The sequence below is a fragment of the Mercenaria mercenaria genome, chromosome 19 (assembly GCF_021730395.1).
Source record: "Mercenaria mercenaria strain notata chromosome 19, MADL_Memer_1, whole genome shotgun sequence".
NCBI lineage: Eukaryota > Metazoa > Mollusca > Bivalvia > Venerida > Veneridae > Mercenaria > Mercenaria mercenaria.
Genome location: NC_069379.1, coordinates 18,192,616 through 18,480,973, shown reverse-complemented (window position 1 = coordinate 18,480,973; position 288,358 = coordinate 18,192,616). Strand labels below are relative to the sequence as shown.

The following is a 288,358-nucleotide window of genomic DNA, read 5'->3' as shown; positions in this document are numbered from 1 at the left end:
GGGGTGTTCGATGAAAATTCATTGACTGAATAGAGAACAGTGCAGATAATGACCAGTGTGCATGGAAGGGTTGACTTGAAACTGTGTGGGTGTGCGACATAAAACCAAATACAAAAACCGACAAGGAAACAAACAAAGGAATAAAAATTAAACAATATTGAGAATTTCGGGTATTTTTTTTTATTAAAAGTTACATCAAATTTAAAGGAATAAATCATAAAGAACTTCGTGCACTTTTACAGTATGCAACATCAATATGAAAGAAGAAAGCTATAAACACGCAGAGGCATTTCATAAAACAACTCATTCATTAAGAACTTCAATAAATCATTTAACCGAACTCAAAATAAGACTGCCTTTTTTCTGAGATAAATAATGTCTTCATGAATCATTTTCCGATCGAAAATCTTTTTCATAAAAATATTCTGTCGTAAATCTATTCATTAATTCATTACATTGAACTTGAGTTTCTCTGTCGCCACTGAACAAGGCAAGCTTAATATACAACATTATTATTCAACTTTACAATATTACACACTGTATAAGATCAATTGCAAACATCATATGAAACAGACAGAGCTAATACAAAACATAACTGAGCCAATATGAGAAAAACAGGGCCATTACGGAATTCAAGCATTTTGATTGGTTCAAAAGAGAGGGCCAATACGGAGAAGTCACTTCCGTTAGATTTTTAAATGACGCCATTTTGTTTTACATCAGAGTTATAGATTAGAATTTTTTTTCACATTTTGACAAAAAATCATCTTACATGTTCATGTAATAACCAAGTATGACTGAGCGGGATGTACGTCTTCATAGATTACAACGATACTTTCGTTTATTCGGTATTGTGTAAAATGCAAGTGTTTCCTGTCAGAAATTCTGGCAGTTGTCAAGGAAAATAATGTGAAAATACGGAAACTCAGATTAATTAAAAGGATGAGGCTTATCTTTAACAGACATTTTGATAGTGTGGACTATTTGTGCATTGATAAATAGCGATACAAATGCTGGAAAGTGGATGAATAAATTGGCGAACAAGAGTGTCAGTTGTGAACTGCAAACAATTTCGGATAAGAATTAAACGAGGCATGGGAGTGTATAATTTGTGCTTGGCTGGTTCTATTATCTTGCTCAACACATATGTGTACAATTTTGTGTCTCGTTGCCTGCAGCCTAAAAGGAAATGACTTTTAAAGAAGTTTTTATCACAGTTCAAATGCTAAGATAACTCACTAAAGAAAATAAATAGGAATTCAAAAATAAGGTAAATTCTAGTTACTCTTGATTATGTCACATCAAAAAATCTCTCAAAATTATTCTCAAGTACCTACACACAACTCATTCTGTTTTACCGGCTAAAATGATTATGATTTCTAAAATAAGTCTAAACAACTTGTCAGGTTTCTTTCACCGTAACGCGCATAGCTTCAATTAGGTAACTCACAGAGTTCTTATACTGTTACCGCCAACAGTCGAAAGTTGAATAATAATATTATCATTAATCAAGCATTTTCATATTGGCCTAGTTATTTGTCCTCGGCCAGTCGTATTGGCCCGAGGCCGTAGGCCTCGGGCCAATACGACAACACTTGGACAAATAACAAGGCCAATATGAAATTGCTTGATTAATAACATTATATTATTGTAAAAGAAGAATATCTAAAGTTTCAGATCGTAAGCCATTTAATAAAAATGTGGCTGCCACAATATCCGTTACGAACATAAAATACATTAACTTCTTGTTAAACCCTACTTTTGATAATAACTTACTTTAACATTTGTCAAAAAATTGAATATTGCTGAACATACTAGAATGATTTTTTGAATCTATTATTTTTTATTACCTCCCTTTATAGATCTAACTATAACATTTCATGTGCAATGTTGAAACTAGAGCTTTTCTAACCATGTAAGTACGCATAACATCTATTCGAAAAGCAGTTCCATGTTTTTAGGGTAAAATTGAAAGAACTGCGGCTATGAATACGTTTTATTTCCGATCGGAAAACTTACTTCTATAAATGCCCTGTAGTCCGTTCATTGACCGCGAGATGTTTCCAGCCAAACAATAAGTAACAACTGAACAAGGTTATCTTGAGAGTGCTTCCAATCTTCTATCTATAACAAATCAACAACAAAAACCTTTTCGCTTTAGGTCGGTTGCGCTGTATACAGGCAAATTATTTAAGTACAGTTAGGTTAACTCAGTTAGTTGTCAGCTACATCCATAATTGACTTGTGCAATGTGACTAATTAATACTCATCAGTGTTCTTGCAATAATCACTCTTTCAATCATAAATAGATGGTGGCAATCAAGATAAGAAACGACATTGTGTAAATTATGACAGCAGAAAACTTGCAACTTTACAACTTAATCACCGTGTACATCTCTTCGTTTAGGAAGTGGCATTAACTGGCAAAGTGATTAAATCTGAAACCATCTGACGATCAATGGGGAACATTAGTCAGTTACTTCCCCTGATTATGTCCAAGAAGTAGATTGGTCCTTCCTCTGTTTTTATCGTTGACTTCTTTGTAATTTTCAAAAGCAATATCTATACTAAATTTCATTGGATTGGAAAATGATCAAGGACAGGTTTTCTTTTAGCGGCCCTCTGCTAAATTTAGGTTTGATATATCATTTTTATTTAGAACCCTACACATAAAAAGCATATTTATTTTGACCAACCTCAACATCTTGGATAAGGATATAACGAAAAAGTCAGAGGAATCCAACTGACAGGGACCAATGTAATATTTGGTTATCCTTGCGCTTTATCATATAACTTTTCAAGGGAAGTAACAAGCTAATGTTCCTCAATTTTGTTGCTTTATATAATGTTTGTATTTCTGTAGGGAACTGAAGGGTTTTCAATTCTGAACCAAATAGTCCTTACGTACAAGTTTGGAATAGTATTCTATTTTGTTACTTATTTCAGTGACCTTGAGAATAATTGTTGACCTTTGGACGAAATTTGATCATGTGATTTGCTGAAGGTATGTCCTTTAACAACTGTTTGATAATTTCAAATTCGATATCCGCTCTCTCGGAGATACTTTCAGGTCCCGAAAACACGTGCACAAAATATAATTATGTAGTTCCATTATCTCAAAGTAAAACTCACGATCCTTTTGAATTCGAGAAACTTTCCACAGATTTTTTTTTTATCCCATACTAGGGCATTTTTATCCCATACTAGGGCATTTATCAAAAACTTAGACGTGAGAAAACGCCAAATACTTAATTTTTTCCACAACTTAGTGCATTGCAAATGTATACAAATGAAGATTTTGGTGCAAATCTAACTTTTCAATCGGAAAACAAAAAAAAACATTGAGCAATTAAAAGTCTAAGCATGAATTTCAGACTTAAAACATTGAGTTGGGCCCTAATATTAATATGAAATACTACAAGTTTTAAAAGAAAATACACACTAAAGTCTTATGACAAAGGAGGTCAGAAAATAGATATTTAGAGGAAATTATTGATGTCATTATTCGTTGGATCGAAATGTTTCACCTTAAAAACATGAGATTTAATGAAAAACGAACGTATACAAAATTAACTGATTTATTTTTTAGCTTATATTATTTTCAAGAAAAGAGTTCTTAGACTAGAAACTTGTTGCAAATTCTCAGACCGATTTCTGCTATCATAGACAGGAATCACTCAACTCATTCAATCTAGATAAAAAAATGAATATATTCCCTAAATACTGTAATGATATAAGAATATAAAGAAATAACATAAGAACGAATGCAAGTTGACGCATAAATTACCTTTTGATCATTCTTTTTCAAACTTTACAAGCAAAAAGGTCATTAGAATAGTAAAATGATTTAGACAAACAATAACCAATCAGGATTTCAGCAAACTTTCGTTCAACTTTCAATGATTTATCAATACAATTTGAGCCTGCTATATTTTCCTGTGTTCTCTTTCTTTTGTAATATTATATACTCTTCTCATATGCGCTCATTTGGTCGAAAGGGGTGCAAGCGCGGGTACGCAAAAAGCGATATTGACCCGCAAAAGTGATAATGACTAATGTTATATCATTTTTCGGCGGCCCATATTAAGCACGATTTTATGACCTCGTATGACCTAATGCCGCCTGAATAATGTACCAATCGGATAGCTTGGAAAGGTATTCTCGGTATTTTCAGCCATAATGAGAGATTTTGTAAGGGTGGCGCTGATTGGAGGAAAGATAGAAAATGCTTCACTCTGAGTCATGTGTGACAGTGAGTGAAATGACAACGCGTTCGTCATCTATAACCTCTATAAGTACAGCACCATCGGGTTGTATGCGTACCATTTGAACAGGTGTGCGTAACCAAATATTCATCTGCTCATCCGGACATATTTCTGTTTTGTTAAGTTTGCTTTCCTTAAGTTTGGTTTTTACAAAAAGGTTATTTGTTTTATACAGTCATTAACTCTTACCCTGCATTACAGCAACAATTTCTAACTAGTGCAAATCATTACTAATCTGCAACAACATGTTCGATACTGTTAAATTTTAGACTCTAAATTCTAAATTAATCTTTCCGGTGAAAACAGTACTGTACATATTCTGAATGACAGACAAATTTGATAATAAGCTGAAGTAGGGTTGCTAGTAGTTGAAGTAGTTCATGTTGCTTCCAACAATTCCAGAAATAAAGTATAGAACGTATTTCAATATTGTTTGCTTACTGTTATCATCTTTTAAGCACCAAAGGCTCAAAGTGAGCTTTTGTGATTGTTTGGTGTCCGCCGTGTGTCCCTCCACAATTTCTAAACACAGTCTTCTTCAGAACTACTGTCCTCATTTATACAAAACTTCACAGAGGCCCCTTTCAACATTGCCAACAGATTTAAAATACAGGTGTCTGCCCATATATAATTTGTGCTTCAGTTACATCACGCTGACCATCTTTTTAAAGATATTTCTTGTTTGTTATATGTATGAAATATAGGCTTGTCAAAAGAGTACACTTGAGAAGGGCATGTAATATAACAAATAATAGACTTATGTTTCGGTCAATATGTGTTTTTACGGACCTGTAAAATTGATATTGACCTCGCTCGGACGCTCATATTCGTCAGTAACACTCTATATTCTATTAAATTTCCCTTAAAATGATGATAAAAGCACAGAAAGAAGTGGATGAGTCATGCAATAAAACAGACAATATGCAATTTCAATATAAATGCAGACATAGATACACAGACAGATCATAAAACAATCTGTTTATTGCAGATCTATAAATCATTCAACAGGCAAAGAATAAAAAAGAAAGATGTCATATTTTTTCGATATATGGATGTCTTAATGAATGTATTTCGTTTCTGATCTAAAATATCTTTCAAAAACGCTATGTATATATATTTATTACCATTGTGTACGAACTTTAGTATCTTTGTTGCAAGTGAACAAAGGCAACATGAGAAGAATGTTTTCTTTTTCTAAATACAACAACTATATCATTGTGTCTATGATTCGCAAATTTGCAAGCTCATGTATTATGATATGTTGATATGACCTTATTTTACAGACCAGAAGAAATGCATGAAGTTTTAACCAAACATCTGCATTAGTTTTGATTTACTACCTTTTCAAGTCCAAAAGGGACATAATTTTGTCAAAATACATATAAGAGTAATGGGACTTGATCATCTGCGGTTAGTTAATGACCTTAAAAAATAAAATTAAGCAATATGTCTATATTTGAGACCCATAATTTACATTAGATTCAATCAAGAGATATCTAACTTGACTATTTTGGTAGGTCTGATGGGTTGAAAGACTTGTTTGAAGTTTCAATTCATTATCATCTGCAGTTATTGAGATAAAGCTTTGATAGTAACTGCACCCAAAACTTTACCAGTTACCAACGACACCATGTTTAAAGGGTTTATGCATTCGGGTACAATCATCCCCCTTTACCAGCTTCAGGAGGTGGATAGAATTCGGCTGACACATCTACGATCGCCCGGGTTACACGAGTTATACAGTAATACCCAGGGTATGCCGAACGCGCCTATAGAGGGTCAGTGGGTGACCCTACATGAGAATTGCAATTCAAAATGACGGGAATTTGCATTTTCGATATAAAATGACACTTTGGTGTTCAGCAGAAAAAACGGCTGTGATATTTGCCTTTTGTTGTTCAATTGTAAATTTTGTTGTTGAATTAAAGCAAAATATTTCTTCTTTAGTTATGATTTAACGTTTCATTTTTAGGTTGACTATTCAATGAATGAGGGAGCTATCCTACTTGCCCGGGAGAAGTAATTAAGTGGTCGATAAAACAAGTCAATTATTGGGTTTGTTACTGACCCTCTACGGAAATATGTAGGCTTCGCCTCGCCCTCTATAAAGCATACTGACTCTACATATTTCCGTAGAGGGTTAGTAACAAACCAAATAATTAATAATATCGATAACGTGATCACGGGTGGTAAACGCGCAATTCAATTCCCACTGGGAATACGCTTAAAATGGGTTGCGCGACTTCCGGTGCTGGTGTTGCGCATCAATATTTACAAAATAGAGGTAGGTGGGTTTTTGTTTTTGTAACTAATGACAATTTACGAATGTTTTCGAAAAAAGCAAAATGCTATTCGACACAAAAATGAATAAAGATCATATGTATGAAATACCTAATTATTAATTTAAGAATCAGCCCTGATATCACGAAAACTCTACTTGCTCGATCTGTCAAGAAAGTATTGAATCATGAAAAATGCAAATTTTCTAACTCTTGTGCCTTTTTTCTGGAAATATGACGCTTCTAATGATCAAACACGTGTAAAATGGTCATAAATATTACATACACTTGAATGAAATGTTGCTTTTGGGGGAAAGATTGGCAAAAAACAATCGGGCATGGGGTTGCGCCCCGGGAATGGAGTTGCGCGTATACATTATATACATTATGATGTATACGAGCAACTCCATTCCCGGTGCGCAACCCCATTCCCGATGAATTTTTGTCAGTCATGTCCCCCTAAGCAGGATTCGAAGGAAATGATTTCGATATCCGTTATTTCATAACAGTTGAGTTATCATAAAAAGCATCAGGTGTCCTCATATTAGGCATATGAGGTCAGAAACTGCCATTTTTGTTGATTTCATACCCTTTTCACGCTTCGTGTCGCCAGAGTTTTGTGATAATAGAGCCGAATCATAAATTACAAACTAGATATTTTACATATATGGTGTATCATCATATCTGTGTCGAATAGCATTTTCTTTTTTTCGAGAAAAATTATTCTTGTCTCCTACTAAGCAAAATCATAACTTCATATCCCTCAATTTCGTCTTCTTTTACGCGCAACACCAGCACCGGACGTCGCGCAACCCATTTTAAGCGTATTCCCATCGGGAATTGGATTGCGCGTTTACCACCCGTGGTGATGAAAAAAGGAATGAAGATGATTTTATGGCATTTTTTGGTTTCAGTAACATGAGACTGTCAAAAATTAAACCGCACTGAACTGAGAGTGCTTTAAATTCTCTGATTAAAATGACCAACAAACTTGACTACTTCTTCTTTGTTGGGTACCAACTTCACAGAATATTAAGTGTATTAAAGACTGAAATCACTTGAGATACCAACTGATATTCTGTTTAAAAACTGTGCTAAGCACAAAAGAAACAAATACATTCGGAAGTGAGGTCTTTAACATTTGCACTTCCGTTCATATTCAGTGTTACTGGTGCTGCTACCAAATTACTTGTTTTTCAATTATGAATGGTTGAAAAGAACTTACATACGATCGAACAATTTGCAGATCATAACAGCAGAAAGCTGGCAACTTGACAGGCTAAATACTGTTGGAAAAAACGTTGTATAATATCCGTATTCTGACAGCGTAATTACTGCTGAAGAATGCGGTATATTATGTCCTTATAAAATGAGCCGCAGCATGAGAAAACCAACATAATGCGTTTGCAACCAGCATGGACCGCACAGTCTGGTCAGGATACATGCTGTTTGCTAACAGTTTCTCTAATTGCAATGGGCTTTGAAAGCCAACAGCATAGATGCGCAGGCTGGTCTGGATCCATGCTTGTCGCAAACCTACTATGTTGGTTCTTTCATGGTGCGGCTAAAATAACGGTGAGTCACATTCTTATACTTTTATAGAGATTTTGACAATATACTTAGACTGGTACGGTGTTATTAAAAGAACAAAATAAAACGAAGCTCTGTATGTATAGATGCCCATATGCATAGCAAAGGTAAACATATAGAAGATGACAAACAAATACATACAGGAAGCTTTTTTGCTATTTCATTAGAAATCCAAGCTCTCTGAATAACAAATACATTTACTTCTCCAATGGTTGTTCGATTTAGGGAAAAATCGTGAAGCGAGCCTCTTTAGAATGTGTGGTAACTTTTACACATGTCAGTCAGTTCTCGGCTAGATTCGTGTGTGAAATGTGACTATTTAATATTCATAAGAGTTATTACAATAAGCACTCGTTCAATTAAGAATATATGGCAAGACTTAAGATTAGAAACGACTTTATGTAAATTATGGCAGCAGAAAGCTTGCAACTTGACAACTTAATCACTGTGGGCATTTCGTCGTTAAGAAAATGACATTAACTGGCAAAGTGACTTTTAAATTCTGTGACAAGTTGATGAACCCATTTGTTGCTTTAAATTTAATGTTTCCACTTTAAAGGTATCTGAAAGGGTTAAATAATTTTCAATTTGTGAAACGATTGTCCATGGAACTTTTTTAAACAAATCCTTTAACCGTAAGATAGTACAGTTTGGACAAAGCATAAATACATAATTTCTCAAAGTGTGCCTTATTTCAGTTATGTTTTTGACATAATTGGTTGATATTGATATCTGTCTAAACTACTTTATATTGTCCTTGCTAAACCCACCGTGTCTTTCTAGTTGTACCACATTAATTATTGCAGCATTGAAATATGAGTCATAAGTCTGGAGGATAGTCCCTAAACTAATTAAATATATCGCGTAAAATGAACTAGATATTCTTTCTGAGTGAAGAAATTCCTTTAAAATGATTGCAAAAACAAAGTACGAAATAGATGAGTCGACAATAGAATAAGTAGTATTCAACATCGATATATAAGAGGAAAAAAAGCTATAAATATGCACAGATATTCATAAAACAATCAGTTCATTTCAGAACTACAATAAATCATTTAGCTGAAACCCAAAATACGGCTGTTTGTCTGCAATAAACGGACAGCTTCATGAATTCCGTTCATTTCCAATCGAAATTCTCTTTCATAATGAAACCCTGTCGTAAATTTATTTATTATTTCCTAATATTGAACTTGAGTTGTTCTGTCGCCAATGAGCAAGACCAACATAAGAAGGCTTGCTATATTTTGCTTAATATAACAATAAAAGAACAATAATATAAATTATGATATCTTTATAATTCGCAAATTGGCAAGCTTTACGTAGGTCTATTAAGTGTTATTTCTTTATTACATACACAAACCTTTTGATCATACCGTAGGCGCCGTAATAACTCAATTATTCATAACGGCATAATGGGCATATCAAAATATATGATATTATCGATAACGTAATGAAAAAGGAATGAAGACGATTTGGGCATTTTTTTGGTTACAACAGCACGGTACTGGAAGGGAGTAAACTGAAAAGAACTGCTTTAAAATTATATTTTGCGAAGTTTAAAAAAACACAATTTAGTTGAGTACCAAGCTTCATAGACTATTAAGTGTATTAAAGAATGAAAAATAATGAAATCTGTAAAAAGATCCTTTGGAAGCAAAGAATGCAACCACACAGAATAATAGCCGACTTGGTTTGAGTCTATTCATGAGATGTAATGAAATGAGCAACACCTCTCAGCCCTGGCTTAATCTGAATATTATTTTACATTTATTTAATGGACTGCATGATCCCAAAGGACCAGAAAATATAATAACACTGAATCCAAGAACAGGGAGAATTTTTAGTGCCGCAAGTCAGCGTTAAGAAATCATTTGAGCGGTGATTATTTAATTACAAATTGGAATACTGTTGAAAAAAACAACAACAAAAAACGGTACTAAACACCAGAGACATATTCGGAGGTGAGGTCCTTTTACATGTTGCAGTTGCAGTTATGTCCTGTGCAGTGCAATTATATTCAGTAATTATCAAAGTTGCTACTCAATCACTTTTGTAATTATAAATGGATGAAAAAATTAAGATACCATCTAACAATCGTTTGAAAACTTTATTACTGCTGAGAAAATAATAACGATGCATTATATTCTTAAAAAATAACAGTGTTTCATATCCTTATAATTTCACAGAGAAATTAACAATTAACATAGACTGGTATGGTTCTTTTGAAATGAACAAAATGTCAGTGCCTGTTTCTAACAAACTGTATGTCTGACAATCCCATTAATTGATTTACAGCTCGAATAGCCATTTTAACCAAATAGCCAGAGTTCTGTGGTATATTTAATTACATTGCATCCATTATTTTTTATCATGAAATAGATGCCATTACGGATTAATATTAAAATGGGAATGGATATATTGAATAAGAGAATAATTCAAAATAAAAGAAAATGCCTCCTTGCCTGGGCTAGTTAAGGACGTCAAAGCCTACACTCGTTTCTGAGCGAGGATGCCATTCGGTTGGCATGCGGAAGGTTTGACTTGAAACTGTTCAGATGCGAAATAATCAGAAAACAAATCAATGAATAAAACTGAAACGATCTTGATAAATTTGGTAACTACACATACAATTTAGACAAAACTGCATTTAAGTAGAAATATTTTACAGGCTATCCAGAAAAGAAACACCTCTTTACAAAGACAAGAATTTCCCATTCTATCATTAAGAAAACATTCAGATTAGCAGCCTTTGTACAAAAAACACAGTCATATTGTCTTCCCTGGTTCTTTCCTTTTGAAAGGTTGCAATGCATGTAGATTAAAATGTCTAGTAACCTTTTTGTGTTTTTCGGGGGTGTTCGCTTAACAAAGTTGCACTGTATATAAATGCAAATCATGTGGCAAACCCTTTTTAATTGTCCAGTTATGTTTACCCTAGATCAATGTTTCGTCTTGTGGAATGCGACTATTTAATATTCACCAGAGTTTATACAATAATAACTCTTCCAATTATAAATAAATGGCAAGACTTTAGGTAGAAAACGACATTATGTAAATGATGACAGCGGAAAGCTGGCAACTTGACAACTTGATCACTGTTGACACTTTGTTTTTAAGGAAATGACATTAACTGGCAAAGTTACTTAATTCTGTAACCATGCAGCTGAAAATCTTATTTGTTTTCTTTTTATATTTAATGTTTTAACGGAGTCAATGCTGTTATATTTTCTGGTCCTTTGCGATCATGGAGTCCATTCAATAAATGTGTTATAGAGTTCCGCTTAAGCCCGTACTAGGAGGCATGAGAGGTGTTGCACATTTCATTGCCTCTCACGAACAGACTCAATCGAACCGAGTCTGTTGTTATTCTGCTTGGCTGTATTCTATGCATCCAAATGATCTTTTTACAAATATTGTTTGTGTATATGTATCTATGTGAGTTTGTTATGGCAGTTTCCCACAGTGATGTGTTTTCTTGCTTGTCTGTTTATGATTTTCCGTAAAAACCAGAGCGTGTCGAAATAGCATACAGATAATACGTAATTATGTCTCCAACATTCCGTCCGGTCGTCCTTCTGCCTATCTGTAAGTTACAAAGTGTGTCTATGCAACACTACCGACACCGCTGGATGGACCGCTACCGAGTTGGTTGCGAATATCATCGGCATTTTCCAGTTCGATGATTTTCAGTTATGGCCCTTGATTTGAATTTTGTGACGTGTTGGCCAGATTTCTTATATCATAGGGCAGCTTTTCCTCAAATTTTTCAATAATAGTCAGTGCCATGCATATTAACAGAATGTTCCACTTCAGTGATCTTCAGGGGAGTTTTCCATTTTTTCTTCAATTTTTATGATGTTTTGGCAAGTGCTCATACACCGTAGGGCAGATTTTCAACAAACCTTACTGGGGTTAAAAATGCTAAGCGTAGTTATACATATCACCGGCATGTTCTGTTTCAGTGGTATTCAGTATAGTAATGGCCCTTGATTTGTCATTCTTCACAGTGTTTATACTACCTGCTACATACAATTAGACGGAATTTTCCCGAATCTCAGAAGTGATATGTTTGGAGCATAGCTGGTAAATTTTCTCTTATAAGACGCATTATTATGAGTTATATTTCCAGTTCAAAGACACTGGACAAAAAATGAACCTCACATTATATGTCTGATGGCGGATGCGTTTTATAAGCGAGTGCGTCTTATAAGTGAAAATATACGGTACATATTCTCGGAATCATGTTGAGCAGAGTCGCAACCTTTAATATGTCAAAGTCTTTGCACTGTTTTATTTGTCCTATACCACTGGTAGGAACTTCACCAAACTTAACAGGAGTTACCACTAGTTCATTCCGTCATTGCTAAATGAATATTTCTTTCATATCGGTGGGAGATGAATACATGGTACATGGTTTTGAATTTGTTAGTAAAATACCTGGTGGAGACAGAAAATTCTTAGGTATATGATATCGTATAATACCCCTACATCAATTCTGTAAAAAATCGGCTTGTATTTCACAAATAAATATGAACAGGCAGAAAAAAGAATCCGTATTGTACATTTTGTATTGTATGTTGCCGGAGTACTTTCATTAATATGCATGACCTGACACAGTTCTATAGATAGCACACATAAAAATAACATTGAAGAGTTCGTTCAATTACAAAATAACAAACAAAAAGGTGGAGGTAGATCTTTAAGGGTCATTATAACAGTAGCTAGATCTGGGATTTTGTATCCGGCTCTCGTGGATTTTCAAGGTCGTATCACAGTTGGTGCCTGCTTGCCTCGTCAGAACCGATCTTGAGAATATCTACTAGAGACGAATACAACATCCCGGATCGATCTATTATTATAACAGCCCTATCTTATGTGCGGAAATCATACTATTATGATAAAGAAGGTCACAAAATACCTATTTTAGATAAAATTACATATGTTATGGTTTGTGGAACCGAACCATTTCGGCGTAAATCTTGACATTTTATGTAAATGAGTATCTGCGTAATAACTGATTTATTTCTAGGCCACAGTTTTCCAGAAAAATCTTTAAGAATTTAGCTGCAAGTTCTCAGACCTGCTTCTAACAACATTTTGGAAACATATGGATCAATCACAATCTGAATGGAAAATTTGAAGTTACTCATTCAAATACAGTATAATAATTATGAGAAGTACATTAGAAATATAGAACGTAGAAAAGTAACCAAACAAAGGAATGCCACTATCAGAATTTTGCAAAAAGAGCATGTAGAATGTATATGAAAATCCAATAGGACATTATTTCTTTTGTTTTCATTATTTTGGCTTAAAACATCCAATAGGATATCATTCCCTATGTTTTCATCTTTTAGGGGTTAAAAAATCCTATAGGACATTATTCCGCTTGTTTTCATTGTTTTGGCTTCAAAAACTCATTTGGATATCATTCCCCTTGTTTTCATTGTTTTGGCTTCAAAATAAAAGTCAAACAAACAAAAACCAACCCCCACCCCACGCAAAGACACCCCCCCAAAAAAAAGGGACATTATTCCCTTTGTTTTCATTGTTTTGGCTTCAAAAACTCAACAGGACATTATTCCGCTTGTTTTCATTGTTTTGGCTTCAAAAACTCAATTGGATATCATTCCCCTTGTTTTCATTCTTTTGGCTTCAAAAAAAATCAAACAAACAAAAGCCAAAAAAAAGAAAAAAAAAGAAAAAAATAACAAAAAATATAGGACATTATTCCCATTGTTTTCATTGTTTTGGCTTCAAAAACTCAGTAGGACATTATTCCCCTTGTTTCCATTGTTTTGGCTTCAAAAACGCAATAGGATATTATTCCCCTTGTTTTCATTGTTTTGGCTTCAAAAACTCAATAGGACATTATTCCCCTTGTTTTCATTGCTTTGGCTTCAAAACTCCAAAAAGACGTTATTCCCCTTGTTTTCATTGTTTTGGCTTCAAAAACGCAATAGGACATTATTCCCCTTGTTTTCATTGTTTTGGCTTCAAAAACTCAATAGGACATTATTCCCCTTGTTTTCATTGCTTTGGCTTCAAAACTCCAAAAGGACATTATTCCGCTTGTTTTCATTGTTTTGGCTTCGAAAAATCTAATAGGACACAATTTCTTTTGTTTTCATTATTTTGGCTTAAAACATTCAATAGGACATCATTCCCTGTTTTCATTTTTTTGGGGGTTAAACAATCCTATAGGACATTATTCCGCTTGTTTTCATTGTTTTGGCTTCAAAAAATCAATAGGATATTATTCCACTTGAATTCATTGTTTTGGCTTCAAAAACTCCAATAGGACATTATTCCGCTTGTTTTCATTGTTTTGGCTTCAAAAACTCAATAGGATATTATTCCCCTTGTATTCATTGTTTTGGCTTCAAAAACTCCAATAGGACATTATTCCCCTTGTTTTCATTGCTTTGGCTTCAAAAACTCCAATAGGTCATTATTCCGCTTGTTTTCATTGTTTTGGCTTCAAAAACTCAATAGGATATTATTCCCCTTGTATTCATTGTTTTGGCTTCAAAAACTCCAATAGGACATTATTCCGCTTGTTTTCATTGTTTTGGCTTCAAAAACTCAATAGGATATTATTCCCCTTGTATTCATTGTTTTGGCTTCAAAAACTCCAATAGGACATTATTCTTCTTGTTTTCATTGTTTTAGCTTAAAAAATCCAATAGTATATTATTCCCTTGTTTTCATTGTTTTGGCTTCAAACAATCCAATAGGACGTTATTCCCATTGTTTTGGGTTTGGGCTGATTCCCGTTACAGTTAAAAGGAGGTTTAAAAGCAAATGAACATAAACATTCTGGCATTATTATTCTCTCAAAAACAAAAACATTTTTCAATGGTTTATGCTAATTAGAGAAAAAGACTTTTATCATATAAGAAGAATCTACACAAATGAGCCGCGCCATGTGAAAACCAACATAGTGCGTTTGCGACCAACATAGATCCAGACCAGCCTGCGCAACTGCGCAGTCTGGTCAGGATCCATGCTGTTCGCTAACGGTTTCTTTATTTGCAATAAGCTATGAAAGCGAACAGCATGGATCCTGACCAGATTGCGCGGATGCGCAGGCTGGTCTGGATCCATATTGGCCGCAAATGCACTTTGTTGGTTTTCTCATGGTGCGGCTCATTTCTACTTTAATGTTACAGCTTATTGCTCAACTGACTTGATTTCCTAAACAATTAGTAACATAGCTAATGTACTGCTGACTTTTTAAGATCCACCACGACATACTGACCTGATTCCTCCCGTATGAAATTATCAAATTACAGGTAGTAAAATCATTCTGGTTATACTGGTATAAAACAGTTATATTACAAGATGACAGGTGGACAATTGAGGTCAATCCTGAATGTCTTTTAGCAATTTCATCTGCAAACTTATGCAGTCAATATTTTGAAAAAAAAAATATAGATAAACAACCGTTTTACTATGTAGAAACAAATTTAACTCGTTGGTTTGTTTAAAAACAGTCAGTTTCTAACAAGACACTTTTAATTTCTCTTTTTTATGTAAATCTTACATAATTTCCATCATGGAAATACAAAACAGTACTGTAACAGTCACTCTGTCGTGTGTCTTTGAAAATATCTGTGTATGTGGAATAAGAACTCTTGCAGCCTTCTCACTAAGTGGAATGTTTTCTGCAACATTTTGAAAATTACTTTACGGTCTGACAAAGCAAACCCATCCAAAGAACTTTGACCAGAACTGATTGAATATAATGAAAAGTCTACAAGAGAACGTGACGCGGCAAAAGTTGTACATATTAGCGTTTTTTTTCCCAATACGACACTTTCCGTTGCGAGAAAACTAGGAGGCGGGGAAAGATTTAATTCCATTTCTCTGTAAATAACAGCTCTTTTAGAATGGAAGTTAATAAAAGAACTCTGCGGATATTTTTTGTTATTTTTGTCTTTATTTTGTTAGATGTTAATTCAATAAGTGAAACTCATGGAAGCAATGTGACTAAAGTGGACACAGGACAAGCAGAGGGTAAATATATTACCTTTTTCCTAAACAAAATGTTCTTAATTGAAATGATTTTCATAAATATTTGTAGGAAATTTATGTTTAGGTAATTCTTGACATTTTAATCTAGTTTATCATTAAAGATATGTTAGGCCCATATTCATATTTAGATATATTAAAAAGATACTTCATACTATCTGTTTAAATATAAGATAAACATGTTTGTGCGTTTAATCAGTACTTTTTGTCAGTTTTGAAATTGTACACAGATATATAGTATATAATCAAAATTTATCTCCCCCCACCCCGCATATATCTGGCAAGAGGTAACAAGATAGTCCTGTATGACGTCATTTTTAGTCTTCGATCTGTACTACTGTTTTCAAAAGGTCACAAAATAAACTTACAAGAAGTTGTCTATTAAACGAGCAAATCTTATTTATAAGGATGGGGAGGAGTAAATATAGAAAAAGACATTTATATATACTCAGATATAAAATCAAATTCAAATTTGTTTCCAAAATATGACAAAAGCTAGAAGTAATTTTATTTTGTTTCCTGCCGTATGATGAAATTAACTGTTTTCTAAATTCTAGACATGTTTCAATCTATCAATATTGGTAAAATAGATGGAATTATATGATAACATAATTCAATTCTATTAAAAGTTAAATATGTTATTCAAAATACAATATGTATATTTTTCTAACTGTGTGATCAATGTCAATTTGCACAAAGATTTTTTCATGCATTTTTAGGGTGTGTTAGAAGCTTCTGAAGTGTGTTAAGCATGGTAAAATAATGTGCTTGCTACGGAAGTCTTTCTTTCTGTTTTTTTTTTTTTTTTTTTTTTTCTTAAACAAATGACAATTAATGTGATTTGCGTGTGTTTCTTTACAATCACGGTTAGTTTATATATTACGGCAAGTTAAATTCATTTGATCAGGACTTTCTGCGTTTAATGTTATTATTAACAACTGTAATTTTCAAGCAAAGGGTGCGCATTTGATATCCTTGAGAACACACAATCTCATTTACAACGTTTTATTGTTATACCATTATGAGACAATTTTGCAAAGTCCAACAAAAATAGTCTGGCGAGAAATTTTGTTTGCTCACATTAGAAGTTTCAACAAAAGTAATAGCACTGCTTTAAAACGGTAAGGTAAACTTCATAATGTTTTATCTTCTCAACTACGCTTCCTTTTCAGCAACAACAGTCACACATAGACTGCGGACCATAGGAAATATATCAAGCGAACAGAGATTGATGACAGACTTGTTGTGGAAGTACGAGAACTCCGTGCGACCAATTTACAACTCTTCTAAACCAGTCGAAGTCGCCCTTGGTCTTACATTAACACAGATTCTAGACTTGGTAAGTTCAATTTCCTTTTCGAAACTGAAACAAATACAAATGGTTGTGTTTTTATTAACATGATCAAAAGTAGGGCAACTGCATTTAAATTGCATTTTGTTGATGCCTTTGTACATGTATGCATTGCTAAATGTTTGTCAACGAGTGTATGCCCTCAATAATTCATTTTAAAGGGACAAATAGAAATACGATATAACTTTATTTAGACAGTACTTTCATTCATCTAACTGTTACACAGTGCACTATTATCCAGTGTCCAGATTGCACTCAAATCTTTCGATATATACTAGTGTACCAGTGTTGAAAATCTTCATCAAATTTTAATTTAGATTTACTAGATATATAAACTAATTGTACATGAAGCGCTACATATGTAGAGTTCATAGTCAAATTTCATGTAGTAATAGACATTGTTTTATATAAACTGCCCGTAATTTCAGCGGAAGAACATTTATTGTGTACCGTTTTGATCTGGACATACCATACAGTTTTTACATATGAACGCATTTATTTCGTGTTTACATGGACATTGACTAGTAATTGTTTATTTTCTTTCAAGCATGAAGTCTGGGCATAATACTCCTTTGATATATTTCTGACCCTATGACTGTATTCTTGCTGCCAGTTAATATTTGCATAAACGATAAATCCCGTACTTCAGATCCCGTACAATCACTGCTGTCCGGCATTGACGGGGGTTCTCGAGTAATCCTTCAGACTGTGAAGCAATGATTGGAAACGACTTGATTTGCATATCATCAAGAGTCAGAAAGTCGTGCCAATATAATCCTGGATGTTTACTAAATCGTATGAGTCTTTAGAAAAGAAATATCGTTTGCTCATGTTATTATGTTTGTCCAAATCATGAATTGTAGGAAGTCCGCTTTATAATTGTGGAGAGTCGCTCTGAAAGGTGAAAGGTAATCAAAAAGTCTATCACGAAATTAATAACTGGAATTGGAGCTGCAAATAATTTAATTTGAAGAAGTTGTGACTCAACAAAATATTACTGTATACAGCTGTGTCTGGGGCTGGCCTCCAGATTTTGGTTAACTTAGAATGATCTTTTTTTTTAAACTTCAAGTATGGTCATATTATGAAAATTTGAACATGAGTTTTTGCTTCTCAACCATTTTATAAATGCTAAAGCAGGAAAACAAATACATGTTTGAGTCGGGAATCGAGCACGGGTTGCCTCAGGAATAAACATTTTCTATCTTCTTGACCATACACCATATAGTAGTTCGTAGTTAAAAGCTTCATAATTAAGATAGTTTACTTTCGGTATCACATTACAAAAGCAATTTAGGTTCAAAAATGAATAAAACAACTAATTATTACCTGTTCTCATAATACATAATCGGTCAGTCACTATGTCTCAAAGCCTTTTGGCGAAATATAGCAATATTTTATCTTATTTTTTGTCTTTGTTGTACGATTCGGAGGTCGGTCCCTTAAATAACGTACTGCCACGGAACAGTGGTAGGCTTCTTTTAACTCATATTGCTACCACTCGGCTGAATACAACTCTATTCTTGTATGGTTTAAATACTCATTTCCATCGAATTATACAACGTAATATCAAGATACTGTCAACAATATCATTCCGATGAGTAATATTTACAAGATCTAACCCTGTTTTATAAAATACGTTCGTGCGCTGTTACGCTTTAAAATATATTCATATGTAAAATAGTTGCCGTACGAATGAGGACATTTCTGAAATAAGATACAGACTTGTAAGTACACGGACTAACATCTTGTATTTTCATTTCCAACTTAATATAACGGTTATATCTTGTGACAACAGCCTCTGTGCAACCGAAAGATTTTAGCATCACAAGTAATGTTACTTAATTTGCTTAGACACTGTTTTCAAGCAAAGTGGGAAAAAGATATGTTCTTAGGCGTGCGATCGCGTGTTAATGAATTCACCATAATGCAGTGCGTCCGGCTCAAGCCAAACATCCATAAGTAATAAGATGTATTTGAATATTGCTTTTTGTCTCCTGCTATTCACTGTTATTAAACTAATAAATCGTCAGGGTTCCATAAAACGACTGTAAACTATACAAACTCTTGGCATTTCTACTTCTTTTGGTATTATTTTTAATTAATATCTTCATTACTTCTGTTGTATAGTCTGAATTAACATCTTTAGTTTCCTGCATTGTGACCTATACTAGCTTATTTATCTGACCTGACGGGGTGGAGTTAATCTCTGGCTTATGCAAACAATGATAATCTAAAAAAATAGAATAAATAAAAAAGAAAAGAAAAAAAGAAGAAAGAAAACAACAACAACAACAACACCAACAAAAAACAAAAATAAAACCCGAGCAAAATAGGTAGATTTACAGTGGTTACAGTGTAAGGTAGATGGCCAGTGAATAAAAAAATCAGGTTGCCGAATATACTACATATCCTGCACAATAATGCAGTGGACCGTCGCGAAACAACGCCCCGCCAGGTCGCTTTAAATGGACTATAGAAGTTTCAAATGGCGTTTTGTCTTTCGTACACATATTTTATTACATAGCTTTTGTTTTGTTTTAGTGCTCGATTAGTTTCTTCGCTCCATTTTCTCGGGCTTTAATTTATGTTTTAGTGCTCGATTAATTTTTTTCGCTCGATTTTCTCGGGATTGAATATACGTTTTAGTGCTCAGTTAGTTTCTTCACACGATTTTCTCTAAATTAAATTTATGTTTTTGTGCTCGATTAGTTTCTTCGCTCGATTTTCTCGTGACTAAATTTATGTTTTAGTGCCCGACTAGTTCCTTCACACGATTTTCTTGTGATTAGATTTATGTTTTAGTGCTCGATTAGTTTCTTCACACGTTTTTCTCGGGATTAAATTTATGTTTTAGTGCCCGATTAGTTTCTTCTCTCGATTTTTTTCGGGATTAAATTTATGTTTTAGTGCCCGATTCGTTTCTTCTCTCGATTTTTTTTTCGGGATTAAATTTATGTTTTAGTGCCCGATTAGTTTCTTCTCTCGATTTTTTTCGGGATTAAATTTATGTTTTAGTGCCCGATTAGTTTCTTCTCTCGATTTTTTTTCGGGATTAAATTTATGTTTTAGTGCCCGATTTGTTTCTTCACACGATTTTATCCTGATTAAATTTATGTTTAAGTGCTCAATAAGTTTCTTCGCTCGATTTTCTCGGGATTAGATTTAAGCAGTACGATAAGCTACACTGTATTTCACAGTATCAGTATCTAGCCAGTAAGCGAATATTTGTTTCTTATTTTTCCCCTGTTGAGATCATTTACATGCAAATGAATTAAGAAATCATGCCAAGGTTCACTGTACTAATTCCGATAGCGAACCGTTTATAAAAGAAAGTCAGCTGTGAAAGAGAACAAAATAATTAAGGGATTCAATGTTGTGCGCTGCTGCGTGATAGGTTCCAGAAAAAAATTCATATTGGCCAAAGAGGTAGCTGATATGCACATTTATTTTGCACACAATATTTTATTGCAGAATGTTTAATACATCTTTGAAATATTAGCTGGCAGTTTAACAATGAATATGGCTAGAAATTGAACCTGATCTTCATTCAGAAAAGCATGATTTAAAATGATCTTACATTAAAACAGAAAAATTTCCTCCTTACATACACTCAAGTACTTTGCAGACGTCTCATCCATATTTGGTAAAATTTTTTCATTCAAGCATATTTATATTCACTTCCGGCAACATGGGCAATACCACTTATCCTTCGAAGGGGTTTGAAAAGCGAACAGTGCATTACCATGATCAACCTGCACGTTAGTGCAGGCTGACTTGGTCTGCACTGGTCGCAAAGGCAAAATCACTTCTCGGCGGCAGGTTAAAGGTTAAAGGGAATTTTCCGTATACACAGCATTGTTTCTACCTATCTTAGGGGAATGTTTCTTCATTCACAATCTAATAAGGACTCTTTTTATTCCTTTGTCGCATTTTGTCAGACGTAATATTTCTAAGTGGCAGATGTCTACAAATCTTTTATGACTACAGTAAAAGAATTTCTTTGTTGAAATGATTTACTATTTTCATAACTCCGTCATTTCCGGTGAACAGTAATGGTTCATTGCGTGGTACATATTTGAACTTTAATTATTTCATTGTATTCAAGAAGCAAAAAAAAAAATCATCACATAAAAGCACAAACGTGCATTATTGAAATTATGATCCTAAAACAATCAGCGTAAACACGCTATTAACAATAATTTTTGTTTATTTTATCGGCATTGCGGCGCTATGCCTCTTTCAAGATAAGCAAGTAAAACAGAAGTTCCATAATGGCATAAAGACGTAACGTCAACTTGGCGGATTCAAACATGTGATAAATACATACCGTACGTATATTTTCGCTTATAAGACGCACTCGCTTATAAGAAGTTCAGACATGTAATCTGAGGTTTCTTTTTCTTTTAATTTCCTTGTGTACATGCATATCAGATGTTCCCCACTCTCTGAACTGGAAATATGACTCCTATTAATGCGTCTTATAAGCGAAAATATACGGTAATAGTTCATTTTTCTCCCGCTGCTGGCTCGAGCTTTTTATCTGTCTCTTTATAATTGACGTTACCCATCGCATCTTTATACACAATCTAAGGTTTCTTATTTGTTTAAATCCATCTGTACTGGATGGGTCCAGTCAAGCCCGCAACGAGGGCAATTTATACCTACCCAACAGCCAGTCAGGGTCGACACTGTTAACATTAACAACAACTTAGGTAAAAATAATTTAATATCGAATACTAGTCAGGGCATGATTAATCACGATTTAGAGTTCAGATGCGCAGGAACCGAACCTCGAGGACGTTAGCCCATGTTGTTTAATATCTAAGAATCTGAAACATGAACCGAGGTAAGTTAGACGATAAATTGCGAGATGGCCTTGATCGATTTCAATCTTAAATGCCCATAGATATATTTTGAAAAAAAAATGCTTCCTATATCTAATGAAACGTACGTCATGTGACATTCTAACTTCAAAATTGTCGTCACAATGCTCTCTTACCAGTTCGCGTATCAACCGTTGTTTATCGCAGAATATTCATAGCTTGAACGCTTGGTCGCAAACGTACTGTGTTGGTTTTCTTGTGAAAAATTATCAACTTGTGGTATTCAAATAATTTTTCTTACTTCTTTTTTCCAAAGCCGTTTCCCATTCTAATGTCATAGGAAAGACAAAAATAACTACCTCTTAGCTCAAACCAAACTGTTCACATATATATACGAGAGCACGGTTTAACATGGGTGAATATATCAACTCTTGGCTGTGATAAGAACGTTATTATGCAAAACAATTCTATATAATGACATAGAAACACATTCGAGTGCAAAATATTGCTATTAACACGAATTGTTCGAAAATTATTTACATAACAGACTCGTTATCAGGGTCTGTTGTCTTTTATTTTAATATATATGAAGTATAAATGTTCGCATTTTCAGTTCTTCCTTTGACGTCATTTCCTGTCGAAACTGCAATTTGTTTCAATGTCTGGCGTATTTTAATGTGTTTTAAGCGTTTATTATCTTTGAACTATTCGTCTATTAATGTCATTTGAGCCGCGCCATGAGAAAACCAACATAGTGCGTTTGCGACCAGCATGGATCTGCAGTCTGGTCAGGATCCATGCTGTTCGCTAACAGTTTCTCTAATTGCAATAAGCTTTGAAAGCGAATAGCATGGATCCTAACCAGACTGCGCTGATGTATCAAGTATCCTACTGTATTAAGTAGGCTGTAAAAGTTTATTACATTTTATGCAAGCTTTTTGTTGCTAAACCCAGACTAGTATATAAATAAAGATGACTCGAGTTGACTTAAGTTTAACAATTCAATGAACGTCCTATAGAACAAATTATATAATTCTCATAACATATCAACTCCAATAATACTCTTATAGTATTGATTCCAAAGAACCTGTGGAAGAGAAGCATGTCTGAAGACATGCCATTCTTAATATAATATGAAACAAACAAACCTTTGGAGATTTAGCTTTCAGAGAAACGTGATTTTATTTGCTAACATCGGAGGATACCGACAGGTCGCTCAGCAAAATAAAAACGGAATTGTTGCAGACTCGGTTTGAATGAGCCTGTAAATGGACGGTGGTGGAAAATGATGCTACGTCCACGCCCTCTAACCCCGGGTTGAGCAGTACTCAACATTAACACATGCTACAAGTACAAAAAGCAATTTAGAGACATCGCAGATGTGTTCATACGGCGGTGCACATGGAGAACAATGGGCAGAACTAAACAAACTGGAATTTAGAAAGGGAATTTGGGGTTATGGAGCCTGCATATCACAGGAACTACCACAAGACAAAATAAAACAGCAGGCTCTATATCAAAAGGGTTCATAAGTCTTATGGTCTAACATTCAACACGACAACACAAAGATGTATGTCTGGCAATGCAAGACGCGTTTATTTTCCAATCACGTGTTTACTACATAATACTATGTTTGATTTATAAACATAAAATATCAAAATATTAGATTATAAAGAAATCATATCAATCTAGTACTTACATAATATCAAACATAATGACAGAAAGCTGGACATCAAAACCACTATGCTGCCCAATCAAAGATGGAACAAAAACCAGGAAATTTAGATAAACTGAAAATTAAATAAACGCATTGATTCCATCCAAAGACATGCCTTCAGAACTGCATCTCAAAAACACAGATTGTTTGAAAGTACTTTAAGTTTCAAGTCAATAGCTTTGAAAGTAACAGAGATATTTGACTTCATCAAAAACGGATTGAGTGCAATAGCTCTACTTTTTCTTCGAAAAGTCGAGCTAAAAACGGTCTGCTTTATATATTACAATACATCGGACAAAATATTCTGATAATGAATCTGTGAGGTAAATACATATTGATAGAAAAACACTCAAATGCGTTACTATGTAATTGTTAATCACCTTAATCTGTTATCAAGTTACGTTATCATATTCACGAGCAGATACATTATGTCTGCCTGTTCCTCCTATATTGGATCACCATTTTGTTTAAGGTGACAGGGAACAATTTGTTTCTCTTTCCTTTTGAGCATTAAAATAATTTATCATCAACCTACAACACCAGTTGCCAAAATTGTTGCAATATCAAAAGTTAATATCTACTAACTTCAATTCAGTGACATCAGATATCTTTGTCTTTATTCGGATATTATTCAGGTTCTATTATTAATTCTGTAAATCATAAACGACTCATAAATAACATTTTCTTTGAATTGTTCCTGCACATATTACAATTTAATGCCTCATTTCCAATTCTCTACAGGTTTAGTATGATAATATCAAGCATTGACATCATTCTCAAAATTTGTAACGTTGGAAGTGAAAGATTTTGTGGCCCAAAGGGAGTCAGTGGCGATAAGAGTTCATTTCCGCTCGCAGCTATTGCCCTGACTAGTGCTAACTTATTTTTTTCTCGAATTGGTGTTATCGTCAGAAGTATAGCCCTAGACTGGAAGCTTGGAAGGTATTTACGACAACCCTATGTAGGCTTGATTGGATACATCAACTCCAGATGGATTAAGCAAAATCTTTAGTTGGATAAAAGGATGCAATGGAAAATCTTAACCTCCACCCTGCTTAATTTCTGAAATGGACTGGTCCATCATTCAACGTGGGCAATATAACTTATTATTCAAAGGGGTGTTCACGGAAATTTACTGCCTGAAAGCGAACAGTGCAGAAAATGATCAGCCTGCACAAAGGCAGAACAACTTGTCGCAAGCAGGCTAGGGGTTAATTAGTACATGGTAGTTTACAGCGAAATCTTGTAATCATTATATGTATGAATTAGACGTTCACTTTATCTCTTTTTGACGTCACTTTACTTAACTACAAAAACATTGACGTCATCGCACATTAACGTGACGTCATCTTGGCGTAAGCGTGTTTTAACCGGATACAAACATACAAGTATTAGAAATCCGCTTTATATTTGTTTTTCATGAAACGTCAATAAAAGAAACTGTAAAACTATTGTTACAGTTAATAGCGTGACTTTGTTGATCTTTATAGTTTTATTTTTATCAGTTATAACTTTCAGTTATGCACATTTTCGCTTTATGTGCTGATTTTTAACTTCTTGTAAAACTATTAATGTAATATCCTTGAATGATATATTTTACAGACCTTTATTTTTATCAAGTTCAAAGATGTTTCCCATAATAAAACATTACAGTCCGCAATTGCCTGAGATGTCTGATGGAAAAATGACGGAGCTATGGAAATAACAAATCACTTTACAATGTAATTCACTTACTGTAGACATAAGAAATTTAGATGTAGAAATCTGCCGGTTGCAAATATTACTTCTGACGAAATGCGACAAAGGAATATAAAGAGTCTAATATTCCCTCTATCGAGCCGTATTAGATCTTAGATTAAAAACATTTCCCCTAAAGTATGAGGCTTAATCGGCAAAGATACTGTGTTGTGTATGAGGAGATGCCCTTTCAAAACACTATAAGCGACTGGACAAAAAGACCATACGTCCCGTGTATCAAATACCTGTACATGTACATAATAAGAAAGTTGGATAGGATGGACCAATACAAAATGATTTATATCAGGAAATTTCTTAACAACCGTAGAATGTAAAAATCGTTTGCGAAAATATGTAATCGCACGGAGAATGTCGAAACTGCATACGGAGATTTCGCAATTACCGCATATGGAGATTACGTATTACACGGAAAATGCCGAAACTGCATACGAAAATTTCGCGATTACCGTATACGAAAATTACGTAATCACACGGAGAATGCCAAAGCCGTATGCGGGGAATACGTAATCGTACGGAAAATGCCAAAACCGCTTACGGGGAATGCGTAATCGCACGGAGAATGCCGAAATCGCATACGGGGAATGCGTAATCGCACGGAAAATGCCAAAATCGCATACGGGGAATGCGTAATCGCACGGAAAATGCCGAAACCGCATACGGGGAATACGTAATCGGAAGGAGAAGGCCGAAACCGCATACGGGGAATACGTAATCGAACGGAGAATGCCAAAACCTTATACGGGGAATATGTAATCGAAGGGAGAATGCCAAAACCGTATACGTGGAATATGTAATCGCAAGGAGAATGCCGAAACCGTATACGGGGAATACGTTATCGCACGGAGAATGCCAAAACCGTATACGGGGAATACGTAATCGCACAGAGAATGTTAAAACCGTATACGGGGAATATATAATCCCACGGAGAATGCCGAAACCGTATACGGGGAAACGTGATCGGAGGCAGAATGCCAAAACCGTTTACGGGGAATACGTAATTGAATGGAAAATGCCGAAACCGCATACGGGGAATACGTAATCGCACGGAGAATGCCAAAACCGTTTATGGGGAATACGTAATGGTACGGAAAATTCCGAAACCGTATACGGGGCATACGTAATCGCACGGAAAATGCCGGAACCGCATACGGGGAATACGTAATCGAACGGAGAATGCCGAAACCGTATACGGGGAGTATGTATGAAATCGAAGGGAGAATTTCGAAACCGTATACAAGGAATACGTAATCGAACGGAAAATGCACAAAATCGCATATGGAAAAACGTGATCGCATGGAAAAATCGCATACAAAGAAACCGTTATCGCACGGAAAATGCTGAAACCGCATGCGGAGAATATAGAATCGAATGGAAACTGCTGAGGGTCATAACAGGTCCTCTACAATGAAAGTTTCTGTTGTACGGCCTTGTCAGGGCGTCACTGTCTTTGAAATGCAGGCTATTCCAGTTAAGTTCCGGTCATCTGAATAAAAGATCCAATTTCTCTGTTCCTTTCAATGACCTCCTGTATTAATCTGCAAAACTTTTATTCATGTCATCCGATAAGGTCACACAACAATGATCAATACCATTAAAAGAGGAAAAATATCCTATTTGGAATTCCCAGCACATTTGTAATTATTTTACTCGGTACACAACATCTTGCAACGGTTTATAAAAATAACATTGTTAACAAATGGAGAGAAAATATATCATCAATATGAGAAGTGAATATATATTTCTTTTGTAGTTCATGCGAAGGGACAGCAGAATATTATTGACAAACACTGTGATACACTGTGAATCGCCAGGAGCTATACTGATAGGTTATTAACTTTGTATGTGGATATATGCGCGAGTTCTGCAGCGCTAATAATGTGGGACTTTAGGAGCAATATACAAAGTTGATAACCTTTTTTTTATTACCAACCCACTATCAAATAATTAGTTTATGCATAAATTATCGTTCTGGGACGAAAGACAGGAAAAGTATAAACAGAATTTCTCCGAAAATGTAATAAACAAATCAAACTGACGCGCTTTAATATTTTCCGAGAAAATGACGTAAACTTGTTGTTGCAACGTGCGCATGGACGCCATGGGCGTCACGCGAGTCTTTCCAAAACAACGTTAAGAAAACGTTCTGCGTCTGGTATGAAAGCGTTCTACGTCAATATGGAAAAATACTGCACGATCGCTGTTTATTGCAACTCATTGGAAACTAATTTCAGATATGTAATAATTAAGAAATAATATATCTCATTTAGTGATTTGTCGCTGAATAAATCATTGTTTGGAGTTCAGATGCGAAGGAATTATATCACGAGGGCGCAGCTTGCGTGATATAATAATACGCATCTGAACGACAAACAATGATTTATTCAAGAGCAAATCACTAAATGAGATCATATATTATTTCGATTCTAACACGTGACCAAAGATTTTTAAGGACATCCTTGACGACTTTCATTAAGTATTTGCCCGTTTTCAAAAGGTTTCTTTTCCAGCGCGCCGCTATGCCGTTTGACGCCATGACATAATAACTGTGACGTCAGAACAGTGATTTGTTGTATAATAATTCCCTGTTTTCAGCCTTTTTTGTTTAATAGAAAAATGAATCGGATCGTGTTAGAATGGTTTATATTTTTAACTCATTGTATATCTTATTGAATAATGCGTTTCAGTAAGTACCTGACGGTATCCTCTAACATTAACAAACGAAAATATTATTGCCTTATTGTTCTGTATAGCGATTAATGAAAATTTAAGCGCTAAAATCTTCAACGATTTGTATCTTCTTTATACTTTCTATTGCCTAGATAAAAGTTCCTTCCGGTTTATTAGTGTCATGCAATTTTTTTGTTAATCATATGATTTAGAAAATATTTGAACATGAAAATATCAAGTTAAATGCAAATGTTTGGCAATGCCGGGCGTGTTTATCTCATAAACATTTTAAGCCGCGCCATGGGAAAACCAACATAGTGGCTTTGCGACCAGCATGGATCAAGACCAGCCTGCGCATCCGCGCAGTCTGGTCAGGATCCATGCTGTACGCTTTCAAATCCTATAGCAATTAGAGAAACTGTAAGCAGACAGCATTGATCCTGACCAGATTGCGCGGATGCGCAGGCTGGTTTGTATCCATGCTTGTCGGAGAGCCACTATGTTGGTTTTCCCATGGTGCGGCTCATTTGTTTATGACTTAAACATGTCTTCAATTCATTCAATTCAAAACACGAGATAAGAAATAAAACATAATTACTATAATATCATCAAAAGAAATGATACACAATTATATATTGATTTCTTAGAAAGACATGCCTTCAGACATGCCTCGCAGCTTTGAACAAACACCAACATCAATAAAACATCTCAAATCTTTTAACAAATATAACAGTTACTGGAGTTAAAATTTTATGATTATATAAATTGCTTTGAATTCATAAATTCACGTTCATCTCGAGGCACAGTTCTTTTACTTTAGATGTTTTGATTGGGGGAAATGTGTGTTTTGTTTTCTATTTGAGATAATAGCATACAGAATTAAATTCTTAGTGCAGATATTGGCGGAAAATTGCAGTAAAACACGAACTAATGAATAAAATACATCCTTTAAAATACAAGATAATACATTAGACATCATGAACAAAATAAGTTAGCCTCCGATAACGAGTCTGTTATGTAAATACGTTTCATGATTATAACAAATAATTGAGCCGCGCCATGTGAAAACCAACATAGTGCGTTTGTGACCAGTATGGATCCAGACCAGACTGCGCAGCCTGCGTATCCGCGCAGTCTGGTCAGGATCCATGCTGTTCACGAACGGTTTCTCTGATTGCAATAGGGTTTAAAAGCGAACAGAATGGATCTTGACCAAACTGCGCGGATGCACAGGCTGGTCTGTATCCATACTTGTCGCAAACGCACTATGTTGGTTTTCTCATGGTTCGGCAGAATTTATGACTAAAATGTGTTCTTATGTCATTGTAAAGAATGGCCTTTGCATCACGTCTTCTATCACGTTATCCTATAAAAAACACGAGTAGATAAAATTATTTCAGTCTACCTCCTTTAAGCGATCACTATTGCTTGAGGTGAGAAAAGGCAACTCGGCTTTTTCTTTCCTTGTGGACCCTGCAATGACTCCTAGATTAAACAACACAAGGTAATCAGTGATTCATATCAAACTTCATTTCAGCAACCTTAAATGCCCCTTCCTATTTTATGTGTATGTCAACACTAAATATTAATCTCGTAACTCGCGGAGGATTCATAAATAACATTTAACATTTTCTTTGGATTGTTCGACTGGACATATGATACTTAAATACCTTAATCAAAAAGAATTTTGTGATAATATAAAGTAGTTATATGTTTTTAAAAACTTCTAATGGATAAAACAAAAGCTTTTGCAGTCAGCTTGTACTCTGACACGGGTCAGCGGCGCGCTGGTGTGCAGGTTTGGTTACATGTATTACGCTCGGCCGCACTTGATATTTCGACTTTGAGTCTTTTTTCTTATATCTTTTCTATATCCAGCAGTATTGGTTTAGCCTGGATGCTGGGAAATTCGATACCGTATATGTTTGCCTGTAAGACGCACTTGCTTATAAGACTCCGTTTATGCAATCTGGGGTTTCTTTTTCTTTTAATGCCCTTGTAGTAAACGCTTGTAAGAAGTTTCACACTCTCTAAATTGGAAATATGACTCTTAAAAATGCGTCTTATAAGCGAAAATATACGATATGTTTTGGGTTCAGCTAGAAAAAAATGTTGTTCCATCCGTTTTAAGGTGTGGCCTTTGGTTGAATAACCGCATTAAATAAGACACCTTTATATATATATATATATATATATATATATAATCCAGTGGAAGCATACATCATATTAAGACATAGATGGATATTTCAATAATTTTCAATTTTGCACTTTTCTCTTTAAGTGCTGATTATTGACCATTATAAAAAGTGTCCTTTTGATATATATCGTTGTTCAAACTGATTTTAAAGATATATACCTTAAAGAAATATTAGGGCACTAGACAACTTTTGGGGACAGGTACTCATATCTCAGAAAGGGGAACTTTTCATCGTTTTAAGACAAAAAGGGAAATTTTTAGCCATATAATATATTACATATAAGACTACTACTTTTCACACTTATTAATACTGTTTTCCTTCATTTCTAACTAAATGTAACTATATTGCAGCAGTAACCTTCCTTAAAGGCACTATAATATAACTTGAAAGAGAGTTCATATCTAGTTGTGTCAAACCACCTATTATCAGGGAAATGTTCTTCTGAGAAAGGGGGGAATCATATTATTTTATGAGAGGAATGGCGCCCATATTCGGCCCCAAAAACGGCCAAACAAGTGCCCTGGAACCCCAAAATATCTGGTGGTAAAAGTCGGATCTATTGAAATAAGGAATCATTCTAATAATGTCATTGTGCTACAGAAGTCATAAAAGATTTAGACGTATGTAAGATTTTCATAGAAATTTGTCTTTTGCAAATATTACTAATAAGACCCTTTTTGCGCCTTGCCAAATCACAAATTAAAATAATATTCGCCCAAAGTATGCTCTGTATAAAGAGATGCTCTTTCAAAGAACTTTCCAGTGACCACTCTAACTAATTTAAGAAACTATATGTCCCGCATATTTAATAGTCTGTTTGGCTGTCTGACTCACGGTCTTTCAGTCGGTCTCAAAAAAAATAAATATAAATATAAATATAAATATAAATGATTTATTTACATTAATTTTCCATATGAACAACATTTTCTGTAATATCTAAAGTTTCCATAATAATCCGTTCAATTGCTTTAAAAGCTCAACCCAGTACATACGCACGTCAGATATTTTCTTGCAATAAACTTAAAGAAAAAAAAAACGAAATTTTATAATATTACTATTGGTGGGGAGAAACAAGCACGCTCGCTCCCACGTACACACACTCACGCGCACACTTCTAATTCAATCATTTTCAACGCAAATAACACGTTAGAACATAGTGATTGATAACAAGTTAACAATATATAAATATCATATGGCAGCGTGTGTGACATTGATATTATCAACCCGAGGACAGAATGTCACCCGAGGCGAAAGCCGAGTGGTGACATTCTGTTTCGAGGGTTGACAATATCAATGTCACACACGCTGCCATATGATATATATTTTATTATACCGAACAAAATTAAGCACATAATTTTTTTAAAATAATGTGTTTAATTAAACAGTTTCATCTTAAGCGCGGTAATCGCCTGTGTACACATTTAATATAGTGACGTCATTACTATATGACATTGTGTACAAGGGAGGCAATCATTTGACTAAAAACCTGAAGCAGTTATTTGCCCTTATATGACATTCAAAATATCAGTGTGGTCACATGACCTGACAGTCACTCTGGCTTGGTCACGTGTCAAAAATGTTGAAAATGTTTCTGATAGTCAAAATATCTCTTTTTCTGGTAATGGGATTTGACCATTGTAGATAAAATTGAGGTATAATAACACTAAATGTTATACTGCTGTTTCTCCTTGTATTACGACGGCGTGTAATGGGAAAAACGTTAAGAGCAAACTTGTTTTACAAATAAGAAATTCATGAGATGGTGGACAAAAATGGAAAGCAATTGTAATAAAACAATCACACAGACGTTTCGGCGACCTCAGTGCTTAAAATTGATAATAATATACACTTTTACGAAGATTCATGATGCATTCATTGCTGACACTGTTTGAAAAAAAAATGCCAAAGAGTTTAGGCAAAAGATATTACGTTAATAAAATTGTTTTTTTTTTTCTTAAAAAGAAGATTTAAGCTAAAGCAGTACTTTTATACACAATTATTACACTCCATTAAAGTTAAAATAAAACCGAAAACGTCAAAAGTTTTACATTTTGACGACGTCTAAATATCATATCACATGCCTGACGTTATTTGTGACGTCCATTTCATTCATGTTATCTAGTTTAAAAGTTATGTATTATTTTAGTCCGGCTAAGGAACAACTTTATATCATCTATATATTATTTAAAAGTGAAGATGTGTTTGTAACGAAAAGATTTGCTAGATTTGCTTCAAGAAATATGGACCCGTCCTATCGCAAGATAATAATGTGCTCCTAAAGGCGCGAAATATTTGCGATTCCAAACTCGTACAAATTTCTCGATACAAATCTCATAACCTTGAATTCTAAGACTTAAATTTTTTGTTTGAAACAACAGTTTGTCAATTTCAAGATTGAATTTTATTCCCAAAAGCCAAATGTTACAACAAAGATTATTTGTTTCTGTCACGGAACGCTGGATTTCATTAAAGCAGTGATTTAAAAGAGGAAAGATTGCAGCGTTTCCAATACCCTCTGCTGATGTTTAACCCTTACCTAAATTTCTATAATGAACTTGTCTGTTAACTGTTAAAAGGGGTGCTTACCAAAAAGATACTGACTGAATAGCGAACGGTACATATCTTGATCAGACTGCACCGATGTGCAGGCTGCTCATGAGCTACACTGGTCGCAAAAGCAGAATCAATCGTGTCCATCTTGCTAATTGTTCAGCTGTCTATGATTTCATTTAGATATTTCAAATACATGTTGGTAAAAACATATTTATAAAACAGCAATATGGTACATGTACTGAAATTAGAACAGACACTGTTTCGAACCTCATTAAAATTGCGGGATATTAAATCTTGTTAGTGTCTCTCCGATGCTATAAAAGATATTAAACTTACTGCTGACTTACTGCTGACTTCCGCACTTTAAAGAATTCTTCGCCCATATCGAGAATTCGGGCCCATGTAGGTGAAGGGAAATTGATTCGTAGTCAGCGACCTGAACCATCAGACAAGAGAGGCATTCTTTTTATTAGAATAGTTAAGATTTACATGATAATAGATTGAAACGCTCTGTGAAATTTATAAAATAATATCAAATAAAAGCAATAAAAGCACCATGTGAATAATTTGACGCGTGTTGAAGCAATAAAATACTCAAAACACTTCCAACTTTATTGACATGTTTTTTTGGTTATTTTTCAAGAATTCGATAAAGATCAGTAGGCCTATCCAAAAAAAAAGAAGCCTGTATCGCATAGAAAGTAGTTCTGCTTCCATATTGACGTTTAAATCTCATAGCGGATATGTGACGTCATTTGAAGAATAAGAAAAAAATATCGTCTCAGAAGTGTATTTAAATTACTATTAAATTTCAAAGCAAAGTTTGAAACGAGATTAAGACATTTTTTTTAGTTTATGATACAGTTGCAGTATAGCCTACGGAAAGCATTTTGTCGGTATTTAAAAAGACTTCTGTCAAAAGTATTTTAAAGGCACATGTGACAGTTTCCTGTATGTATATAGGCAAAATTTTTCCTACAGACAGATTTTTTTTAAAACTTTGTGTACTGACTGAGAATCAAGTTTAAAACGGAAATTTGTATAAAAAATCATAGGTACCGGTGCTTGATCACAACGGATTAAAATACCGGAATCGAATGTCTCGAGCGTTTTTCTTTTGTATGGCTTTTTTATATTGTAAATTAAATGTCTTCGACAAGCTCTGTGTCTGAAATGCTGGCTTTTATAGAGACTTGTGTAACAAAGACATTCATCAAAACCTTGTTTTTAGTTTTATAATGTTTTGTTGCTTTTATCGTCTAGTAATATATGCCACATGCAGATAACGAATAAGAAAAGCAAATCATTTTGATTATATATTATCACAACGTTTGATTTTGATCTATCTGAAGTCACTTTCCACTGACAACCCAATTGAATTTTAAGATGCAAGAGCATTTTAGTCCTGAAATATTTTCTCGCCTATCTCTTTAATGTTTTAAGTTCAAATTATGCAACTATATTCCGTCAAATACACTCGCATACTAAGATCCCCATACTGTAATTATGTTGGCTATTGGGAGTTCAGTTTAATCTATGTCAACGTCCAAGAAATATATGGTCGAAACTGTTACTTACGCCCTTTTTCTCTAAAAAGAAAGTATACTTTCTATCGGTTTTCTCACAAGTACTCTTTTTCGGCGACGCCGTCTAAATTCGTTTTCGTTACCTATGCCACGTGACTTCAGTTTGCAAATCAAACTACTTGATAACGCATTATAGATAATTTATCAAAATGGAAGATTTATGCAACACTCTGCCTGATTGGACGAAAGTGTCAATTTCTTTCACTCTATTGATTGTGCTACGCTGAGTGAAATGTAGACAAAGCGTTTATCCTAAACGACGTTGTTCACAGTTTTAATGCTAACTTTGGCTCAGTATATTTAGCAAGAATATTGATATATCTCAAAATGATAAGTAAGTTTAATAAATATGATAAAAACCTGTTCAAATACCAACATATATCAAATTAAAAAAAGAGCTGAATACGGTCTGCGTATCACATGAATAAAGGTGTGATAAGAGTCTTTTATGTAGAGAAGTGCTTTTTAAAAGATTTTCTTTGTTACAATTGTCGTCTGTATATGAAAAGGTTTCTTGCTTTTGTGACTTATTCAGATTGCATATTAAAATGAGTACTTGATTGGTTTGATATATTTGTTATAATTATTTAACTGTTTTATTATTATATATGAATATTTTTCTTTAGTATGGTATGCAAATATTGAACTCAGTTGAAATCTGTTTTATTATATATATGCTATATAATGACTGAATCTCATTACTCTGAAATGAAGGTACGCTGCATACAGTTTATCTATGTGATATGACTACGGTCAAACTTTGCTTATGAAACAGAAATATTGAAATAATTACAATTGTATGTTTTGCTTGACCTTCACTTTTTTATAGGTGTGACGTCATTGTCCAATATTCATGAATAGCGAATATGCATTTGTTAAAGCGGGATCAGTTGGCCTATTTTAGAAATAAATAAAAATAAATAATAAAAAAATCCTTTAATTGATTTTTTCTCAAGTATTCTTATCAAACTTGATTTGTAGCATCTTTATTAGGCCCGCAGCCAACTTTGTTCAGCTGGGACATTTAACCCCTTTTAGGGGCTGCTAGAGCTAAAACTAGAAATGCCTTTATACAGCGTCTCATGAACAGCTTGGTGGATCTTTGTCATACTTGGTCTGGAGCATCATTATAAGGTCCTCTTCCAAATTTATTTATATAGGAACTTGGGCCCTATTAGGGACCACTATAGCTAAAAGTAGATTTGCCTTTCTTCGCATTAACCACTAAAATGTAATGGATTTTTATCAAACTCGATGTGTAACAATATCGTAAGGTCTCCTGCTATTTTGTTACAAATGGGGATAGGGACCAGTTTAGCTAAAAATATAAATACGTTTAATGACCTCTTCTCATGAACCGCTTCATGAATCTTCATCAAACTACTGCTGTAATTATTCGTCTAAGGATAAACGAAACAAAATTGCAACCCTACGAAACCTTTGCGAAAAATTAAAAGAGAACCATTTAAATTGTTAAAGTGCGGTGTTTAGTTTTGCAATTTGAAAAATGTTAGATAAAAGATGAATGTTAGATGAAAAATTCATAAACTTCTTTCCTTATTACAATTCGCCGACCATCATTTTTAAAGATATTTCTTGTTTCACTTACGACCTATAAATTATTGGACGTCTCTCTACCGGTTCGCGTTTCGTCCGCTTTTCGTAATGTTACTTGAGTGTAGAAAACTGTTCACAATAAGATCTTCAAAAAGATCCTCTCGAGGCATAGAACGCAACCAAACAACATAACAGCAGAATTGGTTTGATTGAGTCAGTTCATGAAAAGTTACGAATTGAGCAATAATTCTAAGCTACAGCCGCTTAGTTTAGTGGATTTCTTCTTCGAGATACACTGAAAAGGTCTATGATCATGAAGGACCAGAACATAAAACATTCTCCCACCCTACACCCCGACAACACACACGCAAGATCACAAAAACAACTAGACAAATTTGAAAACTCAGTTGTTTCAAATCTAGCTTTGCTTTTCAGTAAAAACAGTTTATGGGTCGTATGGTGGCCGTTAAAAGTCTCCCTGTATATGGATTCAGCGTTATTATTTTTTTCTCGTCCTTTGAGATCACTTTATACGTTCAGTTTATTTGTTTGAGCTACTAAATTGCTGCTTAGTAGTTAATATACAATTTTATGAAATAGTCCGCCGAAGCTTGGCATATTTTCTTGCTTCATTTACATGTTAACGGTCAACGGGAGTGAAATAAACTATTAATGGCTGTTCACTGCATAATAAGAGTACGCTTGATATACTGTCTGGACTATATTTTGAAAGGCGAAGGAAACTACGGAATCCTTTTAGTGCCATGTGAAATGTTTGAGGGTCGACGGACGTAATTTCACATGGCACTAACAGGATTCCGTAGGAAACAGTGAGAAAGATACAGAAGAAGCTCCAATTTCATAAGTTTTCCTGCCAGGTGTAAAGCGCCCATACACAGGACTCTTATCCCAATGTTATTAATTTTAGTTGGAGGAGCGGGGGCCCTGGTTTCATAGTCAGACAGTGTTACTGGAGGGGCGGGGGCCCTGGTTTCATAGTCAGACAGTGTTACTGGAGGAGCGGGGCCCTGGTTTCATAGTCAGACAGTGTTACTGGAGGAGCGGGGGCACTGGTTTTATAGTCAGACAGTGTTACTGGAAGAGCGGGGGCCCTGGTTTCATAGTCAGACAGTGTTACTGGAGGAACGGGGCCCTGGATTCATAGTCAGACAGTGTTACTGGAGGGGCGGGGGCCCTGGTTTCATAGTCAGACAGTGTTACTGGAGGGGCGGGGGCCCTGGTTTCATAGTCAGACAGTGATACTGGAGGAGCGGGGGCACTGGTTTTATAGTCAGACAGTGTTACTGGAGGAGCGGGGGCCCTGGTTTCATAGTCAGACAGTGTTACTGGAGGAGCGGGGGCCCTGGTTTCATAGTCAGACAGTGTTACTGGAGGAGCGGGGGCCCTGGTTTCTTAGTCAAACAGTGTTACTGGAGGAGCTGGGGCCCTGGTTTCATAGTCAAACAGTGTTACTGGAGGAGCGTGGGTCCTGGTTTTATAGTCAGACAGTGTTACTGGAGGAGCGGGCCCTGGTTTTATAGTCAGACAGTGTTACTGGAGGAGCTGGGGCCCTGGTTTCATAGTCAAACAGTGTTACTGGAGGAGCTGGGGCCCTGGTTTCATAGCCAAAAACAGTGTTACTGGAGGAGCTGGGGCCCGGGTTTCATAGTCAGAAAGTGTTGCCACTTGACCACTGTGTCCGCTCTGAACTTATTAACAAAGCAAACAATGTATTGAATATGAAAAAAAATCATTAATTGTAACATAAAATTGCTCCTCTTTTATTGTCATTTACAAGTTAAATTTTATTAGGAAAGCAAGGAATCTATTGGTTATTAGATTTGTGTCGAAAACAAAATGCAGTGGAGTGAATTATCGCGCAATATTATTCCGCGGAAGATCGAGCACATATATTTCTGGGTGTATTAACTTTTTAAAATTAACTACTAATCATTTTATTACATACATATCTATCCTTAAAAGTTTTGATAGCGGTTATATACCTTTAATCAGAAGATTTTAGCATAATAATATTAAGTATATTCATTTCTTAGCTTAAATTTCGTAAAATTTTATTTCACAGATTAAAGTAAACATCAAACATTGTTATGCGGTCCGTTTGCTTTCTGACAACCCGTTTATTAAATACATGTAATTTCTGTGAACATTTAGTTATATTGTATCTTTATTTACATGTTCAACAAGGGTGAAATAAACTGCAAACTATTGCTTATTGAATTGAAAGTAACACCTCTGTGTCTAAGAATTTTCTTGATATAACAGATTGAACTTTCCCCTGAAGAGACGTAAATAAATATGTTCAGTCACTAACTAGTTTTTTCTTTAGTTATGAAAAATATTACTTCGCACTGGCCAGCAATCTGTAAGAAGATCCTTTAGAAACTTAGGTCGCACTTAATACCACGATATCAGACTAGGTTTACGAAAGGCGATGATATGCGCAATAGTCCCTAAAACGCATCCCCCGCAACACACACACGTGCACACACGCACCCACGCATTGACCCAGGCAACCACTCACGCAAGCACGCACACGAGCACATGCAAAATTACTTAGTTTATCAATAACAGACGATATTAGCAGACTTGTACCGGTCACAGACCATTTGATATCTACAAACCGTGAAATAAGGTGTGTTATCTATTAATCAAAGCTGTATACACTTTTTGTTCTGTTTTATTTAAACTGTTGGACGAATATGAGCCTATTAGGCTTTCAGAAACCATAAAATTGGCAACTTAATGCATGTGCTCCACTTTGCGTTTGCCAATCATCCTGTATATTCGTAGCAAATTCACATAAGAAAAAAGACTGACTACGTGATCTTATAACGAATATCGCCTAAAGTTCTGTCTATACGATTCTTCGTCATTAAACGAGTTTGCTTTTTAATTTATTTATCTTTTTTTTTGTAATCTAGACTTCATCTTGTACTGGAATATGAAATTAAACTCTTTTTTTTCAACGGACCTGCAAGACTCGTTTTGTTTTAGTAACACATCGTTTTAGCATTCAAGTTTCTTTATGATGTATTAAAAAAAATAGTTGCAAACTATGCTGACATCTGATTGAATTAATCTAAACAGTTAATAGTACTGTCCAAATTGAAACATGATTCTTAAGTTAATCTTCGCGTTCATTGAAAAGCGCTTCTTAAAGTCCATCTTTTTATATACAACACAGTATCTGTTCCAGATATGAACTATTCTTTGGGGAAACATTTTTAATATACGATCTGACACGGCTTGATGAAAGAAAGTTCTGAACCTCATCAGTCTTTTTATGTCTCGTGCCAAGTAATATCTGCATATGACAGACTTATTTCTATGAAAATCTTTGATACTATAAAACCTTTTATGACTTCAGTAAGTGAATTACATTATTTAAATATAGCTCTGTCGGTCAGTTGGGACCGGGGAAAATCTTTGAGTTAAGTCAAAGTAAGTGCATGTGTGTATAATAAAAGATTACATGAAATCCAAAATCACCTTTTTCAAGGTGAAAGAGTGGTAAAATTGAAATTGTATATGAATAATTCTAGCGGGCGTTTCTTTCGATCATTTTACAAGTATCTAGCAGATGAAAAACCTCTTTATTCTGCCTTACAGATCATCAGAATTATGTGAAAAGTTATTATCGCAGCAAATAGAACATAGCAAATGAGGGTGTTAATTTTTATCAGATAAGATAAGACAAGACAAACAAGACGAGATAAGGAAATCGTATAAACATTGTTTCAGCATATAAACTTGATTTCTTAGTTGTTAAAGAAATCAGATAGCAGCACGGAAAAGTTAACGAGAAGAATAACAATTAAAGTAGGCATAATAAATCGATTTATATCGAACTAATAAAACGTCAACTCATATGATACAGTTTTATGATCTGAGATGTTTAATAGATGTTTCTGTCTGTTTCGAAACTTCCCATATTCTGATGTATGTCATTCTTAATATGAAAATGAAAATAGAAACCTTTTAGTGAAGAATATTTCATAAAACAATAACCGGCGACTTAAAAAGGACATTGCTGAGTGACATTAAATGTGTACAACCATAAATACATACAGTGCAACCGATGTAATTGATATATGAGCCGTGCCATGAGAAAACCAACATAGTGGCTTTGCGACCAGCATGGATCCAGACCAGCCTGCGCATCCGCGCAGTCTGGTCAGGATCCATGCTGTTCGCTTTTAATGCCTATTGGAATTGGAGAAACTGTTAGCGAACAGCATGGATCCTGACCAGACTGCGCGGATGCGCAGACTGATCTGGATCCATGCTGGTCGCAAAGCCACTATGTTGGTTTTCCCATGGCACGGCTCATATTAAGATCTAATCCTTAAACAGACAGTGCAAAGATATCATGATCTTACAATAGTTTTATAGAACCCTGTTGATTTACGAGTTTAAATATACTTTATACCATCAAAAAGATGGAATACCATTAAATGCAATTACTGAATTAAGTTTGACTTGAGCAGAAAACACTAGATTATAGTATTTATTAACACGCAATCGTCTTCCTAAGAACAGACTATTTTAAAGAAATCTTAAAAGTCTTTTAAAGATACATTGATTGGAATCCTGAAATAAGTCTAGTGCACACAGGCTTGTTCTCTGAAAAATCTCTTCCGAACAGTCTGCTCCAGTTAGAAAATATTTGTCTTAAGGAAGATGTTTTATAACGTTTCCAAGCCATGTCAACAGCTTCTTCACATTTGAACAAAAAAAAGGGAATAGACTAATCCTTTTTTTCTTTCAACGAAATGCTGGTATAAATGAGTAATCATTTCGTATTAGAATTATTACTGTTTTCTGGAGATACCTCATTGTGCGGAAAACTAAAATAAGACGATGCATGCATTTGGGGTTGTTTACTAAGGAGCTAATGAATTCGATTCAAGCATTGATTTATTTTACGCTACAATTTCATAATCATGGATTTTTTTTAGATCTATAACATTTTTTTATAACTAAAAAAATATAAATAGCTATCAAAATATACCCACCAAAATGTTCTAAGTGCAAAATAGACTGAGACGTAAACAATGATTGTAAATAAACACGAAAAGTGTCAGCTAACCATTTGAGCCGTGCCATGAGAAAAGCAACATAGTGACTTTGCGACCAGCATGGATCAAGACCAGCGTGCACATCCGCGCAGTCTGGTCAGGATCCATGCTGTTCGCTAACAGTTTCTCTGATTGCAATAGACTTTTTTGAAAGCGAACAGTATTGATCGCTGGTCTGGATCCATGCTGGTCGCAAAGCAACTATGTTGATTTTCTCATGGCACGGTTCATTTATTGTTTTACAAACGATTTTAGTATAATGGAAAGTTGACCATTTCCTTTTTTCACTGGCTTTTCTGGTCCTTCGAGATCGTGGCATCTATACAGTAGTTATAGATTTGCGCTTAAGCAGGTGCTAGGGGGTGTGAGAAGCGTTGCACTTTTGATTATTTGGTCAAAGCACGTCTGCTATTATTCTTCTTAGTTGCCTTCTATGCGTCTTAAGGATATTCTTGCATATCTTATCAACTATCACAATCTTGAGCGCCGCTTAGCAGCTGTTAAAAATCTCCCGTACTTAGATTCAGTGATTCCTCGTGAAATTATTACGACCTGTGAACAACCCACCGGCACCCATCGTGTATAAATAGTGTTGAAGCATCGTTTTCTATAAATTATTTCTTAAATTCAGTCGGAAATTTCCGATTGAAATTACGTGTTCTCTACATTAATATCAGTCAAAATTCTTTCATATCAGTGCAAAAAGGTGATAATTACTGGTCATGTGTTGATATAATACTCAAACACTTAAATATTCATTACATTTGTACATGCGTATAACGAATTAACTCCTATAAATATATTTAAGGAAAATGAATATCATACTCCAGATTACTCCATCACAGAGGCAACTGAATACCCCAATAGCTAAACCTTTCTGGTGCTTTAGTGATGGATCCAAACGTCTTTTTTTATTTAGTGCAATAACAGCGCAACAGAAATATATTTTTCTTGTAAATTGTATAAATATAGGTTTCTATAGAACAAGAGGAGGACAGAAGCCAAACATGTCAATATTTGACGAGTCTCTCTTTTACGATTGACTGCCAGCCACATAAAATTAAGTCCTATTGACCATCACTGAGTTATGTTGCCCATTAACAAAAAGCTGTATAAATATTTCTTCTGTTTTGTCAGCCTGTACAAAGATTCTTTCTTTTTATCAGTGATTTATGAGAATGAGTTACCTAGAATAGGAGAAATAATGTCAATAAGCTTTTACCATGCCACATTTCACTTTGCGGTTGTCATTGGCCATCGTAAATAGCTGCTTATAGTACTCACTTAGAAAAGAAGACAGACTGTGTGGACTTAAAATTGACAGTGTTGTGCTGTATTACTTTTGGGGATTCCGTAGTGGCTACATAACTTAATTAGTTGCAAGTTTAAGAAGGTCATTCATTCGGGCAAGGAATTCTCAAAATGTTTTGTCCTGGTTAATTATTTAATTTTACAGTCCAGTTTACATTCTGAGACCATGTCTTTTTGACAACGTACCTACTAGAATGTGCATGCGCCCGCCCGCTTAGCTCAGTAGGTAGAGCGTCGATCTACGGATCGCGGGGTCGTGAGTTCGATCCTCGGGCGGGGCATATGTTCTCCGTGACTATTTGATAAACGGCATTGTGTCTGAAATCATTAGTCCTCCACCTCTGATTCATGTGGGGAAGTTGGCAGTTACTTGCGGAGAACAGGTTTGTACTGGTACAGAATCCAGGAACACTGGTTAGGTTAACTGCCCGCCGTTATATGACTGAAATACTGTTGAAAAACGGCGTTAAACTCAAAACAAACAAACAAAAGAATGTGCATGCGCGAAATTTTACTTCCGATACTAAAGAACCGACCAAGTGTAAATTCATCTATAATAACAAGTGAAATGGTTATCGCAACCAGAAATATGTACAAACCGGACAGAAGTTGCGAAATTGTCATTTGTGCAGGAAAGAAGCGTTTACCGTAATGTCCAGTACTGGACAGGTATAGTGACCATGCACGGACACAGCCAATTTTCTCAGCGGGGGGCCGATCCCCTGCCCCCTTCCACCCCACCCTGGACATTTTGAAATTTAGCACTTCATTTTTTGCATTCTGGGACAGTTTTATGGACTAACCTGTTAAACTTGGGAAAATGATAAAATCAAGCTTTCTTGAAGGTAAAATTCTTAGTTTCTTTTAGATAAATAATATGAATTATGTCGGGGTCGTATGTAGCAGCAGCCGCATATACTTTATATGCAGTCCTAATGTTGCCTTTTTCAAAAAACATTTTCTTTCCTTCTTGTCTTCTTTCCTTTTTTAAAGATTTTCCAGAGGGGGTCCGGACCCCCCGTGCCCCCCCCCCCCCCACGCCCCCTCTGGATCCGCGCATGGTGACATATCATGCTTTCTGTTTATGCAGGTAAACTTGTGTTTGGTTAAATTTCAGCAGAGCACAATTGTCTGAACAGTGTACAAACTCATTACTGTTTTTTCGGACAAGGGTGGAAAAAAGTGGTAAACAATGAAAGCAGTAACGTTTTATTAAAAAAAAGATAAACAATGAGACAAACATTTCCAACATCTTTGGACGGTTCAAAAATCCCATGTTAAACATACGATAAAGCCCGAAACGCGTGAAAATGTTCCGAATGTAAATCGGGTGAAATAGACGCTCGTATAGTTAGATTATGCGTCTAGATTGATTAAACTGGGAGAGTCTACTTACTTATTACTTTAGGATGAAAAAAACGTGTTTTTTAAATGTTGCTCTTAAACAAGGGTGGCGGTTGAACTACTAAAAGTACAACAACAGTTAATTCACAACAAATCGTACGGTATGTTTTTATAATCAGTAGAAGCTGGTCGTATTTACGCTTATGAGACCTGTTTCACCCATAAGTAAAGAATTCACAGGTCCATCATGAAATATTTTCCCCAGCGTGCAAATACTTGTCCTATTCAACATCGGCCGCGATCAATAAACGTATGCATTTCTAGATCGTACTTTCAACGCCTGTTGTGCTGATATAAAGCATTACATTTTAAATCATGTTTTGCTTGTTTACTTCCAGGATGAGAAAAACCAAGTTCTAACGACTAATGTGTGGATGGAAGTGGTATGTCTTTCAAGCTAATCAATCGCCTTAAACGTCCCATAAATAATCCGCGATCCATGCTATTTATTTTTTTTTAAATTATTGCACAAACTTTAGACATAGCCGTAGGAGTACAATTTGTTATTCTCAATATTTAAAGAAATTTACATTAATTTCTTTATGCATCCATCATATTTAATTTTGTCGCTGCATAAATGTTCGAAATTAGTTCAATTGTTTGATAATGAAAAATCGAAATGCTGAAATTAGCATGTTTCGGAATGTTCAGGAGATCTGTGGAGATCTGTAGTACCAATTATTTGTCAAATTAAATCTAACAGTTGCAGTACAATATCAAAATCTTGTAAATTCAATATTGTTCAACAAGAACAACAATAAGAGCCACTTTCAACAGCCGCACACCTTAGTTGTGATTGATTTGTTTTCTTTGAAATAATATTTTATTCCATTTTATTCTAACATGATATTTTCGTTATAAAAGTAAATGAGGAGAATATTAAACCCCCTTTGTTAATTTAAAGCCATGCCTGAGAATTTGGCTTCCAGATAAACTTTACCAATTGCATGACCGATATTTCTGCCGGAATGAATTTTATACTGCAACTGAGCTAAAATAGCTTTACTTCAGTGGATATTTCTAACCTAGGTCTAAGGTCAAGGTCACACTTAAGGGTCAAAGGTCATACCCATTACTAGCACTGTTTTAGAATAACTACCGGATAGTCTACAACTTCCGGTATGTCTGCAACTTCACCTTGTCGAGGTAGAATCTTTTTTTAAAAAATATACACTAGAACTACGTATAAATAATACAATTAAACTGTGTTTAAAGGAATGGAAAGACGAGAAACTAATTTGGGACCGCCGGGATTACGAAGGAACGGATAATATCCGTATACCTTGCCGACGACTTTGGCTGCCGGATATTGTGCTATATAATAGGTAAGACATTTGCTTAAATTGGGTCCATCGGGAATAAAGAAAATCACAAATTATACTAGAGTGAGGTACTCCGAGTTTGTAATTAGACTTTAACGTCACAAGGAATGTATAAGTGTTTGTAAGCAAAAATCTGTCCAAGAAAATTTACAACTTCAGAAAAAGCGGATATCCTGTGTGGACTGGGTAAGGGTTCGGCTTAGGGAAAAGGCGCAGTTATTGAAGTATACATGTCAAGCGCTCAGATATAATAATTACTCGGATTTTTAAATGTAAAATAAGTAGTAAAACAGAAATAAATCAAACTATTTTAGCCATAATTCTGTTATATGCCTTGAGGACTTTTTATCTAATGCATGTAATAAAATATTGTGTACTTTTGTATTAGATTAGAGGTACTGGTCTCCAGATCGTTCGACAAAAAAGGAGATTTTTTTTTTTGATATCTTGAAATTAATGCTTTGAAACTTAATTACTGACAGACTTAAATTAATGTTACTGAGTTAGTTGTTTTTACAACTTTTTACGATGAAAATCGAACTTTTCTCCAGGTAAACTGCCTCGATTATAAATATCTATATTTGAAGCGTATTGAACACTAAATCCTTCATAGAGTTATTGGTAACGACGGCGGAAAACTTCTTTATTGTTGCGGCGGTCCTGGTCCGATTCCAGACGCGGTCATTTTTTTTCTTGATTTGGCAGTTTTAAAATTTAGTATAGAAACAAAAAATCGTATTCTAATGTTAATAATATGACCAAACTTCAATTTTGAAAGAAAGATCATTTTTATCCAAAATTTGGAGGTTGGTGCCTTTAAATTAACAAATATGTTTATGTCTCCGTGTGGGCAACTGCATACATGCCTGTTGACGTTTATTCAAAAGACAGTTGAAATGTCTTAAGTTTTTATATAACGTCGTTATTATTTCCTATGTCCATACTTATTTCTATTTTTATCTCAGCGTGGATGACTACACGTCTGGTTACATGCCCAGCCTTGCTATGGTATATGATAACGGTCGTGTATTCTGGGGACCAGTCGTTAGATTCAGAAGCTCGTGCAAGATTGATATCACCTTCTTCCCGTTTGATGACCAGGTATAAAAGAAAATGAAATAAAGATATATCTCGGTAAATCAAAATAACTCTTTTAAATTTGAGCAGCGTCTTTGCTTTACAAGGTAGTCAGGTATACAAGTAAGGCTATGAAAAATGTGTTCGCAATATTTCTACCTCATATGCATACATGTATCGGTTCTAAAAATAAAGCCAGCCAAGGAGAACGTACAATGTTCTTAAGTACGGTATCGAGGGCTGAACGGAAAACTGTTGTATCACCAGGAAATTAAAGGACAATTTACGCCAATATTTTCATTAAACACTCGACACTTTTTTATGATATAGGTGTACGTGTTATCTAAAGACAATTCCATGTTTATAGGTGTGCTTTCTTAAGTTAATTCCATGTTTATAGGTGTGCTATCTAAAGTTAATTCTATGTTTATAGGTGTGCTATCTAAAGTTGGGCTCATGGGCTTATAATGGTTACCAAGTAAACGTCAATAACCGCTCAGAGACTGTGGATCTGTCAAACTACGTGGACAATGGAGAATGGAAACTGATTGGCCTTAAAGTAAGTACAGTCTATCTCTGAATGTAGAAGACACTGGACCGATTCAAAATGGCTGAGCTTACAGGATTTTAACACACAAAACGATATGAATAATGGGTTTACATAATTTCTTCTTCTGTTGAGACGTATCTTTTGTTTTGTTCGGGCTTTCCGTACGTCTGTCTGCCTGTCTGTCTGTACGTAACACCTATCCCTCATACATGAAATCACTATGAGAACCAGGCAACCTGAAAGCATTAAATGGCGACGAACAACATGAAGCAAAAATATAAACATGTACCAGGAAGTGAGACAATTCAAACCATGTAATCGCCATACTCAGTAGCGGACCTTTAAGATACCAGGCGTATGTTTTAACAAAAATATTTCTTCAGGACAGATTTTGATTCAACTCGTTTATAAAAACGCCGATATATACTGAGAAAGTTAGCCAAATAAAAAGATAAAATAGCATGCGTGATTTTTGTTTCCCAACTTGACTTGAAATTTGTGAACTTTCAACAAGGTGTAATAAAATAAAAATCAATCAAGGAGGTATTTTACGTAGATTTTTACGTAACGGCATTTCAAATATATTATTCACAATTACGTGTACGCTAGAATAAACTAGTTGCTTTCAGAAAAAAAAAATATGAATTTATTTTATTCGAGATACGGAATTTATTCCAGATTAACAGTATTCTGGGAAATAAGCCGTCTATTCATACATTTTTGCGCAATTACGGGTAACCATTAGGCGTCATCAAACTACATCATGTGAATTAAAGGTCAGACGGTAACAATATGAAGGACCCATTACGTTCTATTTTAGTCCTTGAAAAAAAAGTAAACAGAAACAAAATAAAACCACAGGCGATTGAAGCTCTATCAATAAGAAAGTATATGCAGGTTAGATTTCAAGATTTCGTAGTATATTAGGTGGGTGGGATATGGTAATGCATATATCTATTGGTAGAGCTTCAAGCGCCTGTGATAAAACACAACATTTATGTATCGTACATAAAGCGTCTATGATACCTTTTACAGACGACATTTATTTCAAACTTTATCGGTAAAGCTTCCGCAAACAACATTTATTTCAAACTTCCGCAGACGACAGTCTATAATTGGGTTTATCAAGCTCCCAGCAGTTCCGGAAACGTTCTAAAGATACCAGAAAGATCATACAACTGCTTGAATTTTCTGCCAATTATACCCATCTATCTTCATTTTTGTGCAATTAATAGACGGTCGATAACGTCTTTCCAAATATTCTTTTTCTCTTTTCAAATTAGGTTGTAGTCTGCATGAAGGTAACTTGTTGCTTTTTATCGCGTCAATATCGATCAACAGAAAGCAGATAGTGATGTAACGACATATTAATGACATAGTTATTCTCTTCGCCAGTCTTCCCTATGAATTTAAAAGACCTCTGATGCGTTTTACTTACGGACCTTTTTTTCAGAAATCGACCGATTGGTAAGGGTAACCGGGGATCCTAAACCTCGCTTGGGAGTAAAATTCATTCATGTGAGGAAGCCTTCCTCTTGGATAAAGAAATGTCAGTGATTCTACCTAGGTGCATTCCCCTGCCAGATATAGTAACAAAGCTCTCTCAGGTCTTTCTACAACATTGATTCGTTGTAGATAGTCCTTATATACATAACTGAAGCATTTTCCCGTTTTATCTTCTAAGGCTTACAGGGTTACCAGGAATAAAGATAGTTACATACATAATTATAATTCCGCTATTTACGTCATACAATTAGCTCAAACACGTCAATAATTAACATACTTACACTGTCTTAGTTAGTTAATTTAGGCTCCTCAAATTATTGCTTAATTATTATTATTATTATTATCATTATTATTATTATTATGGTAATTAGTGGATGCTATGCTACTTCCATAATTAAAGAATTCTTATTTCTGTTTATAGGTTACAAGAAACTCCGTTATTTACAACTGCTGCAGTGAACCATTTCCGGATGTGATGTTCTTCTTCCGGTTGCGCAGGCGCGTCAAATACTACTTCATGAATATAATAATCCCATGCATCATTTTATCATTTCTCTGTCTGGCGGGGTACGTATTTTCATCCAAACTTTTTTTATCTGCATGTCATAGGGTCAGAATGAAAGTGATTTAAGTGTTTTTAGATAAAGTAGAACTTAAAACAGTTTCGCTTTCACCTCTCTATGTGTATAATTAGTCATTCTGCATTTAGCATCGTCATTCATTTCAAGCCGTGAAAAATCATAAACATTTCCGCCGTTTACAAACAGATCAAAGGTAATGAAATACCTAAATTTGAATCTAAGTTGAAACAACTTTTTTACTTACATTATTAATCTTAAACAGCCGTTGCCTTAGAGAAATGGTATTTTTCTTGTATAAGGCATGAACAAGTTAAAGAGCATATTCTCGAAATAAGTAATAAGATTTCAAAAAAAAAGATAATTGAGCCGCGCCATGGGAAAACCAACATAATGGATTTGCGGCCAGCATGGATCCATGGTCGGGATCCATGCTGTTCGCTAGCAGTTTCTCTAAATGCAATAGACTTGGAAAACGAACAGCATGGATCCTGACTTTTAATCATGATAACTTCAATCTCAACTTAAAAGTTTACTCGCAAAAAGGAGGTAAAATAATTACAAGTCCGTCTTTTCGCTTACATTTTTCTTCTCTCAATATGCATGTTTTCAACACAAAAATAAGAAAATGTTTTAACTCGTTGGATGTTATTGTCTTCATGTTACTGTTTAGGTCATTGGCAAAACAAAATTTGGAGTTTGGAGTTATAGTCTAGTGCTTAATGGGAAATCCAAACGTCATTTGTTCCAGCACCAACTTGGGTCACAACTGTTATGCGCCTTCCATTACGATTTCTGTTTTCTGAAAGAAAATCAACTTAGTTTGCAGCTTTTATCATACACGAGCTAAAATGAATTACTTTATAAAATACTGGTCAACAAACACATACTTTTAAAAATACTGATTGCCTTGTTGTTGTTTTTACTGCACCTAGCTAGGCCTTCCATTACAACTTCTGGTTTTTGCCAATGAATAAACTTGAGAGAAAATCAACTTAATTTGCAGCTTTTCTCATACTCGAGCTAAAATGAATTACTACATAAGATATTGGTCAACAGACACGTAATACAGGTTGCCTTGTTCTTCAGGTTCTTGTTGCCCCCAGAGAGCGGTGAAAAGATTACCCTTGGTTTGTCTGTGTTGCTGACGATTACAGTGTTTATGCTGATGGTAGCTGACAAGATGCCGCAAACTTCTGAAAGCATTTCGCTTATCAGTAAGTCTGGTCTAAACTATGCGGTTTTTATGAAAACACCGACAGGCGATACGAAAAGCTACACTACATGTGTGTAGTTTATTTTAGAGAAGTTTTTGTCCGTTTATGAAACTTCAAATAACATTTTGTCGGCAGATTATTTAAATAGTATTCTGGTAAAGGTCCGAATCCAAATATGATCTTAGTTGTGTACCCTGAGTCCCTGACTTACTTATACAAAATATATTTGCTCTCGAGTGTAAGCGAAAACAGCTTCATATACATTTACATGTAGTTATTAACGGATTATGAAATAGGACTACGTAACGTATATTTTCATTTATAAGACGCATTTCTATGAGTCATATTTCAAATTCAGAGAGTGGGGAGCATCTTATTAGTGTGTACTATAGGGAAATTAAAAGAAAGAGAACTCCCAGATTGCATGTCCGACGTCTTATAAGCGAAAATATACGGTAATGAATATACACCTCTATTCTGTATTATGTTTTCAGGTATCTATCTGATGGTCGTGCTATCAATGTCCTGTGTGTCCATCTTACTCTCTGTCTACATACTTAGTCTCCACCATCAGCGCGGAAGACCTCGCCGATGTCCTAAATTTGTCAAAACCATAGCTTTTTCCATTTTCGCGCCATTACTCTGTTTGAAACTCAGGTCTGCCGGTCACATGACCGGAAGTTACAAACGACGAGAAAACAAGAGAAATTCAGATTTGTTTCATGGCGATAAACAGGAAACGATCCATCTGGAAGGAATCAAAGAACATCCGAATTTTGAAGACGAATTTGATCATTTGTTGTCCGACACGAGCTTAAATGGTACGGACCCAGTTTTAAAACATTACCAGGAGAAGCAAAACTCAGTAAATGAGTTAATACAGTGGCTGCACAGGAAACACAATATAGAATGTATGGAGGACCTGTCGTTTCAAGAATGGAGGGATGTGGCCTTTGTTATAGATCGTTTTCTGTTTGTTATTTTCCTTATTGTGACAATTGTGTCAACAGTCGCCATTTTAAGTCTAAGGCCTGAACAGTCACTTAAAGGCTTTACAGAAATAAAGTTTAAATAGCTGTTTAATATAATACAAGTAACTGTCTTAGAATGCATAAGTGAGCCGCACCACGAGAAAACCAACATAGTGCATTTGCGACTAGCATGGATCTAGACCAGCCTGCGCATCTGTGCAGTCTGGTCATGGCCCGTGCAGTTCGCTTTCAAAGCCTATTGCACTTAGAGAAACATTTAGCGAACAGTATGGATCCTGACCAGACTGCACGGATTTGCAGGTTGGTATGTATCCACGCTGGTCGCAAATGCACTATGTTGGTTTTTCACATTGCACGGCTCATATGTGATTTGGTAGTTCATACACAGGAAATGCATTTGGACGAATCTGAGTATATGACCAGCTTCACAAAGTCAACCGAGTATTAACCTCTGATTCATCCATACCTTTGACGTTCTGTTAAAGAAAGAAATACAGGATATTTAAGAAGCAATTAAAGCTGTCAGTGCATTACTAAAACATTTTTGGCTGAGGTCTTTAAGTTTAGGTACAGCCGGTTTGGCCAAACGATGTGGTTGGTTTCTAATTTGCTTATTCGAAATGGGTTTATGCTTTCTTTCATTGTTTTGAGATTTTTAAACAACAACATCAGTCTATCACTGGTTAATTAAATGTGCAGATTGATATTTCTGGCTCGAGGGTTTGTTTAGATGGTAACGAGGCTTTTCCGAGTTACCACAATTTTTTTTTAAATAGTTACCCTTGAGCGAAATATTTTCATCTGCGCCTTCTACCAGTGATACATTCATTTGCTTGCATACCGTATTATTTAAGTTATAGAAGGAATGAAATAAAGAAGAAGAAGAAGAAGAAGAATATTTTATTGACTTAAACTGTACACAGTTTCTCGTCATACATATATACATATTACAATAAACATAGCTTAACAATAAGGTCATAGTTACTGTAAAATAAATCAATAATTAACAGATCTATAGATCTATAATTATACCAGTAGTTTGTTCACAAGTTATATACTGAGCTGTGAGGGTGGTTTTCTTCAAATTATAACAATAATATTAACACATTTTGTCCATCATGGTACTCTTACTTTTCTAGCGACTATATCTAACTATCTATCTAGCAAAATGTTACCAAAGTAGATGCTCGATTTCCAGTCTACAGTAGACAGGCTGCTCGAATAACCAATATATACTGGTTTTCTCATGACGCGGCTCATATAAAACATTTTTTTTTTTCAGAATAAACCCGTAGTAAATTTTACCATATTTGGAACAGTCTACATCGCCAGTCAATACACTATATCGTAAATCGAGTCATTCAATTTGATAACGGTTACATAGTAACACCTCCAAATAAGGAAATCCGATATCACGGCTCATACATATTATAACAATAATAATAAAACAAAGGTTTTCTTTAAGCAATATTTTATTATTGTAGCGTATGATTTTATGCATTCATTCATAAATTACAGCACGTGAATCATCTTACATCCAAGAATGTAAGGCGAGATTTCAAACACGAGGTTTGCCAGTAATCCGTACATGTAGTTTACCCTGGGAAAAAATAATATTTAAGTCCAGAATTAAGTTGGTACGCTCATGTCTAATTTGAAGTCAAGATATGATAACTTCCCTTTATCGGCCGTCACCAATAGCGCTATAGCTGAAGTAGTGAATAATGACTTCAAAATATTTATAGGTTATTAGCTTTGTATCGGGAAATATGCACGAGTTCTTCAGCGGAAATACTGCGCGACTTTAGGAGCGCAATATTCTTCCGCTGAAGAACGAGTGCATGTTTCCCGATGCAAAGATAATAACCTTTTTATTACTAATAAACTTTGATAATGTGGCAGTTGACCTAAATCCAATCAACTCTGTTTATTTTCCAATACAGGTAAATCCAATGTTTGCTTCACAATAGATCTATGACGGATTATCTTTGAACACCCCTGGACTTATTGGACTCAACTGCCACATTATCAAAGTTTATTAGTACATACGCATCTACACGTATAAATATTATGTAAATATCATAAATATGTTCAATAGCCTGAATAGGATTGACAATACTGAACTAAATAGAAAAAAAAGTGCAACAACACACACTGAATTACGTCACGCACCCGATATGAAATTCAGGCGTCAGTGTATGGAAAAATATTGACGTTTCCGGTACCAGTGTAACTTAACGGGGAATAGAAACGAGTATGTAATAAAGATATTTATAATCGAGACAGTTTACCTGGAGTAAAAGCGTGACAAACGTTTTTCGATTTTCATCATAAAAAGTAGTAACACTGCAAATTCTCATATGTTTCCGTAACATAAAGTTTGTCAGTAATTAAGTTTTAAAGCCTTCTTGAGAAATATAGCATTTATTTCAATGTATCTAAAAATATTTTCTTTTTGTTGTCGAACGATCTGGAGGCATGCCGCTTTAAGTAGAAAAAAAATGACAGAATTTTTAGCTTTAAACAGTTGTCAAGCAAGTATAATCTAGGTTGAATGAAATATAATTGGCGACAATGTAGCATTTTCACATAAATGAGCCACACCAGGAGAAAACCAACATATTGCACTTGCGACCAGCATGGATCCAGACCAGCCTGAGCATCCGCGCAGTCTTCTCAGGATCCATGCTGTTCACTTTCAAACCCTATTGCAATTAGAGAAACCGTCAGCGAACAGCGTGGATCCTGACCAGAATGCTCGGATGCGCAAGCTGGTCTGGATCCATGCTGGCCGAAATGCACTATGTTGGTTTTCTCAAATTGGTGCGGCTCAAATATGCGTTTAAGTCTACCAGAAATTTGCACAGCTTGAATACCGTTTTTCTCGCTTTAGACGCGTCATGAATTTAGATTTTTTTTACCTACTTTCTATCTACAGTGTATTTTGTGATTTTTGCGACATCTGCGATAATTTTCTAAAATATTTCACATGAGTGGCTGTGGCTAAAGAGTTACGGTCGGTCTAATGTGTCACGTATTCTAAACGTAAACGTAGTGGAACGTTCTTAATCACTATACGTATTTTAAAATCGTTTGAAACATATACAAGGCAACCTCTGTAGAGCAACTCTCTTCTGGAGATACTGATATTGACTGTTATGTAGAGGTTGTTGTTCTGGAGAGGTAAATTATATAGTAAATTTCAGCTTAGGGGAATTTGATGATGTTGTTATAGAGAGATTTTTGCTGAAGAGAGGGTCGCTCTGGAGAGGTTGTACTGTAGTTTGTTTTTTTAACTTTTGTTCATTTTTCATGGATTTGAAAATAAATAGCACAATAATTATATTGTAGTCAGCGTCGGAATTTGCTGGTTACGATTTTTATTCTAAAAAAGTACGGACCCTTCGGACACTTTATAGTTTATCTGCATAATGCGAGTACTATTTTGGCTAGGAACAATTACTGTCACATTCATTTTGTGAAAACTATGACTCGTTTTTAACTTTACCCTTATCATGCTGGACACGGTTGATTATGCCTTCGCCTCCAGTGTAGATCCTAATCAGCCTGCATATCCATGCAGTCTGATCCAGAACTACACTGTTCGAAACTCAGTCTTTATGGTAAGCACCACTTTTTTACAGTCAATGGCACTGTCTAACTTGAAAGATGGACAAGTTCATTTTAAAAATTTAGCAGGGTAAAAGTTATTGTTTTTGGTTTATGTACACATTATTTCAGTACAATAAAAGAATAACATTTTGAAACTTTGCATACTTGTTTATCATCTTTTGGAGTGCATGTTGGCTGAACCATAATCCTTGATTGCATATCCCATTTTGAACTTAAGAAATTGGAATTTCCTGGTCATTTTTGTTCGTTTGTTTAGGTCCGCTGTACTTAAATACTATAAAAGTTACAGTTTTGAAACTTTGTACACATATTATTCATAATAAGACATTTGCTAGGACTATTACTCTGACTTGGGTAGAACTATAACTCTGACTTGCCTACAACTATAACTCTGACTTGCCTACAACTATAACTCTGACTTGCCTACAATTATAACTCTAACTTGCCTACAACTATAACTCTGGCTTGCCTACAACTGTAACTCTGACTTGCTTTTTGTTAGAATTATGATGAGAACGCTACCATGGTACAACACGACACATTACGGTACGATACGGTACGATACGGCGGTAAGGCACGACATAGATATAATACGATACGAAGGTACAGCACAACACACGGTTACGATACGATACGACGGTTTGGAACGACACATTTATGATACGATATGATGGTTACGAACGACACAGTTACGATACATTACGATGGTACGCCACGACACAGTTATGATACGATGCGAAGATATTGCACATCACAGTTACGATACAATACGACGGTCTAGAACGACAGAGCTACGATACGATGCGACGGTTAAGAACGACACGATACGATACAGGTACGTCACAACACCGTTACAATACGATACAATTGTTCTGAACGACACATTTACAGTACAGTACAACGTTTTGAAACGACGCAGTTACAATACGATTCAGCGGTACGAAACGACACAGTCACGATACGATTCGATGGTACGGTACGACACGATACAATTACGATAAAATACGACGTTTCGGAACGACACAGATACGTTACGATGTGACATTATATAGGAATACGTCACAAGACAACGTACCATACAACGTTTTCTGCATGAGAACAATACGATAAAGTTAACTGATTTTCAAATCAGTTTTAATTACTCGTTCTCGATTTCGGACAACGTAGTCAAAATTTAGGATTGATATCCTCTACTTTCTAAGATTTTATTTTTTTAATCATTTACCAGCTTTCACAAGTATTTTGACAACTGCGTTTATTCATATAGACGTAGACTTTACACTTCGATGAAAAGAGATATCTGTCGTGATACGTTTTTATCAAGGTCAGCAGAAAGTATGCATTATCTAAGGGCCGACATTAAGAGGTCAACGGTGAATCGAAAGATGAAAATACGTGACGTTCTAAATACAAATTAGGCCGAACATGTGTGTCAACTTTTACGACAAATGAGGAATGACAGTTTGGAGAGCAGTCATGAACGTTAAAACAATGAAAAGTTAAATAACTGGCTACATATTGGAAACTTCAAAGTAGAACAAAGGACGTTAAATCTATGTTGTAGCCACGTGGATGTTGCAGATGAGAGGTTGGGACTGCAATATCAAATCGTACAGAATTTGTATGCTACAGTTCTGCTACTATGTTTACAAAGAGATGGATGATGCTGGCCACTCCAACCAAAGTAGCAGATTAAAACCCCAAATCCTGTCACGATCCTGACTCTTCATTTGAGGTAATAGACCCGTAAAGACAATCGGCAACTTCCGTCTATTTACATATTCTCCGTATGCGATTTCGGCATTCTCCGGTTGCGAAAAATAATTTTCTATTACGGCCGAAGATTGCCGAAATTGCATACGGAGGTTACGGAATCGCACGGAAATTGCCGATTGTAATTACGGATCCACTACCTTAATACATCAGCTTCTTCATCTGAATCGAATCAGTAAAGCAGTAATGAGTTTTCCATTTGAGCAATAGAAAAGGCTTTAAGTATTATGGTGGCATAAAATTGCCACAATTTAACAATTGGTTTTCGCGAAAACTTTCTCGGAAATAATGAATGTTTTCATGAAAATGAAAAAATATCATGAAAACAGATTGTTTTTTCATGAATGCAAGGTGAAAATATCTTAATTTGCTAGTTCATACCTTAATCTATCACAGTTAAAGTTTTATGATATGTCCATTTTCGCGACAGTTTTCGTAAAAACGTACTGTTAAATGGTGGCATAAAACATGTTTTACGTGTTTAACAGTTCATAGTTACAAGCAGTTTCTCAGAGTAGAGTATGTTGCTTCCCAACAAACAATATATACATCAGCCCGATATCGGGCCGATATTGTTTTCAAATATCAGCCAGTTATCGAGGATATATCTGCCGATATTGGACCGATATTATTTTCAAATATCAGCCAGTTATCGAGGATATATCTGCCCGATATTGGACCAATATGTTGCCTGCATATAGTAGATATAGATGTTGGTGTCTGGTATAGACTGAATGGTGGACCAATATGATAAACATGTATCAGTCCGATATTGGTCCGAATGTTTTCTTGATTGATATTCAAGACAGTTATGAATTGGCAAGTATCAATGAAATTCAAACCATCACCATTATAACAAAATCTCATGTATTCCTCATTAGTAATTCTTTTATCAGAATAACGTTGTACAAAAAGCGAAATTTAGAACTAAGTTTATTAACCATATGGCACTGTTCGCATTCAGTAGATATGTAGACCTATTTCGATAAAACATTGGTGTTTCGTGACGCTCAGTTATTGCACTGATATTCAGGGTCAAACAGTTACACTCATGATTTGGTAAGGCCTTAGATATCCTTATAGTACAAGGTCATAAAACTGTGTTTTGAGGCAAAAAAAACAAAAACTCATGGGTGAATTACAGCACGCACGCACGCACGCACGCACGCACACGGCCAGTAAACAAACAACGAGAACAAAAAAGAACAAATGAAGGAACACAGTAGGACACCGCCTTGGCAAGGTCAGTAGCAAAACCACCACAAAGTTTAAACCGGTCTATTTTGCATACGCAGCCTCTTTATTAACCTCAGTCATGTTCAAAGTTACAGGACAGTGTAGCTAAAACTTATTCCCAAACAGGTGGATCCCTAACACACTCAGTATCAACAGAAGACACGACATGTACAAGTAAAATACACACGTGCTTTTGTAAACATAAACCGTAAACGCGCATGCGCTCAATGCCTTTGTCAGAGACAGATCATCAAGAGAAACACCATTAAGGTCCCGACGAGACAGGCCAGAAGGCAGATATCAAGGCAACTCAGTCCCGGAGGAACGTAGGAACTGTATCTTGTAGAGTCATTTTGATTGGGCAATTTCAATTATGTGCTTAGCAATAGCCAATCAGATACTAATAGTTAAGGACTGGTATACTAGAGTATTTCTTTCTTGTATTACTGGCAAAATCGGGACAGAAAATAGATATTCTGCAAGAAAGAAACTATTGGATCCTGGAGCCAAACCAACATCGATGGGAGCATAAAAACTTTGCAAAACGTTTTCTATATATTTATTCAAATAATGTTTGATAAACATAAATGGAATGTTATTATCTGTTATTGTATGACTAAGATTAAGGGTTACGCCTCTGGAAATTGGCATGCGAAAGAATGGAAGCATGGAGGTGACATTTGAAAATAATTTCTACGTAGCATGTGTGTCATAGTATTTCACCCGCACGAGAAAGTAGCACGAGAAGGTATGTCATATTTATAACATCGGAAGATGATATCTATATGTCAATTTCAATTTGTAGCTAAATCGTCTCGGTAGCCTAGTGGTAGAGCGCCCGCTCAGAGTGCGGTAGGTCGTGGGTTCGATCCCCGGACGCGCAATACCAAAGACGTAAAAATGGTACTAGTAGCTTCGCTGCTTGGCACTCGGCATTAAGAGGATAGTGCTAGGACTGGTCAACCTGGTGTCAGTATAATGTGACTGGATGGGGTATCATGTCATGTGTCTAAGGCGTGATATTCCAGTGAGGCAGCACTATAAAGTTGGGCATTTTGCTCACTGCTACAAGTAGACATCGTCGTTTATATGTCTGAAAAAGTGTTAAACCCGAACACACACAATTCGTAGACTCTTAGCCATTATGCTACTGTTAAAATACAGTAAGATACATATGATTAGAGACCATCCGTCTCTAAATACCGCTGCTTTTGTTTTCTATTTCTGTATAATAATTTTACTTCATTTCAACCTGTGAACAAAGACCACCTGTTAATACAGACAATTTTTGTCCCTCCCAAAGTTGGTCTTTTACAGACAGGTTTTACTGTACCTAGATTCTACATAGAATAGTAAAGATAAAATATAAAAAGAACAAAAAATAATAAAAAGCAGACCATCGGATCAAAAAAGTTACTCTCACCCCGAAAAAGAAAAACCAAAAAAAAAAAAAAGGTAACAACAAAACAACTACATGTCAACAACTATAAACAAATAAAAATCGAATATCAAGAAAAAAAGAAGAAAGAAAGAAAAAGAAAAACAACTGAAAGGGGGAAAGGGAAATTATATGAATAAATACTTGTCATTTTAGTTAATCGTAATTATTGACACACCTGGGGGAAAATAAGACGGATAAAATATGGCTGGCAGAACAGGAAACAAATAATTATAATTTTACTGACCTTATCAATGAGCCGCACCATGAGAAAACCAAAACAGTGCATTTGCGACCAGCGTCGATCTAGACCAGTCTGCGCATCCGCGCAGTCTGGTCAGGATCCATGCTGTTCGCTAACGGTTTCTCTAATTGCAATAGGCTTTGAAAGCGAACAGCATGGATCCTGACCAGACTGCGCGGATGCTCAGGCTGGTCTGGATCCATGCTGGTCGCAAACGCACTAGGTTAGTTTTCTCATGGCGCGGCTCAAAGGTCTCTGCCCATAGACTTAAAGATAAGACAAAACTTTTTCGCTTTAATAGTGACGTGGAGATAGGCACAACAACAAGGATAACGTTTACTGGTATATCTATTAGATTTATTTTCTTTATTGTTATTTCAAATATTCTTCATATCATTCAAAACTGTTTTAAGAAGAAAAATCAAAGATTATTGTTAATTGTTCAATGATTTTAGCAGTAACACCTTTTTGATACAAAAGTATTACGACTCTGCTTAGCACGGTAATGTAATTAAAATTTCTGTTTAACCGCACTGTGCATAAATTCTTTTATTAAACTCGCTTTCATGAGCCAGATGTTTGGGCTTGTAAAAGACACAGTCTGAAATTTTCGGAGATGAACAACAGAAATCGCAATATTAATTTATTAATTAAACGTATTAAAAAATACTTTATTAATCTTCGGTTGTTGGTTTGAATTCCAATAGTTTCATGTTATTTAGTTAAAAACAAAAATCTCCAAGGCTATAAAAACATTAAGCGTCGGGCCAAAACTTAAGGGTAGGATCGGAAACAAGCAATATTTTTACGCTTTATTAGCATTGTATACAACTTTTAGGCCAAAATGCGTGCTGTCATCTTACTCTGTGTAATTGTTGGAGCGACCTTGACCTCTGCGAACATCACAGGTCAACACCCGGCGTCTGGGACATGCCTTTGTTTGACTGGAACTAACGTACATGCTCGAGGTTCAGGTAGGCTTGTGACAAATTTGAGTAAACATCATCTTCCATAGATTTGGTCACTAGTTCAACGCTGTTCAAGGATGAACTTTGACCTTGGACTCCACATTCAATTTGCCTTTCAAGGCGTCAACTTTTGAGCAACTTATTTATCTATAAAACATCTATAAAACATATATGAGCCATGCCATGAGAAAACCAACATAGTGGCTTTGCGACCAGCATGGATCCAGACCAGCTTGCGCATCCGCGCAGTCTGGTCAGGATCCATGCTGTTCGCTTTCAAAGCCTATTGCAATTAGAGAAACCATTAGCGAACAGCATGGATCCTGACCAGACTGCGCGGATGTGCAGGCTGGTCTGGATCCATGTTGGTCGCAAACCCACTATGTTGGTTTTCTCATGGCATGGCTCATATAACGCATAGGTAAAAATGTTGATAAAGGGTTCTCTAATAATGATCTGTATATGAAATAAGAGGGAAACAAATCACTGTATTGTTATTAAGAGGGACTGCAAACGAAGCAGATCGAATCGGTCGATTAAAAAAACCAAGGTAATAAATTTATATTTCTGCCGCCTGTATGTATTTCATGTATTTAGCTTTACGGTCTGTGCTCTCTTATGATTCATGAATGAATTATTAATTTCGAAACATATTTTTCCTAGAGGGAATAAGCGGGTACATTTGCAGTACAGCGAACAAGTCAGGTTGCTGGTAACCCTTTTTTAAAAATAATTTGCCAAAACTTATTTTTCCTAGCTGGACTAAGCGGGTCTATTGTCGCTACGGTGAGCAAGCCAAGTTGCTACAAGTTCCACGGTGGAATACTCACTAAGGACGGTTATACTTGGTATCAGCTGCAGAATGTTAACGGACATGTGCGTATAAACAATGAACCACATCACGATAGAAATGTACTTTATAAAAAAATTTAAATTTATGGACCAACTTAAATTATTTGAACAATTACTTTTCCTTACACAAAAAATATACATGTTTCAAACCTAGTAATATTCAAATAAGCAGACGACATTTACAGCGGCCATTTTGAATTTTTCTGCAATGCTTAGTGCGTTTTAACCATTCTGATTTTTACTATTTTTAGAATGCATGGGTAGCCGGAACGTTTCTGTCAACATCCACAGCGTCTCATTGCTCGGGCACATCATCCACTTCCGGTAATGTATTTCCACTTCCTGTCATTTATATATCACGATTACGGGAAGGTATTTGGTATCGAGAACGTATTCATTTTCTTATCTCATGTATTTTCTTGAACATGAATTGTGAATTAACAGCATCCACTAACACTTTTGTATTTTTGAAGTTTATTACTATCCCAGTCTATCAAGACTAGAAAATAACTGCAATCAACAATGGACGTGTTTGCTACACATCAAAGTTGTCCAGTCATTGCCCGCGTTTTCAATATGCACCTGTCGTTGCTGCCGGTCTAGAGTTCTTTCTTAATGCTTCTCCATGCAGAATGCAGATAGCAGAATTTTTACAGAAATTAGAAGTGACACAATATTGACACAGCAATTTAACAAGGCAAAATAGGTATGGCTTGAAAAGGGGAACTTCACAATTTTGAGACTCAAATGTATCTCATTCAGAACATTTATCTCAAATATATCTTAACATGCATGCTCCTACCTCTTTTCGGACAGTGGTGAACATTTATTAGAAATTATTAGAAATTGTGCTGTCCGGTCGGTAATTTGAAAAAAAATCAAACCGTTATTTTCTTTGTTTACAATCAATGCAAAAATCAGTTAGGACACACTTAACTAATACTTATATCACTGTGTTAGTTCGCAGAGTTATTTAGTTCATGAACTCAGTTACCATTATCTCTCTTAAAGGGGTATGCATCAATATTTATGCATTAGAACATTATCCACAATAAATAAGTTAGAACGGCCTACGCTATAGCTTAGAATAAATCAGAGAAATGTTCCTTCAACTTTGGTACAACAGCAATTATTACACTTTACTTACACCACTTTCCTCATGTTCATTTCAAGTAAACGTGACGTCAAATTATGGAGTGACATTTTCTTATTTTGTTATGATTTTTAGCTCAGAAAGATGATCAATTTACAAATACGATCATATTCTATTTTCTACAAGTTTAACGAAATGTAAAACTTTTTTTTTAACCCGCAGGATCTGGAACGTGCAATGACGCCACGGCAAAGGATTATGCTTGTAAACTTCTGCATCTCGCCGATGCTGGAACCATCACACTGTGGAAACAGCATCCCTCCGGTGTCCATGACAACGCGTATTCTTACAATAATATCAGGGACGCTTGTCACGGACATGCTGCCTCCAGATCACAGTAAGTATGAAATCGAAGCAAATAATATAGTTCCGGTCTAGATAACAAACTTATTCTGATTGGCTGATATGGAAATGTATGTCACTCGTCATTTAGTCACATGTGTACGTTAGAATGTGTATATATTCAACATAAAGGTGCAATATGAATTAAATAAATAATACAAATGTGTACCACTATGATTTCAAATTGAAAACATTGCTAATATGGCTTTCAGTCATCATTTCGAGTTTTATGGTATAACTGAACTTTTTACATTCTGTTTTTGTTTCGCCAAACATGTGCATGTCGTCTAGACCGGAAGTTCATTAGGAAAGTTCGTCCACGTTGGACGAAAGCATAAAATATACGAAGTATCTCTGCGATAAGAAATATTGAGACACTGTGACTGGTGCATGATGAAAGATAAATTACCACTTGTTCATTTTGCATAGTACCCATTTACCAAAATGGGCGTTTTAGGTGAGAAATGTGCCATTGAAATGGGTTAGTACATTTTCGCGTTCATGACCTTGGTTTTTATATTATCCCTTGGGGTAGAGTTAAACATGTACAGTGTTTTTTTTTCTTTCTGATCTGGTGCCTGTGTTTTATATAACAGATAGGTAAACATTCATTTGGTATATATCCTGTAACTTTACGGAACTTTCCGGGCTTTGTCAAACGGAGCTAAATGTTCATCATAGTAGACAGGTTTTCATATCACGATGTATCTCGGGTCTTTTAAGAGATCGAGTATTTGTTCCGCATCCAACGCTATCATTTTGTGACGCGGCATTTTAATAGGGGATCTATTCAAATATTCACACTTCTCCCCCCCCGCCACACCCCCTCCCCCCCCCCCCAACTCACACACACTACTAGCATCATAGTCGCCATAAAAATAGGAAATCGGTTTTCGCGTGTTTCAATAGAAAACATGCCATTGCGAAAGTAAATAACATTCAACATTTGGCAGGCAAATTAGATGATTATAACTTTTCTTTGTTTCTTTTAAGTTACGTATGTCCGGAATGTCGCAGCCCTGGGGCCCCAGGAGGTCATGTTTGCCTTAGTGCGACTCTGCTGCATTACATATACGCCGTTCACCAGAAACTTGGCTACATTCATGTAAGATTTTACAATTCTAATGTCATGTAAAATTATACAATTCTTATATCGTGTATGATCATACACTTCTTATGTCATGAAAGATTGTCGATTCTAATATCGTATAAAATTATACAATTTAAATGAAGATGTTTCTACTATCATTGAACTAATCACCAATGCTTGTTTATAATTGTACTCTTGAAAATAACAACAAATTCGGATTATTTAACCTTTAGCCTGCTAATATTTCTGCCTTTGCGACCAGTGCAGACCAAGATCTGCCTGCACATCCGTGCAGTCTGATCATGGTCTGCACTGTTCGCTATTCAGTCAGTAAATTTTCAGTGAATACCCCTTTGAATAATAAATGGTACTGCCCAAATTGAATGATGGACCAGTCCATTTTAGAAATTTAGCAGGGTAAGGGTTAAAGATAATCGAATCTTCTAAACTTCAAAAGATTTAGTTGGTATGTGAATTGCAAGGTATTTTCCTTGTATAGAACTAGAACTCTCAAACACGCAAAAATATTTCTTTTGTCGATAGCTTTCTAGCCCTAAACCGGAGTATCCTTCATCCAACTAAACATTTTTCTATGGTTGCTGATTTCTGCCACTTCTTTCGTGAAGGGCGCCAACACTCTAGACCGACAAACGCGTCGATACGACAAATAAGGTATTAAATAGTCGTAGTTCGTCGTTTTGGCGTGTTGCAGTTTTTTTTTTGAAATTCGCCAACACGCCGGAAGGAAATGGCAAAAATTAGCCACCATATCTTATTCTTTGTATAAAACTGATTCATTTTCCAGGTTAACGAGGTAGCAGGTGCGTGCCACAGCTGCACATCCAAGCATTACCTGGGTCGTGCCGTGGACCTTCACAATCCGTCAGGTCAGTCCTCCACTATGCTCAGTCTGTGCACGAGTATGGGAGGTTGGGGTCAGAACGAGGGAGATCACGTGCACTGCCAGTTCACTTCATAAATTTTTTTAATGTTACACACATAACCAGGAAAAAACATATAAATGTATATTCAAAATAAACAAATTCCACTGAACGTACGTGTTTGTTTGTTCATGTTTACATTGAGCAAGGATCTATAAAAAGAGATCTAAAATCTCAGTTAAGATGTCACAAAATATACTATGCACATACCCATTGTTACATTAGATTTCGTATTATTACCTGCGCACATACCCATTGTTACAGTAAAGATCATGATATAAACTGTGCATATATTCATTGTAACATTAGATGTCACAAAATGAAGCATGCACAGATTCACAGTTACATCAGATTTCATAGCATATACTAGTACTACGAACAAATTAATTGTTACAGTAGATATCACAACATAAACTGTGCACGTACTCATTGTTACAGTAGAGATCACAACATAAACCATGCACGTACTCATTGTTACAGTAGAGATCACAACATAAACCATGCACGTACTCATTGTTACAGTAGAGATCACAACATAAACCATGCACGTACTCATTGTTACAGTAGAGATCACAACATAAACCATGCACGTACTCATTGTTACAGTAGAGATCACAACATAAACTGTGCACGTACTCATTGTTACAGTAGAGATCACAACATAAACCATGCACGTACTCATTGTTACAGTATACGTAGATATCACAACATAAACTGTGCACATACCCATTGTTACCGTATTCGTAGATATCACAACATAAACTGTGCACATACCCATTTTTACAGTATACGTAGATATCACAACATAAACGGTGCACATACTCATTATTACAGTAGATATCACAACATAAACTTTGCACTTACTCATTGTTACAGTAGAGATAACAACATAAACTGTGCACATACTCATTGTTACAGTAGATATCACAACATAAACTGTGCACGTACACATTGTTACAGTAGAGATAACAACATAAACTATGCACGTACTCATTGTTACGGTAGAAATCATATCATAAACTATGCACATACTCATTGTTACAGTAGAGATAACATCATAAACTGTGCACATACTCATTGTTACAGTAGATATCACAACATAAACTGTGCACATACACATTGTTACAGTAGAGATCACAACATAAACTGTGCACATACTCATTGTTACAGTAGAGATCACAACATAAACTGTGCACATACTCATTGTTACAGTAGATATCACAACATAAACTGTGCACATACACATTGTTACAGTAGAGATCACAACATAAACTTTGCACGTACTCATTGTTACCGTAGAGATCATAACATTAACTTTGCACGTACTCATTGTTACAGTTGTGATCACATCATAAAACTATGCAAGTACTCGTTGTAACAGTAGAGATCACAATATAAAGTATGCACATACTCATTGTAACAGTAGAGATCCAAACATAAACTATGCACATACTCATTGTTACAGTAGAGATCACAACAAAAACTATGCAGAAACAGAAGAGATCATAACATATGATGTGCACATACTCATTGAGATTATAACATAAACTATGCACATACTCATTGTTACAGTAGAGATCACAACATTAACTTTGCACGTACTCATTGTTACAGTAGAGATCACAACATTAACTATGCACGTACTCATTGTTACAGTCGAGATCACAACATTAACTTTGCACTTACTCATTGTTACAGTAGAGATCATAACATTAACTATGCACGTACTCATTGTTACAGTAGAGATCACAACATTAACATTGCACTTACTCATTGTTGCAGTAGAGATCATAACATTAACTGTGCACGTACTCATTGTTACAGTAGAGATCATAACATTAACTTTGCACGTACTCATTGTTACAGTTGGGATCAGAACATTAACTTTTCACGTACTCATTGTTACAGCTGAGATGACAACATTAACTTTGCACTTACTCATTGTTACAGTAGAGATCATAACATTAACTGTGCACGTACTCATTGTTACAGTAGAGATCACAGCATTAACTTTGCACTTACTCATTGTTGCAGTAGAGATCATAACATTAACTGTGCACGTACTCATTGTTACAGTAGAGATCATAACATTAACTTTGCACGTACTCATTGTTACAGTTGGGATCACATCATAAATCATGAACATAGTCATTGTTACAGTAGACATCACAACATCGTACATATTGATCACAGTAGTTCTTGGTAACACTCTCTTCTTATCTAACTGATATGCATACTATTCAATATTTAACTCTTAGCCTGCTGGCGGCAGATGATTCTGCCTTTGCGACCAGTGCAGACCAAGATCAGCCTGCACATCCGTGCAGTCTGATCATGGTCTGCACTGTTCGCTATTCAGTCAGTAAATTTTCAGTGAAAACCCCTTTGAGTAATAAGTGGTACTGTCCAAATTGAAAGATGGACCAGTACATTATAGAAATATAGCAGGTTAAGGGTTAAAAGAAAATAAGTATCAAAATAAGGTTTATCGTAGAATAACCCGAGTTTGGAGTTCTCATGCGTATGAATATATCACGAAGGCCGAAGGACGAGAATCAGACGAGTATTTTCACCAAACGTAAATTACGACTGCCTGCTTCGCCGCAGCATTTGGCCAAAACACGGTGCGCGCGCCCGGTTTGCTCTACATGTATGCATAGGGGTCCGGCACATGCTGAGATTGAGAAAAATGCTTAATCAACTTCAAAATCCAAAATCTTAAAATAATCCACACTTATATAATCATAAATTAATATTTTATGTTTATATATGGGAGGATTTTTTTTTAGATTTTGGATTTTGATAAAGCATTTTTCTCAATCTCAGCATGTGCCGGACTCCTATGCATGTACATGTATTTAGGTAATTAGCTGGTCATGTTAGAAATTCAAAATATTTCCTCTTCGTGGCCACTTTTTACACGTAACATTTGGGAAAATGGTCATGTCTAACATTGCTCTCGTTGCTATAAAATTTACACATAACTAGGGAAAATCTCATTCCGAACGTTTTATTTATCGATGTCGCTCACTACAGACCTGGAGCGGTCGTTCTGCGCATGTCACAAAATCACGCAAATTATTGCATGTCCGCACAAATTTAGTGTATAATATGTATAATATACTGACAAAAGGTTAGGATTAGCATAACCATGGTTACAAAATATATACATTAAAGATACTAGTCATTCAAATCGCTTGAATCCGGTATATAACGGAGTCTGTAATTTATCACAGGCGCTCCAGGTCTTTTTTTAATCACAGTCTTAACTTATATTATTTGGAACAATATTTGGTCCCAAAATGAAGTTAATCCTTAGAATATAGCATAGAGATTTAACCTCAAATTATCAAAATTAGAAATATATATCAAACAGCTTAGATATATACTGTAAAATCAGATATTTTTGCGAGGGTTTAAATTTCGCTATATTCGCCAGGCCCTAAATCTCGCGAAAATTAATCGTCGCGTAAATATCCACTATTAGTATAATTTAAATTCAAACAGAATACCATTTTTGCAATTTCGCGAATATTAAACCTCGCGAACATACTCAAAATTTCAAATTCGCGAAATTTTGACCCAGCGAAAATATGTATTTTTAGAGTAAATTACTAGTTTGTATTTATTTGTCTGTATTTGACTTGTGTCAGATTAGGTGACCGGAGATGTTCGGCGCAGTATAATATTAATCCTTATCATGCTAGACACGATTAATTCTGCCTTAGCGACAGGTGTAGATCTTGATCAGCCTGCACATCCGTTAATGGTACTGTCAGAATTGAAAGATGGACAAGTTCAATATAGAAATTTAGCAGGCGGTTAAAAATCTTTAGTAGGTTAATGTTTCTTCTCAGTTTTGTCTGTAAAAGTAAATAGTCAGTGAAATTACCACGCTTGCCTGATCATGCAAAAAGTCAAATTTCCACACCTGTTTTATAAAGATCTTATTTACATTGAAAAACGATGGTGTAAAACGTGAAACTTACCGCAAATTTTGACAATGATATCATATTTAGCCAGACTTCATGAAGGAGATAATTTCTTTATGAACTGTATTTATCCATCCATTACCTGTTGGCATTCAAAGCTAACGGTGATTTTGAAGGTATAATAGAATATTGGATAATTTTAAATACGATACTTCATATTAATGATATCCTGAACTCATTTTTGATATCTAAAAATATGTTTTATGCTATCAATAAATCATTAAACGGTATCTAAACATCCTGTTGATTATAAAATAAAACTGATTTTAAGAGTTCACGTAATCGAATTATAGAGATATTAGAATCGTTTTATGATATATTGATTGGAATATAAGATATGCACTGTTCGCCAAAGTATATCTACCCATATATATGCGTTAAAATATGAGAAAAATGTCTAGAAATATGAGAAAACCAAAGAAATCAATTTCAGAACTGTAAGATGCATGCCTGTGTCATTTAACATACTGTAAAATCATTTAATTTCGTGGGCATGAAATTTCGTGGTTTTGGTCAAAACGGCAATTTCGTGGGGAAATGAATTCGTGGATTTCAACTTCTGAACATAAAATGAATGGGAATTTTGCTTGTTCGTTTGAATTAAATTTCGTGGATCGACTCAATCACGAAAATTAGTCCCCCACGAATATTAATGATTTCACAGAAAGATTACTTTTCTATTGCGACAGGATTAGGATTGTCAAACGGTGTGCACTTAACAATTTCACTCTATAAACGTATTGTTTCCCTTGTGTAAAGTTGGCTGAGGGTCTCTATAGGTATGAAGGTATTAAATGCCTCCGCTACTATTTTCTATATAAAATTAACAACTTATAACAGAGTTTTATCAAGATTTTTAGCCTTTCACTTCCTGCGAGACTACCCTTGTCTTGAAGGTCTGTCTTTAGGCAATCAAAATATACCCCAAAAATATGGGGTTGACCTTAATGCAGTGAAACCATGGTCACGTGACTGAGACACGTGATGAAAACGCTAATATTGCGTAGGTAGACATCAGGAAATACATACTTTCACTTTCATTTTACAAGGCAGCTTCCAATCAACTTTTGAAGCATATAACGTAGCTTAAAGTCATCTGCGGACATTCCTTTTTACAATCAAGCATCAATAAAGCTTATATCTGGCATGAAAGTGGCCTTTACTAGGCGGGAAAATTGCACTATATATTGATATGGACTACATTCGAGTGGACCACGGAGGCATATCCGGCGAATTGCCCCCTTCATGCCTATATTATTTACTAAAAGTATCAACAAGGGTGGGGTGAATCAGGACAATAATTGTCTTATTATTACCACCCCTGATTTCTTGGTAAATTCTTCAAACGAAAGAAGGAATCATTTGATGGCGGAGGAAGACCCTCAGATGCACATCCGTGTATTATTATTATTATCGTTATTATAATATTATCATACCAGATTTATATAGCGCCCTTTTTATGATTAACACGTTCAAAGCCGCTTTACATAATATAGCAAACGGAGTCACACATGGCGCGAAATTCATCCTCTACTAGTACAGACTCAGAGCAATCTGACCAGAGGGACAGAGTGAGATAACGCCCCCAGAACAGATAGGGAGCCTAGTTAAAATGGTATAAAGGGAAACAATCAAATTTAAACAATTTGGCTTAATAATCAAGGGACAATACTCTTCAAAACACGGTCTCATTTCTGGACATGAACAGATTTAGATACAGGCCTGTCCGGCTAACTTAGCCTAGCTCTTTGCGACTAGACAGTCTGGTTCTTTAACGTGCCCGGGGTATAGCACCGATACACGCGAAGCCGTCTTTCCTGATAAGAACCAGTACAGGCCTCTTAGTTAGGTTAGAGACACTCAACAGCATCTCAGAAATTTCCAGTGCCTGGACCGAACCCCGGACCTCTGGATTGACAGTCAAGCGTGTTACCACTAGACCACCGGCCCACCTATTATTTGATCACGAGCGGGCACCTGAGTAGAACCACCACCGCCGATAAGCCTTCCTCGCATCGAACAACTCTACGCCTCAAACGATTCGTGATGTTGACCTTTTTTTTACCAACGTGCGTAGGTCTTGCATGAAACAAATGGTCTAGGTATTGTTAATGTATTTTGACGAGGTACTTGAACATCCATCCATTCATACAACAGGTAGACTTAACAAGAATAGTTATGTCCTCAAAATGTGACCTTGACCTTTAAGAAAAAAGGATAAATCTTAAACACGACAGCTTATCTTGGTATGGTGAACATCAGTGTGATCTTGACCTTAAGGTAAAGGTAAATGTCTAGCAAGAGTGAGATGTTTTGTTTATTCAGCTACAAGTATGTTACGGATTTGCTCATACTATATTAAATACTGTAACGTTGACCTCAAAGTATCTAAAATCCTTGCATTAAAGGTAGGTAAAGAAAAGCTATGCATTCTGCCACTGAGCTATTGAGGCGACAGATTTAGTAATTATCCGTATATTTTTTGCCGACTTTGAAATGTTAGGCACATACCTAGCTACAAATATTCGATATAAATCTAATAAAATATATTAAGGTATCATTTTGCTTTTTTTGCATATTGGGTCAATGCTTTCTTCCTTGTTGCACAAAAAAAAAAAAAAAAAAAAGAAAAAAAAAAAAAAAGAAAAAAAAAACTAACCAATGGGTGAAAAAAACTGACTGTGGGAAAGTTTTGGGAAATTAAAGACTCTAGTTCAAATATCCATATAATTGACAATAAATGAGCCGCGCCATGAGAAAACCAACATAGTGGCTTTGCGACCAGCATGGATCCAGACCAGCCTGCGCATCCGCGCAGTCTGATCAGGATCCATGCTGTTCGTTTTCAAAGACAATTGCAATTAGAGAAACCGTTAGCGAACAGCATGGATCCTGACCAGACTGCGCGGATGCGCAGGCTGGTCTGGGTCCATGCTGGTCGCAAAGCCACTATGTTGATTTTCTCATGGCGCGGCTCAAATAATTCTGTCCTAAACCGCGCTTGGGATGTTAATATTAGTATTTTATGACGTTACTAAATTAGATGTTAATTGATGCAATTAAAAGGAAGAAGTCGGCTAAATTAAAGTCGTCTACAAAATGTTTTTGCCAACGTTTTATCTCTTGAGTTCAAGATCGAATGATTTCGTTATTGAACAGTGTATGGGAGGCGGTGACCGCCAAAATTAGTAAATATACAATCCATTCATAAACAAGTCAGTCAGTGCATAGCATTTCAACGCCGTCTAGTCTAAAACTCCATCCCGTCCAATATATTTGCATTCAACGCATTGTATATTGAAACCATTTAATACAAAACTTCATTTCATCCATCTAAAGATGGAACGATGCATTGAAAAACTTGTTGCGATGCACCGTAATATGAAATCATCCAACAAAACATGACACCATGCAGCTCAATGTGAAGTCATTTAACACAACGTGAGTACGTGCAGTGTAACATGAAATGATTTATTACAACTTGACGCCGTCTAATGCATATTGAAACCGCTTTGTGTAATTAAGAGCGGTGTATTAAAACTTGATGCCATGTGAAATGTAGTCATATTTCAACAGACAATGGTAGCTTTAGAATGGTTTATACAAGCTTTTATCAGCGGCATCCCATGGAGCACTCTGAACACAGGATCTTTTTCAGTCAATCAAATGTTTCTAAAAACAGCAACAACAACAACAAACAAATGTTAGATGTACATGATAATACATTTTTCAAATGACAAGTTAACCGAATATAATATTCATAACATATTTTAGGAATGACAAGTTTGTGTTGAATAATTCTGAGTCAAAAGCACCACTAATTTAAGGTAGTGGGCCTGTAATGACAATTGGCAAAGTACAATATGATATGTACCATATATTTTCGCTTATAAGACGCATTTTTAGGAGTCATGTTTCTAGTTTAGAGAGTAATGAGCATCTTATAAGCGTTTACTACAAGGAAATTAAAAGAAAAAGAAAGCCCAGATTGCATGTCCGGCGTCTTACAAGCGAGTGCGTCTTATAAAAGAAAATGGTATATGGTAATATCTTTCTATCTAGAGTAATACATATGATATATGTTGAAGTTGTATAAAGTTCAATTCAGTATATAATTTTATAGTTATTTTCTCTTTTAGGGTTATTAATATCAGTTTGTTTGTTTGTATGTTTTGGGTTTAACGCCGTTTTTTCAACAGTATTTCAGTCATGTAACGGCTTTAGTTAACCTAACCAGTGTTTCTGGATTCTGTACCAGCACAAACCTGTTCTCCGCAAGTAACTGCCAACTTCTCCACATGAATCAGAGGTGGAGGACTAATGATTTCAGAAGCAATGTCGTTTATCAAATAGTCACGGAGAACATACGCCCCGCCGTGGATCGAACTCATGACCCCGCGATCCGTAGACCAACGCTCTTACCTACTGAGCTATGCGGGCGGGCTCTATTAATATCAGAATGTAATATGTATTGAAGTTATTTTGTCTGTTTGGGTTATTAATATCTGAATGTAATATCTATTGAAGTTATTTTGTCTATTTGGGTTATTAATATCAGAATGTTATATCTATTAAAGTTATTTAGAGTCATATGTAAATTCGTTTTGGTTTATTTAGAACAGAATGTAGTGTGTATGCGCGAAAAAGCGTCGCTTTGTTTACAAACACGATCTCTTCTATATCTATTGAAGTTATTTAGATTGAAATGTATTAGCTATTTTTATAACTTTTTTTTTTCGAGCAGAGTGTGATATCTATTAAAGTTATTTGTAGCGGAATGTAATAACTATTGAAGGTTTGGAGTAACATGTAAATTCGATTAGGATTAATTAGAGTGGAATATATTTATTAAAGTTATATAAAAGTTATTTATAGAGGTAATTATACGTATTGAAGTATTCAGAGCGAAATGTAATTAAACTTATTGAGGTTATTTACATCGAAATGTAATAAGACCGACAGAAAGTTATTTAGAGCTAAATGTAATTACACCTATAGAGAATATTTAATGTTGGATGTAATTATACCTACTGAGGTTATTTAGAGCGGAATGTAATTATACCTACTGGGGCTATTTAGAGCGGAATGTAATTATACCTACTGAGGTTATTTAGAGCGGAATGTAATTATACCTACTGAGGTTATTTAGAGCGGAATGTAATTTTACCTACTGAGGTTATTTAGAGCGGTATGTCATTATACATATGGAGGTTATTTAGAGCGGTATGCAATTATACCTACTGAGGCTATTTAGAGCGGAATGTAATTAAACATACTAAGGTTATTTAGAACGGTATGTAATTATACCTTCAGAGGTTACTTAAAGCGGGATGTAATTATACCTACTGAGGTTATTTAGAGCGGAATGTAATTATACCTACTGAGGTTATTTAGAGCGGTATGTAATTATACATATTGAGGTTATTTAGAGCGGTATGCAATTATACCTACTGAGGCTATTTAGAGCGGAATGTAATTAAACATACTAAGGTTATTTAGAACGGTATGTAATTATACCTTCAGAGGTTACTTAAAGCGGGATGTAATTATACCTACTGAGGTTATTTAGAGCGGAATGTAATTATACCTACTGAGGTTATTTAGAGCGGTATGTAATTATACATATGGAGGTTATTTAGAGCGGTATGCAATTATACCTACTGAGGCTATTTAGAGCGGAATGTAATTAAACATACTAAGGTTATTTAGAACGGTATGTAATTATACCTTCAGAGGTTACTTAAAGCGGGATGTAATTATACCTACTGAGGTTATTTAGAGCGGAATGTAATTATACCTACTGAGGTTATTTAGAGCGGAATGTAATTTTACCTACTGAGGTTATTTAGAGCGGTATGTAATTATACATATGGAGGTTATTTAGAGCGGTATGCAATTATACCTACTGAGGCTATTTAGAGCGGAATGTAATTAAACATACTAAGGTTATTTAGAACGGTATGTAATTATACCTTTAGAGGTTACTTAAAGCGGGATGTAATTATGCCTACTGAGGTTATTTAGAGCGAAATGTAATTATATCTACTGAAGTTATTTAGATCGGTATGTAATTTTACTTACTGAGGTCGTTTAGAGCGGTATGTCATTATACCTACAGAGGTTATTTAGAGCGGAATGTAATTATACCTACTGAGGTTATTTAGAGCGGAATTTAGTCATACCTACTGGGTTATTAAGAGTGGAATGTAATTATACATATTGAGGTTATTTAGAGCGGAATGTAATTAAACATACTAAGGTTATTTAGAACGGTATGTAATTATACCTTTAGAGGCTACTTAAAGCGGGATGTAATTATACCTACTGAGGTTATTTAGAGCGGAATGTAATTATACCTACTGAGGTTATTTAGAGAAGAATGTTATTATACATGCTAAGGTTATTTAGAGCTGAATGTAATTATACCTATTGATGTTGTTTAGAGCGGAATGTAATTATACCTACTGAGGTTATTTAGGGCGGAATGTAATTATACCTACTGAAGTTATTTAGAGCGGAATGTAATTATATCTATTGAGATTTTTTAGAACGGAAAGTATTGCGAATGGTAATATCAAGTCCACTTAAATAATTAAAAAAAATCAATTTGAAAATTTTTCAGAGACCACTGTGCCAATTTCGGTGCTCCTAATTTTCTTGTGCACTACATCCGGAATGATCATCATCATAGCCTAGAGCTATCTGTTTATGGTAAGTTTATTTTAAGCTTAATATAAGTAACTCAGCTTTAGTTTAAAATATGTTGTAATCAAAAGAGGGCAAATTTCTCAAAGACCAGTTCAATTAGTCTTGCCTTTTAAACGAAACGGAAAAATACGGGATGTTTCAAAGGAAACGGTGGAAACAAGAAGGATTATCAGTTTTGTACGTTGTATTATTGTTTTTTCAGAAAAGATGCAATATTTTTATAATTAGTGTTATATTCAATACGTAACTCTCACGGTGCTAACTTTTATAATGAACTTTTTCATCTTTCTATTTGGACAGTACCATTAAATGTTAAAAGGAGTGCTTGCCAAAAAAAAAATACTGACTGAATTGCGAACAGAGCAGATCTTGGTCAGACTGCACCGATGTGCAGGCTGATCATAATTTACGCTAGTCACAAAGGCAGAATTGATCGTGTCCAGCGTTATGAGGGTTAAATACCTGACTTTGAAACAATTTTTGTCTATACCTTTGTCCGACTCATTTCAACGAATAAAAAATTACTGACCATTTCTGTTTTCAGAATCAATATTGGAGATGACAAAAGTCGTCAGGATCGGCAAGAGGAATGTGCTGACAATTTCCTTTAATGAAAACTAACTGTGTATAATACAAAACTGTGTAGACATATATTTACTTCATATTCCTATTTGTTACATTTTACTCACGGCCTCTCAACTGCAGTACATATGCCGCTCAACTGCAGTACATATGCCGCTCAACTGCAGTACATAACATAATTATGGAGCGGCATATGTTAAAGGCGACATACGTTATATACATTTTTTTTGTTGTAGCAATTTCTTTTTACTTTTTGTATATTGTGACTTTTTGTAATATGATGCGACTTGCATCAGAAATAATATTGACCGAGGCGGTTACCAACGTTAATTAATTTTTTTCTGGCGCACATCGCGTCGTGGTGCACAGCTGAAATTCAACAGCTGTTTTTTTATATGAACAACTCTGCAATATCACAACTTTACACTTTTCAGTATCAAAGTAGAATATTTTCAATATCTGAGGGACAATTCTGGCTAAGTAGAATTCTTTTGTTAATATCGTCAAACTCCTACGCAGTGATCTCCCTTGCCGCTACACTCTCACTGATAACTGCCAACACAACATTCACGTGACCATTATTCATCACGTGATAATCGGTAAGTTTACATGGTGGACGAAACTCCGAAGAAACGGGTTCCCCTTAATTGTTTTCTTTGTAACAGAAAGAGGTAGTATAATTTACGTGGAAAAAAGTTACCAGAATTAATGATTAAGGTAAACTTTTCGAAAACATTGGGGAAAAGTAACGAAATAATTAGATAAATTAAGAAGTGCTTATAGTGCTGCAATACTTGTGTTGAACATATATTTCATTATAATTTGTATATGTATATATCTATATTTTCTTTATTTTGGGTTTAACGCCTTTTTCAACAGTATTTCAGTCATATAACAGCGGGCAGTTAACCTAACCAGTGTCCCTGGATTCTGTACCAGTACAAACCTGATCTCCGCAAGTAACTTCAAACTTCCGGAGAACAGGTTTTTACTGGCACAGAATCCAGGAACACTGGTAAGGTTAACTGCCCGCCGTTACATGACTGAAATACTGTTGAAAAACGGCGTTAAACCCAAAACAATCAAACAACAACAAACAAAAAAATATTTTAGTTCTTGTAAATAGACTTCTTTTGTTTCATTGTGTTCTATTTCAAGCAGTCCGTAAAGTTGGGGATAAAACTTTTTAAAATTACTTGCACCAGAATTTTAAACAGGGAAATCTACATTTCTGGCCTGAAAGGGGACTAAGCCACACATTTTAGGCGAAAAATAATTTCTCTCAAAAATCCATAAAAAGCGAGTACTCCGATAGTAACTAGTAGTACAAATATATTGACATAGTATTTTTGCACGATATATTTATAAATAACCAAAGTTATTGTTACGAATGTAGTGAACTGTTGCAATGCTTTTGAAAAAATGCAAAAAATGCCCATTCTTTTTGCATTTTAACCAATATCTAACATTTATTTTCACCTACCTTATAATTGTTCAGTGTAATATATACATTTTATGACAAACTTGATGGAAATGAACAGGTTGAAAAATTTCACCCAAACTTTTGACGAATAGCTTTAAACGTTCATATCGCCGAATCATAAAACCTCTAAGCATGATTATTGTTTATATCAGTGACATGATCTTTTGATATACCGTATATTTTCACTTATAAGACGCATTATTAGGAGTCATATTTCCAGTTCAGAAAGTAAAGTAGGGAGCATCTTATTAACGTTAACTACAAAGAAATTAAAAGAAAAAGAAATCTCAGATTGCATGTCCGACATCTTATAAGCAAGTGTTTTACGAATAATCCTCATACAGATTGAATGAATCATTTCAAAATAAATGTAGATATATTGCACTTTAAGACTATCATTATACGTATATTACTTTAACATGCTTTTAAATGTAATGAACTATAATAAACTTATTATTCATATATTGATGCGCTCCTATTATTTGTTTTATGCATGTAAATAAAATCTGAAAAGTAGATCCATCGGAAGCATCGAGAACAACGCAAACAGTGAATTGCAGACTCGGTTGGATTGAGTCCGTTCATGAGCAGTTATGAAAAATGCAAGACTGCCCACGCCCCCCTAGCACCGGCTTGAGCAGTATTCAATCTTCAAATCTAAATGAGTTGAAATCAATGATCCCGAAGGACAAGAAAATATAAGTCCTCATTAAATTCACTTATTCTAACACGACCAGCGAATAACCTACATACATGTAGAGCAAAATCTATCTCGGGTTATTTTGTAATAAACCACTCGCGTGCAATGACGTCATGCGTAGCACGGTCGTAAAAATGTAGTTTCCCTTTTTTCTAACGCTAGTATGTCGTGTTAGAATCGAAATAACAAGTTCCCAAGTGTAATTTATCGTAGAATAACCCTAGTTTTTTCGTTCTTATGCGAAACAATATATCACTCAGGCCTACGACCTTCGTGATATATTCTTACGCTTAAGAACTAAAAACACGGGTTATTCTACGATAAACCACACTTGGGAACTTATTATTTCTTAATTATACGCCAGAAAAATACATATCATTTACGTATATATTATACATACGTCATCTTGGTACGAACTGGACACATGAGTGAACTTTGGTTAAACAACTAGATGGTCAATAAAGAGGACTAGTGTTCAATTCAGCGCTAGGCACTGGAATCATAAAATTTCTCAACGATACTGTACAGATTATAACCCATGAGGGGCAAGAAAGTCGTGTATCGGCGCTGTACACCGGGAATGTTAAAGAACCAGACTGCCTATTAATAAAGAACTAGGCTGTGTAATCCACTGCCTTACCCTTGCATCGACTAATAGGGTCTTAACACTTGGTTTTGCAGTAACTCTGTGATTCCAGCAGGTATGCAAATTTTGATTCCATACCTCATGTTTTTATTTCGATGTAAATGAAATGTGGAACCAAAATTTGCAGTCCTATTTGGCGCCATATAACCTATACTGTGTTGGTGCGCCGTAAAACCCAAATAAATAAAAAAAGAACTAGGCTGTGTAACAACATCCAAATTGTAGACAACTAACTTTAATGCTACAAATAATCACCAGTTTTCGGACGCGTAGACAACTAACTTTAATGCTACCAATTATCACCAGTTTTCGGACGTGCAGACAACTAACTTTAATGCTACCAATTATCACCATTTTTCGGACGCATAGACAACTAACTTTAATGCTACCAATTATCACCAGTTTTCGGACGCGTAGACAACTAACTTTAATGCTACCAATTATCACCAGTTTTCGGACGCGTAGACAACTACCTTTAACGCTACAGTAAAGCTTTCATCATCAAAATTCCCCTGAATAATGTGTTATATCGGTGTGTTCCGAATAAAATACCGATGTAATCGGTCAACATCAATGAAGGATTACGTTTTGTTCTTCTTTTTTTATTGCTTGTTTTCATGTTTTTATGTCTGAAGTATGCATAAAATACTCTTATTAATACCATACCAGCAACCAGCCGGAGAATGCTGAAACCAGCCGGAGAATGCCGAAACTAGCTGGAGAAGGCCAAAACTAGCCGGAGAATGCCGAAACTAGCTGGAGAATGCCGAAATACCATACGAATAAGAAACATAATAATAAATGGGAAAATAGTATGTTAATCAGAAATGACATTTGGCTAGAATGCGATTAAGTATTAAACATTTCTCTCATTCTCTACCTCTCTTTCTCCCCCCCCCCCCCCCCCCCCATGTAATAACATTTTATTTACAATTTCCTAACATTTAGCGGAAAGTCTTAATGGTAGTTTCACCCCTTCACATTTATCATTCATAGTTGTTTTAACCTATTCAGTCGTTTGGAAAGATGGCACTAGTGCGTCAAATGAAACTTTAACTTTCTGTCCCGAAGTATCAAGAGCAACAGCCGGATAAAGAGACCTCCGTGTACGTAGAAACTTTTCCCCTACCTGAAACAGACAAAATCAATGTAAAACACGAGTAGTCACATTGTACATGGATCACATTGTGTCCAAAATTTGTCAGTGATAAAGAAGACATATACCGATGTCGTAAACATAGGTTTTATTTTCGGTGTACCGTATATTTTTGCTTATAAGACGCATTATTAGGAGTCATATTTCCAGTTCAGGGAGTGGGGAGCATCTTATGAGCGTGTACTACAAGGAAATTAAAATAAAGAAAATCCAAGATTGCGTGTCAGCCGTCTTATAAGCGATTGCGTCTTATAAGCAAAAATATACTGTAAGATCAATCATGTTTCGTTCACAAAGTAAACACTTAACACAACATTTGGACAGGTTTGGCGTAACCGCTAGCAAAAATGTAAGATTTAGTGTTTACGGGTGAAAGATATTTCGATACTACATGTAAAATAACCAAGCTTTTTTTTTCTTGTCTTGTCAGAGGTTTTTTGATTAATTTTAAACAATTTTGTGGTTCTGTCTCAGTGAAGAATATATTATATTTTTACTTTGAAAATACCGCACATGTTTTTCATTCAAATATTTCAATAATTCACTGAAATATATGTAATATCTTTTATTATTTTGGAACAGGATGTCGGTCACATATTAAACTTATAATACTTTACAAGAATGATTTCTGATTCAAAGTAGATTATAATTTGATTTTTGCAATTTCAAACTAGTTTGATGTACAACATCAACTTATAATCAACAGCGTGTGATTCGGTAAGATATATTTTGACTAACAAATGCAATAGAGACATATATTTATATAATAACTGTTGTTTTATTTTAATGAAATAAAATGTCGTTTTCGATTAACTTAAACATAATAATATAGGTATTTGTATTTACATTTAAATTTATACTAAACACTTCTACGTATTCTTCCAAGTGGTAGCACTTTTTCTTTGTCGCTACAATCAAATTGACGTGTGTGATTTGACATACACATGACTTACTTGTATCATAGCAGAATATGAAATTAGTTTGCGCTGATGGATAATAATCGTTTCATTAGAATAATTAGTTTGCGCTGATGGATAATAATCGTATCATTAGAATAATTAGTTTGCGCTGATGGATAACAATCGTATCATTAGAATAATTAGCTTGCGCTGATGGATAACAATCGTATCATTAGAATAATTAGTTTGCGCTGATGGATAACAATCGTATCATTAGAATAATTAGTTTGCGCTGATGGATAACAATCGTATCATTAGAATAATTAGTTCGCGCTGATGGATAACAATCGTATCATTAGAATAATTAGTTCGCGCTGATGGATAACAATCGTATCATTAGAATAATTAGTTCGCGCTGATGGATAACAATCGTATCATTAGAATAATTAGTTCGCGCTGATGGATAACAATCGTATCATTAGAATAATTAGTTTGCGCTGATGGATAACAATCGTATCATTAGAATACGCAGACTTTTGACTACCAAAGTAGCGGACATTTTTCATTATTTTTAAAAATGGCAGAAGACAGATGAGCTACCTTCCGTCCATTTATGGCAAAGAAAACGTTCACTCCCAAAAGTGTTTTGCTAGTAATTCCACACCCAATTGTGTCATTTTTACGGCATGGTTGTCCTAACAATTCTCCTCCAGAGGTATTTTCAATGAAAACGCTAAAATAAGAAGAAAGTTAACAATGAATGTTACAAAAATATATTTAAATGCCTAAATTAAGAACAAAGTTAACAATGAATGTTACAAAAATATATTTAAATGCCTACCTGAAATTAATATAGTCTATAAGTTGTCTATCTCCATTAAATCATTAAATAAGTATTATCATTTCATTCTTTTTTGAAATTCTATTCTCAGTATTTCATCTTGTGCAGTATGAAATCTAGTCATGGTACTTTCTGTTTCGCTCTTACATCTCAATGTAATTATATACTTATTTGTTAAAGACTCACCACGACCTAGTGATCTACATTTTTCACCCACAAAAACTTCATAAAAAGTCATTCTTATAATACAGGTAATATAGCGCTATACTACAAGTTTTCAGGTGGACAATAAAGGCCCTTCCTAAATAAATGTGTTTTCACAACTTCATCTGCAAACTTATTCAGTCAATCTCTTTTCAGCATGGTTTTAAGGTAGTTCTGCACGTTTGGATCGAATTTCTTCTACAATGTAGAATTTGATTAAACTCTGATTTTTCAAACAATCAGAATATACCTAGAAAATTCAGCAAATAAAAAAGATAGGGTCGTTACTTGAGTTTTTGCTGGACTGATTTGAAAATTTTAGACCTCGCGCAATATTTCATAATGGGAGTCTATGGGAAAATCATAACTTTCATAACATTTTCGCGAATATATTTTTTTCTACCAAGTAGATTTTTATGAAACTTCTCACAGTTGTAAATATACACATGACCTATAATTTGCTGAAATAAAATGTATAGGTCCGTGTGCTTATTTTTGAGACATATGACCATAATGAAAGTGAACCGGACATTTCACGCTAATTTCAAGACATTAATTTGAATTTTTTAACGTGTCATATGTTTAAATATCATATTTTGACTTTAGAAATATAGCAACAGTGCCATTGTAATAAATCTACTCAAAGGTTTTGATTAATTCATTAAATGATTTTAGATTTACGTAGGACGAATACAGGCTTCATTCAACGTTTTTCGGATAAATGGCGTTACGCCATCACTTACGATTTATCGAACGTACAGAAATTTAACTAAATACACTGATTTCCGTACATATTGCTACATTTATTCAATAAAATGTTAAGACATTAAACACATTGTCTTGGCCTAATATATGTTACTGTCAATCTGAAACTAAATTCTTGTATAATCTCATATTTTTCATGCAAATCATGTATAATTACTATCATGGAAATACAAAAGAATACAGTTATTTTGTGGTGCGTCTTTAACACACACATTAACCTTTATATTGATTTTATAGTTATGTCTTCCAAAAAGTCAGTCACAAACTACTATCAATTTCAGTAGAATGTAAAAAAGTGTACACTAACCATCCATCATCTGTATGGTATCCGACTGAACTTTTTCCCCATCCTGGAAAGTATTGTTCTGGGTAGTCTTTAGGAACAAGGCCTATCCCTGTAATAAAGATATTATTTTGTTTTAAGTTTTGAATTACATTATTCTGAATCATTATAACAAAGGACGTACACGTAGCAACGTCCAAACTGGCCTTTAAATGGTAATCAACGTTTTACAATAACAAGCATTTTATAGTAGGATAGGACGAAGTAACTTTAACATATTAAATGTATAAAAGTTAAAAAAAAAAGAAATGGCACGGACCGAGGGGAATCGTGTCCCCCCACTCCCCATTTTGATGAGAAGTGACCTAAACGCATCAGAGATGCACCTTACTATTTTGGCAATAATATTTTTCTCAATATTTTGACCCAGAAACGCACCAGAGGCCACCAGTTTTTACATGTATTTCAAACTTTTCCAGGGGGACACCCCCCTGATCTTGTTCCCAATCAAGAAGGGAGTAACCCCTCAATTACCTCATAATTTAGATCTAAAATGCCCCAGAGGCCACCATTTTGTGTCTGTATTTCAAAAATTTCAAAGGGGGGGGGGGGGAGTCCCCTGAACTCCCTAAGATAAGGAGAGTACCCTAACCAGTAAATGCACCAGCGGCCACAATTTCATACCTGTATTTAAAAATTTCCATCCGTACAGTCTGATTAAAATCTGCACTTATCACTATTCAGTCATTAATAACAAAATAACTTTATTCTTTTGTATTTCCATGATGGTACGTATACATGATTTGCATGAAAAATTGAAACATACAAGTACCTAGTAACAAACAGACAGTGATATATATTAGACTAACACAATGTGTTTAATGCCTAAACAACGAATTAAATTAATGTAGTAGTACCCACCGTGTTTAATGTGAGTTTAGATCACACAGTAGAAAGTTATGAGTGTATGTTTTAAAAAATATTCTGAAAAGAGATTGACTGAAAATAATTTTCAGATGAAGTTGAAGAAAACCATTTTTCAGAGTTGGCCTAAATCTGTCCACCCGTCATCTTGTAACATCCGTGCAGTCTGATCATGGTCTGCACTATTCGCTATTTAGTCAGTAAATTTTCAGCAAACTTCTTTTCAAATGATAAATGGTACTGCCAAAACTGAATGATGGACCAGTCCATTATAGAAATTTAGCGATATTGCGCTATACATAAATTTGAATTTCTAGACCTCTACGCCAAATTTAAAATACAACTTCTATATGTATCTATCAACATATCAGTGATCATGTTTCTATATAATTTCATGTGAAGTATTCTTTCTGTATTCTCAAAAAGATATTATTAGCATGGGATGTTATGCAACATATGCCTTCCCCCATGTTACAAAAAAAACCCAGCTGAATTTTAGATAAACTTTATTGCTTTAGATTATATTGTCATCAACAGAATCGATTGGTAGACAACATCGGAATATATTCGTCCTTTTTGACAGACCATGTAATGTGACTGACCTCATGAAAAGCAACTACCGTATATTTTCGCTTATAAGACGCACTCGCTTATAAGACGGCGGACATGCAATCTGGGATTTCTTTTTCTTTTAATTTCCTTGCAGTAAACGCTCATAAGATGATCTCCACTCTCTGAACTGGACACATGTCTCCTAATAATGCATTTTTAAGGGAAAATATAAGGGCATATTACTTTGGGTCAGTAGCTTTTGCCCTCATGCCGCTTTGTAGAAATCCTACTGTAAATTACTGTAAAAAAAAAAAAAAAACAACATCAGAGATTTATTTTAGCCTGCCGACGGCAAGTAATTCTGCCTTTTGGACCAGTCCAGACCAAGATCAGCCTTCATATGGTCTGCGCTGTCCGCTATTCAGTCAGTAAATTTTCAGTGAACACCGCCTCTTCGATTAATAAACTGTTCTGCTCAAACTGAATAACAGGCCAGTCCATTTTTAAAATTTAGCAGGGTAAAAGTTAAAGGTAATAAGATATTCACTAGGTTGACATGATTATTTGTTTCTCACCTACAGAACTGTCGTTGCCACCACTTCTAATTATCTTGACTTCAAAGTAACTCCCATTCGTCATTTTGACATCACGTATGTACACACCATTATCATCCTGCAGAGCGTTGTCATGAGTAAAACTAAAACAATTAATCATTAGTTATCTATTTTTACACAAAAATGATATTAAAATTATAGTTATTGCATATTTCATAGTGACCATGACGCTGCACTAACAGAGAAATAACTATCTTTACTTTCTGTATTTTCTCCTTTTCACTGCCGTTTGTAACGAAGTAAAACTGAAATGGGAGAAAAGAAACTGTTGCTATGAGGAGTTAGACGCTCGTCAAAGGTGCCGTTCTTGGTGGTTATACTGTACTTGATAATCTAGATGTTACAGAAGTAATAATTTATGATTCGTGAATACCAAATCTATATCTTTCGGATTAAAACAAAAATATATAACATTACATAAATGCATTAAAATTTAATTTACAAGATCATTAGAAAACATTACATACCTAAGATGATCACCATCTACATGAATGTTGTCAGTTCTGAGTTTCCGGTCCAATAAACTCTGAAAAAAGTCATAGAAAATAAATGAGTTATCTCTATAAACCATTTTTCAAAACTGATTTCAATAACAGATATACGCCCTGAAGAAGCCTGAAATTTAGCAGGATGTTGTATATGTTATTACTTTAATGTACCTCTTAAATAATGAATTGTTCAAATTTTTTTTTTCACAAACAACAACTGATTTATACGAATGAAACGTGCTTGTACGGGGAAAAGCACATTGTCCCAGGAGGATTTTTTTATTTTAATAATCGTCTGATGTAGCGAATTTAAAGGAGTTCATCACAATATTTTGTGCGCAGCTCAATCGCGCAGCAAGCGATAACCACTGTAAAGTTCAGGATTCGCCGCCTAAAGTGCATAATTGTCGGATATGCAGTGCACTCGCGCAAAAAAATATCGTATGTACTGACAATATAGGTCGTGCATCCATATTTTACCTTTAAAAGAGATGGTGTTTTATTGGAGGAGTAGTCGTAGGAAGTGCTCGAATCAAATACATTGTGGACAGCCAATTTGAAAGTAAACTATTTCGTCCAGTAATGATGCAGCCGACTCCAAGTCAAATAAAAATCCAGAAAATTTTAACGTAGATCTATCTCCTTCAAGTTCAAATGTGACTTCCTAAAAATGTTGTTATACTTTTTGTGCCCCATCCCGCATTTCACGTAGTAAGACCAGAGTTATGGCCCTTGACAGTCAAATTGTACATAAACGGTCTAAACATTTGTGTCGCATATGCCTCAAAAGTATATGCGCCAAGAGTCATGAAACCACACAAGAATTAAATTAAGCATGCGAAGTTGTGCACCAGTGCTTTATTTGAGGTTTCACTAAGTAAAAACAGATTTATGTCCCTTGACGTGGTCAAATATATACGTAAATGGCATGTGAAAGCTTGTGTAGCACGTATCTCAAAAAGTATTTGACATAGAGGCATGTAACCTTAAAGGAACATTATTTCGCATGTGAGTAAGAAAACTGGTTAAGAAACTGATAATAACATTGTGCAGTTTGTTTTGTAAGAAAAAAAATGTAAATAATTTTTAGGTGGGTGGGGTAATGAAAAAATACTTTTGTGGGTGGAGTGAATATTTTTTAATTTTTCTTGAAAACAAGCACGGGTTGATATTTTTTTTTTGGTTTAGATTTTTTTGTCTTAGTTCTAGCTTACATAATATAAAATTTAGTAAAATTCTGTCCGCTAGATTTTTCATATCATTAAGAAATACTTCGTGTTTTTATCAGATTCAGATACTTTCGACATCTGTCAAGAGTAATTTTTCTGAGTTAATATATCTATATGTTGACATTTTATGCATAGTTATAGTGGTTTCATTAATTGTGATGCATAAACAATAACATCAGAGTGAAACTTTGAATAAATAGTTGTTTGCAGTAGTTTTATTATGACATGTATGTATTGTTTCTTCAGACAAAAATACCGATTTGGTTTTCTGAATAAACTTTGAATATTGAAAAAAGAAGCACGGGTACCTATCATTTTTATTTTTTATTTTAACTTGTCATACATCAATCTATAAATATGCAAAGTTACAAAAAATTCTGTCCGCTAGAAATAATTGTGAAAAACATCTTTAAGAACATTTTAACTTACTCACACAATGTAACTGTATACAATCTGACAAGTTCAGCCCATAGGGAAATTTATCAAATGTCTTCCAATGGGAAAGTCATTTTCCGATGGGAAAGTGAATTTCCCATGGGAAAAGACCGCATTTCTATGGGAAAATAGCATTTCCCATGGGAAAGTTAAGTTTTTAATGTTGACTGCTGCTTTGTTAATGGCATAAAATCAAATTGGAAAGTATGGCGTGCATGAGAATTTGAAGTACTTTACTTCTGTGAAAGAATTTTTAAGATAGCGTGTACAGAAGTACTTATTGGGCGTGGCAAATTAAAATTGGCGGCCATTCTTAAGGGAGTGTATCAGACAAAGATTTACCGGACGTTTGCGTACGCGTATCTGTATGATGTAGCTACCTCTCAAATTCTCAATAATGCATTATGTCAGGTGTGTCCGAGGTTTATGATTAAATTTAAGTTCTTTCTATATTTTATAATGTATTTAATCCTGTACTGTTTTATTATAATGCCACCATATAAAACAATAACTGATGTACAAACAGTGCATAAGACTCTCCAATTCTAAAGCCTTCTCATTCTTTAGCATACCGCTGAATACACGGGAATCTTATAGACGAGTCGGCGGAGAGTAGGTACGAAATCACGACCTCTAAAGTCATAGGTCTGCGTTCGCTCCGAGTTTACCATCCAAAGCTAACTAGAGCTATCTTGATAGTTTATAAAAACCAAACATCATGAAAGTATTAACGTATAATTTTATGATAATGCTGCCATCAATAACAAAGCTATTTCACAGGAGTATTGCATTGCTTCAGCTCGAGTTTTTGTTTTAAGCAAATTAATGTATGGACTTCCTTACACTCAAATGCCTTTATATTCGAAATTAGGCCTAAATATTTGTCTGTTTCCGGTATCCCGACCTACCCTAAATTTTTGACCCGGCCTTAAAATTGTTTTTCAACTTCTTAACAGAAAGTTGCAAAAACTGCACTTTTTACGCTTTAAACATGGTCAGTGATGTAAGAAATAAACTTACTGCTGCTATAAAGGCATAACCCCTTTATTTGTATTCATTTTTGAGACAAAAAAATAACTTCTTTAAAGCCCCGCTTAATAACCCCCCCCCCCCCCCCCCCCCCAAAAAAAAAAAAAATTAAAATAAATAAAAAACCCCTACCTACCCTGTTTTTTGAGCATGATACCGTTTATAGGCCTTACTTTACCTGAGCTTTAGACACATTGACTGTTTCCTGCTTTATCGCCTTTTCTGGGATAAGTGAACTGTGTTCACGCTTTCCAGCTGCAACAAATTCAAGCAAGACAATAAATATATGAGCCGCGCCATGAGAACATAAATCAACATAGTGGCTTTGCGACCAGCATGGTTCGGTAATGGTTTCTCTAATTACAATAGGCTTTGAAAACGAACAGCATGGATCCTGGCCAGTCTACGAAGATGCGCAGGCTGGTCTGGATCCATGCTGGTCGCAAAGCCACTATTTTTCTCACGGCGCGGCTCATATGTTGACAATAACTTGAAGAAGGTGTTATATATTATTTTAAGTTTCCTTTTATTATATTTTTCTTTGAATCAATAGCAAAATGAAAACGAATCAATGCATCTTGAAGGCCAAGTAATTTTCAAATACATGTAGAAATAAATCATTACCAATAAAGTAAGAGATTATCTAACTGGAATATCTTGAAAGGGAACAAGAATCTTTCATTCAATCATTTTACTGGCCAAAGAATATCTGTACACATAATCAAGAGATCTACCTATTGAACCAAGGTGGACTGGTTTGTTAAAAAGTATAAATGCAGCAAAAAATGCAAAAAAAAAAAAAAAAAAAAAAAAAAAAAATACAAAATCATTTGAAAGAAATCTACGCTATACAAAAATAGTTGGAAACAGTAACTGTAAAATATGTAGTATTCAAATCGTATTTTACCATCTACTTCATCGCAGCTAGTACTACGTTGAATAAGACCAATTAGGTTGCATTTTACCATCGCACTTTCAATTTGTTCACTTCTTTTAAAATTGTAAGCTTCCGCTTTATTCTGATCCTCAGTTGCATCCATTTTCTTTTTAATGCTTCTCAATTTCTGTTGAAGCTGTATTGACGTAACAAATAATTTGTTTGGTTGATTCCTCTGAGACTCTAGCATCTCTTTAGTTGAGGATATTTCGTGTCTTATAACAAGCGCCTCTTTCTCAAGCATACTTAAAGAATCATCATTATTTGATTTGATATCGGCTACTTGGTTACATATGTCACTCGTAAGTTTATTTACATGATTGACGATTTCATCTCGAAATGCTTCCGCATCCTCAATAAATTGTTCATATACAGTCTCGGTTACTTTTCTGTTTGTTTGTATTGATGACAGACATTCTTCAATTTGATTACTACAACTTTCTATATCCTTGAGAACGTTTTCGAACTCTTTGCTGTCTTTAAAAATGATTGCCTTGTCAGGAATATACACTACATTACAAGCTTTATGTTCAAGAACCATGCAGTCTCCGCAACCAACCTGTCCGTGAGTCGGACAATAGAACTTTATCAACTTTTTGAAGTGCTGCCGACATTTTTCTAATCCTTTGTCGGATGCGCTGGCTTTCTGTGGTACACTACCACTGTTTCTGTGATCGAGTAATTCGTGATCTTTACAAAATTTTCCCTTACGATGATGACGGAAGCAAGTGGAACACATGTATTCCTCACATTGTCGACACCATCCGTCAGCAGCCGTATTTTTACAGTCATCCTCACACGGTTTACAGACGTTTTCTATATATCCCTTCGATCCTTGCTCACAAGTTTTACGTCCAGATACCTCCATATTTTATCACAAAAATTAATACAGTTTTATCAAATGAAAAGTAGAAATGTGGGTTTTTCCAAAATTATGAGGTTATCTTACGTATACACGTTCTGACACTTTAAACTTCTTTGTAGATACAGTAAACACCGCGTTATCGCCAGTCTGCGAATACACTTTGAAAACAAAATTAATTATAATGTAGGTCCTGATTTTGTTTTTGTTTATCAAATACACGACTTCAGAAATAGTCAAATTTTTATACTCAATATTATTTTATCCTTCATATTGAAAGACAAACCTGTCTGTACAGACTACCCTTGGTAAATTAAAACAGTTGTCTTTTTCGACAGGTGATCCCTCAACGGAGGTAAATTTACACTATTTATCGCTAAACGGAAAGAGAAAATAGTGGTCTTTAGCATCAGGGTTTATAGTTATCTTTTTTTTTATCTATTCGGAGGTTTGCTTCGCAACAGGTTTGACAGCATTGACCTTTAAATTTCTAAGATGGGTTAATCTATCATTCAGTTTGGGTAATACCATTACAGTAGGCTAAAGGTTAACAAAGCGAACAAAATTTGAAAAATGCACTGCTAAAATGCTATATGATTTACTTGTAGTAGGCTTGTAACCATCTCCTTTTGTAAAAAGAAATTTACCTGTCAGGTATAGTAGTCGCAACTTGACCGCGATGGTTGACCTTAGGCTGATTATTTATATCGATTATTTCATTGTAGAAATAAGGGGTGCTTAGGGTAGCCGTATATATTATATGGAATTAGTTTGTATACAGTATAGTTTTTTTTAAACTTTCCAATACACTAATTCAAATTTACACAAATTTATATTTCCATTTTCTCGTGCAGCTCGCGTTTTTAAATGCAAAGAGATTAAGTGTTTTACGTACACTCCTTTTTTACTAATAGGTTGTACCTCTTTATGTATTATAATACAAAGGTCAACCATCGGGGTCAAGTTGCGTCCACTATAACAATTGTTTTCGAAATGACAATTAAAGTTTACACAGTCATCGACGTACGATTATGGTTTGTTGATTAATAACAACGTATCAAAATGATTAATGTTTCTGAATGCAGCACTATAAATCAAACATGTATCTTCCAAATAAATAAACCTGTAAAATACCGTTAAATGTGTACCATTATAAAACGGTCTTACTATAAGACCTAACAAAAGTTATTTTGGTCGGGAAAACCTCGATTTGTCGATTTCATCGTGGCCAGGAGAAAAATCTTTCAAATTTAATTTTATGTTCCTATTAGTTAACACTGGTTCATTTAAGCATGTGGTATTCATACCCTGGTACTAACCTCTTAAATTCCTGAAAGATTCTTTCTTTTTACCCGAAAATATGGTCACCCCGTTCATTGTCCCCGTTTGCGTATATTATTAATATAGTGTGCGCTTCGTTTGCATATATCATGAATGAAGTGGTCTCTAATGAATATAGTGTGCGCTCCGTTTGCTTATATTATAAATAAAGTGTGCATACCGTTTGCGTATATCATGAATATAGTGTGCGCTCCGTTTGCATATATCATGAATATAGTGTGCACTCATGAATATAGTGTGCGCTTCATTTGCGTATATCACGAATATAATGTGCACTCATGAATGAAGTGTGCGTTCCGTTTGCGTATATCATGAATATAATGTGCACTCGTGAATAAAGTGTGCGCTCCGTTTGCATATATCATGAATATCGTGTGAACTCATGAATATAGTGTGCACTCATGAACATAATGTACGCTCCGTTTGTTTATATCATGAATATAGGGTGCACACTGTTTGACTATATCATGAATATAGTGTGCGCTCCGTTTGCATATATATCATGAATATAGTGTGCACTCATGAATATAGTGTGCGCTCCGTGTGCATATAATCATGAATATAGCGTGCGATCCTTATATGTGTATCATGAAGGTAGCGTTTGCTCCATTTGCATATATCATGAATGTAACGTGCAGTGCCTTTGCGTATATCATAAATATAGTGTGCGCTCCGTGTGCGTATATCGTGCGGTTTCATATCAGATCGCGAGTATTCGTGCAGCACACGTCGTGTTTTGTTTGTGTGAAGAACAAAATATTTGCATTGAAATAACGTACAGGATTATAGTTTGATTACACTGTAAACAGAACAATTTAAAATTGTTTTTTTTAATTTGACATTGATTACGTTCGATAACACACTGCATTTATTTCCATTTCATTGTTATTCACAACACACTTTATGATTTTAATCCCTGATATTGTTCTATAACGTTTTATTCTTCAACATTTAACGATTTCAAAGCTGTGGCTTAGTATATCTTTAATTAAGCTACCAAGTATTAAATAATGAGATGTATTCAACTGGCACAGCATTTATTGGTTTAAGGTATTCATTGTTTATCACATTTAAAGTACTAAATTAAACAGGTCTCTATTCAGTTCAGCTGTTCCATAATTAAGTATTGAAACATGACTCCCAGAGCGGGATCATTTTACAGCCGGGTACCGATCGAGTACCCATATTACACCTAAATATATTAACATCGATTAGATTTTATCCGTGCGTCCACATAATATACATTTTAGTTAGGGTCTTCCAATATAATACATTTTTAAGATGATCAATCACATTCCGACAACATTTTATAACATTCTTCAGTTTTCAACTGTTCTGTAAGAGATATTTAAAAGACCAAATAAACCCATTTCATAAAGATAGATTGAAAACTGCAATTCACTGAAATTCAGACAGATAAAGGGAAGTAATTATAATTTATTAAACTTGCAATTCTAATTTATTTTGGCAAAATATATACTTGTCAATACAAGCCTTTGACAAATTTAATGAAATAGTGCTTATATTCGTATTATTTCTTAGGTAAAATATTTATTTAATTTATACTTATGCTAAAATATCGCTTTTTGTCGGGCAATCAGGATAGGCAAATGCAATTTTAGAAATACTTCAAGTGAAAAATTGACATTAAGAACTCGGTGAACACAAGTAAGTTTAAATGATCAGTTGGTTAAGTTTTTAACAAATCAGTTTATTGACCAAAATCTGATTTACCACATTTAAGTATGTAAACAATGAATCCTTATGAAAATAACGTTCTCTTCGTTTAAAGACATATCTGTGGGTTTTTATATAGGCAAAGAAGGACAATTTTAAGTAGTGGAGAGAATTTTCTTAAACTTTGCATGATCATAGAGCATATAGAGCATCATATTAGAATCAAATATGGAAAAAATCCTGGGGGTCCCGGTGCTACTTTTTAAGTTATCTGCACTTGAATGCGAAATTTTTTGCTCTTTTAGATCATTTTTAAGGGTCGGTAATTATTAAGGGTGATTGTTTAAATCTGATATGTTACGTCTAACGGCCATAATGCTTACGACCAATATTTATCTGACGGTTATTGTGCAATTTAATCGACTTGGCGTGCTCTTAGATACCATGAGAAATATATTTGATAGCCTATAATTAATTAACTAATTATTTAATTTTGTAAATGTTTTTATCGTGAATATTCATACAAATTAATTTTTTTTAGTCTTTGTTTGAGAAAATATAGCATTTAAAACATAATATAACTTTTATAAAAATGCATACAGTATGAGCAGTGTTCTTGAAATACACATGTAAAGTGTACAGATGATATCACATCATTATATGAGCCGTGCCATGAGAAAACCAACATAGTGGCTTTGCGACCAGCATGGATCCAGACCAGCCTGCGCATCCGCGCAGTCTGGTCAGGATCCATGCTGTTCGCTAACAGTTTCTCCAATTCCAATAGGCTTTAAAAGCGAACAGCATGGAGCCTGACCAGACTGCGCGGATGCGCAGGCTGGTCTGGATCCATGCTGGTCGCAAACCCACTATGTTGGTTTTCTCATGGCACGGCTCATATAATTTTTCATTTCATGTTCTTCTCATTTTCCTTTCATTACATTGCAGGTATTTCAGAACAGGTTCAATGGTTCAGTCGACTTTTATCAAAACTCCTTTGAATACGCGGACGGCTTCGGTGACTTAAATGGTGAATTTTGGCTAGGTATGTATATTTTAAGTTTTCAAACTTACTATAATTTAGATGCGATGTAGCTTTAAAATAAGTAAAAAGCAATGAATTCTGATTGCGAATGACGTTAGATTAGAGATAACATAAAGTGAATTATCAAATTAAATGCAAATAAAAAGAATTCAAACTAGTGATTTTGCAGTCTACAAATAGTGCATGGTGCATAAATTTGATCTATCCGTGATCCAGGAGTTTGGTTTGAAAGGAACGGTTCTTCTTTGCGTCAATAGTGGTCATTAATATCAGTGGTCATCAATAGCAATAGTTGTCGTACAAAAACATTTTATCATTGTTATTAAAGTTATGTTTTGATTTTAAAATAACTGTCAGCACTTTTGATGTCTAGGTCTCAAGTATGTACAGGAAATGGCATTAAACCGAGCTAAGACTGGATCTTACGAAGGCAGATGGCGAAACTGGGACCGAAACCTTTCCGAACTTTTGGCTAGATAAGAGTCCATACTACTCGATTTACATGGATCATGGAACGGGCAGATTAGGTAATGATTTTTAATTTTGTTTATCACATATTTGACGTCGAGTGTAATAAAGCTTTGACGTCGACGTCGTTTATAGTATAGGAAAGTTGGTCAGATAGCCTTGATTATATATGGTAAAAGATTTTTTGTTTGTTTTGGGTTTAACGCCGTTTTTCAACAGTATTTCAGTCATGTAACGGCGGACAGTTAACCTAACCAGTGTTCCTGGATTCTGTACCAGTACAAACCTGTTCTCCGCAAGTAACTGCCAACTTCCCCACATGAATCAGAGGTGGAGGACTAATGATTTCAGACACTATGTCGTTTATCAAATAGTCACGGAGAACATACGCCCAGCCCGAGGATCGAACTCACGACCCCGCGATCCGTAGACCAACGCTCTTACCTACTGAGCTAAGCGGGCGGGCTTTATGGTAAAAGAAAGTAGATTTTTTTTTTTGTTTTTTTTGTTTTTTGTTTTTTGTTTGTTTTGACAGGAAAGGCTAACATGTGATAAAAAGAATATTACATTTGCGACTTTCCACAACTCGTTTTATAAATTCAATATTAACTCTTACCCTGCTAAATATCTAAAATGGACTGGCCCATCATTCAATTTGGGCCATACCACTTATTATTCAAAGGGGTGTTCACTGAAAAATTACTGACTGAATAGCGAACAGTGCAGACCATGATCAGACTGCACGGATGTGCAGGCTGATCTTGGTCTGCACTGGTCGCAAAGGCAGAATCACTTGCCGCCAGCAGGCTAAGAGTTAAAGATACACTCATGTAATATCCTCTATTTATTTAATAGGAGACGACCTTGATCACAGATGAACACTTGAACACTTTTTCCCATATATTACATTTTTATTCTAAAACACATTAAATATTATATTACAGTAAAAACTTGGTGCTGGATGAAATTATCGAACGCTATTTCACACTTATTGTATATATAGTGTGCTTGAATGAACATTTTGATTTTTTTCATAAGGGTTACAAAACGAGTGTTCTCAAAATTTAAGGAGACACGTCATCATTTTCAGTTTTTGCTTTTCTTCCTTTTGTTATTCTTTCTTCTTCTGTGGATTGGATTGTGGTGGTAAAATTTACTGTTGTTAAATCAACGATCATCCAGTTCCTATACGTTGTAGAAATTCAAGAAAGCTATCATAAGAAGATATGTTCCAGTCTGATTCTATAGCTTAAAACTTTAAGCTTTATATATTTGTGCCATCAATATATATGAGCAAAAAGGCAGAAAACCATACCAGGTCCTCTTTTCTTGCATATTGCATATTGTCAAGCACTTACAGTCAAGCGTTGACATCCGCATGCAGCGATGTGTTGCTATTACTTGTTCTTTCTTTGTTTTGTGATTGTAGAATCGAATGGATATAAACTTGGTATCTCACGCTAGCCTGGATCCCATTTTTTAACGTACGACGCTGACCGTGAAGACCGACCTGAACATAGCGCTGTCGAGGCCCACCGCGCACGGTGGTACAACAACAGCACAAAATGCTGTCATGTCAGTCTAAATGGAAAATACTTATGCCTGGTAAAAAGTCAGACGGAATGTACTACTACGCATTTGATGGTTGGCGTTCGCTTAAAACGTCTAAAATGATGTTTAACGTAATAGAATTTTGATTGAGAAATCAACTTATTTTGACAAAATCAATGGTTTAAGACCTGTATACTTATCTGCTACAATACATTCAATGTTTAATTTGTTTCGACAAAACCCTATTTTCATTTTGTCCTATTACGATTTTCACTGAATAGGTAATGTGTCATATCATATCTGAAATTATTAAATAGATTCTTCAGAATGGTGACTCTAACATATATTTTATTGACAATACTAAATTTGCCCGCGTAATATTTACCTTCTTGAAATAAGTTTAAGGAAGTACCCGATTCAGTCTGAAATTCTTGTAATTGTACGAATATAAGGGTTTTTCAACATTAATCTTTTACATCTTTAGGCATTTCATAACTTTCGTTTTCGACTAGCTTGAGATGCTCTCTGCTCAGTAATGTTGTAAATGTATATACAGTTTATATAAGACCTTATATTACAACTTTCTGGTTTTCATGTACATGTTGGAAAGTCTAAAAGAATATTTATCCGACAGAATATGCAAAACTTTTTAAAATGTGTTAAACTTAGCTACAGTGTTATACCGGTAAGCAAATAGTTTCAATGTATGAAAACTCCATGCAAAACCTTTAAACCAGTATTCGACTGACTTAACTTAATCCTTCAACTACTGCATTCATTTAAACTTTGATGCTATATTTGTTTTTCAGTTTTTGTTGTACAAATATATTTTTTTCAGTTTAAATGCAAAAAGGCTTATGTTTGTACATGTTGATGATGAGACAGTATGATATATATGGTTCATTATTTCTGCATTTTTTGTTTACGATTTGATAGTGTATATGCTCACAAATCTGCATTTGTATGTTTGCAAATATAATAGGGTTATCATAATAGAAGCTCGATCTGGGATGCTGTATTAACTCGAGTGGAAATTTCCAGATCGGATCGCACGAGGTGCACAAGCGCCGAGTATGACCCGTCCCTTGGAAAATCCACGAGAGCCGATTACAAAATTCCAGATCCAGCTACTGTTGTAATGACCCTTTTATTATATATATCCATCTTTTTGTTTGTTGTTTTGTTTTTGAATGAAATCTTAAATGTTTTGTCGATGTTGAAATAGAAATTTGTTAAGTTTTTGTGTGTGCTATTTATAGAACTTTGTCAGGACATGCAAAATAAATGAAAGTAGTCTGGCAACATACAATACAAGAGGTACAATACGGATTTTTTGTTTTGCCTGATCATATTTACTTGTGAAATACAGCGTGTGCTTTTGACAAAATTTATATACTATTAGGTTCGTAATTGACATCAAGTTGAAGATACGGATGCAATATCAGTTTTACATATGTATTGTGTTTACGAATTTGTATGTATTTTAGAACTATAGTGTGTGTACGCGTTTGTGTTTTTCGTGTGTGTGTGTGCGTGTGCGTGTGTGTGTGTGTGTGCGTGGGAATAGCGTATTTTCCAACAATTTTCAGTCATATATACGACGGTGTCTACTTGCAGCAGTAAGTGCAATGCCCAACTTTATAGTGCGGCCTCAATGGAACGCCGTAGACATGTGGCATGATACCCACAAGTCACATTATGCTGACACCGGACTGACCAGTCCGAGTACTATCCTCTTAATGCTGAGCGCCAAGCGAGGACGCTACCAGTACCATTTGTCAGGTCTTTGGTATGACGCAGCCAGGGATCGAACCCACGACCTCCCGCAATCGAGGCGGGCGTTCTACTACTAGGCAGTAAATGTATGTTTGTTACACTGTATCGTGAAAATGGCTTCAACTTGATGGTAATCATCTAAACAAAACATTAGTAAAAGCAAGACATAGTCATGGAGGATTTTAGTCATTTTGTTTTTGCTGTTCCACCCAATGCCATGTATGAGTCATATTCAACTGGTATATTTTCAACTTGACCCTTGTAATTGGGTCTGCTTTGAAGCCATAGAATTGGATGTTTGTTGTGTTTTCAAGTCATTTGAGCATTTTAGAATAACAATAAACAATCGAACAGTTACAGAAAATGATGAAAAATGAACTTAATTCTACTAATTGAATGACGGTGGCAATTATGACAATATATACTACAAGATGATCATAAGCACGTGTGTATATATCTGAGGTTTTATAACAATGGTGAATTGGATTATTGGGATTCTGCATTATATAACATATTAAGGAGATAATTGATATTGTATGGTGAGTTTGAATAATTTCTAAAATATGTTGTAAATGTATTTTTTTATTAATTTGACATGACTGTATTTGGTTTTGTAGCTTTTATAAACAAGAGGACCATGATGGTCCTGAATCGCTCACCTCTTCCCACATGACCCAGTTTTAAGTATGACATCCTTTTTTCTATTATTTGACATAGTGACCTAGTTTTTGAGCTCATGTGACCCAGTTTTGAACTTGACCTAGATATTATCAAGATAAAAATTCTGACCAATTTTCATGAAGATCCATTGAAAAACATGGTCTCTAGAGAGATCACAAGGTTTTTCTATTATTTGTTCTATTGACCTAGTTTTTTAAGCCACATGACCCAGTTTCAAACATGACTTAGATATCATCAAGGTGAACGTTCTGACCAATTTTCATGAAGATCTTATGAAATATATGGCCTCTAGAAAGGTCACAAGGTTTTTCTATTTTTAGACCTACTGACCTAGTTTTTGACCGCACGTGACCCAGTTTCAAACTTGACCTAGATATCATCAAGATGAACCTTCAGACCAACTTTCATACAGACCCCATGAAAAATATGGCCTTTAGAGAGGTCACAAGGTTTTTCTATTATTTGATCTACTGACCTAGTTTTTGACGGCACCTGACCCAGTTTCAAACTTGACCTAGATATCATTAAGATAAACGTTCTGACCAACTTTCATGAAGATCTTGTGAAATATATGGCCTCTTGAGAGGTCACAATGTTTTTCTATTATTTGACCTACTGACCCAGTTTTTGACGACACGTGACCCAGTTTCGAACTTGACCTAGATATCTTCAAGGTTAACATTCTGACCAATTTTCATGAAGACCCCATGAAAAATATGGCCTCTAGAGAGGTCACAAGGTTTTTCTATTATTTGACCTACTGACCTAGTTTTTGACGCACATGACCCAGTTTCGAACTTAACCTAGATATCATTAAGGTGAACGTTCTGACAAACTTTCATGAAGATCTTTTGAAATATATGGCCTCTTGAGAAGTCACAAGGTTTTTCTATTATTTGACCTACTGACCTAGTTTTTGACGGCACGTGACCCACTTTCGAACTTGACCTAGATATTATCAAGGTGAACATTCTGACCAATTTTCATGAAGATCTTGTGAAATATATGGCCTCTAGAAAGGTCACAAGGTTTTTCTATTTTTAGACCTACTGACCTAGTTTTTGACCGCACGTGACCCAGTTTCGAACGTGACCTAGATATCATCAAGATAAACATTGTGACCAACTTTCATACAGATCCCATGAAAAATATGGCCTGTAGAGAGGTCACAAGGTTTTTCTATTATTTAACCTACTGACCTAGTTTTTGATGGCACGTAACCCAGTTTCGAACTTGACCTAGATATCATCAAGGTGAACGTGCTGACCAATTTTCATGAAGATTTTGTGAAATATATGGCCTCTAGAAAGGTCACAAGGTTTTTCTATTTTTAGACCTACTGACCTAGTTTTTGATTGCATGTGATCCAGTTTCGAACATGATCTAGATATCATTAAGATGAATGTTCAGACCAACTTTCATAAAGATCCCATGAAAAATTTGGCCTTTAGAGAGGTCACAAGGTTTTTCTATTATTTGACCTACTGACCTAGTTTTTGAATGCACGTAACCCAGTTTCAAACTTGACCTAGATATCATCAAGGTAAACGTTCTGACCAACTTTCATGAAGATCTTGTGAAATATATGGCCTCTAGAGAGGTCACAAGGTTTTTTCTATTTTTAGACCTACTGACCTAGTTTTTGACGGCACGTGACCCAGTTTCAAACTTGACCTAGATATCATCAAGGGAAACATTCTGACCAATCTTCATGAAGATCCATTGAAAATTATGGCCTCTAGAGAAGTCACAAGGTTTTTCTATTTTTAGACCTACTGACCTAGTTTTTGAAGGCACGTGACCCAGTTTCAAACTTGACCTAGAATTTACCAAGATGAACATTCTGACCTATTTTCATAAAGATCCCATGAAAAATGTGACCTCTAGAGATGTCACAAGGAAAAGTTTACGGACGGACGCACGGACGCACGTACGCACGGACGACGGACGACGGACACCGCGCGATCACAAAAGCTCACCTTGTCACTTTGTGACAGGTGAGCTAAAAAACGACGGATATTTTCAGTAATATCCGGTTTCAGCAATGTCCGGTTTCAGCAGTATCCGGTTTCAGTAATATCCGGTTTCAGCAATGTCCGGTTTCAGTAATATCCAGTTTCAGTAATTTCCGGTTTCAGCAATGTCCGGTTTCGGTAATATCCAGTTTTAGCAATGTCCGGTTTCAGTAATATCCGGTTTCAGCAATGTCCGGTTTCAGTAATATCCAGTTTCAGCAATGTCCGGTTTCAGTAATATCCGGTTCGAAATTCTGACCGATATGTCCAAACTTCTGCTCAGTACATTTCGTTTTTTGACAATTTTGTTAATAAAAGAACTGGGAGCTGAAGTTACAATGTTTCAGCCACTAGATATGAACAACTAAGTGCTTTCATGTACTGAAGAAATTGATCAGTTCTGTGAATAAAGACATGTAGTATTTATCCTTTTGAAAATTTGATAATAACTGACTGCTATTGTAACGTTTCAGTGCCACACAAATCCCGTCAGTGAAAAGCTAGCTCATCACCAAAGGTGATTTATCGTTCTTATATACTGTCATCTTACTCTAATGACAATTGACAGGTTTTCAAATTTACATATTAATGGAATTACTTCCCTTTATGCATTCAGTAATCGTTACACTATTTACATGTTTAGATTAGTGAAAAGTAGATTTACATATCAATTTATGAAAGATTCGAGAAAAATGGAAAGAAACAACACTGTAAATGTTATTATTGTATTTTGTTCTTGCAGTTGTGCGTCAGTGTTTAGCTGGCACATTATGCATATTGTGTCTATTTTCACAAGTTACTTTTAGGTGTCCGGGCATTATTAGCAAATTCACTGTTACATTAAAATATATCCGAAACGGGTATTCCACATACGACATCATGTAGCGGTGACGATAAGACGTTAACCTGTCTGTTTTAGGGCTATGAGTTCGAGTCTTGCGTCTGACACATCGCATTTTAAATATATTCGTTTTTATTCCTGCATGACTAGCTACCGGGGAAAATGTCAAGTTCAGCACGATTTTTTGAAGGTAAAATAATTGATGTACGAAAGAGTTAAGTAATTTTATGTTCGTGTAAATCATTACAGAAAATGTGGATCAACATATTGGATATGAAGATAAACTTCTTTTTCGTCGGCGAAGAAATATTTTCAGGACAAAATGTGAAATTAAGAAATAAACATAAAATGATGTTAATCTTTAGTAAACACCTCTTCGAATAATAGATAGCATTGCCCAGATTGAATGATGGACCAGTCCATTTTAGAAAATTGATTGGCTAAGTGTTAACATAGAATAAAGAACGCGAGAAGTTGCAACAAAATATATGGTACAAAACTGAATTTGATCCTATGGTAACTTTGCGTTGGAGTCAGAAATCTTACAATATGTATTATCCCCGATGAGATCTGACTATATCGCCAATGTAGCATCGATTGTAGTTATTGGTTATTTCATTCAGTTTTAGTAAGCTTTGTTTATATAAAATTTTCGCATGGAAACAACGAGAAAAATATCCGAGATAAGTTAGTGCTGTATAAATAATTACGCAATATACAATTAAATGTAAAATGCATTATGTTGTCTGTTTGTAAAAATAAAGTCTTGGAAATACTAATACTTGTTTATTGATATTGTATGCCATTGCTAATATGAAGTAAGGCACTTCCTCGATCCGGAATCTGCTTTAAACAAAATCCTAATAAAATTTGACAAAAGCTGCCTACTGACAATGCCCTCGATTATTAAAAGTCCGTGGAGATAACACTTCTTCACGTACGATAGCTTCACAAAAGTTGAAAAGGAGCATAACTGTGTATGGTATGTTGTAGTTATGGAAACTGTTTCAGAACATTTATTTCATGATACCGTAGATTTATAAATGGTATGATAGCATACAATACCATACATCCCGAAAAAGCTGTTTTCTTGCGAAATCTTCGCCAAATTATCTAGTCAAAAAGGAACAAAAGCAAAAGACACCAAAAATAAACAACAAAATAAAAACGTAAGCTTGAGTTATAGAACCATTTAAGGTCTTTCACAAATTTAGAAGTTTTTGCCAGGGCACTTGCTTTTATACCTGCCTGAGTTGTTTCCATCCATCTTTGCGAGTTCGGTTCAGGTAGATCTTATGCATTGCTACGAATTTAAATGAAACTGTTTCATTTGTAGCGACAATATAAAATGCTGCATTTTCTAAAACATGTATACAAGGAGTTTGTTTAGATTAATGCTAAGTGTCCAGAAAAAAACTACGAAAAATGGACCGGCCGCTGCACAATAGGTTCCAAATAACAATGCCCTCAAAATGCTAGAAAAACATGTTGATTCATTTGTTATGAAAGCAATGACCAAATGCGAACGATTATTGTGAAATTATAAAACTTGGTTGTACCTGGGGAGAAAAGCGCTAGGTAATATATGAATAAAAATTTACAGTCCAGCGGAAGTAATTCTTGTTACATGCTGATATTTTGAACCAGGAGTTGTCTGTTTTAAGCTTTCAAAATTTACAAAGTAATGTTGCATAGAGGGTATAAACTAAGTGCTTGATTATCGTTAACCGTTACCCTGCTAAATATCTAAAATGAACATGTTTATCATTTAATTTAGGCTGCACCAATTATTATTCAAAGTGGTGTTCACTAAAATTTACTGACTGAACAGAAAACTGACTGAACAGTGCAGACAATGATCAGAATACACGGAAGTGCCGGCTGATCTTGGTCTGCACTGGTCGCAAAGGCAAAATCACTTGCCGCCAGCAGGCTAAAGGTTAAGGTGCTTTAACTGTTTGTGTGTCCCTTCTCTCTAACCAATTACCGGTCAGTTCCAAGAAACAGTTAATTATGTCTTTTGATTAAGATGAGGATTTTAAATACATTGGGAGCAGTGGGTTGTAAGTGGGAGCCGGTTTTAGTAAGGCAGAATCATTCCCGTTGAGCCGCCACGGAGGGGACAGGAGAGGGTGAGGGGTATGTTTACGTCACCCTAATTAAAGCCAAAGATAATCGTATATCCCTTGGTACACTCTGTTTTGACTTCTTCATTACAGCCTTTATAGTCAAATATTTGCTAGAAATCAAGGATATTTTCACTCCTATCCCATACTTGCTGAATTTCTATAACGAACTTGTCCATCTTTCTGTTTAGATAATGTCATTAACTGTTAACAGGGGTACTTACAGAAAAATACTGACTGACTGGCGATCAGTGTAGATCATGATCAGAATGCACGGATGTGCAGGCTGATCATGATCTGTACTGGTCGCAAAGACAGACTCAGTCGTGTCCAGCGTGATAAGGGTTAAGGAAATTTGATTCATTTCCAGATCGGTAAGTTTAGTTTAGATTAACAGGTAAGTGAGGACGCCTTGCACATAATGACACATTTTGCCTTTCACATCCCATAATCGTTTTCATTACATAGTTTTCACTGATTGTTTGTTTGTTTTGGGTTTAACGCCGTTTTTCAACAGTATTTCAGTCATGTACCGGCGGGCAGTTAACCTAACCAGTATTCCTGGATTCTGTACCAGTACAAACCTGTTCTCCGGAAGTAACTGCCAACTTCCCCACATGAATCAGAGGTGGAGGCCTAATGATTTCAGACACAATGTCGTTTATCAAATAATCACGGAGAACATACCCCGACCCCGAGATCCGTAGACCAACGCTCTTACCTACTGAGCTAAGCGGGCGGGTTAGTTTCCACTGATAGGTGTTTTCGGAATCTTTATATTTCAGTTTTGATATTCAAATTAATGAACAGATTAGCAATAGGAGTGGAGTTCGTCTCAATTTTATTCAGTTACCACTTTTTGCTTTTTAACATACCGTATTACAGACATGCTTGAATTTCTCTTAACATATTGTCTGAAATATTTCCGAGTAAAAAGAATAGCACAATTTACGGTTGTTACATTTTAATGTAGTATCAGGCAAATAAACAAACATTTTCTTTTTAAAGTTACGCCTTAATAATAATAGAAGGGAAATGAGGGTGCTCATAATTATATGACAGAACAGTTTTGTTATATTTCAAATCAGGTTTTGTTTAACTATTGTGTTACCACGATAGCCGTGTTTGAAAGATCAAAGGAAATTCAATTTCTCTCTCATTTACTACACTGTTAAATAATTAATTTAATTAACTGCCTGTTTAACAATACATTGTAAAGTTCTGTAATATGAACGCACAAGGTCGTCTAGACTTTACATTTTATATCGTGCCGTTTTGGACTTCTCGTGCATCGAAACCATTTGACATGTGCAGTACGTAAGTTTCCTTTCTAAAACAACAGTTTGTTACTATTCTAGTGAAAGAAAGGCAGTTTTAACTTTTTCTCAATATTGTTTACCGACAGCAATATTGCAAATTATTGCAGATGTTTCATACGAATCAATGATTTCTCTTATAATTTATTGTTTCAACCACAGTAACTAACAGACAGCTTAAATGTTTTAGAAATATCTTGGAAATTATTTAATAGTTTACCTTATTTTCAGTTTTTTTGTCTTGCCAATGAACTTGTCATCAACTTATGCATTCGTTTCACTTGCCTTTCTAACAGTATCTAATTATAAAAGTACAAACTAGTGAAACAGAGAAAGGCATGTGAAATTAATTTATTTAATTTCATAGACTTCCATCTTGTGCCGAGTCTTTTCATCTTCTCTTATTTCTCTTCTAGTAAATGTCTAGGCAAAATGTTATTGAAAGCAATTAAATCAGCGGCTTCTTCTACTGTTTTTTTTAAAATTTGAGGTAAGCGACCCCTGACATAACCATACTCTCTTTCCAGAATGTCATTCCCAGAAATGACTGTTAAGTAATTGCTGTTCTCTGACATGTTAGAAGGTAAATTGTATCCATCTTCTATATCATTCTCTAGATTTGATTCTTCCGCAGTGGTGTTCATTTCAGCAGTGCTTATATTACTCTGACTGCTGAAAAAATTAAAGATATCAATACTCGTGTTATAATATCTACTGAGAGGTTAAACTCTTTTAAATTCAAAAACATGTATATGAAGGATGTTCATAAGACACCCGGAGAGGTTTTGCTTACAGCTCACGAGGTCTAGCGTTCAATCGGTAGCGACTGGGGTATTTTACTACAATGGTCACGTGTATGGGATATGAGGTTCTGTTGATGCCTCAGGCTAGAAACTGATAGTAGGACTGTTCAATTGATGCCTTTGGCTAGAAACCGATAAGGGGTTTAATTGATGCCTCGGGCTAGAAACTTATTGGAGGTTCAGTTGATACCTCGGGCTAGAAATTGATGAGGTTCAGTTGATGTGCTTCGGGGTGGAAACTGAAAGAAGGCTCAGTTGACTTCTCGAGCTACAAACTGATATGAGGTTCAGTTGATGGCTTGCCTCTCAAAGTAAGAGAAGAGAGGAGTTTAGTGGTTGTAGGTAAATAAGGCCACCTCGCTTTGGTCATGGACTTTTTCATGTGAGGAAGCGATCCAGCTGGTTTACGGAATGTCGGGTTCCAGGTGCCCGTTCGTGCTGAAATAATGCACAGAGTGCCAGATAGGGTCTTCCTCCGTCGTCAGAGCTTGAAAGTCACCACTTGACCTAAAATAGTGTCTAAGCGACGTTAAACTTAATAAAACAAACAGACGTGTTCTTAAATCAGATGAACATTTACGTGCAATGTTATCAATAAGCATATAACGGCAAGTTAAGTATAACAATAATAAAACGTTTGCAGGCATATTTTGTTGGTTAAATTTTAAATGGAGATATGCTATAACTTTTTGTGTTTCGATAAAGATATCAAAGAAAAAGACAAATGTTCTGTTGTCTAAGGTTTAAGTAACAGTGTTTTAAAAATAAAACAACATTTCATTAATGGAATGGGATAATTAAAAGTGTTCAGGCGAGTTTGGTTTCAATGTTAAAAACAAAGGGAGACAATCACATATTTTGTTTTACACCTCGCGTTTGTGAAAATATTAGTTGTATCTTTTTTTGCAGTGACATAATCAAATATACTCTATGTATGTTACATACCGTTTTATTCGTATTATAAAGACTAATTCCACGGCAATTAGTAGCAGAAGTCCTGATACCACAACTGCAAGCACATACACTGGAACTGAAAAATCAGTCAGCAGATTAAGAAGTGATACTATAATTACAGATTCATAACTCTATATTTAATTTCTAAAATCAGCAATGCTAGCATTGATACTACAAAGTCAATCCCATAGCCTGGCATTGACAAATCAATTGGCAGTTCAAGACTTGGCACTACTATAGTAGTTCAATGGACTGAAACAGGCAAATAATAATAGTTCAAGAATTCATACAACATAGCCCATAGACGGGCTGACAACTCTATCAGCAATTAAACAATTGATACTACAATTATAGCAATTACATTGTTAATGCATTAATTCTGCAATAACATGGACATAGAATTGGACAAAAATCAATAAGCAGTTTGATAATTGGTACTATAATAGCAGACCCATACGTTTGAATTAAAACTTAAATCAGAAATCCAAGTTTTGGCAATGATTACAATAGCAGTCTCAGTGACAAAAACTGAGTTAGCACTCAGCATTTTAGATTTTAATACTAGAATACTAGTCCCATAGACCGGAATGACGAATGAATAAGCAGTTTATGAATTCGTCCCACGGACTAGAATCGACAAAGCAAACAGTTCTTTTTTAAGATTTGATACTATCAGAGCAGTCCCTTAGACCGTAACTGACATACCAATCAACGTTTAAAGAATTTGTATTATATGGAAGTCCCACAGGCATGAGCTGAAGAATCAATCGGCAATGCAAATATCGATACTAAAATAACAAACACATATAATGGAACAGACAAATTTATAAGCAGTTCAAAAAAAAAAATACATTACAGTCCCATAGAATGAAACCGAAAAATCTATCAGCAGTTCAGGAACTGAATCTGTCATAGCATTTGCATAGACTGGAATTGCGAAATCAATCAGCAGTTCAAACTGAATCTGTCATGGCACATGCATAGACTGGAATTACAATCAATCAGCAGTTCAAACTGAATCTGTCATGGCACTTGCATCGACTGGAATTGCGAAATCAATCTTTAGTTAAGCTATTGATCCTGCAATAGCAATTCCAATGACTGAAAATAGTAATCTATTTCAAGTGTCCTCTCTTTCCCCTCATATTATAGTACTGGATATAAGAAAACTGTGAGTTTTCTTAAAATGCTAGAGAGAAAAGAGAAAGACAAAATAACAATGTGTTATCAACACATGCACTGACATATTTCTATTTCTTTCTTCCCTTTTTTAAGAAATAAAATATAACCAGTGCTTCAACATAGGCTGGATAGCTACTTTCACCTAGCCTACGCTCATGAACATCTGACTTCATCATGCATGTCCAGTAAACAACTGACTAAGTGGCTTATCACAACCGGGGCACATAGAGGGCACTTGAAATAGTAATCTATTTCAAGTGTTCTCTATTTTACCTCATATGATAGAATGGGATATAAGAAAACTGTGAATTTCCTTTATAATGACAGTGTAACGTCCAGCCTATATTACAACCTTCTCTTGACCTTTCCTTTCTATCCAGTTCTCACAAAAAGCAAGTCTTATATTCAAGTGTGTAACTGCTTGCCTCAGTTTAAGTTGTATACTTCATAAAATTCTTATATTCACTGAATTCATTATTGTTGGAATTACCAGTATATTTAAAAATGCGCTAATCTTGGCGATGTAACATTCTTCCAATAAGCAAACATTGTCTGTTTAAGTTATCATTTGCCATCTTTTAAGTCATTCATCTCTTGCATGATTATTACAGTACAAAGTTATGTAAATATATTTCATATTTATTTGTTTATTACTTTTCACGTAATCTTTGATCAAATATTTGATAATCTCTTACAATCAGCCAAAATCTTTTCTGTTCCCATGGTAAATAAAGGAGTTTTTATTTCCTGAAACAACTGTAAGCCAACTCGTCGGCGTTGGTTAAAGTTTTTGATAAAGTTAAATATCTCTGTTACTATCAAAACTATTGACTTGAAACTACAACTGCTTATCAACCATCAAAGTCTTCACAAGGAGAAACAATCCCCATAACTCTGATTTGAATTTTGACAGAATTATGCCCCTTTTTAACTTAGAATTATTTTTGGTTAATGTTTTTGATAAAGTCATTTATCTCTGTTACTATCAAATACTTATTTACCATTTAAAGTCTTCACCAAGAAAAACAATCCCCATAACTCTGATCTGAATTTTGACAGAATTATACCCCTTTTTAACTTAGAATTTTTGGTTCATTTTTTTTGATAAAGTAAAATATCTCTGTTACTATCAAAGCTATTTATTTGAAACTTAAAATACTTATTTGCAATCAAAGTCTACACCAGCTGAAATAGTCCCCATTACTCTGATTTGAATTTTGACAGAATTATGCCCCTTTTTAACTTAGAATTTTTAGTGTTAGCTTTTGATAAAGTCAGATATCTCTGTTACTATAAAAGCTTTTGACTTGAAAATTACTATCAAAGTCTACACCAGCAAAACCAAACCCCATAACTCTGAGTTGAATTTTGACATAGTTATGCCTCTTTTTAACTTTGAATTTTTAGTTAAAGTTTTTGATAAAGTCAAATATCTCTGTTTTTTTTTTTAAATCTTGACTTGAAAGTTGAAATAGTTATTTACTATCAAAGTCTACACCAGGACAAACAATCCGCATTACTCTGATTTTAATTTTGACAGAATTATATCCCTTTTTAACTTAGTTTATTTTTGTTATTGGCAAAGCTCTTATTCAGAGTCAAGCACTGAGAAAGTGGAGTGCGCTGTCTTACGGACAGCTTTTGTTTGATATTTTTAGTCAAGACGTTTACATATCGCTGACCCCTATATTTATATATACTATATTTATACCCATATTTCAACATTGTGTTAATGCTGAAATCGACAACAGTTACATTTGAAAACCGGCGATAACTTCATTATTTCTACAGGAAACATATTAATGTGAGCACTCATTTTCTTAGTAAGATCATTTCTAGTTTCGATTCAATATTTGATAAAAGTTGTTTTCGAAATTTTTGGCACGTAGAACAAATAAAAAAAATCGGCCGGATTCACACATGCATGCACACCAGAAAAGGTAATTTAATCCTTGAGTTTATATAAGCGCCACGTTTGAAAATTTATCCTCTGAGTCTTTTAATCAATACGAAAGTATCGATCTCTCAACGGGAAAAATATCACATGCGCAGAAAAACAAAATAGCGCTGTTGCGCATGTGATATGAAATTACGGATCATATAACATGAAATTGAAAAATCATTGGGGAATATGATATATTATTCAAGTTAAACTAATGGGAATTTGCGTTTGGCATTCATGTGAGGTATAATAAAAGTAATTATCCGTCCATGCATTAACCGATACACCTGTATGCCACCAGTTTATAGAAAGAACGAAATAACCGTATTGTTAAAAACATTATATCTTAATTTCAGCTTAAATAGTTGATCTGAATTTATTATTTTGATACACTTAAATCATTTTCTGATGTCATAATATAATAATGTATTTTACATTTTTTTTGCATTGAGTTAAGTTCTTCCCAGCAATAATTCGGGTATAAATAGTGATTAAGGTATTAGATGCCTAATAGTAATGTTTACAAAATGGCATTTGCTTGGTATATTCTTAAAGGTGACCGTGTTTTGCACTGTTTAGCAATTTTTAAACAACTTTTACCGTGCCGCTTTTTATAAATTTTGTATAACTTATGGTATTTCCTCAAGCTCAGGAAGAGACAAATTTCAAAGTGATGGCCACTATCCAAAACGTTTGCAGAGAACTCATTTTACCATTAATTTTAATAAAAGAAACATCAAACTATTGGTAAACAAATATAAAACACAAAATAAAAATGTCAATATCATTTTTTCTAGGGTGCCTCAAGTAAACGGATTTAATGAGATAGAATTCTAACTTCAACAGTGAAAAAAAGGTCGAATCCTGTTTTGAATTTTGCTTACTTCATTCAAAAATAACCTTGGGGCAGACGTAAAACCTACCTAAATTTCTTCCACAATATGTAATCTAAAGAGTAAAAACAAAATAGAGAACTTTTACCGCATGTAACTCAATATTTTTAAAGATGTGTAACTCTACCCCTTCTGTTTAAGTCGTAAATTCACTCTGTACAGCAAGAAATCACTTATCATTATTTGTTTCCATTTTTGAACAAGAAATCAATTACAAGACTTGAAAGAAGTAAACACTTACTATAAAAAAGGAAAATAAGGAAAAACAATGGTCTTGGCTTGAACCTACGCCCCCTCCCCCTGAGAATTGCAGCAAAGGTAGGTTTATGGTAGGAATTGAATACTCTTCAAAAAGGAGGTACTCTATTAGGCTTCTGATACCTTAAATATTGATCAATGACTATCCGCAAGAGGGGCTACATGAAATTAAATAAAAAAAAAGTTTAAGAACATCGTTAGCAAAATGCTTCAAAATGATCAAGTCAAGACTTACGTATTATATTCCATGTTAGATGTTACCTTTAAACAATCGATGTTTCTTTTTTTATTTGCTTTTCATAATTTGAACCTTAAGGTACTATCTCTACTACTGTAGTATCAACAATTATTGTATCAGTAATTATCTTATCTTATGACTACACTTAAAAAAAGAGTAGTATGGTTAAAAAAACTTTAGTCATCGAAATGTAAGTAGGCTGCTGATTGGGTTACTGCGCATGAGTTTAATTTTGAGAAATAGTTGCTCGTTCAAGTATGTTTACAAGAATATCACTTTTTGCGGTGAATACCACTTTCTATAGGCTTTATGTGAACAGAAATTACAAGTCATACAATAAATAGCTATAATTAGCCATTCAAAATGACTCACTTGGCTAGAACTGGAGCTTGTAAAGGTTCGTCTTTTTGTCATCTTTATGACTTTTCAGTGTACATGAATGAAAAAATTAACGTCTGAAACTGAGAAATTGAGACATATCGAGTTATTTACAGCGCAAATAAGAAGTATGTATGGGCAAAATGTTGTCTTTACAAGTTCAAACAAAATCATCATGCATAATCTTTATGTATGTCAAACATGGAATATTTTAATTTTAGTAATAATAATATTTTAGTGTTGTTAACACGTACCTGTTGCTTTGTTTGTGTCAGTGTCGTCGGTTGTTTCTGAAAGGTATACAAATAAACAATACATGACAAAAACGGCTAAGTAGTAGCAAAAATAACAGGCAGTTATCACATTATTATAATTGACACATGAAAAAATAATAGGCAGTTATCACATTATTATAAATGACACATGAAAAAATAACAGGCAGTTATCACATTATTATAATTGACACATGAAAAAATAACAGGCATTTATCACATTATTATAATTGACACATGAAAAAATCATATCTCAAACAAATTTAGGAGAAAAAGCAACAGCGTGTTAAGTTCATATGCAAAGTCTGGAGCAAACATAATGCCAAACAAACAAGTCCAGAACATTATTACCACTGAATAACATAGATATATCCCATAATTCCTCAAAAATAAAAAAGAAAAAAAGATAGTAAAAAATACCGATTTCCTGCTGTAATAAAATTAGAAAAGTAGCCATGTTGGTAAATGAACCGCCTGTATTTAGTTTAGGCAGAAGATATCATGTTGAAAAATCATGTTGATTAATAATACGCACAAAATCATATCAAAATAATGTCATTTTGTTTTAAAACTGTATAAAGTTTGCAATTTCATTAAGGTTTAGGAGTATATTTTCAAACGCAGAAATATTTGGAAAACGAACAACATCTTTAGCAACAATCTACCTGACCATTACATGTTCTGCAATACTGTCCCGTACGATTGATACTTTAGATACAGTTTAAAGGCACGCGCTACAGTTTTTCCGGATGGGTCGATATTTACCCCAACACCGTGCCAATTTGGTGGTGTTTCTGGCATGAAGGGGGCAATTAGCACTCGAATGTAGTCCATATCAATATATAATGCAATGTTCCCGCCTAGTAAAGGCCATTTTCATGTCAGATATGAGCTTTATTGATGCTTGATTGTAAAAACGAATGTCCGCAGATGATTTTAAGCTACGTTATATGCTTCAAAAGTTGATTTGAAGCTGCCTTGTAAAATGAAAGTGAAAGTAGGTATTTCCCGATGTCTACCTACGCAATATATTAGCGTTTTCATCACGTGTCTCAGTCACGTGACCATGGTTTCACTGCATTATGGTCAATCCCATATTTTTGGGAATAGTTTGATTGCCTAAAGACAGACCTTCAAGACAAGGGTAGTCTCGCAGGAAGTGAAAGGCTAGAAACCTTGATAAAAATATGTTATAAGTAGGGATGGGAACGAATATTCGAATATTCGAATATTCGGAAATCGGTCGAATATTCGAATATGAAAACCAAATTCGAATATTCGTAAATTATTGTATATTTTTGCTCAAAATAAGTATCATTGATTTTGGGCAATATGAGCATGCTAATTCTACAGAATAAAACCATGTCATGTTTGTTTAACGAGTATCAAAAGATGTCCAATTAACAAGAAAATAGCAATGCATAATTGGCAGGGGCCATCGTTACGGATTAACAGTTTGCAACAGGCGTCAATGTGTCAGATTCATGTCAAAAGATGTCCAATTAACAAGAAAATTGCAATACATAATTACCTGGGGTCATCGCTACGGATTAACAGTTTGTATTAGGCGTAAATGTGATATCTTTATATCGTTTGTTCATTTTTATTGGCGCCTGTTTTATGTAACAAGCTGTAGATTTTTTTTTTTCGGAAACAATACCAAACTTGTAGATATTGCCGATCTTTTCGCAATATTTTGTACGACGTTTCAGACCATCCGCAGAATCGGTTTTCATCCGCAATCGGCCGTATTCGAATTAACTTTTGAAATACTTTATAATAAAATCAAGATAACATATGACTGATGCATAAGTTCATGTTGAAGTTTGCCTTACTTGCTTTTTACACGACGATTAAAAATTTTCAAGATGGCGGCGGTAATACAACAGCGCGTCACGTGTTTAAATGGGGCGACCTGCTATTTTTAGATAAAATTGCGACGGTCTAAATTATAATCGTTTTGATTTTTTGTATTATTTTGAAACTAAAACACTAAATTAGTTAAATATGTTCATGATTATACTGACAGAATCGTGAAATAAAATGCTAGGATCGGCGGGTTTTGCTAAGCAGGATCGGGTTACCCGAAGCAAACATTTTTTGGCCTTATTACGTACGATGATCCACGCTGTAAACAAATGAATACGTTGTGTATATGCCAATCACTTAATAAGAATTGAAAGCTTCCATTAAAACAAACCGAATATTCGAATATATTCGAATATGGCAAACCGAATATTCGAATATTGATTTCAGTATTCGTTCCCATCCCTAGTTATAAGTTGTTAATTTTATAAAGAAAATAGTAGCGGAGGCATTTAATACCTTCATACCTAAAATGAAAATTTCGCACTTCGTGAAAATTGCTTTAGCCGATGTAAAACTGGTACTTTCTGATCAGAATTGAGCAAAAAGCACCATTTTAAGACAAACGTGGCATATCATTTGCATATTTTGGGCAAATTTGAGATTTTTTTCGGAAAGTAGGCAAAATTCTGATTTTTAAGGTGATTCCCCACATCTCAGTTTTGCATCAGCGACACCATTTTAGGTAAGAATGACAGAAATCGATTATTTTTCGTGTACTTCTAGCTGTTTCTTGCAAACGAGTTATAGAAATCAGAAAAGTAAGGCCGTATGATACTATATTTAATGAAAAACTGGCATTATCTATGCCCCTGACACGTTTTTTGCAGGTGTGGACTGTCTGTCTGAATGGGACATAATTCCGACAGTAGCCATTCTTTCAAACTGAAAGTTGGCAAAATTGTTGACAATTGACTTACGTACAATAATTGACTGCAATAGAACGATTTTGAAAATTTTGGTATTTCTTATAGGCATGAAGGGGGCAATTAGCCGGATATGCCTCCGTGGTCCACTCGAATGTAGTCCATATCAATATATAGTGCAATTTTCCCGCCTAGTAAAGGCCATTTTCATGCCAGATATAAGCTTTATTGATGCTTAATTGTAAAAACGAATGTTCGCAGATGATTTTAAGCTACGTTATATGCTTCAAAAATTGATTTGAAGCTGCCTTGTAAAATGAAAGTGAAAGTAGGTATTTCTCGATGTCTACCTACGCAATATTAGCGTTTTCACTGCATTATGGTCAACCCCATATATTTTTGGGTATATTTTGATTGCTTAAAAACAGACCTTCAAGACAAGGGTAGTCTCGCAGGAAGTGAAAGGCTAGAAATCTTGATAAAAATATGTTATAAGTTGTTAATTTTATATAGAAAATAGTAGCGGAGGCATTTAATACCTTCATACTTAACTTCTAATCGATGTAGCTCACTGCATAGTTGGAGCGGTCTTCTGCGCATGCCCGGAAGTGATTATCTAATGTCGCGTACGGAAAAAATTCGCAAATTATTGTATGTTCGCGTGCATTTAATGTATAATATGTATAATATACTGACTGAAGGTTAGGGTAAGTATCACCATGGTTACAAAATATATACATTTAAAGTACTTTTAGTTCAAATTGCTTCAGTCCGACATATACTACAGTCTGTAATTTATACCGGCGCTCGAACTCTGCATTGAGTCACAGCTATTTCTAATCCCGTACCGTACTCATACCGTACATCCGTATTCGTAAACAATAGGTTTTGTTCGGAGAAAGGCGGAAACTTTCATCGTTCTATGACATCAAAATGCTTCAGAAACACCTTAGAATCCGCTTATTAAGAAATCTGCCGTTTGATAATTTGATATATCTCTAAGTCATTTTGCTCAAACACTGAAAGAGTATTTCGTACTAACCTGCGTTGTATAAATGCCCGCCACACCGAACCTCGATGTAATTTGATTTAAGCGAAATGTAATATGGTGACCTATCAATTTTCTTTTTGTTTCAGATTAGGTAGACATAACCAAAGGTATGTGCAGAGTTTGATCAAATTCTATTATGTGAAACTCGATAAAACAGCAGAAGTACCAACTTAAAATTGACAAAATTATGCAAAAATAGCCCTTGGGTCTGCTGAACAAGTATTCCTTTTTTTACAAAATCATTTTCTTTTGATTTCTCTGAGCATGTTTCAAATAGATATATTGTTTTCCGTTATAAAAATGCTTAGATATCAAATTTATGCTGATTACTGTACTTTACTAATATATATTTTAGGATTATAGAAATTTTGAAAAATGTTAAAAATAGCACCATATCTAGGGGCAAATTGAATTGAAACAAAGCTGGTGACCTAGTATTTTTTATTTCATTTTTCAATACATTATAACATGATCTTTTAATACAAAACATTTCATCAAAATATATTGAGAAAGAAAAATACGAAACTGTAGCGAGCGTCCTTTAAGGCGCTGAACTGTCCGAAAGTGTGATCCCTATTATAGCCCTTTTCAGGAATTCAATTTATATATCAGTACACTGTCTTGTGTTGCGTACATGTTTTATATGCTGTTCCATTGTCATATGAAAGATAATAGGTAAGGGTAGATTTCTCGGAATGACAGAGCAACAAAACCACAGCCCCAAAGCCACGCATTTGCAAAGTAGGCCCACAACAAAAAGAAGCTGTAGTGGAAAAACATTACAGACAGGTTGCTTCAAACATCTATCAAGTACATCTTAATTTATGCCAAATAAAGATAGAGGGGAAGGAAATGGGAAGTGGGGTTTGGAAGGAATTTGAAGGGGAAAGTGGAACAAGGATGTATATACAGAGGGAATGCTACGTTCCTTAATATCAGTCACACTACAACGTTAACCACAATACCGCAGACACTCATGTACCAAAGATAAACACACAACCTCACCCAACTTGATAACATAGAGAAACGAACAAGTAAGATACAAGAAAGCAGTACGGCACCGTTTTAGACTCACAAGCGTACAAACGCACACATACAAGTTAGCAAAAACAATCGTGTACCGTCTAAGGATTCCGGCAGCCGAAACAAAGGGGAGCCACGAAAACTTACTCAAAGAAAAGGGGAAGGGGATGCAAAAAGTAGCGTAAATTCAAGAGGAAAGGAGGGTGGGGTGTCAATAGGAGGAGTGAGGAGGGTAAAAACGCTTACAGACCATGTCAACCTCGCACTTACCCTATTTTCAACAAGTTAGACAACACAATGTAAATAACCTTTTCTCTCTATAATTTGATGCTGTTTTTTCTCATAATGTAAGACAAAGTCTTAACACACAAATGTCATTCGATTTAAAAACACGCGTACAAAATATTATCTCCATGGATCTAAACACACCAATAATGGCTTCGCTAAAACGGTTGAAATGACTGCATGTAAAAAGGAACTGATGTTATGTTACGTTGCTAATAAGTAGAACGAAGAATATGTCATAGATCATCATTAACATAAATAAATTACAAATTTGAGTTGAATGAACCAGTAGTAAGGGACGGGCTTTGTACACCCAGCTCAGCAGTTTCGACTCTTGTAAGGATATTTTTTATAGTTTTTACTCACTTGCCCTTTCACAGATATAGAGGTTTGAGGAAGAACAGGTTATATCATTCCATGATCCTGGTTCTGCCCGCCAAAAACAAACACAATCTTCATCCCTGTTTTCATGATTGTTAGGTTCCCCTGGATACCAATGTGAGATTCCTACGAGTGTTTTGCTAGTCACCCACTTCCATTGCCCTTCCACTTCTTTATCCGTGAGTCCAATGTAATACGAACAACTTCGATTCCCTAGAGAAAAATGTTGGGAAGACTACAAAGGTTATTGTGCTTAGAAATATTTGTTTGCTTTGTTAAAGACGTTTTTAAAGTATGGTGTGATGTTTATGAGCACAAAAAATCGTGTTGCACGGCCATACGATCTGTATATAGAGAATATTAGTGTTGAGGATAATCATTGCCCTAGATAATATTCCTATTTTTTTCGCTTATAAGACGCATTATTAGGAGTTATATTTCCAGTTCACGACAGTGGAGCATCTTAAAAGTGTGTATTACAAGGAAATCGCGATCTTCCCTTTACACAAATAACGTCACTACTAGACATACAGATACCTCAATTGGATGCAATCTTAACAAGATATCTTGATATGCAGGAGGAGTTCTGGTAAGTGCGCACACCATATCTTGAAAGTCAAGAGGAATTTGCTAAATTGGCACACCATATTTTGATTTTAAAGAAGAAATTTGCTAAATTGGCTCACCATACCATGAAACTCTGAAGGATTTTACTAAATGAGCACACCATATCTAGAAAGATAGTCAACGTTTTTCGACAACCAGTACTTTGTTGACACTATTTTCCATATTATGCCAAAGGGAATTTTTACTTTAGTAACAATATCCAGGTTAAAAACTCTGAAATCATATACACGTATAATTATACTAATCATAAGTGTAGTTATTCTGAGCTGCAAATGATCAAGTTTGTTTTCAAGTAATGCAAGGTCATAAATGCTTGTATTGGCACTTAATTTCTTATGCATCCCATAGCGTTCTTTAAGCTCCTTTTTGGTAAGATCAGCATGTGCTTCCTTGATAAAAATAATTCCCATATGTGAAAACATACAATGATGTATGTCGTCTTAAACAAGGGATGCAGCTAGGTCTACCAATTGCCTTTTGTATGTCAGGGATGCCTGAAGAATATGATACTTAAGTATTAAGATAGAAAAAAAGCGTTTGAAAATGTGGATGCATATTATGATGGAGAATCAACTCGCATAGCCTTCCTTCTATGACAAACAGCGTTTTTACGTTAAACTTTGCATAATATACTGTAAATTATTATAAATACTCATGTCCATTTGTACTCACTGTGTGTGCTTGCTTTTAATACAGTGGCAAGGAACGTATTTTCTTCGGAACTCTCGATTTCTACCAAATGACTTTGCAGCGCTGTACACTGATTCTTAAAAGAAAAGTATAGAAAGCATTGCAAACAAGGTTATAGAGCACATTTCTTACTAGAAAAGTAATTTTTTTTCTATTTCGCATTCACTGACATATTTAACCTTTAGTCCGCTTGCCGCAAGTGAGTCTTTTTTACCGACCAGCGCAGACCAAGATCAGCCTGCACATCCATACAAGCTGATCATGGTCTCCAGTGGTTGCTGTTCACTCAGTAAATGTTCAGTGAGCACCGTTCGAGAAATAAATGATGCTGCCCAATAAAATGATGGACCATTTCGTTTCGGAGTTTAGCAGGGTAAATGTTAATACAGGTTAATACAGATATTTGCGCTTAAAAAACCAAATGCAGAACATTTAAGATGTTTTAAACAGCAAAACAAACTAAACAAAGCAAACGAGAAACACGGAAATACCAACCTAAATATCAAATGTTTATTGCGACAAGTATTTAAAAAAATGATATAAAACAGCCATTGAATACACAATATTCAATTCTTGCATTATTATTAACACAGTTTATCAAAACCTGTGGTTTGAAATGATGCTAATGATCTAAACACCTTAACCTAAAGCCTGCTGGAGCCAACTGATTCTGCCTTTGCGACCAGTGCAAACTAAGAACAGCCTGCACATCCTTGCAGTCGTATCATGGTCTGCACTGTTCGCCAATTCAGTCAGTAAATTTTCAGTTAACACCCCTTCGAATAATAAATGTTATTGCCAAAATTGGACGAAAGACTAGTCCATTACAGAAATTGAGCAGGGTAAGGGTCAAGTAACAATACTTATTTACAAAGGCTTGGTCCCAGGTCAGCCTGTCAGGACTGAAATAGTAACAAGAGGACTCGTAACTTATCCATCCTTCAGAACAATCAGCACCTTAAACAAAAAACATCAATAAAAGAACGTGATTACTATGCAACTGAAAACAGAAGAAAACACTAGTAAAGAGTAGACAATTTTAGTAGGACAATTTTATATGAATTACCCTAACGTTTTGTTTTAAAACTAAACTCATCAAAGCTACTGTTAAGAACCGCGGCTGTTTTTTTTTTTATAAAAACTGTTGTAAATACTCCCATACCCTTAGCCTTCTAGAGGCAAGTCATTCTGCCTTTGCGACCAGTGCAGACCAGGATCAGGCTCATCATGGTCTGCAATGTCCGCTGTTCAGTCAGTACATTTTCAGTAACACCACTTTAAATAATAAATGGTATTGCCAGAATTGAATGATGGACCAGTCCATTATAGAAATTAAGCAACGTAGAGGTTCAAAGCTAAGTATTTATTTTGTTATCAGGATACTAGTATTTCAAGAATCTGAACGAAAATGTAAGTTTCAAAGGCATACATCCACGACTATATAAGTGTACCCCCCAAATTCAATAAACAACTCCAATCTTATCTGCTGCTTATCATCAATTATGTAACAGTTGCTGATTAGAGGGCAGTTAGCACAGCAGGAGTCCCAACTAGACCATGAAGTTGTGTGCAGAGGAGTTGAAAGAAATTAATTACCCTTCGGTGAATGTGGAATAATAATAACTATTATCATTTTGATATTATATAGATAATTTTTATTATTATGGTAATGTTATATCGATGATGATGATGATGATAATAATAATAGTAATAACAATAATTATTATTATCATCTATTATTATTATTATTTTTTTTATTTCTCATATTCATGCGATCACCATTATTTTAACATAATATTACTGGGCAAAATCAAATTATGTGTTACATCATTACTGATTTTTCAACTTCAGTAAGTTGCCAATAGTGCACTTTTTCATAATTTACCTAGTAACACTAAAATGCACATTTGGTTTTCTGTCTAGACAAATATTATTTACGTTTCAAGTTTATTTTTTTATTTTTTTCTGAAATATCACAAGTCTCTAGGCAGAAATTGAAAAAAAATGAAAACTTGCTTTTTTCCTAAAATAAGTTTCTTATTATTTTATAATTGTGTTTGATAAAAAATACATTTCTTTACATAAAATGCCAAAAATAGGTACAACTTTAATAGTTGTCAATATTTATGATTCCACTTCTTACTAACTGATACACTTGTAAGGTAGACTGACTCTCCAATAAACAATGACCTTGTTTATTGGAAACATACTGTGATAGTCATTAGCCTCCAACTGTGCTGATGAAGACAGAAATCCCTTGGCCCACTGCCAAGATCTAGGCCTTTAACACTGTGAACAGCTTGAGAAGTCATTTAATATTTCAAATCACATAGTTAAGATAGGAAATGGAAATTGTAACAATTTTACAAATTTGTATTCTAATGAAGTCCCATTTTACACGTTTATCATAACATTGCCATTATTTATATAAGTTTCACCAGAGTTATGGCCCTTGGCAGTCAAAATGTACATAAAGGGTCTAAACATTTGTGTCGCATGTAACTCAAAACTATATGCGCCAAGAGTCAACTCAAAACTATATGCGCCAAGAGTCATGAAACCATAGAAGAATTAAATTCAGCATGCCAAGTTGTGCACCAGTGCTTTTATTTGAGTTCACTCAGTAAAAACAGATTTATGTCCCTTGACGTGGTCAAATATATACGTAAATGGCATGTTAAAGCTTGTGTAGCACGTATCTCAAAAAGTATTTGAGCTAGAGGCATGCAACCTTAAAGGAGCATTATTCCGCATGTGAGTAAGCAAATTGGTTATGAAACTGATTATAACATTGTGAAATTTGTTGTGTAAGAAAAAAAAATGTTCATAATTTTAGGTAGTTGGGGTAATGAAAAAATACTTTTGTGGGTGGAGTGAATATTTTTTAATTATTCTTGAAAACAAGCACGGGTTGATATTATTTTTTTGGTTTAGAACTTTTTGTCTTAGTTCTAGCTTACATAATATAAAATTTGATAAATTTCTGTCCGCTAGATTTTTCATATCATTAAGAAATACTTCGTGTTTTTCTCTGTTTAAGATACTTTCGACATTTGTCAAAAGTAATTCTTCTGAGTTATTATATCTATATGTTGACATTTTATGCATAGTTATAGTGGTTTCATTAATTGTGATGCATAAACAGTAACATCGGAGTGAAATTTTAAGTAAATAGTTGTTTGCAGTAGTTTTATTATGATATGTATGTATTGTTTCTTCAGACAAAAATACCGATTTGGTGTTCTTGATAAACTTTGAATATTGAAAAAAGAAGCACGGGTACCTATCATTTTTATTTTTTATTTTAACTTGTCATACATCAGTCTATAAATATGCAAAGTTATAGAAAATTCTGTCCGCTAGAAATAATTGTGAAAAAAACATCTTTAAAAGCAAGAGTTTGACACTTTCCCCCAATGTAAAGTGTAGTTTAAATAGTATATGTAATAAATAAGAAGTTCTTTAATAAAAATGTTTCATGGTTAATAGTTTATAAACGTTTAGATGAACTACGAGTATCACACGGGTGTATTTTGTTACCACAGGGCATTTGTATTATAAAAAGTATTGTCGGAACGAATGGATTATCCACGACAGGGCTTTGTGAACTGATCAGTTCACCAAGTACAGCTTATGACGGAGTTTTTTTTTCATGATCTACGCACATGTTAGTTCATAGGCATAGAAGCACAGGGACCAACAATAGGCGTTGGGTGGAGGGCAGCATCTACTTAACAACTTTTGGACCCCCTAAAATATTTTTTCATAGAAATATCAGTAGATAAATAGAATAAGCCAATCTGAGAGAACAGTTATAGATCTATATACTGATAAAAATATTGGGCCCGTCTTATCAAGATACTTACGAGAATATTTCTCGTATCTTTCTCGTAAGTCTCTCGCAACGTTCTCGTAAGTCTGATAGGTGTCTTATGAAAATTATCGTTGCTACGATATCGTAAGTTTCTACATAAAATCCTCGTAAAGTTACGAGAGGGTCAGGGGTCTCGTAAATATTTACGATATCGTAAATAAAATGGCGGCATCCGTGTGAGCAACCACAACGAAACTTTCTGTCGAAAATACTGCAGATTGTTCAGCAGTAAAACTTGATTTTCCGTGTACATGTTGCACAACAGTGGATGAACTACGTCATCGATCATACAAAAGCACGCGCTTTGGGTCAGTGCGACACGAAGCGGAAGCGAGTGTAAAGGAAATATTGAGCATATAAATTCTGTTTATCTTCGCTGTTTCCTGTGTTGACAGATCAATTGGAGGGACAAGCCGGTAATAATTATTGTAGAAATATTCGGTTATTTAGGTATAATTTTATGAGTGTCGATATTGCAGACATTCCTCATCAACGGTTATTTGGGGTCGACTCGTACCCTGTTTACTTCGTATCAGTGTTTTTTATCATCTATATAATAAAAGAAACTGAATGTGCATGAGACTTGATTTTAATATATGTAGGTGGGTAGAGTATAAGGGTGCACTTACACTTCCTTGCTATTGAGCTAGCTTTTATAGCGACGTGGTAGAGTGTCCGCCTTAGGTGTGAGAGGTCCCGGGTTCGATTCCCGGTCAGGGCTGAAGTATGATCAGCCTGTTACTTTGGCGCCCAACGTAAATAACTCACGAGTAGATGTGAATGGACACCTTGGAACGTCCCATAGAGGTTCAAACTCCTGGAATTCGAGGACGAATTCTAAAATGGAGGGGGTGTATGTAGTAGGGTAGAGTATAAGGGTGCACTTATACTTCCTTGCTATTGAGCTAGCTTTTATAGCGACGTGGTAGAGTGTCCGCCTTAGGTGTGAGAGGTCCCGGGTTCGATTCCCGGTCAGGGCTGAAGTATGATCAGCCTGTTACATATAAAAATAAATTAAATAGGCATCAATGATCTATATTCGATACGGACAAATGCCTGCAATCGAAGGGTATGTTTGACAGTATTGCAACTGTAACAGTCTCAGGAAAAATGTGCAGCCTCGACGGGGATTCAAACCTCGGACCTTCGGCTTACCATGCCAATGCTCTACCAATTGAGCTACCGAGGCCACCCGATACGAGAACCGCTTATTCAACTACACAACTAATATGACCTGTCTGTATTGAACATATGTTTACTCGATAATAAAGTCAAGGAATTCTCTTGCCCTCCAATAAATTAACTGAAAGCCGCCTAGCCTGCAAGATAGTCATCAGGTAACCCAATGCCTAGTAGAGAGTCCTCTAGGGGTTTTGTATCTGGCTTGAATTCTTGATTTGACATATTTGAGATATTACATTATGTCATGCAAAATAAGTTACAAATGAAACATTCTTATCACACAAGCTTGGTATCACAGTTTATTATAATGTCTTTAAAACTATTTATGTTGCAGAATGCCAGAAGAAATTGCAGACAACAATACTGCTCAGTGCAGTAACCAGACCTAAAAAAACACTGCTCAAGGCAAACTTTTGGGACAGAGTGCTGCATACATGGGCTTATGCACAAACTGAGATTTTGCAAGTCAACTGTCAAAGTCATAAATTAAAGAGAGGTAATAAAAGGAATGGAATCCATAATACCTTTTAAACTGTTAAGCAGATATTTAAACCTATGAGAAATATATGAGATATTATTGAGATAACAATTATAAAAAATAGGAAATAGCAAGTAATTTACATTTAGTTATAGTTATGTTCATGATAAAAAAAAATTGGCTGTCAAATTATAACCAAAGTCATTATAACCCTTCAAAGGTAGTTTGTTGCATTAAACCAACTATTTCTGTTTTCTTAATATTGTATTATAAATAAAGTTCTAAACAGTGACATTTTTTTGTAACAGATCTATAGTGGACAATGTTGAACAGAGTTGAAGTCCTGGAATCTCGGTCAACTGCAGATAGCGGCATGGCGTAAAGCAGACGTCTTGTTTCCCAGTCCAATTTTAGTCAGGTATTCTTGGTGGTATGTGACAAAAAAGCCATTGATTTTTTTTTCTTCCTCTTGAATTCATACAGTCATATAGAACCATGAAAATGTCATTTAAGTTTATAAAATGTTCAAAATGAAGTAATTATAAAATTCCTTCATTCTAAAGATATAATTATGTCTTTGTCTGAATTATAGTAGCAAATATATATATATTCCTTCTTATCTTAGAGTGATAGTAATAAAAGTTTTAATGTATTGCACATTATAAATAATTTAATAATTCTTCATATTAAAGCAGATTTTATTGTTTGTTTCTGAAAAAACAGTTGACAGACCATATTACTGATATTACATTTTGTCATAACTATAGCTTTAATAAACCAGGATAAGTTTGAACATTAGCTTTACTTTTTCAGGTATGAAACTGCAGTCAACACAGGTTTTTAGAGGTCTGCAAGTACAGAGTTTTAAATTGTGAAATAAAGTAAGTTATTTTTGTCTTTTCTAAGACCTGTAAGGCATATTTAAGACTTATACATGCTATACATATTCACTTTTACTTCTCAGAATTCATCATATAATATGTCATACTAGATAGCACACAGTACTGTTTGTCCATATAGAGTACACCTTTTATTTGCTTGAAAATATTTTGACTTTTCACAACTGATGTGGTATCAGTTGCCCTTTGTTGCTGTGCATTTGAAACCCACACTAGGGGTATAGCATTCTTTCATGCAGGAAAGTTATCCAGCTAATTTACATAGTGTTGGTTGTTAAAACAAGTGCCTGCTCTATCTTGCCTGAAGTAATACCAGGGCTCTTCTGTCACCATTAAAAGCTTGAAAGTCATACTAAAAAATAGTTTTGTCCCTTTTAAGTTCCTTACATTTTGATGTTAACAAGAAAGCAGAAAGCTGGAATTTCTACAATTTAAAAATTAATCAATCATGTTTAATAATGTGCCAGGAGTTTTAGCTAGGTCACCTGGACAAATCAAAGGAAAAACTTGTGAACACTTTAGAGGCCACAGTTGTGACCCAGTCTGTATGAAACTTTGTCAGAATGTTTGTCTTGATTATTTCTAGGTAAAGTTTGAAACTGGGTCATGGTTTCCGAAAGATAACTTATGAAGGCTTGACCGATTTTAATAATTTTTGGTACACAAGTGTAACATTAGAAAATACATGTCAGGTTTGAAATTGGGGTCAGTAGGTCAAAGGTCAAGGTCGTATTGACCCTGAACAGTTAAACAGTTTCTGGATGATAACTTGAGAACGCTTGCACCTAGGATCATTAATTTTGGTACACAGGTGTAACACCATAAAATGCAGGTTAGTTTCGACTTTGATGTCTGTAGGACAAAGATCAAGGTCACAGTGACTCGGAACAGTTAAATGGTTTCCGGATGATAACTTGAGAACGCTTGGGCCTAGGATCATAAATTTTGGTACACAGGTGTAACATCATGAAATACAGGTCAGATTCTGCTTTGAGGTCAGTAGGTCATAGGTCAAGGTCACAGTGACTTGGAACAGTTAAACGGTTTCCGGATGACAGTATGAGAACGCTTGGGTCTAAGATCATAAATTTTGGTACACACATGTAACATGATAAAATACAGGTCAAGTTTGACTTTGACGCTAGTAGGTCAAAGGTCAAGGTCACAATAACACAAACAGTTAAACGGTTTCCAGATGAAAACTTGAGAACACTTGGGTCTAGGTTAATGAAAATTACAGGGAGGTTGGTTATGACCAGCAGATGACCCCTACTGATTTTGAGGTCAGTAGGTCACAAGTCAAGGTCACAGTGACCCGGAACATTTAAACAGTTTTCAGGCAATAACTTCAAAAGGCTTGGGACTAGGATCACGAAACTTAATAGGGAGGTTGGTTATTACCAGCAGATGATTTGTATTGATTTTGTGTTCCAAAGGTCAAAGGGCAGAGTGACCCGAAACATTTAAACCTTTTCCAGACAATAACTTGAGAACGCTTCGGCAGAGGATCATGAAACTTCATAGGGAGGTTGATCATGACCAGCAAATTACCTCTATTGATTTTGAGGTCAGTAGGTCAAAGCTCAAGCATGTTCACTGTCGACATTGGCTTAGTTCTGTGACAAGGACATATTGTGGGGGTATAATTCGTCACTCCTGTGACAACTCAACTATTCATTAAAATTGATCTATAGCATCATTGTAAGGTCATCTCTCAAATTTGTTCAAATGAGGGCACATGATCTGTTTTATGCTTTTATACTGATCACAAATATTATTATTCATGATTCTGTGTGTCATAAATATATTCCCTGTCATATGGTGAAAGTCTTGGACCTTCTTAATTCGTCCGTCACATTAGCTGGTGTACTCAATTGCTCTTACAGTTACCATACATGGTATGATTAGGCTTAAGAAGTAGATGATCTCAAATGTTTTGGGGATAAGTAGGTCAAGGTCATACAGATCAGAGGAACAACCCATCATGGGGGCATACACATTCTTCAAACAGCTCTTATGGATATGTGCTGATTTCTTTTTTTTTCAGGTATCCATCAAAGATTGGCCATGGTGTTTACAGAACTGAAAGCCAAGCTGTGATTTTTGAAAATTTATTTTAAAGTTCTAAATGGAAATACAATTTGAAAAGCACAGACAACTTCTTGTATTTTTAAGCTACCACTTAACCATAGTGTTAATTGATTGATTACAGACATAAATGTATGCCATGAAGTTCAGTTTAAAATGACTAAATATAAACGCTGTAACAGGAGGATTGGTCAATAGCTGAAAGGTCAAGCTCTAAGGCCATTATTCACAAGCCAAATGCTTTTGTGTCTATGAATCTCGTATAGAGAGAAGATGTCAAAAGGTAATATTTATGCCCAACTTTGAAGAATATGTGGTGAATTGTTTTGCCCATTGTTGGTCTGTCGGCATCGTTTTAATAGGAATGGTCTCTGTCCTGACGTTCGTCCGTAACATTTCTATCGCTAAGTATATATCCTAAACCCCTCCAAGGATTTTCTTGAAACTTGGGTCAAATGATCACCTCATTGAAACAATGTGCAGAACTTATGAGTCAACCGTGTCTGCTCTGTATCTCCTTAACCCCTAGAAGGACTTTCATGAAACATGGGTCAAATGGTCATCTCATCAAGACAATATGCAGACCTCGCGAGTCAGCCGTGTTGGCTCAGTGTCAAAGGTTTGAGCTCTGTATCTCTCAAACCCCTTGAATTATTTTCATGAAACTTTGGTCAATTGATCACCTCATCAAGACAATTGTAAGAACTTATGAGTCAGCATTGTTGGCTCAAGGTCAAGGTCACAACTCAAGGTCAAAGGTTTGAGCCTTCATTTTGGGTCTGCTATGTATCTTCAAAACCCCTTGAAGAATTTTCAAATTCATAGATGTTGTCATATAATTAACAACGTCAGTGCTTCCACCCATTACCATCAGCCCTTTCACTATCTATAACAGCGGCGGCGGACAGCTGTCTTTAAGATTGCCTTGTCTGGTCAATAACTAGATAATACTTGTGCCTACAGTAGTCAAATTTCATGGGACTATTACCTGTAGACAACAGATGACCCTTACTGTTGTTGGGATCGGTGGAATAACGTTCATAGTAATTTTGAGACTGTAAACAGTTTCCGACCAATATTTCAAGAGTGCGTTGGCCTACTGACGCTAAGCTTTATAGAATTGTCTGTGGTAAGTAGACTTCTGTTGTCACAAGGACGTTGAGACTGAAAACTTTGTCTGCTGTATACTTGAAGAGTGCTGCAGCTGACAGATTTAGAACAACAATATGATATCCTGTCGTCATCAAATGATCATTACGGGTCAGTTATTTGAAGGTCATGGTGACCTCTAGACTGAAAATGTTCTCCGGCCAATATCTGAAGAACCCTTTAGCCTACAACCTTTAAACGTCCTTGGAAAATTGAATGTAAATGACCTATACTTTTTACCTGTCAGTATGTCGGAGGTCAGGGTCACTGATCCTTAGACTGAAAAGTTTCTTCTTAAAAACTATAGAACACTTGCTCCTACTCTAATTCACAGGGGGCCTCCGTGGCCGAGGGGTTAAGGTCGCTGACTTCAAATCACTTACCTCTAACCGACGTGGGTTCGAGCCTCACCCGGGGTGTTGAATTCTTCATGTAAGGAAGCTATCCAGCTGGCTTACGGAAGGTCGGTGCCCGCTTATGATGAAATAATGCATGGAGGGGCACCTGGGGTCTTCATTCACTATCAAAGCTGGAAAATCGCCATATGACCTATAATTGTCGGTGTGAATTAAACAACAACAAAAACCTAACTTCACAGACATATTTTCTATTTTTAACATATGACACTTGAGGTTTTTTCTGTTGATGAGTCGAAGTCAAAGTGAAAAAGATGCTCATTCATATGATTTACATACTAAGCCGGGGTTTGAACCTGTATTGAAGTATGGGAAGTTTTTTGTTATCACTAGGTTAGGAAGGAAACAGCCATAAGTGTCATTTCGTCATGATCTGTACGAAACAAGGCCGGAATGTTTATTTTCGTAAAATCGCGACCAAGTCTGAAATTTGGATCAAAAAGTAGATCAAATCGCAAATATACACGTTTACAACTAATGTCACATTTTCTACTTTATGTTTATTGTTTTGATGAATTCAAGTTACAAACTGTTCATCTGCGAGCAAAATATACGTCCCTAGTTGAAATCATAGAAACTAGCACACTGTTTCTGTACACCTGTCCTGTCAACTTCAAGTATTTCGACAGAGTAAGATAGGTATGTCTGTCAGAAATATTCTGAATAGTACATGCAATAATTAATCACAGGTGCCCATCCGGGCATTCTTTTAAGAACTGGTGGACAATTATAAATACTGACCTCCCGTAAGCCATACTGACAACATCCTCACGTGATGTTTCGAACCCACAGCGAGGCAAGTGATTCGAAGTCAGCGACCTTTACCACTCGGAGACACCATTCATTAATGTTACCAAGCAACTGGTGTAACGCAATGCATGGAAACATGGTACCGTACATTATCTTGTGTATATTTCTACATATTCATAGTTATTTTAAGCATATATGAGCCGCGCCATGAGAAAACCAACATAGATCCATGCTGTTCGCTAACAGTTTCTCTAATTCCAATAGGCTTTGAAAGCGAACAGCAGGGATCCTGACTAGACTGCGCGTATGCGCAGGCTGGCCGGATCCATGCTGGTCGCAAAGTCACTATCATGTCGGTTTCCTCATGGCGCGGCTCATATGTATTACCCAGAGGGACTTGAAAATCTTGCAAATTGGGCCGTGATAGATCGGATCTTTTTCAATGGTGTATCCTTTGTAGTTTATAGGGCATTTAATAGGGCCAAAATCATTTCAGGTTATGTAAAAAAATCGTACTGTTTTTAAGTTTGTACATCAGCTCCATTGCCTGTCCTATGGTTTTCCCAAATGTCCGAAAATTGCCTCAAGTTATGTTCAGGGTATGTTCCTGACCGCCTATACACATCAATAGTTTCTTTATTTCTTACACAAATTATAACAATTCGTCTGCGCGACACTTATTAATATCCAGAATACTATACTCAGACCGTAACAAGGAACCATACTTTTATACATTCTTTCATGGCACATATATAAATTTTATATAAAGTCTTCAATGATACATGCATAGGTCTCAGTTCAGCAGTCAGTTTTAAATGTCTTGTTTTGTATCATTTTCACATAACAGTTCTGTCTGAAATAAACATTATTACTTGGAAATGAAAGTTAATTTTCACAAAAGGCGCGTTTCCGTATTTAGACCGTTGAAAAACTGAGATTTAGTTAGGGAATACACGTATGTAAAGGAAGTATAAGGCGGGTGATGGTAATGATGGCTCCAAGATTTTGAGTGAGAGTAGTGAGTTTTCTAGAAAGATCTGGAGGTATCATTCCCGTGAAAAATTAAGAAAGAAATTTGGTGATGATTTTAAATTTTCATAATACATGGCCGTTTTCGTCATCCAAATTCACAATACAGACATTAGCATTTTACTGTAGCTCGGAGTAAACCAAAAATATCGTAATTGATGACTTATATCTTTATTTTAACATTTCAAAACGATACCCAGTAAGCTTTAGGGGTTTTGAGCGTCGCTGATCCGCTCGCCTATTCTTTCGTTTTCATTGAATCGGGGATCCTCGGTAATGTACGTTATATCACGAATATTAACGGAGGTTCCCGAGGGTTATGTTTGTATCGTCTGCTATTTTATTGAATCGGGGATCCACGGTAATGTACATAATATCACAGATATTAACGTAGGTTCCAGAGGCAATTCATCCTTGTGTTTGTCCATGCAGTCTTTGTGCACACTTGTCATGTTTGTTTTTTTTCTTTTTAATATGTCCAATCGTCGTGTCTGAATGAGAGATTGAATGAGAGAAAGAAATACATTGGTCTGTTTTTTTTTTAAATCCCTTTGCATTTTTCACCGCCGAATTCCTTCGGCCCTCAGAACAGTCTTTCTACTCCTACGATCTACTTTCCAGGGATCTAATTTCCAGATTTTATTTCTACCCCTAATTGTAAGATGGTAAATCTAACATATACTATTAGGCCTACTTCAAATTCAAATCATTTTGAATTGTTTAATTCACTTCAGTTGTGGTAAAAGATATTTAGATATACTGTTGATATTGTATTTTGTATTTCTGTACACAATGCGTGAGTTATTGTTTGTGCAATTTTGTATTATGCCTATGTCATGTTTATGTTAGGCTTTTTATATTACGGAATAAGAAAGAGAGTAACGAACCGACGCCGGGAATTGCTATGACATTAGTAAAATAAAGGCTATGAAATTATTATAGTTTGTTTGATAAAAAGATGACTTAATGCCTTGTCGTTACACAATTATATACAAATGGCTGTGATTAAGATGAAAATGTATTTCAGATTATACACCAACGCACAATCCAGACTCGCACAAATCACGATTTTTCGAATTGTTTGTAAATTTCTATGGTAGGATCAATCATTGTAAAATATATCTACTTTAAATATTATCAGATCATTTAAAAATGAAACATGCTTTATCATTTGCGCACGATAAACCAATTCTCGGACGATCAGAAAACAAATCGACGATCAATATAGGCTACACATCCGTACAATTACTTCCTACTAGTTTTGAAAAAAGTGACATGTTTATCCCAGGTGAGAACTACACCCTGTGCTTTGTTCATTTTACACAACGTCAGATCTTCTGAATATGATGTACGCATAGAAATTGCTTTTTTACCAGTCCGAATTCAAACAGACGAAATATGAACACTTGAACATCATCTCAACTAACAAGTTTTCCGGTGCGAATATTTTTGTTTTTGTTTTGGAACACATTTATTTTAAACATTTATCTCTCCGCCGAAGAAAACTTTTATAAAATATGCTTATTAAATAAGATTCATAAATTTTATTACATGTTTATGTTTAGATTATGCCGGTTGTTTTGTTACTAAGCAAGTGCCCGTTTTATTTACACGACGTTAAAAAAAATGTAGACTGCGTCACTGTGTTTAACCAGTTACGAGAAAGTTACGAGAAAGTTACGAGGATTGCGATATGCGGACTTACGAGGACGTTGATAAGACGGTTTGCGAGAATCATAAATATTCTCGTAAATCGGAACTTACGAGAAATGGACCTCGCAAGTTTCTCGTAAAGTTACGATATTGATAAGACGGCCCCATTGGTTGTCCAAAAATGTTGCGGGGAAAATATGGGAAGATTAAGCTGGTGGCCCCCATTGCCCCACCCCAATCACCCTTAGTGCGAGATCTCTATAATACATTTTCGCAATATAGGCCTAATTATGCTCATAACAGTAAGGCAAAGAGAACAAAATTTTCAAATTAATCAAGGAAGGATAATGGTTCTTTCTTTAACACTACATTCTCTCTAATTTGTATTTTTAAGAACAAAATTAGAAATAAGATGATAATAAAACTATTAAAAAAAGAGTTAATAATTCTGGCACTCTAAGTGATGTACAACTGTATTCTAAGTAGCACTGGGATAACTCTAGGAAATTTGGAGTTCACCTCCCTATATTTTAAGAACGAAGTAGGATATAATTAAAAAGCTGTTCAAAACAGTAATCATGGTTCTTTCACTTCATCATCTTAATATCTATGTTTTGTAGATTTCATTGCTTTTGGAATTATGCCCTTGACAGCGAAAAAGAAGCACAAAAAGATAATAAGTAAATTATTCAAAAGCTTAAAAGTGAGAGTAGACTTCCTGGAAGCATTGAAAGCAGGCCACCAACATATAGAAACTGTAGTGGAAAGATATAGCAGACGGAGTGCTTCAAACACATATTATAAATTTAATTGTGTGAAAGCAATATGACATTAGATAGGGTGGATTCGGGCTGGAGATGAAAGTAGCCCATCTACATACAAGACAACATACATAACAAAATAAAACGGAAAGGAAAAAAATGTAAGTTGAAAATTGTGATACCGCCTTTGAACGGTCAGTATTCTATGTACGTTAATGTGTTTGGGGCATGTCAGCCTCACATTCACCCTATTTGCAACCGGTTACACGAAATAGCGTTAATAAAAAATGTCATTAATTCAACTCTAGGTAGTGAATGGTACAAATAAACTCACTGACAAATTGATATGAAATTTAAAAATACTGACCATTGCAATATATCCAAGCGTTCGCAATAAATGTAACAAAATACGCACTTATAAAAAGCATCTTCATTTTTCAATAGTTATCGGAAAGTAACAAGTAGTATGATTTAGTCGAGATGCACATAAACTGATACAATACGAAGCTACAGCTTAGGTTTGTATGAACAGAATAAAAAAGAAAATCTCACTTATCAACATTAAAAAAATCATGCGATGAAATGCACACTGAAGAATAAGAGATGCATACATATGTATACACCTACTTAACTCCTAAATGTTTAATTGTACAATTAAGTACTTCCGTTTATAACAGGATTTTCAGATGTATGAATCAGATACGTGACGATATAGTACAAAGCTAATTGAAGCTCTTATACATTTGTACTTATCTATTAAATCGTATAACCTCATGTGTTACTGTTAACTCCCACGTGAAAAAGTACTATGAACACTGGTAAACAGCTTTTTGGTCGGTAAGAATTTGGCGAAGTCCTAGAAATTAACAATTACATGGTTTCGTCTGTCGGTAAATATTATTTCTTTATTATTTGTCGGTATATATTATTTCTTTATTAAAATATCATTTTACAATGAAATCTAATAAATGACAATCTAACTGCTTTCATGAAAAGAACTGTCGTCAGGGAGGGTGTTATATTTCTAACATTTACTTTTAAAAAGATCTCTTCTACTTGTAGCATTTTAAACACTTCACAATATGAATCTGCGGCGCTGTTAGTAAAACCCTCTACCTTTTATTAAAGCATTTTATAAAATTAAAGAATGTAGTTCAACGATAGGTAAATGGAATATACGTGGGAAGCACTTGTGCCTAACTTATTATTTTTTAAAGGCATGGAGAACATGCGCAAATGGATCTCTGATAAAATCTTTAAGAATACCCTTTGGATGTATACAGTCCAACAAAGCAAAATAATACCAGACGCAGATCCTTTGGGATCATGGGAGACCATTCAATATCTATGTAATAGAATTCCGCTCAAACCGGTGCTAGGGGGCTTAAAGGGTGTTACACTTTCTACTGCCTGTCGTGAGAAAAACGTGCATGTTTTTATTTTACATGGTTTCTATGCTTCAAAAGGATCCTCTTACATATTCTGTTGTCTAAATCTTTTCTTGAGAGGTAAGAACTGACCCCATAGCCTAACAACAGATGAAAACATAATAGTGCCGAAGTCAAGTACAGAAAGGCTTTTTACGACTGCCGCTTGACGCTTAGATAATTAATCAAATATATGACAAGAACCTTTGTAAGAACGCAAAAAAGTTTTATTTTGTAAATTATTTTTGTCACTCTCTACATTTCATTTCTGATCGAGTTTATCGTCACAAGTGTATGAAAGGGAAGTTTAACGTTGACCGCCTAGCAAGTGGCAGGTGAGACCATTTGGTATGACCTAGTCAGGGAACGAACCTACGACCTCCCACAATCGAAATTGATGCTCTACCACAAGACTGTAGAGGCGCTGTAGTGAAATTTTATCACGCGATAGACTTAAGTTTGATTATAAATACACGAATACGAGCTGATCATTTTTAGCACTCTCCAGTGTGTATGCCAATGTCTAAAAAATGATAAAATTGGCTGATTTGACTTGAATAATATCAAAATAAAGATACAGTTTTATAGGGGTTTGATATACTTTACACAAAATATATCTTAGGTTAAAATAAATGATGTAAGTAAATATGTAGAAAACTTTGAATTATTTTCTTGGGCAATTAAATTGGTTTCTGGACCTTTTAGCAAAAGAGGAAATAAAATATAATAAAGCATCCTTACTTCAAAGAATGTTTGACCTTCAGTCTTTAAAATAAAAAATAGTTTGTACTGATTGTTTATGTGTATCGAAGATCACACCTTTCAGAAAACCTGTATTTTTTAATAAAAAATTCATAATTGTTTGCTATGACGTCACTAGATATTGATTGGCGGTCGTCACGGTCCACTGAATTGAGTGTTCCATATCCAGAAATGCCAGTCATACATTGCTTTTCAATAATTATACTATCATGAGCCTCTACTAAAAAGTGCAAGGTTAAGGTACATTTCGTAGTTTATAAGCGGGGCTATAAGTGACAGGGACCTGTTTCGTATTATGGTCTAGTACGATTGTTTTAGTACAACAGGTAGATGTAATGTAAAAGCATTTATATTCAAATGTTTATTCATAATGTTTATTCAATAATGTTTATTCATAATGTTTATTTAAATGTTTATTCATAATGTTTATTCATAAGGTTTATTCAATAATGTTTATTCATAATGTTTATTCAAATGTTTATTCATAATGTTTATTCATAATGTTTATTCATAATGTTTATAGAATGAAGGACTCGAGCGTTCGAGAAATTACTGTGTAAAATAAAGTAATGCTTGAAGCTCCATGTAGATGGCCGGGTCTAAAATCTTACCTGAAATACTGGAACTCAGATGAAATGGAAATGGTCATCCATTCATCCATCCATCCATCCATCCAGGTTTAGCTTAAATTTGTGGAAAAAAGTGCATGGTTACAAATATGGTGGAACGCTTTATAAATATACATATGTTTTAGGCAAGTCATTTGCAGATAATAAGGTACAGGTCGCACAAGGTGTGTATTTTGGACCATATTCGTCTCAAAATTTTGAGTCCTGAAACTGGTGTTTCACTCTTTTTTATCATAGAAACAACAGAATCCGTTCGGCAGGCTAAAGATGTCACATGACGAAGCGCAACAACAAAATTTATTTCTTTATATGATAAACAATTGTTGCGCTATAGCATAAAACGGAAGAAAGTTATAACTGGTCTCTATCTTGGAATAATTATTGGTTTTTAGATTTGTATAAGAATTGAGAAAATACGCTGGAAATATGCTTCGGATACTCGGCGACGTAATGGGCGGAAAATTATTCCGAGAAATATGGAGTGCCCATTTCTAGATGCAATATAAAAATTTTATTTTACATTCACAAAAGTGTATATTATTTCTATATGAATGCTACAAATTCCTGTATAAAAACTTTTAAACGCAATGGCATACATGAAACTGGAGTCACAAATGACGTCGCAGGCCCTATATATTTTTTGGACGTCAACATAGAAAAGTATTGACGTTTCAGATTTCGTTGGAACTTATACTAATTTATAGATAAGTATCAAATAACAGACCGTATTTTATGGCTCACTGGTCAGTAAAGGGGGGGGGGGGGGGGGGGGGGGGTCGCAGTTAGGTGTCTGCGCAAACTGTTTTTTGATTTTCTCTATATTTTATGACAATATACCTACATGTATTAAGTTTCATTCACAAGTGTTACTTTTATCAGTTTTGACTTATTTTTATAGAAATTCACATTTAAAGTGGGTGGGGTAATTTGACATGTAACCAGCCAGGAACACAATCTCCGCCGCGATTTTAAAAATGGTTCAAACTTTTTACCTGGAACTTTCGTGTTAAAATAAGTATGCAATGGACATTTACACAACATGTTGCGTTTTAAATTGTCTTGAATACTTTTTTCAACACAGAGCTTGCGTTTTAAATTGTCTTGAATACTTTTTTCAACACAGAGCCACAAAGTGGCCTAATCAAATTTACTGATTTTCAATGGACGAACTTCACCAAAAATCTAAAACATTTTTTATTAGTTGAGATATTTAGGTGTTATTTTCAGCAAATATTGTAAGCTAAATAAACATTAAAATGACAATATATCAGCACACTCTGATTAATATTGGAAGAGTGGTACACTCTCAAACTAGGGAAAAGTGGATGGGGTAAATAAACATGCGAAGCTAAACATTCGAAGCAACACAACTATAGGAATAATAATTTTGCAGTTCAAGAAATGGCCTCAGATTATCTACTTCTATCTTAATTATGCCCGTATGAGTGGTGGGGGCATATAGATTTGGTCTTGTCCGTGCATCCGTGTGTCTGAGCGTCCGTCCGTCGCCCGAAGTTCTTGACGCACCTAGCTCAAGAAGTATTTGATATAAATTGATGAAAAATTGCATGAGTTTTTATCGTGATATGTACTTGCGTACCTTTTATTTTTCTACGGTCTCTACATTCTTTTTTGTCTGGCTCCGCCCCTTCTTTCCAAAATTATGGCCCCTGACATAGTCAAAAACACATATTTTCACCTTGTGACACGCCTAGCTCAGAAAGTATTTGATATTGATTGATGAAACCTTGCATGAATCTTAACCATGATATGAACTTGCGCACCTTTTATTTTTCTACGGTCTCTACATTCTTTTCCCAGAGTTTTGGCCCCTGAAATAGTCAAAAATGCACATTTTCACGTTGTGATGTGGATAGCGCAAAAAGTATTTCATATAAATTGATGAAACCTTGCATGCATCATTATTGTGATATGAACTTGAGCATCTCCTATTTTTCGCCTGACTCCGCCCCCTATTTCTAGAGTTATGGCCCCTGAAATAGTCAAAAATGCACATTTTCACCTTGTTGTGCGCCTAGCTCAGAAAGTATTACATATAAATTGATGAAACCATGCATGAGTCTGCATGATATGAACTTGTGAACCTCCTATTTGTCGTCTGGCTCCTATTTCCAGAGTTATGGCCTCTGAAATGGTTCAAAATGCACATTTTACCTAATGACGTGCCTAGCTCAGAAAGTTCGATGTAAATTCATGAAGCACTGCATGAGTCTTGATTATGATGTGACCTTGCACACTTGGCATTCTTCTTGAGAACCTTAGCGCTTATTACAATGATTCATGTTTGCAGTTTTAAGGGGATATAGCCTCAACAAACATTTTATACAAAGGATTCATCATTCTAGGCCATATACCTCTTGAACTATGAGCATCACAAACAAAACATCCACTATTTTGGATATTTTAAGGGCAATAACTCTGTAATAAGCGCTAAGGTTCTCAAGAAGAATGCCAAGTGTGCAAGGTCACATCATAATCAAGACTCATGCAGTGCTTCATGAATTTACATCGAACTTTCTGAGCTAGGCACGTCATTAAGTAAAATGTGCATTTTGAACCATTTCAGAGGCCATAACTCTGGAAATAGGAGCCAGACGTCAAATAGGAGGTTCACAAGTTCATATCATGCAGACTCATGCATGGTTTCATCAATTTATATGTAATACTTTCTGAGCTAGGCGCACAACAAGGTGAAAATGTGCATTTTTGACTATTTCAGGGGCCATAACTCTAGAAATAGGGGGCGGAGTCAGGCGAAAAATAGGAGATGCTCAAGTTCATATCACAATAATGATTCATGCAAGGTTTCATCAATTTATATGAAATACTTTTTGCGCTATCCACATCACAACGTGAAAATGTGCATTTTTGACTATTTCAGGGGCCAAAACTCTGGGAAAAGAATGTAGAGACCGTAGAAAAATAAAAGGTGCGCAAGTGCATATCATGGTTAAGGTTCATGCAAAGTTTCATCAATTTATATCAAATACTTTCTGAGCTAGGCGTGTCACACGGGGAAAATATGTGTTTTTGACTATGTCAGGGGCCATAATTCTGGAAAGAAGGGGCGGAGCCAGACAAAAAAGAATGTAGAGACCGTAGAAAAATAAAAGGTAGGCAAGTACATATCACGATAAAAACTCATGCAATTTTTCATCAATTTATATAAAATACTTCTTGAGCTAGGTGCGTCAAGAACTTCGGGCGACGGACGGACGCTCAGACACACGGATGCACGGACAAGACCAAATCTATATGCCCCCACCACTCATACGGGCATAATTAAGATAGAAGTAGATAATCTGAGGCCATTTCTTGAACTGCAAAATTATTATTCCTATAGTTGTGTTGCTTCGAATGTTTAGCTTCGCATGTTTATTTACCCCACCCACTTTTCCCTAGTTTGAGAGTGTACCACTCTTCCAATATTAATCAGAGTGTGCAGATATATTGTCATTTTAATGTTTATTTAGCTTACAATATCTGCTAAAAATAACACCTAAATATCTCAACTAATAAAAAATGTTTTAGATTTTTGGTGAAGTTCGTCCATTGAAAATCAGTAAATTTGATTAGGCCACTTTGTGGCTCTGTGTTGAAAAAAGTATTCAAGACAATTTAAAACGCAACATGTTGTGTAAATGTCCATTACATACTTATTTTATCACGAAAGTTCCAGGTAAAAAGTTTGAACCATTTTTAAAAACGCGGCGGAGATTGTGTTCCTGGCTGGTTACATGTCAAATTACCCCACCCACTTTAAATGTGAATTTCTATAAAAGTAAGTCAAAACTGATAACAGTAACACTTGTGAATGAAACTTAATACATGTAGGTATATTGTCATAAAATAAAGAGAAAATAAAAAAACATTTTGCGCAGACACCTAACTGCGACCCCCCCCCCCCCCCCTTTATATTAATGCAGTTCAAAAATGCTTGGAAAAGAAGTATTTTAGCCTTAAAGTTTCCACTTTTTCTATTTCAAAATGACAACAGTAACTCAAAATTAGAAAAAAGTCCCATCTTTTAAGCTGGATATTTTCCAAATTTTAAAGCCACTACAAAATAGGCCGCTGCACAATAGGTTGCAAAGTAACAACTGTCCATAATGCGCTTTTGTACGCAAATGTTTTACAGTCCAAGGGAAGTAATCCGTGTTGCAAAGTGATATTTTGAATCAAGAGTTGTCTATTTTAAGTTTATAAAATTGACACAGGAAAGTTGCAAAGATGGAATAAAATCAGGGCTTGATTATCGTTAACCTTTACCCTACTGTATTTCTAAAATAGATTGGTCCATCATTCAATTTGAGCAGTACCACATATTATCCAAAGAGGTGTTTACTGAAAATTTACTGACTGAATAGCGAACAGTTCAGACCATGATCAGACTGCACATATTTGCAAGCTGAGCTTGGTCACAAAGGTAAACTCGCAAGCAGGTTGAATGTTAAGGTGTTGTAACTGTCCTTTTCTCTAACCATTTTCCTGTCAATTCAAGAAACAGTAAGTTATGTCTTTTGATGTAGATGTGGATTTTAAATACAATTGGAGCAGTTAGTTGTATGCGACAGCCAGTTTTAGTGAGGCGGCATCCCATAGATTGTCTCCGTCATAGTGAGGGGGTGGACGGGTCATTTCACACTAATAAAAGCCAATATTTATCGTGTACTCCTTGGTACACATTTTTACTTATGAAGTACAATCTTTACAATCTGTACTAAAAATCAAGGATTTCTTTGCTCTTATTTCTTAACCTGCTTAAATCTCTATGTATATAATAAACTTGTCCATCTTTCAATTTGGACAGTACCAATAACTGTTAACAGTGGTACTTACCAACAGTGGTACTTACCAAAAAAATATTGGCTGAATGTCGAATAGTGTAGATCATGATCTACACTGGTCGCAAAGGCAACATTAATCGTGTCTAGCATGATAAGGTTGATGGCATTTTGATTCATTTCCATATTTCTAAGTTCAGTTTATTTTAACCTGTGAGTAAGGACACCTTGCATATATTGGCACATTTTACCTTTCTATTCCCATGATATTTTTCACACATTCCACTGATAAGTGTTTTGCAATCCGTTCATTGCTGTTCAGATGTTTAACATTTACCCTGCTAAATGTCTGTAATGAAATCGTCCGTCTTTCAATTTGGACAGTACCATTAACTGTTAAAAAGGGTGTTTACCAAAAGGATACTGACTGAATGGCGAACAGTGCAGACCATGATCAGACTGCATGCATGTGCAGACTGATTATGGTCTGCACAGGTCGCAAACACATAATCACTTGCCGCTACAGGCTAGGAGCTTTATAAATGAATAGATAAGCAATAGGAGTTCATATTGTTTCAATTTTGTTGCCAATTAACCGGCAATTTAGTATATCGTATTATAGAGACGAATTTTATTTCTCTCAAAACTTAAACAATTCTGATTAAAAAGAAGAAATAAATATTTGTGGTTGGTATATCTTTATGTAGTGTCAGGCATTATAAACACAAAAGTTTAAGTTAAGCCATTTAAGAAAGCATTGCAAATGCTCCGTTGAATCAATCATTATATGAGCCGTGCCATGGGAAAACCAACATAGTGGGTATGCGACCAGCATGGATCCAGACCAGCCTGCGCATCCGCGCAGTCTGGTCAGGATCCATGCTGTTCGCTAACAGTTTCTCTAATTCCAGTAGGCTTTGAAAGCGAACAGCATGGATCCTGACCAGCCTGCGCGGATGCGCAGGCTGGTCTGGATCCTTGCTGGTCGCATACCCACTATGTTGGTTTTCTCATGGCACGGCTCATATAATGCACTTATAATTCAATGTTTCATCCACAGTAACTGACAGCCTGTATATATTTAATTATTAAATTTCTCAGGAGTCATCTTCTCTTATTTCTCTTACAGTAAATGTCTTGGCAAAACGTTACTGGAAGCAATAAAATCAGCTTCTTCTATTGCTTTTATTTGAAGTAAGCGACCCATTACATAACCAGACACTCTTTCCAGAATGTCATTTGTTAAAAGCAATAAAATCAGTTTTTCCTATTGTTTCTTATTTGTGGTAAGCGACCCATTACATAACCATACTCTCTTTCCAGAATGTCATTTCCAGAAATCACTGTTATGTAGTTGCTGTTCTCCGACATGTCAGAAGGAAAATTGTATCCGTCTTCTATATCATTGTCTAGATTCCAATCATCCGCAGTGTTATTCATTTCAGCAGTGTCTGTATTACTCTGACTGCTAAAAAAATATCAATACTTGTGTAATAATATCTACTAAGAGATTAAACTCTTTTAAATTGACAAAAAAAACGTATATATAATGTATATATTTAATGTATATATATATACAATATAAGTAATATAACGTATATATTTACGCATGTAAATAAGGGATGTTCATTAGACACCTGGAGAAATGCCCTCATTTCTTCACGAAGCATCGGAAATCAATGAAACTGTTAATAATGTTAATAGCGGAATTGTAATTGATATTTCAAAATTATATATTCTCTGGACAAATAATAGGTAATTGCTAGTCCCCATGTTAATGTCATATGACGTCACCTGGTGCATTTTGTCTCTTTTTTTCCTATTCGACATTCGCAAAAATAATACTTGTAACTTTTTTTCAAAATTTAAAAAAAACAAACAGCATTTCGTCAGTGGTATAAGAGATTTAAAAGTGGTCAACAGAGTTTCGCTGACGACTCAAGGTTTCGATGTTATAAACAAAGGGAGTCAATCAATCACATATTTAATTTACACCTCGCCTTTGTGACATATTAGTTGTATCTCATGCAGTGACAGCAACAAATATCGTCTACGTACGTTACATACCGTTTTGTCCGTATTATAAATACTAATTCCCCGGCAATTAGTAGTAGAAGACCTATACCACAACGGCTAGTACATAGACTGGAACTGAAAAATCAATCAGCAGATCAAGAACTGATACTATAATAGCAGACAGTTTTTAATTAATTCTAAAATCAGCAATGCAAGCACTGATACTACAAAATCAGTCCCATAGTTTGGAACTGACAAATCAATTGCTGACTACAGTATTTCAATACATTGGAACTGGCAAATGATCAGCAGTCCAAGAATTCATACAACTATAACTGTCTCATAGACGAACTGAAAAGTCTATCAGCAATTCAAGAATTGATACTAAAATTTGTTACATTGACTGGAACTGAAAACTCAGTCACCAGTTCATGCATTAATTCTACAATAGCTTGCACATAGATTGGAACAAAAAATCAATCAGCATTATAATAATTGGTACTACAACAGCAGACGCATAGGGTTGAACTAAAAGTTAAATCAGAAATTCAAGTATTGGCATTACAATAGCAGTCCTATAGACTAAAACTAATTAACCAATCAGCAGTTTAAGCAATGCAAGTACGATACTAAAATAACAGACACATATACTGGAACAGACAAATCAATAAGCAGTTAAAAATGTTACATTACAGTCCCATAGACTGAAACTGAAAAATCAATCAACTGTTCAGAAACTGAATCTGACATAGCAATTGCATAGATTGGAATTGCAAAACCAATCAACATTTCTAAGCTCTTGATCCTGCAATAGCAATTCCAATGACTGAAAATAGTAATAGTATCGTTACAACAAATTTGAATGGAAAATCAGTCAGCAGTGAAACTACGGATTCCACGATCGCACACACACGGTCTTAAACTGAACTTGAGAGGTATCTGTCCAAATAACATTTTTTTTTTCACAGTTGGCTTTAAATACCATTGACAGGCTATATATGAACACATGGTCAGTAGATCTTTTAAAATGGATATGATATAACATTTGGATGCAAGTGTCTTGATCACATTTTATATTTATACCTGTTTCTTCATTTGGTCCAGTAACTGTTGTTAATTCTGAAGAAAATAAGAAGACGGGATACATATTAACAATATATAGATATTATATACTATTTAGCAAGTATTGTGGAGTTGACAAATATACTTAAATTTATATATGGTCTAATGGATCATAATGTCCGTTATTATTCGCATATGTGAAATCATCTTTTAATATCATGTATATAGAAATGCAAGGAACATGATATAATAATAATACAAAATAGCACTTAAACATTACTGACAATTAATAGACACATTTGACAGGAATTGACGCTTCCTAAAATGGTATCTAAATGTGTTCATTTAATGGTGCCATTAATAAAACACCAACGGATAAAGAGAGCGTAGCTGTAGAGACTAAACCAGTTTTCAACGATAATCTGAACATAAAACATTTGTCGTTGTAACTAGAGAACGAATTTGAATACGTAATATACAGATTATTATGAAACTGGAATATAGTTATTCCTTATATTGCATTATAAAAGGATACTTCTGTTAAATTTGGAGAAAATGTATACATAAACAATGAAGCATAAATCAGTTTCAATATATGAATATCACGGGCATTCGTGTATGAAGTGGATATAGTAAACTTTAGAGATACAACCCGCTATTATACCAATGGCCCATTGAAAGAGGGACAAACACATGACATTTCCATTGAAAAGACGGACAAACACATGACATTTAGAGATCTAACACATTGCAAACGGTAAAGCACTGAGATATTCACTTACCTTATTCTTTTATAAATAGAAAATGATTTTTTGTATTTGTACAAGTAATAAGCACACATATTATCATAAAATGTGATAAAAGATAAACTTATTTGACGTTATTTCATTGACTGATAACTTATAAAATTTTCACGGCTACTAACGATGGCTTCTACATAGATATAACTATATATACATTTTTGGAAAGAGAATTTATTACAGAGAAACATTATACAAAAATCTCAAAATGTCAAAAAATCACCTTAAGCCACATTCTAACTTGATGCGGCTCATATACATTTATGCCAAATATAGACAGAGGGGGAGGAAGTGGTAAGGAGTAGAAAGAGGGTAGCGGAGAAGGTTGAACGGGAAAGTAGAACAAGGATGAATATACAAAGGGAATGCTACGTTCCTTAATCACAGTTACACTACAGAGTAAACCGCAATAGCGCAGACATTCATGTATATACGTACCAAAGATAAACACACAACCACACCCAACTAACTAATATAGAAAAACAGACAAGTAAAATACAAGAACACTGTAGGGCAGCGCTTTAGACAAACAAGCACACAACCGCACACCTATAAGCAGGAAAAAAAAACAATCGCGTACCGCCTTAGGATTCCGGCAGTGAAAATAAAAGGGGACACGAAAACTAACTCGTAGTAAAGGGGGAGGGGATGCCAAAAAAAAAAACGGGGGAGGCAGCAGAAATGCATAGGGGAGGTAAAGGAGTGGATGGTAGACGGAAGGGCGCGGGAGGGGGAGGTTGGCAGCGATAGGGCGATAAACTTGTTTAAAACATTTCACCCTATAAGCTATTTAACGTACCTGTTATTTCATTTATTGCAGGAAATGTTGAATCTGAAGAAGATATCATGTAAACAGTACATAAAGAAATGGCTATAAGAATAGCATTAAACAGTTATTGCACGATAATGAGGTGCACACTCACCGCTATTAATATACAGTAAGTGTTGTCTTTTATGACTACACCTACAAAAAGTAGTATGATTAGTATCTGTCAGATTGTTGACGTTACCAGTCAATACACGATTTTATCGAAATGTAACGAGGCTGCTGATTGGGTTACACGTGTAAGGAAACCATATTTGATTTGCTTATGTTTGACATAGCTATATTTAGTACAACGCGTGAGTTTAATTTTGATTTTGAGAAATAGTAGCTCGTACAAAAATATCACTTTTTGCGGTAATTTAAATATCACTTTCTATAGGCTTTATGTGACCAGTAATCGACCGGTGAGATAAACAGAAATTATTAGCCATGCAATAAATAGCTATAAATAGCCATTCAAAATGACATACCTGGCTAGAACTGGAGTTTGTAAAGATACTTTATTTGAGATTTTATCACCTTTACGACTTTTCAGGTGTACAAGCATGAGAAATTAACGTCCAATCATTTTGGTATTAAATTGAGAAATTGCGATATATTGAGGTATTTACCACGCAAATAAGATGTATGGGCAATATGTTGTCTTTACAAGTTCAAACAAAGATCATCATGCATGCTCTTAATGTATTTCAAACACAGAATATTTCAGCTGTAAACACGTACCTGTTGCTTTGTTTGTGTCAGTGACGTCGGGTGTTTCTGGAAGTTATATAAATAAACGATATATTACCATGATTACAAAAACGGTTAAGTAGACTAAGTACCAAACGTAACAATTATCGCTATGATAGAGCCTAATTCTAAGCCGCACTGTTTCGAAATCAAACAATGGTAAAATTGCGAGCTAATAAAATGTCCAAGTTCAACCAAGAAAACAAGTAGTAGACTCGGTTTGATTGAGTCTGTGCATGAGGGTAATAAATCATATACCCCCGTAAGCTCCCTAGCAATAGCTCAAGCTGAACTCTATTATCAAGAAACTTTGAACTGTGTCCATGGTTCCATGATCAGTAATATAACATTCATGAGTTCATGTACGGGGGGACATTTTACGACCGCCACACATTATTTAAAGACTGCTGTTGTGATAGTGAATAAAATCATTATTTCCGTGTTCATGGACATTTAATTTAATGAATCGTTCAACACTCCTTATACCCCTAAATTTATAAATATCAAGTAAGGAAGTCTGTGCCAATTTTATATCAAAGATGCAATTAGATATCATTGCAACGCAAACTGTGATCGACATTTATAATAAGAATATTTGTAAATACCATAATTATGTGATCTTATAGCAGAGGTTACATGCCTAAAATCTAGATAACAAGCCGGGTTGGAAAATAAGCTGTCGATGTCTTGCAACGTATTTCATTTAAGCAAAATATATCATATTACGTTGATTGATGATAATACGCAGGAACTTATGTATCGTATTCCAGTTTGGCAGAAGATACCATATTATGTTGATTGATGATAATACGCGGGAACTTATGTATCGTATTCCAGTTTGGCAGAAGATACCATATTATGTTGATTGATGATAATACGCGGGAACCTATATCGTATTTCATTTAGGCAGAAGATACCATATTATGCTGATTAATGATAATACGCGGGAACTTATGTATCGTATTCCAGTTTGGCAGAAGATACCATATTATGTAGATTGATGATAATACGCGGGAGCTTCTGTATCGTATTCCAGTTTGGCAGAAGATACCATATTATGTTGATTGATGATAATACGCGGGAACCTATATCGTATTCCAGTTTGGCAGAAGATACCATATTATGTTGATTGATGATAATACGCGGGAACTTCTATCGTATTCCAATTTGGCAGAAGATACCATATTATGTTGATTGATGATAATACGCGGGAACCTATATCGTATTTCATTTAGGCAGAAGATACCATATTATGTTGATTGATGATAATACGCGGGAACTTATGTATCGTATTCCAGTTTGGCAGAAGATACCGTATTATGTTGATTGATGATAATACGCGGGAACTTCTATCGTATTCCAGTTTGGCAGAAGATACCATATTATGTTGATTGATGATAATACGCGGGAACCTATATCGTATTTCATTTAGGCAGAAGATACCATATTATGTATCGTATTCCAGTTTGGCAGAAGATACCATATTATGTTGATTGATGATAATACGCGGGAACTTATGTATCGTATTCCAGTTTGGCAGAAGATACCATATTATGTTTATTGATGATAATACGCGGGAACCTATATCGTATTCCAGTTTGGCAGAAGATACCATATTATGTTGATTGATGATAATACGCGGGAACTTATGTATCGTATTTCATTTAGGCAGAAGATACCATATTATGTTGATTGATGATAATACGCGGGAACTTATGTATCGTATTCCAGTTTGGCAGAAGATACCATATTATGTTGATTGATGATAATACGCGGGAACCTATATCGTATTTCATTTAGGCAGAAGATACCATATTATGCTGATTAATGATAATACGCGGGAACTTATGTATCGTATTCCAGTTTGGCAGAAGATAACATATTATGTTGATTGATGATAATACGCGGGAGCTTCTGTATCGTATTCCAGTTTGGCAGAAGATACCATATTATGTTGATTGATGAAAATACGCGGGAACCTATATCGTATTCCAGTTTGGCAGAAGATACCATATTATGTTGATTGATGATAATACGCGGGAACTTCTATCGTATTCCAGTTTGGCAGAAGATACCATATTATGTTGATTGATGATAATACGCGGGAACCTATATCGTATTTCATTTAGGCAGAAGATACCATATTATGTTGATTGATGATAATACGCGGGAACTTATGTATCGTATTCCAGTTTGGCAGAAGATACCATATTATGTAGATTGATGATAATATGCGGGAACCTATATCGTATTCCAGTTTGGCAGAAGATACCATATTATGTTGATTGATGATAATACGCGGGAACCTATATCGTATTTCATTTAGGCAGAAGATACCATATTATGTTGATTGATGATAATACGCTGGAACTTATGTATCGTATTCCAGTTTGGCAGAAGATACCATATTATGTTGATTGATGATAATACGCGGGAACTTATGTATCGTATTCCAGTTTGGCAGAAGATACCATAGTATGTTGATTGATGATAATACGCGGGAACTTATGTATCGTATTCCAGTTTGGCAGAAGATACCATATTATGTTGACTGATGATAACACGCGGGAACTTCTATCGTATTCCAGTTTGGCAGAAGATACCATATTATGTTGATTGATGATAATATGCGGGAACCTATATCGTATTTCATTTAGGCAGAAGATACCATATTATGTTGATTAATGATAATACGCGGGAACTTATGTATCGTATTCCAGTTTGGCAGAAGATACCATATTATGTTGATTGATGATAATACGCGGGAACTTATGTATCGTATTCCAGTTTGGCAGAAGATACCATATTATGTTGACTGATGATAACACGCGGGAACTTCTATCGTATTTCATTTAGGCAGAAGATACCATATTATGTTGATTAATGATAATACGCGAGAACTTATATCAAAGTAGTGTTATTGAAGTTTGCTATTTCATTAACAAACATTTGGCTTTAAGACACGCGTAAATCAATTGTATATTTTGACGCCAATCAGAAGAACTAAATACATAGGTGTTATAAATCATCATTAACATTACTTACTTTCAAACAATTGAGGTTAATAAACCAAAAGGAAAGGACGAGGTTTGTTCACCAAGCTCCGTTATGTAGCTTTGACTCTTGTAAGGATATTTTTTTTATAGTTATAACTCACTTGCTCTTTCACAGATATAGTGGTTTGAGGAAGAACATGTTATATCGTTCCATGTTCCTGGTTCTGCCCGCCAAAAGCAGACACAATCTTCATCCCTGTTTTCATAATTGTTAGGTTCCCCTGGATACCAATGTGAGATTCCTAGGAGTGTTTTGCTAGTCACCCACTTCCATAGCCCTTCCACTTCTCTATCCGCGAGTCCAATGTAATAAGCACAACTTTGATTTCCTAGAGAAAAATGTTGGGAAGAATACAAGGGTTATTGTACTTAGAAATATTTGTTTGCTTGGTTAAGTGGCATATTTTGTTTTACAGAAGTGTGAGATGTTTAAGAGCACAACACTATTTCGTGATGGACGGGCGCACTCTATATAAAAAAGAAGATAAGTGTTGGAGATAATCATTGCCCGAGAGAATCTACATAGTTGTGACACCGGAGGACATTTTGAAAAATAATGCTTTCCATCGTGATATTCTTGTTGCACAAGTAAACTGACTGCTGGACGTCGCGTACCTCTGTAAAGGACAATTTTTAAGATCTCAACAAGGTATCTTTAAATTCAGGAGGATTTCTGCCAAATGCGCATACAACATCTTGAAAGTCAGGAGGACTTTTGCTAAATGGGCGCAACATAACCGGAAATACGAACAAGATAGGCAGTCAACGTCTCTCGACAACCATTTTTTTTTTTTTTGTTAAAATTCAATCCCAAAATATTACCACCGGGTATTTTTTACTTTAGTAACAATACGTTGGTTAAGGACTTTAACAGAATAGATGACTCCCTAATATCTTTCGCTTTTGATTAGGGTCTCGACTCCGGGAAAGCTAAAAAAAATAAACAATTATACAGAACAGACTTATATCGAAGCATCTTTATACATTTATATATAGCTTGTATAAAGTTTGAAACTGAGAAAGTCTGATTCTACCGCTATACTTTTGTATTATAACATAGAATTATCTAGATTGTTTAAATAATATACTTCATCTCAGTTGATAATCAATTTAACCGTGATCTAAAACATGTTCTGTACATAATGTTATATATGCATTATTATATGTCGCGATTCTTGTTTTGTTAAGGTATGGTACATTGTATATATAGCTATACCAGTTATACAAGGGAAGTGCTATAGCCCATTAATTTGAAGTCTGCATACATATTGAGCTGTGAGAACAGTAACAATCATATTATTATGTTGTAAATATTAATTATTTAAATAAGTAATGTCATTTCAAACCAGAAAGAATTCTGTTATCCGCTCATTATGAAAATATGTAATGCTTAGATTTGTCTGTTTAATTTTTGAGTCGGCTAAACGCTTTCAAGCGTTTGACGAGTCCTTGCTATCGCCCGATTTCTCATTCTCATTAAATGGCCTTACAACACAGCGAAGTGATGTAGTTCAAGTAGATTGTCTCTTATTTCAAAGAGTTCATTGATCGAATGAAGTTCAGTTATGTCAATCCCATTTGTTATGACCAATATACGATGTAATCTGTCAAATTTATGACTTGTAATTGTGCAATACTCGGATAAAGCCACATATTTTCTTCCGCGGTAACTCATTAAGCATAAACACGCATAACGATTCTGCGGGATTTGGTAATACATTTGCGCATATGATTATGGTGACGAATTTTATGCCGTTTTGTCACTAAATAGCAAATATGATGTTCACAAATTCAAATAAAAACTGCATATTAACTTATTAACTAAATTATCCATTTGTTACCCTGTCCGTTTTAAAAAATAATCTTTAAAATCATTGCGCAAATAACAAATTTATTGCGCTGTGCATTTTATGAATTGTGCAGGCTTACCAAGCTTGCGTAACATCCAGCGAAAGACAAAATATAGTTCCAGAATATACTGCTAGTATTTTATTGAGTCGGGTACCTCTGAAAGCATTGGAATGTCTCTTATCAAAGAGTTTACCGCATCGATGAAATTAAATTATGACAGCTTTATTTTAAATGACCCGAATAAGACCTGTGCAGTACGTTAATTTTTCCGCGATACTTCGCGGATAACTACATTCTGGACACTTGTCGGCGAACACGCGTGACCTGTTTATAACAAAGCTTCTACGACTTTGCGTGGGTTGAATTTTGCAGTCAGTAAGCGGATAAATTACCGGGAGAAGAAGCTCTTACTGGTTTGTTTAATTACTACTGATATTAAAAATGATTTTATTTCTTATTTTTCGAGACATAAACAAATCGGCGAAACATTAAATTGTATTTTCTTGTAGTTTTTGAAATCGAAAGTAGATCGTCTATGTTTGGCTGCTTTGACGAAACGAAACAACTTTTTTATGAAATGATATAAATAAGAGGTAATTTCACCGTAAACTTCAATGTCAGATATTGCCAATTGCTGCTAAATGTACACATGTCTTCGTATCATCACAATTTGTAAAACATATTGTTGAAACTGGAGATTTAGAAAAGTGTAATCGTATCCGGATATAATATTTTGGGTAAATACCGAGCTGTGTTATGAAATTTTAACATTCAAGTAACAGACATGATAGATATTATTGTAATAGAAATGATTCTAGAATTCATTTTTATAACACATACATAGAATCTATATCAGACTCATATTCTAGTCCTGAGGCATGATCTGAAAGTAAAAAGATGAAGTGACAGTCATTCATACTTTGGATATTGTAATACTAAAAAGAATCTAGGTAATATTTAGAAATTGAAACATATAATGTTCAGTTAGAAATCGCACCAAAGGCCGTATCAAGGGTGTACATATTCAAAAATTTCTTGTGGTGATAACCCAAACCCTACTTGCAGGAGGGGGTATCCTCCCACACCCTCCCCCATATTGCCACTTTACAATTTGATACATTTGCCCTTTTACCACCTGCCACAATGCCCATTTCAAAATCTGACTGCAATTTAATTTTCAGCCCAGTCTAGGCCTGTCTGTCTACATGAATCAAAATGGATAATTGAAAGTGCATGGACTTCGGCATTACTGCCATGGTTTAAAGGGGTTAACAGGTCTGAAATAGAATAAATGATGGTTTTAACTAAAAAAGAACTCCATTTATTAATATCAGTTATCTTTTCCGAAATTGGTAGCTAGTCCGAGTAACTTCCCTTAGTTTCGCAATTTTCCTGTCAGTGTAAACATTCATGACACTATATGTTGACACTCAGTAACATTTACATATCTCTAAACGCAAAAGTAAGTATACTTTAAATTCACATCACTTATAATATGATTGAACAATACCTAAAACATGACACGGTTATCGCCAGGCCCGTTATCTGTAAAATATCTTAATAGTTCTTTCGTCCATCCGTTACAAATTGTATGTGGCAATCCGCGCTGTAAAATTTTAATACATAAATTGTCATATTCAAATTTTATCATGTGCGAATAAATACCAGCCGATAATTGCCTCTTTTGGCAATGCCGGAGGCAAATGTTTACTGGAAAAATATATATAGTCATGGGCAGTATCTTAGTGCCAGCTGTCAAATTGTAGTTTGTACTTTCAACATTTTTATTCTGCGAACCACTCTTCAATTTTAGAGAAATATATTGGGTTTAAATACTTGTATAATGTCAATCAAAGTTTTACTAGGCATCGACTGAATGTTCATTTCATTTATTGTAACAAAATCTCTGTTTAGTTGTAAAAAAAACTAAAAACAAACTGAAACTGGTAGACTATACTACCAGTACATCAATCATTAGCCGACTCCCAGGCCCTTCTGGCCTTTGATTGTTCACTTTCATTCATGTATTTGTTTACTTCATGTATTTGTTTACTTTGTTCACTTCGATATGTGTAACAGTTACCAATTGTCTGTATTACATGTTTCTCATCTTATGGTGGAATAAAAGATATCTATCTATCTATCTATCTATCTATCTACCTAATTGATAAGACCAGAAAGTGCTTTCTTGATAAAAATAATTTCAAGAAAATATGAGACATTTCCCTACATGTGAAAACATACAATGATGTATGCCATTTACACTAGTGATACAGCTATGTCTACCTTTAGTATGTCACAATACGACACTTAAGCAATAAAATAGAACAAAAAGCGTTTGAAAATGTGCATTTGTGTCAGAGGTGGAGTAGTTTGATGGAGCATCAACTCGCATAGCCGTTCTTCTATAACTAACAGTGTTTTTACGTTAAAACACTGCATAATCTACTATAATAATTATAAATACTCATGTCCATTTGTACTCACTGTGTGTGCTTGCATTAAATACAGAGGCAAGGAAAGTATTTTCTTCGGAATTCTCGATTTCTACTAAATGGCTATGCAGTACTGTACACTGATTCTTAAAAGAAAAGTGTTAAAAGCATTGGAAACAAATATATAGAGCACATTTATTATTGGAAAGGTATGGGTTTTTTTTTGTTTAATTGTTACGCTTACTTCGCATTCTTTAACATATCTAATACAGGTGCTCTTTTGCAGATACAGTCCCTGGCTCGCGGATTTTGCTTTTTCCGCGTTACCACCGGCACAAATATTTGCCTTGAGTGGAAAATTGCGATGATTTTTTCACATTGAACGGCAGTTGACAAGAGCGAAAAATCGCGATGATTATATAATACACCGCAATAAAAGTATCACTAAATGTCCGTGGCGAGTCACGAGGAATAATCTCAGCGGGTCGCGGTGAATTGCGATGGATCGCGGTGAACCACCGGCAATCACCGCGAAATCCAGGTAAATTTTGTAGGTCAAATATATATAAACTCTCGTCTGTTGTTACATGTATAATTGCATTAGTTTTTTTTTTCTGTTAAAATGGAAAAATAATAGGATTTAAGAACAAATAAAAAAATTAATGTTGATATGTAATCATTTCATTAGTTTAATAATTTATCTATAGTATTTAACAAATTACAATTTATTCCTATCTTACCTTTTGGATAAATTTCAAAATTTACACGTAGGGCTTGGCGTCGCAATTTTGTAGTTTTAAATTGAAATTTAATAATTTCCTGTAGAGGATAAATGTTTATGTTCATTCGCAAAATAAAACAGAAATATAAGTAATATATAGCATTTCACAAAAACTGTCTCATGTCATTGTGGAGTACCGAGGTTGGAGAAACAAAATTGACCCGTTTCACACTTGCAGGAAGTGTCACTTTTCATACTGTTTATTGTCATCAATATTTTAAGCATAGTCAAATACTGTATGATACACGTACCTGACACTTGACACTTTTCTATTTTTGTAAAGAAACAGTTGCACAATGTGATATGTATTATCAACAGACATTATATCAGGCGTTTTCTTTTTATAGAATATTATATAAAATATATAAAGAAATCGTTGTTTAAGTACTTTCTAAGTAAACTACTTTACATTTCGACAAGGATGGTCACCTGTTTTTACCAAATTAGTTTTAAATATAATTTTATAATAGAATTTTATTAAATCTTTAGGCACAATAAAAATCAGAAATAAGAGTCTTTGTGTTTTCGTTTTCGGCAAAGGCCGACTCTTATTTTATCCAATTTAGCTAGTTTTAACCAAATTTTACACAATTGTTTTACATAGAATAGAAACAAAGGTAATAAAACTTTAATAAGAAATAACTTTAAGAAATTCAATAGGAATCACAGGCCGTAAATATTATTCAAAGTAAAGATAGGCCAGCATTTGTAGGTAGATGTTAGGGACCTATGGTGGCATACAACATACAGAGCAGGGTAATAGGTATAAGAAAGAAGTCACCATAGGAAAATCCAGTAGTGAGGAAGTACAGTAAACAAGCAGACGACGACAGGCAACCGAAAGCAGGCAACAGGTAAACAGGTAAATTTTAGCTAAGAATTATACCGCGGAATTGAGGTGTCCCGTGCACAGAAATGCGTGTAGAGCTTTTATTAGTTAATAGATTTGCTTCAAACTTTCCACATCGTTAAAAGATAGATACAGCTAGATTGTCAGGGCATTTTCATTAAGATATAAACATTAAACTAAACAAAATTACATAAAACGACCGATTTTCAGTAAAATTACCGGTATAATTTCATACAGCGCGGTCGTAAGTAGCTATTATGTCTAAAAAGTAAATAACCTGAAATTAATGCGAATATTAAATTTGGACTTTTGACTAGAAAAGGCAAAAAACAGAATTAAAAAATCTTTAATAATAAAAAAAAGCCGTCAATTTAAAAACATACAGTAAAGCGAAATTGTTAAACATAATGCGAATAGTAAAGTACTTGGAGTGACACATTTATCGATATGACATATATGCTTGGCGTGTGATCTAAAAATAAACCTTTGGACGTAAATGCTTGTTGTTATAAATGTGATTTTAAAGTTTTAATATATTTTAAATGTTTTAAAGTTAGTAAATAAAGTAGTACTGCATAGACTTTAGTTCATGAGCAGTGGCAGTCTTTTTCTTTTCAATTTTCACAAACTGTTTCCAAAATAAATATAAAAAAACAATGATGCGAAAAAGTAAAATGGCATTATAATTATATTCAAAGCGCATCTATAGCTTATCAGTGTTGTATGTCTTATTTAGTGGCAGTTCGGGGCCAATAAAATGGATAGATGGATCGCTTTTTTCTAATTTCATAAAAAGTTAGTTTATATAATGAAAACATACGTATTTCTGTTGGAGTTTAAAGCTCTGACTTAAAAATATTTTTATGATATTTATTTTGCAACCATGGAAAATTTATCTGTTATCATGATATATATTTCTAGTTTTTATTAAATCAATCATTATTATTGCAAATGTTTCAAGAACATTATCGGGTGGAAAATCAATTCCGTTTTAAATGCAGATACTTTATTTTCGACATTTTTTAAATTTCACTATGTAACACCTTCAACGCCTTATTTACATGTAGCAGACTTGGTCACTAAAATATTACAGAAAGCTGTAAATGTATGTTTTTTAAACTCGTAATCTGATTATATCTGAAAAAAATGAATTCACTATATAATTGAGCCGCGCCATGAGAAAATCAACATAGTGGCTTTGTGACCGCGCAGTCTAAACAGGATCCAAGCTGTTCGCTTTCATAACCTACTGCAGTAAGAGAAACAGTTAGCGAACAACACAGATCCTGATCAGACCGCGCGGATGCGCAGCCTGGTCAGGATCCACGCTGGTCGCAAAGCTACTTCGTTGGTTTTCTCAAGGCGCGGCTCATATTATGCAAAACTCCCGGAAAATAATAAGATGTAAGATCACGAAGTGAACTCTTCAATTACCTCATCGTTAGTTCTAAAATGTCCTTTGATTCCTGATCTGTTTCTTGTCGTCACACAAGTATTTTACAAGAAAATGCGAAATTTAATTCGTCCTTTAACGAAGTGCCATAATAGGTTACTTTTTAATTCCAGCGTAATTCTATAACTTTTAAGTTAAACAAAATATCATAACTATGTTGAACAATGACTGTTTTCAAGTCTTTAATTTTCACGTGTACTTAATACTTGACTAGTAACATTTTTATTGGTTAACGAACTGATCAGTGGAAAATTTAGAACTTTGCATGAAACACTCAAGTAAGTAATCAACTATAATTAAATTCATATCTCGGAATTAAAACAAATGGGCATCATTGAACTTGGGGCAATTATCGACCACAATACGTTGATGAATGAAATCGAATTTTCGATGTGTGATGTATTTTCGCAACTCGGCCATCAACATCAATTACTTCAACATAAATAGTGTTTTATTAGATATTGTTGCAATATTATTCAAAACCAAAATCATCTGGTTAAAATGAATTAGCTAATTATAGTTTACGAGTTCAATGAAATTACATAACGCCGGAATTTTAAAAGCAATGACAGTCTTTTGTGCATTTATGAAATTATAGACTGAATTTAATGGAAATTATACTTGAATTAGAATAGTTAGAAGATATAAATGCTTGCAAAATACAAAATACTATTTATTTTCATGTTCTCTAAATGAATTAACAAATTATACAGTAGTAAACGTATATATACATGTATTATACAAGTTCAAAGACATAATGATATTAAATTTCATAACCCTGATGTTTTAAAAAAATAATCCTTGCATTTATTAAATTATATGAGTTAATGGAAATAACACCTGAAATAGAAAAGTAAGAAAAAATAAATGATTCAAAAATATAAAACATTGTTTAATTTCTTCATTTCTTATCCCATCATAGTGTTGAAATTTTAAATTAACTGTATACAAAACAACAAGCCACTGCATTTACCTGTAAATTGCGGCGATTCATCGCAATTCGCCGCGGACCACCTGCACTTCATCGCGATGCGCCGCGACCATCATCGCGGGACACCGCAATCGATTTTATTGCATTTGGACGCGGCGGACGCTGTTAAATGTATTGCGGAGATGCATGAAAAAAAAAACGCTCATCCCTGCGGCTCAGGAAATTGTCCGCGCTAGGGTCCAATCGCGGGGAAGCGCGGACTTTGAAAAATCCGCGAGCCAGGGACTATATATGCGATAAGGAAGTACGTACTTCTAGCCAGCTTAAAGTCCCAATATTAACTAAATGCAGCATATTTAAAATTTTGAAAAGCAAAACATACCAAACATAACAAACGATAAGTACGGAAGTATCAACCTAAATAAATGTTTATTGCGACAGATATTTTTTTATAAACAATGATATAAAACAGCCATTGAATATACAATTTTCAATTAATGTATTATTATTAACATAGTTTATCAAAACCCGTGATTTTAAATGATATGATAACGTTATAATGATCTAATTACCTTACTGTAACCTTTAGCCTGCTGGTGGCAACTGATTCTGCCTTTGCGACCAGTGCAGACTAAGATCAGCCTGCACATCAGTGCAGTCTGATCGTGGTCTGCATTGTTCGCCAATTCAGTCAGTAAATAATCAGTAAACATCCCTTCCAGTAATAAATTGATGGACCAGTCCATTATAGAAATTGTATTAGGGTAAGTGTTAAGTTACAATACTTATTTACAAAGGCTTGGTCCCAGGTCAGCCAGTCAGGACTGAAATAGTAACAAGAGGACTCGTAACTTCTCCATCCTTCAGGACAACTAGCACCTTAAACAAAAATCAATTAAAGAACGTGATAATTATGCAACTGAAAACAGGCATAAACACTACTAAAGAGTAAACAATTTTAGTTGGACGATTTTTTATATGAATTACCCTTATGCTTTGTTTTAAAACTAAACTCATCAAAACTACTGCTTAGAACCGCTGTTTGGATTTTATAAAAGCTGTTGTAAATACTCCCATTTAAGGACACACCTTACAGTTTCCTATATTTATATAGGCAAACAATTTCCTACGAACAAATTTTTTAAGAATTTTGTGTACTGACTGAGAATCAAGTTTAAAATGGAAATATGTATTAAGAATTATAGGTACCGATGCTTGATCTTGAATAACCTGCCCTTGAAAATCAGAAGATACTAAAAATTCCAATGATCAAGTGCAGATAAATCAAGATTTAGGCGAACAAACTATGCATTTTAATTTATATTTCTGTTTTAGTCATCATTTGCATTCAGTATACAAAGTTTAAAGAAATGCGGTCCAAGGAATAAATCAATACTTTGAGGTATCATTTTGTCATGTTCATAGTCAAGGACATCTGTCACAGTGTCCATATAGACATGAGGCAAAATTTTCTTACGGACAAAATGTCTTCTTTAAAACTGTGTTTACTGACAGAGAATCAAATCAAAAACAGAAATATAAAATAAAACAAATCATAGGAACGCAGCCTTGGTTATGAATTGTCTGCCCTTGAAAGTCGGAAACCTATCACTTTTAATACAAATTATAAACTCACTGATAAATTGATATGAACTTTAAAAATACTGACCACTGCAATATATCCAAGCGTTCGGAATAAATGTAAAAAAGTACACGCTTTTAAAAAGCATCTTAATTTTTCAGTGGATATCGTTAAAAAATCTCACTTATCAACCGTTACATTAAAAATTTCCTGCGATGAAACGCACACGGAAGAAAAACAGATGCATACGCATGCATATACATAATTAATTCCTAAATGTTTAATTGTGCAATTAAGTACCGTTTATAACACGATTTTTTTTCAAATGTATGAATCAGATACGTGACGATATTATATATTGCGGTTTTCTGGTAAAAGGGCAGCGTGAGAAAAATATTGAGAACTAGAGAGACCTATATCAAATTTTAGATTGAAGTGATTTATCAAAATTTCCTATGTATCACTGTCCGTACACGGGACTGGAAGAAGTTATGACGTCATACATTGCGGCTTAAGCGGAAAAAAGAAACGACAAAAAGTTCATGACTATTGTTATAGATAATTATATATTATTGTTTTCTGTACGACTCTGTCAGTTCAGGTTACATCGCCGTAAAGTACTCGGTTTGCAAGATAATGGAATTGCCTTCGGATCAAGGTATTATGCAGATATTGTGACAGTGCGTGCATTTTTACAAACATTGTTTCATTTGATCTTACTAGCTCGTCGCTATTATCTATTCTTACATTTATAGTATTTGGTGTCATAGGAACTACAATTTCATATAGAAAATAAGGAGCTAATGTTCTCCAAATAGCTTTAAAAAGATTAATGAATAAGTCTTTGAAATTTGTACTTTCAAAGTTATTGAAGAATTTACCATTTGTGAGTGATGGACGAACATACACACGGATGAACAGATGTACAAATGAACAAAATAAAATAAGAAGCGTGTTCTAAATTTTTCCTTCTGTTTATCTACGATTTTTTTCAAAAACAATCTTTTAGTTTTTAAGAAATCGCAGGATGGCCCTTTGTCATATTTTTAAAATATCTGTTGCCATAGCAACAATTTATGTTGCCAAAGAAATAACTAAAAATTTAAATGACGTTGGTATTCTCGATATCACCATCTATCCATGTACATCGTGTCGTGAAAAGATCTGGTGTACTTTTAAAAGTTATTGCAGTATCCCACTACGAATGGCTGACATATTGCAAGACATGTGGGGCAAAACATAAAGCCCCTCGGGTTAAACACTGGTGGGGGATTGACAACAATTTTAATATGCTGTCACGGAGGGAAAACAAGTAATATAATACAATTTACAGAAAGTGAAACAAACAAAAATCTTTCAATATAAAAATAAACGACAAAGTTTTCGCTATGATAATATTAAAGGCTAAAGTTTTAAAGGCTATATTTTAGCCTTACCATGGAAATAGAAAGAAAATAACAGCATTAAATTTGTTTTAATGTGCTTTTGATTCAAATTTAAGATTTATTTGATCATTTACATTTACATTTTGGTGCATTTTGCGGACGAATGTAAATACATTTATAATGACCTTTCATTAGAATTTAGTATGGTAGATATTGCGTTTTGGTGGCCATTTTGAAACATGGCCCCCATAAGCGGCAATCTTGATAGATTGGGTCTCATGAAAAAAAAAATTTGTTTTTTATGCTTTGATAAAAATCTGTGCCATATTTGGTGCTTTTCCCATTTTCTAAAGTATTTTGGTATTTCCTGTTACGAATTGATCGAACTATGCAGACGGTACATGCGCCAGTTCACCTGAATGTCAGCTTTTCCCGAAGGCATGGTTACACCTCAAGATCTGGCACAGGTGCTGAATTAAATACTTTTCTAGCTAAAAAAAATTTGTTATTTCGAACTATTTCAACAATGTTCTTGGACTTAAAATCACTGTTTCAGCATAGGTCGTACACAGATAGCATATATAGATCACAAATTATTATAAAATCAAAACCTATAATGATGCACAAAAAGAAACACTTTGTACGTCATTTAGACACATTTATAGCCTCGATCTTACAGTCCCGGTGACGGCCCCGGATCCTCCCGATAAATATTAGACGGTATACCTAGATGAACCGTGCCATTTGTTTGCAACATTGTAAGTTGGATTTTATATTCCCAACGTTTTTACGATAAACCCCCGATAATGAAGCAGAATCTACATTTTGACCCCGGTTAAGTCCTGGTCTGACACCGAATATCCACGGTGATCGGGGTGAACCGATTGATCCCGGTGTAATCCCGAGTGACCCGGGTCGTAGCCAGTAATTCCCTGATGACCGCCGGTAGCATCCAGTCATAGCCAGGCTGTAATCCGCTGACACACCGGTGCCTGCCGGTGCTTACTCGGTAGCATGTAAAACAGTACGCACATCGATCCCCATCAGTTATCTTGAAGTCACTTGTAGCGAAACATCATGCCGAAGACCAAGAAACCTGCCAGAAAATTGCCAACGGTGGGAAGCCAAGTTGAAGCCGACTCTACTGAGAGGCAAACACATAGCCACACGGATGAAGACTCTAATGGAAGGCAAACACCTTCCTCTCAAAATCATGTTCATATATACTGTACATGTATCATCATATTACATTATGTCACCGCAAATTCATCGTCTGTTACCGTCGTAGATCCGTGTCCTCATCTTCTGTCACCGTCGTATTTTTCAGACACTCGGTACACTCCTGGTTAAGCCCGAACAGTCCGTTGTGAAACGGGGTTCTACCGGACTCAACCGGAGGTTTGTCGGCACTGTCCGGCTATAACCGGGAGTGAATCGGCGAATAAACCTAGGCTAACCTTAATTTTTCCTACCCTCACCTGTACAAGAAGGAGTCAAACCGTGCATTGCCTGCGCCATGTCGCCCGGGCCGGAGTTCTCCGCAGCTCTACCGTGTAAAGTGTGACCCCGGATTACTACGGAACATAACGGTAGACACACGGTGGATATCCAGTGTTATCCCGGAAACTGCCGGCATTGCCAGGTTGTATTAAACATTTTAAAACAACCGTTGCCCTTTGTCGGTTCGACAAGGTTCATCAAGGATCTTCCCTGACGTTCGCGGAATCGTCATGGTTGTACACCGGTTCAACAAATTCGAACAAGGTTTATCCCGGATCACTGAACCGGGATAAACAAGGATACCAAACCGTGACAATGAGATTGTGCTTACGAGTCGTAAATAGAAGTCTCTTACCATGGGGTAAATGACCATTGCCAGAAAGGTCTTTTTAAGTTGGACTTTATTGCCACAACAAGAATCCCAACATGTGCATTTGCGACCAGCATTGATCCAGACCAGTCTGCACATCCGCACAGTCTGTTCAGAATCCATGCTATTCTCTTTACAGTTTCTCTAATTGCAAGAGGCTAAAAAAACGAACAGCATTGATCCTAGACTAGACTGCGCTGGTCGCAAATGCACTATGGCTCAAATACAGTATTAGAGTGAATAAATATGTTTTCTCTTTGTAGATTGTGGGTTTGATGGGAAGATCAAAACAAGTGGTGTGAGCCGAGGAGAATTGAATTCCATTGTATTTGTAATTATGTCGATGTACACATTCATGTGCGATGTATAATCATGTAGTACGTAAATTCTTTAACTTAGCTTAAAATGAGTACTCAATGTAATATTGTCGGAGTAGACTTTTATACAATTTTCCTTTTCTTATAAAGATAAGAGCTTTTCTTATTTTTCAATTTCACGTGTCTTTGACAAAAGATTTTGTTCTAGACTACCAAAGACCAGTTAGAATTTGGATTAATGATATTTATGCTATTTTTTCATGGTTAAATCAAGTTCGTTCATAAAGTCTAATGGTCGTTTAAGGTTACGAAGAAGGCCTTGAATAACAAAAATCAAACAACACCAAATCATAGAAAGAAAGATTTGTTTGACATGAAACTTGAACAGCAGGTAAAAGATGTATATTACTTTACGACACAAGTGTCAGTATACTGATATAAACAATGAATTCAAGAAAATGGCTGCCTATAGGGGCCCCACTTCCGGACAGTCAAACCACTTTAAAAACACTGTTTTCAAAGAACTGTTACACATGTTCGTTTGATGCATTTGCAATAGCGTGCGAGTGGTGAAATTTCACATAACAAGGTGGAACACAGTTTTCAGCAATTGTTTATCTTTATTTATTTACAAATGGCATTTATTTTCAAAGGGAAACAACTTTTTCTCGACGATTTCTTAAAATAATCGGAAAAAGTTGTCTCCCTTTGATAATGAATGCCATTTGTACCTAAAGTATTCCGAAAAAATTGTCTCCCTTTGAAAATGAATGCCATTTGTAAAGAAATAAAGATAAACAATTGCTGAAGCAAAAATCAAACAACACTAAATCATAGAAAGATTAGCATGTAGGTAATAACGTTTCTCTCTTTCTATACTGTCTGACATCACATACACCATTCTTACTCATATAGAAATATCGAAAAAAAAATGCAAACACTTTGTAATTGGGTTGAATTTTTAAAGAATTCTAAGACTTTATCAGAAAGGATTGTGGTTCATACTGTAAATAAATGGAGCAGCAAAAATTGTTATATTCGGTAAATAGAAATAAGATTTTGAATTATCCTTGCTTAATATGGTTCTGAAGAAAATATCATTTTTGTGTAGGATATTTCTAATATTTCATTGTCTCCGGCATTTTCAATACATTAGCATAAATGTTATATTCCAGATAATATATTGTTTATATTTTATTATGTTTTTATACTGTTATTCTGTGTTTTGTACTGATCTTAAGCTCCTTTTAGGAGCAGGAACTACGGACGAAAAAGTACACGCCGGCAGTTTGTGCCCTTACATTAAGAGTATATTACGAGTATAAAGTGACAGTCTGTGATATGTTTGTTATTTTTTTGGAAACATATGTATCATGTCTGATATCCAGCATTCGAAAACATTTGGCGATAGATTCCACCAGGAATGAAGTGTCGAGAGTTAACATAAGTTGTAGAACTTTCTTTACAATCGACCTTAAATAAATTATGTATAAACTAATTGAAAACTAATTGAAAATGATTACCTGAGAAACTTCAAGTAAGGCGCAGTGCTTTTTTTAAAGACTATGAATACAGCCTTAGTTACGATTAACATCTGTTGTACTGAAATACTTTAAAAACGCGACATTTATGAGGCTCTGAATTACTCTTTTAAGGCACAGATTTGTTTTTCAAATGCTGGACAACCTCTTGCATAACTGAGCTTCAGAATGCACAAACTACGAAAAGGGAGATAACTAACTGTCATGAAATTGAGACTGCTTTTCATTACCGACAGTCAACAGAGAAGAGAATTTCATGTTTTACTTGATTAACGTCATATACTGAATCAATTTCACAACATACACGAATCATGATATTAACGCTAAAATGCTTACCTTGTTTCACACATGGAATATTTCAAATTAAACGTAAAATTTATAAATGCATTACGTAATCAAATATTACTTCAGTGATTTACTATAATTTTGGCAGACCCGCTTTTAAAGTCTCTCACTGTCAAGGTCTTAAGACATTGTCTTATTTTGCGTTTTGGTTAAGATGTTAGATTTTGAAATCAAGGAAACATATAAAGTCTTGCTTTATACATAATGATACTCCATCGGTTTGAGAACTATAAAATGAAGGACCAAGTGAATATTCAGTTATTAAGCAGATTTGTTTGTGAATACTGTAACGGAGAAAAAATATATATCAATATGTGTACGAACGAAGAATTCAAAGTTGCTTATTGGCAGACTTATTCTGTTTTGAAAATTTTTGCTCAATGTTTTCGCATTGTTTTGTTTGAAAATAACGTAATATCATAAAAAGAATTATTAGTAAAATGTATCACAACAGTTGTTTTGTTTTAATTTCTTTTTTGTCCGCAAAACTTTATGGTCTCATAAAATAACTGTCAAACCATCAAATACTAGGTCTACAAAATTTGTTGAAACATGGTCCATACGTGCCGGTATATTAAAATACAGAAATTTGTGGCGCAAAAAAGGACGATTAGACAGTCATTACAGGTTAAAGAAATACGTTTTAGTGTATTTTATGCTATTTAAAGATGTATTCTATATTTGACATGTTTCTAACATTTTCGTAAAGAATGTAATGGAACACCAGATGTTCAAATACATATTCCATCTAGCCGCAGCGATCTTACGATGTTTTGTGTGTTATTACGAAGCCAGCGTACATCTAAACATCAAGTGAAAAACAGACCTGGACGTTTACTGATGAAATGTCTTTTGGCTACAAATACTCATTCAATTGTAATTGTGAAAATAGCTTTAACAGCAAACAAGGGTAGATAGGTGAAACGTTTCACTGTCTTTAAGTAATTGCATAAATGATAAAGTTTAACACTGTGCATAAACAAACAAATTTCACTTGTTTTGGCAAGAAGAAAGTGTCAAATTCAACTAAATTTATATTACATTGTATACTAATTAAAAGGTCAAGTACGCGTAATTTATCTTGTTTGCCCGTAAATAAGAGTCATTTTATCCCACAGATGTTGGTATCTACGAAAACATGATATTTTCATATTAAACCTATACAATTTTAGACAAGCATCCATTAAATACGCCGAGAGATTTGAAAAGAGTGAAACAGGACCTAAAACTGAATAATGAACTAGGTAAATTATAAATCGTTTATGTCGCCAATCAAGTACCAAGGACAAACTTTGTGGCTTACATTAAAGCTGCACGCCCCCAGATAATGTAAACATTCTCGAAATTTAGCAAACGCTTTCTGTAATAATAATTGCAATAACACATTAAAAAAGATTCCATGCGTTTGGAAATATCTTATCTACAATAAGACTCATTTAGTCGATGCATACATCCAAGAGTATATTTTTAATTGATATAAAATAGAATTAAGTGCGTTTCCGATAATTTTACCGATACCGACCAAACCCATCTTGGACCACCCCATGCCAGATGACTCTCGTGTTGATAATGCCAACTAACGATTCATGCACTGATTACATACTGTTTATGTAAAATTTGATAAAAATCAAATACTTTCATAGTTGCTTTCCGTTCCTTATAGTATATTTCTCGATTCAATGTAAGTTAGTTTACGGAAAAATCCATAACGTTACGCTACAAACGATAATATTGTGTCCTTAAAAAGTTCGGACGTCAATTCCGTTTAAGGACGTTAATTTTCCACGCTTTGTCTAAATACGCTACTATAAGAAATAGTACTAAGAGGAAAGTATTTCTTTCTTGCATTTGCTTATACAAAAATTTATAAAATACGGTATTCTAGAAAAATTAATTTGCCATTGACTGTAGATGCAGATGGAAGTATCCGGCTCTCGGGTAACTGTTTCGCGGTAACTCGACAGAGCCTCCATACCGCCACAAAAGATACCCTGGAACCGGATATTCCGGTCTGCATCTGCAACCAATGATTATTATAAGCTGAACCGTCTTGAACTTCTACTGAAACAATACTTATTTACCTTTATTTTTCAATATCTAATGAGTCACTGTCTATGTTGTTTTTGAACTTTTGATGTTCATCAGGGGGCGAGTGCCTTTAAGTATAAACTATAACAACTAATGAGAGAGTTGAATAGTAAACCTCTTTTTTCGTTATATATTAAACGTTTCAAACACTGACTACAAGTACGGACTTGCATAGCTGACTGAATGCAGAAGACGGTGCGACATCCAAACGAGTAGGTCTCAATACATGCACTTGTTACATAACAAGTAGGTGGATTTTCTTACACATTTAAAAATATTAATTACTCCTAGTTCTGTTTGCATCTAAAATTATATTTTGTCCATTGTGTAAATGGTAAATTTCGTGTATATCTTTTTACAAAAGAAAAACGTGAAACTAATTCAATTTACAACTCTCCTCAAAACAATTTTCGAAAATCTGGTATATATCATTTTGTCTGGCATCACATGATATTGTGTTTCAAAGATTTATTGTCATACCAACAGGTCTGATATGGAATTCCGAGACAGCTTATGTACCCGTACCAATATTGACCATGAACTACTCTGATATTTAGATGGTGACTCCATAAGTAAATAGATACAGTCCATGAAGGACGACTTGTTGTATGCGATAATGATTGCGAAAAATAATAACGGTTAATTAAGTACAGACCGTGTCTGATAACTTCGGAGTGACTATTTGGACGAGTTCAAGTCAGGAGGGTAACCTATAATTATCATTTATTTATCTAAGTACACACTTTTATATTATACTACTGACTGGACCGCTTACTTTGAAGTAGAAGATTAGTACCGATGTAATGAAGTATTTCGGCCCCCATAGAATAATGACCCCCCGGCCATTATTCTATAGAAAAAGTGACCCCCGGTCATAGTATTATGACCTCCAGATCATAGTACTATGACTCCCCCACGTGAAGCAAACTGAACCTCACGAAGAATATTGACTCCCATAAAAAAAAACGACCCCCGGTCATTTGGTCAAATTTAGTGATAACTCATGTATCTAAGGCCTAATTGCTGCATTTTATGCCCCCACTCGGGGGAGGGGGGCATATAGATTTGCCTTTGTCCGTCCGTCCGTCCGGTTGAAAATTAGCCCCAGATACCATCACTTGACACAGAAATCAGAGCATTCCGCAACGGGAAAAGGGATTCTATTTCTAGACGCTGTATCATGGTGTATACATTTTTTTCAGGAAAATAACAATTCACAATACGTTCACAAAACACACTAGTGTCAATAATCCCTGCAAACTTCGGTATGAAGTAATTCTTCAGAAGAAAACTGCACAAGAAACTGCTAGCATAGAACTTAGTATTAATAAAAGTTGCAATACTTAGCAGTGGCAGTAAAGTACGGTAGCGGCAACAATAGAAAGTAGTAGTAGTAGTAGTAGTAGTAGTAGTAGTAGTAGTAGTGGCAGTGGTAGTGGCAGTTGCAGTAGCAGCAGCAGCAGCAGCAGCAGAGGAATAAGTGACAGCAACAACAGCAGCAGGAGAAGAAGAGGTAGATGTACAAGACGTATTACTGGAAGCAGGTATAGTAGTAGCAGTAGTAGCAGTTGTAGGAGTAGTAGTAGAAGTAGTAGTAGTAGTAGTAGAAGAAGAAGAAGAAGTACATGTAGTAATAGCAATAAAAGTAGCGGCACCAGTAGTAGCAGTACAATCAAAATGTTAACTATTGTCAATGGAGGGTATTAGAGTTGTAGATCTAGTAAAATTGTCCGTTAGGTTTTGTGGGGTTCACTTTTTAATAGATATTATCGTCGAAAGTCTTTTTAGGAGCCGGTGTTTTACACGGAAAGAGTAACTTTTTTAAATAGAATAATGTCCGGGAATCGATATTGTATGAGAGTTCGAATGTAGTAATTACGGCAGTGAGTATTTTACATGGAAGGAGTCACTTTTTCTATAGAATAATAACCGGGGTCGTTATTCTATGAGATTCGAAGGGAGTCATCTTTAGGGAGTCAGTATTTTACTTGGAGGGGTCAGTTTTTCTATAGAATAATGACCGGGGGTCGTTATTCTATAGAGTTTTAAAAGGGAGTCAGTTTTTTATAAGGTGAGTCAATATTTTACAGGAAAGGAGTCACATTTTCTATAGAATAATGACCGGGGGATCGTAATTCTATGGGGGTCGAAATACTTCATTACACCGGCCGTACAGCGTAAGCCTTGCATGAGAGATCATTTTCGAACATCAATGCTTACAACTGAGCTACCGGGACTGACAGACGTGTTGAAATAAAATATACCTAATGTTATTGTTTATGTAAGCTGCTTTACCTATTTTGTAGTTTTATAAGTCCAGAAAACATAAACAAACGTGACGCCACTGTAAAGTTATCTGACACGGACTGTATAAAACCAGTTTGTTTAGCTGAGCGATTATCATATAATTGGGCAAATCTAGAGCCAATATTTTGAGCCATGAAGATAAATGTTATACATAATACTTAGTATTTATGATCAGCACTATAAAATGATGTACAGTGGGTCATAAACCAGAATCTTAGCTGTATTGATAAATATAGCGGTGCGATACAAGATGAAGTAGATTCAGATTTTTCTTTTTTTCTTATTACACTGTTTTAATGATTTAAAATCTTAACAGTACGATTTGATCATGATTTTTTTGGTTGGATTTAACGTCGCACCGACACATGATAGGTTATATGGCGACTTTCCAGCTTTAATGGTGGAGGAAGACCCCAGAAGCCCCTCCGTGAATTATTACATCACGAGCGGGCACCTGGGTAGAACCACCGACCTTCCGTAAGCCAGCTAGATGGCTTACATGAAGAATTCAACGCGAATGAGGCTCGAACCGATTTGATTATGATAGAAGGAGCTGTCTTGCTATTATAGAAATAATAATTAGAAATTGGATTTACCCAATTTTTATTCGTCAGTCGTAATTATTTTACAGTAGATTTGCTATTTTTCATTTTGAAAAAGTCGAACATATCCTTGATTCAATACCTTTTTTAACAATAACCAAAGTACCATATCACTATCTATACGAACTTTATTACTTTAAGCGTTTATTGCTGCGAAATCGATCGTGGAATTTTCGTGCAAACAATTTTACCACATTTGACGTCTTCTTAAGAAAAAAAAAAACAAGTTTAATTACACCTAGATTTGAATACACCTTTGTTAATGAATAAATAAGTAAATAAATAACTTAAAGGATAAAATCGACAGAAGAGAATGAAAGTATTCATTCAACTTGCATATATACAGTGAATGAAACAATTTATAAAATACTGAAAATAAGATATACAAAATGTAATTGCAATGCAATACGTAATGAAGCAAACGGGCGACTGCGCAGTTTTAGCATAACATCCGAAATAGCATACAATGGATTTTTCAATTCGTTTAAATATAGACTTTCACATATAACATTTCCATCTACCGACTACGGGCTTATGAATCTACTATATTGAATTTAATAAGGTTGATAAAACAGGTCCTAGAGCTATATGTCGTTTACAGACTGTAAAAAGTAATATCCCTCACATAAGTCAATAAGCTATTATACAGTAATGATAATATTTCTATAGAAGATAACACTACTGTTTCACTGAAGTTCAAAACTTTATCAAAAACATAAGACATTTCAATAGTACATAATGTTTTTTCTATGTCCTCTTGTCATTTTCATGTAACTATTGGACATGATGTTATGTGATTTCCGGGTAGACACTCGGGGATATGGAGCAGCATTCTTGTTTCTTTTCTTCGTTAACGCAACTATCAATATCATGATTACAAACAACACCACACAAGCTTATTATCTATTATCATGTAATTATTATCATAATTACTTTCATCATTACTATTATAACTATTATTGTTATTATCCTCTACCTCCTTCTTCTTATTAATATCATTATTACAATTATCATTATTATTTTTATCATCACTAAAATACTTCATGATAACTTTAAAGAATACTAAATTTAACTAATACACTCGTTCGTCTTAAATTTGGAAGTTATGGTACACACTTAGAAAGGGCTGTTTTATAATGTTGAAATAATTTGTAGCCCGACCCATTTGCTTTTGTAACCATTGAAGTATATGTTCTATGTATTACAAATGTATCATGTCTTCAGAAGCAATAGAATATATGTATATAATATTAAATCAATATAATGTAACCAAAACTTACAACGAGCAAATATTGTAAGATAAAACGCATATAATGCCTAACACTTTTCATTTCGATTAAATGCGATGTTATTATAACATCGATATCAACGAAATCCGGGAGACTTACGTTTGCACCGATACGAAAAACCTTTTTGAAACACACCACATTGCTACACTAAGTATAAGAGAGTATAAGAGAGAACTGAGAAAGATAGGGAGATAGCCGCTTTTGTGGCAGGCCAAACACATTATACCCTAACATAAACTTTAAAACTTGTAAAAAAGACAGTGTCAATAAAACGTTACTGGAAATATCACATATCACACTTATGTGAACGCTGTGTGTAATAGTAATCATTCTTTTTGGTCCCAATCAATAACAATATTTCAAAAACTGAAAAAGAAAACATCATGTTAACAAACACATTCATCTAAAGACGAGTTTCTTACGTTTAGGTTTTGAGGGAAAATTATTATTTTCCCTTTAATATAAGAGTTTGCAACATTTCCCTCTGATAGCAATAATATTTTACTTATATATTTCTAAACGAGTATCTGATCACGCAAACATTATAATGACCTGTTATCATCATATGCATATGAAATTTCAGTGTACTCATTTAATATGTATAGATATTTGCATAAAGCTAAATATTGTGAAATCTTCCCATCAGGCTACGTTAAAATTATAAAGAAAATTTTAATGCATTTCACAAGTGGAGCGAAATTGTATCTGTAATCTCATTTTATATTATGTTAAATGAAATGGAAATTAGTTGCGTACTGCATAATTCATTTAAATATTTAAATAGCTGAAATTATTGAATAGGTAATATAAAGACACAACTGCGATGTTTCTGTTCAAAATTAAAGATATCACACCGACAAAATGATTTCTAAACTGAGAAATTTGCATTTACATACAGTGTTAAATCAAGATGTCTGTCCCATAGAAACGTGAAAGCACCTATAGTTACTCTAAATAAATTGAGGATATTTGGCACTTTCAGAGTACGATAAAAGTATCTTTCAAAAATAGATTCAGTATGTTCAGAGCTGCAGACATAAGTGAAATTTGAAATCTGATTATTACATGTGAAAAATGTTTTGATAACACAACTGTTTTTTTTTTTATTCAGTGTTTCTTATATTTTACCAAATTATGTCAGTGTCACTTGGGCAATGTCATACACATTTTGCATTGTCATTCACATTTGGCAATATCACACACATTTGACAAATCATGGCGTCTTACTAGGGACAAATTCTTTAAGATACAATGTATTAAGTTTTCGTTATGACCTAAGATATGCTTCATTTGTTTAAGGTTATTTGAGTCAATGCTTGTATTTATTGTCATTAATGCAATTGAACTGTAAATGGGAAAGCAGTCGACAACGAATTTGATACAGAAAGGCTGCTGAAGGCAGGTTGTTACATATGTAATGTTAAAATTAGAACAAAATGTCAATTTTAAAAGTTGCATGTCTGATTAGCTGCTTAAAGCAATTCGTTACTTAAAACAACTGGTCGCTAATGCAAGTTCTACTGTTCAAATATAATTATTTCCAGAATGATAAAGTTCAGTTTACTACTTCTGATTTGTGCTCTGGCGTGTGAGAAAATAAATGCAGATGACCATGGTTCTTGCGCAAGCTCACCAAACTGTGCTCTGTTTCCCGGCCAAACCGACGGCATTGTCACACTTCAAAATTTGCAACAGGTATAGTTTTATACGAATGCATAGAGGGGACATCCGAGTTTATATTATCTCGTTCAGGACGTAGCATCCTGAGATTAATTCTTTATCTCGTTCCAGTGACAAAACATACCGATTTTCTTCTTTTAACTCGTTCTTGTAACAAAATATTTCGAGTTTATGTTTCGTCTCGTTCCTGCGACTGAGCATCTCTATTGTGTACATGTACTTTCACCTAGCTCTTATGATGTAACATCCAAAGTTTATTTATTATCTCGTTTCCAAAACGATCTTACTTTATATGTAAGAAAACTCGACTGTCTCCTCTACGCTTCCGTATTCAATTTGATATTTACTGAACATATATACATAGTTACTGAAGTGTAGTCTGATATGACTTGTATTTCTTTTCAACATCTGCAGTGAGTCATAACTTGTATTCAAGGCAACATGAAACCTGTTTCTGGGTCTCCGACTAACAGGCTTCATACACAGTTTCGACTGTATCTAAAATGCATATTAGTGATTGATATATCTTAACTTTTCGCAAATTAGTATGTACCGAGATAACAAAGATTTATCGCTAATACAGATTTGTCTGGGGGATTGAATAGTTAGGTAAACCTGTAGAGTTTTACAGTTAAGTTTGTTCCATAATAGGGCTATCTGCACATGCTGTCATACAATGTATAACGCTGTCTAATAACAATAGGTACCTAACAATAGCCTCGGAGGAGATTATTTTATGTTACTGTTACAGTAGTAAAACCCATCTAAAGTATTATAAACTGAAATAGAAACCAATACAATAAGGCAGAAAGCAAGTATAGCATCTATTATATGCAGCTGTGTGTAACCCGATAACGATAAAGAATATAATATCAATCATAAGAAGATATAAAGTAGAGAAGAAGAAAACCCGAAGTTTACGATGTCTGCATAGCTTTGTACCTAAAGGCAATTTAAAACTAACATTACCTTTGTTGTCTATATCTTTTATTACATTATCCTGTCTGGTGTATCCCATTTCAACAAAGGTTTATTTATTCTGAATGCTGGATAACATTTCTGCGGCTGGTAGCGTAAATCTAAACTGCTTTTCAGGGGTGTTTTTGCTACTTCAGATTTTATTCAAAGTCATTGTTTACATTGTGTCAGTCAAATACTTGATTTTTTTTTACATCTGAATCCAACGAAGCAGTTTTTAACATCTTTTTAACGAAAAGATATTTAAGTACGCTATACGTTTCTGTACTCTTCTTAAAGACGCGCCACAGAATAACTGTATTCTTTTGTAATTCCCTGATGGTAAACATTTTATTGAATGACTGTAGCAGTATGCTCAGTATTTGATGCATTATTTGAGTTTAAATCACACTTTGTTTCTACAGTGTAAGACAGTTATCTATTGCGTTTTCAAAACTATACTGCAAAGAGATTGACTGATTAAGTTTGCAGATGAAGCTTTGAAAATATAATAACTCAGGGAGGGCCTTAATTTTCCATCTGTCATCTTGTAATATAGCTGTATTATACAAGTATTATCAAAATAATTTTCACGAAGTTCATGTAAGAGGAAAAAGTAGGTCACTAGGTTGTGGTTGGTCTTTCAATGCTTTGAATACAACTGTGATCATAATTTTTACTTTGATATATTGTTATATACGCAAATGAACGGAACTGTATGCCTTGAATAATATTCTATAGAGACTGTTATGGTAGTATTGAATCAGGCAATGGTTCGTAATTGTTTCAATGGCATTATTTTCTATTGCATATGTTTTATCATATAGTTACACAATATGGCTCACATACTGAAATAATATTGTACAGAATATTTCAACAAGACTAGATCTATATGATACGAGCTTTTTTTTGGAATACATTTTAGTTATTGGTTATCTTCGTGCTTGATAGAGAAAAATAAAATAAAAACAAAATTAATACCCTTTCAATTTGAGAACTGTGATAATTTGGATCTATTCGGCCAGCACCAGATATAATTCATAGGCCATACATAATTAATTTTTACTGCTGAATATCCCATTTTAGCCGAATTTAGCTCGTTCACCTCCCGCCTACTTCTGAATCATCACTGAACCAATGCAGAACATAAATACTATTAGTTGTAGTTCACAAGTATACATGGATAGTATGTATTGCAGTGTATTTACATTCACAATTTGTTTCACGGAGAAAAAAAATCAATCATTTTTTTAAACAAGATACATTGTAGGTGCCATAATATAAAAAATAACTTTCCGTGATCTGACGTCATTCGTAAAAATACAATATGGCGTTCGAAAGAATGTTTTAAAGCTTGACACTAGAATTGAAAAAAGACACATTAAATTATAGCTAAAACTAAAAGCAATTCAAATGATTTGCCACAACAAACTTTTAATTCTTAAACAACGACAGGCACTTTAGCTTAAGCCGGTGCTAGGGGGCGTGGGCAGTGTTGCATTTTCCATTACTGCTCATGAACAGACTCAATCAAACCGAGTTTGCAATTTTCACTGTTTGCCTTGTTTTCGGTGCTTCCAAGGGATCTACTTTCCAGATTGTATTTTCGTTATTACTTTGTTTCACAATACTGTTTGATTTGCACATGTAGTGAACATGTAGTGAAACTTAGGTACGGACTGTTTCGAAGCACCCAACATATATAAAGGTAACTGCTGTTTATGAGGAAAAAAACATACAAATGTATGTATATAAATACACTTTCGGCAAGTATTAGAGAATGTTTAGTCATGTATTACATAATGAGGAAGTGAAGCACTGAACAAGGCCATTCAAAGTAAAATGAGTATATACAGTGAATGAAAACGACAAACTTTTGGTACATGTTACATAAATTTCGACAACCTCTTCGATAATCCTCGCGGAATGTGCAACTAAAACCGAGTACACTAGCAATCCCTATAACACCGAAGCAATAACCAATTGCATTCCAAATTATATCTCTTGCTAAACATTTATCTTATTGTCTAAGATTCTTGAATTGTTTCTTTATATTATATATTTGTTTAATATAACTTTTACACTGACATTTTTTTTATAGAAAGTGCAATCGAAACACTGGATTATGATTTATTACTCCGATTTCACCACCCACCAAGGGTACGGAAAATGTAATTTTAGATGGAACGCACCTGGTACAGACAACAACGTTCACAAAGAGTTGATGTGTTAGTGAGTGTTGACTGTATTTTGTTTGATTTGTGTTTTACATAGTTTGTTTAATTACATAATGGCGGCTATTTTGCCTAGTATGTGTTTCTTTTAGTCAGGTTCAATAAGAAACTGTCAAATCGTAGCGTAAAATGGTCTTTTTTCCTGAGGTTAAACTCCTGATGTTACCAGGATTCTGTAACATAATTTCAGTCTAAGATGAACATTTATAAAATTATGTACTGTAATACAAATCATCACAGTCTAGTGTACAGCATGTCAAAATACTGACTATTTCACACAGAAAGTCTAATGAGAATGCATAATTACGAAGTTTCATCACGGATTTAATTCGAAGTTTAGTGCAGACATTTTTCAAAACATCCATTTTATGAACCAAATGCAACGTGACAACGCAGTTCTTACACGGTACAGATGGCGTCGTTTATATCCATATTAAAAGCAGAAGCAAATACTTAAAATACAAATGAGAATTCAACACATGTATGTTTTGTAGAAGTACCTGTTTCGGCTGATTTTACGATTATTTTTTGTACATCCTCGCAAGTTTTCCCCGTCCAGCCATCACGGCACCTACAAATTGATAAAGCTATCAGTAACATAATTTTGTAAATATAGGAACTAGATACAAGTTGTAAATCATTCTACTGATCTCCAATGTCTTTTTAAGAATTATTTTCTGAAGTAATATATTCATTTTCAATGGGGACGTCTCTGTGTCAGTGTTTGACCAATATAATTCCTAGAAAGAAAAAAAAACGATAAATTCAATAATTTCTTTACATGAGTATGTTACTTTAATATTTACAGACTATTCTGAAAATTTCGCAATGACACCCATTACACAACTAAATATGAAGGTGATTAATTAGAAGTGACAAACATGGTACTTTAATGCATAAAAATATCACTCAAACGAATACAAAGAATATTTTTCCTTTTTTCCCCTTTTCAGTATAAGTTTTTGTATAAAGCAAACCGGACACACTTTAAGCCTAAACATCTATGGAAATTTAAGAAATGCCGTCGTTAACGCGTACACACTTAAATTGTTGAATGCCGACCAACGGACAATTTCACCCTTTGACTGTGTCTGCGGTCTAGTTACTGTAAAATGCATATATGAATAATATTGCAACATTCCTTAAAACATTAGGGCAAATTAAGCATATAAAATCTTAAACCGTTTTTAACTGTACATTACATTTAGCGTTAGCTTTGAGCCTTCAACTTTTGTAGGTCGCTGCAATTTATCCAATATGAAATATTAATTAAACACGATTCTGTAAAACGTAAAACGATAAAGTGAAGTGATTAGGTGCACATATTATATTTTGTATCCCTACCTGCACTCAAAATCGGTGTCTGCATTAATCATATGACATGAACCGTCATTCTGGCATGGATTTTCATTACAGGTATTTTTTGAAACTGAAATTTTATGATAAAGTTGCATATTTAGATAACTGAAATAATAACTGGTTGAAAGTATTATAAAACACTACCGACTCACGTAAACATACTTTACAATGTGTTCCAGTTGCCTTTTACTTATAGTCAGTTTTTAATCAATGATTATCAACAAAAATTACTTGGGAAATAGATTTTTGTTTGGTATGGTTTGTTGGCATATAAAACACGGTTTTAAGTTCAGATGCTTAAATCGAAAAACACGTTCTCTTGGCCAACAAAGCACGCAAAACTACAATTTATTACTATTCTAACATTTTTAAACTGCACCAGAAAGGTATACTAATCTGGAATCATATTTAGGCGGAATGGCCAAAAGTAGGTCATTTTGCGAAACGTGTTCTAATTGACAAGACAGTACACGGTAAAATCCCTCATTGTTTATATAACAAAAAAAATCTTAAAAGTTTTAGAATCTACGTTTTCCAACTATATAATATCAGCTACTTTTCGTGCCATTTTGATAAATTCATGGTGAAAGAGATAGAAGAATTGAAACATGTTAAAACTTTGAAAAGAATTATGTGATGAACAAAAAGAAAGAGACTTAAAACTATAATACATGTGATATAATTAATACCTACCTAATGAGACATTGGTATGAATTTTTAATATATATATTAAAGTTCCTTTTACCTTTGCATTCATAATCCGATTTGCGTGTGTAACCTTTCTTACATTCACAATTTAATGTGGCGTTGATGTATTGGCATTTTGTTGAGTCAGGGTTGCAGAGATTATTTTGTGGTATCTTACATAATCCATCAGTTTGCTTATCTGAAATAGAGCGAAACACACATAAAAATAATCACTGGTTGTAATATCCGACTCCATGGCAAATGTTTTATATCCTGATATAAATGAAAATATAATAAAGTAATTTACACGAAATTTAATGCAGTTTATATTGATAGCATTTATAATATGGGGTGCTTTTTACACCCCTCGGTGTATCCAGCTCAGTTGAATACCCTGGAAAACTTACACTCAGTATGCAAAAAGATATTTTATACACCCATCTACACTGACATCTGTACTGACATCAATTTTGCAACACTGTTTTCGACTTTTTGTTAAAATCGAAGCATAAAATGTCATAACATATTACTGAAACTGATATATTTATTGAGCTCAAGCAATTATACCTACGCCTTTCTTTTAATGTATTTTATAAACATACTGACAACAAAATATCGTAAGTAGCATTATACGAACTTCATCATTAACATTATTATTTTTGAGGTTAAAAATTACACGATCTTAGTAGTTTCCGAAAGTGTACAGGTCGTAATCGGTTTTCAAGTAACACTTTCCAAATGTTTATTTTAGGGCATAGGTATAAACGTTGTAAATAACAATATTATATATAAGTTTAGTATAGGTATATCTTAAATGATATCTGGAGTGTTTGGTACAAACCTTCTTCAAATACTACATCTTCTTCAAATATCACATTGAATGGTAGCTCGACAGCTATATCATTCTTCTCTGCTTTGCATATTCCTTTTGGGCAACTTTCCTTCCTGTAGTCTTGCCATGCATTTGTAATATTTTCCGACTCCAATGGTTCATCAAAATGCAAAACAAATTCGACAGCTAGGTTTTCAGATGTTTGCCTGAAAATTGGCATTAACCATTCATTAAACAGTTACATAATGCTAGCCATAAATGAAAAAGACAGCTATGGTTTGTGAACTGTCGACAAGAAAAGATGCAATACACTAAGCCGCTACAATCTTTGACATACGACATAATTTCAGACTATAGTTTATTAACGTTTGAATCCTATGGCCTTTATCATTATCACTACGTCCTGGTCCAAATTTCACGAAAAACCTAAGAAGTTACTAAGTTAAGTCTGCTATTTTAAAATCTTGCCGTTTTTTCTATAACAATGTATTTAGAGCTAAATGATACTATGGTTAGTATTATAAGTCCGCAGTACTTATTTCAATCATACTAATATAATATTTCTATTTAATCATGATAAAACGAACTTAAGGATTTGCTTCAGTATATTTATTTCTATACATCGTTTTCTATAAAATTCAGAATTGTGTTTTGATCTATTAAATATTCAAATACGGATCTGATATTTGACAGCCAGCACATTTATATACAATCACTCAACACAGAAAATGTCGTCAGATGACCATCAGCTTTTCCCAGAAGTAAAGAAAAAAAGTGCACAGGCTAAACTTGAAAAAAAAAACGGTCGCATTTGCATTGGTCAATAGCCATGGTTCACGCGCAGGGGTCACCCAGTCTAAATGTATGCGCGTAGATTCTATTTTGTAAATTAATGTGGAGTCAATTTTCAGCACTTTCTAAGGATTTGAAAAAAAACCCTGTGCTTTAGTAAGACATAGCATAATAAATGTTGATTCTACGGAAGCATGAAAGAGCCACCAGACGCTAAAACACTATATTACGTTACGGCCGCGCAAAGGAGATGAAAAAGTCATTAATACTGAAGACGCATCAAAGGCAAAAAAGGTCTTAGCTGAGCAATCATCTAAGTTTTATTGTATCTTTTTACGAATGTATTAATACACGGTACCTTTTGTTCGTATATTGCACAAAACTCGTATCACGCTCATTTTGATATATTTCATGACGTTTTAAATTTAAAGTAAAACGGTTTCCGGAGTAATAACCATTAGCGGAGTTAATAGCCATGTATTCTAATACATACCGGATTAAATATGCCATAGCGGGTTACGTATTGTGCGATACAGAGAAATAGTTTATTTTTATCTTCAAATGATGTCGAAGTCACTGCAGTGCAAAATAAATACAATAAACATTAGCATTTATAATTTAAATTTCATCAATATGTCGCACTATTGCATAAGAAAGAATACAATGAATATCTTTAATTTGACATTTCCTAAGCCAAACAGTACCGCAAACCAAATATTTACGCTCAGGGTATTAAAGTCCTAGACAAGAAGAATCGATTAATGTTTTTCCCATGTAAGTATATGCTAATGATGGCTCCAGGGGCATGATTTTGATGGACCGACGACGGAGAGAGTCGGACGTTGAGTGATCACACCAGCTCAGACCGAGTACTTCGTGCTTAGCCGAGCAAATACAAGTTAGTGGAGGTACCCTAAATGGAAAACATTTAATATGCATGTTTATTCGTACTTTAACATTAGAAAGCGTATTGACTTACCGTTTCTTCCTATCTGTACTGCCTTTTGAAATGGATATGATTTCGACGCGTACATTGTGCTCCGGATATTTGGATTCATATGCAGTTTTTATCTGTGAAATTACAGTAAAATAGAAAACATTTTTATTTATATTTTTTTTAAACAAAGGACGTTGTCTCTTTTATTATCAGTTTAAGGCTTTTGTCAATATGTGACACAATCTAGTTTAACTGTATTATTGAAATTCTAAAATATAAAGATAATATTTCTACATTTCGGTTCAGGCTTGAGTCGTGTCCACGTCAAAAGAAAAACGTTTTGTTTTGTTTGGTATAGAATTTCAGTTACACGCAACAGTTCCTTGTCAGTCTTACTATCATGTAAATTACACCAATGAATTTAGAGGAGGATGATCAATGCATCTCAGTCAGTCATTACAAAGAACACTTCCAAAACACGATTAAAATTATTGTGTTCTTAGTATCTACTTATCTAACGATGTTTAATAGATTTTTCCCTAAACTTCATGAATACCTGTGTCTCCAAATAGACTTTAAGTTCAGGATCTTTATTTCCAACGTGACCAGTTACCGCTATACCTATCGTTGCAATGTATACATATCCACCTGAAATGTAATATTCAGTCTAGGTTTATCTGTGTATAATAAATGGTGTTTTGCTTGACCATTGCGTTCCTTTTCGTTTTTTATCCAAAAATCACAATGCTCAAAATCATAGTGTTGAGTGTTAAAACGAAAATAATGAAAACACGAAATTACGATGATGAAAGTCGAAAATCACAGTGGTGGCAGTCGAAATGACGAAATGATGAAAATAAAATACTACGATGATGTGAACACGACATTAAGATACCACAAAATAAAATCCATTATGAAGTCGCATTTTTTAGTTCGTCATTTCAAATTTTATCGTCGTGGTTTTCGATTTTTCGACTTTCACCATCGTGGGTTCTAAATATAGACCTGTATGGTTCATTGATGCAAATAACAATGAATAAAAATATACATAATATCTGTTATGTGTTTACGAATCGGATAGAAATATCCGTCCCGAGGGTACCTGCGCATTGGGTAGTAATGAGGTTTGCCGTAAATGCATGACTGATATTTTCTTGCATATCATATACATATAAGCTGTTTATTCTAACAGTTTTTTCTTGCATATCGTTTTTGTTTTAAATAATAGAATAAATAATAAAAATAAAAATACTTTCTTTGTAGCACTCTTTTTTATAGTAGAGTATGTACACAAAGCGCGTGAAAGTAAAGTCCGTAAGCAGAGTGACGTCATGAGAAACTACGTAATATTTCGAATTTTACATAGACAGTCTATAATAAATAAATTAATTGTTAGTTGTCATTAACATCACGAGAGTCATCTGGCATGGTGGTAAAATCACCGGTAATGTAAGATAAAGTTTTTTTTTCTTGATTGCATATATTCAATGTTGCAGAAAGAATTAGATCTACATTCATTTGGTTATGTAAATGGAGAAGTATTGGAACTAACTACATATAACAACTTGTTAGCTTTCAAGTATATTTTGTAGAATATATCTAGAACGTTTCAGTGTTATCAAGAAGCTATCCGCGTTTGACGAATCTCTGATGGATGAGAATGCTATGTCACCGAATACGTAATACGTAATACCATCGGATATACTCATACTACGGGATTCTAAAGATCTACCTGAACAAAGTATCGTAGTAGAATTAATAGTCTTAGGTTCCTTCCCATCTGGGCATTTACATGTCCATGATCCATCTTGATTTCTACAAACACCATCAATGCAAGACTCTTTGTTGTCACATTCGTTTATATCTGAAAATTGCACTCGTCATTAAACCTGCTTATTAAGCAAATATCTTTCATAGCCATATAGATATCATAAATAAAATGATGAAAAAATAAGTAAAAGTTAATTAATGATGACAATTTGTTTCATGCTGTTAAAACAGCACAAGTAGTTTGGGATGAGATTTATGCATAATCTTACGTCATTCTCAAAGTGACGAACACACTGGATTCTAGCACTTCATCTCCTCGATTAATTTAACCTCGAAAGATTGGCTCAAAACCTAACACACTGTATGCCACCCTTACAGGGTAGCATCGTAATATTCTCGATATCGACATTACAGGATAAATCCCGTTTTCCGGTATTACCCACCAATAAACACCCGTAAAAGTTTTACGGTGAGGGGGGTATCTGCCATTATACTGTATAGCGGCAGTGTTTAATTTAAACAAAGAATATGAATAAAAAAGTATTGCAGATTATCATAAAACATTGTTGTCATTAAGATTTAGCAGCAATATCCTCAATGTTTAATTCATTTTTGAAATTTTATCTTTTATTCTACACTGCCGCTTCCGTTGCTCGATACGAAGGTGTGAAATTATTCGCATTTTTCACGGTTCAAAAATTGTTTTTGCAAATTTTTTTTTGCCAAGGTCATAAAATACTATTTTCAGTGTGAGAAAGTAAGAACTTTCCTAAAATCATACCTTCTGGCAAAAATATTCGCTGATATTGTACACAACCCGTATATCGGTAAATCTCGCCAGCCCTCCTGACCCTATTTACGGAAATACCGGAACACGGGATTTATCCTATAATGTCGATATGGTCAATGGTACCAAATAATGTATAGCGCATTAAATCGACAAGATTGAAAACTGAGTTCTTCACATACTCTCTTAATGCTAAGAATTGTGACATTTGATATTAATACACCCTTCAAATGAGCACAATTTTGCAGAGATGACATAAGATTATAATTGTGAAGGATATTTACAATATTTGTTACTGCGCAATCTTAAGCACAGTTGTCGGTCTCTTACTCGGGGTTAAACAAGAAGTTGAATAGTTGCAGAGTGTATCGGACACTTTGCGTTATTCACAATGAACTAGGTATTCAAATGGAGCGAAAAGGTTTTAATGCAATGAAAACAGAGATACATGCTAAAAAGTAAGAAAGCGGAAAGTAAAGAAAATGCAGTATATGGTTGTTATTTTTTTATTCACGAAGTATGCATGTTATAATATTAATGCTGTTCTTATATGTTTAGAAAACAAAATCAGAGATAACCAGAAGAACTATTTGTTAAATTATTTGATTAAATATTATACGGTAAAAACTAAAACAAGATTGATTAAAAATGACATTATGTATAAAAATGTGTATATCTGTAACTGCTCCTAACTTCAAAAACATTGACGTAAGCGTGTGTCGATTTTATACGTTCAAACAGTACCTTCACAACACATTTACACAGAGGGCCTCCTTGGCCGAGTGGTTAAAGTAACTGACTTCAAATCATTTGCCCCTCACCGATGTGGATTCGAGCTTCACTCAAGGCATTGAATTCTTAATGTGAGGAATCCATTCAGCTGGATTACGGAAAGTCGGTGGTTCTACCCAGGTGCCAGCCCGTGGTAAAATAATGCACGGAAGGGCATCTGTGGTCTTCCCCGACCACCAAAGCTGGAAAGTCGCTGTATGACTTAAATGATGTCGGTGCGACGTTGTTTTTAACGAAACAAATAAAAATAAACATTCATAATGATGCTTACGCAAAACTTATAATATAACATATGACTTTATCTGAGGATATGAAATTTCTTTTTAACAACACGTATTATACATGAAATGATCAATTAATATAATAATTATAGATTTACCTTCGCAAGTAATGATTGTTTCTTCTTCATTTGACTCTCTTGTGTATCCGGTGTCGCATTCGCAAGTCCAGTTACCTAGAGTGTTGTTACAAGTACCACCACAGTAATAAGTACTATCCGAACATTCGTCTATATCTGTTAAAAGTTTGACATATATTCATAAGAGATGAATGTTTGAGTATGATGAATGTTTTGAGTATGAATCACAGAGGCAAATTATTCTGCGAACAGGGTATTCGCCTTTACACAGAAAAATACAAACACAATATATTATAACTAAGTATTTAAATGCACAGATAAGCTCTTCTGCTTTAAACTATCTTTATCCTTGAAAACAAAGGTTGAGTTACAGTGTTTTTATATTAATTGAACAATATTATGTTTCATATATATTATATAGCAGAGTGTTACCAGTGTTTATATTATTACGAGAAAGCGTTTTTACAGAATTAAAACACAATTAATATTTGTTCTTTTCAAGATCAATTTGACGTACAGATAGGACGAAATTAAATGTGTGAAAGCAGAAACTGGTTCATTAAAGTTATACCTTCACAAACTATCGCTTTTTCTGAATATTCATGCGGGCGATATCCGAAAGCAGGGCAACTGCAAGTCCAGTTGCCATCTGTATTAGAGCAATTACCTCCACCACCACAGGTATAATTTGGTGATTGGCACTCGTCAATGTCTGGCATAAAGACAAATATCTATGTTTAAAATTTACTAGAAAAAGTGTATTTTAAGATTATGTTTAATGATGAAATAGAGCTAACAAATTAGTTTGCCTGAAAAAAAAAGACAGAAACGTATTTTGTACATGGCTCATGCAGATATCTTTTAACACGTTTAGAATCATTACCCTGGAAAATTACATGAAATCATCAATTACATTTAAGGTTACGAAGTAGGCCTTGGGAAGCAAAACTCAAACAGCACCAAATCATAGAAAGAAAGACTTGTTTGACTTCATATGAAAATTGAACAGCATGTAAAACATGTATATTACTTTACGAAACAAGTGTCAATATACTGAAATAAACATTGAATTCTAGAAAATGTCTGCCTATAGGGGCCCCTCTTCCGGACAGCCAAACGCCTTTAAAAACTCACCATTTTCAAAGAACTGTTACACATGTTCGTTTTGATGCATTTGCAATAGCGTGCAAGTGGTGGAATTTCACATAACAAGGTGGGAGTCAGTTTTCAGTAATTGTTTATCTTTATTTCTTTACAAATGACATTCATTTTCAAAGGGAAACAACTTTTACTCGACGATTACTTAAAATAATCGGAAAAAGTTGTTTCCCTTTGAAAATGAATGTCATTTGCACTTAAAATAATCCTCATGACACTTAATCGACGGACTTTGATATTGTCAAGAGGCAGCAGACCTGATTGAAAAATTCATAAGATATACTTAACGGGACAAGTCTGTTTTCAAGCTTTATTTTCTATGAACACTATTTATTTATTAAAGTGTTTGCTATGCTTGAAATAATTACAAAAACGAACAAAGCAGTAGATATGTAAGGGTTAAGAAAACATGCAATTTTAATGCCAAAATATTTTATGTAAAATTCATTTGCTAACACCTTGTATGTAGTTTTTCCCCCCAAATTTTAACACTTTCCTCCCCGTGACCATGTACCATTTTTGCAGCATAGGTATATACTAATTATTTACAAAGGCATGTGAAATGTTTTGTTGCGTCACTTGGGTTTTTAAAATGAAAAAATGATTAATGCTCATATTTCAATAAAAATAAGAATGAGAAATGTCTACAAAGTCATCTTTTTTGTTCACAAACTTGTAAAATTTAGTCGAATATATCAAGAAATGAGTTTTAACTATCTTTGTTATGATATTTCAGAAATCTAGCCCTAGGTCAGTTTTTACTTAATTAGATAGGCAATATGAATAGAAAAGTCAGCGGTCCTTTATAATATTTCAAATGCCATACCTTTTTGTAGTCCACTTTTCATCATTTGTTTTTGCTTGTTTATTTTTTTTTCATTAAGCGCTTTCTAAATTGATAAATTGTCAAACATTGCATAGTCCCCTTTATGTATGAACAAATACTATTGTTGTTTAAATGGTAGAAGTTAAATTTAAATGCGACATTTTACTTTATCCCATTTTGTGTATAGAAATGCAATGCCAATACAAATTATTTTACCTTCGCACGACTTATTAGTTTCGTTGAAAATAAATCCTGTATCACATACACACATATAACCGCCTGGAACATTCGTGCAATTTCCATGTCCAGAACAGTCAATTTTGTTTTCGGTGCATTCATCAATATCTAAAAAAGACAACATTTTTCTTTATCGCTCTCTCCACGGTGAGATTGTTACTCACAGTTCAAATTCACATAATGTAGAGGAATGTGGACAAGTATCAGAAATGGTAGTTTGTAGCATTTAATTAGTTAGATAAATAGAACAGCAATAAAACATCACAGTAAATAATGTTTCGACTTTCATACTATTTGATACTCAAAATGAATCATAAGGTTACTTTCATAAAGTATGTTATTTCGTTCATAAAATGCTTGATTAATCGTTATTACTAATGACAATAAATGCATTCAAATGTCAAATAAAGCATAATAGATCTAAGTAATTTGTTGAAAGACCTTACCTTCGCAAGTGATATTTGATGCATATTTTGTTTTGTTTGTATGAGACTGGTATCCGGTACCGCAGTCGCATGCCCAACTACCAAATGTGTTATTACATTTTCCACCGCAAAAGTAGGAACTACTCGAACACTCATCAATATCTGTAAAGAAAAATGGCATACCAAATGTGTATGAACATACACGTAAGAACTTAAAATTCAATTATTATATATTTTAAGTAATAGGCCGTGCATCGAATTTGCGAATATGTTTACAACAGCTAGTAATTATTCTTCATTTAAAAAAGGGAACGATGGTCTAGTGGGTAAGGTGTCGGCCGCTCAATCCAGGTTCATGGTTCGAGTCCCACTGGGTCACGACCGTAATGGTTTATATGATACTAGTACTGGTTTTCAGGAAGCGGACACAAAAGTGATTCCAATAAGCTTCAAGTTGAAGCTTTCATCACAATCGAGCTAAAAATAATATTGTATAAACTAATGACGAAATATAGGTACACTATTTTATGTCGTGATATTTTTAACTCAAATGAACAATTGAACACAACCCCATATGAAAGCCGCTAACAGACAAAATGTGATATATCAAAAACCTTTGATAACTCGTTGTGGTAGTTAAGTAAAATTTAATTCATTCATTCCATCTTAAAGTGTATCTCGACAAAAAATATAACATAAAATGAATAAGTAATTAGTTTGATTGAAAAAATAGAAAGATACTTTGTACATGGCTAATGCAGATATCTTTGAACAAGTTTAGAATTATTACCCTGGAACATTACATGTGATGAAATAATCAATAGCATTTAAAATAGTATAAAACGGTAATTGATTACATTTTTTAAGTAGTTCCGTGCGTTTGAAACAAATATTGTTCTATAATTTACAATTTATTAAGCAATGTTTTTTTTGTTTTTTTTGAAGTACCACTGTATTCGAAGAAAATTAAGACAAAGAGCGTAGCGTTCTTGTGTGCTTTATTTTTTAGCTCACGTGAGTTATTGAAATCGCTCGATATCCTTCGTCTGTCAACATTAAGATTGTGTTTGCGATAGAGGCTGTAGTTTTAAACTGATCTTCATGACATTTGGTAAACATGATAACCTTGATGAAGTCTAGGCCAAGTTGAAAAATGGGTTATCTGGGGTAAAAAACTAGGTCACCAGATCACATCAAAGAAAAACCTTGTGTATGCGATAGAAGCTATATTTCTCACTTGATTATCTTAAATTTTAGAAAAAATGATAACCTTGAACAAATCTAGGCCAAGTTTGAAAATGGGTTATCTGGGGTCAAAAACTAGGTCACTAGGTCAAATCAAAGCAAAACCTTGTGTATGCGATAGAGGCTGTATTTTTGCACTGATCTTAATGAAATTTTGTCAAAGTGTTAATGTTGATAAAATCTTGGCCAAGTTTGAAAATAGGTTATCTGCAGTCAAAAACTGGGACATTAGGTCAAATAAAAGAACATTGTGTATGCGGTAGAGGCTGTATTTTTCAATTGATGTTCAGAATGATTGCCCTGATAAAATATAAGTCGAGTTCGAATATGGGTTATCTGGGCTCAAACACTAGGTCACTAGGTCAAATGAAAGAAAAAAGCTTGTATATGCAATATAGGCTGCTTTTTCAATTGGTCGTCAGGAAATTAAGTCAGAATGATTTCCATGGTAAGGTCTAGGTCATTTGGGTCATCTGGGGTCAAAAAATAGGTCACTAGGTCAAATAAAAGAAAAAAGCCTTGTGTATGTAATAGAAGCTGTATTTTTCAATTGATCTTCATGAAATTTGGTCAGAATAATTGCCTTGAATAAATCTAGGTCTAGTTTGAATATGGCATATCTAGTGTCAAAAAGTAGGTCACTACGTCATATCAAAGAATTACTTGGTTAAACTCAAGAGACCACATTTATGGTCCTTATGAAAAATTGGCAGGAATATTTGTTTCTATGAAATCACTAGGTCAAACATGTTTACACTGTTCTCAGGTAAGCGACCTAAGACCATCTTTGTCCTCTTGTTTTGCTAGACTGATTAAAGTATTGGTTGTCTAGTCAATTTTCAAAATTGCCCTCCATAATGATATTTTCACCTATAGAACAATTTCCACAATACACACTTTTCGTAGTAAGATTTACCTATTTTCAAGCATATCTCTAATTAAAATGAACGGGTTTATCTGCTTAATTGTTCACAATTCGCCAGTTAATAATCATGGTCATTACATTGCTGCATTTCTTATGTAAAGATAATAGTATGTTATTTGTAATACAATAGAGCCTAAACCATAGCTTGTGAGCACACGTGTATAATTCAAATTTAGGTTTCATGTTTGTTATTCATATAATTGTGCCATAAATACAATGTCTACATAAGGAAAGAAGGATGCCATATCTTGTTTGTTTGATGTCAATTTTTCATCATTTGATTTTGCTAGTTTATTTCTTCCATAAATCTCTTTCTAAATTGTCAAATATTGCATAGTCCTCCTTATGTGTGAATAAGATATAAACAAAAATAGTGTTGTTTATTTTAATTGTACAAGTTAAAATTTAAATCCGATATTTTTCTCAATCCAATTTTGCGTATAGAAATACAATGCCAATAAATGTGTACTCCAAGTAATTATTTTTACCTTGGCACGACTTATTAGTTTCGTTGAAGATAAATCCTGTATCACAGTCACACGTATAATCGCCTAGCATATTCCTACAATTTCCATGTCCAGAACAGTCAGTTTTGTTTTCGGCGCATTCATCAATGTCTGAAAAAGACAACATTGTTTTCTGAATTGCTCTTTCCGTGGTGACATGGTTACCTTCGGTTCAAATTCACATTATATAGAGGAATGTTGAGAAATGTGAAAAATTCCAGTTTGGTTTGTAAGATAAAAATAACAGCAATAAAAATCACAGAAATAATGTTTCGACTTTCATACTATATTTGATTTTTAAACGAATTGGAAGGATTCTCATTTTGTTCTTAAAATGCTTGATTAAACATCAACCTCATTATGATATCAGAGTAGATAAGGTTTTCAAATTTAATATCAATAATGTAAATAATGTGTTCAAACTTCAATTGAAGCATGGAAGTATGATCTGGTATGTAAACTAACCATCGCAAGTAATGTTTGATGCATATTTGGTTTTGTTTGGATGAGACTGGTATCCGGTTCCGCAGTCGCATGTCCAACTACCAAATGTGTTATTACATTCTCCACCGCAAAAGTAGGAACTATTAGAACACTCATTAATATCTGTAAAGAAACATGACATACCAAAAATAACAGTATGAGCATACATGTAAGAACTTAAAATCCAATTATTATCTATTTTAAGTTATATCATGGTATTCAAGCCCGTGCATCAAATTGTTTACAACAGCTTGTAAATATTCCTCATTTAAAATCATTGTATGACTGATTATGACTGATTAAAAGCTATAATGCCTTAATGACTGCAACAGAGAGAGAGAGAGAGAGAGAGAGAGAGAGAGAGAGAGAGAGAGAGAGAGCAAATACCTTCACAGACCACAACATTCTTGGAAAACTCATTCCTCCAAAATCCAAGACTAGGGCAAATGCAATTCCAATTACCATCTGTGTTAGAGCAACTTCCATTCTTACAGGTATATTCTCTTGAGTTGCATTCGTCAATGTCTAAAATGGAGCGCTATGTCAGTAATAAAAACATAATTTCAATTTACTAATTATTTTTATGCTTAGAAACAATTTGCATTATGAATTTAAAGAAGATTCGTTTTAATTTCATTAACTTGCTTTTTTTATGTTCACCTCTTCGACACATATAAAACATAAAGACAGAATAGGGCGGTACAATAATATTTTCCATTCTAGAGAATCATCACAACTGTCGGAATTCATAAGAGCGATTTTCTTTCAAGTATTATTCATGATAAAATCATGACATTACCGTTGCAAGATACATTATAGGGATCTGTACGGTTCATGATGTATCCTTCGGTACATACACAAGTATACCCTTCCCGAGTGTTCTTGCACTTTCCATGTCCGGAACAGGTCATATGTGTCTCAACACATTCATCAATATCTAAAATATATTAACGTTGTGTGAAATTCTCAAACTGAGCATCGTGTAATGAAAAAAATCTCAGTTTATAGTTCTTCAAGGTAAATTTCTTCTTTATAACATGACTTATACAAATAAAATAAGAAATGAAACTCGTTCGAATATGCGACTCCCCGTTTTAGTAATATGAAATCACATCATTCCGGCCAGTCTTGACGGGTTGATTTTACGATAGAATTTTTGTTTAAAAACAACGATAAAGATACAATGCTCAGGGGAGAAATTTTAAAACTGGTTAGCAAAAATGGTATTACATTATTTTGTAAATTATATAATATCACCGTTCCAATTAAATTTAAATTTAACATTTACGAAAAATATCGCATTTCTTATCTTATATTCAGAAAATAATGTCAAATGCAATTTCCTACAAACTATGAAGTCAAAAAATGGCGAAATTTAAACAAAAGCTACTGACGAAGAAGTGCGAAATGCTTAAACACTGGCACCAGGCCAGAAAGAAAATGACTCTGTACATGTTATACCTTACACACAGGTATAGTATAAAAATCATGGTCATCAAAGGGGAAGTGCACTAACCCATTTCAAACCTACATTTCTAACCTAAAACGCGCAGTTCGGTGAAGTAGTTTATAATAATTTATTTATTCGCGATTGCCAAACAAGTTCTTACAACTTATATTAATGGCTCTCGAGACTCATTCCCGATGGAACCAACCTCTAAGAGCAGAGAGAGAGAGAGAGGCAATATGGAATTAAAGTGTCTTGCCTAAGGACACTACCGCCAAGGCAGTGGTCGGGATCGAACCCGGAACCCTTCGATCTCAAGGCGGACGCGCTACCACTGCGCTACGGCGGCTCCACCCGGTGAATTGGTACCGAGCATATTGAATAAGTAATTTATCTTCTATCGTGCACCAATCACACTGTCTCAATATTTCATATTGCAGAGATACTCTACATATTTTATGCTTTCGCCAGTGTTACAAGAAATACTTGCATGAACTTTCCTAATAACATCCGTTTCAGAGGTCACAGCAGTGTTCAAATGTATAGGCGAAATGTAAACAAACAGAAACAGAATGCAAAAAGTTTCACAATTTTTAAAATAAAACTCTACGCACATTTATGCTGCATATACAGAGTTAAGCATACACGTGTAGTTAAACGACAACTGACATACATTTTCACATCAGCCAATCTGAATAATTCTGAAATCTAGACCGGAACTTCATTAGGGAAGTTCAAATATGTTGTTTTTTTTTGTATGTATAAAAAATATAAACTACGTGTTGTTTCTCTAATAAGAGAAATATTGAACAAATGTGACTGGTACACAATGGAAGACAAATTACTGCTTGTTCAATATCCGTTGTACACATTTACCCAACTACGCGTTTAAGGAGGTATGTTACCTTGTTACCAGGGTAAATTCAAATTAGTTGAACAGCAGCATTTTTTTGTATTTCGTGTAATATGTTGTTTTAACTGCTACAATCTCAATTTCGTTTATCTCTGTCCCTTCAAGTTCATTTTTTATCCAGGTTTGAAGAACATGACCATCCAAAAGTATTTTATATTGAAAGAAGAAGGAAAATACGGATATTTAACACTTTTCAGTGTATTCTTGTTTCACTGATATCCGTAGAAGTCTGCATAATTGATAAAACTACTAGTATGCGCGTTAGCTTTCTAATATAAGCTTAAAATGTATATGTCGCGGGGCTCGTGTTGCCATGGTAACGCGTTTTCTCTCATTTTTAAACAACTATGTATAAAAACGGGCTTTTCGACGGCTACAGTGCCATTCTGTTAATGACCAACATGGAATATTTGGGTAATATTATTAGCAAAATTCCAAGCATTTTACATGGTACCCTACTTTTCTCAAAGTTTAAAGTAACCATGGCAACAGAGATGTTTAAAATAGCTTATATCTTGCTTTTTGTCGTAATTTCTTATAAAAAGTATTGAATAAAATTATCTTTCTCGTTAATGTACATTTAAAACATATTATTTGTAACGTAAGTTATATTTTCGTGTTATTTACATTCATTTAAACAAATTTCACAGCTTAAAATACTTACAGCAGTACCCTTCGTCTGGCATTTTCATGGAAAAATCGTTCAGCATGCTGCTATTATTCTCATGGATATTGTTAAAAATGAAAATAAAAAGCCAAAGCCGTGTTCCTTAAATAGACCAGTGTCATCGCTTTTGAATTTTACATTTAGATATATAGGTCACGGGCTTCGTTTCCATGGTAACATCAATTCAATTCAAGAAACCACAATTTTCTACTGAAATTTGAACAATTTTAGAGCTTAGTTTTAGTATATAAGTAACAAATTATCAACGGAAACTGAAAAATAGGTATTACAAATCAAACTGCAAGTTTTTTATTTGAAAATGGCCGTAACAAGTAACCTTTCACCCAACTATATTCCAAATAACATTGGTTACCATCATCCATTTTCTTACATTTCGCATAACATTTCAATATAGCTACATAAAAGAAGCAAAATTTTGATTATTATTCAGAGCAAAAGACTCATAAAAAAATATTTCAGCAAATAATGACTGTTTGAAAATAGTTCAAATAAAGAAAATGCACAAAATAACGTATTTTCAAAACAAAAGCTATTAATTTTTGCGCGGTAACTGACACGTAACGTCATGACGTCAATGACGTCATTTTAAGGCAACATTGTTTTGAAGCGTTTCTGCGGCAATTTATTCATTATTTCTGCATTATTAAACCATAAAGCATCGGATAGGAGACAGGTTCATAATTTGTTTTCAGAAGAATGGATATACAAACACATTTAGAGTGTCGTAAACGTCGTCGTAAATCGGCACGTTAGCTTCCGGTTGGACATGCGCACATACAAATATTAAGGTAACCTACCTCCTTAAGGTATGAAATGCGCGATTAATATTGGTTAGTATATTTTTCCGTTCATGACCATGGTTCTTATAGTATAGCTTGGACTAGGGAATAACATGTACAGAGTCATTTTATTTCTGGTCTGGTGCAAGTGTGCTTTAGCGTTAAATCGATATTTTTGAAAATAATACAAATAAAAAAAGTTTACAGCTTATATCTATACCGATGCAGAATTTTTCTGATGGATTCAATTTCTTATATCCGTCCTTGCATTTGCAAAACGTTGTGCCATTCTGTTGCTGACAGTCAGTTGTTGCTGGGTCACAGTTGTCATTTGATGTCAAATTACACAATATATTATCTGAATCTTTAAAAGAAAATAAGCAAACAGAAAAAATCTTGTGTAGTGCTAGTTTTAAAAATTAAGAAATAATATATCTCATTGAGTGATTTGTCGCTGAATAAATCATTGTTTGGAGTTCAGGTGCGAAGGAATTATATCACGAAAAACAATGATTTTATTCAAGAGCAAATCACTAAATGAGATATATTATTTCGATTCTAACACGTTACCAAGGACTTTAAAGTACATCCTTGACGGCATTCATTAAATATTTGCCCGTTTTCAATCGGCTTCTTTTCCAGCGCGCCGCTATGCCGTTTGACGCTATGACGTAATAATTGTGACGTCAGAACAGTGAAATGTTTTAAAATAATTCACTGTTTTCAGCCTTCTTTGTTTAATAGGAAAATGAATCGGATCGTGTTAGAATACAGAAATAAAACATAAATTCAAGTATTAAATACATACAGCTACTTGAGTAATATTTGGGTAATTGTGGTATATGCGCAAAGTAATTTTAAAAGCTATCAAAATACACTTTATTTTTGCACTAGTACGTGCCAATTTAGCAAATACTAGAACAACCACTATAACACCATCAACAGTAGTAACTAAAAACTTTGTTTCAGCTCTCACTAACAATAGTAACATGTGTATAAACATTGAATCTATCAATGTAATGCAGAATTGTATGTACACCTCAATTGTTTGTTTTATTTGGTTAATACAAATAGTATCCAAACTGACAGTTTGACGCTTACGAAAAATTTGAATCTAGCCGCAACTGATTTAACATTATTTCATATATCATATCCGGTAAATTTATAAGTGCTGTATGAGGCATACCTCTGAATATGTAGTATGAAGTATTCCTAAAAATCATGCCTGTGTCAAACAACAAACTTCCATTATTAAACACGGTTTTCAATACACTTGAAACTGTATCATGTCCAACATGCTCGCCCATCCGCAAGTTATACAAAACGGTGTACTTATGCATCGGTAAAACACTGGCACTGCAAGAACACGAACTTTTAAATCAACAACATATTACGTCTAGGGCTACTGTTTTACTATCCATATAAATTGTGCTTGAACTTCCTATTCATGTTAAGAATGTTTATAAATCCGAAATGAAAAGAAAAAGAAGCAATGTTTTGTACAAATAATACATTGTTAACAGTATATGGTGATTTATGGGGATATAGGCCGCCGTGAGAAAAATATTGAGAAATATAGAAAGATATTCCACATTGTAGATTTAAGTGAGTTATTGTAATTTCCCATGTATCTCATTCCGGGCATGCGACTGGAAAAACTTATGACGCCATAAATATGGTGGCTAAAGAGAAAATAAGAAAGGCAGAAAATGTATGAATGCTGACTAATAATAGGCAAAAACCACCTTGAAAACTATGTTATAATTGTCAAATATGATACAATTAGTGAAGGTAATGCTTATTCTAGCGGATAGGATACTTCGTTTGATCAATGATTTAAAATGCGGACAATCCGTTGTTGCTCGAATAGTTGAGATCACGCAAATGCTCCCTGACCTTATCACGCCACTGACGGCCAAAATAAATGAGAAAACGGCATAAAATACAAAAGAAGGGAACAGATAAAAGATCACCTTGAAGACTTAGGATCACAGCAAAATTTGTGGTGTGGTTGCATTCACATTCTGTCGACCCGTTGTTCCTGGATTTGACTGAGCAGCCCTCACTTGACCAGTAGCCTGTGGATCCGCTATATAAATAATAACAAAGATATTGTTAAAATAAATTGACTTTTAATGTCACTTTTAACGTCAAATAAAGTAGTTGAGTTCAATTCTATTTGAAGGCTTTACAACTTACTCAGCCCATTATTTCTAACTGGTACTTCGGAGGTCACTACCGCCGAAAAATTAAAATAATTTTAACGAATGCATTTGAATAATAAGTCGAATTCATAAAACAGGTCCTTTTAAAGCCATTGAGATACGAAATATACAATAAATAAAATTTCTAATATCATTTTTACGTTTTAAATATCTCTATTATGGCCGATTTTAAATCTATAAAATGTCGTCTTTTTTATTGCACACTTTGGCCAACATATTCTATTAAGTGATTCCAACTTTAAATTCACACTTTGTACGTGTTTGTGCGAAATTATTTCCAAATAAAGCTACCACATAATGACATGAATACTGTTTAATTCCCCACTACAAACACCTACGGAAAATTGACAACGCAGTCCAGCAGCAATGCTTTTTTAACAAATTGGAAAAATCTTGTAATATTTTGAAACAATGTAACACGTCTCTGACAAGAAGGCTTTTAAAAGTACATACAGTGAGGAGTACACACCCTCTGGCGGCTACATTTCTTAATGAATTCGATAAACCTAAACACTCTTGGTAAAAGGAAACAGTAAAAAACTATTTTTGAGACCTTAATTTTTACAAAATATTTTCTGAGATCCCAATACCAAAAAAAAATGAAATACCTCAATAAACTAAATTTTGTTGACATTTTATAACCTGGAAAGCAGTTTCTAGCAAGAACTCCTCTTCATACATGCAGCAAAACTGACCATGCCCTCTAAGCGGACATTTAACATTGTAGGTTGAGGGCCACCAAAGAAACACTTGTTTGATAATGTTTTTATGTCATAGAAGCAGATAACTTTTCAAAGTACTCTTTACTTCATATAACGAAACGTATTCGAGCACTCTGGCGGTCATAATTACTAACATATCAGAATGTGAAACACTTTTGTAAAGGATCTTTGTGAAATATAGCAGATTTTGATAGGGAAAGATGACATCCCCGCACCCCAGACGATCATGTTTTTGACGAATTGGAATAATTTGAAAAATATTGTTATAAGGTCAACCAGGGAATATTGTGCGAAATTGTAAGTTTGGAGTTTGTGTTAGTAAAGCTGTACAACTTCAAATTTACTGTTAAATTAAAAATATAAATCGTCAATCCAATACTTCAGTATCCAATCCTTTTAAATACTTTATTTAAGCGTTTTTTCAGGATATCCGCCATTTTGAAAAATGTTTCTTCGAATATTGCTTTCTTACAAAAGTTTTGCCAAAAATTATTGCTAAATAATTAAAATATGGCTTATAATGTACCATTTAACCAAATAGATTCTACTTTTGCGAAAATAAAATTTTCACCCTTATTTTTGGCTGGCATTTGCGTAAAATTGACGTAAGATTTACAATGGGGTAGGGGTAGGTAATTTCAAATATCTATTAAAATAGATCAGGTTTGGTTTTGATATTTTCCTGACTGTTACGTATAATGATAAGCTATCACTGAAATAAAAGTTTTCAAGATAGCACTTTATATTATCTAGAAAATATAAAATAAATAAAAAAGAACAAAAATATCAAAATTCACCAGTTTTTAACAGTTTTTTCTTAATAAATCTCTTAGATGCACGGTGATCCCAACTTTTTGTCTTTCAATTTTGAAGCATGTTTGTGTGTCATTAAAGCTGCAAAATATTTTGAAAATCTTTACGTCAGAATATTTTTTGTAGATCTAAATACGTTTTTTTTCCATTGAAAATAAAGTGAGTGGGGTAATTTTGTCAACATGTAAAAATGAGAGAGATTTGTTAGTGACATTTATGCTTATATAATACTGACATCACCTTGTATTCATATTAACCTGTAAGACCTGAAATCCTTATAATATTAAGTGGGATATTATATGTTTTATAAAGTACCACCATTTTTTTCAATTTTACAAAATCTCAGAAATGCTTAGTGGGTGAAGAAAATGCCCTATAAAATTAAAACGAGTTCGGTGACCTGTGTTTTTTCTTTTCTTGTTTGTCTTGGAAACTATTGTTCTTTAAGCTCACAGAGTATGAAAAAATTCTTAATGTTAGAAAAAATTCGCTCCTACATCCTTAAATATGTGTCTTTCTAACGCTCACCTTTCGAATTTCCAAAATGTACAATTGGGTTCTGTTAACTCTGTCTGCAAGAAAATCATAGTGGGATACATAAAAAGGTTACATAGTATCATCCAATCATACAGTCTGAGCCTTTTGTTTGTTTTATGATTTACAGCAATACAAACAGTTTGGAACGGAACTGACAATCCGATTTGTAAGTCAATGCGTTGAAATACCTGTATATTAATCCAAATTTTATTGCTTAATATCAAATTGAGTTGTTTTGACAAAAGTTTCCAACTTCCACCGGCAAACCAAGTACTGAGGAGCAAGCTACGCTTCCATGAGTCAAAATAAAATAAAGAAACTATGTTTTAACTGAATAACTCACTCATCTATTAACAATTTGCAAGAAAGATAATTTACATATTATCATAAATTGGAAGCATCTGAAAGTACAGGAGCAGACGTTTTGCGTTACATCCTCGCTTAAGGTAAATACATTTTAATTTTGTGTCTAAAACATAAAGAAAGCTGGACAAAACACTCACGTTTGTTTGCTCAAAAGTTATAGTGACAGGTGGATTAATCTCGCCTGATACAGGAGGCCATGTTGAAAATGCGACAATCTGACCATTGAGTTTTTCATCTTCACTGCAAGGAAATCAATAAAGCTACAGCACGTATCAAGCAGCCACTACCTCTGACAAATAAAGCAGATTTTATCTATGTGTTCGTAAATATATAAAAATGAGTTAGATTAACTTCATGTCTAATTTTGACGGTATAAATACATATTTTGTGGACCATACATACGTTTATATATTAAGGGCTTACTTGGAGTAGGACAATCGTAAAATTGATGAAGTGAAACTTAAAAACAAACATGTGTACAATTTCAGGCATTCATAAAACTTGACTTATAAGGAGGAAATGTCAAAATCTGATACGTATTCTTCCTAAACTTGTATGTTAGTACTGCCTAAACTTATATATGTTAGTTTTGCCTAAACATATATCGAGGGCTGAACGCAACAGTGGTCTAACTTGATTTTTTTCAAAAATTACTTTTTGTCATTTTTGGGTCTAATTCTATAATATACACCACTAAAATACATATTACAAATAGATTATGAAATTTAAGGGATTTAGGGGCCAGTTGGCATTTTGCACTAACTGAAACACTGATATTTTTTAATGCAACAGAGAGGTAACTTGAGTTAGCTCTATGTTGCATTAAACTTTAATTGTGTGACAAAGTTAGCACAGTGTTGCCTTTTGGTCTTTCCAATATTAACATGTACAGTGTTCCAAGAATAAGTGATGTCATCCTTGTTTACACTTGATGACATCATAATATTCATTTGAGCCGTGCCATGGGAAAACCAACATAGTGGCTTTGCGACCAGCATGGAACCAGACCAGCCTGCGCATCCGCACAGTCTGGTCAGGATCCATGCTGTTCGCTTTCAAAGTCTATTGCAATTAGAGAAACTGTTAGCGAACAGCATGGATCCTGACCAGACTGCGCGGATGCGCAGGCTGGTCTGGATCCACGCTGGTCGCAAAGCCACTATGTTGGTTTTCCCATGGCGCGGCTCATTTTAAGAAAGCTTGGCTGGCTCAGATTACAGATTGATAATATTCATTTCAAAAAAGCTTGGCTGGCTAGTAACAGATTACAGATCGCAACAAGAAAATTATTATAGTCCTGTCAATCCTAAAAATGACCTGGCATTGGATTGTATAGTAAATGTTTAATGGTATTCTGTTAGGGAATATGTTGTTATTGAAGAATCTGAATGATGCCCAGCTGGCATCATTGAGCATTTTGAGAAATTCAAGATGGCATCCAAGATGGCCGCCAAAATCAGAAAAAAATATATCAGTGGTGAAAGAAATAACTTACAAATTGCTATTTGTTGATTGATTGTTCTTTAAATGTTTCAAACACATGTACATATCTTTACCTATTGATTTAGTCAATCTAAGATGCCTTCTAGGACAGCTGGAATTCAAAATGGCGGCTAAAATGGCCGCCACAATTGCCTTTTTTGGCGTATTGTATTATCTTATCAAGTTGGTAATCATATTTGTTGATATAAGTGTTGCAATATGTAATAACTATTTAAATGAAATAACAATTTTAATCATTTGACTATTTAGCTGATCCAAAATGGCTTCCAAGATGGCCGCCAAACTTGAAAGAAGTTGGTAACGATGCTGAATATTGGTTTTATTTCATTGGTCTGTTAGTATATATAAAATCAATCATCAAGAACATTCTAAATACATGTTTTTATTTATGATTTGCTTATTTTACAAAGAATATGTTGTACAATAAGGCTTATTAAGTAACATTAAATGTAAAATCAAACATCGTGTTTGTATTCATAAAGACATGTTAAAATGCGCATTGAAATGAAAATGCCAGAATAATTATGTGAAGTTCTTTTCACATAACCACCTAACGCAAGCATTGTCCTGTTGAAATGTGCAAAACAACGTACATGGAAGTCGAGCCTGATTATATCTGCACCATTTTGTTAAACATGGGTTGTCACTCGAGCACCAGCACATTATTATCTTCAGTACTTCGGATGGTGTCAAAGCTACAGTGGGTGCTACTGATACAGGAACCGGTGTCTTCATTACCTCTTTCCTACGTCAACCATATTCACATGGGTCTATATTTGGTGTGTATGCATGAAGAGCATGATTCCATGCATAGGCCTGTAAATGTGCATGTTTTATGTTTTAAACAAATGCTTCTTTTGTCGGTGCCAATGAAGCCAGTACTGGCAGGGTTTTGTTGGACTTGCCAACTTTGGCTGCCAATAGAATTTGTCGCGCTACAGACATGCCGTTTGAAGTAAGTTTGCCATAAGAGGCTGATACAAACCTTTTTGATTCAATTATTATAATGTCATTGATGTCAGTTGTTATATCACCCATGGATTTTAAGAGATAACCAGCTTGCACCATCTTGATCACCTTTGATTTGTCAATGCCATAGTAGCCTGCCACAGTGTCACACCACAGGCACGGGTCCAGTGTTTATTTATTTATTTATTTTTTTGTTTAATATAAAAAATCCCTTTTTTCACACAATTAACCTTTCATATGTTAGTCAAATGAAAAAAAAATCGATGACAAAAATCTGGTCATAGTATCATATACATTGAAAAGGTGAACTAAGCAAGCGTAACGCTAGGAGAAGCTACTCGGCAAACTTGTAGAACATTTCAAAATCGGAGTTTATACAATGCTGCCGCTACCTGCATGATTGCACCTTCAAAACATTTAAAGCCTTCCATAAATACTAAACTGACCCCATAAATTGCTTTGAAAAACACAGTACAAGCCTCTACGAACGAAATATTTCAGTTATCCCCGGTGATTTCATTCCGGATAGCAGACGTGTTCCTGGTTTTTATCACTTTGTTTGGCAGCTGAAATCGCCAGGGATATTTCAAATATTTCGCTCCTAGGGACTTGTACTGTGTATTTCAAAGCAATTTATGGGGTCTGTTTAGTATTTATGGAAGGCTTTAAATGTTTCGAAGGTGCAATCATGCAGGTAGCGGCTGCAAGTGTATAAACTCCGTTTTTGTTTTTAGTTTTTAGTTACACATTCTGAAATCGGAGAGACATGTGACTGATTTTTACATTATCTTTTTAATGTAATAGATACATAAGTATTCTCTATAAAAATATAGTATCTTTTAAACTGCTATTTGGTGGTGTTAGAAATACCTATACTTTTGATTATGAGATCTCCTGTGAGAAAAAGAGTTGTTACTGACATACAATAGACACAGCACAGAAACATGGAATTGTGTGAGATTTACTACCATTCCATGCTGACTCTGAGTGTGACACTGTGGCAGGCTACTATGGCATTGGCAATTCAAAGGTGATCAAGATGTTGCAAGCTGGTTATCCCTTACAATCCTTGGGTGATATCACAGCTGACATCAATAACATTATAATAACTGAATCAAAAAGGTTTGCCAGCTGACATCAATAACATTATAATAACTGAATCAAAAAGGTTTGTATCAGCCTCTTATGACCAGCAAACTTCAAACGACATGTCTGTAACGCGACAAATTCTATGGGCAGCCAAAGTTGGCAAGTCCAGCAAAACTTTGCCAGTACTGGCTTCATTGGCACCGACAAAAGAGGCATTTGTTGAAAACATAAAACATTTTCAGGCCTGTACATGGAAGCATGCTCTTTACATCAAATATGGACCCATGTGAATATTGTTGGCGTAGGAATGAGGTAATGAAGACACTGGTTCCTGTATCAGTAGCACCCACTGAAGCTTTCGCACCACCGGAAGTACTGAAGATAATAAAATGCTGGTGCCCAATTGACAACCCGTGTTTAACATAATGGTGCAGATATAATCAGGCTCGACTTCCATGTACGATGTTTCGTACATGTCAACAGGACAATGCTGATCAATGCAACAATGAACAAAGAACGTGCGTTAGGAAGTTAAGTGAAAAGAACCTCACATAATCATCCTGGCAATTACATTTCAATGCGCATTTTAACATACCTTTTCTTTGTAAAATAAGCAAATATAATTTAAAACTTGTGTTTAAAATGTTCTTGATGATTGACTTTATATATACTAACAGACCAATAATATAAGACCAATATTCAGCATTGTTTCCAATTTCTTTAAAGTGTGGCGGCCATCTTGGAAGCCATTTTGGATCAGCTAAATAATCTCATGAATAAAGTTATTATTGCATTTAAATAATTATTACATATTGCAATACTAATATCAACAAATTTGATTACCATACTTGATTTGTTAATACAATACGCCAAAAAGGCGATTGTGGCGGCCATTTTAGCCGCCATTTTGAATTCCAGCCATCCTAGATGGCATCTTTGATTGACTTAATCAATAAATAAAGATATATACATCTGTCTGAAACATTTAAAGTAACCTACCTACCTGTATACCTACAAGTTACACAAAAATTTAAGAAGACAATATGTTTCTCATCAGATATATACATGTTTAATGTGAATATTTACACATTTTTTTCATTACGTTTCTAAATTTTCACTTAATTTAGGTACGAATTCTCTGCCATAAGGTCCCTTTTCTCCGCTGACATTCCATATGCTCTTTAATTGTAATATGAAGTTTCATCATGTATTTCCTAAGAGCAAAAGCCTTAGGGTATGGTAAAACATTTTTAAATTTCATCAAATTACTGGTTTTTACCAGCTATTAAAATGAAATTATAAATGTCCACCAGGATGTTTACTTTTAACCAGAAATCAGTTGAAGTTTCTTTAATTTGTAAAACTTGTCATTTCTATTTATACAAATAGATTTGATTCCAGTTATTAGTTCTTCATTGTCATTTTCCCACAAATAGCACGGTTTACCTTTTGCCTTTTACCTTACTATAAGTGATTTCCTTAATGCAACATTGGTCTAACTCAAGTTACACCAGTTTTGCTATAACTCAGCTTTAAAAGTCTGACGATTTATAATTGGAAAAAAGATCTAACTCACAACCTTTTAAAAATCATTTTTACTTTTTGTCCATTATGTATAAAACATTATCTGTGTATAATTATCATTTTTATCACACAATATATTAAAAAATATTTGCAAAAACATCAAATTTGTTAAAGTGAGGGAGTTTTTTGAGCTTCATGTAAAATTTTAAAAAACTGATTTAGAGCAGTGTTGCGTTCAGCACTCGATATGTTAGTTCTGACTAAACCTGTATGTGAGTTCTTCCTAAACATAAATGTTTGCTCTTACCTTTTATCTGGCAGAATATCTGACAAATCTTTATACATTGCCGCTGTGACAATAAACTCTTGGTCAGTTTTTCCTAAATACAGAAGAATGAGTGATTTTTTTTTTCAGAAAAAAAGAATAAGGTACATTTTGAAATCTTGCAAATCTTTCGCATAATTCATCAAACGCACGCTATTCTGCACATTTAGTTTTATCCGTTAAGTCGTTTGAAACTGACTAAAAATAATAAATTAAGGCGTCAGAAACCTGTAAAATCATACACCATGATAGAGTTTACATATGTAGCATGTAATGTAAAACGATGTATAATTTTTTTTTGTTAAATGAAAATAGAATATCAAAATAAATATAAGGTGTTCCGTTATTTTCATGTGTAACGCGTAACAAAAAACATATTTAATCTGTGTTTAAAATGTTGTAGGAGTAGCAATTCTTATCCGATTTTGATAATTTTTGCACCAACGTGTTCTGGATTTGGGGCGTAAATACGACGTTATAATTATGACGTCACATACTTTGTTTGCGTCATTTCAAATGTAAACAACGGTAGTGCGTCGTAGCGTAACGCATTCGATACAACTAGAACACGGTATGTAAAAATGTTTATCTTGTGTTATTCTGTTTATTTTTTTTAAAAGAAAATTATATCATGTAAAAGTACATATTACAAACAGATGGAATTTGTAAACGAAAGTATAAAATGCAACTGTGTTATTGGTCAATTTGAGATTTAAAATAATTTCAAATTTTCTGACGTCGTATTTTTTGTCGTATTTGTTCAACGGGTATCCTACCTGAATCAACAGTAATGTGTTTTTATGCTCTGAAGCCTGAAACCAGTTTACCTCTTAATAAATGTACAAAATCATTTCTTCCTATTGGTATATAACATAATACACTTTTAGATAAAACAGCGTATATACTGGTTGGGAACCATTTTCCGGACACATTTTCATATTTCGGCTCCATTTTTCTCTAAAAAATTATTTGACATAAATGAAGCCCACACTGCACAAACTTCAGCTCCTTTCACATCCGATGTTGTAATCAGCATCGCGTTGTGACGTAAAATATGGGTTCCATGGGGCCTCAAATGGGGTCACTAAAATAAGTTATTTTTCCCGTCAGGTAAACCAGTATCCGGACAAATATTTTGACGGTTTTTGTTGTTAATTTGATATCAAAATAAGTAATTAAATTAAAAGTATTTCTACACATTTCTTTATCATTCATCTCTTCAAAACTGCACATGAAACATAACCCGACGTTCAATAGCAGCTACGAAAGCAAACTGAGGTTGACTATAAAAACCTCGAATTTCGTCTTATACGAATTCTTGATAATTCCAATAGATATAGAATAAAATTAGTGCAAAAATCGACAGCACTGCATCTTACGTAACTTTTAGCGTGAAATTAAGAGTAGAACATGTTATCAGCAGACAATCATTATGTAGTTTGATTATTTATTCCCCACTTGATACCTCGGCATGTGTGAACTACTGCGCATGCGCAATGCTATCTTCATGCCCCGTTAAGACAGAAAGTTGTTTTGTAAACGCAGGCGAGTCGTCATCAAAAACCCAAACATTATACAGCCTTATAAAATAGTGGTTTGTTGTAGACATGAAGAACAAACATCTAAATGATCTAGATGAAACAATTAAATGAATAACAACGAAAAAAAAGCGGATATTACATGTGTCCGGAAACTGGTCCTGTCCGGAAAATGATTCCCAACCAGTAGTGTTATGCTAAAAAAATTACATTATTTCTGCCTGACGTTCAAATACGAGTATACAAGGAAGTGTCAGTTTCTTGACGTTCGTTTTTGCTCCAAGTTCTGATCTATATGCTGTACGTAATTTTGGGGTGGATATACTTAATAAAAAAGCATAAATACATTTGTAATTAATTTTCAGATGAAGGATAAACCTCCTTTAGGTCTTTCTCCGGCAGAAAGGTTACAGTGGTATAAAAATAAAAAGAAAGAAAAAAAACAAACAAACAAGCTGTCAGTAAACATAGAAGCTCTTTTCCCAAGTCTGAAAGGAAGACACCAACAAATAAGAAATACATAAAGTATCTAGAGAAACTAAATAAAATTCAGCAAAAGAAAGAACACATCAGACAATTAACAAAAGAAAGAGTACGTAAATTTCGGACAAAACAACCTACTGAAACAGAAAGCAGCATAACTGTCACTAAGTCATTTAAAAACAGAATGCAAAAGAGCAGGGCCGTGAAATGTGTAAAAGATACTATTAGAGATTATACACCTGAGAAAAGATCTGAAATTTTATCTGCTTTAATATCGGCAAACAGTCCTAACTCCTTAAAAACAAGACGGCGCCTTGAATTTAAAAAGGTGATTAAAGGTGAAGGTGAAAAAATTCGTGAAAAGGTAGCAGATGCTGTTCTGTCTGACGTACAAACTTCATTAGGTATTATCAAAGGTTTATCAACGGAATGCAGAACAAAAACTCGGGAAGTCGTCTCGTGTATAGTAGGCAACAATATTGAAACAAATAAACTACAAACTACCCTAAGTAATCATTCCAGTTTAAATAGGCGACTGGTGAACAAAGGTTTGAAACTTAATAAAAAGATAATCAGTGGCGAAGCTGTTAATCTACCACGCACGCGCAAGACAAGAAAAGACAAATTGAGCGAAGGAGGCCGTAATAAAATAGCGGAATACTGGGTCAAAAACAGTCAACCTCTCAATGATAAAAGGAAGGTTATTAGAGAACGCATTGGTCCGAAAACATACATAGAACATCCAAAACATATCTTAACATCAACACAATCAAGTATATATTTAAATTTTGGTAAGGAAAATCCTGATATCAAAATTGGCCAACGGCTTTTTGAATCTCTAAAACCATACTACATTAAATCTGCAAAAAGAAAAGATAGAATTACCTGTTTATGTAAACAGCACGTTGAAGTTTCCAGCTTATTTAAAAAAGCAAAAGAGTGCGGAAAGTCGATTTTGGACAAAACGCCAAATTTAAAAGATGATTATGTTTTATGGGAAAGTTTGTCTGATATTACTGAAGAAAGTCTATGCCCGCCTGTATCAATCAATGGTGAAAAAATGTTTAGAATGTCCTGTTTAAAACGTGATTGTGATTGTGAATGTGATTGTGTAAGTAACATAAAGTTGATGGCACAAGAATTGGATGATAGTACTAGTTTTGTAACCTGGAACAGTGTCACAAATTGACATACGGGCCTTATTTTATCTGTAGTGTAAATGCAGGTATTGCATCATCTTTTTGTAAATTTTTGAGTTATTGAGGTAAATGTCAGATTTCACGCATGAAATACCTCTCATGTTTTTCTGTATTTCATAACTTAAATTTCCATGTAAATTTCATTAAATTCTGTTCAGTAATAAGAAAGTTGATATTTTATAAACTTCAGTAATTTATGTTTTTATCCCCAAAACCACTATAATGGGCCTCAAATTGTCAATTTAAATTCGCGCCAAAGTAGTTAGATTTCCCGGCTATATCGTGAATCCCGTGAAAATGACAATAGTCATAGCTCACGGCTTAGCCGTGAATCCCATGAAATTTAGTATTTGGCGGGACATTATCCTTTAAATAGACTGGACTAGATATGCCTTGCGCACACCACCTTCCGACATTATAGACGAATCTATGTCTGAATTATTTTCTTGCTAGAAATTTATGCTCGATCGAGGTAAGAAATTTATTTGTTAGATTTTTGTATGATTTTTGCATTACGATTTTTTTTGGATAAATTTTTGTTCATTCTACAGAATTCTGTAACATTTACTTTTCGGCATATGATTTTTGCTAGTTTCGGTATGTCAGGATGATTTATTAAATTTTTCAGACTTTTGTAAATTATTTCGAAAGAGGAATCTAAAATGTTTCATTTATATAAGATGTAAAATTTGTACTGAAATTTGTAACATGATATTTATAAAGTACTTTGTTTCAAAAACTTATGTCAAACATTTTGTTAATTATGGAACGCCATTACTGCATTGTATGGTTATGTATAAATCTATATGGCAAGTCTAGTGCCATGTTTGTAATATATTATTGTAATATGAAATTGTGTGACAGTCTATTGCATACACATACAATGTCCGTTTTAGTGTATGGCATTAGATATTATATGGATGCCAACTATCATATAACGTTTGATTTACATTGAATTTTGTTAATTTGTAGTTGTAAATAATGGCTGCAGTTTATCATTTCCATTACTATAATGTTTCATCATATACTTTTCATATTTTTCTCATACTTTAACTTTAGTCTTTTAAGTAAGTAATTTTTGTAATAATGGAAGTAATAAGTGACGTATTTTAATCATGTGACGTCTGAACTTAGTAGCACATATATTTTGTATAAGTAGCACGTATTATTTATGGGAGCCTACGGAGGTATGGTATACCCAAAGGAGCAGTTTTATGCCCTGACTTATTTGTTTTGCTATGGTGCTTACCATATGTTATATATTTTAGCTTCTTCCGCCAGACGATTTTCCTGGTGATGTCATAACCCGGAAGTACAATGCCCGAGGTTCACTTGTCTTCACTCGCCTGGATGTGATATTCCCAGCGCAGAGCTTTCGTCCCATGGTTGTGCCGTAAACCGCAAAGACGATGATTTTTGTTATCCTCTGAAGTCAGCTCAGGGATGCAATCACCTACCACCATAGGGAGCCAACACGGAATCAACGTATTCACGGTTTAAAGGGACTGTATTTTGAATTTAGAAGCTGTTTTGTTTGTGCTACTTAAAGTTCACAATTACATTAAAGACCTGTGTCACGTCAGATTAGAATGGACTATAAGAACTTTTGTATCTAGAGATACTGAACTTTCTTTTTTTTTCTTTCTTCTAATCAGTTTTTTTTTCTTTTCATATCTATTCATTGTTAATAATCATCTTATGTAAATAAATTTGTAAATATTGTAAAGGGTGTTGATTTGTTCTGATGGTTACTGTCGCCGGTACGGCCTTTCCTGTCACAAACAGGTATGAGTACGTATTTACAGGTAAGAAAGACAGAAATGGTAAAGATATAAAAAAGCAACAGTTTGTAAAAGTTACTTCCACAATGAAAGAAATGTGGGATTACATCAAAAACTCGCTTTCAAATTTTCCACTACACAATTTTTTGTGTCATTGGCAGAGACAACAACTACCGTATAGCGGGTTATTTCTGCGGTCAAAATATTCTGCGTTTTGGTCCCAAAAAATGTGAAACAAATTTCTGCGTGTTTAATTTCCGCGTTTTCATTTAAACGGAAGAGAAATTTCTGCGTTTCTGCCAAGGAGGAGGTAATTCCTCGCATGGTCGGACGTTGTGAGAATGATAGCGTATGAAATCAATAAACTAAATTACTGGTAACTTTGCATTTAATGAATACATTGTAGGATATAATAATTGCGAAATGAGAAAATGTAAATCCATCAACAATAAATTATTGCATAACAACTGCAAACTACGGTATAAAATATAACGGTTACACTTATATAAAGGTTACTAAAGTTTACCTAGTTCGGAAGATTGCCACAAGGGATTAATATAAACAACACAAGTGAAATTCACTCAGTTTGTTTCATTCACAAAAGAAAAACGTTTTCTGAGGGATTAACAGTTAGGACTTTGTTTGACCATCACACCTAATTATGATGATTATACCATTATCAGTAATTGTTAGATGGCAACGGTAATTTTCAATAATTAGTCCAGTCCATTGTGAACTTTGGATTACCTTGGGTAACATAGCGTGAAACAACGTTGGTGAAAAAAATGCAGATTTTTTTGCGTTTTAAATTTTTGCTGGATGAATATTCTGCTGGAAATATTTTTGCGATTCTACCGAGAGACCGCAGAAACGCAGAAATATTACCCCCGCAGAAATAACCCGCTATACGGTACATAGTATCGTAGATAATTTACCGGAAGGGCATGTTGTCATGGTACATGATTACTCAAAGGACTTCAAGTGTGAACTTAGGACGAGATTCAATCTGATTATTTTTCACGAAATGAAGTATCTATACATGTAACTGTTTTATACCGTCATGAAACAGAAAATACTGAATCAAGCTCGACGCATGTACCAAACATTGTAAAAGAATATGCTTTTGTAATTTTTGAAAGTAATACTCATGACAGAGATACAATTCACCATGTTCGCAAACTTTTGATCGAATATTACCTGAAAGATCAGTTGAAGTACGATTTAAAATATGTACATGAATTTACCGATGGCTGTAGTCAGCAATATAAATCTAAATATTGTATGCGTGATGTCAGCAGTAGTCAATCATGCCTAACCAGGGCATAATGCACCCGGTGACACCCTATATATTCTATATAAATGATGCAATCCGGTCTGAAGTCAATTTTCAAAATCATTCAGTCGTGAATCTATCCATAAATTTAAATAATTTGGATTCCCAGTTTATAACCGTTTAAACCGTTTTAATATTCAAATCAATACACATTCTTTCTTTATATCATAATATATAACACGCAATTTCACTTTATACGGCATACAAGCTTTTACTGTTATTTTTTTTTAAATCTATAATTGTTAGGTAATAATAGTATTAAATATTGGACTTTCCGTAGTTAAAATATAGTAACAGACCACGGTTCATAACTCATCATTATCGGTAACAAACGTTTGTACGCATTCGCCAATTTGATTTATCCGTAATAAACTCTTGATAAAATGTAAATAAAAGAGATTTGACAAATTAAACTTTCTTTAACATAACTATGAGATCCCATTTTAACAAGATACATGTTGAATTTTGCATTTACCCATTTCTAAATGGGTGTATTTGTCATTTATTTATTTGACACAATTACAAAGTAGATTCAATCAAGTTGAAGCAGAAAACAGCATATGTAGATAACCAATCAAAAATGTTTTGATTAAGATTAACCAGTCAAATCTTGTTTTAATAAAGACATATAATACTTATTTACGTATAAATGATATGTCATATTTCAAAGAGACGGCGAAGAGAAAGGTTCAGATAAACCGCAGGGACATAAAGGTAAAATATTACACTGACATTAATCTTTCTTTCATACGGTTAAACATTCTTTATTATCGGGTCGGGTTTAATGCTTGCTACGGGTAATTGACCTTATTCACTCAGCAATGCGGTAAACTAAATAGGGATATTTTGTAAACGGGTTAAGAGGTTATTTTATCTTTCACATTTGACAGGTGGCACGCGCCAGTATCCATTTATGGTTTAAATATTAAAAAAACAACAGGAGTGAATATAGTTTATGTCAATTTATTTACAAGATATTTACATGACAAACAATACAATACACAAGCTAAACAACAGAGCTTCTGTTTAGTAATCAAAATCTGTATATACAATATGCATGTAAAAATCACTGCAGGTCATTAGTTTTCACCCAGCTGTTGAATTGTTTAGGATAATATCTCCATTTCACGGAGTATTGTCTATTTTGTCCTTTGCCTCTACTTTTGAGAATTTGTTCTATTTTAAATGCGTGGTCTTGACTATAGCCCACTTTCTGTAATTCACTTTCATAAAACGTTCCTTTGATTTATTCTTGTTGCATGTCTTGAAGGCGATAGATAGGTAAATTTCCTCTATGATAACGTTTGTAAATCTGGAAGATCTCGCCTGTGAAGGTTCATCGTACGCACGAGTGAACACAGTCCACAGATGACTGATTCTCACATTATCACCAACTTTAAATTTGAACGGTTTAAGCTTTACGTCTGGTTTTATGTATTTTCTATTTTGTGCGAAGTAGGTGGCCAGTCGCACTTCCTCCTGGTTATTTTCTTTAACATCGACGGGTCTCATTCCAATCGTTCTGTGAAATGTTTGATTATAGCTTTCCGCGATGCCATCAAGAATTGGTAAATATGTGTTATTGTCCTTGTAGGTTAAGTAACGCATTATTCTCGATTTTAAGGTCAATACTGCACGTTCGCTCGTGCTCGCCTTTGTCTCATTCTGTGTTGGCGAGTATAAGACGTTGTATTTTTTCATCAGATCTTGTACCAAGTTGGCTCTGAACTCCTGACCTGAAATTGTACAATTTAAAATTGTAGTTTATTCATGAGAATAGAAGTGTATGTTTGGAAAAAAAACGCTGATTTTACCTATGATTGTAAATACATTGTAAGTACATTTTTAAAGATTTCAAAGAATAAGACATATACCTTTGTCAGTTATCAATCTCTTTGGCATGCGGCCTGAATTTGTGAAGATGTCTTTAAATGCCTGTGTAACGTCAATTCCAGTTTTCTGCTTGAGAGGTCTTAGCCAGACATACTTGCTGAATGTATCAATAACTAACAGTATGTATTTGTATCCTTTGTTCCATTTTTCAAACTTAACCATATGAATTTAATCTGCCATCCATAGGTCGTCTTTTCCGGCACTGATCACATGGTTTCTTTTGAATCGTCTTCTCATGGGTTTATGCAAGCTGTAGGGTTCCTGATTTTGAAGGAATTCCTGATTCTATGCATCCCAATGTTAAATTTTCCTTCCGTTTTTACCACATGATACAGTTTTTGTGGTCCGGAGAAACTCGCTGGATGTGAAGGATCAAAATAGATTTTCATTAAATAGTCCTCCCAAGGAGCCATGTCCGCACTATCCAAAGTCAACAACAGAAATGAAATAAATGTTTATACATTTAGTATTTTATTCAGTATCAGAGTCGTCCTCCTCGCTGTCTTCATCGATTTCCTCGTCCGACAATTCTGTCTCAAACAGTTCCTTCAATTCAGGCTTGTACTTTCGCAGTACACGCTTAATTGCCGATTGAGTGCTTACATTCTTCTGTGTCAATGAATGTATATCTTGTAAAATCTTTTGATGCAGTGTACTGTTTTGAAGTGGCAGAATATACGAATCCAACAAATAGTCGTATTTTGTGAAGAATGTGCGTTCGTTATACGGCTGAATACGATCTTCAGTCATTTCCTGTGCAGACTCCTCGTCTTCTCCGTCCTGTATAAACTGATTATACAATTTGTCGTATTTATCGTCGTTACAGTTTATAGTTTTTTTTCAAGAGGGATAGATAAGCCTGATTTTCTTCAACGTTATCTTCCATTTCGCCATCACTGCTGTATTCTATTTTTCTTTTCTTTGGTTGCGTAGTGTCGTTATTTTCTGCACACCACCCTCGTTTTACATGTCTCTGTACATCGTGCGAAGAGTCGAACAAAAGTCCACAATCGTCGCAAGCATTTGTATTTTCAGCCATAATTTCACAATTATATCCTGCGATGTCCACAGTTTCACTTCCGACTGACAAATGATTTAAATCTGACTGCTGCTCGCTTTTTATACAATTTCGATCTGATTCTGTCATTTGATTGGTCAGTTCTGTAAGGCTTTCTTTGTTCGTAGATTTTCTGTCTATCCACATTAAATCATATTTCAGTCTTGCATGTTCCGGTGTAAATGGCTTAAGATCCACCAATAGACAACCATAGGGTTGTTTAGTTGCTTTCTCAAACTTCTTTAAAAAGTATTCACTTTTCCCAGGGTACATCTGCCTCGCTAATGTGATCATAGATTGTTTGTCCACCGGGTTATTGAACATTAACAGGTAATGACAGTTTCTTCTCTGTGTCGGATCCTTACTAGCGTATAGGTTTTGATTGATGGAAATCACCGACAAAGATCTATGATGAGATCCTCTCTGAACAAATCCGTGATTCTTTTGTCCTTTCCAGCCTCTGACATCATATCGTCTAGAATTAGCAAATTATTTAACTTTGTGTCAAAATATTCGTCTTCATTTATGTCGGATGGAATGCCTTGGTAGAATTCAACCTCGGCGTAAACTGTGCTTTGTATTACCCCAAACATTGGTTGCCATCTCTTGTAAAGCCACACTATTCTTTGAACTGTAGGCTGAATTCTACTATTGTGATGTTGCAGTAGGTCCTTAACAAATGTCGTTTTACCACACGCTGGAAATAAAATAACGATTATTACCGTCTTTGGAATACCAAGATGCGTGCTATTTTTAAAAATCGGATTTTCCATAATGTGTTACTATATTTAGCTCTTATACATTTTTTCATAAATCAGCAGTGTTACTTAGACCTCTCTCCGTAATAATAAATGGTTCAGACGATATAAGTATAAAAATGTGTACACTAATATTGCTGCTTTGCCAATTAAAAATCTGATTTTACTAATTTGCACAGCATCTATAACTGAAAAACTGGAAAACCTTAATTAATAACTGACTTAATCCCATTTGAACCGGTTTCTTGAGACATTTTATATATAAGCTCGTTCTGAGACCAGTAACCGTGCATTTGAAAACTACCAGCCGAAGTGTTGGTGTAACGGGGAAAAAAGCAGACGACAGTTTATCAACGCTGGTATACAAAGCTTAACTGACTCATCTGATTTTCAAGATTAAGTTTATTTACGGTGATTCAATTCACATTGTGTATGCTATGATTTCTATATCTAGTAAATGTGAAAATCGCTGCTGCCAAAATTTCTGAAAATATCATTTCTTGTACAAAGCATCTAAAATTACCTGTTGGGCCTGATATCATCATGGTAAAGTGGTGTTGTAAAACCACCGGTTTTGTTTCTGTGGTCGTCACAGCGTCCCCTTGTGTAAAAATCCTACTGTATTGAACTGATGGCATATCACCCTTCTGTGGTGGTGGTGGAGGTGGTGGTGGTGGTGTCGTCCTAGTCAATCCCGGTGGTGGTGGTGGTGGTGGATACGCATCACTGATCTGAGGATATGCATCATTATTGTTTTGTCCATCATGTTTGTAATGTCTATGTCTCAACATCGCATCCCGTCTTGAAAAGCACTGTTTACACTCGGGACAGTTTACAGAATACATGTTGCTCCTAGGATGATTAACTTCAGAATGATGGCATGTAACTTGCTCCTGCTATTAAATCATTTAGAACAAGACATTTTCACTGTTTTTAGCCAATCAAATCCCTTCAATCAAAATTGAATGCGCATGCCCAAAATAATGATTTATATATGTTTGTATTCATACTATGAAATTCATTTCCAGATTGAGAGCCATCATCGTCGGAAATCAAATGAAGTAAAAGCAGGTGTTTAAGAAACATAAAGAATAATACAAGATAAGGTAATTGTTTACTTATAAGCATAACTTATTACAAGTACACTTTAGTCTCGCCTGGTTATTTGTAGTCTCGCCTGGCTTAATGTAGTCTCGCCTGACGAAGGTTCTTTAATTTAATGATATTTATATATGCATATGGTAAAAACTGTCTACTGTCTATTTCTTGCATAATTTTACATCTACTTTAAATGTTTATATAGTCAGATCACTTATTGACACTTCAATTTTTTTCAGTTGACAATCATGGCTTACCAATGTCACGCGTGTGAGGCCAGTTTTCCGAGACTGAGCCAGCTACTGCATCACAGACGGACTGAGAATCACTGGCCAAAATTTACATGCCCAAGCTGCAAGAAAAGTTTCACCAGAAAGAATAACTTGAAACAACCCATGAAAAAGCACGCAGATGAAAATAATCACCATTGCCCGGATTGTCTTCGTGTATTCACAAGAAAAGATGTTCTTGATGAGCATTTTGTACAACACGAAAGCCAAAGTGGTGGAGGCATTAACTCCCTGGGGCCGAAATGCGACTATAGGCGTTATATTTTCTACCCCGTAGCGTCGATATCCGACTATACGTGCGTTATCAGGACTCCCCAGGACGGCGATTGACGAGTATAGTCGCGGCACCAAGATCATGCTGATTGTGACATGTACTTGTTAATTTTTGATAAACTTGGCAAAAGCAAAATTATTTTGCATACTGGGTATTATTTTTTATAATTAGTGCTAATTAGTTCCGTTGTTGAAATAAGTGTTTGCCATTATGTGGCCATGTAAAGACGAAATCCACTGTGTGTCTTTCATTCTGTATTTCAAAGGTGTAAAATAATGTCATCTGCCAAAAATCTTTCTTAAAATAAAGAAAATATTCATTATCATGCAGCTTCTGACATATCAATTCCGTCCGATGATGATTCAGACGATGAAATTCCATTATCAGTTAAATGAACGGTCGGAAAATGTTAAGTTTTAGAAGGCTGAAATATTCGTACACTTACATCGAATACGATACAAACTGAAAAACATGAACACAACAAAACATATTTTATAAAATACAAAAACAACGTGACTACATAAACATATGATTGTAAATTTAATAATCTTTCAAAGGTAAATGTATATATTAAAACTTAACTGTCTCATCGCGTTTCACAAAACGTTTGTGTACATGTATACGTCAAAATTAAACAAAGGCATGATCGATATTCACACAAAAACGGGTGTCAATTTTAAGTATGCTTTTGTACAAAGTCTTTGTTAATATTGTATTTCTATTTAGTGGGGTTCAATGTCTTTGCATGTGAAAAAGTAAGCGAACCAGAAACGTTCAAATATTTTCAACGCAGTAGGTTTGTTAAAATTGTAAATACTTCGAAGAAAAAATATTTTTCTATTTGGATATAGGTTACTGATGAAATAGGATATAAAAATATATTTTGAAACTTCGAAGGTTTTGTAAGTTTATTTTAATTTATTTTAATCACCAATGATTCCCTGCATGATTTCAATTGACTGCATGTGCGTGAGATCGTGATAAGATCAGAAAATGTTCTTCGACGTTAGGTGGTAATTCTTATCTCGCCGCAGCAGATATATTATGATATCGGCCTCAGGGAGTTAAGAGGGCTCGTGTTGACGGAGTGGATAACAATGTCAATCATAAAAAAAAACAAAAATTAACAGCAAAGGACGATCCGACGGAATACTATCGGATGGATAAGATTAGTGAAAAAAGAATAGAAAAGTTCAGTACGACCGCGTCGTATTACAAAATATCAGTAAATGATATAGAGGTACGGGAACTTCCCAATATCATCAAAACTTTAAAACAAATTTTCCAGTCAATCATTGACAGTATTGCTGGCAAAATACCATCTACCGATAAAGTGAGAATTACAATGGATAATCCGCAATTGGACTTTCCAATCGTTCTTCCATTTATGAGGAGATCTGAACTTACAGTCAACAGAATTTTGTCAGAAATAGAGAGGGTGCTGCAGTCATATGAACAATTTGTGCTTGATGAAACGTTCGGGCTGGAGCTCGTTCATGTACATTTACCTACTGGAAGTGGAACTCGTGGCAAACCGTACGTGGACATATCAAGGTTGTTAAAAAGTAAAGGTAGTGTCATTCAAATTAGAAATACCGATGAACTTTGCTGTGCACGCGCCATAGTGACAGCAATAGCACGTATAGAAAAACACCCGCAGTGGGATAACATACGCAAAGGGCGTCATGCGCAAAAACAACTGGCACTTAACTTACATGACAAGGCTGGAGTACCTTTACAACACTGTGGTATTGAAGAAGTGAAACAATTTCAAGAAGTACTTTCCAGTTATAAGATCCTTGTTCTGTCGAAGGAACACTTTAACGCCATTATCTATGAAGGACAAGAAGACGGCGTACCTATTTACTTGTACTATCACAATGAACACTTTGATGTTATCACGACAGTCTCAGGCTTCCTGAATAGAAGTTACTTTTGCGTTCAATGTAAAAAGGGTTACAGTAACAAAGAGCAACATGCCTGTAACAATCCTTGCGTTTACTGTCATCGTATACACGAGGACGACTCTGCGCACTGGGAATATTGTGATGACTGCAATAGATATTTCGTCAACGAAACGTGTTTCTTAATGCACAAGCAAAACTATGATACTGGAACATCAACTTGCAGTATGTATTACAAATGTAGAGATTGCGGACAAGCAATAAATATGCGGAAGCATAAGAATCCTCACATGTGTAATGAAACATACTGTAAAACATGCAAAGATTTCCTGGAAGAAGATCACAAGTGTTTTATGCAGCCAGTGGAAGAGGATGAACCTATGACCACAAGTAATAAAACAAAGCCAAAGGATACAAAATATATATTTTTTGACTTTGAGTGCACACAAGATCAACAGCTCCAGTGCGAGAAAGGATATCTTTCAGGCGAAGCGGAAAGTGTGTTAACTGTAAAAAAGCAACTTGTGGTTCTTCTGAACATCAGCCGAACTTATGCGTCGTACAAAGGGTATGCACTCAGTGCCTGGACAGCAACTTGTCTTTCGATTCAGAGTGTGATCATTGTGGAAAAAATGAACTGTTTTTCAAAGAAGAGCAGACCACTCAGCAGTTTTGTCAATGGTTATTCTCTGAGGAAAATGTTGGCGCTACCGTAATCTGTCATAACTTTAAGGGGTATGACAGCTATCCAGTTCTACAATACTTAAATGAGAATGCCATCCTTCCTGAGGTAATTACCAATGGGACGAAATTTATGTCCATCAAAGTTCCTGTGTGCAAGATCCGCTTCATAGACTCAATAAACTTCATTCCGATGGCTTTAGCGGACATGCCCAAAGCATTTGGAATCACAGAACTGGCAAAGGGTCATTTCCCACATCTATTCAATCGACAAGAAAATCAAGCCAAAACCCTGACACAGTTACCAGACATAAAGTACTACTCCCCAGATAGTATGAAAATAGAAAACCGACTGGAATTCCTTGCATGATATGACATTCACAAAAACGACAAGTTTGATTTTCAATATGAACTCTTAAAATACTGCCGATCAGACGTGGACATTCTGAGGAAATGCTGTTTGAAGTTTCGTGATTTGTTTCAGGAAATAACACAAACGAATGGAGTTCCTGGCATAGATCCTTTTAAAAATCGCATCGGCGTGTAATCTGGTGTTCAGACGAAACTTTCTGGAACACGAAAGTATTGGTATTATTCCAACACACGGGTACAGGCCTAAAGAGAAACAGTCTGTTTTAGCATACAAATGGTTGGCTTACTTTGCATACCAAATGAATGTACACATACAACATGGTCGAAATGCTGGTGAGAAGCTCATAGGCCCTTACAAAGTTGACGGATACTACGAAACTGAAGAATGAGAGAAAGTTGTTTTAGAAATGCATGGTTGCTTTTGGCACGGTTGCAACCGCTGCTTTACAAATTACACCATCAATCCTGTGAATGATATGACAATGGGTGACCTGTATGCCAGAACATTGGATAAGCAACGCTATATAGAGTCTCTAGGATATACGTACGTGTCCAAGTGGGAATGCGTTTTTAGAAAAGAAATACAAGATACCCCTGGCTTGCAAGAATTTATAAGATCTGTAAATATAGTGTCCCCACTTGAGCCGCGAGATGCGTTTTACGGTGGAAGGACAGAAGGATTCAAATTGTACGAAGAAGCCTCAAATGACCAAGAAATAAACTACTATGACGTGACATCGTTGTATCCATATGTTAACAAAACTGGAAAAATACCTCTAGGACATCCCGAAATTGTCACAGAAAATTTCAAAGACATTACCGAATACGAGGGTCTAATCAAGTGTAAAATTGTACCTCCACGTGGACTCTACCTACCTGTCATACCTGTAAAGTCAAATGGAAAACTGCTTTTTAGCCTATGCAGATCATGTGCAGACCAACACCAGCACTCGCCATGTCAGCATACTGATAATGAAAGAGCCTTTCTGGGTACTTGGGTTACAGATGAGGTCAAACTGGCCCTGTCTCAGGGTTACAAAATACTGGAAATCTATGAAGTTTGGCATTTTAATAAGATATCACAGTATGACCAAGACTCCAAATGTGGCAGTATATTCACTGAATATGTGAATACCTTTCTAAAACTCAAACAGGAAGCTAGTGGTTGGCCTGAATGGTGCAAAACAGAAGATGACAAGCAGTTATACATTCAACGATTTTATGACAAAGAAGGTATACTTTTACACTATGACAGAATATACAAAAATCCAGGCCTTCGATCCTTGGCTAAGCTGATGCTGAACTCCTTCTTGGGCAAGTTTGGCCAACGTACAAACCTAGCACAGACGTCTTATGTAACAGATACAATGGAGTTCTTTGACTTTATGACTAGCGATCAACAAGAAATAAAGAACATACGATTTGTAAATGAAGAAACTGTGCAATTAGACTGGATATACAATGAAGATTTTATTGAGGCTTCTTCCCGAACAAACGTTGTTATAGTTGCATATACAACAGCACAGGCCCGGCTTAAACTTTACAGCTATCTACAGCATCTTGGAAAACGTGCACTTTATTGTGACACTGATTCTATCATATTTTCAACCAGACCAGGGCAGTGGAAACCTCCACTTGGAGATTATCTCGGAGATATGACAGACGAGGTTTCGGGAAACAAAATCACGAATTTTGTTACTGGTGGACCAAAAAACTATGCATATAAAACAAAACATTGTGATAAAAATGGTTATACATCATTCTGCAAAGTAAAAGGAATCACTCTTAACTTTAAAAACTCCCTCAAAATAAATTACGCTATGGTGGTGGACATGATTAGGGGGTCGTCCACTGGTAATACAGTCCAGGTTGCAGATATGAAAATATGCCGGGATATCACTAATACTACACTTGTCACGAGACAAGAAACAAAGGACTATAGAATAGTGTTTGACAAAAGAGTAATCGATAAGGATTACCTCACATATCCTTATGGATACTAACTATTTTATAAAATAACATCATATTTTGTAGATAGCTGTTTTATAAAATGGGCTTTATATGCCACACTAAGTGTTATATGTACATGTATTAAAAATGTTTGTCTCGTAAATAAACTATAAAACAAAATTATGTCTTACTTTTTTTCGTGTGTGAATTCATCATAGCTGTGATTTTATACACTAATGCAATGAGAAATTAACTGAAGTCTGTCGAACTATTATGGGACGTGTACATCTGTGTTAGATATGAACATTAATTATTACAATATCTTTGGGTATAGAGGATAAAATCTTAAGCCGTATATAACAGAGTCTGATTTAAAACACCCACTCAAAAATGGCGCCAATAGAGTCACCGGTACAGTTACGACTGAATGATTTTGAAAATTGACTTCAGACCGGATTGCATCATTTATATAGAATATATAGGGGGTCACCGGGTGCATTATGCCCTGGTTAGGCATGATTGACTACTGTCAGCTTCTCAGAGTCAGATTTCAACTGTCCAACACAAAGAAACTACTTTGAAACGTCCCATGGTAAAGGTGAGCAGGATGCCGCGGGTAGCCATGTTAAAAACAAAGCACATATGTCTGTAATTCGTAGAGAATGCGAAATTCATAACGCAAAAGATTTGTATTTAGATAAATACTTCCGTAATCCATCAACTTCTTCATACAAGCCTAGGAATGGGGATACAAAACTAAAAGGGCGTTTGTTTTTCTATGTTGAGGACAGCGAAATAGACAGACAAAGGTATACGTTAAAGGTTAAAGCTGTAAAAGAAAACAGAAAATTACACTGCATACTCAATGTCCGGTAATCCAGGTATCCTATATGTAAGGAAAATACCCTGCTACTGTCCTTCGTGTACTGACCAAGATTATGAGAACTGTGTATACAAGGGTATAATTGACCCCTGGGAGAAACGACACTTGAATTAAGTTTTCAAGTCTACTAATATCTGTGTATAGTTTTCATTATTAAAGATCTGTGACTATGTTTCCTAGATTCGTGAACCAAGCGAGCTTATCAAATAAGACTTAAATCTAGTTATATACAGACACTCTGAAATACAAAATCTATAATTTGAAACTTTTTAATCAAACAATGCCCAATATAAGGCGCGTTTGTTGTCCAGAATATTTGATTAAGCTATTATTCGTAGTTAGATCATACAGTGTAAATGTAGTCTCTTTTCTTTTTCAATACCATGTCATTTCATTCGTAAGGTCTTTAACAATTGTAAGCGTAAGAAATTACAGTTTTAAAGGCCTATTATATTTAAACACTTGATCGAAATTTATATAGCACTGGTCACTTTTACACCTATTATAAATGCTTGATGGTTTATGACGTTCTAAAGCTCTGTTTTTAGAACACAAAAATAGTTGTAAGAACTAAGTTTTTTAAAAACATAAATATACACAAGCATACTCCTGTTGTATTATGGTGTGTGGCGTGGAAGCCGCTAACCCTCCGGGTTTTCTTTCTGCTGATAAGTGATGAGTAAATTACGAGTTTTGGAGTCGGAAATGCAGACCTGTTTTATTTTGGTATATTGTGGTGTGTGGCATGGAAGCCGCTAACCCGTTTGTTGTTTCTTTTTCCTGTTGTTTTGTTAAACATATTTTTGTTAAACCTAAACTTTGTGGTGGGTGGCATGTGAGCCTCTAACCCAGTTCTACTTCATGTAGAAATTTCTTTTGTTGTGAAAAAAGCTTGTTTTGTATATCATTTTCACTATGATATGCAACATAATTATGCTAATGTCAGTACTTAGGGAATATAAACATGTTTTGATATTTGGTTATAGAGTTGCACATTTTATAAACAAAACAATTTTGTAATATGAATGTATTTTGTATGTATCCGATGATGCATTATACTGTACCATTTTCGTTAACGGTAAATATGACCTGTATACAGACAAATTTGAACATGTAAAAGTAAAAATCAACTTGTATTTCCATCTTTTTTCTTTGTTTTGCGTATGGTGGTACATTCATTTTTACGAGTAAGCTGTTAGATAAATTATTCATCCCGAACACATGAGACCATTTATAAATAAAGGAAGAGAAAAACGGAGATTTCGGCAACCGATAACTGGGGAGGAAGCTTAGACAATATTAATCATTTTCTCCTAGGCAAGTTTATTTGGAATTTTCGATTGGCGTAAAATAAATTAAATGCATCAGTCTGCATTTTATTTTGCATCAGTAGTTACCTCCCTCTAATTCCCGCGATCTGTCAGATCTGCACGTGTCGGTGTTTACGCATGCGCGGGCCTAAAATTAGATGCACTTGGTTCCCGTTCCTGTTCAACATAGCTGTGTAGTGCGTATTCGATAAAGGAATCCAGAGTACATGTACACAGCGGAGGGAGTTATTTATAGCTTAATTTCGAGGTCAGTGATGTTATTGTACTTAAAAAAAACAAAACAAATAAGGTAAAGTAAATTATGCCGAAGTCTCGTCAATAAATCGAATTGGCATAAGTCAAACCTGCTATACTGATAATATTTTACTGTTTTTTCTTTTTTTGTGGATTTGGAATACAATGTAATGGACGTACAAATGATGCATTGAAAGGCAAAATCACTTAAATAGTATTTTCGAACCAGCTTTCTTTCTTTTTGGGAGACGGGCGGATTATGGATATTTTATATGATCTTGTGACGTCCAAAATCATATTTTAACGTCAACACGTTGTTTAAATGACGTTACATAAATGTGCAGAATAGCGTGCGTTTGATGAATTACGATCTAGAAATACGTCCATTAGACAAGAATGCCACAAAGATATCATATTAAGACACAGCAGTATGTGCCATGTGAGTAATTGAAGTTAGAAAATATAACATTTAGAACCGTAGATGTGACGTTGACCTTTACCCTAGCTGTTTAAGTCTTGAACGGAATAACCCACCTTGTTCAGTTGTTGTTGAGAATTTATAAGCTAAATATCGAAATAGCCGCTGATGTTTAAATAAGTTACTCATTAATAGACTCAGTCAAACCAAGTATGCTACTCTTTTGCTTGGCTGTATTCTACACACTTTGGCCATGACCTTTCAGGTATCTAAGTTTTACAAACACTGTGTTATTATGCTGAATGTTTGTTACATATTATATAAATGTCTATCCATTCATTCAAATGTTACAAACCGGACAAACAAGAACAACGGCGTAAAACCTTTGATTTATAAATAGAACTTTGACATGCTTCTTTTCTCTAATGCGTTGAAGTTTTATATTAGACAAATATTTAGAATGTTACCTTGCAATGAGTCTAGATTAAATTGGACTTTACTCTTTGTATCTACGAGCCAACTGCCGTCTACAGTGTCATGTTTGGCATCGGAACCAGGAAAAACAAACTCATCTGATGAAATCTGCTTTACTTGAACAGCTGGCAAAGATAATAAATATCGTAAAATTATAAATTAGTAAACCAGACATGATAATAAGTGATTAAATTTATTCTTAGATTAATACAAAAGTAAGGTCACGACTTTGAAGCATGTAAGGCAATCATAACCTTGACCCCAGACTTCTTAGAAATTGCTTAAAATGTAATACAATTAAGTTCTTTAATTCACATAAGTTGGGTCAATATACATGGCTTTGTTATGTTAAAATCCGACAGATTAAGTACGAAAAGGGACATAATTCTGGCATTATCTACGAGGAAGTTGTAGTTATTGTGATTCGCACTCCCGTCATTACGATCTATCGTTGAATCGAGCTACATTGAATTCCCTTTAAGGTATTTAAAGTTGTTCTCCTTGACAACAAAAAGCAAAATATTTTAGGGGTTTACTCAAAGTTCAAAATGGAATATGATTCAAAAACTATTTCAGGTAGATTTATAGCTTGTGTGTTTAACATTTCTTCTCACTGCACTCTATCACTGTCTTGGTTGTTTTGGATTCCCATAAGTGGTGCCACCAACTCAACAACCCTTTCAAAGATAAACTGACACATTTCGAAAATAAAAGTAGTAAAACAGGAATCTTACCTATGTTCTTTTTCACGACTGGAGGAAGGGCTGTGCCCGATGATGCGACATATTTTCCAAGCGCTTCACCAAGTGTATCAATGCTTGATAAGACACTTTCAGCCACACTGCTACTCTGTAGTTACAACAGTAGATAAATGTTTTTCAATAAGCACTGAAAGATAATGACTGTAATTAATTAAAATGTCAATGAAATGATTTATGGCTCAATCTATCATGACACTTCCGTGATCGGTAGTTCATTCTATTTAATAATACAGTTTAGTATATTTCAGTTATAGTACTAGTACTCAAAGCTTGATATCTGCTCAGTTATGAAGAAAATTTTGTGACACTATTGACATTGCTATGAATAATGTAAAGTACAACTGACATGACTATTACCCAATATTTTAGGGACTCTACATGTGTAATGTAGATAATGTTACATTACCGTTTGCGATATGGCATTCCAACTCTCTATATTCGTAGGATCTAATAAGTTGCTTATATACTCAGTAAAGTCCTGAAACAGTAAACAAACAACTGAGATGTCTTTAATGTTCAATGTCTGTGACAAAATTAACTACATAATCTACAAGGTGACACAAATATACAATATGCAGACATTTAAATCCAAACAAGAGAATTTGATTAGAATATAATTCAATTTTTTGATGTGTAGCTTTTATGAACAAAATCACTATCGAATAACTTACATTAGTTATGTCAGCATTCAATGAATCTGGCGAAGAAGACAATAACTCTGCAATCCTCACACTAGATGTCACCAAGCTTGTTATTTCCAAGTCTGTCAGTTTATCGCCTTCCTCTATGCTTTCGTCTTGTGACGTTACACCTTTCAGATCTTGTAAAACGTTTCTTACGTCTAGCTGTGTTGCATTTTCATTCAGTAAATTCGACTAAATAAACAGGAATTAATACAAAATTACCGTCGTGCCTTGCCTATGGACAATATTCACAAAATAAATTGCCAGTCAAAACGAGGTCATTCTTAACTTAAAGGACAACATAGTAAATTGTATCTATATTCTACCATCAAACAATCAAATATATCTTATAATTTATAAAGAGATAAAAACCTTGAAAATGTCTGGAATTCTTTCATTGTTAAAAGATTTCAGCTATGTGTTTAATACGATTTTCATTTGTAAACGGATGCGAAAATAGAAAAAAGGAAACGAAAGCCTTAATCATGATAAAAGGGAAGTAATAAAAAAGGCAAATGAATGGTACAAATGAAACAGTTTTTGAACAGTTACTACGCATCAGTGTAAGTATGCATGTTGGATTTTTTTTTAAATATTTATCAATATAAATTAAGTTACTTTAAAGTTTTATTTTAACTTAATGCGAAAATTGAAGAAACACAAGTATTACAAATGCACTTTTTTATTTAAAATGGAAGCAATTTAATGTACCATCAAAAACGTTTGCATGAGTCCCCGTGACAATGCCTTTTTAGTTAGGGGACTGAGTCTTACATATGACACTTTGTCTTATCATGGTTAATGCATATCAAAAGTTATAGAAATATCCAAGGATGCATTACATACCGAACAAAAAAACAAAAACAAATGTATTTACAATGTTGCATGGATCTTTGAGCTACGAGTCTTGGATTTGCATGAGATACAAGTTTTTACACACTATTTATGCCTAGTTATATCAATATCCATCCATGCATAGCCTAATTATTGAACGGACATGACAAAGACCTGACATATTGACCTCTAAGTTTAACATTGAAATTAAAGATAGATGTCTGGACTTTGCTCTCGGCAAGTCCTCCAATTATAAGGAATATTTTTGCCGAGTTATATTAAAACCCCGTTACTAGATACGAAACAGACCCTGTAAATCTTTGGCCTAGAAGTGTGACATTGAACTTTTCTCTAGGGATGCCCGTCTTGTATGCGATACACCGTATTGTTATAGTGGCATTTTGTTTCAAGTTGTTTGAACATACTTTAAATCAAAACGAAGCAAAGTTACTAACCGGACAAGAACATGACCTGAAATATTAACCTCTTAATGAGACATTGACGTTAACTTTGAGATAGTGATTTTGGTCATATGCCGCGACACGTGGTCTCATAATGGGGAACATAAGTGCCAAAAACAGGATTCGTTTCAGATTTTTAAGGGTATTTTACATACCGAAAAGAATATTGGAGGAGGTAGAGTGTTTTCGAATTCAAATTTGGTTGGTCTCACTCATATACAATGTAGTACAGCACTGATAGATGCTTTGAAAAATGCTGTTACCAACATCAGTGCACAAACGCATACAAGTAAACGAGTAAAACTGCGTAATATGACTTTAAACTACATAGCTATAAATTTACCTGGCTGACAGCATTTTTAACTGTTTCACGTATACATTCATATTTAGGAAACGCCCATGTTCCGTCCGTATCACAGTGCCTCATTTTACTTCCTTCAACGGAAAATAGTATATAAAAGCAAGCTGGATCTGAACAAGCAAACTTTCTTGAATATTAATGCATTAAATTGAATATATTACATGAGTTTCTTTCATATTGACTTTTTAAAGGAGTTCAATAAAATATAATAAAATGAGACGATATGTCGATCAATTTAACATATTTATTCAAAGAATGTATTTAAGCCAATGTAGAGTGACACGAATGTAATATTCTCTTATCACATGTTATCTTTTTTGCTAAAACTTTGAAATTCCTTCTTTCTTTACCATTTATAGAAAGTCATTTTGAGTAATGTTTTTTTATACATAAAACGACATTCTAGCATAAAATTGCTGTTCTTGTCATTTTTCGGGGGTGTTTTAACAGGATAGAAAACGTGTGTTTACAGAGATTCTCGCGCTTACGTGCTATTAAAACTGATTTTTATACATGCGCGTTCCGTGGCAAAGCGTAAACGTCATTCTGACTGATAATTCAAAAGGGAATGATGTCAACGTAAAAAACAGCGTATTCGTGGAAATTTAATGACGATGAGTGACAAAGCATTCATTTATCAGTTTTTACATGTTTTATGCTAGAATAGCGTTAGCGCATGTTCATTTCGTGTTATAACAACTTCAGAATCCTTCGGGATACGTTGTTACCCTCGCCCTACCTGGCTCGGGCACCAACCAGTCCCTCAGGATTCTGCAGATGTTATAACACGAAAAAAACTTGCATTACTCTTACATCAACGTAAAAATGGTTTTACACTGGAGTAATACCATACACCAAAAATTACGTTATTTCATTCACACGACGTAAAATGCATGATAAATGTTTGTAGAAAATAAAGAATCATTTATTACAGTAAGTTTTATCAAATTAACTGTAAATAAATTAATTTTCGTTGGCCAATACCGCTATTTTTCGAACCAAAAACTCTCTTTGATATATAAGGTCTAAAAATAGAACTGTGGTTTTCTATATCAAAAACTATTTAAATCTAGGAAATATCCTTTGGTCAGTTTAGTCCAAAACTATAGGCAAACTCCCATTCGCAATGCGTTTTGACTTCCATCAAGAGAATATCGTAATAACAATACCAACATCAACTCTAATGAAGTCATTTATATGACGTTACATTTCTGGCGTTCCATTCAAATTTTTAGTAACTTCCTATAGGTGATATGAATTTTTCGTTTTGAGGGAAATCCTGCCACGATCACAGTTGTCTATGCGCTTATTGATAAGTGCCTTTAAAGCGTTCGTCTAATGAAACGAAAAACAACGAAATAAGGTCTCCAAATATTTGGCACAATTTCGGAGGATGATCTTCAGTCTTTATAGGCAAACATGGCTCTGTCTGTGCTATGTCTATATCTTACTGATGTTAATATGTTACTTCTTATTTATTATTTCAATTAATCATTAAACCAATTATGTTTGATTTTCCTTTATATGTAAAATATATGCCCGTCGCAATATAAACCTCGGCCGGAGAGCCTTGATCAATATATCTTGGGTATACGAACGGCCTCAGAAATGCAATATCATATCACAATCAATGGCCAAGGTATTAATTAATATAATATATAATCAAACAAATTATTGATATTTTACAATGTACATGTATTACAATAAGAAATATGAGCCGCGCCATGAGAAAACCAACATAGTGGCTTTGCGACCAGCATTGATCCAGACCAGCCTGCGCATCCGCGCAGTCTGGTCAGGATCCATGCTGTTCGCTTTCAAAGCCTATTGCAATTAGAGAAACTGTTAGCGAACAGCATGGATCCTGACCAGACTGCGCGGATGCGCAGGCTGGTCTGGATCCATGCTGGTCGCAAAGCCACTATGTTGGTTTTCTCATGGCGCGGCTCATATAATTACTCATAAGGAGACTACGAGTTACAGGTATGTAAAAGTTACCAGTGAAATTTGTTTTACAATCGTAGATTCTGGTTTTTCCAGCTGCTATTTCATTCCAGACAGTACCTCTTGAGTCTGTGTCTTCCGAACACTTCTTATCACCTGTATACAATAACACAGATGAAGCAAGTATTTAGGAGAACAATACAAATATGAAACAAAGTGCCTAGCTTTAATATTAAAAACTTCGTATTTCAGATCTTTATAAATGGATTCATTCGAAACGACGTATAGGGTGACGTTAATATTTATTCACTATTTCGTGATATGACTGACAGATTCTATGCACCTAAAGGATCTGTTTACAGATTTTATTATTCACATCTAATCGAAGAACTGTTAGGCAATCTACTTAGAATAGTTGTAAATAAGTGTCTTAGTTATGTTATTTAATCCGATTCATTATAAATTCGTGTATGATACCAATAATCATTTTTGACATCATTAAGTTCGTTTAAAGATATCATAAAAGAACTAAAATAGATATCTATAATTATATTATTTCATATCTAATTCAGTAAAATGATATTTTTAATCCTATTTATGACATCATTAAATGTTACTTTGATATCACAAAATGAATTTATGGGTTCATTGATAGATTTACGGATGTCGCAAAGTAGAACAATTTTGTGGCATTACAATATTTTGAGTTTCTAATATCTTAAAATCCATTTAATTAGACTTTAGGTAATGGAATGTCCAGCACCTCTCTCCCTCTCTTTCTCTCTGAAAATGATCTGGATTCTTAATGAAGCCATAAAAACCGTATATTACAATATTACTAGGATAATCAAATATCTCAGTACACGCCATAACATCACTAGTTGAACAGCTCGATATTTGTGAGTTCTCCGTTGTACCAACACCATTAATTCCTTTGTTATCAAAATCTGACATTGGCATGAGGTCAGCTGTGGTTCTTCTATGTAGGACAAAGACTTAAAATTATTGCTAGTAAATAACAGTACTAACCTTCTTGTGCACAGTCTGGTTTCATATTGCTCCATTTGCCACTTGGACCACAATTACGTGTTTCATCACCAACAAGATTGAAACCTACATCACAACTATAACTTGCCGTAACACCAAATGTTGTTCCCTTAGATATGTTTACTGCTCCGTTTGTTGGATTTTCTAATTCGCCGCAATCTTAAAACGCAATATATCATTGTTAATAACGATTTACATAGACTATTACTATACATGCGTCTCAGTTATGTGAATTTTGGACTAACCCACACATTTCAGGCGAAAATAGTTTCTCTCAAAAATGCATAAAAAGTTAGTACTCTGTAAGGTACTTGTGGTACAAACTTATTAACCAAAGATTTCAGCAGAATACTCTTATAAATAACTAAAAGTATTGTGCAGAAGGTAGTAAACCGTTGCAACGCTTTGGAAACGATGCAGAAAATATACATTATTCTTGCATGTTTTAACAAGATTTACCTTTTATTTTCACTCACTTTATCATTTTTCAGTGTCAACTTGGTGGAAGTAAACATGATGAAAAATTTCAAAAAAAAAACTGTGACAAAATGTTTAGAAATATTTGTGTTTTTCACTGTGTACATATTAGGAATGTGGCCACGCCCCAAGTCTCAGATCAGATGTTATCCTAAGAAAATGCTACAGACGAAGGGTACTATTTAGTCAATTTTAAACCGTTGATTTCCATTTTTCCTTTAAACATTTTTTTTGTAAAAACTGCGGTATTCAATTTTTCCATTGCTATGCAACGTTTTTTAGAAAATACACAAGGCCAAAAAAAGTGGTATTTCCTGCTTCAGAAAGTTTGATGGTCCCTTCGGTAATTTCAGGGATGGTTTTACAGACTAAAAGTACATTTCGACAAGAAAATACATACAATAGAATCTAAACTCTGACCTATTACAACGGCTGTCAATTGCGTACTTTTAGTACTTCGGAAGAAAGAAGATCGAGGTTTTGTGAGATTGATTTTATAAAAAATTTCCTTTCATTTACTTGCAGTCAATAGAGTGAACAGTGTCTAAATTATCGTATTGTGTCAAGTTGTATTTCCTTTTATATGAGTTTTTTGCTCTGTTCAAAAGGAAAGCCGCCAGTTAACTGTACCTGTATGTATTTGATTACATTGTACAATTATAGTTTTCATATGTTAAGGGATGACTTCGAATCAATTGCCAACCACAGCCGTGGATTCGAAAATTCACCTTGGGTGTAGAATTCTCTCATGTGAGAAAACCATCCAGCTAATTTACAAAAGGTCAGTGGATCAGTGACATATAACCATCGAGGAGTATTCATACATATCTAATACATTTTATAATAAACTTAAATTTCATAAGGTCTGGACTGAAAATATTTACCAATCTTTTCACAAATCGGAATCTCCCAACTTCCTGTTTCAAGACATCGTATAATCTCTAGGCTATTATTATAACCATTTTCACAGGCAACATAAGCGACAGCGCCATACCTGGTGTTTCCATCCTCGGTTAATGTTACAGTTGCCATTGTTATATCTGGTACTGATTTACAATCTATAAAAGTACATGAATCAGAGATAGGTTAGTAGCAGATTGTGTTATGTACAAGCTCATATACATTCTTATTACAATGAATTGCTCTTGCTAGGCACTTGTAATTTGATTTATCAGTACAAGACAAGGTCGCTACTGAATACAAGGTGTATCATATTTTATAAATATTGCGGAATTTCTTTATAACTGTAAGTGAAAGAAATATTTAGACCGTTTATTATACAAAGGTTATCACCTATTATTTCACATGTTGAGATTTCCCACATCCCTGCTTTAGTGCACTTTATTATATCCACAGTCGCATTGTAACCTATTTCGCAAGAAACATTAGCCAGGGCACCGTAGGTTGTATTTCCGTCCTCGAGCAATGTCACAGTTCCATTTGGGATATCCGATAAAATACTACAATCTGAAGTAAAGTGTTACAACAATACGATAAAACACATCATACTTAAAACGGCAATAACCGTTTTGTATAAAGAATTTCAATTTATTCTTTTATGCAAGTATAACGCATAGATTCATTCACAACAATAAACGCTATTCTTATAAAATTCTTTATAACAAGAGCTGTCTCCATAGGATGACACATGCCCCCGATGGCACTTTAAATGAATAGTTATGGCCGATGTTAGAGTTTAGGACCTTTGACCTACGGAGCTGGGTCTTGCGCGCGACACATCGTCTTACTGTGTCACACATTCATGCGTAGTTATTTTAAAATTCATGCATGAATGACAACAATATGGACCGGACACGCCCATCAATGCACTATCATGAAAAATGACCTTTAACGTCTAAGTGTGACCTTGACCTTTGAGCACGGACCTGGGTCTTGCGCGCGACACGTCGTCTTACTGTGGTACACATTCATGCCAAGTTATTTGAAAATCCATCCATCGATGACAAAGATATGGACCGGACACGCCCATCAATGCACTATCCTTTAATGTCTAAGTGTGACCTTGACCTTTGAGCTACGGACCTGGGTCTTGCGCACGACACGTTGTCTTACTGTGGTACATATTCATGCCAAGTTATTTGAAAATCCATCCATCGATGACAAAGATATGGACCGGACACGAAAAATGCGGACAGACTGACAGACCGATAGACCGACAGACTGACAGATCGACAGACGGACAGACGGTTCAAAAACTATATGCCTCCCTTCGGGGGCATAAAAAGGACCACAATGGAAATATTTTGTGTCATCCTTATATTTTAATGTTGTGACATGGTTTATAACATTCTTTCACTAGTTTTAGGTGCAGGTGGGAATATCTGGCTCGAGGGTAACTGTTTAGGCGGTAACGAGGCTCCTGCCGAGAGCCAGATATTCCTATATGCACCTACAGCCAGTGATCGAATCTTTTTCTTGCATTACAAATTCAAGAAATTCTTGTAACAATAAAAACAATCGAACGTCTTTCTTGTTAGAACTATTTCTTATATAGCAGCGCATTTAAACAAAGCGCGGGAAACCAACGTCCGTAAACAGGAAAGACGTCATAACGTTTCAAAGACAAATGGCAAAACTTAGTTCCGTTTTTGTTTTATCAGTTGCAGAGTAACGTTATAATTTTTTTTGACAAAATAACTTTTTTTTTGAATCGAGAAATATACTACCAGGAACAAAGAGGACCTGTCAAGGTATTGTATTTCTATTCCGTTTTATGAAATAAAATATAAATTTCTACATAAATCATCTACAAATATGTACTTCGTCATACGTCATTTACAGCACGAGAGTCATCTTACACCCCGGGGTGTAAGATGGATTTTTCCAGCACCGGTAAAAATACCGGAAATCCCCGTCTGGTAGGCAAGAATAATATCTCTTATTTTTCCTTCTAATTATATACACATATTTTTAATCAAATCTATTTATTTGAATGACATATTTGACTGTAAATCTCTTATTAAAGCAACTCTTTATAATAATCTTAATTACAGAACTTATGTCTGTATTGTAAACAGTAAAGTTGTATGTTATTTGGAAAAAAAGAACAAATATAAATAGCACTGTTTTAGTTATTGGAAATATGTTCTAGTATGGAGTTTGCTAGTGACAATTTTATGATACATACATACATACATACATAACCCATTGGTTATTTAATGGAATATCAAATATTCTAAAACATCATTTTCGGTTATAATTTGCAACAACTGCCACCGAGAAAAGAAACGAATTTACTTATGTATTATGGTATCAAACGTTTTCAGCAGAGCTGCAAGCATAGTTATCGTTGTCCGCGTATCATCAATTCTTACACTGTAAATTTTACAAAGAATGCATTACCTATTTGTGCACATGTAGGGGCCGAGAAACTCCACAATCCGCTTTCTAAACAAACGCGTGATTCCCGACCATTCAGAGTGTATCCTTCATTACAACTGTATACGGCATCTTCTTTATACGTTGTTCCACCGGCAGTCTGAACCTCGCCATTCGCTGGATCTTGGAGCTCCCCACAGTCTGAAATGTTAAATTTAATTGTACACAAACTACTCCACCAATACAGAACATTCAATAATGTATCCTCATCAACACACAATATTATTGTCTGTACACAGTAGTGGTTATTCGAAATAGTCAATTTATAACCTACTGATGTCGTTACTTTTTATTCATGCTGATTGGCTCAGTTTATCTGTTTACATTCAAGGGTAGATTCAGTGAAGCGCAACTCAATACTCTGATGGGAATACATCTTTCAACAGATGATATTTTCGGCTCGCTTCGATCGCAAAACATGATATCGTTGGTATTTATAACCACTGGTCCCTGGAACCCGCTAGAAATTCCAAGACCTCTCTGAGCCGAAATCCTGGGTCCGACCCTAATAATGACGTCTGACATATGCTATTCCAGCCGTCACATTTTCTCTAGCAAAATCAATTAACCGCATATTACTACTGTACAAACTAGCTATTTAGTATTGTTAAAATAAACCATGAACAAATCATTTGTCACCATATAAAAATATGACTAAACAAAATTATCTAATGTTAAGAAAAAATGGAAATATTCAGCCAAATCAAACATAACTAAAAGGCAAAGTATGACAGAAAGACAGAAAAGCCCAGCAAGTATTGTATTAAATACCTTTAATAGAACATGTAGGGCTTTGTGCACTCCACGAGCCATTGAATAAACAAACACCTGTGGCGCTGCCTTCTATAGAGTATCCATCGTCACACCTGAACTCCACTATTGAGTTGTAGGTTGTTCCAGTAGAACTGTCTAATTTACCATTTGTAGGAACAGTCAAACTACCACAGTCTGAAAATTAGACAATACTGGATACACTGAACCTGTACGCTGAGCAATCAGTTGGTAATCCAGCATTTCAGAAATCAGAGCAAAGTGTTTTGCTTTAAAAGGTTATGTAGTAAACGGATATACAGAAATGAAACGTCGTATGTATAAATATTTTAAACCTTAAATGCAGCGAATGTAGTTTGTTAAAGACCCACCACGACCTAATGATCTACTTGTTTTCTTCTACACGAATTTCGTAAAAGTCCGATAATACTGGTATATTACGGGACAGGTGGACAATTTAGGCCCTTCCTAACAATATGTGTCTGCAAACTTATTCAGTCAATCTCCTTTCAGTAGAATTTGGAAAAGATATATAGAATAAATACTATTGCACTTGGACACAAAGTATGGTCTAAACTCAACTTTTTATATCGTATACTGTACAAAATGCTTCATTCAATAAGATATTAAGACATTAAACACATTGTCTTGGCTTGATAATTTGTAACTAGATCCATGTATTTTTTTTTATTTCAGGCAAATCTTGTGTAATTACCACCATGGAAATGCAAAAGAATACAGTTATTCTGTGTGTGCGTCTTTAGGGAACTAAATCGCAGTCGAGCAACTTGTAGATATTCATCGAGAGTACACAAGTGATAAAAGGGTAATAGTGAGTGTTTTGTGTAACTTTGGTGGCCAATAAATTGCAGGTTATTCATCTTAATTTTTACCAAATATAGAATCATAAATAACATTTTCACGTACTACGTCATTTGCAATACTGTGAAATCATTAATGTTCGTGGGGGACAAATTTTCGTGGATTTCGTGGTTGAGTCAATCCAGGAAATTTAATCCCAACGAACACGTAAAATTCCCGCTCGTTTTATGTTCAGAAGTTGAAATCCACGAATTTACATCCCCACGAAATTGCCGTTTAGACCAAAACCACGAAATTTCATGCCCACGAAATTAAATGATTTCACAGTAGATTGGATACAGAACAGGCCTTCGTTTTATTCCCTCCATTACTACGATAATATAATAAACGTTCAAACCAATACACGTTTCATTAGCCTTTTGCGGTTTCCGCGGCCGAGTGGTTAAAGTCGCTGACTTTGAATCACTTGCCATTCAAACATATGGGTTTGAGTCTCACTCGGGGAGTCGAATTCTTCGCGTAAGGAAGCCATCAAGCTAGATACGAAATGTCGGTGGTACTACCAACGTGCCCACCCGTAATGACAAAATGCACGGGAGGCGCCTGGTGTCTTCTTTCGCTATCAAAGCTGGAACGTCGCAATATGAGAAAACCAATGAATACAAAGGACGCTTAAAGGCAAAGAAAAGCTCCTATATAAGTGACCCCCCCCCCACTCCACAAATACCAGACTTCTTAATCTCCAATAAACAAGATCCTGTCTGGTCCAGTCTGATAAGGGTCCATAAAACCCCTGTAGACTTGACATGTAGTCTAATTATTGTCAGAGGATCATAAATTTTATTGATATGTACAGATAAATTGGTTGTTTCCTGTGTTTTGCATTTTCTTGATAAAAAAAAAATTCCTCTTTTTTTTCAGAATTTACACAAACTTTTAATTGAAAATATACTAATTTTGATTGCTTAGTCATGCTGAGTAATGTACTGACCAATTAAATTATAATTCTTACAGCAAAGCAATTCTCACCCCCATTTAGAAAACTCTCACATTTTTTCATTAAAATGAAATAATTATTTAAAACTTAATAAGAGAAATGACAAGTTTTTTATTCAATTATTATGATATTTTTATCTAAGTAACGAAATAAAACCAGAAATATTGATCATTGCTGGATTCTTTTAGAAATTAAAGAAGCGTTCAGTTGCATTTTTAATAAATAAAAAAAGGAATATGGACAGAAGGAATATATATTGAAATGCATCCAGGCCATACCACGGGAAAGCGCTTCTTATCATGGCCCACACTTCTTGGCCCTTACCGCCAATACGCAAACCTTATCATCCCCATAGGCCACATACCTGGCATACCAGAATCAGTGTCGTTAAGGAATTGAAGTGTGTATTAACAGTAACTATTACATACATATTCACTGTATTTCTTGATATCACTCTTTTCTTCTATAACGTGCATACATTCATTATTTCAAATTATTTCCTTCCCTTGGCCACCTTTTACACAAAACATGCACTGTGGCCATTTCCAATATGGTTCTTGACTAATTCTTATACGATTTTTGTTTAATGGTTGGAAGATGTGTACGCAAATGCTCACTGACCTTATCACGCCACTGACGGCCAAAATAAATGAGAAAACGGCATAACATACAAAAGAAGGGAACAGATAAAAGATCACCTTGAAGACTTAGGATCACAGCAAAATTTGTGGTGTGGTTGCATTCACATTCTGTCGACCAGTTGTTCCTGGATTTGACTGAGCAGCCCTCACTTGACCAGTAGCCTGTGGATCCGCTATATAAATAATAACAAAGATATTGTTAAAATAAATTGACTTTTAATGCCACTTTTAACGTCAAATAAAGTAGTTGAGTTCAATTCTATTTGAAGACTTTACAACTTACTCAGCCCATTATTTCTAACTGGTACTTCGGAGGTCACTACCGCCGAAAAATTAAAATAATTTTAACGAATGCATTTGAATAATAAGTCGAATTCATAAAACAGGTCCTTTTAAAGCCATTGAGATACGAAATATACAATAAATAAAATTTCTAATATCATTTTTACGTTTTAAATATCTCTATTATGGCCGATTTTAAATCTATAAAATGTCATCTTTTTTATTGCACACTTTGGCCAACATATTCTATTAAGTGATTCCAACTTTAAATTCACACTTTGTACGTGTTTGTGCGAAATCATTTCCAAATAAAGCTACTACATAATGACATTAATACTGTTTAATTCCCCACTACACACACCTACGGAAAATTGACAACGCAGTCCAGCAGCAATGCTTTTTTAACAAATTGGATAAATCTTGTAATATTTTGAAACAATGTAACACGTCTCTGACAAGAAGGCTTTTAAAGTACATACAGTGAGGAGTAAACACCCTCTGGCGGCTACATTTCTTAATGAATTGGATAAACCTAAACACTCTTGGTAAAAGGAAACAGTAAAAACCTATTTTTGAGACCTTAATTCCCAACTTTTTGTCTTTCAATTTTGAAGCATGTTTGTGTGTCATTAAAGCTGCAAAATATTTTGAAAATCTTTACATCAGAATATTTTTTGTAGATCTAAATACGTTTTTTTCCATTGAAAATAAAGTGAGTGGGGTAATTTTGTCAACATGTAAAAATGAGAGAGATTTGTTAGTGACATTTATGCTTATATAATACTGACATCACCTTGTATTCATATTAACCTGTAAGACCTGAAATCCTTATAATATTAAGTGGGATATTATATGTTTTATAAAGTACCACCATTTCTTTCAATTTTACAAATCTCAGAAATGCTTAGTGGGTGAAGAAAATGCCCTATAAAATTAAAACGAGTTCGGTGACCTGTGTTTTTTCTTTTCTTGTTTGTCTTGGAAACTATTGTTCTTTAAGCTCACAGAGTATGAAAAAATTCTTATGTTAGAAAAAATTCGCTCCTACATCCTTAAATATGTGTCTTCTAACGCTCACCTTTCGAATTTCCAAAATGTACAACTGGGTTCTGTTAACTCTGTCTGCAAGAAAATCATAGTGGGATACATAAAAGGTTACATAGTATCATCCAGTCATACAGTCTGAGCCTTTTGTTTGTTTTATGATTTACAGCAATACAAACAGTTTGGAACGGAACTGACAATCCGATTTGTAAGTCAATGCGTTGAAATACCTGTATATTAATCCAAATTTTATTGCTTAATATCAAATTGAGTTGTTTTGACAAAAGTTTCCAGCTTCCACCGGCAAACCAAGTACTGAGGAGCAAGCTACGCTTCCATGAGTCAAAATAAAATAAAGAAAATATGTTTTAACTGAATAACTCACTCATCTATTAACAATTTGCAAGAAAGATAATTTACATATTATCATAAATTGGAAGCATCTGAAAGTACAGGAGCAGACGTTTTGCGTTACGTCCTGGCTTAAGGTAAATACATTTTAATTTTGTGTCTAAAACATAAAGAAAGCTGGACAAAACACTCACGTTTGTTTGCTCAAAAGTTATAGTGACCGGTGGATTAATCTCGCCTGATACAGGAGGCCATGTTGAAAATGCGACAATCTGACCATTGAGTTTTTCATCTTCACTGCAAGGAAATCAATAAAGCTACAGCACGTATCAAGCAGCCACTACCTCTGACAAATAAAGCAGATTTTATTTATGTGTTCGTAAATATATAAAAATGAGTTAGATTAACTTCATGTCTAATTTTGACGGTATAAATACATATTTTGTGGACCATACATACGTTTATATATTAAGGACTTTATGTTTTAGACGAAAACAGATAACTGGCTTATTCCGAGTAGGACGATCGTAAAATTGATGAAGTGAAAATTAAAAACAAACATGTGTACAATTTCAGGCATTGATAAAACTTGACTTACAAGGAGGAAATATCAAAATCTGATACGTATTCTTCCTAAACTTGTATGTTAGTACTGCCTAAACTTATATATGTTGGTTTTGCCTAAACATATATGTTAGTTCTGACTAAACCTGTATGTGAGTTCTTCCTAAACCTAAAATGTTGCTCTTACCTTTATCTGCAGAATATCTGACAAATCTTTATACATTGCCGCTGTGACAATAAACTCTTGGCCAGTTTCTCCTAAATACAGAAGAAGGAGTGACTTTTTTCAGAAAAAAGAATGAGGTACATTTTGAAATCTTGCAAATCTTTCGCATAATTACGATCTAGAAATACGTCCATTAGACAAGAATGCCACAAAGATATCATATTAAGACACAGCAGTATGTGCCATGTGAGTAATTGAAGTTAGAAAATATAACATTTAGAACCGTAGATGTGACGTTGACCTTTACCCTAGCTGTTTAAGTCTTGAACGGAATAAACCACCTTGTTCAGTTGTTGTTGAGAATTTATAAGCTAAATATCGAAATAGCCGCTGATGTTTAAATAAGTTACTCATTAATAGACTCAATCAAACCAAGTATGCTACTCTTTTGCTTGGCTGTATTCTACACACTTTGGCCATGACCTTTTAGGTATCTAAGTTTTACAAACACTGTGTTATTATGCTGAATGTTTGTTACATATTATATAAATGTCTATCCATTCATTCAAATGTTACAAACCGGACAAACAAGAACAATGGCGTAAAACCTTTGCTTTATAAATAGAACTTTGACATGCTTCTTTTCTCTAATGCGTTGAAGTTTTATATTAGACAAATATTTAGAATGTTACCTTGCAATGAGTCTAGATTAAATTGGACTTTACTCTTTGTATCTACGAGCCAATTGCCGTCTACAGTGTCATGTTTGGCATCGGAATCAGGAAAAACAAACTCATCTGATGAAATCTGCTTTACTTGAACAGCTGGCAAAGATAATAAATATCGTAAAATTATATATTAGTAAACCAGACATGATAATAAGTGATTAAATTTATTCTCAGATTAATACAAAAGTAAGGTCACGACTTTGAAGCATGTAAGGCAATCATAACCTTGACCCCAGACTTCTTAGAAATTGCTTAAAATGTAATACAATGAAGTTCTTTAATTCACATAAGTTGGGTCAATATACATGGCTTTGTTATGTTAAAATCCGACAGATTAAGTACGAAAAGGGACATAATTCTGGCATTATCTATGAGGAAGTTGTAGTTATTGTGATTCGCACTCCCGTCATTACGATCTATCGTTGTATCGAGCTACATTGAATTCCCTTTAAGGTATTTAAAGTTGTTCTCCTTGACAGCAAAAAGCAAAATATTTTAGGGGTTAACTCGAAGTTCAAAATGGAATATGATTCTAAACTATTTCAGTAGATTTATAGCTTGTGTGTTTAACATTTCTTCTCACTGCACTCTATCACTGTCTTGGTTGTTTTGGATTCCCATAAGTGGTGCCACCAACTCACAACCCTTTCAAAGATAAACTGACACATTTCGAAAATAAAAGTATAAAACAGGAATCTTACCTATGTTCTTTTTCACGACTGAGGAAGGGCTGTGCCCGATGATGCGACATATTTTCCAAGCGCTTCACCAAGTGTATCAATGCTTGATAAGACACTTTCAGCCACACTGCTACTCTGTAGTTACAACAGTAGATAAATGTTTTTCAATAAGCACTGAAAGATAATGTAATTAATTAAAATGTCAATGAAATGATTTATGGCTCAATCTATCATGACACTTCCGTGATCGGTAGTTCATTCTATTTAATAATACAGTTTAGTATATTTCAGTTATAGTACTAGTACTCAAAGCTTGATATCTGCTCAGTTATGAAGAAAATTTTGTGACACTATTGACATTGCTATGAATAATGTAAAGTACAACTGACATGACTATTACCCAATATTTTAGGGACTCTACATGTGTAATGTAGACAATGTTACATTACCGTTTGCGATATGGCATTCCAACTCTCTGTATTCGTAGGATCTAATAAGTTGCTTATATACTCAGTAAAGTCCTGAAACAGTAAACAAACAACTGAGATGTCTTTAATGTTCAATGTCTGTGACAAAATTAACTACATAATCTACAAGGACACAAATATACAATATTGCAGACATTTAAATCCAAACAAGAGAATTTGATTAGAATATAATTCAATTCTTTGATGTGTAGCTTTATGAACAAAATCACTATCGAATAACTTACATTAGATATGTCAGCATTCAATGAATCTGGCGAAGAAGACAATAACTCTGCAATCCTCACACTAGATGTCACCAAGTTTGTTATTTCCAAGTCTGTCAGTTTATCGCCTTCCTCTATGCTTTCGTCTTGTGACGTTTACACCTTTCAGATCTTGTAAAACGTTTTCTTACGTCTAGCTGTGTTGCATTTTCATTCAGTAAATTCGACTAAATAAACAGGAATTAATACAAAATTACCGTCGTGCCTTGCTATGGACAATATTCACAAAATAAATTGCCAGTCAAACGAGGTCATTCTTAACTTAAAGGACAACATAGTAATTGTATCTATATTCTACCATCAAACAATCAAATATATCTTATAATTTATAAAGAGATAAAAACCTTAAAAAATGTCTGGAATTCTTTCATTGTTAAAAGATTTCAGCTATGTGTTTAATACGATTTTCATTTGTAAACGGATGCGAAAATAGAAAAAAGGAAACGAAAGCCTTAATCATGATAAAAGGGAAGTAATAAAAAAGGCAAATGAATGGTACAAATGAAACAGTTTTTGAACAGTTTACTACGCATCAGTGTAAGTATGCATGTTGGATTTTTTTTAAATATTTATCAATATAAATTAAGTTACTTTAAAGTTTTATTTTAACTTAATGCGAATTGAAGAAACACAAGTATTACAAAATGCACTTTTTTATTTAAAATGAAGCAATTAATGTACCATCAAAAACGTTTGCATGAGTCCCCGTGACAATGCCTTTTTAGTTAGGGACTGAGTCTTACATATGACACATTGTCTTATCATGGTTAATGCATATCAAAAGTTATAGAAATATCCAAGGATGCATTACATACCGAACAAAAAAAACAAAAACTAATGTATTTACAATGTTGCATTGATCTTTGAGCTACGAGTCTTGGATTTGCATGAGATACAAGTTTTTACACACTATTTATGCCTAGTCATATCAATATCCATCCATGCATAGCCTAATTATTGAACGGACATGACAAAGACCTGACATATTGACCTCTAAGTTTAACATTGAAATTAAAGATAGATGTCTGGACTTTGCTCTCGGCAAGTCCTCCAATTATAAGGAATATTTTTGCCGAGTTATATTGAAACCCCATTACTAGATACGAACCAGACCCTGTAAATCTTTGGCCTAGAAGTGTGACATTGAACTTTTCTCTAGGGATGCCCGTCTTGTATGCGATACACCGTATTGTTATAGTGGCATTTTGTTTCAAGTTGTTTGAACATACTTTAAATCAAAACGAAGCAAAGTTACTAACAGGACAAGAACATGACCTGACATATTAACCTCTTAATGAGACATTGACGTTAACTTTGAGATAGTGATTTTGGTCATATGCCGCGACACGTGGTCTCATAATGGGGAACATTAGTGCCAAAACAGGATTCGTTTCAGATTTTTAAGGGTAATTTACATACCGAAAAGAATATTGGAGGAGGTAGAGTGTTTTCGAATTCAAATTTGGTTGGTCTCACTCATATACAATGTAGTACAGCACTGATAGATGTTTTGAAAAATGCTGTTACCAACATCGGTGCACAAACGCATACAAGTAAACGAGTAAAACTGCGTAATACGACTTTAAACTACATAGCTATAAATTTACCTGCTGACAGCATTTTAACTGTTTCACGTATACATTCATATTTAGGAAACGCCCATGTTCCGTCCGTATCACAGTGCCTCATTTTACTTCCTTCAACGGAAAATAGATAATAAAAGCAAGCTGGATCTGAACAAGCAAACTTTCTTGAATATTAATGCATTAAATTGAATATATTACATGAGTTTCTTTCATATTGACTTTTAAAGGAGTTCAATAAAAATATAAAAAATGAGACATAGTCGATCAATTTAACATATTTATTCAAAGAATGTATTTAAGCCAATGTAGAGTGACACGAATGTAATATTCTCTTATCACATGTTATCTTTTTTGCTAAAACTTTGAAATTCCTTCTTTCTTTACCATTTATAGAAAGTCATTTTGAGTAATGTTTTTTTTTTATACATAAAACGACATTCTAGCATAAAATTGCTGTTCTTGTCATTTTTCGGGGGTGTTTTAACAGGATAGAAAACGTGGTTTTACAGAGATTCTCGCGCTTACGTGCTATTAAAACTGATTTTATACATGCGCGTTCCGTGGCAAAGCGTAAACGTCATTCTGACTGTAATTCAAAAGGGAATGATGTCAACGTAAAAAACAGCGTATTCGTGGAAATTTAATGACGATGAGTGACAAAGTATTCATTTATCAGTTTTTACATGTTTTATGCTAGAATAGCGTTAGCGCATGTTCATTTCGTGTTATAACAACTTCAGAATCCTTCGGGATACGTTGTTACCCTCGCCCTACCTGGCTCTACCTGGCTCGGGCACCAACCAGTCCCTCAGGATTCTGCAGATGTTATAACACGAAAAAAACTTGCATTACTCTTACATCAACGTAAAAATGGTTTTACACTGGAGTAATACCATACACCAAAAATTACGTTATTTCATTCACACGACGTAAAATGCATGATAAATGTTTGTAGAAAAAAAAGAATCATTTATTACAGTTAGTTTTATCAAATTAACTGTAAATAAATTAATTTTCGTTGGCCAATACCGCTATTTTTCGAACCAAAAACTCTCTTTGATATATAAGGTCTAAAAATAGAACTGTGGTTTTCTATATCAAACGCTATTTAAATCTAGGAAATATCCTTTGGTCAGTTTAGTCCAACACTATAGGCAAACTCCCATTCGCAATGCGTTTTGACTTCCATCAAGAGAATATCGTAATAACAAAACCAATATCAACTCTAATGAAGTCATTTATATGACGTTACATTTCTGGCGTTCCATTCAAATTTTTAGTAACTTCCTATAGGTGATATGAATTTTTCGTTTTGAGGGAAATCCTGCCACGATCACAGTTGTCTATGCGCTTATTGATAAGTGCCTTCAAAGCGTTCGTCTAATGATACAGAAAAACAACGAAATAAGGTCTCCAAATATTTGGCACAATTTCGGAGGATGATCTTCAGTCTTTATAGGCAAACATGGCTCTGTCTGTGCTATGTCTATATCTTACTGATGTTAATATGTTACTTCTTATTTATTATTTCAATTAAATTAATCATTAAACCATTTATGTTGATTTTCCTTTATATGTAAAATATATGCCCGTTGCAATATAAACCTCGGCCGGAGAGCCTTGATCAATATATCTTGGGTATACGAACGGCCTCAGAAATGCAATATCATATCACAATCAATGGCCAAGGTATTAATTAATATAATATATAATCAAACAATTATTGATATTTTACAATGTACATGTATTACAATAAGAAATATGAGCCGCGCCATGAGAAAACCAACATAGTGGCTTTGCGACCAGCATTGATCCAGACCAGCCTGCGCAATCCGCGCAGTCTGGTCAGGATCCATGCTGTTCGCTTCAAAGCCTATTGCAATTAGAAAAACTGTTAGCGAACAGCATGGATCCTGACCAGACTGCGCGGATGCGCAGGCTGGTCTGGATCCATGCTGGTCGCAAAGCCACTATGTTGGTTTTCTCATGGCGCGGCTCATATAATTACTCATAAGGAGACTACGAGTTACAGGTATGTAAAAGTTACCAGTGAAATTTGTTTTACAATCGTAGATTCTGGTTTTTCCAGCTGCTATTTCATTCCAGACAGTACCTCTTGAGTCTGTGTCTTCCGAACACTTCTTATCACCTGTATACAATAACGCAGATGAAGCACGTATTTAGGAGAACAATACAAATACGAAACGAAGTGCCTAGCTTTAATATTAAAAACTTCGTATTTCAGATCTTTATAAATGGATTCATTCGAAACGACGTATAGGGTGACGTTAATATTTATTCACTATTTCGTGATATGACTGACAGATTCTATGCACCTAAAGGATCTGTTTACAGATTTTATTATTCACATCTAATCGAAGAACTGTTAGGCAATCTACTTAGAATAGTTGTAAATAAGTGTCTTAGTTATGTTATTTAATCCGATTCATTATAAATTCGTGTATGATACCAATAATCATTTTTGACATCATTAAGTTTGTTTGAAGATATCATAAAAGAACTAAAATAGATATCTATAATTATATTATTTCATATCTAATTCAGTAAAATGATATTTTTAATCCTATTTATGACATCATTAAATGTTTACTTTGATATCACAAAAATAATTTTGGTTCATTGATAGATTTACGGATGTCGCAAAGTAGAACAATTTTGTGGCTTACAATATTTTGAGTTTCTAATATCTTAGAATCCATTTAATTAGACTTTAGGTAATGGAATGGCCAGCACCTCTCTCCCTCTCTTTCTCTCTGAAAATGATCTGGATTCTTAATGAAGCCATAAAAACCGTATATTACAATATTACTAGGATAATCAAATATCTCAGTACACGCCATAACATCACTAGTTGAACAGCTCGATATTTGTGAGTTCTCCGTTGTACCAACACCATTAATTCCTTTGTTATCAAAATCTGACATTGGCATGAGGTCAGCTGTGGTTCTTCTATGTAGGACAAAGACTTAAAATTATGCTAGTAAATAACAGTACTAACCTTCTTGTGCACAGTCTGGTTTCATATTGCTCCATTTGCCACTTGGACCACAATTACGTGTTTCATCACCAACAAGATTGAAACCTACATCACAACTATAACTTGCCGTAACACCAAATGTTGTTCCCTTAGATATGTTTACTGCTCCGTTTGTTGGATTCTCTAATTCGCCGCAATCTTAAAACGCAATATATCTTTGTTAATAACGATTTACATAGACTATTACTATACATGCGTCTCAGTTATGTGAATTTTGGACTAACCCACACATTTCAGGCGAAAATAGTTTCTCTCAAAAATGCATAAAAAGTTAGTACTCTGTAAGGTACTTGTGGTACAAACTTATTAACCCAAGATTTCAGCAAAATACTCTTATAAATAACTAAAAGTATTGCGCAGAAGGTAGTAAACCGTTGCAACGCTTTGGAAACGATGCAGAAAATTTACATTATTCTTGCATGTTTTAACAAGATTTAACTTTTATTTTCACTCACTTTATCATTTTTCAGTGTCAACTTGGTGGAAGTAAACATGATGAAAAATTTCAAACAAACTGTGACAAAATGTTTAGAAATATTTGTATTTTTCACTGTTTACATATTAGGAATGTGGCCACGCCCCAAGTCTCAGAGGAGATGTTATCCTAAGAAAATGCTACAGACGAAGGGTACTATTTAGTCAATTTTAAACCGTTGATTTCCATTTTTCCTTTAAACATTTTTTTTTTGTAAAAACTGCGGTATCAATTTTTCATTGCTATGCACGTTTTTTAGAAAATACACAAGGCCAAAAAAAGTGTATTTCCTGCTTCAGAAAGTTTGATGGTCCCTTCGGTAATTTCAGGGATGGTTTTACAGACTAAAAGTACATTTCGACAAGAAAATACATACAAATAGAATCTAACTCTGACCTATTACAACGGCTGTCAATTGCGTACTTTTAGTACTTCGGAAGAAAGAAGATCGAGGTTTTGTGAGATTGATTTTATAAAAAAATTCCTTTCATTTACTTGCAGTCAATAGAGTGAACAGTGTCTAAATTATCGTATTGTGTCAAGTTGTATTTCCTTTTATATGAGTTTTTTGCTCTGTTCAAAAGGAAAGCCGCCAGTTAACTGTACCTGTATGTATTTGATTTCATTGTACAATTATAGTTTTCATATGTTAAGGGATGACTTCGAATCAATTGCCAACCACAGCCGTGGATTCGAAAATTCACCTTGGGTGTAGAATTCTCTCATGTGAGAAAACCATCCAGCTAATTTACAAAAGGTCAGTGGATCAGTGACATATAACCATCGAGGAGTATTCATACATATCTAATACATTTTATAATAAACTTAAATTTCATAAGGTCTGGACTGAAAATATTTACCAATCTTTTCACAAATCGGAATCTCCCAACTTCCTGTTTCAAGACATCGTATAATCTTTAGGCTATTATTATAACCATTTTCACAGGCAACATAAGCGACAGCGCCATACCTGGTGTTTCCATCCTCGTTTAATGTTACAGTTGCCATTGTTATATCTGGTACTGATTTACAATCTATAAAAGTACATGTATCAGAGATAGGTTAGTAGCAGATTGTGTTATGTACAAGCTCATATAAATTCTTATTACAATGAATTACTCTTGCTAGGCACTTGTAATTTGATTTATCAGTTTAAGACAAGGTCGCTACTGAATACAAGGTGTATCATATTTTATAAATATTGCGGAATTTCTTTATAACTGTGAGTGAAAGAAATATTTAGACGGTCACCGTTTATTATACAAAGGTTATCACCTATTATTTCACATGTTGAGATTTCCCACATCCCTGCTTTAGTGCACTTTATTATATCCACAGTCGCATTGTAGCCTATTTCGCAAGAAACATTAGCCAGGGCACCGTAGGTTGTATTTCCGTCCTCGAGCAATGTCACAGTTCCATTTGGGATATCCGATAAAATACTACAATCTGAAGTAAAGTGTTACAACAATACGATAAAACACATCATACTTAAAACGGCAATAACCGTTTTGTATAAAGAATTTCAATTTATTCTTTTATGCAAGTATAACGCATAGATTCATTCACAACAATAAACGCTATTCTTATGAAATTCTTAATAACAAGAGCTGTCTCCATAGGATGACACATGCCCCCGATGGCACTTTAAATGAATAGTTATGGCCGATGTTAGAGTTTAGGACCTTTGACCTACGGAGCTGGGTCTTGCGCGCGACACGTCGTCTTACTGTGTCACACATTCATGCGTAGTTTTTTTAAAATTCATGCATGAATGACAAAAATATGGACAGACACGCCCATCAATGCACTATCATGAAAAATGACCTTTAACGTCTGAGTGTGACCTTGACCTTTGAGCTACGGACCTGGGTCTTGCGCGCGACACGTCGTCTTACTGTGGTACACATTCATGCCAAGTTATTTGAAAATCCATCCATCGATGACAAAGATATGGACCGGACACGCCCATCAATGCACTATCCTTTAATGTCTAAGTGTGACCTTGACCTTTGAGCTACGGACCTGGGTCTTGCGCACGACACGTCGTCTTACTGTGTACACATTCCTGCCAATGTTATTTGAAAATCCATCCATCGATGACAAAGATATGGACCGGACCGAAATGCGGACGACCGACAGACTACAGATCACACGGACAGACGTTCAAAAACTATATGCCTCCTTCGGGGCATAAAAAGGACCACAATGGAAATATTTTGTGTCATCCTAAATTTAATGTTGTGACAATGGTTATAACATTCTTTCACTAGTTTTAGGTGCAGTGGGAATATCTGTCGAGGGCTAACTGTTAGGCGTAACGAGGCCTGCGAGTTACCGCGTAAACAGTTTCCCGAGAGCCAGGTATTTCTATATGCACTTACAGCCAGTGATCGAATCTTTTTCTTGCATTACATATTCAAGAAATTCTTGTAAACATAAAAACAATCGAACGTCTTTCTTGTTAGAACTATTCTTATATAGCAGCGCATTTAAACAAACCGCGGGAAACCAACGTCCGTAAACAGGAAAGACGTCATAACGTTTCAAAGACAAATGGCAAAACTTAGTTCCGTTTTTGTTTTATCAGTTGCAGAGTAACGTTATAATTTTTTTTGACAAAATAACTTTTTTTTGAATCGAGAAATATACTACCAGGAACAAAGAGGACCTGTCAAGGTATTGTATTTCTATTCCGTTTTATGAAATAAAATATAAATTTCTACATAAATCATCTACAAATATGTAGTTCGTAATACATCATTTACAGCACTAGAGTCATCTTACACCCCGGGGTGTAAGATGGATTTTTCCAGCACCGGTAAAAATACCGGAAATCCCCGTCTGGTATGCAAGAATAATATCTCTTATTTTTCCTTCTAATTATATACACATATTTTTAATCAAATCTATTAATTTGAATGACATATTTGACTGTAAATCTCTTATTAAAGCAACTCTTTATAATAATCTTAATTACAGAACTTGTAGCTAGTTTTATCTGTGTTAATACCATTTATCATTTAATGCAGTTTAACTTCCATCTTTCTCTTCTGTTGCCAAACCTGCTTTATTTTGTTTTATACATGTATATTATGCACCATGTTATAAAATGTTGAAAAATAAAATAAATGAATGAAGAAAAAAAAAAAAGAAAAAAAAAACTTCTTCCTGGTGTATCGGCATTAGCCAATGGCTGTACAGTTATCAGACTATGGGAAAGTTTTGAAATTGTGATAACAACCGTTTCAGTATACCGATTTACAACAAACAGTATCTGCAATATAGTATAAAATTTATGATCTTTTGATGATATATCAGGTGAATGCTAGATTATTAATGCGTTGAAAGTAGACACCCCTATTAAATAAGTTTGCCGTTTAAAAGCGCTACTTTATCAAAAGAAAGGACATATTATTAAAAGGTTTAATTTAACACCTTAGCATAGCATTTATATTTTAATTTTTAGATGAAAAAGCATACAGTCACTTTCTTTTCGCATTCTTTACGATTTTTTTTTTCAATTCCTTAAAAGTCCTAAAATTCATAATTAATAAACAATATTCATAATAGTTTTCCCTGTATAGATCTTCCATTAATATTATTTATACACATGCATTTTTTTCGTATGGGCTAAGAATTAAGAAATAATGTCTAGAGAAACCGTGTTTTAACGTTATTAATACACGGAAAGAGGTTTTACGTGCGTGGAATAATTTCACGAGGGCGTAGCCCGAGTGAATTATTCTGGAGATGCATAACCGATTTTAAGTGATTTAATTAAGGTAAAACACGATTTTGCTATATTATTTCGATTCTAATATGTCCTTTATTTAAAACAGTAGATGAAATATATTAGCGCTCTTTCTTTGTCGCAACAAAAACATTGACGTCACCGCATGTTTTAAAATGTGTCGTCATTTTAGCGTAAGCGTGTTTTAACAGAAACAAGCATTTTATAATTTCGGCAGCTTTTAAAGCACCTATGAAGTTCTATTTAAAGCTAGAGAACCTCGATAACACTTTTCTGCAAATATACACGAAAATAGAGCATGTTTTGGTAACGCGTTTAAACTAAGGATATTAAATGCTTTACAATTTACCGTCTTCACAGTGAGATCCGCCTTGTCCGTCTTCACATATGCACGAGTAACCATTCACGCCATCTGCACATGTTCCCCCATTGTCACAAGGATTTGACACACATTCGTCTATATCTGTAACATTAAGCTTGAGCCTGCTAAATTTCAAAAATGGACTGGTCCATCATTCAATTTGGGAAGTACCATTAATTATTCAACGGGTTGTTCACTGAAAATTTGCTGGCTGAAAAGATAGCAGTGCAGACCATGATCAGCTTGCACGGACGTGCATGCTGATCTTGGTATGCACTGGTCACAAAGGCAGAATGACTTGCCGTAAGGTTAATATTTTCATAAATAATATTATTGTGAAATAATTAGGAAATTGGTTGGAAAATTATACTTTTACTTGTGTATATAATCTGCATTGCGGTCGTACATAAATTTGATTTAGCTTCGCTTGTTTGTATTCACTAGGAGCAACAAAAGTATGAATTTCAGATTTAGAGATGATTAGATAAAATATTTTCTTTGTAATTCTCAATTCTAACACGGCCCGATCTATTTACAATTAAAAAAGACAGACACCGTGTGTTATTACACAACACACACAATTTGTACGTCACAACAACTCTTGACATGCGCATTGGTAGCCACTGTGCATATTCTCACAGGTTCCGTTTTGACACGGGTTGGATAAACAACTGTCAAGAGCTAAAGATATAGAACATATAAATTGGCAGTAAAAATTCAATACAGGTGTTTCAACATATTGAAATGATATAGTTCTACGGAATCCTGTTTCCGCCATCGACTTTTCGACCAGACAGATACGCGAAAACTTAAAATTAAGCATCTTATTTCAATTTTACGCGCTATAAATGTACTGCGAAAAGTCGAAAACTTTAAGTTTTTAACACGACAATTGTCGTGCAAACGTCAACTTCTCGATCTAGAATCAAGCGTCAAAAGTAGAAATTTAAAAGCCTTAACTTCAACATCTCGCATCTCGCGTAAAGATGTCACGCGAAAAGTAGAAATCTTGAAGTTTTTGACCCGAGAATTGTCTTGCAAACTTCAACTTGTCGACGCGTAATCTAGCGCGAAATGTTGAAATTAAGTGGCCTATCTTCTACTTTTCGTGCCAGCTCTTTGGTCGATAATTTCGCGATATTATCGTTTAAATGTCGACTTTTCGTTCTAGGACTAACTAACTAATCCGAACCCTAACCCTAACTAAACTAAACAAAGTTACCCTAACCCTAACCCTAGAACGAAAAGTCGAAATTTAAGCGATAATATCGCGAAATTATCGACGAAAGAACTGGCACAAAAGTAGAAGTTAAGACTTAAATTTATACTTTTCACACTACAAATTCAGTTGATAAGTTGACATTTGCACGACAATTGTCGCGTTACAAACTTCAACTTTTCAATTTTTCGAGGAAATATCTTATCACCAGAAGTTGAAATTAGCTCTCTTATTTTTTACTTTTCGCGCTTGATTCTAGGTCGAAAAGTTGACGTTTGCACGACAATTGTCGGGTCAAAAACTTCAAGATTTCGACTTTTCGCGGTAAATTTATAGCACGAAAAGTTGAAATTAGATGCTTAATTTCAAGTTTTCGCGTATCTGTCTAGTCGAAGAGTCGATGGCGGAAACAGGATTCCGTAATAGTTCCGTTCCAAAAATAATATAGCTCCGAAATATAGCAGAATCACTTCACACATTAGTCATTTTACAATAGCAGTGTATTGGTGTCCGGTACACCAATCTTACAGAGTCGAAATAGAGTCTGACCAATCATAAATCATGTAGTGTATAAGGTTAAGTATTAACCCTTCTAAATTTCTAAAATGAACTGGTCCATCATTCAATTTGGGCAATACCATTTATTATTCTAAGGGATGTTCACTGAAGATTTACCGGCTGAATAGCGTTCAGTGCAGACCGTGATGATCTTGGTCTGCACTGGTCGCAAAGACAGAATCAATTGTCGCCAGCAGGCTAAAGGTTAAACGACTGCTATCTTAGCTATGACACCTTGAAAATATGGATCATTAGTGTTTCAACTTACAGCTTTTCTCACATATATAGTGAAATCTGTCTGAACAAAGAGCATCGTTCCACGTGTCCGGTTCTGTCCACAAATGGCCACAGTGTTCACCACCACAACAGTTATTAGGTTCGCCAGGTCCCCAAGAAGAGAATTCTATGATTTTTCCACTGGTCACCCATTTCCAGATACCTTCATTGTCTCTATCCGAAAGGCCAATGTAATAATTATCTGATAAAACAAAATCAGATCAATCATTGCCCTTTTTCAAACTTACTAATACTAATCATATTATAAATGAGCCGCGTCATAAGAAATCCAATCCATTTGCGACCGGCATGGATCCAGACCAGCCTGCGCATCCGATCAGGATCAGAATCCATGCTGTTCGCTTTCAAAGCCTATTGTAATTAGAGAAACCGTTAGCGAACAGCATGGGTCCTGACCAGACTGCGCACTTCGAAGGAGGGCAATTAATTTTCAAACTAGAAGATGCCCATGCACACCCCCCATGCATAGTCGTAATAGGCAAGAAGTCAATAGAGGATAGGAGCGAAAGACAAAGAGACACTAATGGTTGGCTGCAATAAGGATCATCTATTTGGCATGTAACCCTATGAAGTTTCAAGATTCTGGGACATGTGGTTCTCAAGTAAACCGTTTTCCATGTTCAGGCCCCTGTGACCTTGACCTTTAATCAAGTGAACCTAAAATCAACAGGGGTCATAGATCTAATTTGAATGTCCAATCATCCTATGAAGTTTCAACATTCTGGGTCAAGTGATTTTCAAGTTATTAATCAGAAAGAGGTTCTCTATCTTCAGGCCTCTGTGACCTTTCCCTTACGTCAAGAGACCCCAAAAATAGTAAGGGTCATCTACTCTGTAATTCCTATCATCGTGATTGAAGGTTCTGGGTCAAATGATTCTAAAGTTATTGGTTAGAAACTGTATTCCATGTTCCTGGTTCCTGTGGCCTTAACTTTTGATCAAGTGATTCAAAAGTCAATAGGGGCCATTTACTTTGCATGTCCAATAATCCTATGAAGTTTCAACATTCTGGGTAAAGTGGTTCTCAAGTTATTGATCAGAACCGGGTTTCCATGTTCAGGCCCCTGTGACCTTGACAGGTAATTTTTGTTTTATTTTTTTCAAATGAGATCTCATCTCGGTAAAAGCAGGCTATGAATATATTATACATAAATTACATAGATAAAAGCCACTTCAGAATAGTTCTTAAACTAAATTTAAAAGCAACCATAAAAGAATATTTACAATGAAATTAAAGTGTTATAATTCTATTTTAAAACAACCAAAACAACTACTACTGTCTCCAATATCAGCAAACATCACGATCTTTAGGTTGCATTCAGTCATTTTTCAGCTGTAGATTAAATTAATAAATGTAATATATTCCATTCAACAAATGTGTAATAGAGTTCCGCTTAAGCCTGTGCTAGGGGGCGTAAGAGGTGTTACACATTTCATTACCTCTCATGAACAGACTCATTCAAACCGAGCCTGCATTCTATGCTTCCAAGGGATCGTTTTAAGAATTTTATTGCTAAAAATGCAAATATTGAAAACCAAACTTGGTTTGAATTGTTTCTAATAGTTTCATTGCAGCATAGAATGCAGGCTCAAATAGAAGTGCATATATTCGTATTTTCGGGAAACAGGCACGAATTTTTCGCCCCCTCCGATAGTTAGATGTTTCCTGATCATGTGACTAAAACAAGAAATTGTGTGTTGTTATAATAGTAAAATTTCGATTGATTTTCTAACAGGAACTGATTTTTTATTTAAAAATGTTTACAAAAGACGCAACTTGGTTTTAATACCGATTATATATAGAGCTGAAGTATCATTTTTGTTGGTTATTTATAGTTTATCTTGGTCACGTAATAAAGAATTGTTTTGGTCATGTGATCAAAGCAAGCATGCTCATTTTCATACGCTTTGTTTTTGTTATAAAATATAGATTACGACAAATACAATGTATATACTTAAGCAATGTATTTTTTGATAAACTTGAATCTGAGAAGCTTTCTGAAAGTTAGACAGACTTGAATTACGTAAACTTTATGGAGGACATGGAACTACTTGTTCTTCGGTTTCGGATAAGACACAACGACCGTAAATTGGTAGTATGCTAAATCTGTGGACACGCTTCGCTGCCCACAAAAATGGAATAGTGTTTAACTTAGGACGTTTACCAGAACAAGTCAACGAATTGACGTAATGCTGATGTCACAATGCTCAAGTGGTACTTACTGCCATAAGACGTAGAAGTAACAACCGAAGCAAGAAATGCATTTTCTTCCGCATCCTCGATTTCAACAAGATGACTTTGTAACTGAATACACTGAGCCTAAAATTTATTTTATAAAACGTTGTAAAACTTACTTAAATGAACCCAAATGTGCAATAACAGCATGGTGCATTTTTTATTAGTTGATATGTTGGCACTTTTTTTTTTAAAGTATTTGCAGTCGGTGCAAAATATTACAACCAGTCGTGCAAAATACTACAACCAGTCGTGAACATGTAATGAACGTAATATTGTAAACGATGTTTCTCATTACAGATCTGGTGCAGTCGTTCAGCGCATGTCACAAATGCATTATTATCGGAGCGCACGGCAAAAATACGCAAATTAATGCATGTCCGCACGCATTTAGTGTATTATATGTAAAATACTGACTAAAGGTTAGGGTTAGGATTACCAGGTTTAAATATATATAAATAAAAAAATAAGATAAAACAAAATCAAATCGCATGAATCCGTTGTATATACTGGAGTCTGTAATATATTACAGGCGCACCAGATCTGTTTTGAGTCAAGTCAACTATGAAAATAGCTCTATAGTTGCGATGTTTACTGATTTGCTTGAATTATGGCTAAATGGCCGCACGAACGGGAAAGTGGTGATACTGCAGTTGTTCAATGTAACGAAATATTTAAAACTTTATTTTCAAATGCACAGACCCTCTTGTACGTATCTGAGTATATTCTCAAAATACATACAGAATGTAAGGGCGCATTTATTATAATACTTACAACAGCGTCATCCCAGTCCAGCTCGTCCGTACTGAAATAATAACACGAGGACTCGTAACTTCTCCATCCTTCTTGACAATCAGAACCTACACAAAAAATAATTGCCCTTCACCACGTGACTTTCATGAACATTATTTCGACGAAAAGTTAAGTTACAGCGGAAAGCGAAAACAATTCTTAAGCAAACGCTTGGACTTATTTTTAAACCAACACAAAATAAACGTGCAATTTTTGTTTTATTTTATTTAATACGTAACTATGTATTAAAATAATGTAATGGGTTTACAGTGATTCGTGCAAAATTTAGCTGATATATATATTGAAATCTTAGCTTGGTGTTAATGAATATACTTTTAAAACAGTAATCAAATCAATGTTATTGTATTCTGTTAAAATCAGGCCTAGTACAATATACACCCCGCGTAAGACATGATTTCCTTGCCTTTCTAGAAGCGACAGACACTCATTTCCCGGTAGCAGATCACCCGGGGAAAAGAAAAAATTAACACGCGCATTGTGACGTCACAAGCGTGAAAAAGAAAAAAAATACAAAGCTCAGTTTCTTATTCCCCGCTGTCATTGATTTGGCGGAACCACTATTCTTCAGATGTAGGTTTGTTAGACCGTTGTTTTATCAAAACGGAGAGACAGCAGCGAATTGTTGGGTATTACCTGTGCTTTCACGCAGACGTGGTAGATATTTTTTCTTGCCAACCATACATATCATTGCAAAATTTTCAACCAAGTTATAAAATAACAAGACCTACGCAAAGCGGTGCAATAAACGCTATAAGTTCTAGATGAGAGGAGGAAGTAACATTTTGAGGATTTGTTCATTTGTTTATCGGGAGGGGTTTGCGGGGTTGGGGGTACACGTTCTAAATCTTAAACAGAAACAGTAACAATGATGGAATGCCATGACACAAGAAACTGAATGTGTATTTTGTTTCCTTTTTAAGGGGTGGGGTGGGTGGGAGAGAGGGTTTTGGGTCTGATGGTTGGTGGCTAATGTCTTTGGGAGAGTGATTTATGTGAATTGTTACAGTTCTCAAAACAAATCATAACCCCAATTATCTTCCACGTTTAAAGTCAATGTCTTAAATAGATTTGAAGTTGTGCTTGGAACAAAAGTACAAAGGACAGATGTGAGGTTCATTTGTGGCCTCGACCTTATGGGCTAATATAGGATCTGCCTATGCACGGAATCTTAGAGATAGTTCTCGTGAACTCTTACCCCGCTAAATTTCTATTATATATAATAATGAACTCGTACATCTTTCAATTTGGACAATACAATACTTCTTTACTCAATATATCCCTCGTATTTTTCTCAAATTGAAATACCAGTCCTAAAATAGGTTTTAGATTTAGCGTCAGCAGCATATCAAAGAGACTAATATAACAATCGCAGACTTAGTATGCTCAAAGTTATAATCAATCAAAAAAAGAACTACGTGTTGTTTTTGAGACAAATTTCGAATTCCACAATATCATTTAAAAGCCTGAAAATATGAGTAAAACTAAGAGAATGTAGTTAACGCCACGTTTCATACAAAACATCATAAACAACAACAACTACAGCAGTAAATTAAGTGCAAAACTGTTCAAGTGTAAATCGCTGAACTCATGATAGCAATATTTTAATACAGCACCATGTGGTGAATGCGGGATATTTTGACAGATGACGACAATGTCTTGGTTATTTAATTCGATTTGTTAATGAAAGGCAATTACCTTTCAGGAACTCCAGATTTGCAAGGTAAATGAAATCTCGGACGCCAAAGTCAGTAAGTTAATCATGTAATTAGGTACATGTACATTGAATTTTATAACACAATGCCATAAATAGTAGAGAAGGTAGTGTGCATACTCAGACACCATCAGAATTTTGAGATACCATACCATTGTAATGTTTTGACTAGGTTTTGCAATCTATTTTGGGTATTTCTTTCAGAGGTTTAAGATTTAAAATGATACACAAAAACTGTACATTTTATGAATTATAAAAGTCAGACAAGACTGTCAAATCTTCATTAGCTTGAGGATATGAACATGTACACATCAGTGCATCCTTAAGTGGGCAGGAAGTTAGATAATGTGTCTGCTGTGTTTTCTTGTATTGTCCAATATAAACTCAGTGTCCGCTGTGATTAGAGGGAGCAGCTCAGGTGACGGGCTAGGTGCATGGCCCCGCTCTCAGCAGCTGAAACTCACTTATAATCGTTACATGCTAGGTTAAAAAAAAAAAAAAAAAAAAAAAAAAAAAAAAAAAAAAAAATATATATATATATATATATATATATATATATAACAGAGGAATGTTGTTAATAGAGTTATAAACAGAACTGTTTTAAAAGGCTGATTTAACATTGATTATATCTTTGAAAACCGACAGAAAATTTATAAGTAACTGTGCATTTCTCTTCGTAGGAATAAGAAATGTTAGAACTGTCAAAATGGTGTTGTGTTTTAAAAATAGCTTCAGGCTACTACAATATTACGTTACACCATACATTATAAATATTCATGTTTATATGTCGCGTAAGTGAAAGAAGACGGATTCATCCTATAATGATAATGAAGTAGTAGAAAAAAACAACTTATTATATCGCAAAATTAATATATCGCAAAATTACGAAATCGCATACTTATAACATCGCAATGTTGAAATATCGCAAACTTAAAATATCGCAAACTTATGATAACACAAATCTATAATATCGTAAACTTTTTAAATTGCAAACTAATGATATCGCAATATTATTTCATTGCAAACTTATGATATCGAAGATTTATATCGCAAACTTATCAAATTGCAAATTTAATGTATTGCAAACTTATCATATCGTAAACTTAGGATATGGCTTATTTATGATATCGCAAACTTATTATATTGCAAATTTAAGATATCGCAATATTGTTGCCTTGCAAACTTATGATATAATTGCAGATTTATGTCGCAAATTACAAATTTAATATATCGCAAACTTATTACATTGCAAACTTATTATATCACAAACTTATTATTTCACAAAATTATTATTTCGCAAATTATATCGCAAACTTATTATATTACAAACTTACGATGGTGTTAACGCAGACGTAGATAAATATCACAAAATAAAGGAATAATAAAGAAAGGGGTTTTTATAATGAGAGTATAGTCAACATATACTCGAAAAATAATATTCTTGATGAATCACATCTGAATGTGTTTCACACATTATTTCGTATAACTGATTGTGTCTATTTAGTGACTTAGTATACCTGGTTTAGAATGTTGAAACATTTACTTATTAATTGCACATTTATTATACCTTAAACTTATGCTATCTCAATATTAATTTATACATCTTATTTCAGAAAGAACAAAAAAGTCCATACTGATACCATCAGAAAGGAAGTATATATCTTTACTGATACAGACATATTGCAACTCATCTTCCATCTTACTATCGTCAAATACACATGATATAATAAAGTAATTAATTTATTTATTTTATTTTATTTATTTAATTAAAAAAGGGTGCATGTCGTAAATTGTACAATACATAAATAAATAAAATTTATAAATAAATAAATAAATAAATAAATAAATAAATAAATAAATAAATTTATTTAATTAAAATAGGATGCATGTCGTAAATTGTACAATACATACATAAATAAATAAATAAATAAATAAATAAACAAACAAACAAACAAATAAACAAACAAATAAAACCAATAAAAAACGGACAAATAAATTATTATAAATAAATAAATAAATAAAACAAACAAATAGATAAATAAACGAAAAGAAAAACATACCGCGCAAAAATCATTCTACTGATGCTAGATAGGAAAAAACACTTATTCTGTTTAATATTATTAAATATATATCTTGCACAGTCATTTAGAACAACTTTTCATACTAGTATGTTTTTAATCTCAAAATCTGCTGCGTTTCTTATTAAGAGAAACTTTAAAGTCTTACGGGACTGTAATTATCTAAGTATTGTTATATGAATACAGCGAAATGTTTTTACTTTGTTTACATTATGATAATATTTCTTTCTACATACATTATGTTTTCTTCGAATTATTACCACTGAAAAAAAAAAGAAAATAAGAAAAAAACAAAAAATAAACAAGAGGACAATGATGGTCCTGAATCGCTCACCTGTCCCCACATGACCCAGTTTTGAATTAAGTATGACGTCATTTTTCTATTATTTGACAAAGTGACCTAGTTTTTGAGCTCATGTGACCCAGTTTTGAACTTGACCTAGATATCATCAAGATAAAAATTTTGACCAATTTTCATGAAGATCGATTGAAAAATATGGCCTCTAGAGAGGTCACAATGTTTTATATTATTTGACCTACTGAACTAGTTATTGATGGTACGTGACCCAATTTCAATTCTGGCCTAGATATCATTAATGTGAACATTCTGACCAAATTTCATGAAGTTCCATTGAAAAGTATGGCCTCTAGAGAGGTCACAAGGTTTTTCTATTTTTAGACCTACTGACCTAGTTTTTGAATGTAGTTGACCCAGTTTCAAACTTGACCTAGATATCATCAAGATTAACAATCAGACCAATTTTCATACAGATCCCATGAAAAATATGGCCTCTAGGGAGGTCAAAAGGTTTTTCTATTATTTGACCTACTGACCTAGTTACTGAAGGCATTTGACCCAGTTTTAAACTTGACCTAGATATCACCAAGATAAACATTCTGACCAATTGTCATGAAGATCCATTCATAAGTATGGCTTCTAGAGAGGTCACAAGGTTTGTCTATTTTTAGACCTACTGACCTAGTTTTTGACCGCAGTTGACCCAGTTTCGAATTTGAACTAGGTATTATCAAGATAAACATTCAGACCAACTTCATAAAGATCCCATGAAAAATGTGACCTCTAGAGTGGTCACAAGGTTTTTATATTATTTGACCTACTGACCTAGTTTTTAAAGGCACATGACCAAATTTCAAACTTGACCTAGATATCATCAAGGTGAACATACTGACCAATTTTCATGAAGATACATTGAAAAGTATGGCCTTTAGAGAGGTCACAAGGTTTTTCTATTTTTAGATCTACTGACCAAGTTTTAGAACGCACGTTACTCAGTTTCAAACTTGACCTAGATATTATCAAGCTAAATATTCAGACCAACTTTCATACAGATCCCATAAAAATATGGCCTCTAGAGAGGTCAGAAAGTTTTTTTATTATTTGAACTACTGACCTAGTTTTTGATGGCACATGACCTAGTTTCGAACTTGACCTAGACATCATCAAGATGAACATTCTGACCAATTTTCATGAAGATCCATTGAAAAGTATGGCCTCTAGAGAGATCACAAGGTTTTTCTATTTTTAGACCTACTGACCTAGTTTTGGAACGCACGTAACCCAGTTTCGAACTTGACCTAGATATCATCAAGATAAATATTCAGACCAACTTTCATAAAGATCCCATGAAAAATGTGACCTCTAGAGTGGTCACAAGCAAAAGTTTACGGACGCACGGACGAACGACGGACGCTGCACGATCATAAAAGCTCACCTTGTCACAAAGTAAAATGTGGGCTAAAAAATAGTCTTTTTTTCTACACGCAGTAATTTTCGTCATATAAATCGTTTTTAATATCTGTATACATTTGTAAAGTCAAGTATATTCAAAACTGATTCTTTTTTATTACTAGCATAATATCAAAATAATAAATACTGACCACTGCAAAATGTCCAAATATTTATAAGATATACGTAAAACCATGTACTCCTTATAAGCAACATTTTTCTCCTGTACTGTAAAGTCCACAAATAACTGTGCATATAAAACAAATTTATGATTTGTCATTAAAGGTTCGCTTTAAATGGTTGGCAGTTTTAGCTTACCTGGACAGACTTAAACAAGATTCAAGATAATTTATTTGGGCAAAAAACATACAATATGTTCATTGCTGATCACGGAATATAAAGCTGCAATATGACGGTACAAAACAAGGTTTCAAAGAGTTAATAAATTGCAAAAGTATAAAAATAAAAAATAACAGGGTATAAGTTACATACAATAAATGTATGAAAATATACTATGAAGATAGTCGTACAATGATAAACTTTATACAATATATCATGTAACATTTTCTCTTTTACAGTTCGCTAAACAGATTCCATATATATATATGTATTACGATATTGTACTCTCCACGAATATTTTGTGTCCCATTCGTAACACACAATGTGTCGTCCCACTACGTGTAGACGTTCCATGCGAGACCAGAATGTATAAAAAATGAGCCGTGCCATGAGAAAACCAACATAGTGGGTATGCGACCAGCATGGATCCAGACCAGCCTGCGCATCCGCGCAGTCTGGTCAGGCTCCAAGCTGTTCGCTTTTAAAGCCTATTGGAATTGGAGAAACTATTAGCGAACAGCATGGATCCTGACCAGACTGCGCGGATGCGCAGGCTGGTCTGGATCCATGCTGGTCGCACACCCACTATGTTGGTTTTCCCATGGCACGGCTCAAATACCTTATATCAATGATCGTCATATAAAACGAAACCATGAAAATTTCAAGGGACACAATAGGTAAAATGCATTAGGAATTTCAATTTTATACTCACTGCCGCCAAGAATACCCAATTTTCATCAATATAATTCTTACATGCATTAGAAAATTAAATTTATTCTTACAGCCGACAAGCATAGCCAATTTCCGTCATTATATATCTTACACAAAAAATTTCGTTTCTTTAGCAATAAAAACGTATAAGGTAATCACACTGAAATGAATTAGGTACAGCATCTTATTGGAGATTGTAATTAAAAGAATACTGCAAATAATATTTACTTCAATATCCCATATGGCCAGAAAAAAGTCTTTGAGGATAAGTACGACCTGTGAAATTACCAGTATGTTCCAAAGTATATTCCACTGCTATGTGTTTAAAAAGTACCTAAAATCGATAACGATAAAATAACTGATTTAAAAGTATAATATATCAATATGTAAAAAGAGACTCATTTCGGAAACAAAAGAACAAAATGACTTTGTAGAGTGACACTAGCTTTTAGCACTCTTGTCACGTATTTTGTTACATATTTTACATTCATTCATGAATTCAAACGTTATGGTAAAGTGTATTGACCAATCAGCTAGCAGATGAAAGTATCAGGAAGTTTACTCCACATATTATATTACAAGCTTCATTGTTAAGGTATAAACGCAATCATTAAAAAACAAGGAAGAATATCAAACAGGGAATGTCATGTTCATAAACGCAGCCTTCCAACGCAGTTGTGCACACTATCAACACACACACTCGTATACAAAGAAAACACGAGGGCGTAACGAACTAGTAAAGGAACCCAGTGGGGCAAAACCATCACTGGGGAGGTAAAACCGGTGGGGAAAAAAGTTATAAAAACCTATGATTTCTATACGCCCGTTTGAAAAAACGGGACGTATTATGGGAACGCCCCTGGCGGGCGGGCGGATGGGCGGATGGGCGGGCGGGCGGCGTCCACAGACTTTGTCCGGAGCATAACTTCTTTATGCATGTAGGGTTTTTGATGAAACTTGGCACAATTGTTCACCATCATGAGACGAAGTGTCACGCGCAAGAACCAGGTCCCTAGGTCTAAGGTCAAGGTCATACTTAGAGATCAAATGTCAAATTCAAGAATGACTTTGTCCGGAGCATATCTTCTTCATGCATGAAGGCACTTTGATGTAATTTGGCACAATTGTTCACCATCATAAGACAGAGTGTCGTGCGCAATAACCAGGTCCCTTGGTCTAAGGTCAAGGTCACACTTAGAGGTCAAATTATTCAAGAATGAAAACTTTGTCCGTAGTATTTCTTCTTCATGCATGGAGGGATTTTGATATAACTTGGCACAAATGTTTACCACCACAAGACGGAGCGTTACGCGCAAAAACCAGGTCCCTAAGTCTAAGGTCAAGGTCACACTTAGAGATCAAAATTAATGTCAAATTCAAGAATGACTTTTTCCGGAGCATATCTTTTTCATGCATAAAGGGATTTTGATGTAATTTAGCACAATTGTTCACCATCATAAGACGGAGTGTCATGCGCAAGAACCAGGTCCCTAGGTCTAAGGTCAAGGTCACACTTAGAGATCAAATGTCAAATTCAAGAATGACTTTGTCCGGAGCATATCTTCTTCATGCATGAAGGGACTTTGATGTAATTTGGCACAATTGTTCACCTTTATAAGACGGAGTGTCTTGCGCAATAACCAGGTCCCTTGGTCTAAGGTCAAGGTCACACTTAGAGGTCAAATTATTCAAGAATGAAACTTTTGTCCGGAGTATTTCTTCTTCATGCATGGAGGGATTTTGATATAACTTGGCACAAATGTTCACCACCACAAGACGGAGTGTCATGCGCAAGAACCAGGTCCCTAAGTCTAAGGTCAAGGTCACACTTGGAGGCCAAATGTCAGATACAAGAATGACTTTGTCCGAAGCATTTCTTCTTCATGCATGGAGGGATTTTGATGTAACTTGGCACAATTGTACACCATCATGAGACGAAGTATCATGCGCAGGTCCCTTCTTTAGAATTACTTCCCTTTGTTGTTACTATAAATAGCTTATATTGTAACTTTTTCATTACTAGTCGTAGGGGGAAAAAATCGAGACCACATTTCTGTAGTACAACTCGCATGTTACTTCCAATTTGAGGTGTATTTTGACCTATCTCTACCTGGGTAGGATTTTTGTTTGGACTTGCAATTTTGTTTTGGATTTTTTTAAGATTAACTTCCCTTATTTGTTACTATGAATAACATATATTTAACTTTTTTATAATTGGCCGTAGGGAAAAACCAAGACCACTTTGGTACAACATAGATGTTACTTTCAATCTTTAGGTGTATTTTAAAGTATCTCTACCTGGGTAGGATTTTTGTTTGGACTTGCAATTTTGTTTTGGATTTTTTTAAGATTAACTTCCCTTATTTGTTACTATGAATAACATATATTTAACTTTTTTTATAATTGACCGTAGGGAAAAACCAAGACCACTTTGGTACAACATAGATGTTACTTTCAATCTTTAGGTGTATTTTAAAGTATCTCTATCTGGTAAGGAGTTTTTATGTAAATTTAGACAAACAAAAGAATTACAATAATTACTAACAACCACAAAAATAAAATTCCATTTGCAAATACAGGTGCTAGTGTAAAGAAATTTTCTGTGACGGACGTATATTGTGACATTCTGGCACTCCTGTTAATAGTTATAAATGGTACAAATAATGTAAAATAGCCGTGTATGGCATTTTATATAAAACTAATTAGGTTATCGTAGACTTGGGCTCTGATTTCTTAACCTAAACAAATATCATTTAAATCAATATAGCTACCAAGTAGATGTATAACGTCACCTGCCGAAAGTCGCCACTACAAGCGTCGCCCCGCCGAACACCGCCCTGCCGAACGCCGCCCCGCCGAAGGTCGCCTACCAAATGTCAACCCACCGAAGGTCGCCCCGTCGAACCTCAGCTTCGCTTGGCATAATGTCGTCTTTTAACATTTCGCAATGACGTATTTGCATTAATCAAGTTTGTGATTTTAAAGGTTATGATAGATTTTTTGAAATTCCACAATGGAGTGATTACCAGAAGGAATTGCTCATTCATACTCCAAAGTTTCCACCCTTCTCCTTCTCCAACACCACACTTCATCCCTCGGCTTTCAGTTGATCAGTGAATTCATCAGTTACTCGATGTGTAACATAAAATTGCAAAAACTTTTTTTCAGTAAATATAAATAAATAGAGGGCAATGTATGTCCGACCGTCCGTCCGCTCGCCCGCCAACCGGTCCGTCTAATTTTTGTCCAACTCATAACTTTGTCATACATTGGGGAAACACTTTATGCCTGTCTCAGTGAGATGGGTTATCATTAACAAAAACCCGGTCCCTATACGAAGAGTCAATGGCACACTTTGCCGAGAGGGTTGGGCGATCTTATTGAGTAGTCACATGAACACTCGTAGACAAATCTATTTTTATTTATCCAGTCATGGCTGATTTTGTGCCATTGCCCTCTATCTATCTAAATGTCATGAAAAAAAAATCTTGTAATTAAAACTTTCACATCAGGTCACTGACGGAGTCTCTGACCCATTAACGGAGAGAGGTGGTTGGTGTCGCAAGAGTGAGCAAAGTTGTCTGGTATAAACGTTTAGAGGGCTCCGACACGACAAATTTATTTGCCGAGTTTTCGTTTTGGCGGGTATGCATATATCGTATTGGCACCCTTTATTTGTCGTGCTATCGTGTTGTCATCACTTCGCCCCGCCGAGTAGACAAATATCTTATTTGTTGAATTTTCCCGTTTACGCCCCACCGATACGAAAACACGACAAATATCTTCTTTGTCGAGTGTTCATGTTTTCGCCCCGCCGATACGAAAACACGATAACAAGGCAAATACCGTATTTGTCGAGTTTTCGTGTTTTCGCCCCACCGACACGAAAACACAACAAATACTTTCCAACCATCTCTAATGATTTGTAGAGCTATTCTGCAGCCAGAAGCAGCAGGTTTGAGAAGCTTTTTTCTTTCTATTTGAACTTAGAACTTATTCATTTTCACTTAAACTACATTAAAAGATTTGAGACTAAAAACATGTCAGATGTTCACTTTTTGTTTTAAGAATATGCAGTTTATGTACAATTAGAAAAATAATCTCATACGAGGGTGGGATCAAAATTAATGCAACCAATGGTGTTAAATGACAATTAAAGGTTAGATTTAGAAAATCTTTATTTCAAACCTTCAAAGTAATCTCCTTTGACAGCGAAACAACGTCTCAATCTTTTAATCCAATCCTTAAAAGCTTTCTAATACTTTTTCAGGTATATCACTAAGGAGGTTTAATATGGCGGCCCCCAACTTTTGAGGGATGTATATTTTCTGCCTGCAAGCTTAAGACGAGGGAAAAGGAAAAAGTCACAGGGGGCTAGATCCGGAGAATAGGGTGGGTGTTCTAGAACATATACTCCCTGTTCGTTCAAAAACGACGTCAAAATCCCAGCCTTGTGACTCGAGGCGTTGTCATGTAACAAACGGATGCCTCGGATATCCATTTTTGGTCGACGTTTCTGGAAATACTTGAGAAGCTTTTTTAGAACATTTTTCTTATACATCTGTAAAACTTGGCATTCACTGACTTGCCTTTAGGTACAGGAACCTGGATGGCGAGACCTTTAGTAGTGAAAAATATGGCATATATAACCTTTTTCACACTTGCAATCCTTTTGGCAATGCAAGGCCGTCTGGCATTTTTGGTGAGCCATACTCGGTTACTAATTTTTCGATGCGGTTCGAAGAAATGCATCCAAAACTCATCACCTGTTACTACATTCATAAATGTTTTTTGATCGTATCTTGGAATCCTTTTCAAAAGCTTGCGCGCCATCTTAACGCGCGTGCGTTTTTGCTCATCAGTGAGCAAATGCGGGACCCACCTAGCACTTTTCTTCTTCAATTTCAAGATATTTCGCAGAATGCGCAACACAGATGCTTTTGAAATGCCAACCATTTCCGCAATCTGCTGAGAAGTATATCTTGCGTCAGAAAGTACTATCTGTTTGATTTTTTTTTCAAAATTCCTTGGACTACTTGCAGACTTAGGTCGACCAGTTTTAGGCGCATTTTTGACAGACTTCACGCCTGCACAAAATTTCCTAACCCATCTGCAAACTGTTGAAAAGGACATTTCATTACTACCATAAACAGCACATTTGTCAGCATAAATGTCCTTTGAACCTCTTCCGATTGAAGACCTAATTTCGTTCGCATTTTTACACTTTTACCAACCATTTTGCCTAACAGCCTACGAGTAGGGTTTGTGCAAATGTGAATTTTGAGTGAGATATTGTGTCTACATGTATAGTTTATACGTCGATTGAAAGCTATTACAACGGGAAACAGGTGCAAGACGTTAATTTTGTACTCGCGCTAAAAATAGCGGTAACCGTTATCAATAGCCAGTGGCATTACTTTTGATCCCATCCTCGTATTTGCGAGGGCCTCGAGGAAGATTAACTTATTGAAATGAGTTGCATCGTTAAGTAACAACTTTGATTTCTTTTTTACAATATAATATAACTGCAATTATAAAACACTAAAAGCAGAGCACAGCACAACCTTATCTAGAATTATTCGCTGTAATACTGAGTAGAGTTATCAAAATTAAAAGATAACTTATTAATAAAAAAGTACAAACTTTATCAGACTTGGTCATTATCAAAAAATGTTCTTATTGTTTTAGTAAGGAATTGCTTTGATACATTATGAGAAAATACATTAAATGAAGGTGAGGGTTAAAAAGTAATTTCTTCAATATTGGATGTTCGTCTTTCGGTATTTTAAATGTAACAATATGGTATTCGACCGACATATAGACATAGGATATAAGTCATTTTTATTCTCAAACTTATATTCTCTAATTATTTTGGCATATTGTTCGCATGCAGCTATGTTGTTTTCAGTATAGTAATTGTTGTTCGCATGTCTCATGGAAGATGCCGACACGAAAACACGAAAACTCGACAAGTAAAATATTTGTCGTGATTCATGTTTTTATGTCGGCGGGGCAAAAACTCAACAAAAAATGTATTTGTCGTGTTTTCGTGTTTGCGGGGCGAAAACACGAAAACAACTATTTCTTTAGTTTACGTGCCTTCGAGTTTTCTCCCCGCCAACACGAAAACACGACCAATACATTAGTTGTCGACCCAACAGGACATGATCATACACGAAAACTCGACAAATAGATATGTCGTATCGACGCCCTCTAAACGTCTTGTTTTCGTGTAAAATATGTCGAGTTTTTGTGTGTTCATGCTGACGTCCTTTCCACTTCCGGTAGTTTTTTATGCGCATCTTTCTGCGCAGCCGACACTTTCTATGGAAAACTGAACTGAAGTCAAAATTTGTTGAAACATGTTACAGACAGTCTTAAATATGAATGAAATAACATTTTTGATAAGTTTTATCAGTAATCAAATGTTGATACTGGTTTATGTTGTATTGACAAGTATCATGCCTGACAGGTATCTTGCTATTTTTGTGGTTGTGTTTTCACATAGCACTTTAGTACAAAGACAGTGTTGTTCATATAATGTAAGATAATTGACTTAGTACTGATAAGACATTATCACCTTTCAGATTATTCAGTATTCAATTATAGAAAGAATTAAGAATATTTAAAACTTTTTTTTAATTTCTAGCAGACATACATGTAATCAGTTTGGCCAGTTTCGCGCCATTTTCCGTCCGAACAGGTGTTGTATTCTAGCGGTCTTTACATAAAAATTAGCCTGGTGACCCATACATGTTTAGCCATTTTCATGCTCACAATACAATTATCTATACATAAGAAAAACAGGAAAAAAATCTATGAAAGAGTTTTTTTCAAAATTTAACAAAATATTCTTCACTATGGGTATTTTTCACTGAAAAAAGTTCACAAAGGTAAATATGGAACTTTTTTTTTTCATTTGTACCCATTATTGTAAGGATAGAGTATTACAAATATGACTATGACATCAAATAAGTTTATAATAAAATCTGTAAAAAGAAAAAAACTTATTGTGCTGTCTTGATGTATATTTTGGTTGGTATTTATAAAAAAGGCAAAAAATTATGAAAATGTTGAAAAATCGCTAGCAGTTTCAGCAACAGTGGGTGTGTTCAAAACAATTTTTCACATAAACAAGCCTGGTGACCTATTGTTTTTATTTGTTCATTGTTTTCAGCACAAATTTTCCTATCATATATGTGAATTTAAAATTTTTCTATGAAAGGAAAAAAACTATAGGAATTCTCTTTAATGTTTTGGAAAGCCAGTATTGGCATTATTAATAACAGGAAAATATTTGAACTGCACATGTGCTCTAAAATTGTATCTTCCGACGCCAGTCGAACAGGTTATGCAGGGTATGAAGTTTCAACTGTTACTGGGGTTTCTCATGGTATATGGGATTTTGAAGAGTCGAACAAGTCCTCTACAGTCATTAGCACATATTTTAGCGCATCGTAGAGTAAAGTGGTTATCAGATAATCAAGCTATTACTGCTATAGTGAAAAAACTAGATTTTCCAATTTTGTATGAGAAACTCTATTTCTTTAGAACTGGAGTGGATTCCGCGGTCCGAAAATGATGATATTGACGAGTTATCTGAAGTTCTAGCAGACAGGATGGACCTACTCCCGGACCTGTTACGGAAGTCCAGAGCGGAAAATACAAGTCGTAAATATGGAAACAGTTTTTCTCGTTGGGAAAGATGGGCAAAGTGTAATGGGTTTGGGAGTGGGGACATTTTGCCTGCTAAGGCATTTCCTTTTGCAATATATTTGGCATCATTAATACAAACTTCGAATACACCAAGTCCTGTGGTTTCTGCTTTCTACGCTGTAAAATATATTATTTCTGGCAATACTGCCTTACTTCTGTCAATGTTGCATTATTTCTGGCAATGTTGCCTTACTTCTGGCAATGTTGCCTTATTTCTGGCAAATCTGCCCTATTTGTATGACTAAAATATAACTCGTGCAAGCTTTTATGTTGCAGAGTAATATTTTAGTCATACAAATATAGAAATAATATTTCATGCTATATTTATTTTGCAGAAGTATAAAGTTGGAAATAAGGCAGTATTGCTGGAAAATAAGGCAGCATTGCCGGAAATAGGGCAGATTTGCCAGAAATAAGGCAACATTGCCAGAAGTAAGGCAACATTGCCAGAAATAAGGCAGCATTGCCAGAAGTAAGGCAGCATTGCCAGAAGTAAGGCAGCATTGCTAGAAATAAGGCAGCATTGCCATAGAAATTAAATGCAATGGGAGAATTGCATGGCTTTACTTTGAAAATCTGTAATGTCTATAAATAATTTATGCAAGATTTTGATGTTAACATGTTACATAGTTTATTGTTATGATCATATAGATATAGAAATCATTTTTCATGCTATATTAAATCGTTGTTCGATATACGTTTATTTTTGCAGTCGTATAAAGATGATATTGACGAGTTATCTGAAGTTCTAGCAGACAAGGTGGACCTACTCCCGGACCTGTTACGGAAGTCCAGAGCGGAAAATACAAGTCGTCAATATGGAAACAGTTTTTCTCGTTGGGAAAGATGGGCAAAGTGTAATTGGTTTGGGAGTGGGGACATTTTGCCTGCTAAGGCATTTCCTTTTGCAATATATTTGGCATCATTAATACAAACTTCGAATACACCAAGTCCTGTGGTTTCTGCTTTCTACGCTGTAAAATATATTATTTCTGGCAATGCTGCCTTACTTCTGGCAATGTTGCATTATTTCTGGCAATGTTGCCTTACTTCTGGCAATGTTGCCTTATTTCTGGCAAATCTGCCCTATTTGTATGACTAAAATATAACTGGTGCAAGCTTTTATGTTGCAGAGTAATATTTTAGTCATACAAATATAGAAATAATATTTCATGCTATATTTATTTTGCAGAAGTATAAAGTTGGAAATAAGGCAGTATTGCTGGAAAATAAGGCAGCATTGCCGGAAATAGGGCAGATTTGCCAGAAATAAGGCAACATTGCCAGAAGTAAGGCAACATTGCCAGAAATAAGGCAGCATTGCCAGAAGTAAGGCAGCATTGCCAGAAGTAAGGCAGCATTGCCAGAAGTAAGGCAGCATTGCTAGAAATAAGGCAGCATTGCCATAGAAATTAAATGCAATGGGAGAATTGCATGGCTTTACTTTGAAAATCTGTAATGTCTATAAATAATTTATGCAAGATTTTGATGTTAACATGTTACATAGTTTATTGTTATGATCATATAGATATAGAAATCATTTTTCATGCTATATTAACTCGTTGTTCGATATACGTTTTTTTTGCAGTCGTATAAAGATGATATTGACGAGTTATCTGAAGTTCTAGCAGACAAGTGGACCTACTCCGGACCTGTTACGGAAGTCCAGAGCGAAAATACAAGTCGTCACATATGGAAACAGTTTTTCTCGTTGGGAAAGATGGCAAAGTGTAATTGGTTTGGGAGTGGGGACATTTTGCCTGCTAAGGCATTTCCTTTTGCAATATATTTGGCATCATTAATACAAACTTCGAATACACCAAGTCCTGTGGTTTCTGCTTTCTACGCTGTAAAATGGTTTCATGATTTAGGTGATCTTAAGTCGTCAACAGATTCAAAATTAGTAATAAATATACTAGAAGCGGCTAAAAGGTTGTTAGGTAAGCCCACCGTTAAAAAGGAACCTGTAACAACGGAGATGTTATTATGCATGTATAATCAGTTATATTCTATGGGAAATTTGAAAAACCAGAGAATAATATGCGCATGCTTGGTGGCTTTTTCCGGATTTATGCGTAGTTCAGAATTGCTCAATATAAACATTTCTGATATTCAGTTTTATCAATCTTTCATGACCATTTTCGTAGAAAGCAGTAAAACTGACAGATATAGGGATTGCTCTTGGATAACAATAGCAAAACCAGGAACTTGTTTATGCCCAGTTGTGAATGTTCAAAAACTTATATCATGGGCTACATTGAAAGATGATGATTATTTGTTTTGTAATTTAAATCATTCCAAGAATTATTAAGCTGTTAGAAAAAATAACAAAGCAATGTCATACTCTAATTTACGTGAAGATTTTCTTACAGTGCTTAAGCCGCATGTTAAAGACATAAAGAAATATTGTTTACATTCCGTGAGTTCGGGTGGCGCTACAGTTGCGGCTAAGAGTTGAATTAAAGACATGCTATTTAAGCGACATGGTCGCTGGTGTAGTGATAGTGCAAAAGGTGGTTATGTAAAAGACGATTTGAGAGAACGATTATCTGTGTCCCTTTCGTTAGGATTGTAATATTGTGGAACTTTCTCATTACGAGAACTAAACATGCTGAACAATAATACATGTAGTTCGATTTAAAAGTTCACGGTTTTTTTTTAAATGTAAAAGAATGATATGCGATTTCTAAATTGTTATATGTATAGATATATATTAGGTTTCGCATTCTACCAACGTTTCTTCGGTTAACGATTTTGTAATGTAATATATTAGTTGGGATTTTCCCGTTCTTTAAATTTCATACGGTAAGCAAGTGCTATACTTACAAACTACAAATTGAATTTGAAATGTAAGTTGTGATGTGTTTTAATTTCATATAGTTAGGTGACGAAGTTGAATTAAGGGAAGTATAATTTTCTTCGTTTAAGGAACGAATTAGAAGTGGAATGTAGTCACCGGTAGGTGACGTCGTGAAAGGTGAAACGGTTTGCACAATATTTGCGGTGATTGTATTGTGTAAAGTCATTCAGCTTTGGTATAGTAGTCGCAACTTGATCGCGATGGTTGACCTTAGGCTGATTATTCATATCGATTATTTTATTATAGAAATCAAGAGTGCTTAGGGTAGCCTTGTACATTTATATGGAATTAGTTTGTACACATTGCAGTATCGAAGTATGTATACTTACATTTGATCAGTTAAAACTTTCCAATACACTAATTTATATTTACACAAACTTATATTTCCATTTTCTCGTGCAGCTCGTGTTTTACGAACACTCCTTTTCAATAATAGGTTGTGTCTCATTATGTATTATAATGCAAAGGTCAACCATCGGGGTCAAGTTGAGTCCACTATAACCGACCGGTTAACATAGATAATTTTTACATTAAAAATGGAGAGTAAATAATATACAGTAGTATTCATGTTTGATATAGCTGGTTGAATGCGAAATCATGATTATAAATGTATCATGCTGATGATGTGAAACATGATCATTAATTTCATGATGATAAATATTGATGTTTTACTTAACATGATTTATCAGCCATGTGTATTCATACGATAACCCAAGTGCTACACTTACAAACTACAAATTGAATTTGAAATGTAAGTTGTGTTGTGTTTTAATTTCATATAGTTAGGTGACGAAAAAAACAAAGACAAATATCAAACAGGGAATGCCACGCACCAAAAACGCAGCCTCCCTAAAACGAAACCCACATCAGGCAGACACGCACACCACAAACACACGCACACATACACGCGCGCACACACAAAGCCAACACATTAGGACAAAACGAACAAACTAAGGAACACAGCGGGGCACCGCCTTGGAACGGTCAGTGGCAAAAACACCACTGGGGATCTTAAACCGGTTTATGGTGCGCTACCAACCTCACTCTTACCCCCACCATGTTCCAAAGACACGGGACAGTGTAAATAAAAGTAATCCCCTCCAGGTGAATCTCTATTATTATATTCAGCTAAGAAACGTCACAGGTAGTATAAATTATACTAAACGGCTTGTAATAAGGATAAACAATTGCTGAAAACTGTGTTCCACCTTCTTATGTGAAATTTTACCACTCGCACGCTATTGCACATGCATCAAAACGAACATGTGTAAAGTTCTTTGAAAATGGTGAGCTTTTATGAGCATTTGACTGTCCGGAAGTGGGGCCCCTATAGGCAGTCATTTTCTGGAATTCAATGTTTATATCAGTAAACTGCAATTTGTTTCGTACAGTAATTTAAATGTTTTACATGCTGTTCAATTTTCATGTCAAACAAATCTTTCTTTCTATGATTTGGTGTTGCTTGATTTTTGTTTCTCAAGGCCTACTTCGTAACCTTAAATTTTTATTTCACTTTCTCATAAGCATTTAGATTCCTTCATGAACTATGTGACAACACAACAGAGAAGTATCTTAAGCCTATATGGCAGATCAGAAAAGTTTAGCATTATATCAAAAATTATATTGACTAAATGCATGCATTTAAGCCATGCAAATTATAAACATACTGTTGTGTTATACAAAGGCATACATACAAATACAAACCATCAAAGAAAGAAACAAAAATACGGGAACAAAAATGAAAACGAAAAGAAAGAAACACAAAAAACACCCTCACGAGGATTTTGAACCCACAAAATGATATGCTTATATCCAGTTGTTATCTGCGTTTTGCCCGACTCAGCTATGTTGCCATATAATCATAGGATATTTAAGATGAAAGAAATACTAATATTTACTTAGAAGGTAATGTGTAAGCATTATGGATTGGTATTTCATCGGTTATCATGAAATAGAATCGTCCTCGCGTTTCGGCGGGAATCTCGTTATCATTGGGGATAAGTAGCGACACTTTTGAAGATAAAATGCAGCCTAATACATTACGAGTCAGCAAAATTATCACTCTGCTAAGAAAGTCACAACAGTTTTAGATACAATTCATTTTCAATCCATCTAGATCCTTCGTAAACTAAGAAATCATCACAAATGTTGAGCAGAACATAAACATTGCAGCCGCCATTTTAACGGAAGTCCCTTACCTTACATTTACTTTACAGGTAGGATAAGACTCTCGGCAAAGCTGTACATAAAATTCTTGATAATTATTTGTTTCAGTATCGAAATAGCGCATCTCTAACATTGAGTATCTTTTGAATAATATGTATATCACTTAAACAGCGTCCTAGTTATATCCTTCCATTGCGTCTGAATTATATATGTAAGAGAGATCCGCTTAAAGAGGCACCACAAAATAATTGTATTCTTTTGTGTTTCTATGATGGTAATTATACATGCTTTGCATGAAGAAAATGAGAAATAACAAGTATCTAGTTACAAATTGACAGTGACAAATATTAGGCCAAGACAATGTGTGTAATGTCATAAAATTTTATTGAATAACTGTAGCAATATGTACAGAATTCAGTGTATTTACTGAAATTCCATCACATTTTGTTTCTACACTGTAAGATAGTTATTCATCTATGTTTTTGAAACCATGCTGAAAAGAGATTGACTGAATAAGTTTGCAGATGAAATTGTCAAAACACATTTATTCAGGAATGGCCTTAATTGTCCACCTATAAAACTGTATATTACCTGTATTTCAAGAATGATTTTCATGAAGATTTTGTGAGTGAAAACAATAGGTCACTAGGTCGTGGTGGGTCTTTAAGCCGAAGTTAGGGGAGTGCGAGGTGTTGCACATTTCATTACTTCTCATGAACAGACTCCATCAAGCCAAGTCTGCTATTATACTTTTTGGTTGCATTCTTTGCTTCCAAAGAGAATATTTTACACTTTGACACCTAACTTTTCACAAATTGTCAAAATTATAACTGCAATTTAAAGATATCTGTAATTAATTGTGAAATTTTAGGTGACAGACTGTAACATATTTCTGTAATAGTTACACACATCTTTAAATTGCAATTTTGACAATTTGTGACACGTTAGGTGGCAAACTTATATTTTCTGTATTCATTGTGAACATCTTTAAATTTCAATCATTATGTTGACGATTTGTGAAATTGTTGGCAACATATGTTTTGTATTCATTGAGCATATCCTTCTGTAGTCATTTCGCACATTTTTTTGACTTTCAATTGTTATGAAACTGTTGGTGACAGGTTGTAACATTTTTTTTCTGTATTCATTGCGCACATCTTCACATCTGTAAATAATCATTTTGACAAGTTATGAAACTGAAGGTGACAGGCTGCGATATTATTTTTTACACTTTCTGTGTACATTCTAAAGAAGTTTTGAACCTTTTGCAATATAATTCACGGCAGTGTTCTAGTTAAACAACAATGTAAAAAGGTAAGAAGACAATGCATTACTGTCATACATGCAATTGTAAACAGATTTAAATATTATTCGTATATTGTTCATTAAATTTTCAAATTAACAGAGCAAAATCACCTTTCATTTATCTATCAAAAAAATATGAATTGTCTTATTACAAAAAATATATTGATCACCAACAAGGATCGACATATAAATATAAACAGTATGCATTAGCGTTGAAACGTTGTAATACATTACTTGGAATCATCTTAGATATTTGAAAACAGATATGATTGCAGTCTTATGCATGGTTCTATGGCTGTGTTTGGGAGTGCTCTGTGCTTCCAAGAAATCTACCCTAAAGGCTTACCTTTTGTACGCGACTGTAAAAGTATCTCTGAGTCTCATACATGGTATCATTAGTATTCAATTCTTATGATTCTTTTTCGTAAGTTATTTTTTTAATAATACTACTTAGGTTTCGCCTACAATTACATCACCTCAATAAAACCTAGTTTGCTATCTAATTACTCAGGTGTGTTGTATGTTTCCAAAACATCTATTTATATATCTGTAACAATGTAAACCACATTGATACTGATTTGCTCTTGATTTGATTTGATGCGTTGTATTTTGCAAACGGCTCTTATTATAAATGAATTGTGTTTAAGATGTATTGCTGCTAATTTAATTGTATGCGTTGTTTTGGTTTGATGCGTTGTATTTTGCGAATGGATCTTATTATAAATGAATTGTGTTTAACATGTATGGATGCTAATTTAATTGTATGCGTTCTTTTGGTTTGATGCCTTGTGTTTTGCAAATGAATCTTATTATAAATGCATTGCATTTAACATATGTATTGCTGCTAATTTGATTGTATGAGTTGTTCTGATTTGATGCGTTGTGTTTTGCAAAGGCTCTTATTATAAATGATTTGTGTTTAACATGTGTTGCTGCTAACTTAACTGTATGCGTTGATTAGATTTGATGCGTTGTGTTTTGCAAATGGATCTTGTTATACATGAATTGTGTTTAACATGTATTTCTGTTGCTTTGATTGTATGCGTTGTTTTTGTTTCATGCGTTGTGTTTTGCAAAAGGCTCTTATTATAAATAAATTGTGTTTAACATGTATTTCTGTTAATTTGATTGTATGCATTGTTTTTGTTTCATGTGTTGTGTTTTGCAAATGGCTCTTATTATAAATGAATTGTGTTTAACATGTATTTCTGTTAATTTGATTGTATGCGTTGTTTTGGTTTGTTGCGTTGTGTTTTGCAAATGGCTCATATTATAAATGAATTGTGTTTAACATGTATTGCTGCTAATTTAACTGTATGCGTTGATATGATTTGATGCGTTATGTTTTGCAAATGCCCCTTATTATAAATGATTTGTGTTTGATATTGTATTGCTGCTAAATTGATTGTATGCATTAGTTTGGCTTGACGCACTGTGTGTAACATATGGCTCTTTTTGTAAAATACGTTTAATATACTCACTATAGGTTAGGGGTAGTATCACAATGGTTACAAAATATATATATTTAAGATACTTTTCGTTCAAATTGCTTGAATTCGGTCTATACCGGAGTCTGTAATATCGCAGACGCACCAGATCTGTTTCTAGAAGCAAGTCTTAATGTAAATATGCATTTATGATTTAATTTTCGAAACACAAGAAACATACATTTTACAACAGATCAATCAATTTCTAATATACTGTAAAAGCAGAAGTTTTCGCGAGGGTTGAATTTTCTCTATATTAGCGAGGCCTAACATCTCGCGAAAATTAATCCTCGCGTAAACGATTACCATTAGTATAATCCAAATTCAAGTATGATACCATTTCTACAATTTCGCGAAGATTAAACCACACGAACATACTCATAATTTCAATTTCGCGAGGTTTGACCCAGTGAAAATATGTCCTTTTACAGTAATACCGTATACATGTAAGTATTTTTTTCTGCGGGAACTTAATTTCTGCGTTTTCGGTCGAATACAATTCAGATTTACATATTTAAAATCCGCAGAAAATGTTGTCCTGACATGCCGTGAAACGACGATACAAGTCGCCATTATAATCCGGTTAAGTACAAGACAATGTCCGGTAGCGTTATCAACGTTTGTCCCACAAGTAGCCGAAGGCCGACAAAGCAAGTTGAAAAATTGTTTTGCTGTTGAATAAACAATAATAAAAAAACATAGAATTTATTTCGATCTTCGTTCACCATTGAGCAGTCAGCTGTCAGTTTCAATTTTCTAAATTACGTGACAAACACAATCCATTATAGCCTTTGTGTCTATTGTTAACTGAGCCGTCTGACGATCGTCATATTTACCATTATTTGTATGGGACTTTAAGAAGGTATGATTAACAAAAAAATCATACCATTACAATGCACAGATGAGAATGTTGGCAAAATATAGATAGAAATATGCCATTTTTCGTGTCTGTTTGGCATGTCCGTATTTATTAAATGTTTCTCCTTGCGTTTAACAATCAACATTATGTGATGATGACGATGTTACATCAATATTCGTTATCTTTTATTTTCAAATCGGAAACCAATATAACTGTCAAAATAATAACAAAATACGTACCTGTCTAATTGAAATTAATGAATACAGAACCGCAGAAATAAATCCCATCAACGTGAGGAGGAAGACACTGCAGAAATAAGGTACGCAGAAATTAAATACCACTTCATTTTTGAAAAAAAATCGTAGAATATTAAGCCCGCAGAAATAAGTACTTATACGGTATATAAATTTAAACCACAAAACATTAGGTTTCTTGACATAATACTATAACAATACAGAACAATTTCTGAAAATATGTCCTACCGAGGTGAATAAAATGGTTGCATTTATATGTTTTACCAAAATTTTGAATTGTCTTTAACAACATATTGAAGTAAAAATATTCATCATTTCAGGAAATGTGCATTTAACAAAATTTCAAATTGTCGGTAAAGACCCCGGAATCAATAATTCCCGCACTGTCATTGTCACTTCGTCAATTATCCACAATAATAAAAAGTCACACTTCCAATTAACAGGCTCTGGTGTCATAAAAAGATACCTTTTACATTGTCAAGTATGTTTGCCAGTTTGTTTTTCTGTTCATTTTTCGTCAGTGTGTGACAATATGTTTTTCAAATGTTCATTACATAGCAAAATTAATTTTAACAGGTTAAATATGATTAATAATAATAATATAAAACGCATTTCACATCTATTTATAATAACTGAAAATGAAATTGTCAAGTTTGTAAGCACTTTTAAAAAATATTCTTTTTTCCCTGCTTTCTATTTTTTAAGATAATAGTAGTTTCATGTACATGTATGTTATGCTCGCCTAATATACATGGTTTTGTGTATTTATATTTGTTTTTATGTCTCAGTTTCTTTAATGTAAAATATAAAGAAGATAATATAGTGTTGATCATATTTTAATATACTATGCCAAAGAAGTATAAAACACTTTTTTATAGCTCTTTGACTATGCAAAATAAAAGAATAAATAACGTAGTGTCTTCTTTTTTCCGTTCCGTATTTTACATTATTGAAAAACAGAATTAAACCAAGTTGAAGACTATATTTGCTGTTGTTGTTTTACCGGTACTTAAAATTGGTGTAAAAGAAATCACCCTTCCCACTACGTTTTTACAGTAGATCTCTAATCTATAATCCTTGTTTTTTTATGATCGGCACCTCCAGTGATACGATAAGCGGAGATAGCCGAACCATAACGATCTAAAATATATCCGATAGTGATCGATATTTAGCTAGACGGTCGAAGGGAGACAACAAGGTATAGCGTTGATCTCAATAAACAAGGAAAGATAATAGAATCGATTTTTGCCCAATGTACAACTGCTTCATGGTTTACTTACAGTCAAACAAAATCTTTGTCGTTAAAGGAAATTAATTTAAATTATCATTTAAAATTAAAGTCTTATCAACATATTCTTGCTTCTTTTCTAATGTGTAAAACAAGCAGTACATTTTGTATTCAGTTCTTTCTTTCTTTCTTTATATTGAATTACAAATTTACAATAATATTCTGTAGTAACAAACAGCTCTTTTTCTTTTTTGTATCTGTTTGTTTGTTTCCGCGTTAGCAAATAGCACAAACACGAGCAGATGAAGAATCTTTACAAAAATCATCTTTTAAACGACTAGGGAAGCAAAAACACAATAAAACAATTTAAAAACTAAGACATATATAGAAATATATCGTCTGTAGAATACTTCAATAGGATAATAAATATTCTCAAAAGATGAATAAAGTGACTACAGAGGAAATAATAAGATATGTATCACAAGTTTTTACTTATTTTATTCAGTAACTGTATGCCTTAAAAGGAGCCTGATAGTGGTGTTTTTAATCGCCAATGGATGCATTAATTCTTCGTTTTAGATAGATAATTTTTATATCTTTGTAAGGAGAAAAGAATCAACTTCAATAGGGTAATAAATATAAATGCGTTCATTTTAATGAAAACTGTTACAATATTTGTTACAATTTTTTTCCTTCTTTGATTCTATTTGAAAATTTCAACCAGATGAAAAATCGATATCGCACAGTCAGGCGTTTTCAACGGGAGTAATTTTACCGACAAGACGACGAACTTAGCCTTATTGTTGGTAATGGATTTATATAAACATTTCTTTTGTGTAAAATCACAGTTATCCACGTATATTCCGTCAATGAAACAATAAGCACCTTTATGATACAGATGTTGCACCTTTATGATACAGATGTTGAAACAATAAGCACCTTTATGATACAGATGTTGAAACAATAAGCACCTTTATGATACAGATATATGCATATATTAAGATATACATGTGTTAATGTGCATGTTTTCTAATAAAATTAGTTCACAGTCGTGCAACGTTAAATATTTTGATTGACAATTGTACGTATAAAATATTGTATATACATGACAACAAATAGTCTTACATCATTTACAACGCCTAAACAGCAAAATTGACTCTATTTATGTGTATACTTTTGATTAAATTTTAAAACAGAAGAAATGGTTTAAGAATTTTAGATGACGATTTAATATGTACAACTATCAAGTTTAAATATCTACAGTACGAACATTCATACAGTAACATTTATTAGATTTATATACATATTTTTTTGTGGAAAACCTTACAGAATTAAGGATTTACAATGAAGTTTTGTGCACAACTATCATGATAAGTTTAACATTTTCACATAAGTTCGAAGCATTCTACAACAAAACATATTTTATTAACATGTATATTTTTGGAAAATTTGAACGGACTAAGGACTTAGAATGAATTTTGTACACAGTTATCATGACTGATAAGTTTCAATGTTCATAAAAAATACATACGGAAAACGTCTTATATTTTGCGGGTTGTTTCTATTTTTTTCACCAGTTTCCCATTTCCGATTTTTTTCGTCGCAATTCGCGACAACGGCCTTCTACGCCAATATTAAGACAGGAATTTTAGCGAGACAGATGAATTCGCGAGAAGGTTCATTCGCGAAATTTCGCGAAGTTATAAACCTCACAAAAATTCGACTTTTACAGTATTTTGTTCATTTTTGACAAATAAACCAATTAAGGATTTAGAAAAAAAAACAACAGTTATATGCACAACTAGCGTGATACGTTTAAATTTCTACAAAATCTATATTCGTTCTACAACAGCATTAAATTTTATGGTATTCACACGCATACGCACACGCACACGCACACACACACAAACTTTCTACATTTTTCACGAACAAATTATGGATTTTGAATGAAGCCCTATGCACAGCTAAAACACTTACATTCATGTTCATGCTATAGCAAATTAAATTGAAAACTTAAAACGACTAATGATTGGGAATTAATTTTGTGCACAATCGTTATTACTACTTTAAATTTCTTCGGGAAAGTGTTCCTGTTCTTTCTTGAGTGGTAAAAATGTTCTTTGCAACGACCAAGCTTAATTGTTCTGTGCTGCTGTTAACGTCAGTGATTTAATCTCCGAGGAGCTTTCACATTGTGTTTATTAAACAATTTCACGTGCAACTAGGTGCTCTATTACCTCTTTATTATCTCCATTTGTTCTTATACTGTTCTCTCATTGTTAAAAGTAGATCATTTTCCTTTAAGCAACGTTTCGTGAAAATGTCAACACTTATTTTTTTGTTACGAGTTTACTATGCAGATTAGTTCCATTGATGTTACAATTTATAAATTGTTCCGGCAAAAGAATTGCATCATTATTAGCCTATTTTTTTTTAATTTTAAATATTTGTATAGACATATTCCATACTTTGACGCTGAATAGATAGATTTCTCCAGACTACTTGCATTTGATGGTGTCAAGATACATTTCTACTGGAAGCTTGCATTTGTCGGTGCTTGAATATTTTTTCTAGACTGCTTGATTTTGACTTTTTGTTGATTCGTTAATGTCGATTTGCTTCTGTCTTTAAGTAACTGTGCTGTTCCCGTGTGTTACTCATTACTAATGATGTTTCCACATTGACTCGTTGATTTCGTTACTTTCGATCCACCTTTTGCTTTTGGCTTCGAACAATATAATTGACGCACATCAGCTCTGAACACCGGCGCATTCAGAAAATAGAGAAAGAAGTTTGCCGCTGCATTTACTTGAGATAACGTAGAAAACGCGACGAACGTGTGAAATCCCTCCTCGTCCTCTAGAGGAATCGGATATATAATGTTGTAAATTCTGCTAGGTGCAAGGGTTATCAGGAAACAAGCGTTGGTAGACAGTAAGGTCTTAGTAACAGAAGAAACCTTTCTGTCTTCTTTCTTTTGAGCAAATATTGCTGGTCTCAGCTTGAGTATGATGATGACGGAACACACAAGGATTACCATAAATGGGATGGCAAATCCTAGACTGAAGTCAACCCAAGGATAGACGTGGACGATGGAGCTCAATAGAAGGTCATCCGAAGGGCAATACATCTCTTCAAAAAGTTTATCTCCGCCTACGTCATAACTAACTATCAAGGCTGCGTTCAGTCCAAAGACACCACTTGTTACTGTTGCCATAATGAGTTTAGCATTTCTTGCTGTGAACACGAATTTTGCTCTGTGTGGAAACAGAACGCTGAAAGCTCGCTCAGTTGCAATGGTGGCTAGGATACAAGAGGACAGTTGCCCGGAGCTCAACCAGATGGATGTAAATATCTTACATTCTATCTTATCGGACATGCGGACTGTAAATAAGATGTATATACCTGTTATAAGTATGATTATGTCCGAGATGGCGAGAAAGGAGAAAAACACCGCAGTGGATGACTTACGGTACTTTTTTCTCAGTAAGACACACAGAACAAGAATATTTCCAATGACACCTATTGGCATCACACACAACGCCTCAAACCACTTCAAAAATGTTTCAAGTACTGATTCTTCATAGAAGAAATAATAGTCGTAGTATGAAGCATTGCTTCCATTGCTCATCAAGGAAAACTCGTGCCAGATGTCGTAATCTTCCATACTTTTAACACTGTGAAAGTAAATTATTTTATAGTTTTACAAAACGATTTCTTTCACTTTTTTGTTGTAATACGACGGTCCGATTAACTTATGAAGGAATTTTCAAATTTTCACAACACTTCTTTACCGTGTTAAATTTAACACTGTTTACAATAAGTATAATTTTAAAAAATGTACGGAACTTCTGTGAACTATCACGGTAGCGAAGAGAATTGCTTATAAGCACAACAAATTTGATTTTGTCTATTACGATACTGAAAATATATTCTACTATTGGTTGAAATCAGCTTTTTTGCACTTTGTTATTTTGTCAAAACATGTAATATTGTATCAAAGCTGCATACATATATTGATTGTTCTAAATTATTTCAAAGTTTTAACGTATGCTTTAAAATTGAATATGTACTCTAACATATATGTTAGCAACTCAATGCATCTCAGACAAAATTATTCTCAACTACTTAAACAGATTTAGACTGCCTACTAAAAAATCTATATCCAATACAGCCAAAGCTGTTTTGAGGTAAAGGATTTTAACTGATGCTGTTTCATGTAAAATGTGCTTTTATAGACGGTATAGCATCTAACTGATACATGTTGTGGTACGGATACGGTAGTGAACAATCAATTCCTATAAAGGCGGGGCAAATGATAACGCAATACGACAAGCGGTCACATTTTCTTGCCATACGTTTACAAGCATACAATTACTTCAGATGTGAATAATGGGTGGGTCGAACAAACAAAAGAATTGTTAGATTATACCATCTAAACTATATATCAAGTAGTATTGCCAATGTTTTATTTCCTTTAATTTAAAAACCCGCGGACAAAATGCTACACAGGAATTGCAATCTAGCTTTGATACTTTTAATGTAAGTTTAAGCTACATAAGAAATGGCGCTTCTGACTATAAAATCTGTAATTCATAGCGTTTCTTAAGTGTGCCGTTATGCCTAACATAACTTTTTTGAATGATTTAGTGAGAAGTTATAAGTTTTGATTTAAAAGAGAAGCCGCAAATTGCAATTAAAAATGTTTATTTTCAAAAGTGACTGAAACATATTCTGGAATGTGTTCGTTAAAACAGAATAGAAAATAGAATAGCAATTAAAATGGTGTGAAGTAATGACCAAGAAATCTTGGTACGGAAAACGTAAACAAAATGTTGCTTATTTTCCCATCTCGCCGTTTGAAATAGTGAAATGAGTTGAAGATAAATTTTCTTACATTTTTCGTATGGAATAAATATTGTTTGATTTATATGAAAATATTTTTAACCAACTTGCCTCCTTTTACCTTGTCAAACACATATTTCATTTAAACAATAATTATGTAAATATTTCTTTTTAAGTTGCGTTTTATTTGTCCAAAATTCCATATAATATAAATATATATTCTACATATGGACATATTCATAACAGTCAAACTAATTTGCTTTTTTTCTTCCTTGTCAAACACATATTTGAGCCGTGCCATGGGAAAAACAACATAATGACCAGACTGCGCGGATGCGCAGGCTGGTCTGGATCCATGCTGGTCGCAAACCCACTATGTTGGTTTTCTCATGTCGCGGCTCATTTGATTACAACAATATGTAAATTAGATTTACGTCTTATTTCTCAAAAATGTTAACATTTAAATAACAATACTAACTTTATAAATAAAACTAGGTTTGAAAAGGCAATTCATCTTTAAAAGTCTTTCAAAGTAAAAGGGAGGTATTTGATGGTTTGAAAATCAATACAGTGACATCGAAAGTCTAATATGCTCTGCTTAAATGACGTCATATTAATAAACGATGACGTCAATATTTGTACTGCACCAAAGAAAGAGCGTTGCTTTATTTTATCTTTAGTTTTATATTAAGGGCATATTTGATTCGAAATAATATATATATATAGCAAAACAAAGTTTTTCTTAAATTAATACATTCAAGATCGGTTATATGTCTTCGTGGATTAATAACGTGAAAACGTGATTTTCTATCTAGATACCTTATTTCTTTATTAAGTGTACCGTTTACACAATATCTGATGAACACTGATTAACCTTCAGACTCCTGGTGGCAAGTGATTCTGCCTTTGCGACCAGTGCAGACCAAAATTAGCCTGCACATCCGTGCAGTCTGATTATGGTCTGCACTGTTCGCTGTTCAGTCCGTAAATTTTTAGTGAACATCCCTTCTAATGATAAATAGTAAATGATGGATCAGTTCATTTTAGAAATTTAGCGGGTTAAAGGTAAAAGGAAAGTTTGTTTACTGTGAGAGATTCCATAAGAAGATGTTTTGGAAGCATAAAGAGCAACAAAGCAAAAGTTCATTAGAGTCGATCTGAGTCAGTCTGTTTACGACAAAGAAAGTGAACACATCTTTAGCCTCGTTCTCAGTGAAATTTCAATACGATGTAACTCATTGCAGAGTTGGAGCGGTCTTCTGCGCATGCCAGAAAGTAATTATCAGTTGTAGCGCACAGCAAAAAAAATACATATTTTTGCATATCCGCACACTTTTAGTGTACAATATGCATAAAATACTGACTAAAGGTTAGGGTTAGTATCACCATGGTTACAAAATATATACATTTAAGATATTTTTCGTTCAAATTTAGTTAATCCGATGTGTACCGGAGTCTGTAATTTATACCGATGCACCAAGTCTGCATTGAGTCACAGTTATTTCAATATACATACTAAATTATATAAATATACTTTGAATGGACTCTTTGATTTCTAAGGACCAGGACATATAACAGCAAAGTACGGAAATACTATATAGACCGCACTATTGCACCTCACGATTGCTGTTGTGGTAGTCGATAAAATCAATACGAAGTCCCCAGAAATAATTACAGCACTCAAAGCAATATACTAGTAGACTATATTTGGTTAAACTGTTAATTAGAAGTAAGCAAAATAATGTGAAAAATAAGAATTAAAAGTCTTGACAGAACGACAAACATTGCAAAGGAAAGTTTAGTAAATACAGAAAAGAAGACAATATTTTGTGAGGTCAACTAAACGCGTGCCTTTAGGAAATGTTGACAGAGACGTCAGTTGGTATTGACATTTTCAGGAAATAAAATAGGACATAAGTGTCTAAATAGGACATATTAAAGTGTCTCAATAGAAAGTAAGTCTTTATAGGAAATAAGTGTCTAAATAGGACATAACTGTCTTGGTTGCACGTCAAATAATTCTTATAATTACATATAAACTCTTGTACATCTACTTTAACTTTAAAATCTGTATTTATTAGTGATGCTTTTGCCACTGAATATTCTTAGGCAATGTTTTCTCTATTTGTTCGTTTGGCCTTCGTTGTACTCATCAATACAGATAGGTTCCTTGGTCATCACTTCATATGCATTTTTGTGTAGTGTTTTAAGCATGAATTTATATAAAATAACACAAAATCAATTTGAACCATGCTTAACAATTATAGGGCAGTGTAAATGGAAGTTGTTCCATGAAGGTGAATGTCTTACTATTATAGGGCAGTGTAAATGAAAGTTGTTCCATGTTGGTGAATGTCTAACTATTATAGGGCAGTGTAAATGGAAGTCGCTCCATGGTGAATATAAGGTGAATGTCTAACTATATGAACGTTATTAATAGATTCGACACAAAACTGGTGATTTAAAACGAAAAACAAGGATAGAATAAGTGATAATCTGTAATTATTGATGTCTGTGCATTTGTTGTGTTTTTTTTGTATATATATAAAGTTTTGAAATAACGAACATATTCTAGTCTGAAAATGTCCATTCTTACATTATAATGGATATACGTATCCATTTCTCGATACTTGCAGGAGTGTGTTTTCAGTTGGTTATATAATGAATACTTGCACTAACTGTGTCATAAATAAAAATTAATTGACAATGGTATAACATGAATTACATAAATAATGTACAAAAGAGCTTTAAGTTACGTTCCCTTTATTTTTTGTTACTTCTAATTGCAAGACAAGACACTGTAATGTTCTAAATACAGAATGTAAGTCAATCATATTATAACAAGATTTTCTTTTTCCAATACGTTATGTCATCACCGTTTTTAAAAAATGTCGGTAAATCTGCCATCGCTGTAATTATTATAAAATGTGAAGCTTTTTGCTTAGTAAAACAATCGTTATTCCGATTGGATCTCAAGCTATCATAGCATACTGAAGACAGTTTATCGAACATATATGCCATAATCAAGTATTTATGGAGATGTTGTTTCTAAACTTTGCAAGATTTTATTACTATAATAATTGTATT

General features: G+C 34.5%; 9 protein-coding genes and 2 long non-coding RNA genes across 16 annotated transcripts; 4 read left to right on the top strand and 7 right to left on the bottom strand.

Annotated features, from left to right (window-relative positions):
• The first annotated feature begins 16,957 nt into the window (after positions 1–16,957).
• On the top strand, positions 16,958–55,120 carry LOC123542517 (neuronal acetylcholine receptor subunit alpha-10-like). Its single transcript, XM_045328415.2, has 8 exons — positions 16,958–17,507; positions 44,534–44,578; positions 45,411–45,520; positions 46,483–46,618; positions 47,028–47,153; positions 49,072–49,217; positions 50,318–50,445; positions 50,940–55,120. Exons 1-8 carry the CDS (start codon positions 17,307–17,309, stop codon positions 51,518–51,520), a joined length of 1,473 nt encoding a protein of 490 aa, XP_045184350.2. The 5' UTR covers positions 16,958–17,306; the 3' UTR covers positions 51,521–55,120.
• A 4,827-nt stretch (positions 55,121–59,947) lies between these two features.
• LOC123542665 (uncharacterized) lies at positions 59,948–65,219 on the top strand. The gene is made up of 7 exons (XM_045328610.2): positions 59,948–60,103; positions 60,600–60,735; positions 61,487–61,605; positions 61,833–61,905; positions 62,897–63,071; positions 64,070–64,181; positions 64,972–65,219. Exons 2-7 carry the CDS (start codon positions 60,606–60,608, stop codon positions 65,143–65,145), a joined length of 783 nt encoding a protein of 260 aa, XP_045184545.1. The 5' UTR covers positions 59,948–60,103; positions 60,600–60,605; the 3' UTR covers positions 65,146–65,219.
• A 13,698-nt stretch (positions 65,220–78,917) lies between these two features.
• On the bottom strand, positions 78,918–91,075 carry LOC123542696 (uncharacterized). The gene is made up of 7 exons (XM_045328652.2): positions 89,545–91,075; positions 88,816–88,892; positions 85,924–85,982; positions 85,418–85,539; positions 83,391–83,478; positions 81,874–82,006; positions 78,918–80,347 (listed from the first exon to the last, which is right to left on the bottom strand). Exons 1-7 carry the CDS (start codon positions 90,440–90,442, stop codon positions 80,225–80,227), a joined length of 1,500 nt encoding a protein of 499 aa, XP_045184587.2. The 5' UTR covers positions 90,443–91,075; the 3' UTR covers positions 78,918–80,224.
• Positions 91,076–104,904: 13,829 nt separating this feature from the next.
• LOC123541692 (perlucin-like protein) lies at positions 104,905–133,897 on the bottom strand. Of its 5 annotated transcripts, none has more exons than XM_045327221.2 (7): positions 133,629–133,897; positions 119,854–119,939; positions 118,965–119,058; positions 117,651–117,878; positions 112,176–112,211; positions 107,022–107,106; positions 104,905–105,942 (listed from the first exon to the last, which is right to left on the bottom strand). In XM_045327221.2, exons 1-7 carry the CDS (start codon positions 133,693–133,695, stop codon positions 105,675–105,677), a joined length of 864 nt encoding a protein of 287 aa, XP_045183156.2. In that variant the 5' UTR covers positions 133,696–133,897; the 3' UTR covers positions 104,905–105,674. The 5 variants fall into 5 exon arrangements, with proteins under 5 accessions (XP_045183156.2, XP_045183155.2, XP_053387389.1 ...); XM_045327220.2 differs by having other exon boundaries at positions 104,905–105,945; positions 133,629–133,894; XM_053531414.1 differs by having other exon boundaries at positions 104,905–105,945; positions 133,814–133,881.
• An 8,004-nt stretch (positions 133,898–141,901) lies between these two features.
• Positions 141,902–159,874, bottom strand: LOC123541691 (perlucin-like protein). Of its 2 annotated transcripts, none has more exons than XM_045327218.2 (9): positions 159,347–159,874; positions 158,471–158,556; positions 153,715–153,808; positions 149,478–149,705; positions 146,312–146,347; positions 145,562–145,594; positions 143,984–144,019; positions 142,952–143,035; positions 141,902–142,349 (listed from the first exon to the last, which is right to left on the bottom strand). In XM_045327218.2, the coding sequence occupies exons 1-8, from the start codon at positions 159,405–159,407 to the stop codon at positions 143,004–143,006; spliced, it is 606 nt and encodes a 201-aa protein (XP_045183153.2). In that variant the 5' UTR covers positions 159,408–159,874; the 3' UTR covers positions 141,902–142,349; positions 142,952–143,003. The 2 variants fall into 2 exon arrangements, with proteins under 2 accessions (XP_045183153.2, XP_045183152.2); XM_045327217.2 differs by having other exon boundaries at positions 141,902–142,352; positions 159,347–159,873.
• A 7,087-nt stretch (positions 159,875–166,961) lies between these two features.
• LOC123542721 (uncharacterized) lies at positions 166,962–175,872 on the top strand. Its single transcript, XR_008368668.1, has 3 exons — positions 166,962–167,051; positions 172,548–172,698; positions 175,742–175,872. It is a non-coding gene; the product is annotated as an uncharacterized LOC123542721 (long non-coding RNA).
• Positions 175,873–176,036: 164 nt separating this feature from the next.
• Positions 176,037–239,045, bottom strand: LOC123552991 (fibrillin-2-like). The gene is made up of 36 exons (XM_053531202.1): positions 238,914–239,045; positions 238,403–238,446; positions 237,100–237,215; positions 234,583–234,759; positions 233,776–233,952; positions 231,706–231,879; positions 231,297–231,470; positions 229,918–230,094; positions 228,943–229,044; positions 226,927–227,018; positions 225,277–225,480; positions 225,012–225,083; positions 224,579–224,693; positions 223,838–223,969; positions 203,876–203,948; positions 198,621–198,723; positions 198,109–198,152; positions 195,670–195,909; positions 195,007–195,176; positions 194,041–194,184; positions 190,793–190,930; positions 190,381–190,518; positions 189,976–190,116; positions 189,493–189,621; positions 186,856–186,996; positions 186,389–186,517; positions 184,760–184,900; positions 184,210–184,344; positions 182,214–182,345; positions 181,038–181,129; positions 180,524–180,615; positions 178,762–178,958; positions 177,979–178,119; positions 177,219–177,303; positions 176,375–176,445; positions 176,037–176,047 (listed from the first exon to the last, which is right to left on the bottom strand). Exons 6-36 carry the CDS (start codon positions 231,734–231,736, stop codon positions 176,037–176,039), a joined length of 3,786 nt encoding a protein of 1,261 aa, XP_053387177.1. The 5' UTR covers positions 231,737–231,879; positions 233,776–233,952; positions 234,583–234,759; positions 237,100–237,215; positions 238,403–238,446; positions 238,914–239,045.
• Positions 210,898–223,356, top strand: LOC123543228 (uncharacterized). Its single transcript, XM_053531867.1, has 3 exons — positions 210,898–210,941; positions 214,964–215,041; positions 215,273–223,356. Exon 3 carries the CDS (start codon positions 218,962–218,964, stop codon positions 220,555–220,557), a length of 1,596 nt encoding a protein of 531 aa, XP_053387842.1. The 5' UTR covers positions 210,898–210,941; positions 214,964–215,041; positions 215,273–218,961; the 3' UTR covers positions 220,558–223,356.
• A 433-nt stretch (positions 239,046–239,478) lies between the features above and the next one.
• On the bottom strand, positions 239,479–241,705 carry LOC128551216 (uncharacterized). The gene is made up of 5 exons (XR_008368712.1): positions 241,570–241,705; positions 241,307–241,378; positions 240,879–240,992; positions 240,142–240,273; positions 239,479–239,541 (listed from the first exon to the last, which is right to left on the bottom strand). It is a non-coding gene; the product is annotated as an uncharacterized LOC128551216 (long non-coding RNA).
• A 1,490-nt stretch (positions 241,706–243,195) lies between these two features.
• Positions 243,196–261,760, bottom strand: LOC123541892 (E-selectin-like). The gene is made up of 10 exons (XM_053531201.1): positions 261,654–261,760; positions 255,927–256,012; positions 255,140–255,236; positions 252,888–253,097; positions 250,831–250,944; positions 248,003–248,176; positions 247,588–247,761; positions 246,214–246,390; positions 245,242–245,343; positions 243,196–243,305 (listed from the first exon to the last, which is right to left on the bottom strand). Exons 1-10 carry the CDS (start codon positions 261,754–261,756, stop codon positions 243,196–243,198), a joined length of 1,347 nt encoding a protein of 448 aa, XP_053387176.1. The 5' UTR covers positions 261,757–261,760.
• A 21,319-nt stretch (positions 261,761–283,079) lies between these two features.
• LOC123541891 (kappa-type opioid receptor-like) lies at positions 283,080–284,093 on the bottom strand. The gene has a single exon (XM_045327512.2). It carries the CDS (start codon positions 284,091–284,093, stop codon positions 283,080–283,082), a length of 1,014 nt encoding a protein of 337 aa, XP_045183447.2.
• Between the last annotated feature and the right edge of the window lie 4,265 nt (positions 284,094–288,358).

What these genes read in the sequence shown, in the direction of transcription:
- LOC123542517 (XM_045328415.2), top strand. Translation starts at nt 17,307, where the DNA reads ATGTTTTATCTTCTCAACTACGCTTCCTTTTCAGCAACAACAGTCACA. An exon ending in GATATTGTGCTATATAATAG is followed by an intron (nt 45,521 to 46,482) that starts GTAAGACATTTG and finishes TTTTTATCTCAG; the next exon opens with CGTGGATGACTACACGTCTG. An exon ending in TCATTTCTCTGTCTGGCGGG is followed by an intron (nt 49,218 to 50,317) that starts GTACGTATTTTC and finishes CTTGTTCTTCAG; the next exon opens with GTTCTTGTTGCCCCCAGAGA.
- LOC123541692 (XM_045327220.2), bottom strand. Translation starts at nt 133,695, where the DNA reads ATGAAGATGCTTTTTATAAGTGCGTATTTTGTTACATTTATTGCGAAC. An exon ending in TGACCTGGGACCAAGCCTTT is followed by an intron (nt 119,059 to 119,853) that starts GTAAATAAGTAT and finishes TTTTCTTTTAAG; the next exon opens with AATCAGTGTACAGCGCTGCA. An exon ending in ATTAAAAGCAAGCACACACA is followed by an intron (nt 117,879 to 118,964) that starts GTGAGTACAAAT and finishes ATTTTTCTCTAG; the next exon opens with GGAATCGAAGTTGTTCGTAT.
- LOC123541891 (XM_045327512.2), bottom strand. Translation starts at nt 284,093, where the DNA reads ATGGAAGATTACGACATCTGGCACGAGTTTTCCTTGATGAGCAATGGA.
- LOC123541892 (XM_053531201.1), bottom strand. Translation starts at nt 261,756, where the DNA reads ATGCACAGTTATTTGTGGACTTTACAGTACAGGAGAAAAATGTTGCTT. An exon ending in TGGACTGGGATGACGCTGTT is followed by an intron (nt 255,237 to 255,926) that starts GTAAGTATTATA and finishes AATAAATTTTAG; the next exon opens with GCTCAGTGTATTCAGTTACA. An exon ending in TTGTAAAACAAATTTCACTG is followed by an intron (nt 243,306 to 245,241) that starts GTAACTTTTACA and finishes TTTCCGTTGAAG; the next exon opens with GAAGTAAAATGAGGCACTGT.
- LOC123543228 (XM_053531867.1), top strand. Translation starts at nt 218,962, where the DNA reads ATGCATGGTTGCTTTTGGCACGGTTGCAACCGCTGCTTTACAAATTAC.
- LOC123542696 (XM_045328652.2), bottom strand. Translation starts at nt 90,442, where the DNA reads ATGGAGGTATCTGGACGTAAAACTTGTGAGCAAGGATCGAAGGGATAT. An exon ending in TACCATACAGATGATGGATG is followed by an intron (nt 82,007 to 83,390) that starts GTTAGTGTACAC and finishes TTCTTATTTTAG; the next exon opens with CGTTTTCATTGAAAATACCT. An exon ending in TTGCCATAAATGGACGGAAG is followed by an intron (nt 80,348 to 81,873) that starts GTAGCTCATCTG and finishes TGTCTGTTTCAG; the next exon opens with GTAGGGGAAAAGTTTCTACG.
- LOC123552991 (XM_053531202.1), bottom strand. Translation starts at nt 231,736, where the DNA reads ATGTGGGAAATCTCAACATGTGAAATAATAG. An exon ending in TTAAAAATGCTGTCAGCCAG is followed by an intron (nt 225,481 to 226,926) that starts GTAAATTTATAG and finishes CTGTTTATTTAG; the next exon opens with TCGAATTTACTGAATGAAAA. An exon ending in TAATCTAGACTCATTGCAAG is followed by an intron (nt 203,949 to 223,837) that starts GTAACATTCTAA and finishes TTCTGTATTTAG; the next exon opens with GAAAAACTGACCAAGAGTTT.
- LOC123541691 (XM_045327218.2), bottom strand. Translation starts at nt 159,407, where the DNA reads ATGCTTTTTAAAAGCGTGTACTTTTTTACATTTATTCCGAACGCTTGG. An exon ending in TGACCTGGGACCAAGCCTTT is followed by an intron (nt 153,809 to 158,470) that starts GTAAATAAGTAT and finishes TTTTCTTTTAAG; the next exon opens with AATCAGTGTACAGTACTGCA. An exon ending in TGGACCAAATGAAGAAACAG is followed by an intron (nt 143,036 to 143,983) that starts GTATAAATATAA and finishes TTGATTTTTCAG; the next exon opens with TTCCAGTCTATGTACTAGCC.
- LOC123542665 (XM_045328610.2), top strand. Translation starts at nt 60,606, where the DNA reads ATGCGTGCTGTCATCTTACTCTGTGTAATTGTTGGAGCGACCTTGACC. An exon ending in CGTACATGCTCGAGGTTCAG is followed by an intron (nt 60,736 to 61,486) that starts GTAGGCTTGTGA and finishes TATTTTTCCTAG; the next exon opens with CTGGACTAAGCGGGTCTATT. An exon ending in AGAAACTTGGCTACATTCAT is followed by an intron (nt 64,182 to 64,971) that starts GTAAGATTTTAC and finishes TTCATTTTCCAG; the next exon opens with GTTAACGAGGTAGCAGGTGC.